Below are 269516 nucleotides of genomic sequence, written 5' to 3'. Positions count from 1 at the left end.
CCTTTAGGAGGAAGACGACCTCAGCCCAGGGCCTCGGAGACCTAGGAATGAAATCTGCGTCCCTAGCCCACGTGACGTGTGAAAGAACAAGAAGAGTCCTTGGCTACAGCTGCAGCCAGTGAGCGTGATGCACTGTGTACCAGTCGTGTGGGGAGAGCACCTTTTCCTTCATGCGACCTTCCAGGTAAAGCCTCTGTAATGGCCTATGGTCAGGCCTGAAAAAGCACACGTAGCTTTATAACCAGGAGTTGGACTCTTCAACTCTCCCAGGTAAACCTTGAACTGCTACCTGCAGTTGCAGAGTATCAGTTTGGCTCAAAATCTATGCCTGAACAAATAAAATGACTATAGCATAGAAAACCCAAATTCCAACCGGCTTAAAACTTGAAGCAGATTTGACACATTTTAGAACATAAGGCAGAGACTGCCATCCTGTGAATGCTTATATCTTGTTTATGTTTAACTCACAAATCTTTGTTTCACGAGGCACACCTCTTTGATGTCTCTCCCTAAGATGTATCAGATAAAGGTCAATGACGTGGCTGGGAGAGGACTGTTAACCAATGACTAGTTTTAAAGTCATGAAAATTTCAAAAGATCATTTGTCACAAGTATAGATGAGCCCCCATTAAAGCTCTCCTGTCTGTGAAAAGCCAGCCTGGGCCCATTGCCCCACAGCATGAAAGGTCCAAGCCTTGGAGCCCTGCTGACATTTAAGGAACTGCCCTGATTTCTTCACCGAAATTCCTGCTGAGCCCAGAATGTTACAGGTACTTTGCCCAGTGAGAACAGACGATTTGAGGAATGAATACACTATGGTATATAAAAAATACGTATCCACAGTTACATTAGCACCATGGCCACATCAGTCTTTCCTTTTTCTCCCAACTTAGAAGGACTTGGACATCCATAACCAAACAGAGCACCTCAGAAGAGGCGACAGAGCGAAGGGAAGTGCAGAAGCAGCACTAACGGCGACCTCTAGCAGAGGAGGAGGAAAGAGGGTGAGTGACAGTGTGCCAGGCCGTGGGGGCCGCAGCTGGAGGGTCCTGGTTGCCTTTCAGCAACACCCTGGATAGCTGGAGAGAGACCTCCTTGACTGTGGGGAGGGCAAGGGGCTAAGGCAAAGGGAACCGAAGGAATGTATCTGCGGCTGTCTGCCCTGAGATGCCAGCACGAGTGCTGCCCGTGGACCTCCGGGCCCACCCACATCTGAGATCTCCCTACGAGGCCATTGGCCCATCCCAAGTCCCCTCACTGTACTGTCATGTTAATTTTTTTTTTTTAATTCTGGCTGCTCAGTCTTAGTAGGGAGTAAGTGCTCATAAGAGAAAACAAGTTTTACTATAGCACCATCTTCTTGAAAACAGAAGGAAGCGTCCTAACTGGTAGCAGATGTAGTATGGAGGTACAATGGGGGTGGTGTGGAGACTTACTAGAGGCGGTGATTAAAGTTTACATTGTGTGTGTGTGATTCAAGAGCAGCCACCACCACCAACCACCACCACGTTTGTGACCACATCTCATAAAAATAACCTGTGCATTATTATTTCTTATTTTCATAAAACTGTACCCAGAAAACTTTGGTTTATGTACACTCACGGCTTATTTAAGAAAAATTATAATCCACTTATTCCCTTTTTAGTAGCTTGCCTACCCAAGGTACAGTTCTGGCTCCCTGTCCCCAGCTTTCTATATCCATTCAATTTGTCCTTTCTTCTCCTGTCCATTAGGAAACAACCAGTTCTACTTTAGGAGGAAATTACTTTCATTTCCCTTAAACATGCATCTCCATACTTTTTCTTAGTCAAGACACATCCAACTTTCCTTACATAGGGATTTCTCTTATTGTTTCCCGTAGTTTCAATTACAGATACTACAATTCTTAACCCTTAGTTTTTTACTAAAAGTTAAGGCTTCTAAGAAGCAATTTGTGAATACATTTCATAATTTCTAGAACCATAAGCATAGTGCATTTTTTTAACATGGCACATGTCTGCTGACAGATATAGACATCTCTAGTTTTGCTGTAGTAAGAAGCCAGATGTCAGTAAGCCTATGTTCAGTAATTAATCTTACTTGGAAATGATATAGATATGCATTGAATTCCCATCAAATACCAAAAATATTTGAGTAACTTTTTAGACATGTAAAATGTAATTATTATTGAAAAGTTCACTTATAAATTTTTATCCCACTGAAGTTAAAAAAGCTAGCCATAGTTACAAATTTTGTAAGAGAGATAATGTGAGCTTATTTGACTAGAGGAGGAGGAGGGAGTCCAAGTGGAACCCACAATAAAGCAGGCTTACCCATACTTGTATCAGACGAAACAGACTTCAAGCAAAATTACAGTTATGAGAGACAAGGTCACTATATAATACTGAGGTCAGTACATCAAGAAAATAAAACAATTGTAAATATATACTCTCACCATCTAAGTATCAAAATATATTAAGCAAATACTACTGTAAACTTAGAGGAAAATAACAAAGTAATAGTAAAGGGCTTCACTATCCTCCTATAGGTAAAAAGGAGATCTTCCAGACAGAAAAATCAATAAGGAAATGCTGGGAATGAACCATACTTTAGAAAATATTGTTGGATGGAATATTATATATATTCTCTTAAGTACACATGGATTACTCTCCAGGATAGATCCCATGATAGACCACAAATCTTAGCAAATAGAAGATTCAATTCATACCAAATATCTTTTCTGACCATAATGGTATGAAAGTAGAAATCAACAAGAGGAAAGTGAAGAGAGCTACAGATATGTGGAAACTAAACAAACCAATGGGTCAAAAAAATCAGAAGTAAATAAACATTATCAAAAAAACACAAAGAAAAATGGAATTATAACATCTCAAGTCCTGTGGGATGCAACAGAAACATTGCTGAGAGGAAATTTTATAGCAACAAATGCATAATCCAGTCATCCCTTGGTATCTACAAGGGATTAGTTCCAGGACCCCACTTGGATACCAAAGTCCATGGATGCTCAAGTCCCTTATATAAAGTGCCATAATATTTGCATATAACCTATGCATATCCTCCCATATACTTTAAATCATATCTAGATTACTTATAATACCTAATACAATGTAAATAGTATGTAAATAGTTGTAAATACGATATAAGAAAGGATATACCAAATCTAACTATTTACATTATTTGCTCTTACTATGATCTTACATATAGAAAATCCCAGGGAGTCAATCAAGAAACTGTTGAAACTAATCAACATACAGAAATCAATTATGATGAAGTATCTGAAAAAGAAATAAAACTATCCCATTTACAATAGCACCAAAAACAATAAAATATCAACATACACAAACCAATCAATGTAATACATCACATCAACAAGAGAAAGGATGAAAACCACATGATCATCTCAATAGATGCAGAAAAAGCATTTGATTAAACACCCATTTATGATAAAAACTCTCACCAAAGTGGGCATAGAGGGAACATATCTCAACATCATAAAAGCTATATATGACAAAGATACAGCCAGCATAGTACACAATGGTGAAAAACTCAAAAGCTTCCCACTAAAATCCGAGACAAGACAAAGATGCCCACTATCACCACTCCTCGCCACAGCAATCAGGCTAGAGAGAGAAATCAAAGGGATCCAAATTGGAAAAGAGGTGAAAGTGTCACTATATGCCGACGACATGTTACTATATATAGAAAACCCTAAAAAGGTCCACACAAAAACTACTAGAGCTGATCGAAGAATTCAGCAAGGTAGCAGGTTACAAGATTAACATTCAAAAATCAGTTGCATTTCTTTACACTGACAATAAATCAACAGGAAAAGAAAGTAAAGAAACAATCCCCTTTAAAATAGCACCCAAAGTAATACCTAGGAATAAATCTAACCAAGGAGGTGAAAGAATTATACACAGAAAACTATAAACCATTGATGAAGGAAATTAAAGAAGACTTTAAAAAGTGGAAAGCTAGCCCCATGCTCCTAGATTGGAAGAATCAAGATTGTTAAAATGGTCACACTGCCCAAGACATTCTACAGATTTAATGCAATCCCTATCAAATTACCCAGGACATATTTCACAGAACTAGAACAAATCATAATAAAATTTATATGGAATCATCAAAGCTGAAGAGAAAGAAAGAGGCTGGAGAAATAACTCTCCCAGACTTCAGACAATACTATAGAGCTACAGTCATCAAGACAGCATGGTATTGGTACCAAAACAGACATATAGACCAATGGAACAGAATAGAGAGCCCAGAAATGAACCCACAAACTTTTGGTGAACTAATCTTCGACAAAGGAGGCAAGAATATACAATGGAATAAAGACAGTCTCTTCAGCAAATGGTGTTGGGAAAACTGGACAGCAGCATGTAAAGCAGTGAAGCTAGAACACTCCCTCACCCCATACACAAAAATAAACTCAAAATGGATCAAAGACTTAAACATCAGACAAGATACAATAAACCTCCTAGAAGAAAACATAGGCAAAACATTATCTGACATACATCTCAAAACTGTTCCCCTAGAACAGTCTACTCAAGCAATAGAAATAAAAGCAAATGGGGCCTAATGAAACTTATAAGCTTCTACACAGCAAAGGAAACCATAAGTAAAACAAAAAGACAACCTACGGAATGGGAAAAAATTTTTGGAAATGAAACTGACAAAGGCTTGATCTCTAGAATATATAAGCAGCTCATACAACTTAATAAGAAAAAAACAACCCAATAAAAAAATGGGCAGAAGACCTAAACAAGCAATTCTCCAAGGAAGACATACAGATGATCAATAGGCAGATGAAAAAATGCTCAATATCACTAATTATCAGAGAAATGGAAATCAAAACTACAATGAGGTATCACCTCACACCAGTCAGAATGGCCGTCATTCAAAAGCCCACAAATGACAAATGCTGGAGAGGCTGTGGAGAAAAGGGAACCCTCCTTCACTGCTGGTGGGAATGCAGTTTGGTACAGCCACTGTGGAAAACAGTATGGAGATTCCTCAAAAGACTAGGAATAGACTTACCATATGACCCAGTCATCCCACTCCTGGGCATATATCCAGAAGGAATACTAATTCAAAAAGACACCTGCACCCCAATGTTCATAGCAGCACTATTTACAATAGCCAAGACATGGAAACAGCCTAAATGTCCATCAACATGACTGGATACAGAAGCTGTGGTATATTTATACAATGGAATACTACTCAGCCATAAAACCTGACAACATAACGCCATTTGCAGTAACTTGGATGCTCCTGGAGAATGTCATTCTAAGTGAAGTAAGCCAGAAAGAGAAAGAAAAATACCATATGAGATCGCTCATATGTGGAATCTAAACAAACAAACAAACAAAGCATAAATACAAAACAGAAACAGACTCATAGACATAGAATACAAACTTGTGGTTGCCAAGGGGGTGGAGGGTGGGAAGGGATAGACTGGGATTTCAAAATTGTAGAATAGATAAACAAGATTACACTGTATAGCACAGGGAAATATACACAAAATGTTATGATAACTCACAGAGAAAAAAATGTGACAATGAGTGTGTATATGTCCATGAATGACTGAAAAATTGTGCTGAACACTGGAATTTGACACAACACTGTAAAATGATTATAAATCAATAAAAAATGTTAAAAAAAACCAACAAAATATTTAAGAATAAATTTAACCAAGGAAGTGAAAGTTCTGTATAATGAAAACTACGAGACTTTGCTGAAAGACACTGAAGAAGACACCAACAAATGGAAAGACTTCCTGTGTTCATGGATTGGAAGAATTAACACTGTTAAAATCTCCATGCTACCCAAAGTTGTCTACAGATTCAGTAAAATCCTCACCAAAATACCAAAGAGATTCTTCACAGAAATGAATCCTAAAATTGGTGTGGAAGCACAAAGGCCCCAAATAGCCAAAGCAATCCCGGAAAAAAGAGCCAAGCTGGAGGTATCATATTTCCTGATTTCAAACAACACTACAAAGCCATATTAATAAAAACAATATGGCACTGGCACAAAAGTATACGCATAGACCAATGGAACAGAATAGAGCGCCCGGAAATAAATTGGAGCATATACAGTCAACTAGTATTCAATAAGGAAGCCAAGAAAACCCAATAGGGAAAGTACTGACTCAAAAAAAAAAGGTGCTGAGATAAGTAAAGAAATACATGCAGAAAAATGAAATTAGACTCTTATTACCACTTACAGAATTTAACTTGAAAAGGATCAAGGACTTAAACATAAGCCCTGATACCATGAAACTAGAAGAAAATGTAGGGAAGACGCTTCCTGACATTGATCTTGGCAATGATTTTTTTGGACATGATGCCAAAAGCACAAACAACAGAAACAAAAATCAAAATCAAAAACTCTCACAGCAAAGGAAATAACCAACAAAATAAAAAGGAAAGCTACCGCATGGGAGAAATCATATAGCTGATACGGGGTTACTATCCAAAATATATAAAGAACGAATTCAACTCAATACCAAAAACACACACATGCAAAACTGCTGTACCAAAGGGTATGACCAAGCAGAAGTGAGGATTGTTTGTTTTTATGAGGTCCAAAAGGCACATAGAAAAGTCGTGTAAGATCTGCAGTGAGAAAGCAATCCTCTAGAAAACAATATTATTTAATCTTTAGAAATGGCCCCAAATTTCGGTGTAGGCTGTGTGTGTGTGTATGTATGTATGTATGTATTTTTAGTGAATAAATATGATATATAACATTGTGTGGATTTGGTACAGCAGGAGTTTTACGTGTATGTGTCTGTAATGAAGGGGTAAGGCAGTTAAATTGGCTGAATTCAAACTCTGCTTTAGGAGACAGCAGCTGGAATCTCAGTTTGGTTCCTTTAAACTTTGCTGGGCTACTTGGAACCTGCCCCCCACTCCTGGACTGCACATGAGTGGCACAGTGACCACTGAGAAATTTGGGTAGTTTATATGCAGAACCTGGAGCTCCCCTTTCTCTGTCCCCCACCCCACCTCTGGCTATCTTCTTTCTGAGATGACAGCCAGGGAACGGAAGAAAATATTACTGGAATTGTGATGTTAGAGAGCTGGATGGGTTGTCCACATGGATAAGACCTCTTGGCAAGAGTTAGGGCAGAGAAGATAAATAAGATTCAAGTTCCAAAGGCTTATATAAGTGTGGAGAAGAGAACTGAATGTAAATAGGTGTCTGTAAGGGGAGGGTGATGGAAAGTCATTAAGGTAGGGGGCAGGAATCTCAGGGAAAGTATTTTGTTTACATTAGGAAAGAATAATCAGTTGGAAAGGGCAGTGGAGAACCGGGAAGATACCACTTTTCAAGCAAGAAATATTGGCGTATGGAAGAAAGAATAATACTCTCTATGAAAAATGATGCAGGAGAAAGTCAGGACTGACTTAGGATTGTCTGGAAAAGATACCAAAGATAGAGGAAGGTTAATTTGCTATGAAATATGGCAGTAGTCCAGAGGCATCGCAGAAAGGTCTGCAAGGGAGTTCAGCTGGGGCACACTCAGAGCAGTATGAGAACGACAGGACAACAGACGACTAGTGAAGGGATGGGCAAGACATCTCATGCTTATAACAGGAGGATTATAGAAATAAGCATGGGTGAACTTGACAGGCTTAGAGGTTCCCATTTTAGGGTACAATGTTTTGGTGCCAGAACTGACCCTCATGTTGATTTCTGAGTAACCCATCCAAGACTCCAAGGCAGGAAGAGCCAAGTCCAGGCCCCCACCACAGCCAGAACTGGCCCTATGGTCGACGCTGGGCCTGCCTCTTTTATGGGATTGAGAGAGGTTACGCAGGAATCAGCATGAATTCCATGAGAAGGTGACAGGATTCCAGAGAGAGTATAGTTGACCCTTGAAAAACATAGGGGTTAGGAGTGCAGACCCCCCACATAGTTGAAAATCCACTTATAACTTTAAAGCGGGCTCTCTATCTGTGGTCCTGAATCTACAGATTCAACCAACGTCAGTTCATATAATACTGTAGTAGTTAACATCAAAAATAGTCCACGTATAAGTGGTCCACACAGTTCAAATCCATGTTGTTCAAGGGTCAACTCATGTTGGTTCCATGTGTGAGGCAGGAAGACTCAAAAGGGAGCCTGAGGCATCTTGTCATCAGAAGGTAACAATGCTCTCAGAGGCAGCTGAGGCACTATTTTTTTTAAAGCAAAGATAAGGAGCCCCTGCAAATCAATAAACTGTAAGTAACAAAAAAATTAGCAAAAGATTTGATTAGACATTTCAAAAAGAAGACATATGAATGGCCAATAAGCACTTGAAAAGATGTTCAACATCTTTAAGTCATCAGGAAAATGAAAAAAAAAATGAAATTCACAGTAAAGTACCTTTGAATGGTTAAGTACCATGGTGCCTTTGAATCAGTATTAAGATTGATAATACTAAGTGCTGACAGGAGGTAGAACAACTAACTCTCATACAATGCTGGTAGGAGCGTCAAGTGGTAAAAGTACTTTGGAAAACTGGTAGTTTCTTATAAAGTTAAACATACAACTTTCCTAGGACCCCCCAAATTCCACTCTTAGGTATTTATTTAAGAGAACAGAAAACACATATACACAAAAAGGTTTGACGCTTTAGTCATAATAACCCCCAGTAAAAACGGCCCAGAAGAATGTATCCACTGGCATGAGAGAATTCTACTCAGCAATAAAAATATACTGATAGTACAACACAGAGATGAAATTCAAAATCATCCTGAGTGAAAGAAGTTTTACTCAAATGAGTACATATTGTCTAACTCCCTTTATATGAAACTTGCAAACAGCTAAGACTAGTCCATAGTGATAGGAATCAGCACAACAGTGGTTTCATCCATCAGGGGAGAAACTGGTTGCAATGAAGCATAAGGGAAACATCATGAGACACTAGAAATGTTCTATCTTGATAGGGATGTGGGTTATGTGGTTGTATACATTTTTCAAAACACATCCAACTGTACACGTTTAAATAGGTGCATTTACTTTAAATAGGTAGGTAAATTATACTTCAATAAAAAACAGTCAAAAATGAAAAAATAACTAAGCCTGAAGAAAGAGCAGATGAAGGCCAACTGCTTATGAACACCAAAAATAAGACAGTGGTTAATGTCACCTGGAACCATAAGTCCATAATGATGTCAAATGCTCAAAAGCCAGAAGGTATGTTTTAAAAAGACACATATCACATATTGTGCAAATCAAACACAAAAGGCAAGTGTGAGCCAAGGATGTTGGACAGGTGACCATCTATCAAAGATGAAGGGGTAGACTGTGAGAAAATGACGTTGGCCCAACATCAGAAGCACACAGATAAGATGATATTAAATTAGAATGACCATGTGGATTGTGGGAAAATAGAGTTTATAGAACACTGCACAGCTAGAGGAAGACACATTTTTCAAGGACCTGGTATTGACTTTGCTGGCTTCCCACAGATGAGGACATGGCCTTGCTGATCTTGGTTCAAAGATGAGAAAAGACACTAATTAATATTTCATTTAAAAGTAGTGTATGTAGCTCATCCCATACTAACTCTCCTGCTGATATTTATAACTCTGGAAAAATATAGAAAAGAAATATTGCTTGACTTCGCTGGAATTCAACCCAAAGCAGGCAAAGACTGGAGAAGATACGACCCTAAAACAATGGAAGCACACTGCATGAAATCCACATGTACTTGGCTTTTCCTCTGAAGCCGCCTGCATTTGCTTGCTTCATTGGACAGGAGCTTGAGCAGAAGGCTGCAATTTTACTGGGCTGAGGATTCAGAAGACAAATGTAGGGCGGCCATAGAGGCTGCAAATTGAGGAGGAGACATGTGAGAGGAGAAAGCCACAGGCAGGGAGGCTCCAAATCTGTATATAAATTCATCTTAAGTACTTAACTGACCCCTGAGCTGTGCATGTGCAGAGCAAAGCTCCAGAGTCCAGGGGCAAAACAGTTGAAGGAAAAAGAGCTGAACAGAGATCTCAGTAGCTGATCAGTGCTGGAGACTGAAACAAGGTAAAGGGGTACAGTGAACACGCTGGGCTTCCTCTGAAAACCCAGAAGTCAAGACTAAGCCTCTGGACTCAGGGAAATGGAAAGAGATCTGTTCAACAAAGCCTAAAACTAAACTTCCACAAGATCAAGCTAATGAACTAGTAATTTAACTGTCTGCAAGAACAAAAATGAGGCTAGTCTATGTATGTAAATATCCCCTTAAACCAGCAGTCCACAAACCTTTCGAGGACTCCAAGACACTTTTGTTTATGTGGGTTACATCTACCAATATTTGCTGTGTTAGAAATGAAAACTGAGAAGAAAACTATCCCATCTACAACTGTGTCAGAAAGAATAAAGACCTAGGAATAAATTTATCCAAGGAGGTGAAAGACCTGTACACTGAAAACTACAAGAAGACATTGATGAAAAAAGTGGAAGGCACAAATAAATGCAAAGGAATTCCATGCTCATGGGTTGGAAGAATTAATATTGTTAAAATGTCCATGCTACTCAATAAAAATATATAGATTTAATGCAATCCTTATCAAAATTTCAATGGCATTTTTCACAAAAATAAAACAGACAATTGTACAATTCATATGGAACCACAAAAGACCCCGAACAGCTAAAGTAATCTTGAGAAAAAGGAACAAAGCTGGAGGCATCATGCTCCATTTCCTGATTTCGAACTACATTAACACTGTAGTAATCAAAACAGTATGCTATTGGCATAAAAACAGATACATACACCAACAGGAAAGAAAAGAGAGTCAAGAAATAAATCAACACATAGATGGTCAATTAACTTATAACAAAGGAGGCAAGAATATACAATGGGGGAAGAACAGTCTCTTCAATAAGTCATGCTGGGAAAACTGGACAGTCACATGCAAAAGAATGAAACTGGACTAGTACCTTACATCATACATGAAAATCAACTCAAAATGGATTAAAGAATTGAATGTAAGACCTGAAACCATGAAACTCCTAAAGGAAGACATAAGCAGTAAGTTCCTTGACATGGATCTTAGCCTTGATTTTTTGGATCTAACTTCAAGCCAACAAAAGCAAAAAACGGACTACATCAAACTAAAAAGCTTCTGCACAGCAAAGGATATCATCAACAAAATGAAATGGCAACCTATCAAATGGGAGAATATATATGCAAATCATAGATCTGATAAGGGGTTAACATCAAAATATATTAGGAAATCATACAACACAGTAGCAATATAAAAAACAAATCCAATTTAAAAATAGGCTGAAGATCTGAATAGACATTTTTCCAAGGAAGACACAGAGATGGCCAATGGGCACATGAAAAAAATGTTCAACATCACTAATCATCAGGGAAGTGCAAATCAAAACCACACAGATATCACCGCACACCTGTTAGAATGGTTATTATCAAAAAGACAAGAGATAACAAGTGTTGGTGAGGACGTGGAGAAAAGGGAACCCTGTACACTGCTGGTGAGAATTATAAATCAGTGCAGCCGCTATGGAAAACAGTATGGGGGTGCCTCAAAAACATAAAAATAGAACCTCCATATGATCCAGCAGTTCTACTCCAGGTATATATCTGAAGAAAATAAAAATACTACCTTGAAAAAAATATATGCACCCCCACATTCACTGCAGCATTATCTACAATAGCCAAGCTATGGAAACAACCTAAGTGTCCATCGATGGAGGAATGGATAAAGAAGAGGTGGTATGTATATATATATATATATACACATATGTATATATGCGCAATGGAATGCTATTCAGCCATAAAAAAGGAAATCTTGCACTTGCAACAACACAGATGAACCTTGAGGGTATTATGTTAAGAGAACTAAGTCAGAGAAAGACAAATACCATATGAACTCACTTATATGTGAAATCTAAAAAACAAGCAAACCCCAAGCTCAAGAACAGATTGGTGGTCACCAGAGAGGTGGAGGGCTATCAGTAAAATGGGTGAAGGGGGTCAAAAGGCAGAAACTTCCAGCTATAAAATGAATAAGTCATGGGAATACAATGTAAAAGCATGGTGACTATTGTTAATAACACTGAATTTCATATTTGAAAGTTGCTAAGAGACTGGATCTTAAAAGTCCTCATCACAAGAAAGTTTTTGTACTGTGTATGGTGACAGATGTTACACTTATCATGGTGACTATCTCACAATATATACAAATATTAAATCATGATGCTGTACACCTGAAACAGATATAATGTTACCTGTCAGACCTCATTAAGATTGAGAAAGTTTTAGAAAAATTTATATTTCAATTCATTTAGGAAAAAATAACCTCATGTTCATGTAGACAACATTTTTTGTTAAAGAAAAACTACATAAGCTTCTCAGAATTTAAAAAAAGCGAAATGAGTGGTATTATTTTGCATTATTGCAAGTCTCTTCAAAGTTTGCTATAAAAGCTGACTTCTAGATTTTCATATATGCTTTTCCATGCAATTTATTGCAATATCAGTGTTTTGGAGAAAATCCGACTTCACAGGGTTCTATATTGGGGAAAGAAAAGAACAGTTTAATAGCCTTATTTAGATAATTGTGGATTTTTTTTGACACTTCACCAAAACTCAGCAAGTGACAATTCCTTAAAGATTAATGTTGACATGGAAAACTTTTTATACTGTGTTGCATAAAAATCCATTGGTCTATCCTGCACTTTGAATAGATCTTTTACCCAGGCATGATTTTGTTACTCACACAACGATTTTCTAAGTCATGCGCTGGTCATTTAGGAAATACTGCTTCACTGAGTCAGGCAGATCTTTCAAGGGTCGATAAAATTTGTTACACAGTATCAAAAAATCACCTTGGTTACTGTCACCACTGATCCGATCAGAAACGTCTCTAGATACTGGGTAGCTGGCACATACAACAGTGTATACATGTTTTCCCAAATTCTACTTTTCACTTCAAAGCTCAATATTTATCATTGGCAGTAAATACTGTCAGTTCTTTTCCTTGAAGTGACAGGCTCGTGTTGTTCATTTCTGAGAAAACATGTGCCTGATCCTCGAGCCTGAATAACTAGTTTATCTGTCATTCATTCTATAAAATAAAAATAGGAAAATGCAGCCAGTTCAACATGCAACTCAAATCCACAAGTGTTTTTCCTTGAGACAACCCTCATACTTTGGCATGCATAAAAAATCTTAAAATCATGTGTACTTTTAAGGTCAAGATTTAAAGACATGAATAATTTTTACTCCATCAGGACTTTTTAAAGTAAAAGTGGTATTTTATCATTATTATTATTTTTACTGCGTGTGTGTGTGTAGGCAACAAAAATGCTGAAGTGCCTGCGGTTTTACTCACCATTGCTTCCAGACAATCAGTGCAAATGTCAACACAGCGAAAAAAGTAAATAAAGAAAACAGCTTTGGCCTTGCTGACCCCCCTGAAAAGGTTTGAAGACGCCCAAGGGTCTGCAGATCACACACCGTGAACTGCCGCCTTTATCTGAAGCGCACTGATTGTTAATCGAATTCTGGAAATACATTAACATTGACAGAAGCTTGAGTAGGAAGGCATGTAAGTATGATTAAAATCTGACTTTTTTCTCACCTCTGGCAGGACTCATGGACAGTGTGCCTTGTGAAGATCCAAAGTGCAATGGAAAATCCCTTCCAATTTGCTGCATCTGCTCCTGTTGTCTGAAGCTGTCTATCAATAAATTCTCTAATCCTTAGCTAAGTTAATCAGAAATGAGTCACATGAATGAATGGATTCTTTTGGCCCATCGAGACTCGAAACACTTGCACGCACATTATCTCACTGAATCTTCACAGGAAGTCACAAATATTTCCTCTCCCCCCCAGCTTCACTTGCTTTTTAACAATAAATTTGGAACCTGGAGTAACAGAAGAGAAACCGGAAGGTTCGCTTTAGCTCAGGGCCCTAAGGGGTGTGTCTTTTTCAGCAGGACCTTCAACCATCTTACTTCTGGCCTACCAGTTCTCTCAATACCCTTTGTGTCGGTCTTTCTTAATCTTGGATGCACATTGGAATTACTTGGGGAGCTTTAAAAAAGTCTGATGCCTTCATGCCACCCCCAGAGATGACATAATTTGCCTGGGTGCAGACAGGGCATGGAGAGAATTTAAAAGCTTCCAAGGGGATTCTCACATGCAGCCCAAAGTGCAAATCACTCTTTTGGAGGAGGTGAGAAGGATGCCGATACAACCACTGATAGAAACATTCATCAAAGTCATGGCTTCTCTGGCTATGGCCAATATTCAGAGTCTGCATCACGAAGTTAGAATTACGCTTAACTCATTTAAAATACAGCACTTGCTTCTTCTTCGGAGAATGACATAGGAACGATGCAAAGCATCTAGATTTGTCGATCAGAATCCACTTTGCTGGTGAATGTGCGGCGTGAAGATGTATTTCTATTATGGTGTCACTTCTGAAAATGCTCAGCTTAAGGATTTGTTTTCCTGTTCTATGGCTGTGTCAGAGTCTGGGGGAAATTTAATTTCTGTGCAGAGTTTGGAATTTTGTTTTGTCTGTGTGTCTGTCTGTCTCTCCATCAGAAGTGACAAGTTCCCCCACAGGATGATGCTGTGCTTAGGCAGCAGTGCTCTGACACTAACAAACTGATTTCAAATGGGATGGAAATGCTGTCACCTGTCTGACCAGGATCAAATCTGAATCCTTCTGAGTATCTTTCAATGTGTCTCTTAGTTTCATGGAATTCCATTTGACTCCTGGGCAGGCTATTACGTGGGTTTCTGATGCCCTCTGAGACTAAGCATGGATCCAAAGGCTTGCAGAGAATAGTCACTTCTTTCTTGGAGAACTTGAATGGGAAGAAATACTCTTGTTCCTCAACAAGTGGCAGCAATTTTAGATGCTGGTCCTGTGAAGGGACTGAGTCCAAGGTCCTGTAGAGTGATGCTGCTTGGAGTGCAGTCCTCCAACTGGCTGCTGGTCCCTGGACCATTTATTAGTGGTTCACAAAGAGACAGGGAGCTGGCCCCAGAATGTAAATCAGCAATGTCAATAAATGCATTATTTAATTCGGCTGATACTTTTTGATAGCAAAATTTTCTCAGCGAAGGAAGCAGCATGCTGATTTACATTCTGCTGTAAGCTCCTCATTTCATCATGGACCAGTGCTCTGCCTAGCCTTGCTCCAGAGGAGGACCAGAGGAGAGACACTTGTTCCTCTGTCTCTGTGGGAACAATTAGGAACTTAAGAATTAGAAAAAGGAAACACAGTAGACTTTTCCAAAGGCACAGTAGCTCTTGTACCAGCCTGAGTAGCCTCAGTCATTGCTAGATTTCTATAATAAGACAGCCTATGCAGTTTGGGTCAGTAATTTTGTTTAAGAGTTCTAGACAGGCAGTGTAGACTAAGTAATGTCTTAGGCTGTAAAGGCCCATGTCTGTTAAAACAGGCTTGGCCAGAATATACACCAGTTGTCATATAGGGCAGGGAATGTGAGTTAACTGCAAATCCTGAGGAATCTGATGTGTTCCCAGACTGGTGGACCATTCCCTTCTTTTTCTTTTAACTTTTTTTTTTTCAGAGGAAGGGGTAATTTGGTTGGTTGGTTGATTGATTTAACAGAGGTACTGGCGGTTGAATCCAGTACCTTGTGCATGCTAAGCATGTGCTCTACCCTCCCCGCCATTTTCTTCTTAGAGAAAACTCTGAACTCAGTTTGTGAAGAGTCACCAACTAAAGTAACCTGGGCTGCTTCACAAAAAAACAAAACTGCAGCCACATTGGCAGCTTTTACTTGGAGTTATCTCGTTTGAAAAACAAAAAACAAAAACGGAATGACTAAAGAGCATTCTGATGTTTTAGTCCTGGTGCAACAGTTAGGAGGCCTGGGCACAGACATGACCTTCTCATTGATTACCAGTCTCAAGACTGAGCAAGAGCATTTAAGTACTTAAGAAGAATCAATGTTGATTCTGCTTTTTGAAGTTCATTCTGAATCACACACAATCTGTCACACCACTACACTGAATCTGTCTTTGAGGTGAGCTGCACTGTGGATGCAAATCATTCATTGATTCATTCATTCACCAGGAATATGTTGCAATTAGCATAGTTCATTGATCCTGAGATGCACTGTTTTTTCCCACATTTTAACATCTCTGAAGTGGGGAGTGTTACCACCAATATTTTTTTTTAGTCTAAGAGCTGGTGGGAAACAGATGGGAGAGTCTACTGGGAATTGAAGAGGATATAATGAAAGGCTGATTTATAATGGGTAAGCAAGGTAAAAGGAACTTAATAAAGGATACTGAGATGCTTCAAAGCCAGCAGCATCAGAGGACATCTACCACCCTTGATCTGAAGGGCAAGCAGAGGGAATGATTACTGGAACCCAGAGAGAACTGGACATGTAGTTTTAGGACAGACCACCTATGAGGAGCTGTGGTAGAGGAACACAGCCTTTTACAAGCCTCAGCCCAGCAGGGAGGGAGCAAGGGGAATAAACACCCTGAACTTTCTCTCCCGCAGTCCTCTCATCTCCTGGTATTGGCTCCCATTGGCCAAACCCAACTGAAAACCAGAGGGTGAAGGAGCAAAGGCCAAAGCAGTTTGGAACATTGCAGAGAGGGCCTCTGGTGGGGCAGACGGAGAATATCCAGCACAGTTCAGCCCTTTAACCCTCAGCATTTACTCTTTTGTCTGAATAAAAATCTCATGTCCCCATCACCTCCTACAGAAGTCAGCAAACTACAGCCAGCAGAGGCAGGCTGGCTGGCTGTTTTGGTAATTTACTGGGACACACACACACACACACACACTTTTTAATGTACTGTCTATGGCTGCTTTTACTCCAAAACCACAGAGACGAGGAGTCGCAACAAAGACAGTATGGTTCATAAAGGCCGAATGACTTATTATCTGTCAGATACCATCAGAAGATTTTCTGACCCCGACTAGTGTATCTTGGCAGGGTAGTAGCAGTTTCCTCACATGCCCACCTGAAACCTAAAACCTTAGCTACCACCAGACCTCTTTAGTTGGAGGAGAAAGGAGCTGGGGAAGAAACAGTTAATCAACATAAAACAAAGGTGCTTCAATCCCACTTGTGTAGCAGGTCATGAGATCTGAGTTGTTAATCATTTCAAATTCTCCTTACTCTCAGCCAGCACTTCAGCTGAATTTCTTGACCTGGGGGATTGACCCAAACCTTCATTCCTGAAGGATCTGGTCCTTAGTGGCTAGTTTTATTGGGTTGCTACAATTTTCCCTTCACCAGGATTACTGAGCAATGGCATACCGAGAGATGCTTCAGTAAATCCTCTGAGCTCTAGACATAGTTCTTCTCGTAACCACTGTGTATGAACAAATCAATTTCCTCCTCATAATCACCCGACCTAGTACAGGTAGCCTCTTTTCTCCCTGTAGGTTCAGCGGTGTGAGGAGCCCCACATGTTTAAGAAGCATCCTAAGCTTCCAACGCAGTAAAAGCATGACTGTTTCCTATGTAAGCATCCTAGTGCCTCCCTTGGGCTATTAGGTATAATAATGAGAAGGACCATCTCCAGCTGCACCTCTCGAGCTCTAAACCCATGTGTTTTGGCTACAAGAGCTATAGCATCATATTTTGGCCATTGGTTTAAAGCATATACTGTATCATGTAAGATATCGCTCCAGCCTAAGTATTGTGTATCAGCTAATTCTATAACTGAGCTTTGAGTAGACCATTCCATTCTTCTATCAAGTCAACTATTTTTGGGTGATGAGACACGTGGTAAGACCAATGAATTCCACAGCATGAACTGACAGCTGCGCCTTCTTCACTATAAAGCGAGCTTCTAGGTGAGAGGAGATACCCTGTAAGGTATTCTTTGAGTCTAAGTATAATGGTGCATTCGCACGACACAGAGAAGTTTATCTTTACTTTCTCATCTAAGGCCTCCATCTCTCTTGCTCTTTGTTATAATGTGCTCCAGAGGAACCGTGATTGGCTTTACAAACGGACTAGCAGGCTGATCCCTCAGATCGATGACAAGTTGACTATTCCAGATGTGCTGTCTTTACTAGAACAAAGCAATAGTCTCTAGCACCTGGTACCCAAATACTGCCTGGGAAAATGCTTTGTCTTTAATTCCTGTCAGGAAGGATCACCAGAAGCAGGGGTGCCTGCTGTGGAGAGAGAAGAGCATCCTTTTGAGGGAACATATATCTTTCTACCTTTCAATGACCAGCTTTGCACGTTCTGGGAAACCTAAAAGAGAAATCTCTCTTCATTTCTGGCTCTCTGATTTTTTTCTGGCTATGAGAGGCACAAAGATCAGAAGGTCATTTTTTTCCATTCCTTACAACAAACTAACTAAGCACCTATTACTTTGCCAAGTGCCTGTGATGCTCCTCAAATATGTGAGCAACATAAAACTAAAATTCTACTCTGAGAGCCTACCTCTTAAGAACACTCACGATACCATTACTATATCAGTTAGGGTCCCTGCAGGAAACAAACGGAACACTGAAGCTATGACATCGAGGAAAACTTGATACAAGAACTATTTATAAAGGTGCGGTCAGGGTTAAGGGAAAGTAACAAGGGATGGAGAAGGCAGCCACAGTCAGGAGACTTTACCACTCATAGACCTCAAGGCATGAAGGGAGGGAGAGGTTACTGCAGCTCTAGCCAGAGGAGAAGGCCACCTGCCAGGAGCTACGGTCCTGAGCAGAGGAAGGCAGCCACTGATACTTTGTGACCCAGCAGGAAAGAGCCGGGGGAATAACTGTCTCAATCTCACTTTCTTCCCACCATTCAACCTCCTACTGGTACCTTCCTTTGGCCAACCCCAACCAAAATCCACAGGGCAAGAGAGCCCCACTGAAGCAGTTCATTAAAGTCTGCCTCTTAGGGCACAAAGCAGTGTCAAGGGCAAGGAGGAAATCTGCAGGGACAGAAGTAGAACATCCAGAACAACCTCTAACAGTTATAATCGGCCACATTGTTTTCTTCTTCAGTGATACGTAAAGCAATGCTGTACCTTACACGCAATGGCTTCTTAGACCCAATGAATTCCAGCACGCCTAAGGTATCAGTAGAACTTTAGAACTTGAGGGATTGTTGGGTATCACTTAGTCCAAGGCCCTCATGTCACAGATGAGAAAACTGAGGCTCAGAGAGTGGAAAGGGCTTACACAAACTCCACAGCAAGGAGCAGAGCTAGACGTGGAAGCTAGGTCTCCTAACCATCAAACCCAGTGTTCTTTATAATGTATTACCCTCTTCCCAGGCTGGATTAGCAAAAATGGATTCCTAACTCTGGCCTCACATTTTCCCCTGGCCTAAGCCAAGCTGGTATCCAAATGCTTTTCTCTATACCTGATTATTAGCAGCAACACAAGTGCTCAATACTGACTGGCATAGAAGAGACACCATCTAGAAGATGTCCGATCAGTATCATGGAAGAAAGCTCTTAGGAGCTCTACTTCCTCAGGCTTAGAGGAGACTGTATCTAGATTCAGTTGGTGCTCATTGGATTCAGCAGGTTGGAAGACTCATCTGTAATAAAAAAATACCAAAGTCTTCATTGCACATACTCTGAAACGGGTCAGCTACACACTGGGGAATGTCTTCAGGATAGTTACAGGAGAACACAAGAAAAAAAGAATGCTAGTAATCATGCATGTGTTCATGGGGAGAAATCAAAACTAAGGAGAAAGGGCTCAAAGAAAGGACTGATAAATGGGGTGTGTCTTCGGCCAATGTTCACATCAACTGCAACTTTTAAGTATCAAGTGCCTTCAGTACGAAGTTGCAGTCTGCCCTGTTCCCTACAGCAAGGCTTCCAAAGTTTACTGTGCTTGCAGATCAACTAAAGACTTCGTTACAATGAATATTCTGATTCATTCTGACTTGGGGCTCACCATTCCTCATTTCCAATAAGCTCCCAGGTAAAGCTAATGCTACAGGATCATGAATCACACTTTGAGAAGCAAGTCTCCGGTTCATAACAAGCATGGACTTTCTATCTGGGGTACAATTCAGTGAAGAAGACAGAGTATGCGCTTTCGGATCTGAAGTGGGGAGCTCCGTGTGGGGTGAGGCTCTATGATACACTAGTTAGGTAACTTGGGCAAGTTAGTCAACCTCTCTGAGACTCACATCTTTTTTTCATCCTTTGTCCTTTTTAAACATAGCTAATAAGGTAACAATTTGTAAACCCCTGATGTACAGTAGGTGCTTAATAAATGTTAGTTCTGATCCATCCCCTTGTCATTACCCCTGATTTACTGACAGGAGGGCTAAAGAGCAATGGTATCAGATTTACAGGAAGATAAGTGAGCAAAAACCAAAATGAGGGTCAGATGCAGTAGCCAAGCACCAAGAAGAGTTGTTCAGCATCATCCCGACCTTAGAAACAGACACCAGACGTTCATCCAATCTGTGTGCCTCAATTCAGCAAATGTGCTTTGCTCCAAAGACAGGAAAGAATAAAAACAGGAGGAACAGGTGACATGCAATACATCTTCAAGGATATGCATCTTCAAGTACCCAGGAATAACTTGTAATAGAACACATTAGAGATATTAGGAAAGGGAATTTAATGAAAAAGACATTACACTTTGCAGCAAGTACAGAGGGGCACAAAGCTTTGGTCTGGGGTACATGTCCCATACAGAAGCTGAGAAGTAGGCATGTTAAGCATTTTAGTATTGCTACAAATTTTGCACCAAACATGGAAAAGCAAGGAAATAGGAACAGTCTTTTGCAGCCAACAAGAAAACCAAGAAAGCTAGCAAAACGAATGCAGACCTCCCATCATCTCCAGGGAATCTCTTTTTGATGTTATTGTTTCTTAGCTCTACCCTTCTCTCTCCTTCCGTCTCTCTCCCTCTCTCCTTAAAAACAAAGATACTGTATCACACACTTAAAACTTTGTTAAGAGGGAAGATCTCACATTAAGTGCTCTTACCACAATGAAAATAAATAAATGAGCTATCCAGCCACAGAAAGACATGGAGGAACCTTAAATGCATTATTGATAAGCAAAAGAAGCAAGTCAGAAAGGGCTATATACTGTATAATTCCAACTATGACATTCTGAGGAAAGGCAAAACTATTGAGACAGTACAAAGACCAGTGGTTGCCAGAGGTTGGCGCACAGGGGATTTTTAGGGCAGTGAAATGATTCTGTATGATAATGTAATTGTGGATACATGATATTATGCATTTGTTAAAACCCATGCAACTGTAAAACACCAAGAATGCACTCTAATATAAACTATGGACTTTGATTACTAATATAGCAATATTGGTTACTCAATTGTAATAATGTACCACACCAACAAAAGATGTTAATAATAGGAGAAACTGGCAGGGGAGAGGAGTGGTAGTATATAGGAACTCTGTACTTTCTGCTTAATTTTTCTGTAAACCTAATACTGCTCTAATTTCTTAGTCTAAAGTAAATTAATTTAAAAACAAACAAAGAGATCAACTTCCTATGAGAGCATAAGGTTAGGAGAGTAAATTGGCAGCCAAAGCACGTGGGTGCCAGGAACAAAGCAGAAATGAACACATTCACACATAGGTGACCCAGCCTTTGGCAGAGTTTGGAAAAATTACCACTCTTATTTCTTCCCAAGGAGAGCTGCCATTCCAACATCCCAGTGTCCCAGTGACCCTTAGCTGTTCTTAGGATATTGAAAGTGTGTCTTCCCTCTCCCGCCCGCTAAATCCTCGGACTCATGTTCAGGCCCAGAGAAAAACAGCCAGCCTGTGACAACTACACTCAACCCAGGAATGGGGAACTAGTGCCTTCAGAGTTGGGCCAATTCTTGCCCTGATGATGTGGTTCTCCTCTTGAAGGGTCTTTAAATATTTATGCAACATGTATTTTGAGGAATCCTGCCTGGTGGAAGGGATACAGGAAATCTCCAATGGACGGATATCTCCAATGGAGGCAAATCCACTTTTCCCTAATGTCCTTAGCAATTCATACCTGTCTCAGGTTATATATCCCATTCAGCAAAACAGAAGCCCTGTCTCTAACCAGACCTATCTTTCATCAACCATGAATTGCTCTTTGGGCATGAGGTCCACAACACACTTATGTACTCAAGCAGACATCACTTCTTCCTGCTAATACCATACTCTTTCTGAGAGGAGTTCTCTACCTCATTACCTTTCCAGGGATGTTTGGTACCCGTTATAATTTGATACCCTGGGAAGCAGCAAGGGCAGTACTCCCTCCTTCCACCTGACTCTGCATTCAGATGCTTTGTAAACAAATGACTCTAAAGGAGCTGGGTTCAGAGGTGACAGGAAAGAGTTAAAATTAATAATAACATTTCCATTAATCCATGTGAAAAAAGCATTAAAGGGCATCTCCTAAGGTTCTGGGCTGCACCCATCAGTTAGAAAGACAAGGTAAGATGATACTTAGGAATTATGGAGGACAAATCAATTGTGGGTAGTGAGCAAGGTCAAAAGCAAAAAGACTCCAGAAAGTCTAGACATTTATTTCTTCACATCAACTGAAAGCCAATGATCTCTCCTCAAAAATGTCCATTTATGAATAATGAATATTGAAAAGGATGAAAATGAAAATATAGTACCAATGCTTGATGACTCCAACTACAGTTCAAACAGAAATGATTGACATAAACTGTTTTGTAACAGAATGGCTCCCTTCCTTCCTTCTTACCAAATGTGAAAGATTTTAAAAGTTTCACTGTTGGGACTCATCAGTTCCCATGGATCTGCACAAACAAGTTTCAACTTTCTGAACACAAAATGAAACTTCGGCTAAGTAGAAGAAAATGCTTGGAGGAAACAATCAGATTCCTTCTCCAAAGTAAACAGATCTAACAATAAAGGGGTAAAAATAAAATATTTAGATTCAAATACATACCTAGTTCTCTGTCTTTCTATAAAGAGACCTTTTTTCCTCAGCAGATGCCAATGATTTAAACATCTGCTTTAACTATTATAATGAAATATCTTACTTGCTTGTGGTATTAATTTCTGCCTCAGTCAGAGAAAAAGGAAAACAAATTAGAGACAAGTATCCTCTTGTGCTGAAATACTGGAGAGAAAAATATGATCTACTATCTTATAGGTGATACTAACTATATATTTTCCTTCCCTTGACCAAGTATGAAAGGAACCCTCTACCAGGATAGTTTGATAAATTCTAATGAGGTAATAAATAAGGCACGATCACTACTCTTTGAAATACTGCATTCCTTATAATGACAACAGCAATCTATATTTTGATGGAATTTGTGTTGACAAAATGGTAAGCTTCCTTCTGTAGATAAAAAGCATGATTCTGAACAACATGCCTGTGAGGAAGGCAGGATTGATCTCTCTGACATGGCAGATAGGCGATGGGCTATAGAAAGAGATGGGTCATTACACTGAAAGGTGTTACGGAGAAAGGTGGAAATGGTTTCCTTATGGGTTCAATAACCTTTTAACAAAAAACTGACCAGGTTTTCTCTCCATCAGATCAAACACTTTTGCAATACTTATTACCTAATCAGATAAAGTAGGAAATTCCAGCCTAAATATAGATAAATTACTATCACCTACAACGGGTGACACAGCAAAGTAAGGGCTTTTTTTTTTGTATTGTTGCTGTACACTGGAGACCACTTCATTGTACATAGAATGATTAAGACCTAACAAAGCTCTCAGGAAAAGAGGGGCTTAAGAGATTATGAACCACAGATTGCTATTTCTAGCTCACTAATAATGACCTTTTTTTCCACAGTGGGTTAAAATTTACAAAGCATAGTTGCACATATTATGTCATTTGATAGCTTCAATTACTCCAAGATAGCCTAATTATCCCTAGTTTAGAGGCAAGTAGATCAAGGCCTAGAACGGATAATTAACTCGAATGAGAGGTCACTTGGTTGGTAAGTAGTCTAGTCAAGACTTGAACTGATGTCAATCTGAGTTCAAGTTTAGGCTGCTTCCACCTCACCATGGTTGCCTTCCAATTAATAATGCCCAGGTTAGCCAAATCCAATTTGTCATTATGATGTAGAGTTGGTCCAAATAATATAGTCAAGATAATATGTCCTCTAATGCAGCATTTCTCAAACTGTGATCATTCATATTAGAATCACCCAAGATAAGAATGAGTTTTCTGGAGATTTTGTTCAGGAGGTTTGCGGCAATGCTTTGGAATCAATGTATTAAATTCACACCCTAGATGATTCAGACAAGCCTTTAGAATCCTTGATATGGCCCAATTTCCATGGCTCTTGTTCAAACCTTGCCAAATCCAATCTTTGTTATAGTTTTGCCTGTATGAATGTCCTCATTTGATTTATGTTTTCATTTTAGAGGCCATAAATGATACCATGTTGGGAGGAAAGCCCTTCTGCCAACTTCGAAAGGCAACGCTCAGTGTAATGTGAAATATCTACATGGAAGAAAAAACAAACACTGATCACAGCCCCAAATGCCATAGTATTTCACTCTGAGGTGCTTCTGGGATGTGATATCTGGATCCACTTTGCTTCTAAAAGTGGGCTTTGCTCTTATTTGTCCCACAGCCTTCTGCTCCCCTGCCACATAGAAACCTTGAGGTAGCAGGTGATGAGGAGGCTAGTATTACTGTGAATCAGGTAGGCTCAATTCACCCATCAGCTTAGCTAAGTCCTTAATCATGATTGATCATATATTTGTGTAAGTTTCTTAAGGAAAAGGAGGCCACGAATAAGAAGTTTCACCGAAGTATCTTTGTTGGTGGTGCTTTTGTGGCCTGAAAATCTATATCCAGATAATTTCACTGACAATAACAACATAAGCGAAATGAGTGCTGATACACTGATTGTGCTGTGTGTCCTGCAGTGCTATTTACAAACTGAATGGATCAAGTCAGGCTTGTAAGCTGGCCCATGTCCCTTTACAACTCATCAGATTCAACCGAGGGAAAATTGAGGGCTGCTCCAAATAGGGAGCAGGATCCTCCAGACAAGGCCACGGTCTCTCCTTCTGAGAAGCTGAGATGCTGGGCTGGAGAGCACACTCTATGCTTTTATCTATGCCAAGAGCGGCTGGGCTGAACTGTCTGGGGTTTTAACTACAGTACTATGTGGGTCCCAGTTTCCTTGTCTATTAATTGGAAGTTAGGAACAGTCATCTCTCAAGACGCTTACTGGTCTAACATTCTCTGATGTTGCATTTTTTTTCATTTTCACTTAATCCACAAATAATTTTTTAATTATCCACTCTCAACTAAGCACAGGGGATATAGCTGTGAAAAAATATAAATAACATCTCTGCCCTTACGAATCTTACATTCTAGGGATGTGGGGGGGAGGGAATTGACACAGGCATTAAAAGACTCATTGCATGGATAATTTCTTATAATTGTGATGTAGGTAGCAAAGGGGAAATAGAGGCAAGCTGTTGTGACCTAGCCAGGCAGAGAGGGGGTCAGGGGAGGTTTCCCTGAGGAGGTAACGTTTAAGGTCTGGATGATTAATGGAAAGCAGGCCAATGTGGAGAAGGGGCAAGAAGATTCCTTTGCAAAAGACACGAGATGGGATAGAGGCTCGTACAACTGAGAAGCAGAAAAAGGCATTATGTGGCGGAAGAGAATGGGAGGGGAGTCATGGCCTGGGATGAGCGGAAAGGAGGCAGCAACCATCTTATACAGGGCCTGGCACGCCAGGAAGAAGAATCTGGATATTATTCTCAGGGCAAGGGAAAGCCACAGAGGGTTTTAAAGCAGGATGAGATCTGCATTTTTAAAAAGATCACTCTGTAGATGGACAGATAATGAGTAAGTACAGCTAACGAAGCTGAATTTAGGTAGTGGGTACCACAGTGTTCACCCTAAAAGCATTTCAACTTTTCTGCATGTTCAAACATTTGAAAATAACATGTTGGGAATATCTGGCCACCATATGGAGAGTGGATTGAGGGAGGGCAAGAGTGGCTGCATAGAGAGCAGCTGGGAGACTGTCGTAATTGTAGAAAGGGGTAATGGTGGCTTGTACTTGGGTGGTAGCACGGAGATGGTGACAAATGGGCAGGTTTTTGAGATATTTAGGAGGCAGAATTGATATGATTTCCTGATTGATTTTGCCCGAGGGTAAGGAAAAGGCATACATCAAAGATCACTAATTTAAAAAGATATATGCACCCAATGTTCATAGCAGCGTTATTTACAATCACCAAGTTATAGAAACAACCTCAGTGTCCATCAACAGATGAATGAGTAAAGATGTGGTATATACATACAATGGAACATTAGCCAGCCATAAAAAAATGGAATGTTGCCATTTGCAGCAATATGAATGGACCTGGAGGGTACCATGCTTAGTGAAATAAGTCAGATCAGAGAAAGACAAATACTCTATGTTTTCACTTATATGTGGAATTTAAAAAATAAAACACGAACAAATATAACAAAACAGAAATAGATTCACAGACACACAGAACAAACTAGTGGTTACAAGAGGGTAAAGTAATCAGGGGAGGGGTAAAATAGGTGAAAGGGATTAAGAGGTACACACTACAAGGTATAAAATAAGTAAGTTACAAGGATGTAGTGTACACCACATGGAATATAGTCAATATATTGTAACAACTTTGTATGGAGTATAATCTGTAAAAATATCACATTATGTTGTACAGCTGAAACTAATATAATATTGTAAGTCAGCTATATGTCAATAATTAAAAAAAAAGACCACTACCCAGTGTCTAGTTAGTATAAGCTGGTGGATGATGGTACCAGGTACTGGACAGGGTGTACCAGAACAGAAAGACATGAGTGTAAGGGAGAGGGTAGAAGAAAGAGTTCATTTTGTAACATGTTGAAAACACAAGCTATCTTGGTAGAGATGTCATACAGGCAGCTGGATCTGGGCCTGGGGCTGAGGGAAAGAGTCTGGGTTGGTATATGAATCTGAAGTTATAAGTATGTAAATGGTCATAAAACCAAGAGGATCCAATACATGATAATGCCTGAGAGGGTCGATAAAGTGACAAGAAAACAAAGGACAAGCATCAAAGAATCGAATGTTTAACACTCAACAATCTTTAACAAAGGATGACTGGATAAAGCAGTTGTGGTATATTCATACAATGGAATACTATTCAGCCATAAAAAGAATAAAATAATGCCATTTGCAGCAACATGGATGGACCTAGAGATCATCATTCTAAGTAAGCCAGAAAGAGAAAGAAAAATACCGTATGATATCACTTAAATGTGGAATCTAAGAAAAAAAAAAAAGGCCACTATGAACTCATCTGCAAAACAGAAACAGACTTGCAGACATAGTAAACAATCTTATGGTTATTGGGGAAAGCAGGTGGGAAGGGATAAATTTGGGAGTTTGAGATTTACAAATGTTAGCCACTGTATGTAATAATAGATTTAAAAAAAACATGTTTCTTCTGTATAGCACAGGGAACCATATTCAATATCTTATAATAACCTTTAATGAAAAAGAATATTAAACTGAATTGAATATATATGTAAGTATATGTACGACTGGGACATTGTGCTTTACACCAGAAACTGACACATTGTAACTGACCACATTTCAATTTAAAACCAACAACAACAAAAAAACAACCTTTAACAGAGAAGGAAAGGGAGCAATCGATGAAACAGAAAAATCAGGCATGTAAGTTATTACAGAAAGCATCTGTTGATGGGCTTTTGGGTTGTTTCCAATCCTTTGCAATAAATACCCTTATATGCACTCACTTCTCACATACGTATCTATTTCTGTAGGATAAATACCCCAAAGTAGAATTGCTGCTGTGTATTGTATACATCTTATTTCGAATTTCAAAGTGTTTATTTTTTAAAAAAAAGATTGCTTAAAAAAGCCACCAAACATATATAGCTTAGTTAACCATATTTAATGTGGCATTTGATAGGATTGGTTAAGTAAATTTAATATATCCCTATAATGTAATACCCTGTAGCCATAAAAAATGAACGAGACTGTCAATATACTCTGATATGGAAGAGGAAGGGTAAGACTTAATTTTTCACAATTCGGAACTATTTTGAATTTTGTGCCATTTACATTTATCACCTGTATTTAAAAATATTCTTTGTACTTCTACACTATACTTAGTAAAAAAGAGTAACCTAAAGGTCAATTTCTCTTTCATCTCTGAGAACCACACCAACAGGTTTCTGCTGGACTTCTGCATACCTGGGTCTTGCATTATGGAAAGACCCAGTTAGATGTTGGAGTATATGAAAGCACGATACAGAAAATTGCTCTAAATGTGGCAAAGGACTGAATACATCAAGGTCATGCTCGTCTTGAGTTCAAGTTATTAATTTTGGAATTGATTATTTTGCCACTTTTATTATTAGTGAATAAATCTATTTCATTTTGTCTACTTTAGAGATGTCTCTAGGCTTCACCATCGCCACCTTCTCACCTCCCCTAAAAATGTCATTGAAGACGTGCTGAGTCACATCAAGCCCAAAGACAATTTATTTTTCCAATATAGGAAGTAGTGAGGATCTTACACTTTTTGATTTGTTTTTAAGGGCAACATAAAGATATAGATATGAGTTTAAAAATAAAATTGTACAGTATGTACTAAGCTACACTAGACTAATAACGCCAATTTCCTAGAATTAGACAGCCTATTTTTGAATAATAGTGAACATAGATCACTTATCCCCCTTACGAAGAATAATACTAAATATATGCTTAAATTCGTCCTCAAAATTCAAGAAGAAATTTAGAACATGAAACAATTAGCTAGAACAAGCCTGACGATGATTCTAGCTTTCCTACTACTAAAATTCATTATCCATCGTTTTAAGGATTTGACATGAATCCAAGTGAAAAAATGAGCTGAGGGGCTAGAATATGACTCCACAAGAAGACTTGGTCAGGTATGTTCATACACAAATAATCAAACTTCGCTCCACCTTCCTTGATCTAAGTCTTCTTGTCCATCCCAATAAGCATAGGATGATGCCAAAGACTGCAGTGGAAACAACATGGGCCTAGGAGTCACACCTGGATTTAAGTCCAGATACAGTCACAGCTTCTATATGATCTTGGGCAAGTCATGTCTCTTCTCTGGGCGTCACATGTGGAATTGTCAAAATGAGGAACCAGGTCTGAGGTCCCTTTCACCTTTAACTACCTTTCATCTAAGTTTGGTGGCTAAAGCATCTGGAATTCCAGGGGACAAGCGGTATGGCAGACTGAACTACTGGCCACAACCTTTCATCCCTTCCTTCTGATTTTGGGCTTGGCCATGTGACTTCCTTTGATCAATGGGATATAGTAGACGTAACCCAAGTAGGGGCTCAAATGTGTATTATTTCTCATTCCCTTTTAGTTAGTGGCTTAGAACATTTTATAAAAGAAATGTTTACAACAGAGCTCTCTAATAGCTAGATCATAAGTAGGGTGGCCTTATATCCCAGTTCTCTCAGGTTAATCCTGGTTGACATCTGCTGTTCTAGGATAATGATTTAGCTCTCTTCACTCCCCAACGTGGGATGATTTAGATTATAAATTATATAGTCACCAGAGAAAAACCTGTCAGCTCATCTTGAAAACTTACCTGGTTAATCCACAAGTTTGCTATAAGAAGAGGGCCACCCCCTCACCCCAGCAACCACCTCCACAATGCCTTCTTTCCATCATGGGGACTCGCAGGGTGAGGAAAAGGTAAACAATATCCCTTCTTCTTACTCTTCAAGTGGTCTACATTCCAGTGGCCTCCTTTTCCCTCAGACCTGGAGAAAACCTAAAGCAACTTATAATAAGAATAAATCTGGGGACTCTCCATCTCAATCGGAGTTTCAAACAAGCACATGCTATTTCCCTTCTGGTGGAAAACCTACGAATCATTGCACAATCTGCTTGTTGATAGGACAGGGTGGTACACCTTGTATCATCCAAATACAGAAAGCCCCGGCCCCTGGACACATAGAGGTGCAAGCTTTTGTAGACACTTGGCAAGACCATAAATGTTCGCAACACTCACATCTCTCCCCTCGCATCCCAATACCCTCAGGTGAGAAATGGCAGGGAAGCAGAATCCAGGTCCCAAGCCTGCTGCTGGTCGGAAGTAACAACCAGACAGTCCCTGGAGGCCTCATTTAGGAGAACTGGTACCTTCAGAGTTTACTCTTCCCCATGCTGGAACGGAGCATGAGTACGCCCTCTACAGGAGTCCCAGGATTGTCCACCATCTTCTGCCAAAGGCGTTGCTCTTCCCCCTTAGAGTCCATCCAATCCACGTTCTTCCCATGGCTCACACCTAAAGATGAGAAGAGGGAGCATTATATTTAACAAATGAAATGTTTTGATCTTCTGGAAGACACCTGTCAATCTCTGAGGGGGCCTGTTGACCAGAGAGCCCTGTCCTCACCACAGCTAGTGAGTGGCCTGAGCATGGAATACATCCTTTGCAGCCTGCATGACTCTCTTCTGCCCAGATGATGAGGAACAAATCAGAATGGTCCTTGGGACTCACTGCTTCCTCACTTTGGTAGTTTAAGCAGAAAGCTGGCTCATCTGGACTGAGTTAACATGACAGAAGAACAGGCTCCAAGGCTCTCCCTTGCAAACAAGGCCACTTCTGTGACCGGGCAGTTTTCATTTAATAGCAGATATAGTCTTGGCTCTCCTTAATCTATAAATAAGTAGACCATCAGAGTGGCGGGATCGTTCTCCACAGGAACGCTGACCACGGTGCACACAGACCACCTATGCCTGGCCCTAGCTTTGAGATGAGATTTTGCAGGGCTGCACGTGCTCTACCGCTGTAATTTTCCCCCAATTCACCCTGCTATAGTTGTGGCATCAGTGGAGTGTTTCCATGACCTGTTTGAACCACCTGAGATGTAGTTTTTTTTAGGGAATAAACTGATTTCCTTTTAATTCAACCAGTATGAGTAAGGGCTGCAAGCGCCGGAGAGAACTGAGAAGAGGATGAAGTAAAGTTAGTCTTGGAAGTCCTTCTCCGCCTCCCCGACCCCACCCCATCAGAAGCCTGCACTGTCCTGGTGATCCTCTTCTGAGCAAAACCGGAAGGCCCAAGCAAGTAGTTGAAATTCACTTAGACTAAAGTGTAAATGATATTTTCTGAAAGGACTGAAAGTAAGCATTATACACCCCAAACTTCCAGATGAAGGATACAAAGTTATGTAGTAGTATTTTTAACAATGAACCCATCCTTGCTTAAATGAATGGCGCATCTGTGTTAATTTCGAGAGTCAGCTAAGCTGAAACGACATATACAGATATGACACATCACAGCTGCAGGACTCGCTCCCCTGCCCCATGTCCCATCCCAGGCTATCTCAGAGTCCCCAAGTCCCTCACCGCTTCCGGAATTCAAACGAACTCCTCCAAGAAAGATATTGCTGGAAAAGGCCTCCTTGTCCCAGACGGTCAGTTCTAGGCAAACATTCTTTATATCCTGGGGATTCAGGCCACTGAACATGAAAGTATGATTCCACTGAGGGTTAACACTCTTTTTTATTACCAGAGTTTTGTGCTTGGTGGCTTTGTTATCATCAGGGAGCAGGTAGCTGCCAGAGAAAACACAATCAAGCCATCAGTGAGACAGCAGGCAGAAAAGGGCATCCCTGAGCAGTCATTTCAGTTTCCCACAATTCCTGGGGGGTGCATGTGTGTGCGTGTGTGTATTTAATTTTCTCTTTGAGGTTCTTCTGTACCTAAATCTGGGTTTATTTAGTAGAATGGTTTATTATTTAAGTGGGGCAATAGTAAAATGCCCGCACTCTTCTTTCTAATCCCGCTTTGGTCCTTCCCTCATCTTAAAATGAAAATTCCTCCTGCGGAAGACACTATGTATTAACGTCCTGCCTTCCATCATCTGTGGCCCGCCACTGAGTCCACCTGACGCCAAGATGAGTACTTCCTGGCACACTGACAGCTCCCCACCTCAAGCACTTGTGTCTCTTGGCTTCTCCAGTTAAGGACTTTGGTGCTGTCTGAGCTGACTCAGCTTATGTGCAGGAAAGCCTGGGATTACTGGGAATTTAATATCCTTAGAAGCAACCTTCAACCAATGAGTTTTGGAAACTGGTGGATGAGTCTCCCAGCTTCCCTGTTCCTTGAAGGGATGATCCTAAGGTACATTCCACGGAGCTCCTTGATGCTTCCCCAGTGGAACTCAGCCCCAGTTGCCCACAGTGGTAACCTGCCCATTAACATATTTTTATCAGCTTCCCTCCCTTCCCTGTCTCATTTTCTCTACCCTGTTTTTGACCATATTACCTGGTGAACTGGGGAGCATACTTTCGGGAAGGAGACTTATGGGGATGGAATTAGTTCACCAAACAGACATGAAAAGTACCACAAATGACTTTATAATAAAGATAATATTATGACACTTAAGATTTCATTTCACGTACCAAAAAGAGATTGCTTATTTCCCAATATTCATTCTCTCCCTATTCTTCTCCCAAAAACCCCCCAAACAAAAAAATCTCATTCTTTAGTTAAGCACAAGATTGTCCAGAATAAAGACTAGATTCCCCAGCCTCCCTTGTAGCTTGTCTAGCCATGTGACTAAGTTCTGGACAATGGGATACCTTACCTTTAGTCTTTGTTTACATACAAAAGAAAAAACCTTCTGTCTTATTTAAGCCCGTGTTATGCTGGCTCACAGACAGACCCAATGTTAACTGATATAGTCTCTAATATTAAATCTTACAGAAGAGTCTACTCTTGCTCTCTCATGCGCTTTAAAAAAAATCTGAGGTCCCTTTAAAATCAGCTCAATGTTTAAGTGTAACTAGGGAGAGAATTTACTAGAAAGTTGCTGGCCTTTAAAAATATATATAGAGAGAACAAAGATACTGACGTTTATTATCTCTGCTTCATACATGTTCACCATGCTAAGGTAAAAAGTATTTCAGAAGATGTTAGGTCAGCTGTGTAATGTGGGACAATGAGGTCACAGGCAAGGAGCCACCCTCCTCAACCCACCAGTGAGCAGGAAGAGGCTTGAACTGGGTGAAAGGTCTGCTAAGGCCAATTTCAACAGCAAGACCCACAGAAAACGTTTCTTCTGTGCTTCAGCCTCCTACGGGAAAGAGTCAAGGACAGATGGACCAGGATTCGGGCACACACTTACCAGTGGCGAAGCCCCAGACATCTGCTTCTCCTTATCATTGCCTTTACCCAAGTTAGAATGCTTGAGTGTAAAGATTTGACTCATTTCCCTGTGGGGGAAATTATACTTTTCCAAGAAGGACTGAGAGAGGGAATAATACTGTCATCTGACTCATAGAATTAACCCCATGCTTGGCATCATGGGAATCTGTTTCACCTTGTATGTTTCACGGTGCTCTGTGAGAGCAGTGATCATGTCTTGTTTTTGGAACTGCGGCACTGAGTGCTTGGAAGGTGCACATTTATGCGTTTGTTTGAGTGAATGAAAAATCTTCCGATTCTAGTTCTAATTACAGGAGAAAAATCTCAAACAGAAATCAGGAGGGATTTGTTTGGGTTGCCGAGAATGGGGAAGAATGTCCATTGAAAGGGCACCATTCCCTCAAGAAACTTGCTCATGCTCCACAAAGTGGACACAAATGCCCAGGAGGCAGTCTTGGATCCTCCCCAAAGCCATCACCAGCCTCTATGAAGCCTCTAGGGAGGATGCTCTGACATCTCCACTTTTTACAATTTCCCCCAAGAGAGCAAAATACCAAGGAACCAGGATGTTTGTTGTTGCTTATTGCCAGCACCGACTGATAACAAAGCCCAATAAAAGTCTATTACATGTAGAAAAATCATACTTTCTCCTCCTTCGAGAAATGAATCTCACAGGAAAATTTGCCAGTCTTGAAGGTGAGAGGCATGGGAAATCCTGAAATACAGGGAAAGCAGGCTGAATGCTAGAATCAGCAGTTCCGTCTCGTATGGTTTTAGATGGAAGTGCCAGCATTCAAGGGAGCTCTTTCTTCGTGCACATTTAGAATAAGAACAACATAGAAGCCACACATCCACCACCGTCTCACGAATCACAGATCATTTCATCTCCCATCACGTATCATCTAAAATGAGCTCAAACAAAATTACCCCTTCACAAAGCTATCAGAAGTGCCTCCTGACTTCACCGCTGTCAAATTCTTTGCCTCTTTGATGAGCACTTCTAGTATTCCTCCAGAGATGACAGGTGATTCCTTCTTCTTTCCTTTTTTAAAGGTCTTCTTTCCTGCATCAGCTATGAGAGAGAGAGACAGAGAGAGACAGAGAGAGAGAGAGAGAGAGAGAGAGAGAGAGAGAGAGAGAGAGAGAGAGAGAGACAGAGAATGATGGAAGGAAGGAGAGAGAAAATGAAGAGAGAATTGAGGGGAGGGCAGAAAAACAGAAGGGAAGGGAATGATTTCCATATCAAAATTTACAAATAAAATCTACAAAAATTTATTTCATTTGCTGAGTGAATAAGGTCTTTACATTGTTGTATACTTTTCCATGTATTCACTCAAATGTTTTTACCCCAGTGGATTCCTTCTGAAGAAATCTTTCATTTGTATTTGTTAAAAAACAATGAACAAACAACTTTTAAAAATTAAATACTCCCCTACAAGGTATAAAGGAATAAAATGGAAAAGACCCTGAGAGCTGCCTGGGCCACAGCCCTGCTCTCCATGAGGAACATCTACAGCGAAAGCTACAGACAGGGGCCAAGACCCCCCAAGAGAAAGTTCCTAACTCCCGTCTTGGATAGTTTAGTCTTGTACATTGTCAGCTCCAGGCAGGGCCAGCTCTACAGCCTACAGCCCAGGCACAGTCACATTTTGAGGTGAGAGAAAACTTCCCGTGTCACGTTTCTATTCTGATGAAATACACTCAACATGAATAATGACCGGCCCACTGCCGTCTTAATTTAATGCTGTTCTAAGTACTTTACATGACTGAACCTATTTAATCCTTCCAATAGCCCTATGAAGTGAGGAAACCAAGGCTGAGAGATGGCAAGTTATTTGCATAGGGTCACACTGAAGAGGGTGATGGGAAGAGAAAGAGAAAGGAGGCTGCCTGTTGGAACTGATTGGAGGAGAAGGGCAAGAGGGACTTAAAAGTTGACTCCATCTGGATTTCTCCTTTATACTCTGTGTTCCAGGTTAATTTCATCCTCAAGCTTTCCTGAGTGGCTGTGAATGTCATAAATCCATACAGCAGACTGTCCCCATCTCCCTCCCAGTTCACCCTGGGAAAGATCCTAGATCTCTGGGACGTCCAAAAAACAAATCTCAGCAATAGGGTTGGTTTCTAATATGAACTTTGTTCTTTCCTTGTAAGAATCCCACACCCTTCCCCATATGTAGTATGTATATCTCAACTCTCCTTAAAAGACAGTGACACCTGACCCTTTCCATTCCCTCTGTGTAATGCAGAAGTAACACAGTCCATCCAAGCCCTGACCCCTAGTTCTACACTTCTAGGAACAAAATTTCTCTGATCAAAGTCACTGATTTTTTTCCCTCTACCTTGAAGCTGTCCAAGTGGAAGTGTCAGGTTCTCCTCTGGGGGTATGTAACGTAAAACAACTGTCAGCTCTCCTTTGTACTGAAGGCCAATCTCAGCAGCAAATTCCACCTGGCCATGGGGAGACAGATGAAAAGAAAAAGGGAGAATGCTTGGTTTGTAATTTTGGAGCCCATGTTTCAATGTACAGCATTTACTTGGTGGCTTAAATGTGACCATTTATTCCCATTCAACTAAGTTAGTACTTATTGGTTTAAGAGATGTCTTAGGTATGAGAAAAGAGAGGCTGGAAGATTCTATGAAGGTATTTATCTATAATTCTTAACCATTAAGATAAAAGGAATTTGCGAGGAGACATACAACACATATTGGGGTGTATCAATGGACACTGAGTGCCTGTGATGCACTGAGGGCTGGACCCATCACTGAACATACACAAATAACATGGGGTATGAGGCAGGAATACATATAGTGATATCACTGAAAATAGCCCCAGAGGATACTTCTGTCTGTCCTTGATGTCTCCAGGCTTTCCTAAGTGACAAAGAAGGGGATGGTAGGCAGTAATGTCTGATTCATACTGGGCTGCCAGCCAGCAACTATGAACAGCTGTACTGGTAATTCACATCATTAAAATTCAATGTAAAAAACTGGTTCAAACATTGCTGGTGGGACTATAAAATGGTGTAGCCACTCTGGAAAACAATTTGGCATTTTCTTATAAGACTAAACTAACAACTACTGTACAACTTAGCAATTTATACTCGTGAGCATTTATCCCAGAGAAATGAAAGATGGTTTACACTGGAAAATCTGGACCTATATATTTGTATCATCTTTGTTTGTAATAGTACAAAACTGGAAACAACTTAGATGTCCTTCAATAGTTAACTGGTTAAATAAACTGTTAAATAGACATACCATGGAGTACTACTCAGCAATAAAAAGGGATGACTATTGATACATGCAACAACTTGGATGAATCTTTAGAGATTTATGCTGAGTGAGAAAAAAAAAGCCAGCTCAACAGGATACCTACTATACAATTCCATTTGTAAGACATTCTTGAAATGACAAAATAATAGATATGGAGAACAGATTCATGGCTACTAGGGGTTAGGGTGGTGACAGGAGGGAGGTGGGCGTGGTTATAAAAGAACACGAGGGATCCTCGTGGCGATGGAACTGTTCTGTATCTTGGCTGTAGCAGTGAATACAAAAAGCTATGCATGTGATACAACTGAATAAAAATAAACACAAAAACACACAAATGAAAACCTGAGGGAAACTGAATAAGGTGAGTGGATTGTATCAATGTTACCACCCTGGTTGTGGCTTTGCACTACAGCTTTGCAAGATGTTATCATTGGGGAAAACGAGGTAAAGGGTATATAGGATCTCTCTGTATTATTTCTTACAACTGCAGTGGGAGCTACAATCTTCTCAAAATCAAATTTTAAAGTGAAAAATGCAGGGCAGGTTGAACACATACATACCCAGAGCCCCTGTTCTGTAGGTCTCCCATTTGCCACTGAGCCAACAGATTTTTCATAAACAGGGTAAGAAAAGTAGTGTACTTTGTCAGATTTTTCCTGCAGGAGTTTGCTGAGCAATGGCTGAGAACTGCTCTCCCCTGAGAGAGGGCAGACTGCAGGAATTCAGAAACCCCAAGACTCCCAGCAAAGCCAGAAACTGTTCAAGCCTCAGCGAAAAAGACTGAGACCATTACAAAGAAAATGAATCATTGCCTGAACTTCTCTCCTCTCGGTGGTGGTAAAACTTATTATTAAGGGTGGGAAAATCATATGAAGTATTTTATTCAGCTCTCTTGCCAGGGGCACAAATGAGATTAGATGGTGAAACAGACTATCCAGCTAATATTTAATCTTATTATTTTTAAGGCCAGAGCCTTATAAAAGGACTCTTCTTATTGTTTTGATAGTTTCAGTAAACTTTAGTTTATGTGAAAGTCACAAATGGAAAATTATAATAGGCGTTATGGCAGATAAAAGAGGTCACTGCTTTTTTTTTTTTCAATGCATCCAGTTATATTGCCTCAAAATAAAAGACATAGAATTTAACAATCTGACTACCCACAGTCATAGTGGGGCATTTTAACATACCTCTCTCAATAAAGGGCAGATCAGGAGATACAGTTTGTTAATGATACAGATTTTAAAAACACAGTAAGATTTATCCATCAGATATACTGAAAATCTACTATACTCAACAATTATAGAACACACGTTGTTTTCAACCATACTTGAAGGATTCTTAAAACTTGACCATATATGAGATGTATCAGTTGAAACTGAAATCCATTATAATGGAGTGATTTTATTTTTCTCATGTTGCGTGAAGTCCAGAAATAAGCAACATAATATGTTGCTTACATGCAGCCAAACAGTACTGTTATGTCCCTATTATATAATCAGCAGTCTAGGACTATCACCCTGTTGGCCTATTCTCTAGGGAACAAAAAGAATAAGACAAAGGGCAAATGAAAGAGAAAAACCCCACATGCTATACTCCCATTTCCATGGAGTTGTTTAGAACCCACAAGCAGTGACTTCTGCCTCTTTGTCACTGGCCAGGACAGTGGGCTTATGGGCACTCACAGCTGCAAGGAAAGCTGGGAGATGAGTCCTTAAAACCTGTCCACACTGCCAACTTGAACACAATAGTAGTTTTGTTACTTTAAAGAAGGAAGGGAGGAATGGATATTGGGATAGCGGAGGTCACTGCTTGCTTGACACTAGAGCCAATGAGAGGTGAGGTGTTTGTCCTCTCTCTTTGGACCTGAGTGGGCCCTGTGATCTCTTTGACTAGTAGAATATGGCAGAAGTGACAATGCGCCAGTTTGGGGGCCCAGGTCTTACGATTAACAGCTTCTACGTCTTCCCTTGGAATGAATACTCTTAGGGTTCTCCCTCTGGGAACAAGTGATGCAAGGTCCAAGCCACATGGAGAAGCCACCCATAGGTGCTCTAGTTGGCAGGCCTAGCTGAGTTCCCAGCTGGCAGTGTGAGACAGTCAACTGGAAAAACCAGCCCAGTCAAGCCTTCAGATGACTTTAGCCTCAGTCTCCCATCTAGCTGCAACCATATAAGAGATCCTAAATGAGAAGCACCTAGGTGAGCCCACTCACCTCACCGAATCATGAGTGAAAATAACAAATTGTTGTTTTATGCCACTAAGATTTAGGGTAGTTTTCTATACAATAATAGTCAAGCAGTGCAGGCTCTATTTGCTTTTGGCTGAGATCTTCAGGTAGGAAAATGTATGGGTAGGAAAAAGTGACACGTGCAGGTGTCACATACTAATATATGGTATATTGGTAGAGATCAAAGCATACATTACTGGGATTTATTAATGTTCCACTAGTTCCTAGCTTAAATCCAAATTTACTGGTGACTTTGTATAAATATAGTCCTAAATCTTGTTAGAGTAGAAGGTAACAAAGATGCAGTCTTGTAGCATTATTATCACATACAAAACAAATTCAAAAGAAGGAGTAATCCTGCAAGGAAATTTCAAAGCAACATTCTCTGGCATACCACCATTTCACACTATTCAACCAACTCCTGCTCAGAAAAAGGTAGCAGAATTCAATTCAATTCAAATCATTCAATTCTACCAACACATACAGAATGGCTTCCTGTAGTAATGCTTTTACGGCATTTGGCTAAGTGCCATGGGGACGGAAGACAAAAACCCTGCTTTCAGTGAGTTTTCACTCCATCCAGGAGATATATACTCTGCCCTTATTTAACTGCTTCATCAGATGAATGCTCTCCATTCCCAATGAAGAGCAGGACCCCCTATACAAAGACCATGCGTGCCTGCTCCCATCAGTTGAACGGCATGCTCACCAAGTCAGCTGCATCAGTCCCCGAAGCTCTTCATGGCAAGCCTATCTGCGGCTCTAATCACAACAATCTAATATCACATAAACTGAAGAGTATCAAAGGACAGCTGCTACTACAAAAATTAAGTTGAATACCTTAGAAGAACTAAAGACTTGAAATAAATTTGCTATTGGATTACATTGGGGCTTGAAGCTACAAAGGATTGGGGAAAATATCATGAATATTTAGAAAGAGTTTGCATTTGGTTGACTTGGAAAGTACTCTTCAGTTTTTGTTGCACCTTACACAAACTCAAACTAGAAACTGTTGGTTATCATGCACTAGAGTCAGAATTTATGCTAGGAAGGTATGACAGAATTTTAATCACTGAAACCATGCTCAAACAAAATGAACTGTCCCTAAATTAGAAGACTTGAAAAATGAATGCATATTTGTTTTAAATTAAAATAAATGATTAAGAAATGCATGGGGACGGGGGTGGTGTTTGCACGTGTTTGACTTCTGTGACTTTCTCCATGGACTGACCTACTACCGGTCCTGCCTGCCAGGAGAAGAGGGCTTCTACCACACAGCAAGCTCAGTGTCAGACAGATGACGACAGTTGCTCCAAATACAAGTATAAAAAAACTACTGTGAGAAGAGAGAGTAACCCAGATTAGGGTCCTTGTCTGATCCTTAAAGGATAGGAGAGGTGATGACAGATGAAGATGAGAAGGGAAGGTTAGTCTGGGTTAAGAAAGCAGTAAGAGCAAAACACCATGGGGATTGTGTCGAATGTGTTTAAGGGCTGGAAAGGAGTCAGGTGTGATCAGAGGTGTGTGGGTGCAGGGAAGGAGCAGCAAGGAGGGTGGAGACAAGGTGTGCACTCTGGGGTCCTCAGGAGACCTTAAGACACGAATTTATGTTACAGTGTTTTATTAGGCTGGGTAGTGGGGAAGTGAGACCAGGAAGTGAAGAGAGGCTTACCAAGGTCGTGGTATCAGGCAAAGTTCCCTGGAGAGTAACTTTTGCTCAGTCTCACAGGGGAGCCCTCAAGACTCAGATCACACCTCAGAGCTGTCCCAATCAGGGGCAAGAGACTGAGTGTTTACACACCTTCACCCATCAGTGATTCATCAAGGGCTCTGCCCTCAACCCCCAGAAGACTTAAACACCCAGGCTATTCTGGCTTTCCATGCCCACAGACCAAGCCCACACAGCCTGAGGACGCCTCTCCTACAAAGATGGGCAGGTGTGGGCTGGCAGGAGTGACGGCCATGGGGAGCCATGTGCGCATGAAAAATGGGGATACGGGTAAAGTACTGACACCCTCCTCTGCTATAGAAGGCTGGGCCATATAATGGGAGCACTGGGTGCCAGGATGAGCGTTGCGATTTCTTCAAACCATACTCAAAATCAGTAGGGAACCAGTGAAAGTATCTGACTCAGCAGGAGGGATAATCAGCTTACAGCCATCATCAGTTGCTTTTTGAAAAGACAGATCCACTTTCCATCAGAGTAGGAAGCAGAGTTCCCAGTGTATTTACAGGTCTAAGGTGGGGTTATAAATTCTAGACAAAATCTGCCCCAACTGCCACATAAAGAGAGAGCCCTGTAGCTAGGCAATAATTCCACACGAACTTACATTACATTTACTCTGCCTGAAGGCAGAATGGAGGTTTCCTTGGAAAACCACTTAAGCTTGCTGTTGACTTTCAAAGGTCCTTTTTATAACAGCACCTTCTGGGAACACATGAAAGGCAATTTATACTGACAATCTCTTCTTGTTTCCCGACCTAACATGCCTTTCAGTAAGGTAATGAGCTATAGCTGGTAAACAATTCCACGTCATGCAGTAAAATGGGAGCTAGACCATGAAACTGCTTTACGGTCAGAATGCATGGCATCTTGACTTCTCTGTCTGTTGGCACTAGCCTCCTTATGGGCTGAGCACGGTGAAATGTAGCAAAAACAAAGGGAGGTGTCGAGGGACTTCCACCAACACAGAGTCGATAAGCAAAAAGACACTACGTCTTTCCAGTATTCCCACTGCCAAAGGATGTCAGGATCTCCGAATGCTTAAGGACTATTAATTCTGATCCTCTGTTACTAAGGAAATTAGTCCCTGTAGCTCACACCTCACCTCCTCAGCCGGATAATCCAGGAGAAACATCAGATCTCTGGGGCTACTCATCCTATGGCTGCAGCTGATGAAGTGACTATTGCATTGAGAGAGCCGAGGCGGGAGACTGAGTACGAAGTGACAGTCCTCAGAGCCGGCTGGTAGTCAACCACACAGGGCCCAGCTCAGTGTGAGAACGAGCCATGCATGAAGCAGGAAGCAGCGTACAGAGTATGCTTTAGTACCTGTCCTCCCCAGCTTCGGAAGGCATGGTATCTAAGCAAATTCGAGTAATCTGTAGCCTTTCCTCTGTATGTGTCTGAGGAAGCTCGGCGGAGAAAGATGACATGGATTAGAGACACTAATTTATGTTGCGTTTCCCAGAAGCCAACTTTGAGGTGAGGATCCTTATGCAAGTGACTTATTAAGGAAGTGCTCCCAGGATGGGACCAGTGAAAGGGTTGGGGAAACAGGTCAGGGAAGAGGAGGAAGCCAGGCAGGGGCACAGTCTGATACAGTAGGAGAGCTCTGGGGTCTAAGTAACGCCCCAGAGTCTTTCCTGCTCTCAGTAAGGGAACTGAGCTCTCAAACTCCCCTGCCTGTCAGTTAGTGGTAAAGGGTTGCCATGTGGCACAGGGTACACTAGCTCCTATGAACTTCTGGCTCTCTGCCCATCTGGAAAAATCTACAGTAGCCTGGGGACAGCCTTCTACAGAGAATCTTGGGTAGAGGCTGTTGGAGGCAAAACTCCTAATAGACAAGGTTAAAGGAATCCAAGGGGATCCGGCAGAGGACCAAAGGAGTTCCACTGATTAACCACGATCAGCTTTTCTACCCTGAGCAGGCTCAGAGACATTTCTCCCTTTTGATGGAAAGTCAAACCACTCAACATCAATGTGAAGGTGATTACCATGGAAAGTTGTGGCCCCTAAGCACAGAGGAGGCCTGGAAGAACTTTGATATCATCTCGGTGCAAATCATTCAACCATGTCCAGGAAACTGACTGGAAACCCTCTAAGCTGGTTTCCAGAGAGGCCCGACGTGCTTTCATGTTAAATTTATGACAGACAAGTTAATTTCACGTACTAAGATGCATGTTACTTGTCCTTCATCAGTGTCCTGCATCATATAATATGTTGGACATTTTCTAACTATGATTCTTAGATGCTCACCCATTACACAAAACGAAGCAAGTAATAGGAGACTGGTAAGTCATATTAATTGCTATCCATATACAGTGAGGTTTTTCTTTTAGTTCCAAGAGACTTAGTGCTGTAATGACCAAATATTTCCCATATTGAATATCAGAGGAATGTTATGTTACCATGAACTTATCTGTTGCTAACAGTCTACTTCCTATCTCTACCACATTTATGTTAGTCATGGACTTGTGGTTATTTTCTGGTTAAGGATTTTTATGACATTTCATTGTCAATTTTACCCATAGCCCAATTACACTTCCTAAAGATTTTCCATGACTTATTTACATCAAGTTTGAGGTCAACAGTTATAAAACCCATCAGAGTGTTGTATTTAACTTCTGAGTCTCAGTCTCCTCATAAAAAACGGGGATAACGATGTTTACCTCACAACGGTGCTTGTGACCATGAGATGTGAACGATGCTGCTACTGGTAAGCAACAATCATTGCTGTTGATGATCAACGTTTGTTTTTGCTGTCTTGTGTCCCCTCACCTTTTTTTTCAGTACTACTCTACCAGGATTTCCTTTGGGGCAATACCATCTTTAAGATCAGAGTTATGTTCTGATTGCCTTAAGCCAGCGAATGTATCTCACCTCCCTGGCCACAATTATTGGCTCAGGACGGGCAAATAATGTAATGAGAATTAGGAATCAGGCCCAAGGAATTGGTTAGACTGTTGGAGGAGGAGGGACTCTCTCCTCTTCTGGACAGTGTGATGCAGGGATGAGAGACTTGCAGCTGTTGTAGTGTCCAGGAGAAGCAGACCTGGAGCCAGTGAGACAGGCCAACACTGCATGAAGTCTGCAAATGAAGCCAACACAGAGAAGCGAGACCAAGAGCCTCCAGGGCCTTGATAAGATCTGAGAAATTTCCTTTTGTTTTTTGAGCCATATGAGCTGGGGTTTCTGTCGCTTGTAATACAAGGACTCCAACGTAACAGAAATACTACCCAGCATTTACTGAGAAGTTTACAATGTGCCTGACCCAATACCACAAGCATCACATAGCAGGCTTCTTCAAGCCTCTCAGCATCCCTGTAAGCTCTGTCCAATTATTATACCACCGATGAGAACACCAAGGCCTGGGAAGTTAAGTGATTTGCCCAAGGTCACACAGAGAGTCCTGAGGCCAGTACTGAACCTAGGAAGTCTAATTTGAGTCCACTAGCTTTACCATGTTCTTTTTGCCTCTCTCTCTATAAAGAACAATCTTTGCTTACATAAATGTGGCCTTTTTTCCACCTCACTTTAAACTTCAAAAATTACCCTGCATGTAGAGAGATTCTGGTTGCACAGAGTGAATCCCAGGTACCAGCGGTTTAGTTTAGAACATACTGTATTAGCATTTAATTTCTAGAACCAGCTTTGAGATTGTTCTCCTGAATATAATGCAAAACTTGGGTTCTGAGTCTCAAAAGTACAAATGTAGAAAACCAGATACTTTAGCTACCGACCACTTCGTCATGTGAGCCGAGGCAAGGCCACTCCTGCTCATGACTGAATTGTGGAGGATGAGGAAGAGAGAGAATGTTTTGAGACTGACTGTGCACTATGGAGCTATTTTTGCCTATGTGAAAGTCAACACTTTCTCTTCCTAATAGGAATATATACTGTATTCTTCTGTTTATCCATGGCGACCTTCAAATGATGAATACATTTTTAGTAGGTCAAATTCGTAACATATGATTATATGGCTTGCATTTTACAGACAGTCTGTATCTAAGAAGGATTTCCAAAAGAACGGATTTGCATTTATTATAGTATTCCAAAATTAGCTGCACTGATCTTCTCAGATTATCACTTGACAAGTACAAGTCTTCAGATTCTCTTGGTCTGTGACATCAGTTTCACTGATTACTCGTATAACTGTCTGACTCATCTGAAAGCATTTCCTACCTTGGGCTGAAGCACAAACCACTCATCGCTTGGATTTTCAAAGTTCCATGAGTCAAAAGGAATCTCCACCTCCCCCAGGAAGCTGTTCCGTCCAAATCGATCGTAATGCCAGACAGAGAGCTGCAGAGTTCTCGTTTCCAGCTGAGTATGGCTGATGGTGTACTGCAAATGAGAGTTACAATGTCACACTCCGTGAGGAGGGCTCTGCCAATTTTAGGACGGGTTGACATGTACTTCCACCATCTTTCAGATCATATGCATTAGTAATATGAACAAAACAAACACAAAGAAAAAACCTACTTCATTTTTCTTTGTTTCTGCTACTACTGAGTTTCGGGTCCATAAACTCATTTTGAGTGAGACTTAGCACTGAAAGATACATCAACAGACTATTTGGTGATGGCCAGGGGTGGTGAGTAGTCGATAAACTTCAGCTATTGGATAAAAAGTGTTAGGTGATAAAGTTTGTCCCCCTTTCAGTTTTACCTGCTTTTCATTTACCTAGTTATTTTTTCAACAACTACTCTGTAAGTGCAAAGGTTTAATAGAACAATTCTCTACCTTCTCTATCTTATTTTTAACAAGACCTCCCTGATCCAGAAAAGTATGGACAGGGAGAAACTTGCAAATGCCAAACTTCATAAACTTCTGCTTAAGTGGAAGAGTGAATAGATACATACATAGATTGAGCAGAAAGAAAATATTGCTGGGGTGGTTTTTCCTTTTTCCAGCCAAACGTTACCCAGGGCCACATGCCCACACATCCTCAAACCTCCTCCTTGTCCTAAGCAAATACCACCTAGGACATGCTACAGACTCACTGATTCCTGCTCTCGTATTTGCATCTACACCTGTGCTTGCTGGTCCTGGCACGATTAACCTTGGGGCTCCTTGCTTCCTGATTTTGCCATAGTGACTCTGTTTATCTGCTGCTCTTGGGTTCATCTTTGCTGTCCTGTCATGGTCACTGGATTCACCCTCTGCCTATATTCATTTATTTTCATTTTGATCTGTCTCCATATTGGCTTCTGCTTCCACACAGGACCTAGCTGGCACATGACCTCACTCACCAACTTCTTCCTATGATGCACTCCATCATTTTATGCACAAGATCCATAAATTTCCCCACGACTGGCAGTAACATCTACATTCCCATTTCCCTGGATCTTTCTTACCAGGCTAGACTGGTCCAGGGTGAGAGAAGAGGTCATTACATGGAAGCCTATGGGGAAATGGAATTTCTCTAGAACTGGGGCCTGGGTCATATTTTATCCAGGCCACTTTCTCTGAGGTTTCACAAATCCAACCCTGCATCTCCACTGTTCATTAACCACATGCCTCAATTTATCCAAATTCTGAAACCTTAATAAGAAACAGCACACTTTCATGCTGTATTAGCAGAACAATGAGTGTGTGCAAAGTGACCTGCTAAGTTAGTGTCAAAATGTGACAAACTTCTTTTAGAGGGAATTAGGAGAAAACAGTTTTCCCATGGGTGAAACATACTTTTGGACAAGATGTACCAGGTCAGATATAATATTACTGGCTCATCTCTACTTAAGGTGTCATTTCAGCAGCAGCAGAGAAATAGAGTTAAGAGTGGCTCACATTTTTTTTCTTTTCCAAACACAGAAAGCCAAGAGTGTTACACTGATTTATTCAAATTCTACTTTTCTAAAATATATATAACCTTGACATGCAAATCCTCTATATTTACTTTTAAACCAATGAGGCTGTCAATTGTATCACTGAAGTTACTGTGAGAGTATTTATTTACCTTTAGTGTTTCATTGAATTCTGGATTGGTGCCTGTTCTGATTTTGGTCTTGCGCTTATTATTTCTGGACTTGTCAGGAAGAAGGTACGACTTGACATAACTGTAGGTGGTACAAAATGAAAGTCATTACTGGGAAATATCTACTTTGCAAGAAATGCTCAGGGACTTGAGTGAATAAAAGAGGTAAAGGGAATAGGGCTAGTGAGCATAAGAGATAGAACCAAACAAGGTAGTCTACATAAGAGGACATCTTGAAATAGAAGTCTGGAGCTTCAATAGGAGAGAAGCAGTAACATGTAGTGGTAAAGAGTGTGGACTCTGGAGTCCAGCCAGCTGCATTTGAATCACCGCATGCCTCAGTGAGCCACTCAGAACTCAAGAGCTTACTTACTAACCTCTCCGTATCTCCATTTCCTCATCTGTAAAACTGGAATAACACCTTATGGCACTGTGAGGATTAAATTTGCTGAAACATACAAGATGCTAACATAATGTACTACTTGATGAATGTAATCTATTATCATGATCAACGGTCCCACAAAATATGGGGTTATTTTCTTCTCCACTCAGATATCAGGACTTCTGACGAGTGGAGTCAATAGCAACAGGTGAATGAATAAACATGGTGACAAAGCAGAAATTAAAAATAACAACTTGAAGTCACAACAGCAATTCTACCCAATACCTTGCCTTGAGTTGCCCCCGGAGCCTCTTGGAGCAGGGCATCGTGACAGAGTCAGAAATGTACAAGATGTAAAAGACTGAAATGTCAAAGATGTTACCAGAGTCCTGGAGCCCGCCTACTGGGGCTTTAGATGATGCCCTTCCATGCTAGTCTAAATGATGATATTGGTCCTGAAACTCTCTGATATTTAGCTGAGGAGGTAGGTGGACCAATCTGTATTCAGAGTCCACTCATTTGTCCGTTTTGGAAATAGCTTTGCTGAGTTGTTTACTGAACCTAGGTCTGTTATGTAGAAACAGAGTTAAAAACATAACACGTCTGAGACTGCTCTCCTTAGAAATGCCTGCTTATAAGATTGGCTCTTGGCTGGCATGTGGGAACTTGGATTTCAGGAGGATTCTCGTCACTCCTGGAACAGATATAAGTGGCTCACAGTGACTAACATATTTGTAAAAACAATACGGCTTCTGCTGAACACCTGCTTTCCTTCTGGGAGACTGGGATTTTAGTATGTGACTGGTTAAGTCTCTAAATGAGCTTCCCTGGTGGACAACACTTCCCATGTGTTGTCATAACTCATCACTGGAGGACTTAAGCACATCCTGTGTGACTCCGCTGGGAAAGGACACTTGGAAGTTTAAGCCTGGATTCTTTAGAACTTTACTACATATGCCTTTTCCCTTTGCGGATTATGACAATGAGTGGAGACCTGTAAGTCCTCCTAGTGAATCATCCAACCTGGCAGTGGTCCTGGGAAGTCCTGACATAGCCCTACATCCAGCTTCCTTCCAACGTGCTGTGGGTCATACCTACCCTCCAGGGCTGATCCCTGGAATCCCCAGAGTCTCATAATTGCCCTTTCAAGTTGTTTCACTGAGCTAACAGCTTCGTAATTTTTTTCTGGAGGGTTTCCCAGAACAAAAATTAACAGGATACTCTTATATACCCTGGGGTGTGCCAACACGCCAGCCTTCTATCTCAAAGAGCTCCCTCTGTAAATTACAAATCTGTCAGTTCTGAATTATGTTGAATTATACCTTTTTAAAAATCAAGTAACCATGAACGTGACCATTTTACATACACTTCAGAGAATATTTAGAAGTTTGGCAGAGGAGGAAAGGGACAATCAACCTTCTGAGAAAGCCTGGTATCAAGAGGAATGCTAAGACCTCAGAAAACATACGCACTGAATGGAATAGTCAGAGGAATACGCTATGTGCTTACGCATCTGTCCTCTGCTTCTTTTCATCACCTATGGCCAGATTTCGGCAATTCTTGACAAAAATGTAGAGCCCTCCAGTTTTGTAGCAGTAGCTGATGTGGAGAAGGATTTCCCCGCTGACCTTCACGTTGCCATAGTCTCCTGTTTCACTGTAAACACTCATCGTGCTGTTAAGGCTGGTCTGAAATAAACAAGATGAAAAGAGGCAGCCACTGTTAAGCTAATGATCTCTTCACAGAAGGTACCCCCTTCATTCAGTTAGGAGCCCTGCAGTATAATGAGCAGGGAAATTTAGGGTGAAGGAAGAAATCAAAAATCACTTGTTTTGCTTGTTTTTTCTGGTCTTGTATAAAATCTGAGCCTGAGAAAGGACAAGATCTAGGACCATTAGTAAGGAAGGCAGGACATTTGCTGAGAAGGGAAGCATTGTCATTTTGGGTTGGTGAATACCCTTTGTTTATTCACTTCTTCTAAGGAATCCTGGGTCATTGAGGCATTTCCAATCCTATCTCCTCTCCCCATCCCTGTAGATTTCTCCTTTTTCACTGGTAGACTCATGGTCAATCTGCTTCAAGGTCTAGAAGGCATTGATCAGGACAAAGAAAAACTCATCTCATATTCCTGCACTTGTGGCATAAGCCACAAGCTTCTCTTGGACATCTACACAGAGTAGCCCATCAGTCTCTGGGAAGCCACAGCTACATCTTTAACAAGGGCACGCCAGGAGAAGGGCATACACCCACAGCCGCGCTGGTCCCTGAGCAGCTATGTAGCCACATGGGTCACATAAGAGCATGGCTTTGTACACCTCTGTAAAATAGCAACCCACAAAACAGAATACAGAACAATAAAATAACACACCAACTGATAAATAAAATAAAAATATATTTTAAAAAACCTGTCCAAATGTACCAGAATGAAGTTTCTGATGAGACACTAATAACAAGAGACATATTTTAAATTAAATGTAATAAAACTATCCTTCAGTGCCAGCAGCACAAATTCTGTGTCTTAGCCACACGACTGTCACAAAAGACCACCTGGAAGGCTTTTCATGAGTGACCCAGGAGTTGCAAAAGTGCTGTTTGTGAACCACTGGGAAGTAGGAACTATGGTGAGTGCAAAGAGAAGTTAGACTTCCTATTTTTTCATTTATATATATATATATATATATATATATATGCATATATGCAAAAGTCATTACCTTCCTCCAATTGCTCAGAGTAGAGACTGATCAAAAACAGGTGGGTGATGTGGCTAGTATCTCTTCTAAGCTTAAGTCAAGAGCAAGAGCAAAACAAGGATTCTGTAATTATTTGGAAATTATAACTTAAAATGAGCCACTGAGTGACCTACTTTGTTTTTTTTCCTATTCCTAAAAACCAAACATCAGAATTTTCATGATAGCAGGTGTCTTTGAGCAGTGCTTTTTCAACTTCAGTTGCATATAGATCATCTGGGGATCTCGTTAAAATGACGATCCTGATCCACTCAGTCCCATGTGGGGTCTGAGATTCTGCTTTTCTAGCACACTCCTAGGCCCAGTTCCCAAACTGCGTGTTGAGGCATCCCAGAGCAAACACACAGCGGGCACCACAGGGTATTTTAAAATTTCAAGGGAAACACAGCGACAACTATCGGACACCATGCAAACGATGAATGGCAGTTCACAATGTCAACGTTAAATCAATCACACTTCATTGTTTTCAGTGAAGTCCTATCTGTGTGAAGCTGAGTTTTGGCAGTTGCTATGACAAAAAGCAAGAACTGCACAAAAATCAACATGGAATGAGAAATGAAAGTGGTGCTGTCCAATCAGATTCCAAGATCTGACAAGTCATGTAGTACCCAACAGGCACACAGAGCCCATCAGGGGCTAAGAATGGAATAAAAATATTACTTTTCTATCTACTGCTGTGTGTATTGATTTTTCTTCAAATGGCTAACAAGTTGTAAGGATACTATTGCTTATCAAGTTTTTTTTTTCCTGACCTAACTATTTAATAAATGGACTAGTCAGGTATGACCTTTGGCTTAGGGAGTGCTATGAAAGAATCACTGAGACACCAGGGGCTCTGTGAACTGACAATGTTTTATGGTCTCTGTCCCAGGTGATGCAATATTGCTGGTCCATGAACCAGGCTTTGAGTTTCAAGAGCTTCAAGGATAAGCCCCAAACTCCTCATGTTACAAATGAGAAAAATCTGGCTCATGGAATTTGTTGACACTGCCAAGATATTGTGAAGTAAAATTTGTATTTTATGGCAAGATAAGAAAAATCTAAACGTACAATTTTCTTCTTCCCTTTGGCCTCCCCTCTGCTGTCTACCGTGCCTTGTGTATCTGCGTTATGCATCGACCAAATCTCTCCCATCAGCAGAAAATACTGGCTCAAGCATAAACAGCAACATCTTCCTGGCACCAGTAAGACAGCTCCTTAAAAGACTTCTAACTGGCAGGATAGTTCTCAGAGTTTTCTGAGATGCTTTTTCTGGGTTGCAATCCTCACTTCGGCTTGAATAAAATTTCCCATTTCTTTCTTAGATTGACTGATCAATTTTTTTGTTGATAGCATAAAGCAAGATTTCCAGATTTTTAGTCTGAGGACTTCCCTACCATACCTCACTGCTTCCTTGCATCACTGACTTGTATCTACACCACATCCCTCTGTGTCAAAGAGGGTCCTGTGTAAGCAGAGGACCCACACATATAGAAGAAAATTTAAGAACCCACAAGTGCTGAAGCTTGGAGAAACTGAGTAAGTTATGAGAATTTTCCTACTAACCAAACTTTATGCTCTTAATCAAGCCAATGTTGTGATTTAAACAGAGATGTTTATTCTCAAGGTGCCTTGCTCATGGTAAATCATTTTGGACCATGTGTCTTTTCGCTGGTCCTCAGATTCTAGTGTTTACCAAATGTTCTTTCTTTGGCATACTTGGATTCTGATACTGTTGTGTACCTTTTAACAGAGAACCTCTGGTTAATTGTACACACATTGGAAAAAGATAAATGCTGGAGAAACTGCCCACCAAATTAGATTTCCAGTACCACGCATTTTGTGAAGTATGGCTGGAAAACAAGAAAAGGAAAGGCTGAACACTCACAGTGTCGGAGTCAGCGTCAGGCAGAGTTAGGTAGGTCCACTTCCTGTCAGAGCCTGTTCGAGAATTCTTTAAGGAAGTCGCCCAAAGGTCAAAAGAAAAAAGGGCATTAGAGCAACAGACAGAAATCAGAGAAGCCAAGAAAAGACTTGGAGGCATCCAGATGGGGACAAGGACACAGGGTCTCCTAAAGCCCTCTCAAAGAAGGGCTCAAAAACCAAAGTCAGAAGGGGCTTTATTCCAGAGTAGGACAAGCTATGGACTCGATGTGTGAGGAGAGAAAGCTACTTGGGTCTGTGTTTTAGGAAAGTGACCGGCAAGTATGAAGGATGGTTGGGGACTTGAGAGAATGGTGGCAGGGAAATTTATCAGCAGAGATGTGAGCTAATTCATAGGCTTGAGCTGATAAGAGCCTGTGTTAGGGAAAGAAGAGGTTTTAAAACCTGGGTGAAGAGAGGTTTGAAAGTAGGAGAGGGAAGCAATCAGGAGCTTTAGGAAAAGCCCACACAAAATTGAACTGAAAAGTACTCTGAGGGCAAAAGGCACGCAGGAAACTATAATGACTTTTTCCTCACTATCACCCATTGTCCAAGAACATCATTATCTCCTCTGGAAATGTACAGAAAATCAACAAGACAAAGAAGAATCTTCCAGTACGTGTTAGAGAATTGCTTACGGTTGACAGGCCACTTGCTAGACTGTGGGTGTTTGCAGAAAACTGGGAGGACACTAAGTCATCAATGCCTTCTTCGTTCCCTCCCAAGGAGTCCTAAGGAAGGAGGGGGGAAAAAAAATCAGTGATTTGGTTTCTTTCTTTCCTCGAAAGCTTTTTCACTTAAAAACCACTTTCTTTTAAAAATATCTGAAAAATCAGATACAAATGTCTAGAAATCACCCCATTGCTACATTTTCCTCTTTTGTCCTCCACTCGACCTGCATGATACCATCAGAGGATTGCGGTCACCTTCCTAGAGGTGCCTGCTTTCTGGAAAGAACATGAAATTTGCAATCACACAGACCTGGGTGTTCCAATTCCTACCTCCCCGTTCTCTAAAGTGATTCACTTCGAGCAATGTACTTAAGTCATTTTGTAATTTAAAAAATTGGGGTGCATTTGTGTTCGTGTGTGTGTACGCGCATGTACCCCTGTGTGTGTGTATACTGTCAAGATGGGGAGATGTATCTTGAAAATATCTCCAGTAGAAAAAAATATTATAGATACTAGATTCTTGTCCAAAATACCAGACTCTACTTTTCTTCCCCTCATTTTTTTCCCTGTTATTTAAGCAATACATTTTTTTTAGTAAAACCTTTCAAGCAATATAGATAAATATAAATTAAAGATATGTATCTCTATTAACATATTAATGATCAAATTTCAATAACTTTTTGATGATATGAATAGGATATATATACACACACACACACACACGCACATGCATACTGGTTTCTTTTTATTATGGACACCTTTCATTCTTATTTCTGTTCTCTTCCCTGGCCTTCCTCTCACCCCGGATGAAACTAGTATTTTGCATCTTGTTGGAAGTATATTCCTTTTTTTAAAAAAAATAGTTTTCAGTATCTATTGACATAGTTTTGTATTTTCTCCTTTAATATACTGAAATATTAATTATGTAATAGATATTCTTATATAGATTAATTCTTCCATTCATTACCTAGAATAAAACTTACTTATCCTTACGGTAATATTTTTGATTCATTGCTATGTTTTATTTAGTATCATATTTCAAGTTTTGTATATATAGTCATAAATTAATTTAACTTGTAGTTTTCTTTTTTAAACTATTTTTAAAATCAAGTTTGAGTATTAAGGTTATATATAATGGCTTCATACTATGAATTTGAAGATTGTCAGAGTTTTTGAAGATCAGTAATAGTTTAATAGCATTGGAATTAGCTGGTTTTAAAGGCTGAACACCAGGTAAGCTTTGAAACCATTTATTCTCATTGCCCGCCCCCCCTTTTGTGGTGGATTTAAAACTTTTCAGTTTTTTTTTAATACTATAGAAGATAACACTGAGTTTTAGAACTAAGTTTCCTAGTTTATGTTGGAAAAATTATATTAATTCCATTTAACATTTGTGCTCTTTTTTCTAAGGAGTTCAAATTGCATTATAGCAACTATAGAAATATCAAAATATTAGAACTGGAAGGAACCTTAACAATAATTTAATTCAACCTTCTCATTTTATAAATGAGTTCACTTAAACATTAATTTTCACAGAAGTTAGTCTCAAATAAGAAGGCAGTTTATTGGAGGTAACTTGAGATGTAGAAATGTTCATATGAAACACATAGATAAGTCTACTAATAATTGATTTAGGAAATGGTGGGACTCCCTTGTTTTTCCAGGTTTAGCTTAAGTGATGTGCTTTTAACCCGGAATTGAAATCCCCAAGAGGTATTTTCCTAGAGATCATCTTCACTCATTAACCTGATTACCTGTTACCTTTTCTAAGTCATTCTTTAGTTGTTTTTATATGTTTTTTGTGAAAACTAACTGGAAGAAACTATTGTATATTCTCGCTCGACTCTCAACTCATCCTCACCTCAAAGTGGGAAGGTTTGGAGTAGGACTGTGCCCTTCCTTGATAGTCATTAGACTTTCTTCCACATCCAACTTACCAAGTCTTTGTCCAAAGCCCCAGGGACAGACTTGCTTTTGATGCCTACAGTATCTTCGAAGTCTTCTATAAATGACCCACTCAAATCTAACTCAGATCGACTCTGGTCTGGAGGAAGGAAGAGAAAAGAAAAGAAGTGAATCACCTTGTTTTGTTAGAAGGTTTCATTTTTCATTGCAAATGTATCATCATTATTCCAACTCTTTCTAGGCCTAGGGCCTAGAGAGTGTCATGAAAGCCAAAGTCAGAGTCAGTAATTTCATGCAGCTTATGCTAACATACTTCTGTTTTTTCAATAGCATTTTGAAATATGCTTGGACTGAATTACCAACACTGAAATGTTCATATCTCCTTTGAACACAGGAGGTCAAATGCTCTACCATAAAATGCTAATATTTTAAGCTGTTTAAGGCTCCTGCTCTGCTTATAGACTTTGGAAAACTCTCATAGAACGGGCCCTTAAGTTTAGAAAAAATTAAAATTTAACCATTCTCTATTTAAATATTTAGAGAATTTGCTGTATTTTCGTATATGACATAAAATGCAATGAAATGACGTCAGTTCCTTTCACACAAAAAGGGAGTGGCTAGAGGGAAACTGAGAGGAAATTCTATTTCGCTAGGCACCAGCACATTCTTTCATCAGCAGAATATCTTGCTTTTAAAAATACAAAGAACAATGCACAACTCAGTGGTGCTGTGGACAGCTGACCAAGACACAGTTTATTACCATAAAAGAGTTCTATGCCAAAGCCCTGCTGAGATGGTATAGTTGCTTTATAAATAAGAAAGACTGAAGAGAACAATCAGCTAAGTTTGAAATGAGAAATGAAATAAGGCAGAAGGTGCTTAGCATAGTGCCTGACACAGAGTATGTACTCAACAAACAGGAGTTTTTGAGTTGAGGTAGTAGAAATATATACTCTATGAGGTTGGCTTCTAGGCTAGTTTAAGATTTTTCATTTAATGGGAAAACTGATTTTCAAGTCCTGACCCAAAATGCAGTAACAACCACACACATTTAGACAATCCTTTGGAAGCTACCTGGCCAGGAGAGACTCCCCAACTCAGTACAGAGCATCCAGCCTTAGGCTTTAGGCTTTTCATCATTAGGGAACAGGCAACGTTTTCCTGTGGAGGATTTTGTCATGATTTCAAATCTACACATGGGACATAAACTTCCTAAGTATGACATACTTCTCTAAAGAGTTTCCTTTTCCATAGATCATAAAATTGCCATATAAATAATACCTGGGTTGCTATGATGATGAAATGACATATTTTTGAAAGTATGCAAATGAAAGGGGTTATTAATAATACCTTCATGCTGCTTGCAAAGAATTCCTTATTTGAACCATGGAATAATGGTTAATCTGTCTAGATAGAGGACATTTCTGACCCCCATATCCATGGAACCACCATTTCCTTGAACTCTGGGTAAGTACCCTTATCTTTTCTATCAAATGAGCCAATTATATTTCCTGCACTCCTATGCTGACATCTGGTATAGCCCTGATTCTTGGCAGTGATGACTCTATACTCTTGCCAAATCCAAGACTCAAGGATTTTGCATAGAACGCGAGAGGCTCAAGGCACCACCTGGGTCCAGTTGTAAGCAGTTCTTACAGAGTGGGCCTACCACCATGGGTTAGAGAATGGATGATTATCTTCTAAGACATGAAACATCCATGTAATGCCACCCAAGGCAGTCACTTCCACCCGATTTAGTCACATTTACAACAGAGTGGACATGTTGCAAATATCCACCTGAGGAGAGGGAGGCCCTGGACACAGCTATGGAAGGTGTGCCCGAAGTTTTTCGGCGATGACTCTTGGTGAGGTCCTCAGAGGTGATTTCAGTGGCAGCCAACTCCATGGAAGTTTCAAAACCATGTTCCTTCTCACAAAGTAAAAATGAAAAAAATTATATTGACTGTAACTTACTTTAAAATCCTTCCATATAAATATATGTCATTATAATCACATTTATGCACCTCACTCTTTACAAGGAGCTAGTTGACATCTAGAGGACCCTCATGAGGAGTCCAAATAACTCAGACTTACCATCAATAATTACTCTCTAAAATACACACAAAGAAATTAATCAGCACAAAAGGTGTCTGAAATAACTATTCATTCACAAAATTAGTGACTTTCCCAACATATGGTTAGCAGAAAAGACAGTGCAGGTAACTCCAATCTTACATGAACTATGAATAAGAATCCAGCAAGCTTCAGATCCTCAGACTAGTATTCAGGGTTACAACTCTATTTGGCCCCATGTTTGTCCCCACTCTCAACACCCTCTCTCCCCAATTACTCCTTACTTCCTCCACCCCACCTTTTGTCTAGCTAGATGATCAGAACATGGTAGCTTACATCATTCATTATTGGAATGAAACTTGCATGCAACGCACTTATCAAAGTTCATAAAAGGATAAAGAATGGGGATTTCCCCAGCTTATAGGAACAGGTGATTTGGGAGGGGGGTAGCTACTTGCTAATACCTGCTTGCACATGTGGCAAAATTCAGTCTGACACTTACTTTCATTATAAAGGAAAATTGTCCCACAAGGGCTTGACAACTGCATCATTCCAGGTTTGCCTGAGTATTAAAAAACTAATTTTGGACCTCTGAGAGCTGGGCTGAGGTTAAGTGTTCATGCAAATGACACCATGGTGTGATAATGATCAAACCTAAAAAAGACTCTTCAATTCCCCCTTCCATGAACAATCAAAAAGTGCCTTTCAAAGTCCTACAGGAAGGAATTCCCTTCTTGCTGCCCTAGATTTAGCCCATACCTTACATTCCAGAGAGATGGAACTCTCACTTGCTTAGCATGGAAATCAATGCAGCTTCAATATAGGCTGTTCTTAGTCTTTGATTATTCTCCAACACATACTACCTGTAGCAGGAGGCATATGGCTCCTAACTTTTCTAAATTCCATAGACTACTAAGGTTTATCAAAAGACTGTGACAGAAATCAAATGAATAGGTCCTTTTTCAACACCTCCTTAAAAAGACGGTCACACATGGATTCCCCCAATGAAGCAAGACCAACTTCCTTAGCAGCAATTACAATGACAGCAGATTTTCCAGCTGGCACCCTGGGAGAATCATTAATATTGAGCACTAATGGGCCAATTAATATTGAACAGTCATTAACAGGCAATATATACTCTGGAGATTCAGGATGTGAAGCCTGAAATTAACAAGTTATATCATAGCAGAAGACAGAGCCTTTCGTGTTCCAAGAGTTTTCCATTTAAAAAACGTACTTCTCACATGCTAAAGCAGACAAGACCACTGAAACAAAGAGATGCTGAGAAATGGGAGAAAATGAGAAGCTGTTACCTTGATCACCATCTAACTCAATACAGGTCTTCGTGTCATCATGAGAGAGCAAATGTGTTTCATAAAAGACTGTGCTGTCTTAAGTTTATTCAACAGAAAGTATTTCTCTTTGTCTCTCTTTTTCTCTAAGACTAGCTAGATCAGCTTGAAGGCAAGAGCGAGATCAACAGAGGCACTGACTATATATGTATGTATGTATGTATGTATGCGTGCATGCTCAACACTATTGCAGGGAATTTCTGTTGGGGAAAAATCTAGGTGTTTAATAGAGAAATATTCATGTAGAGGCTGTTAGCTGTGAGGGGATTAGCACTTGACAAGGGTGATTTTTTTCTCCCTAATGATGGTACTTAGGAAGATAAGCCTTGTTTTGAGAACCAAGTTGACCGGTTATTAGACTGATTGTCTGCTGCTACCCACTGGTACAGCTGTATCAGCTGTTAAAATTTTTAAACATTTCTGTATCAATTGGTAAACAGCACCGCTCCCAGTCCGTTCCCCCTTCTCTGTGCTCCCCCTCCTCCACACCCCTGGTTAATGCATGATGGGTGGAAGGGCCCCCAGGACACTGCCCAACCTTGTGCCAGTGTCTTTTTTTTTTCTTAATTGAAGTATACTCAGTTACAATATGTCAATTTCTGGTGTATAACAATGTTTCAGTCATACACACACATACATATATATATTCCTTTTCATATTCTTCTTCACTACAGGTTACTACAAGATATTGAGTATAGTTCCCTGCACAGGAAAAATTTGTTTTTTATCTATTTTATACATAGTAGTTAATATTTGCAAATCTCAAACTTCCAATTTATCCTTTCCCACTCCCCTTTCCCCTTGGCAACCATAAGATTGTTTACTATGTCTGTTAGTCTGTTTCTGTTTTGTAGATGAGTTCATTAGCCCACTGTCTGTTCTGATCGCTCAGTGCCCCTGCCATACTGCTTGCTAAATATCACGAATATCATTCCTTCTTAGGTTGCCAAGGAAGTGAGTGCAATCATCAACTACATATGCATTTTTCTGGCTACTGAACAGTACTGCTTACTGAGCTTCATAGAAATATTTATGTAATTTTAAATATGCCTTTTATCTTATCAGCAAGAACAATTTAGACTTATGTTTAAATAAATCTATTATTATTATTATTATTCAACCGGCCTGAAAAATATCTTTTGGTGCTTCCTTAAAAATATCTCTAGAACCTGGTTGCTCACAACCTCCGCTTCTATCTCCCTGTTCTAAAGCCCCATCTTGTTAGCAGTAATGTGATGGCCTCCCTCCTAACTGGCCTTCTGGATTCCACTCTTGTTCCCCTACAGCTGTTTCTCAGCCCAGCTCTCAGTTCCTGCATAAACAGAAGCCAGATCATGTCACTAGTCTGCTCAAAACCCTCCAACTGCCCCCATCTCATCCAGTGTAAATAAATTCCTAAGATCTATAGGTCCCTATCTGGCCCTATTACCCCTTTGAACTCAGTTCCTAGTACTCCTCCCTTTCACTCACAGCAGCCACACTGGCCTCCTTGTTCTTCCTTGAACACACGAGGTATGCTCCCACCTCAGGCCTTTACAGTGGCTGCTCCTCCAGGGGCATTAAAGATCTTTTAGTCACTGACTATACAAGACGGAGGCCAGCCTTAAGTAACTAGAACAGCCTTCCTGCAGTGCACTTGCCGAATATCAGCGCTGTCCCTACATAGAAGGAAACCTTGCCCCAGACTCCCCCATGGCTAATTCTTTCACTTCCTTAAAGTCTTTGCTTGACCAGGGCTTTGCATAGGGTAGGTCCTCATTAAATATTTGCTAATTCAAAGAACTGTAGTTTGTATACAAAGATTTTTTAAACATAGATGTCAGCTGTACATATGGAGTTTCCTGCTTAATCAAAAAATCTAATTGATGTTTATTCATTCAAAAGAACAGCTTATACACACACATATATGTATTATGCAATTTAAGTCTCCATTATGTGTTGACCCTCTTGTTTTAACAGCTGTATAGAAAAGAAAACTATAAAAACATTTCAAGAATCTACTTTTCCTACTTTAAATTGGTTTGGAAAAATTTCAGAGCAGTTCAATCTTGAGAGGTAACATGGAAGATAAAAATCAGTGAATTCTAAACATGATCTATATTTTATTCAAACCACAAAGCCATTTAAACCCCCATCGAACAAATTCCACCTTTGAACCTGCTCGTTCCCTTTCCTTCTCACTTTAGGCTTCCTGCCAGGAGCTAAGGATGAAGGGGGTTCAGTCCTGATAAAGAAGCATCTACCATTAAACAAGATAAACAACGTGCTCTGAGATACAGAGAGCTGATGCCCAGCCATGCCATGGCGGTGAGGCTGAGTCTCAGAGCGAGGGTGGTGTTCCTTCACATTCGTGTACTTACTCTACTGCTGAGTGAGGTCACGCTGCGTGTGCTTGGGGCCGGTGACCTCTGAGTGACTGGTGTCACACCATTGCTCCGGATGTTCTTTGGAGTCCCAGGACCAGCTTCCTGGTCATTGAGATCTGACGAACCGGTGCTCCCTCTAAACGAGAAAGAATATTCTGACTTTAACGCAGAAGCACAACAGTAACCAAAGACACAGTCAAGATAAAGCTTACCAGATGACAATGGTGACATTTATGACCACAGCAATTATCATGTTACCTTCATTCTCCAAGACCTTCAGGGGCTCCCTGGGTTCAACCCCATTTGTCTGACTCCAGGGTCTTTGTAATTGAACTTCACCCTCCCTCCCCAACTTTTTTCTCCACTGTTCACCAGCACTCTCCCAACCAGCCCAGGTTCCTCACGATTTTTTCAACTCGCCACGCTCATGCTCCTACTTCTAATGCTTCTGCTCACGTTCTCCCCACCTGATATGCCCTATTTGCCACTCTCTGTTTACCCAAATTTTCCCCATCCTTCAAGGGCCAGATGAAGTCCAGCTTCTCTCATCACAACTTTCCTGTCTATCACAGGCCTGGTCGACCTCTGCTCTACTCAGTACCTATTCACTTAAAGTCTTTGCCAAACTGTGCAGCAGTTGACCACACAATGTCTTGCTGGGCTCCTTACCAGACAGATCCTCTTATGTGGGCCTCGGTACCTCTTTCAACTGTGAGTTCCTTGGGGACAGAGTTCATGACATATTTACCGTGATATCTCCAGCACCTTTATGATATCTTGGTGCAAAGGAGGCACTCAGTACATATTTAATCAGAGATGGGAAATTATATTTTATTTCTCTGTGTTGTTTCAGAGACTGATTCATGGTGCACATTTAATAAATATAGGATAAAAATAATGACATTTTGTAAATGGGTTTGATTTACTTTCATGTCTGCTAAAATGGATTCAATTCCATTCAACAGTGATCAATGAAAAGATAGTTCCTGCCTTGAGGTGATCACAATTTTCTTATTAAGTAGAGCTTCATAAGTAAGTAAGTTTTGGCAAATGAGAGTTTAAGAGAAGTGTTTGTTCTTATTTGATTCTTTGCTCTCAGTGAGCACAAAATATGCTAAATGGTAAAACATAAGCCTTCATGAATTTTACTCTTTAAGTTATTATTTTAATAAATTTTAAGTGCACCTATAATAATAAACATCTTATTGTTAAAGCACAGTTGTGATCATTAATAGGAATTAGAGCTCACAGCTGAGGCAATCAGAGGAGAGACATAGGAATAAAGGAAGGGCATTAAAAAAAATGTCTGATGGTGCAGGGGTCACTGCTAGAAGATAAATCTGGCAGAAGAATCAGCAAGGACCACTAGAGTTGTCAAACACAGCTCATAAGTTTTTTCAAGGCTCCAGAGAAGCCACCAAAATCAAACCTGTCCTGATGGATATGAACAGCCGCTACCACCCTCGATATATTATGCAAATGGAAGCTGCATTTACTGAGTATTTTCTAGGTGTCACTTTCCATTCCACAACATCCTTGTTTAAAAAAAAGGTATTAACATTCTTATTTTGAAGATGAAGAAACTGAGTCTTGGAAAGGTTGAACAATTATTCCATACGTACGTGCGTGCGCACGCATGTACACGACACAGTTAGTATGTGATAAAGTCAGAATAAAAACAGAATTGTCGGCCTACCCAAAGCCTGTGCTCATTTTAGTTCTTCTAACTGCTTATTCATCATTTCACCAAGATCAAATTGTCACAACCAGGCAGGTTCTACCTGGACAGAACATAGAAGAAGAATGTTCTCAAGAAGAAAAGAATCAAAGGATCAAAGAGCTGGGAGTTAGTTTCTTGGAATCTGATTAAGAGAACTATGAAAGTTTTCTGGGGAGCATTCCTTTGATACAATACAGAAACAGTCCCTGGCTGCTTCTTTCTAGAAGTGGCACTCTGAATAAATTATAGTACTATGGACTGCTCAAAAGGGGTCTCTGTGTCTTTTGATTCTGACAAGAAAATAAAATTTTGTGATTAAATAGATGGATATAATTTGAGGTTCTAAGTTCCTTGATTTTCCTGAGCCTTCCTATCTCAGATGTTCCATTTCTACACTTGACAACAGTTATCTACATTCATACCTTTCCAAGTAATGGTGCTCATCTTGGAAGTCCAACTGAGAAGGGGCTCAGAGACCCACCCAGTGATGCTGCCCTGTGCCTGCAGGTTCCCTACTCTCATAACACGACCAGAAAAATCTCTCTCCTTACTGTTTTAGGTAAAACCTCCCTGAAAAAAGAAAGGCTAGGACTGAATCTTGCAGAAATGAGCCAAAAAGTTATGATCCAAGGGGATTTATGTGGGTGTCACTGCTTGTGTCTGTGCTGAAGGTCCTCCCAGACCCGGTGCTTTTGGAAAAGTCCCTATCATGAATTAGCCTTGCTAAAACCTGAAGTCCTACTTATGTAAGAGCTCTGGCAGAAGCTGATTAATTGTGGTAATGACATTCAAGAGGCAATCCTGTAATAAGGAAAAGTCTTGTGATCATAAGTCAGTGACTGGAAACTATTGTTGCCAGAGGCATTATCTCAAAAATGGCATATACTTTCCCATTTGTTCCTGACATTTACTGTGAGCTTCTTAAAAATATTTTCCTCTCAGTCAAATGTTTTGGTTGATTAGACTAAAAAAGATTTAGTCTAATGAAGCAGAATACCATAAATATTTGGGTGCCAACTCTTTAAATGTTATGTAAAATATGACATAAAATGCATGAATCTTTGCCACTTAAATAGGAAGAGGATAAAAGCTTCCTCAAGTGTAAATGAGAGAAGTTTAAAGTTCAATTAAGAACGAGCTATTTTTGATCCCGATATCACGCTATTGATATTTAAATTAGAAGTATTCAAAATCAGTGCCAACAAATCTTAAAGCTAAATTTTGCTTAGGGGGAAACTGACAAGAAAGAGACATATGTACCTCGTTCTAACAGGGCCCAAAGTGTGGGGAATATGACACTGTCTGGGGAGCTTGGAAATTCTGAGTTACTTGAAAGACACATTTCCTAGGGTAGGAAAATGTTTCATTTACTTCCCCTTATGAGACTTATTTTTTAAAAGTCTTCCATTTTGTTATCCCTAATTTCATGCTGGTCCCAAATCTTGATAATGGCTTCCTAGATAGATCCATGTTTGGATAAAGGAGCCAAGGCAAGGGGACAGAGACTCTAAATTAACAAGTTGCCTTCCTGGTTTACAGAGCACTCTCCCAGGAGTTGTAGCCCGGAAAGAATTTCCCAGGGTCCAACCTTCCCAGACCGGGCTGACAAGGTTGGTCCTGTGCCCGTCTGGGTAAATGAATGCTCCCGAGAAGATCAGCCAAAGCAGCATTAATCTGAGAGACACTACACTCACTGGGACAGTGAGGCTAGTGCTTAACATGACACAGAGACAGCGTGATCTCCTTTCTGCAGTTTCTGAGCTTTTCTCCCTCTGTTAGTGATTTCAGATCTGAAATAAACATGTAAGAGACAGGCAAGGGAGGATGTAGATAGAAAGTGACTGAGCCTGTTAAATAGGGAAGAGATGTTAAAAACAAGAAAGAAAAGGAGAAAAACCTTTTGGCTCAACCTTCCAGTTTTTGGTGATCCCCAAATGCTATGTCTTTGTCAACACAGTTTTACACAAGATCGGTGGCCTTCACCCTTGCTTGCACATCAGAAACTCCAAGGGGCAACTTTTAAATATCCCCATGCCCAGTCCACACCGAGGACTAATCACATCAGACTCTCTGAGCATGGGCTCTAGGCATCAACATGTTTTACCATCACCATCCTCCCCTACCAGTGATTCCAATATGCAGCCAAGGCTGAGAAACGCTGGACTAAACTGTGGATTTGTTTAAATTCATTGATCTCCGGCATCCCTCCAACCAACTGCCTTGTCCCCTCCTCTCATACCACAAGAGAGCTGAGTTGTCCTCACAGCTCAGACTGTGATGGATGGAAGGACACCTTCTGTGTTAGTGAGTCAAAGTGTAGCACCAGGGGTCAGGAAACTATGGCCCCTGAATAGAATTGGGCCACCACCCGTTTCTCTACAGCCTGTGATTTAAGAGTAGTTCTGACATTTTTGAGTCATTGAAGAAAAAGCAAAAGAAGACTATTTTGTGACATGTGAAAATTACATGAAATTCCAATTTGAGTGCCCATAAAGTATAATGGTTATGTAGACATGCCCATTCACTTATGTATTGTATATAGTTGCTTCCATGCTCCAACAGCAGGGTGAGTAGAGACAGAGACCATATGACCCACAAGGCCAAAAACAGTAATTATCTGTACCGTTATAGAAAAGTTGCTTGACCCCTATGTATGTGCCCAAGGTCACAGGCACAGGAACACACAGATGTGCATGCCTCCATTTAAAAATCAAACTGTTTAGAGAGGTCAGCACATCCCAAAGGAATGAATTCCTGCTATTGGGTGCATGTGTATAGAGTGAGTGAGTGAGAGAGAGAGTGTGTGTGTGTGTGTTATACTCAGGCACAAATGAACCCTCCTAGGCTCTTGGACGCTGAGTTAGGGAAGCAGAGAAATCAGGAAGAAGTGGAAATTAGGCAGTTTCTCTAGCTGCAGTTTCTTCTGAAGCCACTGGCTTTCTGGCTTTCTGTGCCTTAATTACACATATTTTCCTTCCTTTTCCTTTTCGGAGCAAGGACAAATATAAGACAATGTCTTAGGCACTCAGTGAAATTTTTGTTCAATGAATCTCAGTGCTAAATATACAAAGAACATTTATAATTCGATTTACTAAGACAAAAGCTGATTTCTTCAATGGTTTTAAAATGTTTAGGGTTTCCTTAAAGAATGTTTCCTTTAAAAAGACTCTCTAAAATAGAGGAGACAGTCACCAAGAGTAGGGGATTCTGCCTGGGTATGAGGAAAAAGAACTTAAAAACAGGTGGACAATATTTCCGTCTTTTATCATAATAAAATCCCCATCCCATGCCTTGCTTCTAAATAATGACTTGAAGTCAGTTGGAGGAAAGGCCAGTAGCCATGAAAAATCTTGGGTGGACAAGAAATCACAAGCAAAAAGAAAGTCAATTGCTCTCCACCACGGACACCAAGAAAAGCAAGTGTTTAGCAGAACTTCGCTCTAACTAAATGGAACAAGCACTTCCTCTGTTCTTAGCAGTTCAGATTTGCTAAATTCTTGTTCCACCTGGAATGCTATCTTGCTCACAAGAAAAAAGTCACCAAGGCAGCCAAAGCCATCCATATTGTGGTCCAATTTAGCTCTCCATCTCATCTCTTGTAAACCACATTTCAATTTTACACTCTAGAAACCCTGAACTATTTGTTTTCTAGCACATGGAAAACTGTTTTATGCCTCTTTTCCTTTGCACTTTCTATTCCCTTTGTCTCAAATGTTCTTACCTTTCTTCACCTGGCCAAGTCTTCCTTACCCCTCAAAATTGCTTAGGGATCATCCCCACGAAGCCTCCCTGAATCCTCTGAAAGGTTAAATACCTGTCTTCGGTTTTCCTATAGCACACAGATGTCTTTTTATCACAGTACCATATTCTTGAAATTATTTGTTTAGCCATCCCAATCTTCCCTGACATACGGGAAGTTCATGAAGGGGTGGAAAAGTAGTGCCTAAGAAATTCCACATTTACTGCTTGGCACATAGTACTAGGTCAAAAACGTTGGCAGAACTGTGTGTGAAGTTTATTTGTAGAAATAGCATGCATAGGTGAGCAAGTCATCTCTCTACTCCTCAAGAAGAAGGAAGGCTATTATTGTATCTTAGCTACCCCGAGAATGTAGCATGTCACCTGATGCATCTTAGGTAACAGTGAGTAAAAGAGAAATGTATCGTATTGGAGGAGGGAAATGTGTTAAATTTAGTTCATAGAAATAGAACATTATAAGGCAGTGAATCTTCGGGAAATGATTGGAGAAATGCTAACACGAAGGAGGCTTCGGGCTTACAATCCCTTGGCCACAAGAATGAGGCAAGTCAAGAACCCATTTGTAGTACAACCTAAGTGCAGTGTCAAGGGTCTGGATGAACTACTGAGTCTCCACACCACCTCACATTATTGACATTATAATCAGAAAAGTCACATGTATGTAAAGAACATGTAAGTCAGGGGCTGAGCAACTGGTGGCCTGACAAGCTGTACCTTCAGAGGAGGTCTGAGAGCAGCCAGGGAGGGATGTCGTAGCAAAAATCAGTGCCCCCACTCATCTCCCCTCGGCACTCACCTCTAGCCATAGAATCCTGTCTACTGGGAATACCCACAACTCTATGCCTGAGGATTTTTTTCGGATCACAAGAGCATGGAGCTCCTGTGCACAGAACAAGTCAGAAGGGCCAGAGAGTTAGTGTCCCAGAATTAGCCTTCAACCAGTGAGGAACAGCAAGCTGGTTTATAAATAGCCCAAGTTCCCAATCTCTTGACACCTTCGAGGTGTGTTCTTATTGTCTCCTACAGTTGTCCACTGAGACCGAACTCCAGTTACCCACAGTGGTAACTGGCTTAACAACACACTCTTTTGGGGCCCCCCTCCCTTCCCTGGTTCACTTCTCCACTCCCCTATCCGTGTTTTCCAAGACCACATTCTAAATAAATGACTTGCTTTTGAATCCTTATATCAGGGTTTGCTTCTGGAGGAATCCAAATCAAGATAGGTGTGTATATGGTGGGCAAAGTTTGTGCTAAAAAGGATGGTTTTGACTTATAAACGTAAGTGCCTTGCTGAAGAATTACTGGGCAGCTCTAGACTTCACGTAACTCCCACTGACACAGTCACCATTCAGGTAAATTACACCCTCTTGTGAATCCACATTTCCTCACCCAATCTATCACATGTCCATCACTTCATGGAAGTAAGACTCATACTTCTCAGGCCACTATGGTTTTGTAAATTGCTGAGGCAGTTAGTATTTGTGACAGCTTGTGGCTTTGAATGTCCACACCTTGCCGCCACTGAGATGGGCTGAGCTCACTGAAAGTAGGTTAAAATAGGAAGAAAAAGGAATTAGCATTGGACAAATTAAGCCAAGGCACAGGAAAGAGGTGTAAGTAATTTTCCTTTGGAGGACAATCCTTACAGCCTTTATTCTTTTGAGTCACAAAACTATCACAGCTAGTGTTAACAGAGTAAAATTTACATACTTTTAGAGATGTGCTATAAATTTGAACAATTTTGAAAGCCTGGCCAGGAAAGGAGTTTGCAAAGCACATTAGAAACTAACTACATAGCGTTTTACCTAATACACAAACCAAACCAGTATTGACTTCATGGAAGTGGTCCTGACTCAGAGCTCGAACACTCCCGTCTTGCTATGTCCCAATTACTAGTAAGAGGATGCTGCTTAACTTCCATCGCAAAGATGTAAATTAAAATTACTTTCAGGACAGGAAGATAATTTTACTTCTGATGAAAAAAGGATGTATCATATAATGACAGAATGGGTTTCATAAGCTCATTTTGCCCAAAATAATAGATACGAAGAAAGAATGATATATTTTTAGTCATGAATGTACCAAACATGCCTTATTTACTGGGAAGAAAGTGGGTGGGGTGATAGAGAGAGAAGGTGAGGTGGGGGAAGAAGAGGGGAGGGAGGTGGCACTTGGAAGGAGGGTGAGGACTAGCTAAGGAGCTGAGGGCTGGTGTGAACGATGTGGTTTCTGCTGTTGGATCAGAGCCAACTGAAGCAGCTTGTGAAGCCTCACAGAGACTGACAGTCAGTCCCAGGCCTTTTAGAGCACAATTAAGCACAACTGGATAGAACCGGTGTGTGCTTGGGCAGGGGGTGGGGTGGGAAACCAGTTGGTTATCTGAACATTCAGGTTCCCGTGGTGAAACGCCTGCCACGTCCTCCAATGTCATGATAGAAATACGGCGGAGAAACCCAGCAGCATCCTTTATTCATTTTCCCCTGAACAGAATGGATTTGCAGTTCAAAGTTTCACTTTTCCTTTCTGCTTTTTAGGGGACAGTATTGATGTCCTACCCAGATCCCCTGACATCCCTTGTACCAGGCTCTACACACCCATCCCTGGCTTCTGGGCGCTTTTCTGCTGATGGCTTGTACCTATGATCTTCAGAGATTTGCCTTTAGCATTGGAGCTAGAGGCATAGACATGCCTTAAAGTGTGTCTCTTTTGACCCCCAGTCCCAGTTAAATCTGAATTTCAGATAAATAATGAATTTCTAAAATAATTTTTAAGTATAAAAATATACTAATATTTATATAATATATAAATGAAAATATTTCATGGGGCATACTTTAAGAAGAGTTGTTTATCTGAAACTAAAATTCACCTGGGCATCCTGTATTCTTATTTGCTAAATCTGGAAACCCCATCTAAGGGAACCTATAGTCAATGACTGATTGGTATAGAAGTGCAATGGTTCTGCTCCACAAAACGGAAAAACCCAGAGATATCCTTTATGTTCCAGAATCCTGTGAGGATCAAGCTGAGTTTTTAAACTCAGACCTCCTCTGAGATAGCACATTGCTTATTTTCTTCCCCTTCTTTGCCCTGATTTTCTCACTCCCCTACTGGTTGCTCCTGGAATCATTTCAATTCATAAATTACTCACTTATGAATCCTTGTCTAAGGGTTTGTTTCTGGGAGAGTATGACTTAAGATAGGTATCTCACAAGTCATACCACATTGACAATTCATCAGTAGTCCCTAGCAACCAGTGAAGAGCAATTTGCCATGTTCCTCTGAGAGGTTGCTAAGCCTTGCCTTACCCATTTATCCATTTATACTGTTCCCTGCTTTGAAATTCCTGAAAAGAAATAAAGTCTAAACAGGCATCTGCTAAAACATCATTTCCACCCTGATATGAGTTTTAAATAAGAATGCCCAAGCCCAGCTGCTCCAGGAAAAGAGCAATGAACTATGAAGAAATATGCACTGTGGAGGAGGAAGGGGAATTAATTGCTAAGCAAGGTCAGGTAATAGACCAAAAAGACCGGAATCTTGCAATCACTTTCAAGGAATTTGCTGTTCCTTATTCCAAATGAGTTACAGGGGAGGCTGCAGCTCTGTTTGCAGAACCTAAGCAGAAAAGAAAACCTGCTACTTTTACTACTTGGCTTTGCAGAATGACTGCAGCTCCAAGCCAACAAACAGGAGTTAGCATCTTTAGGTAATGGGAGCGAAGAAAAGATGGGCCACCTCCTGCCCCAACTTTCTAAGGAATAATTTTGGGCTAATAATGTAACTCATCTCACTGTGGCCATCCATTAATGAGTCATCACTGTGATAAATACATGTTCTAGGAAAAGGACATTCTGCTCTACTGATCTCCCAACATCTTTACTCTCTTTCTTAATGGGAAAACATTGTTCTTGGCATGCTTGAGCCAAAGCACTCCTGACTACTGTATTCCATCTGTAAACCATTTCAGGTATTTATAATTTATAATTTAAAAGATAAAGGCTACTTAGGGACCACCTTCCAGTTTACAACAAGAAACCCCTGGGTCAATACACCAGTATTTGGTGAAAGATGTCCATATGGCTCTGTAGCCATCTACATAACTGTGTGTGTCCACTCAAAAATGGATTTTTTTCAATATTAAAGACTACAATAATACATGATCTGCAGTTGGTTGAATCCGTGGATTCAGAACCGCAGATACAGAGGAGCCATGGATACAGAGGAACCTGGGATAGGGAAGGCTGATTGTAAAGTTATACACAGATTTTTCAGCTGGGTAACGTCATGAAGAGGGTGGCACCTCTAACCCTTGCATTCTTCGAGAGTCAGCTCTATAGCCAGCAGCAGATAAGATAAAAGGAATAAAGCCAGGAAGACAGATTCTGGAAAAATAGGACCAGTACTGTGATACTGGAGACTGTGCCCCCTATTCCTGTTGAGTAACTGTTAAGACAGATTAATTTAAAATGGAGTAATTTAATTTTGTTTGTTGGGTCAGGAGACTTCCTCTGTTTTTAACAGGGAATTTCATCTTTATATATATATGTAATATATACATATATATTATATATGTACACAATATATATGTGTATACATACATTATATATATACACACACATACATTATATATGTGTACATACATACATATATACACGTAGTGTCCCTTTTAAAAGCTAGCCTGAAATATGAGCCAAGATAGCTCAGCTAGAGTCTCCATGAGGCTGAGCAAAAATAACAATGCTAAGCTAGTTGCCTGTAATCTCTAAATAATTTTGATCACTGTCTGAGAATCAGGAGTTCAGCAATCAAAAATAAAAATGATATTTTTTTAATATAAAGTTTTTGTGGGACACCATAGGGATCTACCCCAAGGGAAGTCAAAGGAAACTATTTCAAGGACAAATGCAACCAGGTTTTAAAGGCTTTTTAAATCATAAAGGGAATATATGTACATTCTGGAAAATTTGGAAAATAGTGAATACAGTGGTAATCTTTTGATGGTGCATAATAAATGATTTCTTTTATGCTTATCTTTTTCTGTGCAGTTTTACATCAAGTGACACTAGTTTGCAGGAATGCTATCGGAAGAAAGGTACAGGTGTGGAGAGTACCTGCATCTCAGTGAAACACGAGGGTAGGTCTTTCTTCTCATCGCTGCCTTTGATAACGTACTAATCATGAACATGAGCCTTGACTTATGCACCACCAGGATAAAGAAAATCAAGCCTGATATGAAATGACTACAGTCTTGGCTATCCTTTTGATTTCTCTTTACTTTTGTTGACAAGGTGATAGCTCTACGCACAGGAGATGTGAGAGGCCTCCCACTGACAACGTGTTAGAGATGGTGGAACTAGAAAGAAGTGGAATGTACGGAAATTCTCCGAGGCAATTCAAATGAAAGGATTATTCATTTTTAAAAAGCAGCAAGGAACGTCTATGATACTTAGACTTTTCTTTTTCAGAAGCTTAAACAGCAAAACATCAAGAAATCAATGAAAATAATTTCTTTTCCCTGGTCTCTCCATTTGCACTGCAGCCCTGAGTCCCAAAACATCATCTTGTCTGTGGAAATAACACAGAGGATTTCAACAGCTGTAATTCAGAAGAAGTGTAAGAACTTTCTATTTCAACTAAAAAATATCCCCCTGGCTTTTCACGTTATATGTTAGGAGATCTCCAAGAGATACTACTTTACAGGTACCTAGAAGCACTATCTGGATGGAAATAAATCAACTTTATCCACAGGCTACCCCACTGCCCAGTCTGTATGTGTCTTACCTGTCTGAACCCGGGGCTGACTTTAAACTCCGAAAATTTTGGCCATCTAAGTCCAAGCTGTAGCTCCGCCCACTTTCAGTTTTTGGAGTTATGATTTCTCCTCTGGTTGCTGATCTGAACTTGCTAAGAAGAAATCTGAAATTATATATATATATATTTTTTTTTAATTTAAAAGTAAGATAAGAAAGAAAGCTTTTAAAATATCATTTTAACAATATTATTTCTCAAACTTTTAGCTGTAAATAGTTCTTGTGTTTTGTTGTTGTTGTTAGTGGAGGTACTGGGGATTGAACCCAGGACCTCATGCACGCTAGGCATGCACTCTACCACTGAGCTATACCCACCCCCTCAACAGTAAATAATTTCCAATAAAGCAGATGTGGGGCTGATAAGTTCTGGGGAGTTCCCAGTGTGTCTGCAGTATAGCGTCAAAGGCAGTGGTAGAGGAGGTTAGGACATTCTCCCAAGGTCATACCTCCTGCTCGTTTTTCAGGCCTCTGTCCCTTCTAAGAAAAAGACCATTGACTTGGGAACTCAGCACTGTCACCTGAGAATGGCAAAGCATCACCGGGGCTGAGCCTGTTGACAGGATGCTGAGAAAAGGGAGCTTGAACATACCTCGCTCAGAGAGGGGAGCTGGGATGACCCTCTGGGACAAGCCAAGGTAGTCACTTATTAGACTGCAGCTCCACGGAGAGCAGCAATTCTGTTCCTCTTGTTCCTGCCGGGTCCCCTGAGCTAACAATGATGCCTGGCACACACTAGAACCCAGCCAATTCTAGTGGAACGAGTGACTGCACCCATGTCTCCGGGGTAATAAGTTTGAACCATGGGAATAGCTCATACCAGATGAAATTCAACTGAATGCCTGTTTCACTAAATTATTTGGAACTTAAGCAAAAATAGCTTTTCAGAAACCAAGATTCAAGTCACGATCCAGGCTACTGAACGCCCAAAACATGAGTCTTTACAAATGCACTTTAATAAAAATCCAAAGCTATCTTCTTTTTGTGATGCTATTGGGAGAGACCGGTTTATTTACTTTACATTCTTGTGTAAGAGAGGCTTGGGGTCAGAGTGCAACGGAATAAGGGATGCCGGGGCAAAAGGCATTGTGGGAGTCCCGAGGAGTGACAAATGGGTTTAGGCTTACGGTAGGAAGGCTCAATACATGGGACGTATGGTCACTCTAAGCTATCTTTCCCATTCATCTCCGCTAATTAACAAAGACATGGTTAGTCATGAATGTTTGAGGTAAATGACATTTAGGTTTTATTTCTACTCACAGTTCAAGATTCTTAAAACAAAACAAAACAGACCTTCTGTAGAGACAGATGAAGGCTCAAGCATCAGCAGCCTCCCACACTGGCTTCTGCTGAGAGAACGAAGCAACACTACCCCAAAAGGGCCATAAAGTGACTTGGTCCAGATTAGGACTCGCTACCTCAACCACAACCACCAGCTGCCTGAGAAACGCGGAGTGCAAAACGCAGAGCTGTGTCCCAGAGCCTCCCTGAATCTTGCTTCCCTGGGTGCCTCCCATGCCGAGTCTCAGCACTTGACACATATATTTGCTTCCTGAATTCAGTTAGTGAGGGGGCCAAATGATTTCCTCCTTAAGGAGGCCTGCATTTTAAACAGGGGACACAATGCTTTCAGCCCAATGAAGAAAGCTTTAATCTGGATACTTCACACACCAGCACTCAGGTTGGGCAGGGAAGGGGCTGACATGCTACCACAAAGGCAGTTGTCACCTCTTTATAGACAAGACAGTTCCTAACACGAAACTTACCCAGAAGTAAAAGGAACCATCTGGTCCAAGATCAGATACATCAAATGAGAAGGAAAAAAAAAAACCTCTTACATGTTCAGGTCAGAGGGGACCTTTATCTCAAACCAAAGTAATTAAAACTGCATTTCCTGAGGAGAATGATGGAAGAATGCTACCTCAGTCAAGTCTCCGACCTTCTCTGCGTCACTTAAGTGACGTGAGACTTGAAAAACTAAGGAGTCGATTTCAGAAGTGACTGGACTAAAGACCAAAAATTACCCTGAAAAGGCTGCGTCTTACCCCTTTCTCCTGGGTGCATCATGGCTGGCCTTCTGCCCAGCAGGTGAAATGTCTGACTTTTCTGCATTCTGACGAGTTAGCTCTTGGCTTTGTATTTCTTCAGCTCCTCATTAAAAACAATCAGAAGACAAATTTAAATACAAAGTGGCTAGAAATGAGAGCAACTTTCTCTTCATTCACTTGCTTACATTATCACCAGACAGAGAAGTCTAAATAATTGGCAATGATGTCCCCATCCCAAGTTTTGCAGTCACATGGTTACTTCACATCTGTTGAGTGGTCCAGATTTAAATGAGGACTAAGATCGGGACTCATCCATGGGGGATTTGCTGAGATAAGCTTTCTAGGGATGACTGCTGTGGAGGAACTAGACATCTTCCCTCTACAGATATTTTTAGGGCAGGGGAGCCTGGGTTCATGAGAACTCCAAGTCCCTAGAGACTGAACTCTAGCATGGGATTCTAGAAACGATATCCTGGTTTTGGAGCACATTAGCCAGACTTCCCAGGAGGGCGAGCACCTGTGTACACACCTCATGACTTGAGAGACAGTGTACACTCCAGAAGGTGCTGTGGTTTCAGTGGAGAAAGTGGCCACAGTGAACTGCTTAATTCTAACTCCACCCCACTGTCCCTCTGTGGCATCAGATCTGATGCTACCCATCTGGGAAAGTCCTTCCTTGCTGGTGCGACATCCAGAAGTGCAGGCCCTGGAGTCAGTTCCAAGCCTCCCAGCTCTATCCGCCAGATTTAAAAATAAGGGCATTTGTCCTCAGTATGTGAAAGATGAGATGCCCTAGGAACAGACCAAAAGATGCCTGCTCCACCTTTACAACGGCATATATGAGAAATACGATCCTAAACACAAGTTTCATTCAATATTTAACCAATTAAATTGTAGTCTGGCTGCAAAATATAGCATTCTCAAGGTGGGGTATTATTTGCATTTGGTGACAGTATAATTCTTCATTGAGTGAAACTGTCCTGTGCATTTAAGACCATTGGCCATCATTAAATGCCATTAATTCCACCCCCCCACGCCCAGTTATTGGGACAACCAGAAATGCCCCCTAAATTTCTAAATGCTCCCCTAGCTTGAGAGGAGTGGGGTGCAGTACACAATATCACCCCTTGGTTGAGAATCACTGGATTAGACAAAGTAACATTTAAATGAAATCTGAAATACATCCTGTTGAAAAATCAAGGATTGCTTTCACAGTGTGAATCATGTAATTCATCTGTCTTATACCACTTTCTTAAATGTTTAGTAAAATACTGGAAGTACATTCAGGAAAGGAACTGTCTGTGATGAAGATAAACGCCTCCTCTGAAACTCATGCTACCGAGTTTTGAAATGACCTAAGGGAATCGGGAAATTTAACTGTGCTCATTTGCTACATAACAGAGGGAAGTTATCTAGCCCACCAAAGTGAAGATTAGAACAGTTTTGCTTTAGTTACCTGGACTTCTTCTTAAGATGGACTGTCGTACAACATCGGTGCCCAGAACATTGACTTGCTTGAAACGCTTTGCCTTTTCTTCAAAAAACCATTCACCAGTTACAATCCTTAGCTGCCTACTCAAGGGAAAAGAGGAGAGCATTGAAATTCAATTATTTAGCCAAATAATAAGCTCTCAAAAATCCCTAATTAAGTAAAAAATTGCCAATTATTTATAGAATCCATCTCAATCTTTGGAATATTTTATAGTGATTATCATGGCCACTATTAGTTGAATACGTACTATGTACTAGGTACTTGCTAATTGCTCTTCATACCTAATATATTTTTACCCACATAACAACCCTGTGTAAACATTATTATCTCCATTTTATAGATCAGGAAACTGAGACTTAGAGCAATAAAATGACATGTCTCACACATAGAGCCAGGATTCCATCCCAAGCAGTCTGGCCTACAGCTCAAGTTCTTAACCATTGCATCAGTGGGTCAATAATCCTCACTGGAAACAATGGAGAACAAATGAAGGTTGTGCATTATCAAGGGTCCATGACTCTGTTTTAGAATGACACCTTGATGTACCATGATGACTGGGTTAGAGTAAAGAGAGACTGGGACAAGGAGACAGACTGGCCATGGCAACAGTCCAGGAGAGAGATGACAAGACCCAGGCTAGGGCAATGGCAAGCTAAGAGAAAGGAGGAGATAAATTAAAAATGTAGGTGGTGGAAAGGCCTGTCTGCGTTTCACAATCAATTGAACGTTGAAGGTGGGCAAGAAGGACCTTTCAACAATCATAGCCATCTGCAATGGTTACACAAACCTTCACCCTTGTCACATAGGCCTATTTTCCATTCTCAGAATATGGCCCATGTTCGCCTACTACTGTCCCAACACCTCAATGCAGGATTATAATGGAAAATGAGGTTGAAATGTAGGATTAGGTCACATAATAGAAATCTTTGAATGTCAGGCTGAGGAGATGGAATGCTATTTAGGAGGCAATGAGGAACTCTGGCAGTTTTTCTAAACTTCAGGATGGATCATATAATCTCTGGAGCATTATGAAGAGGAGAAAACCAGAAGCAGGCAGACCGATTAGGAAGTTATTGCAGCAGGCAGGATAGGAAATGATGAAGATGAGTATTTGGGTATCGTGGGGGTAAGGAGTAAAAAGAAAGATAAAAGTATTTGGACCACTGAGGATGTGAACCAGCAAGATGGGTGACGAGTCTGACATGGTGGCTGAAGACAAGCAGCTGAGAGCCCATTAGCGATTTCTAGCCCTAGAGTATTATATCCATGTGATTCAGTAACTGATTGGACTTAGAAATTAACAATTGTATCTTAAACATACAAAAATCACTCCAGAAAAATATGTCAACTTGTTCTGTGCAGCAACCACCCTGAAACACAGTACTTCTGAACTACTTCTGCTGCTTCCTAACAAAGGTAAGTTATGTATGAAACACAGTTCCACTCCAGATTTACTCTCAAGTGGCTAGATCACCTACTGAGAAGCAAAGAATATTAGATTCGCTCCATTACTATATAAAATATACCAAGAACTAAATACTGGGATGCGTTATTTCTGGATACATCTCAAGTGATCTATAGACTTATAAATTCTTAAGATGTTGCCTTCCTGTCCCTTAATTTATTCAATCAAATGCTAATCTAGGTACTGCTGTGATTGAACTTTGCAGAGGGAAATGAAATGACTTATCAGCTGACCTTAAAATAGGGAGATTGTCCTGGATTATCTGGGTGGCCCCATAGTAATCAGTGAATCCTTAAAAACAGAGGAAGAAAAAGAGGAAGTCGAATACTGCGATGCTGCAGAATGGGAAGTGAGAGAGATTCCAAACGTGAGAAGAGGGCTCTGAGATGCAGAGGTCCACGTGCAAGGACCAGAGAGAGAGAAGCAAAGGCTGGCTCTCAGCTAAGAGGCAACAGGGAAACAGAAACCTCTTTCCTGCAAAGACTCAGAATCTGCCCACCAAAACGAGCTGGGAAGTGGAATCTTCCCAGAGCCTCCTGATATGAGCTCAGCTGACCAACACCTTGATTTCAGCCTAGTGAACCTTGAGTAGAGACACCAGCCAAGCCAACCTAGACTTCTGAGCTCCGGAACTGTCAGATCATATATTGATGTTGTTTTAAGCTGCTAAATTGTGGCAATTTGTTATGGTGGCAATAGAAACAATAATCCAACACAAAAACCGATTTCTTTGAATATTCAGCTCAAGAAATGGCTGGTGCAAGTTGTAAGAAGATAAATACAGAAAATTCAGAGGAACAAGAGGGCAGAGGTAGGCAAACTATGGCTTGGGGGCCAAATTCGCCCCACTACCTGTTTTGCCTGGCCTACAAGCTAGGGATGGGTTTTACACTTTTAAATGGTTGGGAAAAGTCTAAAGCAGGATATTTCATGACACGTGAAAATTATATGAATTATATTCCAAATTCAGTGTCTGTTAATAAAGTTTTATTGGAACACAGCCACGCGCGTTTGTTTATGTATTGTCTCTGGCTGCTTTTCTATGACTGCAAATTTGAGTATTTGTGGCAGAGACCACAGGGCACACAAAGTCTGACACATTTACTGTCTGGCATTTTATTTTTTAAAAGTTCGCCAACCTCCATAATAAGGCAAAGAATTTACACAAAACGAAACAAGAACAAGGGGAATACTATAGATCAGTGATTGAAAGCCACCCAATAGTGGCATGTCAAAGTCTTAGCTCCTTTTTTTTTTTTCTTTCTGGTATGTTCTTGGGATATAAGGTGAGGTGGACAGCACAGTGACAGCAGTTTCAGGTGTGACAGGGGGAAGTGGGACACACCAGGTCCACATGCCCCAGGAAATGGGCCTCTGTATCATCTTCACCATACATGCCTAAAGTTGCCAACACCTAACACAAATAAGATCTTCCCAGAACTGCTAGTCATTACCTCTTACTGCTCTTGTATGAACAATAACTATAATCCTCATATTTGCTTGACTCGGATAATGTACATTTGTCATTTTACAACAGTCTCTTGGGATTATGCCTTTGCCATCATCTCAGGTCTTGGAGGTAGACGGAAGGCTTAGCAGAAGACCAGGGAACTAATACCTAGTGAGTGTGTATCATGCACCAAGTCACGTGCTAGGCACTTACACATGACATCTGTAAGCCTCACTGTAAGCCATAAAGTAGCCACACTAGTCTCAATTTGTAGATGGGGAAATCAAAGCTCACATGGGTTAAATTACTTGCCCAAAGTTATAAAAGTATTATGGCAAAAACAGGATTTGTACCGAAAGCTTGTACACTTTACATGTGGCAAAATTGTCTGAAGAGAACTTGTAGCTGCCAGCTATGACAAGGCTTTCAATAAGGGTGAAAACCTACAGAAGCCGAGGAATAACAGGTAATATGATGGGCTGTGATTGTGTGTGTGTGCGCACACGCGCGCATCTCTGTGTTTGGGGTAGAGTGATAGGAATAAAAGAGGGGTGAAAGAGGAAAGAAAAGAAACATGACACGCACTATGAAGTTTATATCCCTCTCTGCCACATCAATCTAATAGTTCAGAAAGACAAGGTCATACAGTGAAGAATGAGTTTGACTGAAATTAAGTACCCAGTATTCAGAATTTGCTAGGCCCTAATTTCCTTTAACATTAAACTCCTGGGACTTCAAACTTTTACTTGAAGCTTATTTAAATGTAGTCAAGTTCTCCTCAAATTTATAGGGGGAAAACAGGCAATCTTACTCTAAAAAAGAAGACTAGTGACCAAAAGATTGATTTTCCTCCTTTATCTTCTATTAACTACTGGAGATATGAGATAAGATATGCTTATTAGATATGCTGAAATAAGATGAGTTTCCCTATTATTCATAAAGAAACCAATTAGAATTATTTATAAATTTATTCATTACACATCATATATTTATTGCCTTCCTATAAGTGTTAAGCCCTGTGCTAAGGTTAAGAGTACAGACGTGAATAAGACAAACAGTGACCCTGGCTTTGTGAAGATGATGGTATATATTTAATCCTTTCTTCCTTTCCAACAGGAAAAGTAAAAAGAAATCCTAAGACACCTTAAGGTGAAACTGCAGAACACTACAGATAAAAAGAACATCTTAAATGTAGCTACAGAGGGGGAAAAAAACCAGATTACAATACAAAGGAATGATGCTTAGAATGACAGCTGACTTTCAATAGAAATAATGAAATCCAGAAGCCAGTGAAATGCTATATTCAAAGTCCTGAGAGAAAATAACTATCAATCTAGAACTGTATATGCAGAGAAACCACTGTTTAGGAAAAAGGGTGAAATAAAAAAATTTTCAGTAAAATAAAAAATGAGTTAATTTACTATTAATAGAGCTTCACTAAAGGAGCTTCTAAAGCCTGTACTTCAAGAGGAGGTAAAGTAGACCTGAGACATAAAAAGGAAGGGTGAAAAATGAAATTGGTAAAACATGTGGATAAATCCAAACAAATGTTGATGTATAAACAAAAATTATAATATCTAAATTGTTGAACTGAAAAGAAGATATGTCTAAAAAATAGGACAAAAAGTATATACAAGCAAGGATGAAGATATCTGGAGTTTAAGAATTCAAGTTCCTTTTACCGATTAGAAGAAGGGTAAAACTAATGATTTATCAAATTAAATATGAATGTTGTAATTTCTAGAGTAACCACTCAAAATAAAAACTCATAATATTTGCACTAGTAGAAAGGAAAAAATGGAGACAAATATAGTACTTTGATCAATCTATAGATAATAAAAGCAAATATTATAGTAATCACAATACAAAAGTAAATATTACAGTAATTACAATGAATATAAGCAGACTGAACTCTACAGTTTAAGAAAAAACATTGTCAGATTAAACTTTAAAAATTATACATAGCACATACACATAGTATGTTTATGTATATGGAACACATATTATGTAGAGAGCATATATGTATAGCAAATATTTAAGTACATATAACCTATTTAAAATAGCATATATGCTATATAGAAAAATTTCATTTTAAGCATATAGACATGGAAAGGTTGAAAGGCAAATAGTAAAAAAACATATATACCATGTAAATATTAACCAACAGAAACTTGATATTGTACAAATAGCTGACAAAATAGACTTTGAGATGAAAGGGGTCATAAAAAATACCTTCAAATCAGTAAAGAAGAGACTAAAAGCCTAACAGAAAATTGGGCAATACATAAATAGTCAAATCACAGAAAAGGAACCCCAAACGGCCAATAAACCTATGAAAAGTTACTCAACCTCGTTAGTAATCCAAAAAATTCAAATTAAAATCATAGTAAGATACCCATTTATACCTACCAGTTGGACAACAATGAAAACTTTTCCTGATGCCAAGTGTTGGTAAGATTGTTTAGCAAAGGCAAATTTTATACAATGTTGGTGGAATTTAAATTGGTACGATTATTTAAAAAAAAAACAATGTAATATTACCTTATAAAGCTGAAAATGCTCACACCATTTGCCTTACAGTTTCATTCCCAGGTACACTTCCTACAGGAGTCTTCTCAAACATTTTTGGCAGAGGTTACAGTAAGAAATACAGCTGGTTGCCAGAGGGGCGGAGGGTAAGGGAATGAGTGAAATAAGTGAGAGAGATTAAGAGGTACAAACTCCCAGGCACAAAATAAATGAGTCAAGGGGATGAAATGTACAGCATGGGGAATACAGTCAATAATAATGTAATACCTCTGTATGGGGACAGATGGTAACTAGACTTATGTTGTGCACCAGGAAACCAACACAGTATTGCAGGGCAATTATACTTCAAAACAACAAACTCAGAAAAAGAGATCAGGTTTGTGATTATCAGAAGTGGGGGAAGAGGGAATTGGAAAGAAAAAATTTTATATCATAATCCAGAAAATAGAGGCACATACATATAAATAATAACATACACACACATATAAGTATATATATATATATACTGACATTTTCTATTCTGTTTCCTTCTTTTTTAAAAAAAAAATGCTGGTCAAGACCTACCAATGGGTCATAACCCTCACTTTTACAAACTCTTGTACATGTTTGTTTGGCCACATAAAAAGATATTATCACTGTATTTTTTGTAACATTATAAACTAAAACAATATAAATCTCCATCAACAAGAAAATAGATGTAGGACAACAGTGAAGATGAATGGAATGGTATTCACATAAACGTAGACAGATTACACAAAAAATACATTGAGTTTAAAAATGTCACAAAGAATACATACGGTATGATTTCCATTTCTACAGAATTCCAAAATGAAAAATTAGAAAATATATTACTTAGGGACACATCCAAGTGCAGTAAAATCATAAAGCAAAGCAAGGGAATGACAAGGCAAAACAAGAATGTTCTCATTCTTAAACTGGGTGATGAATACACAGATACTCCTTATTATGGTTTAAGTTGTACATGTAGAGTGTCTTTTTTTGTTTGTTTGCGGGGAGGTAATTATGTTTATTTGTTATTTAATGGAGGTACTGGGGAATGAACCCAGGACCTCATGCATGCTAGGCATGCTCTCTACCACTGAGCCATACCCTCCCTCCTCGAATATTTTGATACATACGCTATTTTCACATTAAAACAATCCCTCTAGTCTATGTGGGCATTAAGATATTATACCCCAGTAAACAAAGCATTCTAAAAAGGGGGGTGTTCCTGGATATGATTAATAAGTGATAAAAATAGCATGTCAAGGCACTCAAAACAACATCTTATCCCTCCAAAAGTCTGTGGGTCAGTGTGGGAATACTCTGATGTGAATCTTTCCCTTGTAGTTAGATTATTGAAATTTGCTAAACTGAGAGTAATTTTGAAATGACTATGTGGCAACTGCCAATACCCACCAGACCAAAAGATTGCCAAGATCACACTTCTGGTTGAACAAGTTCAGATTTTTGTTTGTTGCACTGAAGAAAAACATGTGCCATGAAGAACCATGGAAAGTCTCAGTAAGAAAGTGTTCAAAAGGACTTCATATAGGACTTGGGGTCATGTTAGGTAATTTTGGGGAGAGTTCAAGGGAGCAGAGATCTGCTCTAGGTGAGTTGATATCAGGAAGTGGAGACAATGCTATGATTGGTATCTTAAGTGTTATCTAGAAGAAGCACAGACTAGAATAAGGCTAAAGCTGTAATTGGTAAGCAAGTATCAGGTCATTCATGTTAGCCAAGAAAGGGGGATGTTTGGTAAATTTGTGACTTGAACATTCACCTTGTTTTGGTCTATCCTTAGGCAAGATTATGAGGTTTTTTTATTTTGTCTTACTTCATCATGGTTTCAGAGTGATCTTACGGAATGCTGGTGCTCTGAGGTTGTTTACATCCAACGGAAGAAGATCAATGCCTACCTGTGAGTGCCAGGTCCGCTGCTAACAACATCAAGGCCCCCATGTAAATGTCAGACCAGTTTCCAGATGTCAGGGGCTGTGTTTCTCTTTCTTGTAACAAAGGACTATACCTTCTCTCCTGCAGTCTCTCTGTGTATGTTCCAACCATTGGTACTAGCTTCTTTCAAGTTACTGACAGAGGCTCATATTTCACCTATTTCAGTTATTTTAATCTATTTCAATAATCACTACCAATTCATCAAAAACAAAAACATCAGGCTCCTCCTTTAAAAAGAGGAAGACTTTCACAAGGACATACAGCAGCATGAAAAGTCACCCCATGGCATGAATATAAATAAGATCAGCTCATCAACACCGTATTAGAAGTATTTCATTTTTCAGTTTCCTGTCATGTTGCTTTTACCTTTTAGGTCTCTGTGAGTCCAACTGGGTTGTTTATTAGGAAAAATGATCATTATGACTGTCTTGGTGTTGGATGGCAACTGCGTCAGCTAACATAATCATGTGGAATTCGGTAGGTCTCATTAAGATAACAAAATGAATTAAATGGCTGCGTCAGGGTCCCTTTTATTCTGTTTCTATAGAGTGAGTTTTATGACTAGACCAACAGCAACCAACTTGTTAGAATCAGAAGGGGCTGGAGAAAATCTCAAGGACTGCTCAGCCCACTGTGACAGGTAGCTTCCTTCTATCTGTCCTTGCTGTAATCGTTTTCAGTAACAGCAATAAAATCTCTTTACTTTTACCCAATCCAAGGTAAATGACAATAAAGGTTGTGCTTCCAACTGATTAGAGAATGAGTCACTTTCTGACTCATCTCATCTCTCAGAGGTCAGGGTGGGAATTTCAATTTTATGGTCTATTGAACATGGAGACAGCCCACTGGCGCTGCAGCATTCTCCTATGACAAACAAAGGGCGTTCACTGCCAATGAAACATCATTCATGCTTCCTTTTCGAAAATCACTCCATGAATAGCAAACAGGATACTTCCAACACTGACAGATACTCTCTGAGATCACACAGACTAGCAGCTGGAACATTGGAAAATAATGGCCTCTGTTTCCAGCTTTAAAAATGAGGAGGAATTCTGTTTATATCAAATTAAACACTCATCATGTAAATTTCCAGCTGTCACAGAAGATGTAAGTTGCTTTTGCCAAGGAGGTGGAAGAATCACACTGAGAGTTCTGTTTCTTCCTCAGAACATTTTAATGCATGAATCAGAATTTACTCTACTGATGAGACAATAATATAACAAACTCATCTTCTTCCTTAGACTATGAAACCATTGAGGGCAGTCCATATTTTATTCATCTTTGTATCTTTATCTCCTAGCATACCAACAGGCTATCAAGAAATGTTGTAGGAAGGATGGATGGATAGGTCAAAGGACAGATCAGTTGGATAAGTGGATGGTTGGGTTTATTAAGTCATTGTTTCACCAATAAAAGAAGTACAAGTGATTCAGAAGTTCTGTACTGAGCATTAGCATCTAAGGAAGACATAGAACTTTCAACTTTCTTATACCCTTCTGACAATGACTTGTCTTATTGTTCTTTCTGTGACAGCTGGAAATTTATTCTGTTCAGAGGACAAATGTATTTGGCATGGCGAGTGTGTGTGAGTGTGTGTGTGTGAGTGTGTGTGTGTGTGTGTGTGTGTGTATTAATCCCATGCTCCTGACAGAAGAAAATCACAATTGTTCCCTAACTTGCTTAAGCCTGAAATGCTTTAAAAGCAGGACTCTGCCATCTATTCATTCATCAATTTATCCATTCATTTCTTTATTAATCCATTCATCTAATCAGTTAACAAATGTTCACTGCATACCTACTATAGGCATTCTTTAGGCACTAGACCTACTTTATTGAACATTATAGATTAAAAAAAAACCCTGCCCACATGGCTCTGAAGCTCATATCCTAGTGGAGGAAGAAAGATAATAAATGAGATAAATAAGTAAATATACAGCATACAAATATTAAGGGGAAAAAAACAAAAGGAAGGGGTTATGCTAGTTTGGGTAGGCTAACTTCCATAACAAACAACTTTCAGATTCCAGTGAGCTAACACATTAAAAGTCTCTCTCTATATATATGACCTAATGTTGATCTGACCAGGGCTGCTAATTCTGCATGAATTAGACCTGCTGTTACCATCCATACTGACTAGCAGACGAGCTGATGGCAAAACTTTCAATTAGCAATGCATGAATACACAAGCCCCTGGGGTTGTGTACTGAAAAGTATGCTTCATTAATTACAACTGGCATTTAGAAATTAAGGACTAAACTCCTCTTCCCATACAGAAGCTCGAGGCAATTCCTGACTGACAGGCCCATGAGTCACAGTCCCTAGTTACTGCTGTCTGAGCAAATAAGGGTCCAGACTGTAGAGAAGAGGGTAAATAAACATCAAAGGAATAAAAAATGGAAATGATTAAATACTAGGGATCAAATAAAATGATACTGTATAGGAAGTGGAGAAATAGTTATTAAGAAATTCCTTATGAGTCTTCAGACTCTGTAAGTGGAAGGTCAGTCATTTGTTAAAATTCCACTTCCTTCTTCATTGCCCTGAAATGGCAAACCTCACCTTAGCAGGATCTGGAGGGAAAAGAGCTGGGTGGAGAAACACACAGACAAACTTTGATACTTACTGAATCCAACTCGACTAACACACATGCTAACCTCTAAGTGTTCTTAGTTTCACTTTATAATATATAAAATCAATCACCTCTCTTATTTAATAGGTATATTTTGAGACTGTGTGGGACTATCCCCTAGGAGTAAATGTGATCCAAAAACAGATCAGCTCTCTCAAGGATTAAGGCTCCAATTCTCAAATTAGCTCCAACTCTGACTTTTTAAATTTTTTTTAATTGAAGTATAGTTGATTTACAATGTTGTGCTAGTTTCCGGTGTACAGCATAGTGATTCAGTCACGTGTGTGTGTGTGTGTGTGTGTGTGTGTGTGTGTGTGTGTGTGTGTGTGTGTGTGTGTGTGTATACACATTCTTTTTCATTACAGGTCATTATATGCTATTGAATAGAGTTCCCTGTGCTATATAGTTGGTCCTTGCTATTTATCTATTTTATATATAGTGGTGTGTATCTTTTAATCTCATTCTTCTAATTTACCCCTCCCCCTTCTCTTTCCCTTTTGGGAACCATAAGTTTATTTTCTGTCTGTGAGTCTGTTTCTGTTTTATAAATAAGTTCATTTGTGTCATTTTTTTTTCAGATTCCACATATAAGTGATATATGGTATTTCTCTTTCTTTGCCTGACTTGCTTCACTTAGTATGATAATCTCTAGATACATCCATATTGCTGCAAATGATGTTATTTCATTCTTTTTTATGGCTAAGTAATATTGCATTGTGTATATATATATATATATATATATATACACACACCATAGCTTCTTTATCCGCTCATCTGTCGATGGACATTTTGTTGTTTCCAAGTCTTGGCTACTGTAACTAGTGCTGCTATGAACATTGGGGTGCATGTATCTTTCCGAATTAGAGTTCCTTTCAGATATATGCCTAGGAACGGGATTGCTGGATCCTATGGTAAGTCTGTTTTTAGTTTTTTGAGGAATCTCCACACTGTTTCCATAAAGGCTGCACCAAACTACATTCCCATCAACAGTGTAGGAGGGTTCCCTTTTCTCCACACCCTCTCCAGCATTTATCATTTGTGGACTTTTGAATGATGGCCATTCTGACTTGTGTGAGGTGGTACCTCATTGTAGTTTTTATTTGCATTTCTCTGGTAATTAGTGATATGCTCAAATCCTGATTTGATTAAGGTAATCTTGAATATTCAAAGGCCCTATCCTATTTCTCTGCTAGAAAAAAGTATATCCTCAATTGATACATATTATTATACAGAGTCTCACTACATTTATAATTTTTCAAATACAGTTGACCCTTGAACAACATGGGTTTAAACTGTACAGGTTTGCTTATACATGGATTTTTTTTTTCAGTAAATACATACCGCAGTACTACACAATCTATGGCTGATTAAATCCATGGATATTAATCTGCAGATACAGAGGGCCAAGTGTAAAGTTATACTTAGATTTTTGACTGCATGGGAGGGAGGTTGGTACCTTAAACCCCATATTGTTCAAGGGTCGACCATATTTTGTCCATCAATCAAATATTATCAGGTTGATAAGAAAACAAGATATGAGCAAAACAAAACAACAAATAGAATCAGTCTCATGTGGGAGGCAGATAATGAAGCTATAATTTATAGGCTTTAAAATACTTGCAAATAACTTATTCAAGAAATTACAAGAGTGAGAATGTCAGCAGAGAGAAATGCAACACAAAAAAATAAAAATTCTAAAATTAGAAAATACAACTGATTCTATGAATTAGATTCAGATTAAATTTGTTATTCAACAACAAATTAGACATAGCCAAAGACAAGATTAGTGAATTGAAAGACAGGTCAGACAAAATTACACAAAATTTAATTTAAATGTAACAAAATTTAGAGACACAAAACGATAGAAAATATAGAAAGGTTTATAAGAGATATACGAAAGATGTTGACTAGAACTAAGATACATATTTGGAGTATCTGAAGTAGAGGAGAGAGAGAGAGAGTGGGGAAAACCAGTACATAAAGAGATCTTATCCAAGAAATTTTCAAATATGACAAAAGACACTCTAGAAACCCCAAGATGGATAAACACAAAGAAAATCAGACCTAGGTATGTTATAGTAAGTGTTGAAAATCCAACAGAAAAGGGGAAAATATTAAAAGCAGTCAAAGAAAAATATAATTACCTTCAGAGAAACAATATATTGACATCTGATTTCTTTAACTGAAACACTGAAAACCAGAAGCCAACGGAATAATATCTTCAAATTACTGAACGTTAATAACTTCTAACTTAGAATTCAATAAATCAGCAAAAACATGTTTAGAATTAGGAGTGAAATTAAGCCATGCTAAGAAAAACAAAAATTAAGAGTATTTATTACTAGAAGAACCACACTAAACACAAAAGGGTACCCTTTTGGCAAAAGGAATAGAAACATAGGAATAATAAAGAATACAAAGCAACAGAGTGTATATGTATTTATATGCAATATATTGTATATGTGCAGTCAAATTATAACAATTCTACCTAATAAAATGGAAAAATGAAAAAAAAAATAACAAATATAAAGCAACAGAAAGCTTAACTATGTGGTAAATCTAAGTAAATACTGACTATAAAATAACAATAATAATATCTTGGGATTAAGTATGTTATAGACTGAATGTCTGCATCTCTCCCATAATTCATGTGGAAACATAATCCCTGATGTGACGGTATTTGGAGGTGGAGCCTTTGGGAAGTGATTACTCCCCTATAGAAGAGACCCCTAGAGAGTTTACTTGTTTCTTCCATTCCTTCCACCATTTGAGGACACAGCAAGAAGATAGCTGTCTAAGAAACAGGAAGCAGGCCCCAACCAGACAGCAAATCTGTCAGAACCCTGATCTTGGACTTCCCAGTTTCCAGAACCGTGAGATAGAATTTCTGTTGTTTCTAAGGCACCCAGTCCATAGGAGTCTACTACAGCTGCCTGAATGGACAGACATTATATATGTCCAAAGAGATAGGTGTGTATATGTGTGTACAGATATAAATATACAGATATTTTAAAATATTCAAAAATAGCACTAGGAGTGGAGTGAAGGGTTTTAAGATGCTGGTATTGTGTTGGAAGTACCAAAAGGACTGATTTAAATTAGATTTTAATAAGTCAAGAATGTATGTTGTAATCTCTAGAGTAATTATTAGATAAATAATAAAAATGTATACATAGAGGAGAGAAATAGAGTAACTTAGACAATCTAAATGAAGATAAGTAAGTAGAGGAAAAAAGAACAGAATAGATGGGACAGAGAGAGAGTGACTAAAAAGGTGGAAGATTTTAAGTAAAATACGTGAGTAACTTCACTACTGCAAATGGAGTAAATATCCTAATTAGATGACAACAACTGTCAGGCAAGATTTAAAACACACGCACACACACAATTATATGCTGCTTATAAAAGAGACATCTTAAACATAAGGAGACAGAAAGGCTGAACTTAAAAGGGTAAAAAGAGGATTCACTAAGCATACACTAACCAAAGGAAAGCAGTTGCAGCCATATTAGTTACAAAGTGAACTTTAAGGAAAAAACATAACAAGCAATGGAAACAGGGAATTTCTTAAATGTTTATGCTAGAAAAGAACAAAGGCTAGAAATCAATTATTTAAAAATCTGAATTAAAAAATTGTTAATGAAAAATAAACTAAATTTGGGAGGAGGGTATAGCTCATTGGTAGAGCCCATGATTAGCATGCATGAGGTCTTGGGTTCAATCCCCAGTACTTCCATTAAATGAATAAAAAAATAAACAAACCTAATTACCCTCCCCAAATAAACTGAAATCAAAGAAACAAACAAATAAAAAGATAGAAATCAAAACTGCAACAAAGATGCAATATGGCAAAAAGATATAAGTATTAGAAAAGATGACATGATTGTGCATAAATAAAATCTGAAAGGCTCTACAGAAACTGTTGCAATTAATAAGTGAATTTAACAAGACCATGGAACACAAGGTTAGGCTACCTCAATCAACTGCATATCTACATATCAACAACAAACAATTAGAAAATAAAAAATTTTTAAAAATACTATTTATAATAAGATAAAAATCAAATATTTGAAATAAATATAATAATGTGTAAGACCATACCAGGAAAACTGTAAAATATTATTGAGAGAAATTAAAGGCAAATAAGTGAAGGGCACATGGCGTTTGTGGATTGAGAGACTAAATATTGAAAGATGTCAGTTCTCTCCAAATATATCTATAGATATAATGCAATCCCTATAAAAATGCCAGTAGGGGTTGTTTCATGGAAATTGTTCAGCTGCTTCTAAAATTTATATGAAAATATCAAATGCCATAATAGCTAGGGGATTCTGAACAAAAAGAACAAAGTGGCATGTTTACTGGATACAGTTTTACTATAAAGCTACAATAATTAAAATAGTGTGGCAATGGCACAATGTTAGATACATAGCAGAGTGGTCAGAAATGATACTTGATAGATAAACAACAAATTCATACTGTAGAGGACAGGGAACTATATTCGATATCTTGTAGTAACCTATAATGAAAAAGAATATGAAAAGGAATATATGTATGTTCATGTATGGCTGAAGTATTGTGCTGCAAACCAGAAATTGACACAACATTGTAAACTGACTATACGTTAATAAATATATATATATATATATATATACACACACACACACATACATAAATTCAAAAAAAGAAAAGAAATGATACTTGATTTGTGAAGGTGACACAGTAGCACAGCGAAAAAAAATGATGGTTGTTTCAATGCTGGGTCATGTGGATATCCATATTCAAAAATAAAAATGAATCCCTAACTCACAGCATACACAAAAAATCAGTTACAAGTAGACTGTAAGTCTCAAGGTAAAAGTTGAAACAATAATAGTTACAGAAGATCACTTAGGGGAATATTTTCATCACTTGGGACTTAGGAAAAGTTTTTTTTTAAACTAGATACAGAAAAAATCCCACTAATCACACAAGAAAAGATGAACAAATAAGAGCTACTAAAAATTAAAGATTTTTGTTCATCAGTGGCACCATCAAGAGAATGAAATGGCAAAGCAGAAGGTGGGAGAAAAAATCTGCAACACAAGGAAACAGCATGGTTTGTATGCTGCATATATAAAGAACTTCTTCACACTAGACAGTAAAAGACCAACAATCTAATGGAAAAATAGGCAAGAACTACACGTCAATTAAAAAAAAAAAAAGAAAAAAAGGCAAGAGACCTGAACTAGCACATCATAAAAAAGGTTAATAAACATATGAAAATATTCTCATTCTCATTAGTAATAAAGAAAAATGCAAATTAATCCACTATATACCCAAGAAGATAGTAAAAATGGACAAACAAAACAAAAACAATTGTGTTGCTAAAAATAAAAAGTAACCAACTCTCAAGCATTGCTAGTGAGAGGATAACGATTTGACATCATCTCCTGAAACTGAATAGAGGCATAGTCTATGACCCAGCAATTTTACTCCTATGTCTATATCCAAAGGAAATACATATGCATGTGCACCAAGAGACATGCACAAGAATACTGACAAAAACATTATTCTTAAGAGGTGAAAACTGGAAACATTCCAAATATCCATCAACGATAGAATGGTATATCAATCCTTATATAGTTATAATATTATAAAACAGTAAAAATTAGCAGACAACTGCTATATGCGACAAAAATAATGCTGACCCATAGTATCAACAAATACAGTGTATGATTCAAATATATATACATATATATATATATATATATATATATATATATAAAGTATACAAAAGTCAAAGTTAAACTATGGTGTTAGCAGGATAGTGTTTATATTTGGGGAATTAAAAAGGACTAGAGATTGGGAGAAGGAAGAAGGAAGGCCTCTGGGGTGTTAGTAATGTCCTATTTTTTCACCTGAGTGATAGCTATACAGAAATTGTAATAATCTGCCAAGCTGTACACCACTGATACCCAGCCACAAGCGACTTTTATTCAGGGCGCGTTTGGCCACGTCTGGAGGAATTTTTCATTGTCACAACTGATATGGGGAGGAGAGCTACTGGCATCTGGTGGGTAGAGGCCAAGAATGCTGCTAAACACTTTAGAATTCACAGGACAGACCCTCCCTCCCACACACACAGAGTCATATTGCCAAAATATCAGTGACGTTGAAATTAAGAAACTGTGTTGTACGCTTATCATTTGTGCCCTTTTAACTCTAGTTTAAAAAAAGCCATGTGCATAGGTTTTCATAAAATAAAAAAAAATTTAAAAAAGGAGGCTAGTCTGTTTCCAAGTTCTCCTGTTTCTATTTCTTTGCTTCTTGTTAATTTGATTTGTCTTCTAGTGGTCCCAAGAGCAGAGAGGGATAAATGCTCCTGCAAAATTGTATAGAAGTAAAAGTATAATTGAGGAGATTCTGTTCATTAATTATTTCCTCTGTAACTCATTAATTGACTATACTGGAAGAACCTTTATATCCAACTCTGAAATGTGAAATTAAGGGAAGCAGAATTAGAGAAACTCATTACTCCACAGTGAGGCAACCTTTCTAAGAGTCCAGGGTCTAAAACAGCGACTTTTGTGTTACTTGAGTCACAGATGTCTCGTGTTTCTTTTAAGCAGAAAGCAAAGTGCATTCTTGACACTTTTTCTGTACATATATAAGGAGAAATACCCAAATATTTTGATTTCATGGGAAAAATAGAAAGACGTCCAGGAATACCAATATCAACAAAGGCTATGCTGCAACCCATGTATCAGTGATTCCATCAGTACTCATTCCCCCAGATCTGGCGAAGGATGTTTGCCAATCACAAAAAGCAAGTATTAAAAGGAATTTATTTACGTGGGACTAAGAATCAAAGATGGGCGCTTAATTAAATCAAAGTAATGTATCCAGAGAAGGTAATAAAATAACTTAAATAATTCATTTCTTTAGATCTGCTTATCTCAATCGAGTGTGGAAACATAGTATGAACTGCTCGATTTAGGATCAATTTTATGAGAAAGTACAGGAAAAATAACATTGGTTAAATAATGCAATCACTGAATATAGGAGTCCTCAATAGAACACAGTCGTCCTCATTCAGAGAAGTCAGAGATGGAAGATCACTCACTCTTACTACTAAATTATTCACTTTTCCTCCAAAGATAGCCTCTTAGCTCCTATGTAAGAAGATGAGTTAGTGAGGAGAAAAGATAAACCAAACCAAACCAAGCAAACCTGATATGATGCCAACATCCCCCACCTCAACCACAGGAAAGAGATGAGGATGGAGTTGCCTTGAGGTGAGATTATTAGGTACCTCCCAGAGTACAAGAGATGAATGATCTTGGGAGGGAGAAAACATACCAGTTGGTCCAGGGGGAGATTTCTCTAAAGGATGGAGTTTGGTAGGCCCCAGGAGTAGTAGGGACCATATTATGTTCGGACTCTAGTTTAACTGAACTTAGAAAACAATGATTCTTGATTTGCACCCTAGAGGGCAGGATGAAACCCATGGCCAAGACAGGCTGAACATGGAGGAGAATGAGAAGGCTCTCTTTTCACCTTTTCTCAAGGACTAGGTTTAGAGGAAATTCAGGAACTACTCTAGCTTTGTCCCTCAGGTGACATGCGGAGCTATTTCATACTCATCTTTCCAGTCACCCCAGTGTCTAAGAATGTCACAGGGCAATTGTCTGTGCCTTCTGAGAAGCCACGTGGAGCCAAGTGGGGCTCTAAGAAAGCTTGTGGGTGGTTTTCAAATGCAGAAAGAGGCCTCGTTCTGTGAGGCTTCCAATTTTATTGTATTTATAGTGTTTTAAAATAAAAAACACGGTTCTGTCTCTGTCTCTCTCTCTCTCTCACACACACACACACACACACACACACACCCCAGAGGCATGCCAAGGCATTGCTGAGCCTGTGGTTGGGCCATATTTTTAATTCTACTCTCTAGCCCTATAGTTTAAATACTCTTCTGTCTTGCTTTCCCCTACTCCAAACCCTCAGTCATCAAAGCCGACTTTCCACGCAAAGGCAAGAAACTCACGCGACTTTGGCACAGATGGTGCACCTCCAGCTGCCGTCCAGGCCTGAGACCCGACACTGGCTGCACACCCTCAGAGAGCAGGCCTGACACGGGTCTCCCCGGTCGAATATTAAGCCCAGGTTTCTCTGACAGTGAGCACAGACTCTGCTGGTCTCTTGTTGAGTCTTCCCACTTCTACGTTTTGCTTCTAAGAGTTCATTCTTCAGCTTCCTGAAAGGAGAGGGAAAAAAATCACTTTTCCTGACTATACTTCAATCTATCAATCAACCAACCGATAAAGCGATTGTAAAAACTGGGGGGGAAAAAACCCAGACAAATAGAGCTTTCTTTCTTTAAGGGATGTTTTCATTTGGAAGAATATTTGAAGGAATCAAGGAGTTAAGAGTCACATACTTTCAAAAAACACACTTTCTCCCTCCAGAACCAACAATCCTTTGATATCAGTCATTGAAAAACCTAATGTTTCTGTTTTACTTTTGAGTTTTGACATCTTCCACTAGCACTACTATTTTGCTGTTAGTATTTCTTTACATTCTACCCCAGCTTCTCCAGGGTATCTTTGATACCATAAAATTGGAGCACAACTCCAGTCTACAGGCATGCGCAATGCCATGTTCCTGACTTGCTTAGATATATTACATGAGGCAAGAGTGTGAAATCAAACTTGGCAACCTGGGTACTTTCCCTAAGTCATCCAATGAAGAGTTTGCTACAAGACACTGCCCACCATTTCAGATCTCAACGCTTCTGCTTACCATTTAAACGTTTCCAACAATTTCCATTGACCTCTGGAAAGGTCAGAGGTCATGCTGCTGTCAGATACGCCTTTGTTTGAATAGAGATTCCAGCATGAATTAGCTGTCCAGCCTTAAACAATGTTTTACCCACTCAACTTCAGTCTCTTCATTTTGAAAACGGGAGTAATAAAATTCTAACATGACTGTTTTTGAGATGAAATGAGATAATATATGTAAAGATACTAGCATGATTCCTGGCACACAGGTACTAAATAAATGCTGTTTCCATGTCCCTTCTTTTCCTACCTGACATGTGATGTATTTGTAAACACTTTAGAAACTAGCTCTTCAAAGTGTGGTCCTTGTTCTAGGAGCATAAGCATCAGCTGGGAGGTGGAGGAATGCAGAATCCCAGGTCCCAACTCACACCTGCTGGATCACATCCTGCATGTTCACAAAGTCTCCGGGTGATCAGAGTTTGAGAAGCACAGCTTTGTAACATTTATCCTCAAATCTGACTGAACACTGGAATCACCTGGGAAGATTTTTTTTTTAATACTGATTCCCAAGGCTCATCCTCACAGATTCTGACATAATTGGTTTGAGATGTGGCCTATGCAATGATATTTTTAGAAGATTCCCCATTTCCTCTAATATATTGCCAAATTTGGAAAACACTGCTCCAGGAGACAGGTTCGTTCCCACTTAAATGCTTCACAGACATGCCATTCCTTGATGTTACCCGGCTCTAATCCCTTCTTTAATACATTTCTATGTTCCAGAAAAAAACAAACATCCCAGAATCATCCCACACATCTCATCCCACCTCCCTATACATTTGTGATGTGCTTTGCTATACCCAACTCGACTAGCATCTGTCAAAAGGCAGGAATGATGACTTTAGTTTCTTATGTGTACTGCTCAGGACTTAATTCTGTGCTATATTATATGATACTTAAACATTTAAAATTATTTATGAACTCTTTGGGGCCTTCAAAGTAATTTGTGAGGTATTATGGGTCTCATGTTAAAGACAGTAAGCAGTTTACATAAAACCAGAAACCAGGTCTTTTAATTCCTAGCCTAATGAGAGGTTCATAAATGGGGAATTTAAAAAGTGAAGAGTAAGGTTTCCAAAACCTATGATTCACTGCCTCATCCATTCATCCAGTGAACATTTACTGATGCCTATTGTGTGCTAGGCTTTCTGGTATTCAGATACAAAAATGAGTCAAAACAGGACACCTACTAAGGACTCTCATTATCCTTGATGTCAGTTAAGAAGAGGACAAATGATGCAAGATGATTCATCCAGGGCAACAGGAAGCCATACAGAGCGCTCTTCAGTCCTCTCTTCTCCATCTAAACACAAATGACAAGAAGCCACAACATATGTTTTTCTAATCCCTGATTTAGAGTTTACAAAGCATCCTTATGCCCTTTCTTTTCATCAGCAACTGGCTCATGAAATTGAGTGTCAGAAAAGCTCCACACAATTTACTTTTGAAAACGTGTACCAGTTCCAAGTTATAAAACACCAGGATGAGTTCTCATTCGAAGACTGCAATTGTATTATTTGGAGACTCATAACAGACCTTTAAACACCTCAGGGAAGAGAAATAAAACATTGGCCCAGACAAAACCTGTAACAATTCGTGCAACAGTGATAAAGAAACAAAGGGCTCAAAATGAGAAGAACAAAGAGCAATCCTTGACCGCAGTCCTATCCCAGTAGGCTAGTGGGCCAAAGAATAATGAACTGGGAAAATGGGGTATTCCAGGATATTCTAGAGGCAAATTCTTTTCTGGAAATAAATTCTATGATTAGGTGCCTAAAGTTTAGCAGCTCCTTAAACTAGAGTGGGTGAGACCACTTGGAGAAATTATGGCCAGAAAGTCAAACATTTATATTGCATCTTTCTTTGTACTCTATTCACAGGACTTAATTTAGCAATCAAGTTTCACTTAATTCACAGTTCTAGAGTCTGAAAAGACTTGGGGCTCCATATAAGTCAGGCCACAGAGGAAGCAAGAATTTAAAGGTTTAAACACACCAACTGGGGAATTCCTAAAGCAATTGGTGCTAATTGTCCCACGTATTCTGAGATCTATCTCTGAGATGTGGGAAGAGCTGGGAAGGATTCCACCAAATATTAAGCAGCTTTTTCAAATCTCTGAGAAATTGACCTAATTCAATCATATCGAGGTTAATGTCACATTAAGTGGACACGACCAGTTTCAGACACTCAAGAAGAAGAGAAAGGGTAATGGGAGGGTAACTGCAACCAGGAAAAGAAAGCGTGCAATTGGAGAATTAGTACCAAGGAGAAAGGGAAGTACAGGAAGCTAGAAGAGGAAGAAGATGGAAGATGTCTCTTCCCTGTGCTTTACTAGCCAGCACTCATAAAGCGAAGTGCACCTCCTTTGGCTCCGGCGTTGCCCGCCCAGTCACAGGGAGGTATCTGAGGAAGGCGAGTTTCTGGACTGTAAGCACAGTATCTGTTCATCTCTCTCAACCCCATAAGCTAGAAATGCTTCTGGTTCCAAGCAACAGGCTTAAAAAATTGGTTTCATTTTTCTCCTACCTCCAAGAAATCCAGAATCAGGCAGTTGCTTGTATTAGTTCAGTTGCAAAATCAGGTCATGAAGGATTCACTTCATCCTTATGGTCCCCTATCCTCAAGGTATGGCTTACTTTTCTTATGCAAAATGGCCAGACAGCTTCAGCATAGCATCCACGTTTAAGCCAGGAAGAATAGGGAGGGGGTGTCGCCTGCACCTGTCTCTTAACAGAAGAGCAAAAATGGATTCCAAAGTCCTCCATAGGCTCCCTTGAGCAGGACACATCACCACCACTACCTGCAAGGGAGGCTGGGAAAGTGGAAGAAGCTGGGTCTGCATATCCCTGCCCTCTTGACATTAGATGTGGTCACGTGACTCACACTGGTCCATGAAATGTGGTATGGGATTCCAGGTAAAAGCTTCAAGAGCAAGTGCATCGTTGACCACACGTCCTCTTCTTTACATGGAGGATATGAATGTCCCAAATAGCAACTGCCCTGGAAGTTCAGGTCCTGGTGTGAGGCTGTCATGAAACAGAGTCCCTAGAGCTAGCCATCCTGCTATGAACATGCAGCATGAGACAGAAATAAACTTTCACTGTTTTAAGTCACTAAAAATTTAGGGCTATTATTACAGCATCACTTAGCCTATCCTGACAAACATACAGCCTGGTTCTTCATCTGTCTGATTTCCATCTATACTTTTTATTTCTGCTTTCCTGTCACTCCCCAAGAGAGGCTTTCTCTGACGACCAAATCGACAGCCGATTCCTATCTTATTCTCACTCATAGAAATGGGTTCTTTTTTCTTCGCGGCACTTCCCATAATCTTCAATTGTCCATTTATTTGGCTGTTTTTACTGGTTTACTATTTGTCTCGCCAACTCCCCAGTAATCTCCATGAGGGGAAGACTATATCTGTTTTGTTCCGTTTTGCATTTTCTAGCACAGAAACAGTGCCTGGAACATAATATCTATCATTCAACTGAATGAATAAAAGAAAGCATAAGCAAAAGCTAGTATGTGACAGAAAGAGAAACAAGGAGGGAAGAAAGGAGGAAGAGAGAAACGGAGGGAGGGATGGAGGGAGGAAAATCCAGCCATGCTGCTTACTAGGTATGACTGGGCATTTCAGTTAATCTCTCTGGGTCTCAGTTACTCTACCTTCAAAATGAAGATGATAATTTCTTTCCTCTCATCTCCAAGGGTGTTTGAGCCAGAGGCAATTAAGTATGGTAGTGCACTTTGTGAATTATAGAGGCCTTCACAATATGAAGACATTATTATTAAAGAGCAAACGGGAAGAGAAAAATGTACAATGTTGAATCTGCTAAGAATAAAGTCAAACTAAAATTGGCTAAGAGCGAGATCAAACACACTTCGAAAAAGACAAGCCTGGGCAAGCTGCAGGATGTTCTCAATTACGTGGTAAGAATTTCTAGAATGTTCTCTATCTTCCTTAACCTCATTCCTACACTTTCATTAAGAAACTAGAACTATTTTGATTCTTTAAAATATCAGTTTGTTCTTTACTCTTTAGGTTTCCTGTTGCTACCCAGATGCATGCACATTAACATGTGAAGCGATGACCTATATGCACTTGAAAGTTTAAAGACTGAAGAGTTCAACTACCTCAACTGTAGCTGAATGATGGCGTATTTTCATTTCTATATTCCAGTGAGATGCTGAATTCATGTTTTCTATCCTATCATCAGAAATGTCCAATGCATTTCAAAGATGGCTTGCTTTATCATTGCATAGACACGTTCCTTTCAAATCAGGAACTGCTTTCATTAAAATTCGTTTCACACGTGTGGGGCGTTATTTTTCTTTTGTTACCCCGTCTAGACCCAATTGTACTGAACACTATTTTGCATCAAAGAAGCGAGGGATTTTAGAATGGAAGCAATTAACTGCCTGGAAGAGGAAGCCATAGAAGGTTCGCACAGCTTCTCTGATTCCTCATGCCTTTAAATAATCCCCAAGCTCATCTAGCAGGCCACATCAAGGCTCAAGAGAAATAACAAGCAAGCGAGGACTATCTAGTAGTCCGGAGCATAAGGCTCTGAAGTAAGACTCCCTGGGTTCAGATCCCAGCCTTGTCACATAGCAAGTGGCAAGACTATATCTGTTTTGCTCCATTTTGCATTTTATAGCACAGAACTAGTGCCTGGAACATAATAGCTATCATTCAATTGAATGAATAAAAGAAAGCATAAGCAAAAGCTAGTACGTGACAGAGAAAGAGAAATGGCCAGTTGTCATTTCCTTTGAGATTTTATGAAAATTATTTGACCTCTCTGTGTCACATAAGACTTAACTTCCCCATGTCTCAAAGTACTCCCTCTGTTAAAAAAAAATCATAATAGTTACAATCTCATCCGGTTCTTGTGAACATGAAGAAAGATGATGCTGTCCTGAGCATTAAGGAAAGTGTGAAGCACAGCTTGGCACATAGTAATTGTGGGATAGACAATTCTGGTATATGTCTCCCAACATGTGTTCTCCATTTCTCTACTAGTGGAATGTCTAGCTAATCTCATGGCCACTCAGACTAAAGACTACATTTCCCAGCGTCCCTTGCAGCTAGTGTTGTCATGAGACTAAATGCTAGCCAAAGTGATGTGATCAGAAATGATATAGGCAACTTCTAGGCCATGCCCCTAATGGGAAAGGGGTATCCCTGCCCTTTGAATCCCTCTTCCTTCCCAGAGGCTGGGATGAGAAGATAAGGGTGAGCCATCTTGGACCAAGAGCCAAACTCTCAACATGGTAGAACTACAAAAGACAAGGCACCCAGACCCATGCTATAATGGAGCCAACATAACAACTGCACAAACAACTGTCAACCAACCTGGACTTTGCCATTAGAGAGCAATGCATTTCCATCTTGTTTAAGTAATAATTATAATGTCCCAAACCTATTTCCCAATGAACACGATAAGAACTCAGTAAATATTAGCTCTTTTTATTATTGTCCACCTGCAGAGATGTTGCTATCAGGTTCTGCTTCAGTCTCTGCTGTAGTGCCTGCAACTTAACTCTTTGTCTACAGCTAGTTTCACATTCCTTTAAGAGAATAAAGCCACAGCGACTGACCAAAAAACAAAAAACAAAAACCAAAAAACACTGACGAACCAGAAACAGTAAGACGAAAAGCACTTGAAATAATACAGGCAGGGAGAACAATGTCGCAGCAGCCCGATGCCAATGACTGCGTGCCTCCTAGCACTCCCGTCTTTTGTTTGTTTTGTTGGGAGATAATTAGATTTGTTTATTTACTTATTTATTTTAATGGAGGTACTGGAGATTGAACCCAGGACCTCATGTATGCTAAGTGTGCACTCTAACACTGAGCTGTACCCTCCCCCCGCCAGCACTCCCGTCTTTTGTTCACATCCAGAGGCAATGCCATCAACACTGGGGCTATTTCACATTTGCCTAAGGAAAATCCAGGCGTGACCAGACCTCCTTTCCATACTCTGAATATAAAAGTATTACTTTTTCATTTTGATCGCAGCTTCCATGTAGAGAACCTATTATTGAAATCTAACCATCACAACACTTAGCCACAATAATCACAGTCCCTCTGTTTTATGTGTCATGCTATCACACTTCGACAATAACCCAGAGGAAGACTTTATGATTCCAATTTTACAGATAATAAAGGGGAATCTCAGAGAGGAAACATCCCAGGACTAGTATGCGGTACAGTCAGGATTCAGATCCAGAGTTTTAGATTTCCAAATCTGCATTCTTTCCCACTCTAGGCTCCGTTGGCTCTCAATCTACTAAAATGTTACTCAGAAAGGACACTGTATTCATGACTGCTACTGCTTTCTTAGTTGTGCCAAGCCAGGCTGAACACACTCATAGTTTAGCTTCAGTAAACATGAAGGGTTTCTTCTGTCTGCCCTGCTTCTCCCACCAAGTGGCACCTGCCCAGGTAACCTCTTATCACAGTCTCTTATGATAGACATTCCCCAGCAGAGCTGTTCTTCAATGAATATCACTAAAAACTTCACAAAGCTTGCGATTAGTTTCCAAGTCAAAGGCTATTACAAATAATCAAGACCACTCAAGAACTGGGGGAAAGTTTTGCTCAGAAAGCCACTTCAAAGGCGGTAATAAGGAACAGGAATGAAAAAACCGTTGTCTAGATAGAGAAATCTTGCAATTTGTGCCAACTTACGTGTTTAGAAATTGTCTCCAGGAAAGAGGGCATTACAAAATCTTCACCTCTGCAGATGACACCAAGCACTTCCCAGTAGTAAAACACTTGGCTTACAGGAACATACCAAGAGACCTCACAGAGCCATGGGAACAGACAGGTAATTGTTTAATAATCTATAGTCTTAAAATCATAGCAGAAATGGATCTCATATGTAATTATCAAAGCAAGTCTTCTACCTAGAACACCCTGTAACAAATATCTCAATTTCCTGGCCTGACAAGGAACAAGGATATGTTTTACTAATGTGAACCCCAAAGGATACCTTTCTTGAGTACCAAAATCAGTGGAAAGTCCTGTTATCCATATGGTAAATTACTCAGAAAAAGACGGGGTGGAGAAAGAATCAGTACAGCAAGAAGTAGGAAACCTGTATTTAAAAAAAAAATAAAATACTGGGCCTTTACAGATTATTGCCATGACAATGAAAGGACAAAATGGACTTGATGGGAGGAAAATGGACATTCATACACAAAAAAGATAATTTGAGGAGAACACATTGCCCTTAAAAAATTCTTTAAAACTACTGCTGCTGCTTAATACAGGTACATACTAGTTTTAATTTTGATAAACATATTGCTGAGGTTTATTTCTAAAATGTCTCTAAATTGAATGTGTGTAAACAAAATTATTTTAAATGCAGCAAGGAAGGAGTTATATGCACAGTAAAGATAGTTATCAGTACTTGATTTTTCCCATTTATCTCTTTAGGTGATGTTTATGGGGATGCATATTTTCATAGATAAAGATTATTACATAACACCCTTCCAGCAGTTTTCCTAGTTATTAATATCAGTATATGGTACAAGAAACGTCAAATCACCATTTCCTTGAATTCATTGAGGATGAATATAAAAGTTGTTTTATATGCTATGGTTTTTTTCTTATATATACTTCATTGAACATCATCATTGACAATTAAGTGCTTTCAGGTCCCATAAAAAGATGAGATTTGTGCTAAGCAATCAACAAATCTGATCCACAAGACGCATGATCTTAATTGCACCCATTTTCTCGGACTGCTGGTTGTTTCCCAATATTCCTTTTACTCTTTTACACCAATAAAACTCCCAAATGGCCACCCAGAATAAAAACTACATTTACCAGTTAAATATGCAAACTCCCTCACAGCTAAGTATGGCCATGTACCTACATTCTGGCCAACATGACATAAACAAGGTCATCAGACATGTCCTAAAGGGAAGGGAACCTGTCTTTTTTTTTTTCTGCCCTTTGCCCTTTCCCCTTTCCCCTGCTGGCTGGAATGAGGATAGTATGCCATCCTGGACCATGAGGTATGACTAAGACTCTCTTCTTGACCAAACTTTACACAAGCTCTTCGAGGTCTCTTTTCGACTAGATGTTGTACCTGGGCCCTATCTTCAACCTGCAGAGAGCAGATTTAGTAAGAGTCCTGCTCAATCCGCTTAGCGAGAATCCCCCCACCGTTGATATCTGTAATTACCCTGGCCTGCCTTCAGCAAGAATTCTGGTAAGTCGATTTACTAAGAATCCCCTTATCATCAATGTCTCCTCTTAGTAATTTCCCGTTAACTGACCCCTTCCTTTTTGCTGTATTTGGAGTTAAGTCTGATCTCTCTCCTCTACTGTTGTAGTCTTTTTTATTTTTGTGTCTGTGATAGTCTTGAAATCTATTGCAATACTCCTGAATAGAGTCTTCCTTACCATTTTAGTAAGTGTCAAAATAATTTTTTATTTAACAGGTGTTAGCCCACGTTGAAGATGGCAGACCAACCAATTAAAAAGGACCTCGGGCCTCTGATAAGTGTGGAGCCACCATTACCAGTCCTGGGTTGCTCTCACAACTTCATCTCAGTAAAAAAAAGAAATACCCTTCTCTCTTACTTAAGCTACTATTATTTTGCTTTTCTGACACTCAGAGCTGAACTTACCCTAATTTCCATACCCATTAATAGCACAGATACTATTACAAAAGTAGAGAGGAATGCAAATCCTGGCTTTAAAATACTAATCGTATACAGTCTATGAAAGATGTCAGTTATTTGTATTTTACACAAAGAACTTATCATTTTAAGTCATTGTGAAAGTGGAGACTTTGCACAATCCAATAAAATATAACTTTGCTTCTGCTAAATTGGAAATTAGTTTCCTTCTCTTATGCCTTATGTATTAAATTAACTGCTCAATGAATTTTTGCTGTATCTTGGAAATGTATTTCCCAAATAAATGACAAAAAAATTCATATAAATCAATACTGAAACCACACTAACATCCAATAGTAAATAGACAGTGTGAATAAAAAATCCACAAAAGAGGAAATACAAATGGCTAACAATCATGTAAAAACAGTAATAATCCCATAAATGGAAATTAACATAGGATACTACTTTATCAGATTAGTAAAGATTTATACCAATAACTTCAATGTTGGCAATGAAATAACATAATACTTTAGTGAAGAGGAAATTGGTAACATTTCCGAAAAACAATTTTTAATGTAAAGGAAATATAAATCAAAATATGAGTCATAATATAATAAAAAATTAAGAGAGAAGATTTAAGAATAAGGATGTTCATGGAAATTAGAACAGTTAAAATACTGCACATCCATGTTATGAAATCTTATCCAGCTGATAAAAATGATGCTTCCAAGGAATTTTTAATGGCATCAAAAATGTTCATTAAATTCTGTTGAGCAAAAAGAGGATAGAAAATTACATATATAATGTGGTTCCAATTATGTGAAAATTACATGTACACACAGAAAAGTAATAGAAAGTAAATTCAACAAAAGTGGAAACTCAATGGTAGAGTGCACAAGGTCCTAGGTTCAATCCCCAGTAACTCCATTTAAAAAATAAATAAGTTAATAAAATCTAACTACCTCTCCCTCCCCCCCACAAAAAAGTATACAGTGCTGTGTGTCAATTACAGCTCAATAAAACTGAAAAGAAAAAATTTTTTTTTTAAAAAGTAGAAACTATCTCTGGCAAGAGGGATCTTAAGTGAGTTTTTAGAGTTCAAATTATACCTATTTTCTAATTTTCTATAATAAACTATTACTTCCATAATGAAAAATATATCAGAAGATATTAAATATTTCTTTAAAGATTAAGAATTTATGACATAAAAATATTGTATATTGATGCCCTTTAGAGATCCTAGTGCATTAGTGAGTTTAAAAACCTTAAAAAAATCCTTTGCTGTGCAAAGTTTTATCACTTTTAGATATTTGCATAAAATGTTTACCAGTTATGTTTACTCTTCAATGAAATAATAATTAGAAATTAGAATCAGAATTAACATGTCAGCCTAATCTTATGACAGATTTAAATCAACTAAACCTTAACTTTTATTAAGATAGGAATATTCATATAAATTGTTGATATAAAATGGTCACATGCCTGAAATCTAAAACGTTAGAGGCAGCATTTTTGTTAAGTGAAGTTTTCATTTATATTTCCTCCGAAATAAAATGCCCCCTTCCCCAGGAATACAGCTGGGTTTCGCTTAATGAGAATCTTCCCTTATGAAATGACCTGCCTTTGGGGGATGAGTCTTCACTCCCCCTTCCAGCCCTGACATCCCACCCCGTGGACATTCGGCCATGTTGTAGATTACCTGGGCTTCACAGTCAGTGTTTCTTCAATTTACAGCAAAAGGGAATGGTAGTTTCCTGGATGTGAGTGCAAATTAATCCCTGCTGCCTAGGGCCATGTCCTCTTACACCAATTCTGGCTAGAGATAGCTCACAAGGAAACAGTACTAAAAGGAATATGGGGAAGAATTAGAGATATATACAGCTGCCCCTCAAACAACACAAGTTTGAACTGCACAGGTCCACTCATTCGTGGATTTTTTTCAGTAGTAAATATTATAGTACTATGTGATCTGCGGTTGGTTGAATCCTTGGATGGAGAACTGTGACTATGGAGTGCCAACTGTGAATTATACTCCAATTTTTGACTGCATGGAGGGTCAGCACCCCTAACTCCCACACTGTTCAAGGGTCAACTGCATATATACACACATATATACAACATGTATACCCACACACACACTCCACATAGGTAACCATTTTACTTATGACTATGGTGATCATACTATTTCAAAAAAAACAAAAAAATGGTCTAGCAACTCTAAGTTTAATTATTTTGGTAATCCAGTGTTTGAAACATCACCAAATATCAGGTATTTGTGACCCTGTGCCTATGATGAGACTTCTAATAAGAACAACTTGAAGGAAAATGCTGCAGAATCAAAATTTAAGTTAGTTTCCCTATATGTGGGTATATATTGAAATCACTAAGCTCTTTGGTGGGAAAACCCCTAAGGTTTTAAACTCATTTAAGGCAGAGCCAGATTTTTTTTTTCATGTCTCTGTGGCTCATTAAGAGTTTGGGTTCTATTAGGGAGCCAATGTGTTCATGCTGGGAGTTTCTGTTAATCCACTAAAAAGCTTTGCGGCAATTCTATTAGGATTAAGGCAAGATGTTTACCAAAGCAGACGTCCACTCCAATAGTTTTCCTGGTGTTTTTATGGGGACAGTGAGTCTTTAGGCTCTTAAGAAGGTCAAACCAATTTTGTTCTTAGTGACAGTGATAAGATTTGAAGAAACAAACAGCCCTACTGATCAAACATTTGTAGAATATAAAGAGAATATTATTGTTTGGCACCTGCTGGTCTCCCTAACTTCCTGGCTGAATGGATAATTCTTGAAATTGTTTCAAATCCATTTGAACCAAATATTCAGCATCTCTGTGGGATTCCAAAGAGCCAATTTAAATATGCTTTCCCTTTTTGTTTCTCCCTAGACCTGCAGTAAAATGATGGAATCAACCACATAAAGACAAAGCCATAAGGTGAATGGCAGTGTCCAGGCTGGGCTCTCCGGTCCCTTGATGATACTAACCTCTGATTTGCTTAGTGGCCCATCTCAGCTGAGCCAGCTGTGTGGAACAAATTGTAATATACTTGCACTTTGGTTTTCAGTCAGCAGAAAGAAGAGAACAGCAGGAGGAACGCTGGTCAGTTTTTACTGTGTAAGAGTAGTGCTTCAAAAAAGGTCGTACAAACTTTGGATAATGTGATACAGCTTATAGGTCAGAGCTGTCGGTAAATACCAGGCTAAAGAAATGTTTTCTGCTGTGTTCCATTTCTCTGACAGATACTAGGAAAGCTGTGGGTGGGCTTTCAACAGAGTCTGAATAGATGCCGTTACTGCAAAAGCATCACAGCCTAGACGAAAAGAAAGCAAGATGGAGCAAGAGAATCTTGGCTCTGATGTTTATCAGTTGGACAAGTGATTTAATCTCAGGTTCAGCTGCCACAGCTGTAGTACATTATACTAGCACGTACGTCTCAGGGATGACATGGGAATTAAATCAGGATACCTTTATGAACTGAGTATGAACATTCTCTGGTGTGAGCGAGGCATTAGAGAGTTTACCATCTTTTTCTGGTCCCCCTGAAAGGCCAGATAGATGACTCAGAAATTAAAAGTGACCGAAGAGTGGAGTGTGAGCTCCGGAACCAGACTGTGGGGAATACAAATCATCGTTCTGCTACCTACTAGCTGTGTGATCTTGGACGAGTTCTTCAATTTTGCATTTCAGTTCCCCTGTTTATAAATGGAGGTATTCACACTTTTTACCCCATTGGGAAAATGGATTTGTAATCTGTCCTTTGCCATTTTGCAGAACCTTCTGCTCTTTCTTGCTATTTGAGACCTCCAGATTCATTTTGTTGTTCTTCTACAGAGGCAATGAAACATATTTAAGCTGTTCCAGCAAGTGAGCCACGACACATTGGCTGAGGCATTGAAATCTCCTAGAGATGTAAGGACTGTGAAATCATCTAACGTCCCAGACAGAAGCCCATGTTCCACTTCTGATAGTTGATGGTTTCAAGGGTAACTCCATCTTATCTCTTAGACTATGAATGTCCTATTTCTCCCTAAGATAGCTTTCAGTTTTCAGGCGTACGCAGCTATTACCAAGGCTAGAACTTACCAAGGTGTTGTTTTCAAAGCCAAAGGTCAGTAAACTACAGCCCTTGAGCCAAATCCAGCCCACTGCCTGTTTTTATAAATAAAGTTTTATTGGAATACAGTCATATCCACTTATTTACACATTGTCTATTCCTTCTTTCATCTTACAATGGCAGAGTGAAGTAGTCAGAGAGCCTGTACTGTACAGCCTAAAACATTTATTATCTGGCTTTTTACAGAAACTGTACGCTGACTCTGGGTCTACACCATGAATAAAGCCTGATCTAGGACTGCAAACTTCTTTATGTCTACAGACCCGACAGGTGGTGAGCAGGACTGTGTCTCTGCTCACCTCCATTACGCTAACAATGAATATATAGCACTTGGCTCACAAAATGTGCTCAACAAATGTTGACTACGGGCTGAGTCTTGGGGACTGTAGAATGCTTTTGGCTGCATGTAACAGAAAATCAGATTGCAACCACCACTAAAGCACACCAAAAGACACTATACTGCTTAAAGAAGAAGTCCAGAAGTGTGGAAGGTTCTAGTAAATCAGGATGCTGACCTCAGTTCTCTGCCATTCTTTTGGCTCAGCTTCACTGCTGAGCTGGCCTTCATACTCAACAACTGGGATAACATGGTTTTACTGAACCTGCCCAGTGGGAAAGACAACCTTCCATAAATTTGGGCTCTATGTCTGAGTGGGTCATCTTTGGTCCCATGTCCACCTCCAGACCAGTAATAGTTACCAGAGGAATCCCAGACAAGGGATGATTGCTCTAAAAAAATCTAATGCTGGAGCTGAGCAAAACTGAGCCTTGCATAGGGAGGAAGAAAAGAGAAATGTCTGCAGTAAGAAAACTGACAGATTTCACCACTGAGGCAAGTCCAAGAACAGGTGCCAAAGACAAAGTAAGGCCAGATATGTTTTCACGCATCGTGGTTAAATGAAAATGACAGCTTCTTAGTGAGAAGAAAGCCCGCAAATGAACTGCTGAAATAAATAGGCACTCAGAAGTTGGAGATTTGTTATAGAGGCCAATACCACAAGGTAGACATTTAACAGGATTTGTTTTTAGGTGTGGAAGATCAAGTAGAGTAAGAACTGGTTAATGAAATGTTTTTGGAGTGGATACTGTGAGCCATGTATTCGTGTATGTTAGGCTGAGTTCTTCCAAAGTTAGAAAAATCTAAGGAACAAGACAAATCAACAAAGATTTTTATCGTGTGCTTCCAAATGGTCAGTATCTTTTTTCCACTTGCAATTACTGTTGACAGCTCAATTTTCTTTGCATCAGTTCTTCCCTCTTTCTTCACTGCGTTAAAGCCATCAACAAATCTAAGTGATTTGTTCTGCACAGAGAATATTTAAAGTACTTACTCTCTAACAGTCAAAATCTGTGTCTAGATATCTCCTACCACTCCTTCCTACTTGGTCTGAAGGAGAAGAATAAATATATTTGAGCCTCTTGGATCAACCTAGCACTCTGGTTGTAGGCAGATGTCTCTCTCTAGCCTACAATTCATGGCTAGAAGTAATTATCAGGCTTCTCATGTGCCTTTGGGTGAAGAGCATCCTTAGAAGCACCCAGAGGTCACTCCCACCTTAATTAATGCCACCCTTCAGGGGCTATGTGGACTATGGAGCACAGTTGGGGGACAGGTCTAAAATGTTGATTCAGTACCATTTTTACACTTTTTAGTGTTCTATTTTCTTTCTTTCTCTCTAAGGACAATGTACTCAAGCGAATAAACCCACAAACAAACAATAAATCCACTCCTTTCCAAACTTCAATGTGCTAACTTTCCAGATCAGTATGTTCTCTGTAATTATCATAACTCTTAAACATTTTCTTTAGCTTCCATTTCCTTCTAAAACCTATTAGCAGAATCTGAAGGCAAGAGTGCTTCACGGTAAACAGCTGAAACCCAGTTGATACATATTGGCCAACATCAAAATCCTTTTCACATTTCAAGGCTAAGCTCTAATGCTACCTCTTCTGAGAAACCATTCCTTCAACTTCTATCTTATTCATAACAAATTACTTATTCCTCCAGATGCCCACAAAATATCCAACCTACACCTCTGGAGCACGGTGAAAACAATTACTGTAATAGCACAAAAGTTCACAGTTGCAATACCATAAATTGTAATAGCTTGCAAAAAAGGTTTACTGTTGCTACACTATAAATTCTTTGCTTTGATGATTTTGGAGGATATCAAGGAAAAAGGACTACGTTTCCAGTCTGATCTGGCTAATCTCCTGGTTGCATTTTTGAGGAACTAACTGGAAGATGCTGGTTCATGTGCAAGTGATTTATGGCATGCTCTCAGGAGGAACCTGAAAGGAGTAGGGGAGGCAGAAGGTGGGAAGGAAAGGGGGGGTAAAGCAAGGGTGTGAATTTCCACTGACGTCCAGCCTCAGCACGATCCCACGGCTGCTCTGAAACAGGAGTTGCACTGCAGTCTGTCTTGCCTTGAGGCAAGGGGTTTCTGTACCTGTAAGCCACTGGCTTAGAGCTGCCCAGTAGGGACAGAAACTCAACTTTCACCTGGTGCTTGTGGCTCTCTAGTCCTACAGGCAACTCCAGCCACCCAAAGGCAAGTCCTCTAAAGAAGGTAGTAGGTGAAAATCCTTAGAAGTAAAGTACGTGGAAACTGGGAAATGAGAGCACAGATCCAACAAAGGGCCCCCAAGCGATCTCAGTGAAGCACTGATGGTGTTGACCACAAATCATAAATCAAGGGCAACACAAACCAACAATAAGCCCAATGCTTTTAGCTAGCAATGATTGAGTGCTTACTGCATGCCAGCACTGTTTGAAGCTCTTGAAAATATTAGCTTATTTAATCCTTACTACAACCTTATGAGGTAGCTCATGTTATTATTTCTGTTTTGTCAAATGAGGAGACTAGATTTATCTATTGAAGCAACTTATCTAAAGTGATACAAAGATGTCATGGGGGGACTAAGATTTGAATTAGCAAATATAGATGTGTGACTCAACAGCGTGCACTCTAGACACCATGCCGCCCACGTCGGCGTGGCTTCTCAATACACGAAGCTGTTAAGTGTCAGAGCCTGAGTCATTTGGCCCGGGCTCAGATTCTGGTAGCTCAGAACAAAACGAGAAGACACATCTAAAAGAAAAAAACTGCACTAACTAAATATGAGCCGGTGTTGTTATTCAAGAAGGGAACAGACATTGCCACTTAAAAAAAAATCTGTTTTCTATAAAAGTATCTCTTAGATCTGTAAAAGTCTTTCTTCTGCTACTCTCAAAATGATTAAAGAGCCAGGAAATCCACAACCTTATTCTTGATAGCTGTTGTATATTATGCGATTTGGCAAATTTCATTACAGAGAATAAGGAAAGAAGATAAGGGAAGAAAAATAAAGAAAAAGGAAGAGGGGGTATAATGGATTATTACTAAAAGTTATTGAGAAGGACAGAAAGAAATATTCTGAACAAAGTCCTATTCACTGTACCTCAGTCATTCCTGGGATCTAGTTATTAAATTCTTTTTTTCCTGAACAGAGTGATTTTTAATTCCCCCAAGAATATTGTCAAGAACTGTTTAGTACCTTGCCCCCCATAAACAGTATAACTTTTTGCAGTGCATTAGAAAATTTAGTCACTTTCCACGACTGAACTACCAATGCCAAAAATATCATTTCTGATTTCTTGAAAATCATTAACTGCATTTAACTGCCACCTGAATTCTAGGCATAGATAAAGTGCAATAATTTTAATCAAAGCTTTTGTTTAAGATTGGTTGAATATGTTGGAATGATGGAAGTAAGAATTCTGAGCTCTTAACTATGAAATAAGCATCAATCAAGAATATTTCAATGTATTTTCAATTCTAAGGATCCTAGTTCCTTTAGGCACATTGATTATTTTTGCAACATGTGAAAATAATCTTACAACAAGATTTCTCCTCAAGTAAAATAAACATAAGCTTCTGAGTGCAATTTTGGGAGACACGCAACACACAAAAGCTACATGTTGCATAGTAAGCAGTGACTGAGGCGGGAACTCTGTTTATCTCTGCTCCTGTATCCAGGGGTAGACATAATAACCAAATATATTTATCAAGCAGGACAGGACAGGCAGCAACCAATCACAATGAATACAGCAACCAATCACAATGATGCTGTGATCATTTGGAACAGAGGATATAACCAATCAGAATGGATGCTGGCTGAAACATAGGTGAGGTCATACCTGGGGATCCAGCTAAATACCAGCCCTGCCTATAACTGATGTGAAACTCAACTATGCCCGTATTATTCAACTTTCCTCCCACAGAAACTTATTTCAAGAAATTCAGGTGATCTCTGGGAACTTTTCACTCTGTAGACCCACTTCCTCTCCCATCTCTGGTCGAAGCAAATTCCCAGTAAGACTGACCTGAGAAAGGCATTATCAGCAAACAACAATTAACATTTGTTGTGCACTTAGGTACCAGGCACTGCACATGTATTATTGTCCTTAATCTTTGCAACAACCCTATAACGTAAGTACTATTATCATCCTTGTTTTATTGATGAGGAAACCAAGGCACAGAAAAGCTGAGTCACACAACTAGCACATCCGAGAGCTGGTACTCAAGCCTGGGCAGTCTTTCCACTTAACTACTGGTTATGATGTCATTAGCAAATGGACAGTCTCATCAACACCATATTTACAGCTCTATTCCATCCTTCAATCTGGTTAACTGATAAAAGTACCAAAGATGTTTTCTAGTATTTGAGCTATTGCTGGGAGCCCATGAAGTCACTGACCAACACTGGTCTCCAGTGTGGTTGCAGTTGCCCCATTCCTGATTTAAATTGCTTCAAACTAACAGAAAGCAGTCAAAGAGGGCAGGGAAGATAAAAGAATCTTACCTTATTCTCTTGTCCTCTACTTTTTTCAAATATTCGTCTCTCTTCAGGACTCCCAGGATCATTTCCTTCTCATGATCTAATAGAAATGACAGGTTGATGAACTCTGAGTTCTTAGACATGGTATTTCAGCAGCAGCTCGGAGTAGCAGTGGTTGAATCTTCTAGTTGAATAGATTTCTACAATTCTTAAGGTCCCCTTGAACCACCCAGTGTCACTCAGTTGCTTGACGTACAGAGACTTTTTACAAGGTCTCTGAATAGCTGATGGTAGGTAGGTATTCTTCCAGGCCACACAGAAAACAGGCTCCACTGGAATTACATTTCCAGAAAGTCATTATTGTTTTAACTGAAAAAGGTCCAGTGGCAGCTGAACTTCCCTAATGATGCTTAACGTCAATCCAGAAAGCTACGAGCAGGAATCAGATCCACTGGGACAGAATCCAGAAAACACTGAAAAGGTGGAGAAAACAAAGGAGAGAAAAATTAATTAGGCCATTTTCCCCATAGCACTGAAGACAGACACTTGTAAGAGGGTCTAATTTTTAAAAAATACTCTTTAAAAAAAATTTTGGGGGGGAGCCAATTAGGTTTTTATTTATTTTTTTATTTAATGGAGGTACAGGGGATTGAACCCAGGACCTCAGGCATGCTAAGCGAGTGCTCTACTACTGAGCTATATCCTCCTCCCTAGAGGGTCTAATTTTTTAAACACTCATATACCTAACTCGAAAAACACTTTTTATTCAGAAAATATGCATTTATTAAATAATTATTGTGCTTATTACCATAAAATAGTACTTATACTTAGTGGATTCCAGGTTCTCTGTGTCAATTCCATTTCCTCCGTTATAAGGAGCTTCTTCTACCAGCCAGACCCCATCACCATCCTTACAGCTGACCCACGGGTGAACTGGGTCACCACTTTGGGACGATAAGTGCATAAGCTGGACTGTCCACAACAGGACAGGTCCCTTACGTGGCTCTATTCTGCCCTCCCTCCTCAAAACTAGGAGTACCACCAAAAAAAGTACCACTGACAAAACGAATATGAACCAGTGCTACATGTAGCAACCTAAATCTCTCTCACAAACACGAATCTTCAATGAGAAAAATTAAGTTGCAGAACAAATCATGCAGAATAACAGCACACGCATGAAGGAAATAACTTTCAAAAACATTATATCTAATTTAGGACCACATACATTTGTAGTACAAATATGAGGAAATTCATGGGAGATCCACACAGCTGCAATCAGAGAGAACACAGGAACTTCAACTGTATTGGGTGATGTTTTATTCTCAATATAGGTTTATATCTGATGATATACATGTATGTGAACTATTCCAGGCCTGTTTTACATACTGCAGAATAGATGTTTTAAAACTACCCCTCTGTCAGCATAAGCTCACCAGGCCCTCTTCCTCATACTAATTCTTTTTTTTTCTTTTTCTTTTTTTTTTTAGGAGAGGGAGGTATTTACATAGATAGGTAGATATATAAACATACACATATATATAAAAACATATATCTGGAGGTACTGGGGATTGAACCCAGGACCTTGTGCATGCTAAGCACACGCTCTATCACTGAGCTTCCTCTCCACTCCTCATATTAACTGTTGAGCACATTCTTTTACTGGCTTGGTACCTGGATTCTCTCTGTACAGCCCCTTAAGGATGATGGCTCTTACCGTGTCCCACTGAGTTTTGTGATTTGGCGTCATCCCTTGACACTGACCCTTGGCTTCCCCCAAGGTCTATGAACTACAAACTACATACTTGGTTTGCTTGGTTCTAGCCAGGGTTCTAAGCATAACTAGATACTTATTCAAAGACTGCTTTGGGACCTCCCATTAACCATACGTCAGGTTGACCTCAGAATCTGGAAGGATAGGGTCTTGTCCAGGGCCTCTTTAACTTTCCAAAGCCCCCATCTGTTTGTTCTCTACATCGTATACCGAACCAGAACTTTGCTGAAATGACTCAGAACTGAACTGCTTCCTACAGACCATGTGCTATCCCGCTCAGAGGAAACTGCCCAGGTCTGAGAGAGTGCAGACTCTGGAAATAAACTCCAGGTCTTTCCTCTATCTCCAAAGTACTAGAGGCTGCAGGGATCAGAGGAGCCCAAGGTTGACATGAACAGGAAGCAACAAGGTTCAGAGCAAAAGGGGCTCTTCAGAAAGGTCTGGTTTTTACATCACTGTCAAATGCAATCCTCTCAGATAAAGAACACAATTATTTTTTTCTGCCCCTTATGTGTCTCATCTGGTTTCATGCAGAAACAAAAAAACCACGTGGTAACTCAGATAATGAATATGTTATCATTACAGCCAAGTTCACTTATAAAGTATTTTATATTTGAAACCACAGTTAGAATGTCCTATGTGAATATTCTATAGAAGTGTGTTCAGAAATTATCCAAGGGGTTGGAAGCTGTAAAAATGTGTTACCTAGAGCTTATGGTTATCCTTGCCTTGAGTTGTATATGCAAGTCTGCCTTCTAAAAATCTAAGGGTTTATTCATGAGGCAAATAAAGGGAAGGTAGCAGTAACACCATGGTGGTAACACAGGAAGGTGAGAGAGAAGATTGGAAATCAAGCATGGATAGAAGGAAAACAGAATTAGTCAGAGAGAGTTGAATTCACCCTAAAGTAGCCCTAAGTGGATGTTTACTCATCTAGATCTGGACTGGGAGAGTTGATGTCTAAATGAGTGACCAAGGAGATCAGAAGTAACCCAAATGTTATCAAGAAAATCAGGCTGTTTCCTCCGGAAGGCAGGACAGGACTGTGACTATAATTCAGGAATATGGAATCTAACTGATGGTAATCCAGTCCTTCTGGAGAAATACAGCGTGGACACGAGGAGACAAGAGCTTAGACGTAGATAAGGGAGATCCAGGGAGCTAGATGCTGTGGTGCCCTCCAGACTCTGACCACAGCAGAAGCATTTGAGCCTCAAAAGGAAAATAACCTATTTGTTCCCAGTAGTACGTGTTCCATGTTGGGTGATGAGGCTTCAGTCTGGCCAATTTTCATGCCATTAGTCACTCACACCATAAAATTCTTTCCTCTTGCTTTTATTTCACTTCTTTCTAAGACACTTCTGGTTGTAAGTTGGCTTCCTATTCAGCTGTCCCTTCAGGAAGTAGATGTCCTGGTCCTGCTAATGGAACCCTCTATGTCTGGTTTAGTTTGAACCTATGTCTGATCCATTCACTGTATGCTGACCGAATCACATCTCTGAGCCTTTGGAGGACCAGCATCTGGGGTTGGGATGAGTTCGCTTAAGTATGCACCTTTTACATTTAAAAAAATTTTTTTAAACTTAAGTATAGTTGCTGTACAATATTACATAAGTTTCAGGTGTAAAATACAGTGAGTCACAATTTTTAAAGGTTATAAGTATGCACCATTTTTGATGCCTATTTTCAGCTAGTTCATAGCCTCTCTCGTTGAAGCCCTTACCCCACTATGTACACACTTTAATCAAGTGAAAAAATGAGTAAAAATAATCATGAGTACATTTTATCCAGAGTTGATTCTCCCTCGTTTAGTTAAATGTGCCCAGTAAACACTAGACAGATTAGGAGAGACAACTTCATTTTTATTTTATTCCTCAGCATCTTCACTTAAACACATCTCTCTCCTTAAACACTTCACATGTGGATTTTTCCCTCTCTGGCCAGTAGCCTTGCTGAACTGAGCTAAAATATTTTAAAAGCTGACAAGATGGTTTGCGTGTCATGCTGCTGCCTTTCAGCAGAGATAGCTCAGCGCAGGTCATTAACTCTGCAGAGTATCAGACAAGATGTGATAATCAAAAATCCTCAAAGCGTCAAAGACCTAGGTTTTTAAAAAAACTATCTGTTTTGCATAATATACATTTAAAATTAATAGGGGCTGATATTTCAGTCACAGGAGAGGGTCTGTTTGAATGTATCCCATTATTGGGTATTTGAAATGCAGCTTTAAAAACAGAATGTTTCTGGAAGTGCTCTTAGGATGAAATTAATACAAATAAAATTCACTTCCAGTCTGTCTGTAATTATGTGACAACAGTTAGATGGATTTTCAGCACGTTCAGAGGGACGTTTACGACGCTTAGAATAATCAACATATGCAAAATTCACTTGGGAGTGCCTTTCAAATAGAAGAGCAGGCAAGAATACACATGACTGTCAAAAGGTGAGACCCACCATAGAGATAAAAATGCTGTGAGGAAAGAAACAGCCCTTTTACTATGAAATCCAAGCTGAAAGGCTCAAGGGCAGATGTTACAGAATTGCAGGCATTTATTTTGAATAAAGCAGTTTCTTCTCTCATAGGCAACTCCGTGTGGCACATTCCACGGGAGCGCAGTAGTTGAATTTATTTTTCACAATGCTACTGATTCTCCAAACAATAATCAGAAGGCAAAGTAACAATATCACCAGCTTTACAGTGATACTCCAAGAACCACATCCTCAGAATGTCCTATAATAAGAGCTAACACTTAGATAATTCAACTCATTCTTATGACTCCCTCACAGATTAAATTCTAATACCCCCATTTTACAGATTAGAAAACTGACACATACAGAAATTAATCAGTATGTCCAAAGTCATACAGTTAATAGGACAGTATGGATTCAAGGACCCTGTTTCCAACCATTACAGAGACTGTCTCTCAGTGCCTCCAGGGAACAACAGTATCACAACTTTCCAGAATCTTTAATGCTCTGATGTTCACTGTAGACTGTCATAGAACCCTCAGTTTTGAAAGAGATAGTTAACAGTTTTTAATTTCAGCATCATGTATTTCGATATTTTAAAGAGAAGATGATACTTATTTTTTAAAAAAAATTAGTTAGGGAAAAAATCTAAATAATTTCAAGAGGGAAATATTTCAAAGAAAAATTGGCAGACAGACATAATTATCTGGCCATTCCCCTGCATGCTTTTTACCTACCAAGACCTATAAAATTCTGTATTGCCAAAAAACATTTCACTGAATATACCATATATAGATTTTAAATATCTGTACAAAGGAAGTCAGTATAAATAAAATGAAAAGAAACAAGCGACAAGCTGGGAGAAGACTGTTCCACATAAAGCAGAAAGAGAATCAATATCTAGAAAATATAAAGAGCTCCTACAAATTATAAGAAAATGAACCAATAAAACAAGGGGCATAAGTAAGAACAGGTAATTCACAGTATTAGCACCTCACACGCAATTCGTAACAACATGAAAAGATGCTTATTTAGCTCACCAAGAATTCAAATGCAAATTACAACAAAGAGAAAGAACACTTTTTAGTTTTTTCATTAAATTACAAAAATGTAAAAAACAAAAATTCAGTATTGAATTTGATCACGTGTGGAAATGGGCACACTCACATCCCATTGATGGAAGTGGAAACAGGTTCAATCCTTAGTTGAGAGAGAATTCTCCATGGACCTCTTCCGTATTTACACGTCTCGTGAGCAAAGGCACTAACTGGCCTTCTGTCCTGGACAATCTTTCCAGAAATGTTTGCATAGTGACAAATGGAAGACATACTCTGTCTCTGTCTTTGTCTCTCTCTCTCCAAGGGAAGATTTGCTTACAATTTGTTTACTAAAGCACAATTCTACCTCAAGGGCAGAGGGCAGATTTGCTTGCAGTCCACTGTAAAACATTTGGATTCCCTATATTCAGGGTTCCTCAGCTGGTACGCAAATCCACCACGAGCACAATTTCCACCTGGGCATTGTGCTTGTGGGCATGGGGAACCAACGCCAACGTGAAGTTCATGAGACCTGCTGTGCTGTAACAAAATCCACTGTATCTGACCCAGGATTGCATGTGTTCAACCACTATACATAAAACTGTGACAGGCCTACTTCTTAGCTTGAAAGCAGGGTAAAATCTCAGAGCCTTTATGGTTCCTGTGAACCTTTTCAGACAATGAACTGAATCTTTCAAAACTGGTTAAAGGCGAGGGGAGGGTATAGCTCAAGTGGTAGAGTGCATGGTTTAATCCCCAGAACCTCCTCCAAAAATAAATAAAGCCTAAATACCTCCTCCTGCCAAAATAATAATAATAATAAATAAATAAATTTTTAAAAATTAAAAAAAAACAGGTCAAAGGGTACAGTTTCAGGTATGTTAGATGATTAAGTATGTACAGCTTTTTAATGTCAATCCTACCTCAATAGTTTTTTAGGTTTTGAATATTTTGACCACTTTTAAGAATCTATTTTATAGAAAAATACCTGTGTGTATATGTGAGAATAATGTATAGATAGTCATCGTAGCATAATCATCAAGAGTGACTATATACAATAGCCAAGACATGGAAACAACAGAAATGTTCATCGACAGATGACTGGATAAAGAAGCTGTGGTATATTTATACAATGGAATACTATTCGGCCATAAAGAATAAAATAATGTCATTTGAAGCAACGTGGGTGGACCCGGAGATTATAACTCTAAGTGAAGTATGCCAGAAAGAGAAAGAAAAATACCATATGATATTACTTATATATGAAATCTTAAAAAAGAAAAAAGAAAACACTAATGAACTCATCTACAAAACAGAAACAGACTCACAGACATAGTAAACAATCTTACAGTTACCAGGGAGAAAGGGGGTGGCAAGGGATAAAGTGGGAGTTTGAGATTTACAAATATTAACTACTATACATAAAAATAGATAAAAAAACAAATTTCTTCTCTACAGCACAGGGAACTATATTCAATATCTTGTAGTAATCTTTGATGAAAAACAATATGAAAATGAATATATCTATATATGTGTATGACTGAAACATTGTGCTGTACACTAGAAATTGATACATTGTAACCAGCTATACTTCAATGTTTAAAAAATTTTAAATAAAAATATGTATCAGCATGGAAATATCTAAGCTACATTATTAGTTGAAAGTAGAAATATATTTATGCTTTTAAATGCACATGCATTTAATGCAATGCAATCAATACAAACATATATAAAAATACACAGGAATAAGGCACAGAATGATACATACTGATCTGTTAATCATGTTACCTTTTGTAAAGATGAGAGCTGGATTGTCAGGGGTTAGAGAAGAGATGAAAAGGGGCTTATTTCCATATTGTTCATTATTTTATACACATTCATATAATCAAATATTATTTATGTCTTTTAAAATTTTTAAGAAGCGATAAGGTGTCGTAACTGACAGGAGTTAGAAGCAAAAGAGAGAAAGAAGGCAAAAATAATTTTAAGAATTTGATTTTAGAAGAGTACAGGTGACACTGTCAGCAATAGGGAAGTTGGGAAAATGTGCCGGTTTTGGTGTGCGATAATCGATTTTGGTTTCAGACATGTTGTGAACTAGGTAATACCACCCTGGCTCTTCGGCAACACAGTTTCTCACCTCCGTTCTTGCTCTCCTACATCAGATTCCTCCTAAAACAGAAACTGGATCATTGTTACTCCTATGTTTCAATCCTTTATTGTCTTTCCTTTGTCCTTAAAAGTTCAAATTAGCTAATATGGTTTAAAAAAAAACACTTCATTATCTGACTCTTGCCTATCCCTCTCTGTCATATTTATCCTTTAATCACACTCAATAATTCATTCCTCTAAAGAAGCATGATCTTCTTCACCTCCAGGTCTTCCTACTCGCCAGACTCTCTGCCTGGAACACTTTCTCCTCCCCTCTTCATCTTCAAATGGCTAAGTATCCACAGATGCCTCTTAGTCTAGCTTAGGTGATCTGTGGGAGGCTCAATAATGACCCCAAAGACAATCATGTCTTAGTCACCAGAATGTTTGCAGATGTGACTAAGTCAAGGATCTTGAGATGGGGAAATTACTCTGGATCATCCAGATGGTCCCAATGTAATCTTAAGGGCCCTTTCAAGAGGGAGGTAGTAGAGTTAAAGTCAGAAAAGGAAGTGTGATGAAAGAAGCAGAGGTTGGAGTGATAGAGGACAGGGCCATGAGCCAAAGAGTTCACGCAGCTCCTAGAAGCTGGAAAAGGCAAGGAAATGGATTCTCCCCGGAGCCTCCTGAAGAAATACATGCCAACACCATGATTTTAGGTTCATAAGACTCATTTCAGATTTCCAATGAATGAGATGAAAAATAAGACATTTGAAGACAAATGCCTAAAATAAAAATTTAAACATTCAGCACCTCATCCCAGAAGGGAATGTTGGATAAGCCTGAGGTGATGCTCTATGCCAAAACAGAGCAGAAAAAAGAAACTAAACTCTGGGCAGATGCTTGAGATGAAGTTGGACAATATTCCAGCTCTGTGGGAGCCACTGCGGTGGGAGTGGATTGAGAGTGGAATGTATCACTGAAACCACTGGACATGATATTATGGTGGCCTCCTTAACATGGATGCCTTCTTAACCGTTCTATTAAATAGAACCCACCACAGGTTAACACTCTTCCAATAATTCTGTGTTACAGAATTTCATAAAATATTGCCATTTTTAGAGCAAATGTACACAAAATAAACAGAAAAAATCTGTTTCATTTAATTTTAAAAAATGTACCAGGGAGAATATGAGGACAAGAGAAAGACGCATCACACAAAACATAGTAGGAAGAAGAGCAGTGACTGGCATTTCCTTGGAAACCTGCCTTGAAAGTGAAGCTTATTAGCTCCAAATACAACATGTACAATCATTCTTTCATGTTTCAGTTATCTGTCACTCAGTAACAAACCATCCCAAAATTCAGTGCCTTAAAACAAAAACTTATCATTATCTTTTACAGCCTGGGGGTTGACTGGGCTTAACTGGGAGGCACTTATTTGGTGTCTCTTATGAGGCTGCAGTCAGAGAGCAGATGGAGCTCAAAGTTATCTGAAGGCCGGAAAGGCGTGGCCAGGGCTGCTGACCAGAGCACCTTCAGTTTCTCCCCGATGGCGGTCACAGGGTGGTCAAGGGTTTTTACATGGCAGCTGTCTTCCCTCAGAGCAAGTGTTCCAAGAGGTCAAAGCAGAAACTGCAAGACATCTTAGGACTGACCTTTGGAAGTCACAGAACATTACTTCTGCCATGTTTTATTTGTCAAGTAAATCACTGAAGCCATCTCAGATTGAAGGGGGTGAACTGGATTCCAAAGGAATGAGAGTAATCAAGAATGTGTGGTCATTTGAATTTACCATACCTCACTTCCTAATATACAGGATGTGTAAGTTTGTGGTCACCAGGAATTTGAAGATCAAGGGTCATGCATTCTTCCAGTTCTTGGTGGGAATGGAAAAACTGCACGTGTCCCATGACTCCCTATTTTTTGTCACTGGGTCAGTACAAGTGCAGACACTTTAGCTATACAAAGAGAAGTACGAAGGGCTTGAAATGCCTGGCTGATAAAGGAATACAGGAGTTACTATTATTTACATACACAGATGCATAAATGATACATATTTTTATTTAATTATGATACATATTTTTATTTAAAAATACCATAAAATGGTAGCACAGTCAGCAGAAGGAGAAATTATTTGAAACTCTTCTATAAACAAACATTATCAACAGTGCTGGTGGGCACTGGGAGAAAACTGGTTCCCTGGATTCCAGGGACTCATAAAACGGTAAGAGAGCAAGAGAAGGTACTGTTCTCAATGCGGGACCTAATGAATAAAACTAAAGATTTCTGGAAGGGTGTCTGCAAGACTTGTAGATGCCACATTATTTGCAGTAGGGATTCATAAACCTTTCTGAGGGACAGTTGATACCTTAGGCAATCAACAAGACTGCAGAAAAAATACACGTATGTTCTACCTTAAAAAATAAAATGTATATTCTAGTAGACAAACGGGGGTAATTTTAGGGATTCATAACTGCGGTCACCAAAAGAATTATATTCTCCAGGGTAAACACTGCTAATACAAAGCCCTCAGAATCAAAGGGTGGCTCTGCGTACCCTCTCAGAGTTGGCATTGTAGAAACCATGGGGCTTTGGAAACTAACTGGATTAATTCTACTCCCTGAGAGAATAACATGGACAAGCTCCACTAAGTTTTTGTGTCTTGGTTTATTCATCTGTAAAATGGGAATATTAATATCCACTTCCTTGGATTGCTGTGAGTTTTAAAATAAGTTAATGTATACAAAGTGCCTAGCACAATATCTGGCACGTAACAGATGCTCAAAACATTTTAGAGCCCTCCATCCTTTCTGGTATTACACTGAAGTTGGCAATATGTCATTAAAACAGATCAGTAAAAACATACCTCCATTCCCTTCTATTCACAAAATACCGAAAGGTCTCTCGCTAGCTTCCTAGACTTTCTATTAAGAATTTACAAACTTCTCAGCAATTGCTCAGAAATTCCACAATTTTTTAAAAATTTATTGTTTTGTTTTGTTTTTTTTAGGAGGAGGTAATTTATTTGATTGATTGATTAATTTTTGCAGGAGGTACTAGGGACTTAACCCAGGACCTTGTGCATGCTAAACATGCGCTCTACCACTTGAGCTATTCACCACCCCCCCAATTTTTATTAATAGTAGTAGGGGATTTTTATATAATGCTAAGATTCCTTTAAATATGATAATATGCTGGAAGGTTCACAATAGGAAAGTAAGTGGAAAAAAATCAGGATATAAACTACTTATACAGTATGATTCCGACTGTGCTAAAGGAAATAAATACATATACCCCTAAATATTATAGAAAAAAGAATGGGAGGAAATCAGTCAAAATATTATCTCCCAGTAGTTATATTACAGCTGTATCTTAATTTCTTTATAATTGTCTTCATTTCTATGTTTCCACAATGAATGCACATTACTTATAAAATCAGTTTTTAAAAAAAGCAAATTTTATTGCTGTCAAAAATATAGTCAAAATGTAGAATAGATAAACAAGATTGTACTGTGTAGCACAGGGAAATATATACAGGATCTTGTGGTGGTTTCACAGTGAAAGAGGATGTGACAATGAATGTATGTATGTTCATGTATAACTGTAAAATTGTGCTCTACACTGGAATTTGATACAACGTTGTAAAATGACTGTAACTCAAAAAAAAAGTTTTAAAAAATATATAGTCTAGCCATATGAGCTCAACTTCAAATACCATGATACACAAAACACATATCCACTGGTTGTCACACTTGACTATTGAACGGGGGGGGGGGGAATCAGTAGTAGAGTCATATAGCTTTGTGGTTAATAAATGTATTTTTAAAGTAATGCTAATTTATTAAGGCATGTTAAGTCTGGGAAAAAATAAAACCAAAGATCAGATAGAATGGGTTACAGACCATACCAAGGTTCATGCAATAAACATGTATAAAAGCATGTGTCAGAAACTGTGCTGGATCTAGGAGATACAGAGATGAAGAAAGCATGGTCTCTGTCCCCAAAGAGCTTGTCTGTTTCGTAGTGGAGATAGACATAAACATAAAAAAACCACAGTCAAAAATGCCAGCTTGGTTTTGAGAACACAAAGAAAATTACAAAGAGGAAAGTGGTCATTCTAGGATGTGAAGAGAGTAAACACAAAAAGTCACAAATACACGTGACTAGTCCAGGGAATAGCGAATAATCTCAGGGCTAGGGTCTGAGTTAATGGTGAAGAGGTGCGAAGAAGGAGGATGCTAGCCAGGAAGGAATTCGGTACCCAAATAAAGCACCTGGAATCTACCCAGTGTTTTCCAAACTGTGCCTTTGGGAATGGTTTCTTAGGAAACTCAGCAAGGCAGGTTGCATGGCCAAGTTTGTGGCACCAACCCCTGCTTCAAACGGAGCACCTCTTGCTTTTATCTGTTCTGTAAGTTGGATTTCCTGGCAGGATTTTATTTGAAGAAAGAGTTCTGTGACCTTAAAAAGTCTGAAAACTACTCCCATGCCACCAAACTGTTGAATGCTTTTAGGCCAAGGAATAGCACAGTCAGATTTCTATGTTACATTTGTGTTTTGAAAGACATCAGCACTCAGCGATTGTATGAGAGGGTAGAGTTTATGTAGATGATGAGGAGGCTCGTGCAGGAATGCCCAGGAGAAACTAAAGCTGTGGTAGTGGGAAAGGAACTAAGGAAAATTTTTCAGATAGTGGGGATGATCTCAATATGGTCCAGTTCCTAACTAGATGTGGGTGGTAAGGAAGAGGGAAGAGAGTGACTCTGAGGTTTCCAGCATGGTGGACTGAAAGATTCTTGAATTTTAGTGTCCATAAGAATAACCTATTGGGCATGTGCAAAAATAGATTCCTGAGGTTCCATCTCCATATACCCTGATTCAATAGGATGGGGGTAAAGTCTAGGAATGTTGATGGTAATACTATTAACAGAGATAGAGGAAACAAGACAAAAAAGATTGAGAGAAAAAAATACTTAAAATTTGGACATGTTGAGGTCCGAGGTGCTTATGAAGCAAATAGCAACCAAGACCTGTCCCAAAGGGCATTTGGAATATGGAACTGAGTTTATCAGAGAAGCCTACACTAGAGGCATTTAACTGAGAATCACTGGTACCCATATGGTGGCTGAAATTATGCAAGTGAGAGTACACAGGAAGAGAAGAGGGCCAGGGATGGGAACATGAGGAACAATTATTTTTAAAGAAGAGACAAAGGAACAAATGAGCTGATGAAAGAGACTGGGGAGAGGGGAAAATCAACAGAGTGAAAGATGCAGTTGAGTCTAATGGATTGGGAGTCAAGTACATCACTCAGAGTCAATGTAGGCCACCATTAAGTTCACATTTCAATTAACCAATCAAACTGTTATAAACACCTCCAGCTGCATGATTTCCAGAGTTTCTGGGTACCACACTAAATCCTTTCCAGAAACCCTGGAAAATGCACCATATGATAAGTTTGCCCAGTCCAGTGTACTATCACGTCTTCTTTGGCCTTATCCTAGTTTCTAATAATATAAAGTAGTAAAGCTTACCATTATTTCAGTGTATAATCTAATTCTTTCAAGGTCATACTTTGTACTTGTTCCCCCCAGAGCGTACTAAAATCTGACCACGGTTATGGGCCTTGTGATAACAGGGATTATTTGGGGTGGATGCTGAGAATGGACAACCTCTTGCATCAAAAAAAAAAAAAAGGTAGACAGAAAGCCTGAAAATCAGCCATCAGTTAGGAGATCTAAAACTGTCACTGACCAAGACCAAAGGAAAGAATAGTTCAAAAACGACATCTGAGAGGAAGCTCTACAGTGGAGGTTACAGTATAGGAGAGCATTTGAAGCCTGGAGAATTTCGAACAGTCATCTATGTTCTAGTATGAGTGCAGTGCATATCCTTTTCATTGGAGGCAAAGTGAGCTACCGTTGGAAAATAAGCAGGAATGTCTTCATACTTATAAAATGCTATACCCATTAAAAAAAAAAGTGAAGTAAGCCAGAAAGAGAAAGAAAAATACCATATGAGATCGCTCATATGTGGAATCTAAACAAACAAAACATAAATACAAAATAGAAACAGACTCATAGACATAGAATACAAACTTGTGGTTGCCAAGGGGGTGGGAGGTGGGAAGGGATAGACTGGGAGTTCAAAATGTAGAATAGATAAAGAAGATTATACTGTATAGCACAGGGAAATATATACAAGATCTTATGGTAGCTCACAGAGAAAAAAATGTGACAACGAATATACATATGTTCATGTATAACTGAAAAGTTGTGCTCTTAGCTGGAATTTGACACAACATTGTAAAATGATTATAAATCAATCAAAAATGTTAAAGAAAAAAAAAGAAGCAGGAATGTCATCATACCTTTAAAATGCATGGTCAAATAAGCTCTTACAAATTCAGAGCTCTGAACACACCCCTTAAGTGTTAAGCAGCTTTTAAAGTTGGTGTTAAGAAGATGTCCTATTTTACCCATAAGTTCAGCTAACTGTCATCCAATTCCAATTACCCAAGTTCTCTAGATGCATTGCAAGTTACTCCTAAGGAAACCTGCTTCCAGAATCTTATTGACAGGACCTAGCTGAGAAGACACTAGATCCTTTGTGAAACCCACCCATGCTACTCAGGCAAATAGCTTGCAACCCAGGAAGATGTGTTTTTAAAGAAAACCTGAAGTTGCCTCTCACCTGCCCAGACCTCTCTTCTGAGCCAGGAGGGAGGGGGGAGGAGGGCAGCCAACTTATGGCCCCTCGGACTTAGGATTCCTATCAGTCTGATTGCTAACCCCACCTCTGACAAATGCAGCAAGGGCTGTAGAGAGTAAGATGAACAACATTTATGCTCCTCAGGGAGGGCCTTACACCATGGTCTACACTTGGCGTTGGCAACCTTTTTCTACTGAGGGCCTGCCAGTAAATGTCAGGCTTTTTGTTACAAGAGGCAAAATCATGGCTATTTTGTAGCTACTTATTTAAAAAGAGAAAACAAATGTCCACAAATATTTTCTTGACAAAATTCAGAATATAATAATGATTGAGTAGGTACAGTTTGGGGGTGGTGGTGGCTGGCAACACATATCTGCTAATGAGAATAGGACTGGGGGACAGATAACATCTCACTTAATTGGGGTCCACTGCTAGTATTCCTGTCATCAAAATTCATCAAAGTCAGTCGGACCCCACCCCAGACCTACTAAATCCGAATTTAACAAGAGCCCCCAGTGATTTGTGCACACCCTCAAGTTTGAGAACACACTGGTTGAGAGTTTCTTCATACTACCTGAGCTGTTTTTTATCCCTTTAAAGAAGATAATGAAAGCTGTGGACCCTAGAAAAGGTTCACAAACCATCTGAAGTCCATTCGAGAACCCTTACAGGGAAAAAAAAAAATTCTTACAGGGTCTCCTGCCCTGCAGTGAAGACTTCAGGGACTCTATTGCCAGGCCCACCCCCAGGATGAAAACCTAAAATTAGATTGTGGTGATGGTGTTTAACTTGTGAATATACTACTGAACTATATGCTCCAAATCGGTGGATTATATGGTACGTGAATTATATCTCGATAAAGCTGCTTTTTTTTTAATCAAACTAAACAATTTCTAGTTATGGGCAAGACTTTGCATTTTTTCTTAAAACTTCTCATGGTTTTCCAATGAACATCTCAAGTAAAAAACTGCAAGGACTCCAGGTTTTGGAGTCAGGAAGCTGAGTTCAAATCCCACCTTTGCTACTTACTGTGTTAGAGAAGCAAAGCTACCTCAACCTCTCTGAACCTCAGTTTCTTCTTCTGTAGAGATAAAAATAATACCCTTCTCATGGGGTTTCTGTGGGGATCAAAAGGAACAGATAATGCAAAATGTCTACCACAGTTCCTGTCACACACTCTTGTTCCACGTGAAGTGATGGAATTCCTCAGACAGCAAACACAAAGCCAAAAAGAAATCATTACATATTTCACATTATCCACATCCTAACTAACCATGCCTGTTCCATTATCCATGCTGTATTATATCAGATTGACTATTCCCTGCTCCATGATTATTATCTGCCTTAACTCCTTTTCCTTCTGGCTCATGGTAATAATGACAGTGAACACTCACACAGCACTTACATACAAGCCCCAGACACTGTTCGAAGGTGTTGGTTTATACACAGTAACTCATTCAATCCTCACACCAACCCTGTGAATTACTGTTACTCTTCCCATATTACAGATAGGGAAAATAAGGCAGAGAGAGAATACATAACTTGCTCAATGCCACGCAGCTCGTAAGTGGTGGAGTTAAGATTCAAACCAAGGCAGCCTTCCTCTAGTGCCTGTGTTTGTGAACTTTATACTGCACTGGAGAATAAAATATATACATTTACACACACATATATACATATACAACAACATAATATATAACATAACACACAGATGTAACTGTATACGTACACACATACATATATATATACAATTTGTTTTGGTCAACCTTACACCAATGTCCAACAGTCTTGCTCTTTCAGGGCACACATTTGTACACTAAAGAACGGTACAAAGATGGACACACAGGCACACCTGCAAAATGGAAGATGGACTGCAGTAAACACAGATCCTTTGTTCCTTTTGTTCCCAAGAAAGGTTGTCTCTGTGGCAAAGCTATGCTAAATGTGGTTCACAGACTGGCGCTCATCAGTAAACTGTTGGTTATTGGTCTGATGCCAGATATCTGCAAAATGGAGAGCATTTCAAAACGTTTATAGGAATTCGACATTGACATGACAAAGGAGTGTGTCATCAGTGGACTCATGTCACTGCACAGTGAATTTTACAAAAGTATCACTTTGAGGTGGCTTGGGAAATTAAAAACAAACTGGTTCTTTACCACAGATAGTTCGGGAAACAAGACTGTGAGGTGATTCTCGATACGTTTTCTTTTTCTTCTGATGTTCCTCAGAAACTAAGTGTTCACTCTACCAAGAACAAAACTTGGAGATCTGAACATGGGGTTTCATGATCAGACGGTGAAGAGAGAATGCAGGGTACGATACTGGGGCAGCCTCCCCTGACTGAGAAAGGAAATGGAAGCTCCAGCAGCAGTCAGGGTGTGGAGAGGGTAGAGAGAGGTGAGGTTAGGAAAGGCCTGATGCTACCAGGGCTCCTGTAGGGATGGACTGAGGAGCTCAGCTGGGAGAGGGAGTGGTTGGCAATGGTTGTGGGAATGGCAAGTGTGAGGGGCCAGTGGATCTAAGAGCCTTGAGTAACGATCAGTGCAGACTCCCACCTCCAACCACCTGGACAGAAGGTCACAGAGAGGATGCCAATCAATGAGACACTGGGGACAGGACCACATCAGTGACAGCTTTATAGATAATGGCATGGATTAGGTGAGCCTGTGAACCAGGGAGAAAGGTAAAAATTGGGGCAACAGGATAAAATATCCCAAGGAAATTCCTTTAGAACTTAACTCAACCAAGGTAACTCTGGTTCAAATCTAGGCTCTGAAATTTGTTAGACATGGGATCCTAAAGACAGGATTGAACCAAGAAATGATCTTGGTTACATGGAAAGCATGTGAACAGTCCTTAGGTTGTAGGAAATCCTCAGAAAGGACGAACAGTTACTACTATTATTGGTAGCAGTAATTGGACACACGTTTGATGTTTGCTGACCCAGGTTCAATAGTTTTCCCGCTATAATCAATCAAATATTACCACCGAATTTTATCTTCATTGTTCAGGAACATGCTCTGTAGATCTGAGTGATGCTGAATATTTAGTAATATCCTATTGTGTTGAAGTATAAAGCCAAACATGTAACACTTACTCACAAGAACAATGAGAGAGTCAAACAGGAATTCACTTGAAAGAAAATCAATAGCTATTTGGTTTGTTGTGTATAACCGATTCAGAAATAACCTTCCTGTGTTTAGAGCTCAAACTCAGTAATTGCCAACAAAATTAGACGACAGCTTTGAGTGGTTTGAAGTGGGTTCAATTCTTCCTCCCTGAGCAAGGCTACTGCAAACAGAACATCCCAGCCTTCCCCCCACCCCACATCACTGACTGGACTTCCTTGTAGTTATTTCTTTCCCCTGAGCTGGTCTCTCAATCAGAGGGTACTGATTCTTTGTCACAAAATGTGTTCTAACACATATCTAGTTCAGGCCAAAATACAAACGCAAAAATTATCCATTTGTTTCTATCCACAGATAGCTATGAAAACACCATTATTTGTTGAAAGTTGAGGGAAAAAATGCCTACTTTGTATTAGGCCCTTACTACTTTGAAAATTCATCCTTGATATCATATCACTTGATTAAAACAAAATTAATTTCATACTTTTAAATCGTATGCTAATTTTAATTTCACACTAGGAGACTGAAAACTGTTGTCCTCCATACGTAGATCTTGGACAGGTGTATTAATGGATTTGTCTATACTCTGATACTTGAATAAATATGTTTCATATGATCTCTCTTGGGCTGTGTTTACCAAGTGGGCTGTTGCTGAACTTTAGTTTTTATAATCCAGATAAAAGTATGTTTAAAGTCTATTTCTGAACCTTGGAACATCATCATTTGATGGCTAGATTCCAAATATGATTTATCCACGTACACACTCTTACCTCCCACCCATCTCAACTATATTTTCTGGTAAAATCTACCACTTCCATTCTTAGAATACACTGTTAATGTTAAATGGATTTTTTTTAACATTATACTGTTTGGATTTAAGGCTTTTGCTTGCTTTAAAATGAAATATATATTTTTCATTATCTTAATTTCCCTCCAAGTCCTGACTCCTGGAAATATTTTCTGACTGCACGACACCAAAATGAAAATGCCACTGAAGTCTATTTACATGAACCACAAATCCTTAAATGAATTGGATGTGTTCATAATGTAGGCATAGAGTATTTCCTGGCATTTGGTTAGAAAGATTAAATCAAATTAGCCTGGATAAGTCAACTGTTACAAGGACTGGAAATTGCTAAATTAAACTTTAACAGGAGTTACAAATGGTACTGTGCCTACTTGGAAATGAATAAGGTTATTAACGGGTTCAGTGACGGTAAGTCTGATTTTAATGTTTTTATTCAGTGAAGAAGAAAATGAAGTAAAAGCCTATTAAATTATTTTTTGTAGCTGATAATGCTTCGAGAAAGTTTTTTTTTAACTAAGGTGAGAGAATGTTTAAATGAACAAGAAGTAGTTGGAATTATTTTTTTAAAAAGGAAACAGAAATAAAGTGGCAACTCTAAAAATTGAGCCCTGAACTTTCGAAATAGTAGCAAAACAAAGATGGAAACTAACACACAATCAAGAGAATATCTCTGTGGCAAAAGCAACCATGAAGGACAACGAAAAGTAGCTGCCAATTTACAGTATAATATACTGTCTAGGAAAGAGAGCATCACTCTTTGAAAACGTTGATGCTCACATACAGAATCATGGGTGAGAAAAGTCAGACTCCTCTTGAACAGATATTGGAATACTTTGTGTAAATCTTATTTTTATATATTATGAAAAGCTATCAAATATTTAATACTACTTGTCAAGGAACTGCAACATTTAACAGCTGCCCAGGACCCCATAAGGCTGCCCTCTTACACCAGATGCCAGAGCACAGAGGTCCTGAGATGGCTGAGAATATGGGTTCTGGTCCTGGGTTGCCTGGGTTTGAAGCCTGGTTCAATTACTCGTTAATTATGCATAACCTCTATGCTCCTAAGTTTATTCTTAAGTAAATAGGGTGATGATGATGATGACGATGGTATCTCATGGAGTTCTTTTGAAGATTAAATGAGTTAAACAATTTAAGGCATGTAAAACCACCCTTGGAATATTCTAAGTATTATGTGTCTTTTTTTAACATGGAAAAAAAAATCCTCATCCAAAGTGAATATTGTGTGTTAGCAAAATTACATACTCTGGCCAGTGATCCTATAAATTGCGAGGAATAGAGTTCCTAAGGTCCCCTGCATCCTGAGATGTTATAAGCATATGCTAGTTAAAGAAAGAGATTTCTAGAATACAGAGAATAGCTAAGTCTGCTTTTGTAACCTTCAGAAATTTGGATACTGATATTTTGATTCTGTGACATATCAACATATTTCTCAAGTTTAAAGGGCAAACTATTTATCATTCTTCCATCACTTATGGAAGAGAAAAGAAGAGGGAACATGGTAGAAAAGTAGTTGAATAGATAGAAATCAATAACAAAGATGGAGAAAATTCAAGAAGTAGGAAGTGATCATGAATGTCAATAAAGCAAAGGAGTCGAATGAAAGGAGGATTTGAAAAAGTATCCTTCACAGCACTTATCACAATTGTAATAAATTATTTGGGTAAATTAACATCTTTCCTAACTAGACTGGAGATACATAAAGGCAGACCTAAATGTTCCCTACTGTAACTTCAGTGCCTAGTAGTGTCCATGCATAGCTGTCACTCCATAAATATTTATTGAATGGCTGAATGAATGGATAAATGAATGAATGTAATTAGATTTCCTAAAAGCACCACAAGTGACCCTTGGAAGTACAGTGCCAGTCAAGTGATGGAGGTGGATGTTATGTCATAGGGCAATTTAAAGAAAGTGGGATTTTAAGAGAGAAAGTGGGTAGTAAGGCGGGGGGGGGTGGATTTTATGAACCATCTCTTAGAGATGTGTTTTTGATGAAAAGAGAGAGTAACCAGATCAAGTGAGCTTACTATCCTAATACACAATGTATTTACCAGATTTTGTACCTCTTAGAGCTCTGTATGACTTCCAGATGATCTTCAAGAACTTAAGGTAGCCACAACAGTTACCAACTCGACAAGTGATGGAAGCAAAGGGGCCCACCTGCTTTATTACTGCTGTCTTCGGTAGAATCAGAATTCCATGGGCTAGGCATGATGGAAGATGTGGGGGAAAGCATGGGAAGGAAACAGAAGTCAAGGGAAATGACGATACTACCCACAGAAAAGACATGGCCAGGAATGGAACGAAGTTCAAGAGAAGCTGAAAAGTCCTGTGAAATCATCCGAAAGACGTGCGTGTGTGTGGAGGCGACTGTGTGACTGCGAAAGCACATACACAAGCAACATATGTGGGATGTACAAAAACACAGTTGCAAGTAAATTCAAAATAGAAAGTACTACAGCTGACTGTTTACATATGATGGCAAGATAGCCACTGTATAATAAAGCTTAGGTAAAACAAACTGCTCATTTCACATATTAAAGCTGTATTTCCTTTTCCTTTTTGTAACATACTAAATGATTATAACAAAATAGTTTCAACAAAAGTATCACGTGTACCTCCAGGACACAAAGAAGGAGAGATAATTATTTTATTATTTTATTTCCTGAACCTATTAGAAGATTTTATTTAACCTGAATAAATTGAATGACAACACAGCTAATTCCCAAACTTGGGCTGGCCAGAGCATTTCAGAAGATCTTAAGTATATAGAATAAACATGATTTGACAACAAAAATACATGTTCTCACCTTTTCCCTCATCTGTTTCCCTGATATTAGTTGCTCCTGTGTAAATATATATGTATATGTGTGTATGTGTATATATCCACTCAGGGATGGTAGGATCTGTTTAAGAATTTCACCAGAGTCCAATTTAATGTCTTCATGCACTTAAGCCAAGGGGTTTAAATGATAAAAGTCTTGTGTTTAAGCTGTTGTCTAAACCACATATAAACAATTTATCATAAAGTGAAAAAATTAAACACTCAATTCCTATACTTAAAAGATACTTTAAGGAGGCCAAGATTTAAGTAGTATTTTAAATACATTATCATATATAAGTAATACTTTCTACTCACAACTCTGAAGGTATACATCAAAGGAGGTACACTTTAAATAGATACCTCCTTTGTTCTTAAATATACAGTTTGATATGCTAGGTTGCAAAATGGCGTTTTTCACTTCTAATTTAAAAATCTATATTAAAAAGGTAATTTAAAAAACCTGATCCCTATCTCTAGTGTACTATATTCATACTCACAGTCAGTATCTCATCTTCTGTGGTGTTAAAAACATCATATTTGTACTGAAATTATTTCAGGGCTTCCAAACTTTAGCAATCCTTCTACTAAACACATGTCCACATTAGATATTTAACCCTATCAAGAATAGGACTGACTGCAACAAACAATTCAACAATGCTAAATAAAATCTGAGTTTTCTAACAGATGAAGAAAATCCAGAGCAAAAGGCCTGCTATTTCATGCATAGAGGTATGACAGGTTTTTGGCAAAGTGACACAGTATTTCTGGCAGAAATACTATGTATGTTCTTTATGTCACTAGGATACATATTTGTTCCTGGAGACATTCATTGTTCAATAAGATCTAGGGCAATGTTTCAATTTGCAGATTAAGTTAAGTGCTAGTAACAAGAAGATATCTCTATTTCTCTCCTCAATCCATCAAACTTATACAGCAGCCGGAGGTTCAAATATCCCTTCTGTATATATTTCCCTTCTTTTTCCTTTTATTGTAAAATCCCTTGTCAAATGGTGAAAGGAGTCTTCTATTTCCCGACAAGCAAAGCGCACCCCACAAACACACAAAAATACAAAAAATCAAGAAAGCAGATGTCACAGCAAAGACCCCTACACACATCATTCTTACCTCAATCTGATGGCTAGACCATTTTTGTAGGCTCACTTTTCGTTCAGACATACGAACTGTAGAATGCTGGATGACTTGACCCTCATGGAATACTAGGAGCAGAAACTTGAAAAACCAGCCTCTTGTGTTTCCACAATCTATTTACATATCGAACACACCCAGTAGCAGAGTACTGTTTATCTGTGGTGGACAGCTATTCCAAAGAAGCAGGCAGTATCTCCACTTTCAAAAAGTAATGCCTTTGCTGATCAGCAGAGGAAAGGCAACAGCTGTTATAATCTCTAAAGCACATTTAGGAAGATTTTTGATATGATACTTTAAAAATCCATCTTTTAAAGGTGGTTCATTCTTTTAATATTTTCTTTCTGAAAAACTATTATTAAAGGATCTGGGGAAATACATCTAATGATAACAACCAACACATATGTACCAGGTATTATTCCCAGTGCTCTACATGTATCTTCTTCCATAATTTCCAAAACTTCTTAGGTATCAACTATTATTATCTCCGTAATACAGATGAGCAAAGTAAGAATTTTGCCCACAGTTACCCAATTTGTAAATGGTATCACCAAAAGCTAAATCCAAGCACCCCAGCACCACAGTTCACGTGTCTAACCATGACACTTCACTGTGTATGTATAACTTATAGAAGATAATTGTGTAACAGAATGTGGCTGCCCAATTGAACATTAGATAATGAGTAGTCTTCTTAGTGCTTTTCCTACACCATGTCTTAAGTTGGGGTAAGTGAAAAATTTGGGTGATTATTTCCCCAAGATGATTATTCATTTATATTATTATAGCAGGCCTCTTTTTTAGCTGTAGGGGCCCTATGGGGTCCCGGAGAATTTTTAAAAAGATGAGCCTAGCTTAAAGTACCAAGAGAGTTATTACTTCCTTATATTCAAAGAGTTATAAAGCAGAAGCCAATACAACACTTTTAAAAAGTCTCAAGGATATATGTTTTGTTCGGTTTTTCAAATTTGCTAATTCCTAGTAATGTCTTCAAGTTCACTGACTCTTTCTCCAGCCATCTCCAACCTGATGCTGAGCCCATCTAGAGTGTGTTTTTATTCTGGTTATTGTTAAGTTCCAAAATTTTCTTTTGGTTATTTATACTTTCCATTTATCTGCTGAAACTCTCTATCTGTTCATTCATTAAGATCATATTTCCCTTTCATTCACTGAACATATTCTCCTTTAGTTCCTCAACCTTAGAATAACTGCTTTAAAGTTTTTGTCTAAACTGTCCAACAATTGGGCATCTTGGGGCTTGTTTCTATTTATGTCTTTTTTTCCATAAACCTATCTCAACTACTCAAATGTCCAGGCACCTTTACTGTTGCCTTCCACCAACAGAATCCTAAATGAAAAATGAAATAAAATAATACTTCAATATGTATTTTGCACTGAAAACTCTTGAGATTTCCCAGAAGGCCCTGGAGGATTCTGTCACGTTATAAAAAGAGAAGTGGCAGAATGACTAGATATACTTGATATATCACTATGATTTGCACAGGAAAAAATTATCAGATGAGGTAACCGGTTTTCCCTAGGTTAAATGTGAACAGGGAAAATATTATTAATGTAAATATTTTAGTAATGTTGTCACGTGTAGGAAGTTCCTGGAGATTTGTCAGTCCCCTCACTGCTCACTATATGCTTCTATTTACCAGAGTCCTGGTGGACCTTTCTCTGATATTAGGTAATAACATTATAGTGTTATCAGGTATAACTTCAGTTCTTATTTTTGAATGTCTAATTGCAATCTTAATATTTCAATTTGCATCTAACATCTTCTAGGCCTGTGCTTTCAAACTGAGGATAAATATCAAACTTACCACTGGAGTTTTATTAAAATACAGATGTTCAGGACCTAATCCAGACTTTCTCTAAAGTAGTCTTAATCACTATGTTAATAGATGGTTTTTGTCCAAAACCCATTTGTTAAATTGGCTTCGTTATCTTCTTTAGCAAACCACAGAAAAAAAAATTTCACCTTCATTTGCATCATTTTTGTTATACCCTCCCACAAGATTTTTTACTATTATCAGTAATAAATTAACCACAGTTATTGTAAGTGTCCACCTTCTCTAGACTGTTTATTTAACTCTGATGGTTCCCACAAGGCCTTACCACCAGCTACAGGACTGAGATCTTGTTTTCAAGAAGGACTGTCAGAATTCCCAGGAAAAGGACAGGTACTTCAAACAATAGGCTCTTGAAAAGAATACAAAAAGGAATAATATGTATGTACATGTATGACTGTAACATTATGCTGTAACCAGAAATTGACACAACATTGTAAACTGACTATACTTCAATTAAAACAAAAGAATAGGCTCTTTGGACACAGGTTTCTGATGTCATCACATAATCATCTTTAAGACCATGTCAGTGGACAGAGTCCAAATTTCAAGAAGCAGAATGTTCATGACACACTTGAAAACAATATACAGTGGAGCAAGACCTAGGTTTGCAAGGTACCAAGACCTATACTATGAAACCAATCCTTATACTTTAATCCATTAGAATTTCCCAAATAAAATGCAAGTGAAAGTTCTTGAGAATGCTTTCCTGGAAATCAAAGAGCCCCTAAGATCTGTACAGAAGAATTTAGCTTTTTTTCCCACAGGAGAACACCAAACACTCTCTATCTCAAGGCCCATTTCTCATTATACAGTCAAAGAAAGAGCCTTAACAACAGATAAGAAGGCTGGGCTCTTCTCCCTGCTGTGACCTGGGAGAGCTGATTACCATCTCTGGACCTCAGTTATAAAATGGAGACCCTAAAAAACACTCCCCGTCCTCTGTGCCCCACTCACCTATTTTCAGTAGAGAACTTTCCTTAGGAAAAGATCGTAGACTGATAATTAAGACTCCTCAAGCAGACCTCTGAAATAACTGAATCCAACCTACTCATTTTATAGTCACAGAAAGTGATGCGCCTCAAGTAAACCACACTTATAGAAAACCGGATCCCTGTGACTCTCCACCTGCGGTTGCCGGGGAGGGACCTCCCTGCTACTCAGAAGCACAGAAGAGGAAGAGCGGAACATGGCTGAGGCCCGGAGGGCTTTGCGGCTCTTAGAACCAACACAAACGTGTGGGGCGGACATCCTGACAACGAGGTTTCTACAAGACATTTGGTGGAATGGGCACTAGGTGTCAAGCAAGGTTTCTTGGATTTATACAAGCACCTACTCCAACGAGCTCCAAGCACAACCCTGACACTGTTACTCTCAAGACACTCCTGTGAAGCCACCAAAGGCTAAGCCAGCTCCCAGCTTCCATCAGTGGTGGGAGGAGGCAGAGAGCGGCTGTCACCAGGCAGAGGGGAGCAGAGAGGAGACCAGAGTGAGGACTGAACGGTTTGCAGAAGTAGCCCTGGCTTCTTCCTCTGCATGGCACCCTCTGTCTCCCTAACGAGGTTCAGCAGGCCATGGTTTTCACAGCCAGGAACCCAGGCATCCAGCAGTCACGTGAGAAGCAGGTCCGGTGGCACTTTGGGGAAGCGCGCCTAAGCATGTGGTACCCGGGCAGGGAGACGTGTGCAATGTCTGTGAAAGGGGCCCTGTGCCAGGCTCTGTGTTCACAGGCACACGCTGATGGAGTCTCAGGGCAAACCCCAAAGGGGAGGAACTTTTATTATCCTTGTTTTACACGTGAGGAAACCACTCTCACGGAAATAGATGAACATTCAACTTCTGACCAGTACATGGTCAGAAAGTGGTGAACTGGGATGGCGAACCCAGGACCAGTGATCTCACTGCTGCAGCCGGCTGGGCAGCCTCTGGTCAGTCCTTTGTGACAGGCCAGGGGGGCAGCAGAGAGGGCCCTTGAGCATATGATGAACAGGAGAAAATGTGACATGGCGACACTAACAGGAGGGGACTTAGTTCTTTACAACACTTGATGTGACAACTTTTTTTTTAACCTTAACACAGCATATCAGAGTGTTTATAAGAGTTGTGTGTGCTTCTGAGTCTATCACTTGGGACAGAATTTATACAGAATATACTCATATATCTTTTTTTTTTTTACATCTTAAAACATGTATTCAGCCACTGAAAACCTGTTACTCTATGACATAAATGATCATAGACAGGTTAGGTGTTTCTTCTGAGAATGAGATTTATAATTGCGTTTATAATGGGATACATTCATAAATAAGTTCAGGAACAGTAATCATTGAGAACTACTTGAATTGCATGCCTTAGACCAGACAGTAGCTCAAGATACTGCTATTTAATTTACCAGTGTGCACAGGAGAGGACAGAAGGATGTATTCCACAGAGAGTATCACAGCAGTAGCCAATAATCCCTGCCTCAAGTCCTTTTTTGGGATGAGGCAGGGAATAAATACGAAAACAACAGGGCCATCATCCCCTCTATGTGTACTTCTTTATGGTTTCCCCGTCACTCCTCCATCTTCATGGACAAGCCCTGTCCCACCAGGTCCATGCCAACTGCTCCATCACCCTCTGCACCCACCCCCCGCTGTCATCACCTCCCACTTCTAGACGGTCCCCATCATGAATAAAGCCTTCAGCACCTCGGCGGGTCACGGTTTTCAGCCCCTCCCCCGTTACCACCATCACTCTGGGAAATTCAACGTGCCTGGGAGCCCCCGCCCACCTCCCGGCCCCATAAGCCTGGACTCCCTCAGAGCCAGTGAGGACGTCCTCTCCCCCCACAACCTCGGCCAGCTCCTCCCACCAGGACCACTCCCCGCACCGTCACCACTGGAAACCGCTCCCTGAAATCATGGATTCCAGCATCCCACCCCGACCACACCTTCCACCCCCAACCCCCACGACGCAGCCCCTCCTGGATGTCCTACAGACAGGCGCCTCAACTGAGAACGACAAGCGGAGAGGAGACAGAAACAGAGCCAACGGTTTGAACGCTTTAATAGCTGTGCTGACAGCAGTCCAGGCCTCCCTCATCTGTGGGTAGTTTGGAGGTGAGTTGAGGCTGCTACTGAGGCCTGGCTGGGCCCTGGGACGTGGGCATCACAACCTGTCCTCGGGCACGGGCATCGCGGAGACCCGAGGGAAGGCACCCGGCTGGAAGAGGCGGCTGAGGTACTCGTGGTTGTCCAGCGCCCTCTGCACGTGCTCGGGGGTGATGCGCACATCGTGGCTGCTGCGGGCCTCCACGCCCGCCAGGTCCAGGATGTGAGCCGTCAGGTACTCGAGGATGCCGGCCAGGAAGATGGGGGTGGAAGAGCTCAGGCGCTGGGCATTGGGACCCAGTCTCAGGAGGCGGTCCAGGCGGCTCACGGGGAACTGCAGCTCGGCTCTGGTGGAGCGGGAGAGGGAGTGCTGCCTACGACGGTGGAAGGACCAGGACCAGCGGTTTCTTCTCCGAGACATGATTGTGCTGGGTTCTGACCCGACCCTCCCAGCCCGACTGTCCCTCTGGCCTGGCCTCTGGAGATGGCAGCGTACTTCTGCCCGCCACCTCCCTGTGCGCCAGCCTCTTATTAGCCAGGGACCTGCCTTTGTGATGTCATGGGTGCCCACTGGGCCCTGATCAGGACTGGCCTACAAATGTCTGTGATAGGAACCTCTTTTTAAGGGGACTTTAAGAGTCTAGCTTTAAAAAAAAAATGTTTCAATGGAAACATTGCCCTGTGTATAGGACAGTACTTCAGGTTATCTGATCCCAGCTTTGCAATGTCTTTGCACTGTCACATCCCTTTGTAAATTGGTGGTCACCTACAGATACACTGAATGCCTTGCCCAGTAGAAGTCCGTCTGTCTCCCCTCTCATATTGAAACAAAACCAACTGTGCTACCATTTACACATTTACATATCCTTTTTCAATATTTCTATGTTTCTCCTTTGGGTTATCTTTTGAATACACTATCTGCCAATTCCCTCGATGTCAATAGATTCTTTTAACACATTTACATTTCATATCTGGATGAATATCATGATTTTCTCCGTTTACAAATAACTTTTTAACTGTTTTGGTGGTCACGGTGATATGTTCAGTAGACTCCTGTCAGAGCTAGATAAACTCCAAAGACATAAAAGTGTGCCTCATTCTCAGTTAAAACCCAGGAATGTCTTGTCTTGTTTCTTCTAGATGATTCCAGAGTATCAATAGGATCTCCATGATTTTGTTTTTCTAATTTTAATTTTTTAACTTTTATTTTCCTCCATACTAATTTTGTGGTTCTATTCTGTTGTTGTTCATTTATAACTGATAAATTATTACCACTGCTGGCAGAAATGGATGAGAATTTGGTTTTAGGATCTGACCACCTGGAGATCTCTATAAATGGGTCCACAGAGATCTGGTCTCCTCTAAGTAAGAGAAAACAGAGAATCTGGTTTTCTAGTCTTTGTCAACTTGTTTATTCAAATCATACCTTCTGGAAGAGAATAGTTCTTTGATATCTGGACCAGTGAGCTTTTCTCTTTCAGTGTTTATACTTGACTCACAACTAAAACTGTAGAATTGAAGCTATAATCTCTCTTTTTCTGTGCCCATATGCCCATGTGTCTGTAACTGAGATATGCCTTCACCTCTGACTGCGTGAGTGTGTAATGTTTTCCTACCTCTGAATGATACTAATATATTAAAATATAAAATCTCTTAAATTAATGGAGCTCTACCTGATTGGCATATCTAGATAAATTGCTCATATAAATTGAATATTCCTCAATTTCCCTGAAAATAACGAAGCTGAATTATGAGACTTTAAGCTACATTTAAACAATATATATTCTCCCAGAAACCAATTCACAACTATTTTAAGAAATCAACACCTCTATATTAAAGAGTTTGGCTTCTTTTTCCCAGAGATCATTAAACCCTTCCTACCTCGAGACCACCCATTTCTCAGGATATAGTAGACGAGGAGCCTCAACAACAGGCAGCAGGGCTGGGCTCCCTTCCCGACTGTGCCACCCACGTGCCATGTGACCTTGGGAGAGCTGATTAGCATCCCTGGGCCACAGTGGCCTCAGCTGTAAAATAGAGACCCCAACTAATTCTTTGTGCCTCCTTCAACCACTGTCAGTAGAGAAATTTTCTTAGGAAAAGATCACAGACTGGTAATTGTACACCTTAAGCAGACCTCTGAAATAATTCAGTCCAATGGCCTCATTTTATAGCCAGAGAAGCTGACGTGCCCCAAGTAAACTACACTTAGGGGAGACCAGAACCCTAGAACCCATTTCCCTCCCTCCTCTTTCACTGTTTTGTCCCTTCGTGTCATAAAAACTCTCTCTTCCACAGTGGAGTAGGTATATTCTTTTCATCCTACATTTCAGAACCCAAATATCTTAGAGCCACAGTATCTGTCTGTCTCCGAGCTGCAAACTGGTTTCCTCTAGTCAGACTTCGCTTTCACAGAAGTTGAGGTATTTTCCCCACAGCGATTCCAGAACCCTAATTAAAAGAGACCAATCTCTTGAGCTCATGAAGGATTCTAAAGGAGAAACACTAAAGGAAACATCAAATGCCAGGCCTGTTCATTACCTTTCCTTAGGTTTGAAACCATACTCCTAAAAGAATAAATTAAATAAATTCACTCTTCAATGCCATTCTACCATGATGTGTGGACTGACGGTCACTAAATTATTTGTTACTGGTCGGCTACAAGAAGTACGGAAATTAAGAGTTAGCATTTAGTGACCTTGATAGCAATCTGGCTTTGCCTAAACACTTAAGTGAGTCAAGTCATCTTGTTGAACAGGGTATCTATTAATCCAAATGTTGTTGAACTTGAGTGAAGTGTCATATGGAAGCTTCATACTAGTCATGTAAAATAAGACCACATGTCAGTTTACAATGAATTTGTACAATAACAGAAAATACTGGCCCTGTGCCCAAGATGATTTAGGAGCACCATGCTGTACCAATTCACTGAATGAGATTCCATGTTTCAGACAACTGTGGTTTTAGAAGTAAATTCCAATGGGAATAATGAACTCAAATATTATCACACAGCAGTTATCTACCCTAAATGAGTGAAGGAGGTCACACATGAGATTCAACAGGGAAGGGTGAGGACCACGGCAAACCAGAGAGGCCCGGTGTTAATGGTACAAGCAGCTAGTCATCTTCGTCTGACTATAACCATGTATGCCCAGACATCATGATTTCACAAAAGAAACCAGTAATTGAGGTTTTCAGGTAAAAAGTTCTTGATTCTTAAATGTTGGCAGTTAATTCATTATCCTTTAGAAACATCATTGTAGACTTAATTATCCCATTAGCTCCCTAGATTAGGTCCGTAAGTGGCCACTTTGTCATTTGCTCTCTAGGGAAATTACATATTGATGTTCATGGGTAGATTCCTCTTCCTTGAATTCTATTTTGAGGCTCCAAAAGCCCTTTCTAAAGAGTCAGGTGGTATCTGTCTGATGCCTTCTGACAGGATCTGTCAGATTTAGGAACCAAGGGTGCCTGGGCCCTCAAAATACCTCTGTTCTCAAAAGTTGTTCTCAGTAAGAGGCCAGCCTAGTTTCCAGGCCTTGTATCTACACCATCCCCCAAGCCAATATCACTCTGCAAGTTCCCCTCAAGCTCAAACCCTGAGCTTGCCTCTTTTCATATGTGATGTTTTCTGCCATGATGACCCGTATCTGACCCTGGGCTGCCCTGACACTGCTTCTGATCACAGACCTGGTTTGGCAGACACAGCCTCCCCAGCCCCCGTCTGTGCTCACTCCCAACAGGGCACGGTCATCAGTGGTGTCCTCTGCTTAGGGCCGAGGTTAGAACAAATCCTCCTCAGCTGCCCCCTCCCACCTTTCTGAAATGCACAAAATGCCTAAACTGGTGTGGCTCGTGCTTTCCCAAGGGCAGGGATTCTCCCCCTCTGCCGCCTTCCTCTCCTGAGTGGAGGTTCCTGGGCACATGGAGGAGGGGGGTTGGCAGGGTGTCACATTTACAGTGATGACATGCTGGCCGTGGCCCCGTGTCTCCTGTGAAATCCACAGGCACGGCTGAAGTCTGATCCGTAAAGGGATGGCGGTATAGCTCTGCCTGGTTCTCCCACGTCCCTGTGACTCCACCATCACAAGGTCAGGAAGCTCAACTTCCAAACCTGGACGTCAGACAAAGTCTGGAAGAGCCCAGGGAGCCTGGCTCCCTGCAGGCGTCACAGGGACCAGGAGTGCTGACTACGGCATGGACGGTAAGGTGACCACCCGAGCACACAGACCTGCTCACCCGACACGGTCCATCCACCTACTATGACTTCCCTGGCCTTTAATGAATTCCTCTGGTGTGACTTCTGGTGAGGTATCCAGGAGGCGATGTTTTGTGCTAAAACAAGCCACAGCCATCAGCCAAAACAAACAGCTTTCAGTAATCAGACAGCTGTTGAACCCACAGGTCAGGGTCTGAGCGTAATGACTGGCTCCCTGGCACCGCCCACCCTGGGGGCACGTCCTGGGGCTGAAGGACACTGGAAGACGGGAAACCACGGCCTGGACACACAGATGCTCCACTTCGGGGATGGGGCGGCACTGCTGGTGCCACCGTGTGACCAGGTCCAGGCGACTCTCCACCTGCAGTTGCCGGGGACAGGCCTGCCTGCTACTCAGACGCACAGAAGAGGACGAGCGGAACGTGGCTGAGGCCCGGAGGGCTTCGCGGGTCTTAGAACCAACACAAACATGTGGGGTGGACATCCTGACAACGAGGTTTCTACAGACATTTGGTGGAATGGGCACTAGGTGTCAAGCAAGGTTTCTTGGATTTATACAAGCACCTACTCCAACGAGCTCCAAGCACAACCCTGACACTGTTGCTCTCAGGACACTCCTGTGAAGCCACCAAAGGCTAAGCCAGCTCCCAGCTTCCATCAATGGTGGGAGGAGGCAGAGAGAGGCTGTCATCAGGCAGAGGAGAGCAGAGAGGAGACCAGAGTGAGGACTGAATGGCTTGCAGATGTAGCCCTGGCTCTGTAATAGAGAATAACCCTTGTTTTGTTGGAAGTTTACAGGGACACCATGACCTGGCCCACGTGGAAGGCTGCAAGAACAAAGAATGCCTGCAGCAAGAAGTTTGCAACAACCAACCACACCCCCTCCCTTGTTTTTTTGTATAAAAGGAGGCTGTATTCTGACTAGAGAAGGATGGTTCTCCAAGGCATTATTAGTCTGCCATCCTCTCAGTCTGCTGGCTTTCAGAATTAAGTCGCTATTCCTTGCCCCAACACCTGGTCTCCCAAGTTATTGGCCTGTCGTGCTGTGAGCAGAACGAGTTTGGACTCGGCAACAATTTTGGCGAAGCCAGCCAGGAGCCTTGCTGCTTGTGGCCAGCCGGCCCGGTTTGGGGAATTTTCAGGTGAGGCCCTAGCAGCTGCCAGGACCACTTATCCTGAGGACCTTCCCCTCAAAATTCCCTGACGCGGCACCTGCTGCCCCAGCGCTTGGCAGCTGGAGCAAGGAATCGACATTTGGGGGCCGACGGGCTCCATATAGTAGGGTGAGTCGCTCTGGTGTGTACAGCCAGGAACTATTCCTCTCCATTTGGAGCTTTTTCTCTTGAAGAAGCCAATTTGTTTTGTATTTTAAGTGGGGTACCCTGTTGGAGAGGGGAAACAGTGGTTGGACTTCACCTGATCTGTGAATCAGTTCATTTGCTTCAGTGTTGTGTTCAGTCATGTCATACTTTGTTTGTGTTCTTGGTATTGGGGTTTGTTTGCACTTTTGTGTCTGGTTGTTCTTAAACTTATAGATGTGGGAAGTACTCCATCTGTCCCTAAGGAAAGCCCTTTGGGGCGTGTCTTAAACAAACAGGGAAAATATGGCTGTGAGCCTATGACTAAGGAAAAGATGGCATTTTACTGTAACACTGCTTGAGTAATGTACACTTTAGGCTCTAGGGAACACTGGCCTGAAAATGGGTTGTTAAATTACTAAACCATTCTCCAGTTAGATCTGTTTTGCCAGAGAAAAGGTAAGTTGGAAGAAATACCATATATACAAGACTTTATGAAATCCCATAATGAGGAAGGTCATGACTGACAGGGCCCAGGGTTCTTAGCCATTTTAAAGACCCATATAACAACTGCCACCCAAGAGCCTTAGGTACAACTGACAGTGCGGTCTCAACTAGTGGACTTTCTAACTTCTAACTTCTAAATTTCTGTCCCAGTAGCAATGACTCAACTGCTGTTATGACCTCTGGAATGCAAATTTTGAGAAAGGGAGTAATTTGGAAATAAATAGACATCTTAAATGTCTTCCACAGAAGTTAGTAAAAATGTTTAGCTATCTATACAGGCAACTTTGATTTGTTCTATCTGCCAGAAACCCAATTTTGAATCCAACCTCTTATAACTGATGAGTCTTACATTGTTGTACATGACTCATGGCTAAAATTTTGAAATGGGAACTATGAGGTCTCTGTGTTTGTACGTACCTATATGTGTGCTGTAGATAACGTGGCATTGCCAAAGTTAATTTGTAAAAGAGCTCTATTTAATTGGCTTTAAAAAAGATTAAATGCTTATATAAATACTCAGAAAAAAAAACTGGCCAGAATGAAAATCAGGTTCCCGTGATCTAAAAAAATATTCAGTACTGAATCGATACCTGGTATTTGAAGCTAGTTTAAGCCTATTGGTTTGATTAATATAGACATGTCTTTAGATTCATTAATGGTAAGCATAATACTTCTATTGTATTTAGGTTTAATAGAAGTCCAATAAGACCTTGTCATATCTGTTACAAATTTGTCAGCAAGAAAAATAACTTGATATAATATTCTTGCAAGTGAGAAAGAGCCTTTGGGTAAACTCTTTCGGAATGATTATTTCAGGAATGTCTGTTCAAATGATCGCCCCATATGTTTGGAAACTTAAAAGTTTTAGAATTGTGCTAAATTAAGTTAAATGATGAACGTTTATTAAATAGCTAGGTCATTTTCAGATAAAGTAAGATAAACATTAATTGCTGAATACTGACTTCCTCTTACAGAGAAACTAAAGACATTTAGAAATATTAATGTATGTTTGGTGCCACCCTGAAATATTCCCTACTACTAAGGGAAACATTTCAGTATGCTAGGAAAGTAAGATGAATGTTTTCAGTAAAAGAATGTATAAGAAATGGAATTATATTTTGTTAAGAGTGAAAAACAGTGACTTTTTTCCTAAAGCTGGTTGCTTCTGAATGGAAAAGAAAATAAGGGACAAAATAAGATGGATACAGAAAGTTGTGGAAGGTTTGTGAAAGAGGAACCCTAAGAAAAGAGTTTTGTACATGGTCTGGATTGGCTAAGTTTAAAATAAATGTAGTTGATTAAATAAATCTTAAAAGTAAGCTGGTACAAGACTAGATTTGGTTCTCTTTGTCTCTGTTGAGAGAATGAAGTTTTCTTAAAATGTTAATCTGCTTTTAGTAACAGATTGTAAAATTTCTTTTATCCCTTAAGTGATCTGTTCTGTATTTACCCTTGAAATATTTTTATTGTTTATGAATAAGTACTGTTTCACAGTAACCTATACTTTTATCTGACCAAGTGTTTGGAAATTTTTAACAAGCTTCCCAAATACCAAATTTTAATCAGAATTCTTTTGACCTCCAGCTAAATCTGGGATGCTTCAGAGGGTCCCTGAAACATACCAAAGAGAGATTTTAAACTAGTAAGTTTCATTTGGTACGTTATATGACATGGGAAGTACTGTCAAATGAATAATAAATCTTCCTAGGTTATACTGTATGAAAAAATACTATTAATATGGATATTCTAGAAATTACATGGAATCCCTAAAAATATGGTATGTCTGAAATGTTGTCAGTCATAATTATGGTTATTGTAACCAGGTTTCCTTATCGACTACAGTGTAACTAAGTGTTTAACCATGCTTTTAAGTCTTTTGTCATTTATAGACAGTTATTGTTTTATTCTGATGCTTTTGCAAAATGCTTTCTCTTCAAGGAGATTTGCTGGTTTCTGATAAATTTCAAACTGTAGCACTGAACTAAATTGGGTAAGAAATTTTAAAAGTCTGATGAAAACTCTGATTTCATAAAACTGTTAACAAAAAACAAAGATTTGTTACATGGGACTGAGTAATCTGATGAATATGGTTACAACTTTCATTTTTTACTGGCTTTGAATCTGTGTTCTCCAGATATAAAGAAGTCCTTCTTCTCAAGCTAATTATGACTTACAGCAGTTTGGTAAACTATCCCTTTCTCAGTAATCTATCCTTGGATGAAGATCAGATGCCCCATCACCTGCAACCAGGGGATTATACATACTGTAACAGACATGATTTAAAAACTATCTTCAGCCTGAATGGAAGGACCCTTTATCAGGTACTCTTAACTAGACCATGCACAGCAAAAGCTAAAGAAAATTGACTTTTGGATTAATTTCCAGTCAGAAAGAGCCCCTGCACTGGACTGGCCTATAGAGGACTGCTCACCTTAAAACAGTGCTCAAATAGAGAAGAAGCTACCAGGCCAGGATGAGAAGACGACGACATCTGAGGTAGACAGCTGACCCAAGACATCGGGCCAGGCCTGTATACCAATGACTTTGATAATTGCTCATACCGTTGCTTATGAACAATGCCTGTATAACATTTTCCTTAAAGATAAGGATTGGTACAGAACAGATTAAGTCAGATGACCTGGGGATACTTTGAGCCACACCTAATGAAAGTTCTTGGCTTAAATTCTTCTTTATTTATTTATTTATTCTTTCTTACTATATTATTTGTATTTTGCCTGTTTTACAAAATGTTGCTTCTTACATTACCAAATATGTGACTGAGCCTCTGATAAAATAATGACTAGGCAACTTGAAACAGTAGGCCAGATATATACTTCTGTATGAGACCAATGACTGTAATAGTGCAAGTCTAGATATGGAAAAAGCAACAAGAGGGAACATTTTCCTGGATCATAACAGGCTAGTAAGACAGGCGGTCCAGAGACATTTTTGCTCCTGTTAATAAGGCCTAGTCCCATAAGAGCACTTTGAGTGGTCTGTCAATAAAATCCTCGCCTGACCTAGGAATAAGCATTCCTAGCACCGTGGGACAAAATGGTCATGCCAAACCATGGTCAAATTTCTGATCATAAGGGCACTCGCCATCTGCCTCTACAAGGACTGGATCACGCTGGCACTTGCCATCTACCTCTGCTTGGATTAAATCATGAGTCACTGCAGCCACTGACCTCCAACACACCCTGAAAGGAGACAGGGTGGAGACCAGGAATGAGGCACTCTGTGCTCTGGGAAAACTGGCTGAACAGGTCTTCAGATAGTTAGACATTTTCAGGAAAAGATTTTATGAGCCCAAATTCTTGCATCTCCTCAGATCTAAGAAAGCACTAAAATAATTAATGGTAATTACATCTGCTTTGGCCATTAAGGAGAGAAATGCATTTGAAAATCAAGCTGGAATAACTGTAGTTCAGACACCCAAGGTAAAACTAGGTAACCAATGTAGATGTGATTTCAGACAAGCTTCTGTATTGCTGAGAACTTGAGTTTTCTGAGCGCTGTCAAAATTAGAATGCTACCATCCATTCTCAAAGCAGTGTCTGCTGGCAACTTGCAGCTACAACCTTACGGGTTTAAGTTCTCCTCTTGTAGTTGTTGAGTTTCTGGATTCATACTGCCTGTTGTACTTTCCTACCAGATAAATCCAGAAACATCATAACTGCCCTGGAGGACATAAAACAACAAATACATAATGCAGGGGATTCAGATGCATATGTGCAAAAAGTTATATTAACCTAAGTTAACACCTGTTTTTCTGGCCTCTTTTCATGGATACCCCAAGGTCTCAAAACCATTCTTATGGGAATTCTACAATTTCTGTTATCATTTCTGTTAACAGGAGTTGATATGTATCTAATATTTAGACTGTTCTCCATTGTGTAATGTGCGGGAAACGAGCACCTAAGGCTCTTTCTGAACCCCAGCCACACAGCAAGATCAAGTTCACTCATTCCATTTCAAGGGCCCCCAAACGACACCCTCATTCAGCAAGAACACGACGCCCATCTTCCCTATTTCCATAGAAGTGGAATGACAGAAACTGACAGTGGGGATTTTGAAGGAGGATTAATAAAATGGCTGCACTTAGGCTAACAGATTGCTTATTCCTTCCAACTGACCTGACTGACCAGTTGCTACTCACAGTTCCAGGCCCACTGTTAAAACTAAAGCTATTGATCTTACTGTTTCTACTTTATTCCAGTAATTGAAAGCTAGAATCATGCTTGGTCTCTGAGTCAATCTCCAGGGAGAAGGCCCCAGGACTTTAACCTTAGAAAATAGCCTGAATTACCAAGAAGACCACACCTTCGGTGCTTATAAGATAAAGAGATGGAAAGAGTGACAAACGCTAGTGTCTATAGGACTAGTCACCTGGAGGCATCATGACACCATTCTAAGTCTTCTGATGAACTAAATAGCACAAGAATCTAGTGTAATTCTGGTACAGTGGAAAAAATTAACATTAAAGATATGTATTGAGAACTGGAACCAAAACTCCAAGTTCAACAAAATACCAAGGAGTTTTATCAGGATCAAACAGTTGTAAATAAAGAGAGAGAAAAAAAAAGGAAAGAGAGAGATTATACTACTGACTAAAGATGTCCAGGAATGTTCCCTGACCAAGGCTGATCAATTCCATTCCATAATCACCCCCTCATCGCCCCTTTTCAGCAGGAAGTAGCCAGAGCAGTCATCACCTCTTTTCCCACAAGACCGTGGAATGGATATTGACAGTGGGGAATTGTAGTAGAGAATAACCTTTGTTTTGTTGGAGGTTTACAGGGACACCATGACCTGGCCCACGTGGATGGCTGAAAAAGCAAAGAATGCCTGCAGTAAGAAGATTACAACAACCAACCACACCCTTTCCCTTGTTTTTTGTATAAAAGGAGCCTGTATTCTGACTAGAGGAGGATGGTTCTCCAAGACATTAGTCTGCCATCCTCTTGGTCTGCTGGCTTTCCGAATAAAGTCGCTATTCCTTGCCCCAACACCTCATCTCCTGATTTATTGGCCTGTCGTGCAGCGAGCAGAATGAGTTTGGACTCGGCAACAGCTTCTCCCCCTGCATGGCACCCTCTGTCTCCCCACAAGGTTCAGCAGGCCGTGGTTCGCACAGCCAGAGGACTAGGCATCCAGCAATCATGTGAGAACCTGGCCCAACCTAATTTACTAGTGTCCCCAAGCGGACAGAAGGATATGTTCCAGAGAAAATACAGCACTAATATTACCTGTCTCAATTCTTTCTTTGGAGTGAGGCATAATATAAGTAAATGAAATGAACCAGACTGTAATTTCTTTTCTGTGTATTTCATCATGGTTTCCCCATCACTCCTCCATCTTCATGTACAAGCCCTGTCCCACCAGGTTCACGACAACTGCTCCATCATCCCCTGCACCCACCCCCCAGTTGTCATCACCTCCCACTTCTAGAGGGTCCCCATCATGAATAAAGCCTTCAGCACCTCGGCGGGTCACGGTTTTCAGCCCCTCCCCCGTTACCACCATCACTCTGGGAAATTCAATGTGCCTAGGAATCCCCGCCCACCTCCCAGCCTCACAAGCCTGGACCCCCTCAGAGCCAGTGTGGAAGTCCTCTTCCTCAACAACCTCGGCCAGCTCCTCCCACCAGGACCACTCCCCGCACCGTCACCATTGGAAACCGCTCCCTGAAATCATGGATTCCAGCATCCCACCCTGACCACACCTTCCACCCCCAACCCCCACAGCCCCTCCTGGATGTCCTACAGGCGCCTCAACTGAGAATGAGAAGCAGAGAGGAGTCAGAATCAGAGCCAAGGATTTAAATCCTTTAATACTATTTGCTGATGACAGAAGTCAAGGATCCTCAGCTGAGAAGTGTTGGCTGGGGCTGCGGCTAAGGCTGAGGCTGTGAAGACTCCTGTCAGGCTCTGGGACCCAGGCTTCAGCCGTTCCTTCTGGATCCAGGCATCTCATCAAACAGAGCATAGGCTGTATCCTTCACTTGGCGATGGGGCTCTGCGTTGTTGTCAACTGCTCCCTCCACATCTTGTGAGGTGGTCTGCATGCCGCCAGTGTTGGCCTCGGTGCGTACCAGATCAAGGATGTAGTCGGTCAGGTAGTCAAGCGTGGAGAAGAGAAAATCTGTTGTGGATGAACTCAGAGTATGGACATACTGATCCTCCTGCAGAAGGCAGTCCACGTAGCTCACAGGGAACTGGAGCTCGGTTGTTCCAAGATTGGCAGGGGTCTGACAGGAGTGGCTTTGTTGCTCAGACATGATGTTTGTTGGCTTTGGCTTCAATCAGCTCTGCTTGACTTCCCTGCAGCACTGGGTTCTCAAGACACCTGCACTGGGCCCTGCTCATTATATCCCCAAGCTCAGCCCCTCATTGGTCAGCAAGCTGCCTCTGTGACATCCTAGACTTTGGGATGTCACGGGTTTCAACTGTGCCTTAATCAGGCCTCAGCCAACACACGTCCATGACCGGTACCTGGTCACTCTGACTGGACCCTGATATTGAGGGAGCTGTAATTTTCTGCTTGACTTTAACACTGTAGAAATAAATGCATGTTTCCATGGAAACTTTTCCCTGTCTTTAGGACATCACACCACATTATCTGATTCTAGTCTTACATTGTCTTTGAGGTCTTTTACAACCTTTTGTTAGTTGCAGGTTACTGACAAACCTATGCAACAGCCTGTCTAGTAGAGATTGAATTGTTCCCCTCTCAGGATGTAACAAAACCAGTTTTGCTTCCACGTACACATTCATTGAAATATTCTTGATCAATATTCCTGTATTGAATGTTTGGATTCTCTTTTGAACCAGTTATATTATTTTCCCATTCCCTCACTGAGTAAGTAGAATCTTTTAACTCATGTTCCTATTATGTCTCTTAGGAGTGTCTTGATTTTACACAGTTTGAAAAGTATCTTCTGATTATTTCAGAAGTTACAATGAGTTGCTCCATAATTAATCTCTCAGAATGAGGGAAATAAGGTAGAGAGAGGGAAAAGTGTACGCGGTACCCAGTTTAAGCCCAGACGTGTCTTTTCTTGGCTGTCCTAGGCCAAAGCACCAAGAGATGTTTCTTTCTATTGTTTTCTCATTTTAATTTTCCTCCCCACTAATTTTGTGCTTCCACTTTGTTTTGGGTTCATCAACAGCTGATAAGAGTTACAGCTATTTCCCTTCCAAAAGAGAAAGGAGGAAGGAAGGACCCTGATCCAAGCAATTTCAATGTAATTTCAATATCCAAGCAGGCCCATCTCCATAGGTTTCCAGGTCTGGGAATAATCCTTTGTGGTTTGAGGCTCCTCCCTCTGATCTCATGATAGGTCCTCAGCAGCTCTGCCCTCTAGTCGCTAGGCTCCGCCTTCGGAATCATCTTGCCTTTATTCTGAATGGAGCACATGTTAGCAACTGAATAGTTTTATCAGCCTGTTTTCTGCCTGCCAAATTTTGGGAGTCCCACAGCCTTCTTTCATTTCATTTTCTAGGGATGGCATTGTTAATGCTAATTCAACATACTCGAAAATCTTGTAGTCTCTCATGTATGTCTTGGGGATTCAGGCCCTTAGACAAAGAGGCTGGTTCAGAGATCCCTTCTGGGAAATCCCATCTCTGTTCTTGCTTCTGCTGAGATGGCTGGTGTCATCCATGATTCACAGCTGATTTTGCTCCAAGGAGCCCTCTGAATACTCTCATGTTGGATCCCTCAGAGGTACTAGCAAAAGAATGTCTACCTACATCCTTGATTTTATCTCTACAGGACACTTTCCTGACAGTCGATCCTCTAATTTTAATGTCTCTCGCAATCTGGATAGACAGCTAATTTCTCATATGTTCAAGTCCTGGTTCCTTTTTGCTTAATGGTTCTTCCCTCAATTTATGTCTTTCCTCTGGCATTTTTACCAGTAGTAGCAAGAAGAAACAAGGGCGTGCCTTCAACACGTCCCTTGGAAATCTGCTCAGCTCAATTTTCAATTCATTGCTTACAAGTTCTGTTTTCCACATAACTATAGGACACAATTCAGCTGAGATTTCTGTGACTGTGTGACAAGAATCCCCTGTCCTCCAATTTCCAATATCATGTTCCAAACTTCCTTGTAAACCTTCACCAGCAACACCTTTGATGCTCATATTTCTATCGATAGTCTGCCTGGGATAACTTAAGTATTCTTTAAGACAATACAGGCTTTCTTTACTATGCTCCTCACTACACTTTGAGCCCTCACCAAGAGCACTTTTAACAGGCATTTTTCTACTAACTGTTCAAGGTAATCCAGGATTTTTATCAGCCTCAGCACTACTGACATTTTGGACTGGCTAACTGTTTGGGGGCATCAGGGCTGTTCCTGGCATGGTAGGATATTTAGCAATGTCGCTGGCCTCTGTCCACTAGGTAATAACAGCACCCTCCACTTGTGATGCCAAAATGTATCTAAAGACACTGTCAAATGCCCCCTAGAAGGCAAAATCATCCTCCTCAATTGAGAACACTACATTAAAAATGTACATTACAAATACATTACTTTAAGGTACAATGAGGAGATGTAGCTTAGATGAAATAATCAAGAACAGTCCTCCAAGGAAGGTTAAAACTGAGAACTGGCACAAGAATAGGGAATGAAATAGAAAAGTGGTAAGAGAAAGAACCTCCAGAAAGATGGCATGGGCAAATCTCTAAAGTGGTAAAGCACTTGGTGTGTTTTGAATCAAAGCTAGTAAGTGTAACTGAACTTGAGTGCAAGAAAGAAGGGAGATCGAGATGACCTTGTATCCACCCACAAGCAATGAAGAATCTGGACTTTAATAGACTTCCTCACATTTGGTTCCATCTCTCAGACCTGGATACACACAGACATAATTCACATATACATGTTTTTTAAAAATTAATCCACGTTAAAAGAGAAAAAGGTTCTAAGAGAGCGAGGAAGTGTAGGATGAATGGCGGTAACACTGTGCAGTACGTTGTTTGCAGAAGTGGCCACAATTATCCCATTCTCTCTATATCCACATTAAAAAAATGTGACTTTGCAGCTCCTCTAATCAAGACATGGTGCCTATACCCCCACCTCTTAAATCTGGGCTGGCTTTACTACTTACTGGGGGAATACAATGGGGAAGTGATGGAGGACTAGTAATGGGCCTGGTCCTCAAGAGACTTTGCGTTCTTTTACTCTTACTTGACATACCTACTTCTGTCATGTCAACAGGCATAAGCTAGGCTGCTGGAGGATGAGACATCACGTGGAGTTGAGCCAAGTCAGCCAGATGTTCCTTCTAAGGCCTTAGATAGGTGAGCTCAGCCATGATCAACAAAGTCAACTCACCCCCTTTTTGTGGTCTTAGGTTATATATATTAAATCTATAAATTCTACAAAATCAATAATACATTGCCATAATAATTACTTTATATAATTGTATATCTTTATGACTTTAAAGGAGAGGAACAAACATGTATTTATAGATTTTGTTATATTACCTAGCCTTATTTGTCATCTATGGTTCTCTCCACTTGTTCCCATGGATTCTATTTACCATCCAGAGTCATTTTCTTAATACAGCTTTGCTTCCACCCATTCCCTTTGTGCTGCTATTGGAATATATGTATATATATTACATTTTCATATCTTATATGCACAACAGTACATTACACAATCAATTTTTAAGTCACTTAAGAAAGGAAAATACAGGACAGAAACAGACTCACAGACAGAGAATACAGATTTGTGGTTTCCAGGGAAAAAGAAAAAAAAAAAAAGAAAGGAAAATAAATATACATCTATACTGTCTCTTAAAATTACAATTACCTTTACCAGTACTTTTTTGGGGGGAGAGGTACAGATATGAATTACTGCCTGGAGTTTCTTGCTTTCAGCCTAAATAACTTCCTTTCATTTTTCTTCATCCTTTTCCTTTCTGCTCCCCAAACTAGGAAACTTCAATTGTCCTATCATCAAGTTCACTGATTCTTTCTTCTGCCAGTTCAAATCTAGTGGTCAACCCTTTAGTGAATTTTTCATTTCAGTTATTGTAATTTTCAACTCCAGAATTTCCACTTGGCTCCTTTTTATGACTTTGATTTCTTTATTCATATTCTCCAGTTGACATAGTATTGTCACCATATCTCCCTTTACTTCTTTAATCATGGTTTCCTTTAGTCCTTTGAACATATTTATAAGGTAACTTTGAAGTCTTTTGTCTATTAAATGCCACATCTGGTCGCTCTCAAGTTTCTGCTGCCTGTTTTTGTTCTGGTGTATAGGTCATACTTTTCTGTTTCTTTGCATATATCAATTTTTTTGTCAGAAATTGGAAATCTTAGATATATTATAGCAACTCTGGATATTGGTCCCACCATGTGCTTATATTATTTCTCTGTTTAATTGTTTAGTGATTGGCTGGATAATTGTAGTGAAGTCTATAGCCTCCCCTCACATTGTGAAGCCTCTGATGTTCTTCATGGGGTGTAGACTTGGGGATGACACTAGTCACCCTGGGATGGCATTGGTTTTGGCAGAACATTCTGTCTCTTTCTCTGATCAAACCCAACTGGTAAGCTCCATCAATTCCCTGAGGGCATAAATTGTACCATAAACTGATACAATTGAATCCAGGCTCTCTTGAAAGGTAAGTTGTTTAGGTCAATATTTAAGTTCTTTCTCTCTCCAGGAAGGTTCCCACTAGGTGTTGCTTTCTCAGCTTCTCTCCAGAAAACTAGCCAGCCTGTAGTTTAGTCTAGATCTCCAATTAATATACCAATCTTTTCCCAACTGCCTTTCATCACAACGTCCATTGTTTTTGAGAGTGCCCTTAGGTTTGAACTTCTCTACATTCTGTTGCAAATGAAATCAGTTTCTTTCGTGAGAGACTCGGTGTTTTCTCTTATGGCCTGTTTCACCTCCAGGGCAATTCTATGAGCCACAGCTCTGGAGCTGAGAGTGGGGACAATGGGACACTTTTCTCAGAGTGATACCCCATTTTAGGAGCTGAACACTTGAGGGTGAAGTAGCTCAAGACTTCTCAGTTTGCCTCTCTTAGTGTGGATCACACGCGGATAACAATCCATGGAAGGGTGATCAGGTCCCAGTAATACTCAGTGACACTGCAACCAAGGTAGAACCTCCATCCCCTGAGGTGGGGTTGGGAGGAAGAAGCAAGCCCCCATCTCTCAGCCACACTTGCCCAGAACACAGCCTCGTAACAAAGAGCTAGGGGTAGAATGAGAAACGCTGACGTCCTGCCCCTCCCTTAAAGACAGCCCTTGGACTAGGAGCTGGAGGGAAGAGCCCTGCGTCCTTTGCTGCACCAGTCCTGAGTGGAGTTTCCATTTTACCGAGGGGGAGGAAAGAAAGATGGAGTGGGTATCAGTTCAAATACCTTAGACACTTGCTGCTATATCCATGTTTAAATAGATTTCCTTCAATAAATTTTCTTCATTTGTTATATGCCCTTAGGACCATTTTCAGAGATGTTAAATGGTTGTTTTAAAAATAATTTTCATCAGTTTTCTGCAGAGCTGGTCTACATAGCATGTCTCACTTCCCTACTTGAAGTGGAACTCTGGTTGTGATTTGTAAGTTACTAAGGTTTGGTAGTTTATTACATAGCATTATTATATAGATAACTGATACATACCACTTACTCATGGAACTAGAACCCCAGGCTCTCAATACTTCTTGTGGAATCCAGAGCATTCCCTCTTTTGTAACTGAAACCACCCTAGCAATTTAGTGCATTAAATCACTTCATGGTAAATAATCCTGGAGACAGAAAACACTTCAAGCAGTTTCCAAAAGTGATTCTCATAAAATGAGTTGCACTAGAAGAATCTGACTTATGGAGAGGCTTACATAAAGTTTACTTCTTTAGGCAATAGGAAATGGCTGATCATTTAGAAAAACAAAGACTCTCACAATTCACAGTAGCAAGCAAAACAAGATTGAAGATCTGCTTTTAATTGAGAGGAATCATTACTGCATTTGAAAACTCAACTTGCAGAGTGAGCTCCTTCTCCAAACATCTGATCAAGTCTGACATAGAAAGTGAGACAAAGAGGAGTGGGTAGTGTCACATCAAAGAAATTCCTTGCTTTCACTCCAGAGTCAGAAATATAGACTATCTGGTATACTTCACCCATAATACAAACAAAATGTCAAAATCACTGAACGGGAAATTCATCACATCTAACTATCAATCGAATCTTCTAATAAAGATAACTGAAGAATCCAACAGCATTATCAGCAAAAGTTTTTTTCCATCACAGAAACCCTTTTCTTGACCCACAAGAGCACACATACCTGGGGCCTAGCAGTTGACTTCTCTGCCACAAATATATCCAAATTGTTTCCAAAGCAAACTTGCATGATGGATGCTAGCTGAACCTATTGTGGTAATCATTTCAGAATGTATGTAAATCAAACCATCATGCTGTATGCCTTAAACTTATATCCTGGTGTGTATGCCAATGATTACCCAACGAAACTGAAAAAACAAAACAAAACAAAAAAAAACACCTTACAGTTAACTTTCTGAGTTCTTGGAAATTCTAAGTCTAATTTTTGATCTATAGAGATCTTTAATTGCAACAACTGAAAAATTGAAATATTTATCAACATATCAGAAGTTTCAAATACAGGGGAAAATACCTATTCAGGCAATCTCATTTGCTGATCTCTGGGGCCTGGATCAAAGGGGAAGCCAGCAAGCCCAATGCTCAGTGAGTTGGTGGTAACAGACTGTTGTAGCAGGCTAGCTCACATTCCCCAAACAGCAGTTTGAGAGGAGCTTCAAAAATCTCCAATTTGGTGTCTCCTAAAGGTAAGAGACATGATACGATGTATTTCCTATGTATCTATTTCACTGCAAAAATTTCACTTAAAAGCTATACTCATGATATATTAAGTTCAATAATATATTAAGTTAAAATATTGGGTTATATAACGTAATGAACCATATGCTCACAACTCTAAAATGTGTATCCTTCTTTATTCTCTTATACCTCCACTCTCAGCCCCTCTTCTCCCCCCTCTATGGTCAGCAAATGTCCTCAAAATCCTCAAAGATCCAGATGAAACATTACTTCCTCTTTGAAGCTTCTTCTCACTTTTTTTAAGTTTTTCTCATATTTGGTCTCCAATGGTACCCTCTAGAAAATAATATACTAATATATTAGTTATCATTTCCACACAGAAGGACTTTGGGGCATTTTTATTTTCCTGTCTATATTTGTCTATATTCCATAATTGTTTACGTGAAATAGGTATTACTTTTGTAATAAGAGACAATATAAGTTCCTTAGAAATCGAAAAGAAAATCATGCTCAGTTGGGCTTCCCAGAGGGCCTTTAATTTTAGCATTACCGTATGTGACCACCTATACTCAAGGTGACCTAGAAAAAGGCAGATTCTGGAACTACTGTTGTGCATTTCTCCAAGGATGAGGTGGTTCTAGGCCACTACATTTCCGAACACATGAAACTGAAACAACTCAGCGTCTCCTCCTCCCCACCTGGCCCTCCTCCCATATATCCCACTCTACTTTTCACTGTCCTCCAGCTGTACAAACAGCTCCCCAAGTCATCCTGGAGCAGCCTCTCTCACTCACTACCATGTTCACTGGGTACCAAATCTCAAATCTTCCTCAGAAACATTCCTCAAACCATCCTTTTTTTCACTGGCACAGTTCGGGTCCTCACGTCCTTTGGCCTGGGGACTCGCCACAGTCTCTTGCAGGTTCCTCTGGTCTAGACTCGTCCTTTTCCAGGTTATCTCCTCACTGCTCCTTTTTTCCCCTGAAATCTGATCATGCTGGTGCAATGTCCTCAGTTTTCGATATTTGACTGCTAACAGCTTTTCAGCCTCACCCCACCCTCTTCTCCTTCTGGTCCACAAGTGGACAAGCTTGTAAGAAAGTCTGGATGCTCCTTCCTTCAGTGCTACTGAGATATTTAAACCATACAAGCCCCTTCCCATGGCTGGGAACTCTTACTCTGACCCCACCATGAAAACCTAACCACCGTAAGACCCCAAGCCGGTCTTCTCTCCCTGTTCTCTCTCTCAACCCATTTTTGGACCTACTTGGGGACTACCCTGATCTGCCCAGAAAGCCTCATGATGTGATTGATGTATCTGTTCATACCCTCGTGTGTGTGTCTGAGAGAGAGAGAGAGACCCACTGTTCATCTCTGCATCTTAACCAAGTTTGGGGTGGGAGTCTATCCTGTATAGTAAAGGTGGCCACAACAGTGTTCCCCTATCGTTCAGTCTCTGCTGTCCTGTAAATCTGAGTACAAGCTCTCAGCACATCCCACAGGGCTCTTCATCCCACCTCCTCCTCCCCACACAAACCAATGCTTCTGCCCCTGCTTATCTATCCAGAATATTCCGTGGCCTGCCACGATCTCTGATTGCGTACCTGCTTTCCCCTTTGCCTGGAATATCCTTCCTACTTCCACTCTCCCTCCCTTTCCCAACTTCCAAGCTCCCTTCTTTCTCCCTGAGATCTACAAAATGTTTCCCCATCCCCTAAGACCAAGTAAAATGTGATATTCTCTTAAAGTCTCCATTGACTTCTCAAGGCAGAGATTTTCTCTTTTCCTGATCTGTGATGGCACTGAAGTCACTGCTCTAGCCTGCTCACTGGTCTCTCTTCCCCTGCAAGGCTGTGAACTTTCTTCATCTAACATGCTCTGTCTTGAGCACAATCATAACTAAACCAGCACTGAATAATGTGTGAAAAAAATTAAAATGAGAAAAATTTTTAAATCCCACAATACTGAGTGAGTAAGCAGTTATTTTTTCAAAGTAAAGTAGAAATCTTTTTAAGAATGAATGTCAGTAAACAAAATATTCTAAACTCTTCAAAATAAAGCAAGAAATAGAATTTTTCTGTGTCTAGTGCTACATGCAAATGACCATTAAGACATTGTTGCATGGCTAATGACAAAATTGTGAAATAGTTCAAATCCAGCCACTAAGGACTTTAATCTGGGGGGAGTAGCAAGGTGAGACGAGTTATTTATCATTCCCAAATCATCAACATTTCATCACTACTGAGTTAGATTCCTTGAGGCCTAAATGATGCTTCTCTGTTAAATTTAAGAGCCAGAGAAGAAGCAATGTGACTGTCATGGCTCAATCATCAAGAGACAGTTAAAATGAAAATGACTCTTGGGTCTCATTCTCCACTCCCATAAAAAGAAATCTGGAAACTAATGGGTTCAGTGTTTTCTTCTGTTTCGGCCAGTTTGCTCATGGAAGAGTTAAGGAAACCTTCTCATTATAAGATGACAAATATCTCCATCTTTCCTTGAAACCACTTTAAGCCTGTAGTTGCTAACTTCATCGAAGAATATGATAAGCTTATCATGACAAGAGGAAGAGTTAGTACATTGGCTCACATTTCATTCAGTCATTCAGCAAATATTAACTGAGCACCTACTATGTACGCCCTATCACAGCACTCAATCCACTGTGTCTGCTTACCTCTTTACAGGCTTCTCTCCACTTGCAAATCTCTGAGCTTCGCCAGGCAGGGATCATACTATTTTCACATGACCCCCACTACTATGTACTGGGTTGGCACATGGATCCAGTGCTGAAGGAGATCTGACCTCATTACCTTGTGAAACTTACTGATACCCAAAGAATGCAAATCCTGAAAGCAATGGAATGATAGAGATATACATTTCTACAGTGAGATTTGCAAAGTCAACAGCCTAAATGCATAAGGAAGGGGGAGGGTATAGCTCAGTGGCAGAGTACGTGCTTAGCATGCACGATGTCCCAGGTTCGTTCAATCCCCAGTACCTCCATTAAAATACTTAAGTAAATAAATAAATCTAATTATGCCCTCCCCAAAATTTAAAAACAGATAAAGAAAAGACCCAGCTTGAGAGCACTTCATCTGAAAAGTACTCTTAATGCTCCTGGAGTCCAAAAGCTTAGTGAGATGTGCTCATAGGTTCATGCAGCTGCCTGGGAAAAGAATAGAAGTCAAATACCTGACTGCTTTCACAGCCTCTATATGTGCCTCACTCTTACGGCCCTGGGAGGACTGACAGGGTGATAAATCCATGGATTCTAACCTTCACCAGTTCTCAAGCCTGTAGGGCAATCAGAGCCATCAATCACACGTTCCCTAGTTGGTTCCTTGGCCCATTCCTACTGATGTCATTTTTTAACTTTCATCCGCCTCTTCAAACCATGTTTCACTCACTTCCTGTCTCATCATAGCAGATGCTGTCCATGCCTGCAAATAACCCCGTCAGCTTCATCCTACTGCACGCACCTGCAACGCTCAACTGGCAGCCTTTCCCGCAGGTGGCCTGGGGAAGGCTGGGAGTCCAGGGAACTTACTGTCCCTGGAGCAGCTCTCAGGAAATGACATATGGCAGTTGGAGGATAAATGTGGCAGTTCTCTTGTCCCTAAATGGGCTAATTCTGATGTATGTTCTACACTGTTTCTTAGCATTTCACACACTGTATCAGCTTCCTTCTCCCTCCCTCCCTTGATTCCTTAACTAAACTAACGGTGATTCTTCGAATTAACTTCCAAATAAACTACTTGCACGCAAACCTTGTCTCAGGGTCACAAAGTACAAAGCTAAGGCACGTTCTTTCAGCAAAAGTTCCCTCCCACATTTCAACTTAGCGGAAGTTATCTACTCTTTTAGTTAAGATTAATCCCAATTTGTTATCTACATTAGTCTTACAGCATTTTTTAAAAAAAAAACATTTTATCTTGGAGTAACTCCAGATTTATAGAAACTACTTGTAAAAGTACAAATAAGTCCCATACACCTTTCAACCAGGTCTCCTAAATGTTAATATCTCACCATGCTCGTTTCATCATTTAAAAAAAATAGTGGTTCTCAAACTGTGATGGAGGACCATTTAAAAAAAAAATCCCATCCGTTGAGGACCAATCTTTTTGTTTGTCTTCTGTTTTTGCAAAACACAATAAAAGTGAATCATTACAAAAGCAGCAATGACCAAACAAGGATATACCAAGTACAGCTCCTAGTTTTTAAATATTTATATTCAATAGGTATCAAATGACTGAGTCAAACAGCTATTAAAATTCCTCAATGTTTATCTTCCATTATTGTCTTTATCATATCTCAGACCAGTAACTCACAGTTCACGGACGGGTGTGGGTCTGCCGACAAACAGCAACAGCACCGTAGATGACAAAATCCACTGTCAAGTTTCTCACTCCCCAACCCTGACACTTCAACCTCCCCTTCCACCACAATAGCCTTTTCTTTCATAAGCACGCTCCAATACTTTCCTCCTTAAAACAACAACATGGACAACCCACACTCCCATCTCTGGATACCACCTTATCTTTTTATCCTTGCAAACAAAGATTTTCACTTTCTATCACTGCATCTTGTATTTACTCTGTGGTGCCTCATAATCTGACTCTGTCTCCACCAGTTCAGAAAACTGCTTCGGCTGTGGACCCATTGACCTTTCAGTTGCTCAGTCCATGAACGACAAGGACATCTCCAGCCTGTGAGATGTGGGCCACGCCCCTACCCTCCTCAACTCTTCTCCTTCCTCAGTTTTTGGGACATGACTTTCTCTGGGTTTCCTCTTATACACATACATCTATCTTTCTCAGTACTTCTCAGTTGCCTTTCAAGGATTCTCTCCCCATAGACCTCTATTTTCATTCTATAATCTCTCTTCCTGAGCAAACACTTCCATTCACACGTTTCAGTAAATGTCTTTTACTGATGATTCCAAAACCTGTATCTGGAATCCAGACTTCTCTGTTGGAGCAAAAGATGTTTGTCCCACAACTTGGCCCAAACTAACCTCATTCTAACTCTGCCACCTAGTAGTCATTTTATTCCTGTTCCTTCACTTTTTCTAATTTTCAGTTTTTGTACCTGTAAAATGGGTCATTATAGGTGAAGTAAGCCAGAAGGAGAAAGAAAAATACCATATGATATCACTTATATGTGGAATCTAAAAAAAAAAAAAAAGGACACTATGAAGTTATCCACAAAACAGAAAGACTCGCAGACATAACATAGTAAACAGTCTTATGGTTATCAAGGAAAGGGGGTGGGAAGGAATAAATTTGGGAGTTTGAAATTTGCAAATGTTGTCCACTATATATAAAAATAAGATTTTTTAAAAAAGTTTCTTCTGTATAGCACAAGGAACTATATTCAGTATTTTGTGATAACTTTTAATGAAAAAGAATATGAAAATGAATATATGTATGTGCATGCATGACTGGGACGTTGTGATGTACACCAGAAATTGACATATTGTAACTGATGGTACTTCAATAAAAAAAAAGCTACTATTGGTTCTTAAAAAATAAATAAAACTTCAAAAAATAAAATAAAATAAAATGGGAATAATATCTGACTCAGAGGATTGCTGTGCAGATTAAATGATACAATGTAGAGGAATATATAGCAGTGTTCGACCATGGTAAGTCCTCAATACACGTCAGATATTATCTACTTCCTCCTGGATTTTCTTCTCATATTAATCCCTTACCATACTGAACGTGGCTAATGCCTTATCAGATTGTTTTCCCTTCTTCCCTTCCTTTCATCCTTTGACAAATCATCACTGAGCATTTGCTGTATGCTGGGTACTATGTAAGGTGCTGGGTATATAACACTGACTGAGAAAGACAGTCCCCACCCCCACTAAGTTTATACTCTAGTGGTAATACAGATGTTAACTAATTCACTACAGTACAGAAACTTGAGGGTCACCTTTTTCTTTCTCTTCCTTAATCTTTTCCATTTTTTCCTCCTTATTATCCCTGCAGTTTATTCCTTCCTCAAGCTCTGCACTGTCCAATACAGTAGCCACTGGCCACATGCAGACATTTAAATTTAGATAAAAGTTACTTAAAGTTAAATAAAAATTCATGAAGAATTTACTGTATATCAGAAACTGACACACTGTAAGCTGACTATACCTCAGTAAAAAAAAAAATTCAATTCCTTAGTCTCACCAGTCATATTTCAAGAACTCAGGAGTAACATATAGCCAGTGGCTACTGTATCTGACAGATCAGCTCAAGAACCTTACCATCACAGCAGACAGCTCTGCTGGGCCCATTCTAGCTTCAGTGTCCTAAAGCAGAGCCTTATCATCTCTGTCTGAGACTACTAAAACAGCCTAGGTATTAGTCTTTCAGCCTTGGTCTCAGCCCCTCAATCTATGCCCCACTTATTTCCCAGAATGCTTTCCAGAGTACAAATATAACCATGTTACTACCCTGTTATCAATTTTTTAATACTCCTCCATTGTCTGGGGGACACAAGCTTTGTAGCCTGACTAACAATACCCTGCATTATCTGGCCATAGCCTAACTCCCAGCCCTAATCTTCTGCAGTTACCTCTACAGCTTAAGTCACAGTGACCTAGAAGAGCCAAAACAGCATTAAAGAAAAGAACAAGTTAAGAACATATATTACCTGACTTGAAGTCTTATTATAAAGTTACAGTGATAAAGACAGTGTAGTATTGGTGAAATAAAAGACACAAAGAATTAACAGAATCAAAGGTCCAGAAGTAGATCCAAAATATATGGTCAGTTAATATATGCATGTTCATGTATAACTGAAAAATTGTGCTGTACACTGGAATTTGACACAACATTGTAAAATGACTATAACTCAATAAAAAATGTTTAAAAAAACAAAAAAACCCAAAATATATGGTCAGTTGATTTTCAATAAAGTCACCGAGATAATTCAGTGGAGAAAGGATAAACTTTTCAACAAGTGATATTTACACAATTGGATACCCAGAAAAAATGAACTTCAGCCTTTACCTACAATTAATAAATAAACATCTTATCAGGTTACAGTGTATATGTGTATCATATATAATATGACCTGAACTAAAAATATACACTAATATAATACATATAATTGAAATATTAATTATAATATTTTATTATTTAAATTATATTAATTTGAATATATAATATACATTCATTTAGATCATATTATATATGATATATACACTGATATACTAGTTTAGGTCATATTACATGATGTATATAATAATGTACTGTTATATATGTCCAATATATGTATATATATGATATATAATATATATGTATATAATATATGTATGACACACATATATGATGTGCAAGAAATTAGAAATAAATCACAGACTGACATGTGAAAACTAAAACTACAAAACTTCCAGAAGAAAACATAGGAGAAAATTTTTATGACATCAGGTTAGGGAAATATTTATTAGATTAGATACCAAAAGCATGAATCATTAAAAAAATGGATAAATCAGACTTCATCAAAATGAAGACACCATTAGGAAAATAAAGAAGTAAGCCAAAGAACAGGAGAAAATACAATGTAAATATATCCGACAAGGAACTTGTATCTAGAATATACAAAAATGTTTTGCCTCACAGATCAACCCAATTAAAATGGAACTTCATAAAAGAAGATAGGTATTTGACCAGTAAGCACATGAAAAGATATCCAACATCTTTCAAACATATCCAGAACTTGGGGAAATGCAAATTAAAATACAATGAGGTACCAGTACAAGACCACTAAGATGACTACAATAAAAGTCAACTGCTTGGGGGAGGGTATAGCTCAAGTGACAGAATGCATGCTTAGCATGCATGAGGTCCTGGGCTCAATCCCCAGTACCTCCTCTAAAAATAAATAGATAAATAAACCTAATTATCTCCCCTCACAAAAAAAAAGTTTAAAAAAATATATATATATAAAAAGTCAATGGCAACAACAATATCATGTGTTAGAGAGGATGTAGAAACACTGGAACTCATATATTACTGGTGGGAAAGTAAAATGGTTAAACCACTTTGGAAAACTTTTCTGAGCTTCTTAATAAGTTAGACATTTACCATACTACCACACCATTCCACTCATAGGTATTTTCCCAAGAAAAACGAAAGTTTATGACCCCAAAAAGACTTGTACAAGAATGTTCATACAAGGTTTTATTCATAATTGCCCTAAACTAAAAAAAAAAGTGAATGTCCATCAACAGGTGAAGAAATAAATAAAATGTAGAAAATCCATACAATGAAATACTACTCAGCAATAAAAAGGAACAAATTACTGATACATACAACTGTCTGAATAAATCTCAAAGTCATTTTGCTGAGTGAAAGAAGGCAGACACAAAATAGTACCTGCTGCATGACTCCATTTACATAAAACTCTAGAAAAGGCAAACTAATCCACAGAGACAGAAAGCAAATCATTGTCCTGGGATCAGGGTAGAGGGAGGGATAGACTGCAAAGGGCTCTAGGAAACTGGATATATTCTGTAAATTCACTGTGACAGTGGTTTCATGGACGTATACATGGATTAAACTTTATCAAACCACCCTAAGTTGAAGCCCTAGCCCCCAGTATGATAGTATTTGGAGCTGGGGCCTTTGGGAGGTAATTAGTCAGATGAGGTCATGAGGATGGGGCCTTCGTGATGGGATTAGTGCCCTCATAAAAAGACACAGCAGAGAGTTTGCTGGGTCTCTCACTCTCCACCATGTGAAGACTTAACAGAAAGGTGGCCATCAGCAAGCCCTCACCAGAATCAACCATTATGGCACCCTGATCTCAGACCTCCAGCCTCCAGAACTATGAGAAATAAACTTCCGTTGTTTAAGCCACCCAGTCTATGGTAACCTGCTTTGGAAGTTCAAGCTGATGAATGTATCATTCACAATCAGTGGAATGCAAATAAAACTGCTCTTCAAGTACAATTTCATACCCATCAGATTAGTGAACATTTAAAGGTTTATAAAGACAGTAATGACACAAACTCCTAAAAAGCAATTTGGCAATATCTTTAAATGTTGAAGATCTTCACCTCCAAGACCCTAGAATTTTACACTGTAATAAACTACCTGGAGAACTCCTGCACACAGCCACTAGAGGTATGTATAAGATGTTTGCTACCACAGTGTTTGATGTGGCAAAATATCTGAAACAACACAGTAGTTAATTCTTCAAAAATAATGATTAAAACAGTGCTATGTTTATACCATGAAATTTTATATAGCAATGAAAATGAATGAAGTCTTCAAACCCTTCCCCATCAGTGGAGAACAATCTCCAGAGGCCAATGACAGCCACTTTCATTTGTTACTCATTTCTTCATATTTATCCTCAGTGCTTTATATTTTTAGGAAAGTATGTGGAAAGATTTTCACACTCAGAATCAAAGAAATTTCATTTTAATTATGGCCTGCCCTATATACTAATTTCTTGGCCATAAACAATTTATTAAATTATTCCAAGTCCACAGCCCTATAGAGACCACAAGGTTTTCTGTTATCTATAAGTGATGAAAAGATGAAAAAGTTGTGAAGCCTGTTCAAGTTTCATCCTGGACCAGAGAAAGAAGTACTTCCATCAAGTTTAGGGGGATAGTGATAGCAAAAAACAAACTTGCTTTAATGATTACAATCTGAATCCCATTAGATCAATGTCTTCAGTACCAATACACTTTCAATTCAAGTGCTATGAAAATACAAAGTGTAATGCTACATTATCTTTCTTGTTAAAGTCCTATGAAGGAGGCTGAGCATGGTTTACTCTTATTCAAAAGAGACTAAAAAAAAAGAAAAAAGAAAGAGACTACACCACAATGTGAATATACTTAACATTACCAAGCTGCACAATTAAAAATGGTTAAGATGGTAAATTTTATGTTATGTGTTTCATACCACAATTTTTTAAAAACCCTGAGAACTATACACTAGAATATGTGTATTATATTATGCATAAATTATATCACAATGAAGTCCATTTTTAAAGAAACCTTATCAAATTGTACATTTTTGGTGGATTGAAGCTGTCAGTTTTCTTTTTCTTTTCACTTCTGTCTATAAATTTTTTATTGAAGTATAGTTGGTTTACAATATTGTATTAATTTCTGATATACAGCATAGTGATTCAGCTAAACATATATATATATATGTGTGTGTATATATATATATATATATATATTCCTTTTCATATTCTTTTTCATTATAGGCCATTACAAGGTATTGAATACAGTTCCCTATGCTATACAGTAGGACCTTGTTGTTTATCTAATTTATATATAGTAGTTAGTATCTGCAAATCTCAAACTCCCAATTTATCCCTTCCCACCCTGTTTCCCCTCTGGTAACCACAAGTTTATTTTCTATGTCTGTGAGTCTGTTTCTCTTTTGTGAGTAAGTTCACTTGTGTCATTTTCTCTTAGATTCCACATATGAGTGATATATATTTGCCTTTCTCTTTCTGACTTACTTCACTTAGTATGATAATCCTTAAGTCCATCCATGTTGCTACAAATGGCATTACTTTATTTTTATGACTGAGTAATATTCCAGTGTGTGTGTGTGTGTGTGTGTGTGTGTGTATACACATATATACCACAACTTCTTTATCCAGTCATCTGTCAATGGACATTTAAGTTGTTTCCATGTCCTGACTTCAAACTGTATACTTTAAATGGATGCACTTTATTACACATAATTATACCTCAATAAAATTTAAGAAATTTTAACTAAGTCATACTGAATCCTTTCTTGCTGCTCAAACATGTCATGTTCTCTCTCACCTCATGCCATCATAGTGTTCCTTTCTTTAGGGCACACACTGTTCCCCACCACCATTATCCAACTTTGGCTAACTGTTCCTCTGTCTTTTAAAATTAGTTTTAATATCTGCTGACTCCAGAAAACCTTTTCACACCCAATCTGGGCTAGCTGCCCCCCTAATTGTTCCCATGGCATTCTATGCTTAACTGAAGCAGCACATGGAGAAAGACTGTCATAAAGATGTTCACATTCCATGTAGCAAGGTCCGACTGGTGAGTCCCAATAGCTTGGCTCCTGAGAGATGTCCTAGAGTATCAGTCATGAGTCTGATAAAAAACATCTCAAGGATTCCACCCTCAGCCCAGGCTCAGTAACTTGATCCCTGTCAGCACACTAAAAGTAGATCAGGAGTCTGCAGACATTAAACAAGTTCACAAGACACAGTAAGAAAAAACGATCCCAGGAACATGAATACTGCACATCCATACAACCAAGAGATTTTCTTCCCCTGTAGGCCAAGAATTCCCCTCAATTCACACTTAAGACATAGCCAAAAAGCATCTACACAATTAGTAAAGTCTATGTTGCTTCAGGGACAAAAGTAGGATCCACAGGGAGAAATCATAGGTATTAGACGTTTGCCAAGAAATGGCACATGATGTAAATCAGCCTGATGTAAATGGGTCTCATGGTTATTCAAGTTCCAACTTCCACAGCCTATGAGTTTACCTATCTCACAGAAATGTTCATAAGATGTTATAGGCCAATCCACAGTACAAGAGAGAATGTGTTCCTTCAAGTCTAAATTTCCACACTTTTTAAGCCCTAGCTGTTGCTCCAACTTACTTTGTTGCTTTTTGGTTTGCTTCTTCACTCACACTTTTTTAATTAGGATTTTCTGTTTTGGTGTTCCACCTCAGCACCGCCAACTCTGTAACTTTAAACAAATTACTTAACGTTTCTGATTTTCAGTTTCCTCAACTGGAAAATTTGCAGATTTATACCTTTCTTGACAAGTTGGGGAGGAATTAAATGAGATAATATATACAAAGCATGTAATTATCGTAAATATTTAATAACTATTAATTCTCTTACTTCTCAGTTTACACAGGAAAAGACAGCTGATAAGTAGAACATCCAGGTGTCAATTTCAAGTACAAGTGACAAGTACTTGAAAATTTCATATACTTCAAAAGACCAAGAGCCCTCTGAGGTTGGGTCAATGTTATTCATCTTTGAATACCTAATAACAATCCCAATGCTGAGAACTTACTGGATTCTCAATAGTGTTTGCAAAATAATTAAATGACCCAGAAGATCTTGGTTGGGTGTCTTTCCCCAAAATATCTAAATGGTTCTTCAACTCAAAAAGTTCATGTTTTCCATTTGGGTAGTTCAACAATAACCCTAGGAAAAACAAAAGCCAGCCAGGAGGCTATTTTAGGAATCCGCATAGTGAAAACAGTTATATAGTCAAGATGGATTGTATCAAGGTCAAGGGAAGTAGGGAGAGGGAAGGAATGGATTAAATCCAGGAAGTGAGGACAAAGTCATTCTCTGTCATTGTAATCACAAAACAATCACACATCTGTGAAGCCTTAGTTACCTATAAAAATAAAATCCGTACTGTGAGTCATGCAACCGTTTATGATCATATTTAAAGGGCTGCATTTTACTGAGTTGAAACTCCACCTGACATATTTACACTACAACCCCACACCATGTCCTCTCCGGGTTTTGTGGCAATGCCTAGAGTTTCAGTCTGAGATAGGAAAAACATCGATGAAGTGATAGCAGTATAGAAAGTCAGAAAAGAGGAAAACAAATTATCTGCAAATGTTCCTCAAACTAGGAATATTTTTTTAAAACTAAAGTGATACTCTTATTACTTCAGCCCATCGGGACACAGAATTGTATGGTGCACATCTACACTTGTTTCAAGTATTTGTTCAAGAAACAGTAATGACCAAGAGCTAATCTGACAGATCATATTGTAAGTGATTTTCCTTAATTATAAGCCATTACAGCTCCATTTACAAAAGCTAACTATAATTGTTTTAAAAGATAATGTCTATTTTCTAGCATACATACTTGACACAAGAAGAATTTTTATAGAGGTCGTATTCTAATTCATATTTAGATATATCCAATAATGCAAAATAGAGGGTTTTATTGTTATTGTTCATGTAGTAGGACCTAAAATTAGGCAAGCCTTCAGTAAATCAGTTCCAATATGAAAATCAAAGGCATATCAATTCAAGAAGCAAACGAAGGAGCACCTATCATAGCCCTTTATAGGCTATAGACTTAACCTTCGAGTAGTTTACATGAAAACTTTAGAAATACTGTATCACTTTCACTTCCTCAACATTGTCTTTCCAATCTCAAACTGAAAATAACTAGTGCATATCAGGAAAGATGAGAAGAATTGAAAGCATTTAGTCTAAAAAGGTGAAACAACCATTCTCATCACTTAACAAATTATACTTGTTTGGGACTAAGCTGAACTGTTCAGTCTAACAGCCTCACTTTCTTTCAGGGTAAGAGAGAGTAAGTCTAGAGGTTAAAATCATGGCATTTAAGCCAGATTGCCTAGGTTTGGTTCCCAATTATTATCTTATTAGTTGTGTGACCTTAGCCTTCTTGTTTAAATTCTTGGTGCCTCAATCACTTCATCTCTAAAATGGAAATGACAGCATGTGCCTCTTTGGGTTGTAATGACTTAGTATTTGTGAAACATTTACAATAGTTCTGCTATTATAACAAGTACCACATATGTGTTTGCTAAGTAATAAGAAAGGAAAAAGAACCTATGACTTTTGGACTCTGATTACCTAAAGAAGTTCAATTATTCCAACTAAGTAACAAAAATTATAAAACACATATAGTCAAGGGGGCAAATCACATAGCTGCAGAGAATTTACTTCACCAACGGAATACAATTGTTGAATGTGTTACAACTTTTTTGGGTCTCCCTAACCAATTATGTTAGATAATGAATAAAAGACCCCCCTTGGACCCCAGGGTCCTCATCCATACCATGAGAGAATAATGATTAAATGATATTTACTCTCTGGCATTCAAAAATTCTTTCCATCAAGCACTCATCTCTGCAGCGCCCCATTTTGTGAGTTTACCCCAGGAAGCAATGGAGTGCTACAGCTAGTTTATGTGGGCCCACGAGAGTCATCTCTGTACATCTCTTTTCAACCTCACACTCAGTGACATACTGGTAATGTGAAATCAGCCACAGTGGGAGTATGCATACCACAGTAATCAACAAAAGCTATAAATGAGGAAAGTTGGGGGTGTAGGACGGGGGCAACTGATTGTTAAATATTTACCAGGACACCACTGACTATAAACTCTGGCTGCTACCATGAGACAGTGACCAGCCCTGGATTAAAAATTAGCCTTGGTGCTACTGGAGCAAGAAGTATGGATGTGAATAGTCTGTAAGTAGACATGGAACATAATAAAGACAAAACCACAAGTTTTAGCTGGTCAATCTAATTTCAGGATGCCTTCAAAAGTAAGCTCTGAGGCACAGATTTGAGTGTAAATGGGAGATGTTCCCAGGGAATACCAGTAGTGAGTCAGAGAAAGGAAGAAAATCAATGCAAGGTACATAGAAGAGAAGAAAATTCTAAGGTGGACCAAAGATACATTTCTCTTACACGTTGTTGGTTTCACTCATTTTGAATACAGTCTGATTGGAAGTTAACACTAGAACCATACTCCACATTATTTTTAATGTTTCATCTAAGTTCTTCTTAAACTAATTATGACAGTATTTATCTCACAATGTGTATTCATCTTTTCTTCAAATGAGTCCTTCAGTTATCATTACAAAACCTCAAAGGAACTCCTTTGAGCATTAACAGAAAGGTATTTCAACTGCCTGGAACCAACCAACAACTGGGGTCTGGATTCTGGTGGCCAGAAGAGGAGAACACAGGAACAGCATCATTATAAAACAGTTCTTGAACAAGGCTGGTCCTGTTAACACATTAACCCACAATGGAGGAAGGAACCAGGGCTGAGTGTAGGACAAATAACAGTGAACTGGACGATCTAAATGTTAATTTGCTTTCATTTACAAAGAAGTTAAATGCACAAGTTCTATGCTATCAGTTCTCAAAAGGTAGTCTAAGAACTCCGAGGGATCCCCAAGGCCCTTTTAGAGAGTCAGTAAGGTCAAAATTATTTTCATACTAATACCAAGGCTTTATTTGCTGGGGGTGAGGATATAGCTCAGTGGTAGAGTGTGTGCTTAGCATGTGCAAGGTCCTGGGTTCAATCCCCAGTACCTCCATTAAGAAAAATAAAGTAATATCATAGATGTATACATCTTTCAAAATTCATCAAATTGTACATCTGAAATATGCATAGTTTACTGTACAGGAATCATACCACAATAAAGGTGTTTTTTTAAAAAAGACTACAAAAATAAATAAATAAAGTGAGATCAGTTAGCATGATGAAGCATTGGGAAAAAGAAAAAAACTTCATTTACCTTTTTGCCCCCATTTTCTCAGGAGTGAACTCTGGAACTTTCCAGAGGCTATATGACCTGCAAAGAGGCCATCATTCTGATAGCTAATGGAACATGTGCTTTTGTATTCTTATGTTAAAAAGTTTCTCAGTTTTAATTTCTAATCTGGTAAAAGCTGATGGAGAAAGCCTAGATAAACAAAAGCTGCTATGGTCCTCAATAATTTTTAAAGGTCCAAGGGCAAAATGTTTGAGAATCACAGTTCTATGGTATTCTTCAGTAGCAGTATTAATGTGAAGTATCTACTATAAATAAAGATAAGATAAACTTAGAAAACAGTAAAAATAGAGTCAAACTCTTAGATATAGAAGGGCCTTTAACTGTTATTTGATCATCTTTTTAATAGATAAAGAAAGTGAGTATCAGAGATATTCCTGCTCCAAGTTATATAAATAGGTAGTGAAGGGGCTGGGTTAGAACACAGGACTTCTGAATTCTCAGCAGTTTTTTTGTTTTTGTTTTGTTTTGAATCTCAGAAAGACTCGAAGAGACCACCCACTTCATCTTTTAACCCTCAGGTGGAACCACACAAATGTTCAGGGGATGTAAGAGTCTGTCCTAGGCAAAACTTTCTAAATGAACTGATACATTCTGAATCAGACAGGTTAGAAATAAACTTACTTAAATTATTCCCTCTCAATTCCCTCTCCTATCATTTAGTCTAGAAGCTGAGTAGCCTCATTTCAAAACAATGTAGGGAGGTGACCCATTAAAGTAATTGCAAAGACATTGATCTTGTCACTCATCCCAAGGTCATCTTATCAGACTCCTCTTCTTATTTCTGAAGAAGACACTTTCTAAATTCCCAGTGTCTTCCTAATATTACTCCTCAGCTGCAAATGTGCCTTCACAGGAGGAAATAGTGGCAGCACACAAACCACATGCAGGTAATGGATATGACGCTACTTTATGAGCAGAGATGTATGATGTAAAAGTTATGATTATTACTATACTATCTTCTGTTTGGCTCAAAAACTGGTACCAGATCCATTTCTGAGGCAGTTTGGGGTTTCTGTGAGGCATTCTGATGTAGTGATTAAGAGTACTTGTTCCTCCATCAAACAAAGCTGGGTTCATGCCCTGTCTCTACCACTTAGGAACCATGTGACCTCACATTTCTCATGTATAAAATGAAGGTGATAAAAGAACTGACTTCGTACAGCTGTTGTGAGAATTAATGAATATCAATGTAATATGAGGCAAATGGTAGACAGTAAATGCTATTTAAAGGCAGCTTATGGTAGAGATGCCTCCTATTATTGTCACAATTATTGGGGTGAATGCATCACCACAAAGCCAGATTTCAGAGACCATTGAGGAAAAGAAGTAAAGTGTTGAGAAATTCTCAAAGACAATCGGTGGCGTACTGAGAAGGGAAGCTATACACAAGACCTCTTCCGTCTTGGGGTACGGTAAGCAGAAGCATTCCTGGGGTTAGAGGAAACTGGTTTGAAACTCATACCTGTCAGAAAAATTGGAGTTGGGAAGGCGTAGGTTTGGGGCCTGCGTTAGAGTCGGGAAAAATTGAGATGTAAACTATGAAAGCTTTTAGGTCTTCCTTGCTTGTGAGATCCATCCTTCCCAAGGTGCTCCACTATCTACCCAGATGCACACCCTGCTTGCAGTTTCTGTTAATGAAGTCTAGTGTAAGTAAATACGTGAGGGATTAGCTGATTAGGAGTGTGGCCCCGTGGCATTTGTATTTCAAAGAAGGCTCAGAAGGACAAATAGTTTTCATGCCCAAAGGAATGCCTTTGTAAAGGGGAAATGTCAAGCTAAATATCACATCATAACACTTTCTATATCTTGAGCAAGATTTAAAAGACATTTAATATTACTTATTGAGAAATAGGATATGAGACAATCAGTTTCACCTGAGAACACATAAAAAATGCTCAATATTGCTAATTATCAGAGAGCTGCAAATTAAAACCCTAATGAGGTATCACCTCACACCAGTCAGAAAGGCCACCATTAAGAAGTCCACAAATATACATATTTTAAAACATATATATTATGCTGGAGATGGTGTGGAGAAAAGGGAACCCTCCTACACTGTTGGTGGGAATGCAGTTTGGTGCAGCCATTATGGAAAACAGTATGGAGAATCCTCAAAAAACTAAAAATAGACTTATCACAGGATCCAGCAATCCCACTCCTGGGCATATATCCAGAGAAAACTTCAATTCAAAAGATACATGCACCCCAGTGTTCATAGCAGCACTATTTACAATAGCCAAGACATGGAAACAACCTTAATGTCTACTGACAGATGACTGGATAAAGAAGCTGTGAGATATATATACATATATGCCATTTGCTGCAACATGGATTGGTTCTAGAGATCGTCACAATAAGTGAAGTAAGTCAGACAAAGATATATATCATATGATATAACTTATATGTGGAATCTAAAAAAAAAAGGCACAAATGAACTTATTTACAAAACAGAAACATACAGCCATAGAAAACAAATTTATGGTTACCAGGGGGAAGTGGGGGAAGGGAGTGGGAAGAGATAAATTGGGAGTTCAAGATTTGCAGATATTAACTACTATATATAAAACAAACAAGTTTCTACCATATAGCACAGGGAACTATATTCAATATCTTGTAGTAACCTATAATGAAAAAGAATATGAAAAGGAATATGTGTATGTATAGATATGACTGAAACATTACGCTGTACACCAGAAACTGATACATTGTAAACTGACTATACTTCAATTTAAAAAAAAAAAAGCTTTGCCTAAGAAAATAACTGCACATATACCTACTGACAATAAATCCAGCACCTCTCTTTTTCTCATGGATATCACAGATATAACTGACAACAGTTAATTCAGGTTAAAGTTAATTAACAACTTATAACCTTCCTGGATGAAGCCAGGCAATGACTATAGTGCAGTGTTTAAATTAAGGGCTACCCGCATTCTCTCTGTCATTGATCATCTGTCTGATTTTGGACAACAAGTTATTTACCTTCCTAGTTCCATTCCCTCAGCTATAAAATAAGGATAATGATTGTATCTGCCTCACAGTGTTGTCTAAACGAGATAATACATGTTAGCATTTAGTACAGTGACTGGCATATACTAATAGTTATGACCTGTTTTATTATCAGGTCAAAGAACAGATTCCAAGAAAACCTTAAGCAACTACTCAAAATTAAACTATCCATGCTGTCAGGAAAAAAAGTTGACATTGGTGCTATGTGTCAGTACTAGACAACTAACAAGGTAAGGAAATTTGCTTAGATTTTATAAAAATAATACTAATTACAATCACATAGGCAAAATAATGAACATTTTAACCTAGTTTCTATGTCCAATCTATTTAAATTCAGTAATTATGTATTGGATGCCTATTATGTACCTAGTATTAGCACATGAGAACATTCCTTGCCCTCAAGAAACTCATAGGTTACTAGGAAAGATGGTTATGTAAACAAGTAATTACAGTACATTATGTATATTCAATGACAGAAATATGTATGATATAGACTTAGACCAGAGAACAGAGTAAGCAATATGGTGGCGGCAGTGCAGATGAGTTACTAATCAAATTTCACAGCTCAGAAACTACTTTACATGTGTACCAAGGTACTAGAGAATCCAGAAATAGATCCCCACCACCCACCCAAACATACACACATAGTCACTGATTTTCAGCAAATGTGCCAAGGTAATTCAATGGGGAAAGGATAGTCTTAAAAAAAATGGTGCTAGACCAGTCAGAATGGCCATCATTCAAAAGTCCACAAATGACAAATGTTGGAGAGGCTGTGGAGAAAAAGGAACCCTCCTACACTCCTGGTGGGAATGCAGTCTGTTGCAGCCACTGTGGAAAACAGTATGGAGATTCCTCAAAAGACTAGGAATACTTACCATATGCCCCAGTAATCCTGCTCCTGGGCATATATCCAGAAGGAATGCTAATTCAAAAACACACCTGCACCCCAATGTTCATAGCAGCACTATTTACAATAGCCAAGACATGGAAGCAGCCTAAATGTCCATCAACAAATGACTGGATAAAGAAGATGTGGTATATTTATACAATGGAATACTATTCAGCCATAAAAAATGACAACATATGCCATTTGCAGCAACATGGTTGTTCCTGGAGAATGTCATTCTAAGTGAAGTAAGCCAGAAAGAGAAAGAAAAATACCATAAGAGATCACTCATATGTGGAATCTGAAAAAAAAATACAAAACAGAAACAGACTCACAGACATAGAATACAAACTTGTGGTTGCCAAGGGGGCAAGGGGTCGGAAGAGACAGACTGGGATTTCAAAATGTAGAATAGATACAAGATTATACTGTATACTGTATAGCACAGGGAAATATATACAAGATCTTGTGGTAGCTCACAGCAAAAAAAAAAAAGTGACAATGAATATATGTATGTTCATGTATAACTGAAAAATTGTGCTCTACACTTGAATTTGACACAACATTGTAAAATGACTATTACTCAATTAAAAAATGTTTAAAAAAATGGTGCTAGAAAAATTAGATATCCATATGGAAAAAATTAATCTCAAACTTTACATTATACTATATACAAAAATTAATCTGAAATGAGTAATGGGCCTAAATATAAATGCGAAAATTGTAATACTTGTAGAAGAACACATAGAAGAAAGTCTTTGTGACCGTGGGTTCAGCAAAGAGTTCTTAGGGCACAAAAGGCATGAACCACAAAAGAAAAAATATTGATAAAATGTACTTCAACAAAATTAAAAATTTCTGCTCTAAGAAAGATACTCTCAAGAAAATGAAAAGGCAGGCCACAGTAAAAGAAAATATTTACAAAACACGTATCTGATAAAGGATTTGCATCCAGAACATGAAAAAAAAAATCCTAACAACATAATAGTCAAAAAAAAAAACAACCAACTAACTTCTGAAAATGGGTGAAAGGTTTGAACAAATGTTTCACCAAAGCTATATGTATGGCCAAGAAACACATGACAACATACTTAACATCCTTATTCATTATAGAAAAGCAAACTAAAACCACAATGCGATGCCACTATATACCTATAGCAGTGGCTAAAATTAAAAAGACTGACCATACCGTATGCTAGCAACTGAATTCTCATACATTGCTGTTGGGAATGAAAAATGGTACAGCTACTCTGGGAAACAATTCAGCTGTTTCTCTTAATGTTAAACTGTACAGTTACTATAAGACACAAAATCCCACTAGTAGATATTTTCCAGGAGAAATGAAAATATATGCACACAGAAATACCTTTAAACAAATGATCATAATAGCTTTATTCACAATAGCCCCAAACCGGAAACAATCCAGGTGTCCATCAACTGGTGAAGGGATAAAAAGCTGTAATATATCTATACAAGAGAATACAACTCAGCAATAAAGGGGAACAAACTACTTATACAGGTAACAATGTGGATAAATCTCAAAACCATTATACAAAGTGAAAGAAGCCTGACACAAAAGATTACGTACAATATGATTCCATGTGTATGAAATTCTAGAAAAGGCAAAATAGGATAAAAAAAAGCAAATTAGTAGTAACCAGGGAACCAGGGAGGGGACTGACTGCAAACTGGCAAGAAGGACCTTTTTGAAGCAATGGAAATATTCTATATCTTGTTTGTGGTGATCAAATAACTGCACACATCTATCAAAACTCTCAAATTATACAATTTAAATCTGTGGATTTTATTGTATGTAAATTAAACCTCAATAAAGGTGATTTTTTAAAAAAAATTATCACTTAGGAGTTTCATCTGAATGATTAAATTGTCTGATTTTCTTGAAAAAGGGAAATTTTAGGGCACTGAACCTTTAAGATGTCGCAATTCTTTAAAAGCAGACATTCAACATTACCATAAAGCTGGTTGTGAATAAATTTAGTGTAAACTGCCTTCAACATTGTCCGAAAATGAGAATCTACTGTTAAATACAAGGAATTTATGAGCACTGTTTCATTGTAACTTACAAAATGGACCATCATTTAGATAAAATAAATCCCTCTTAATTCAAATATAATAAAAATGTTCATAGATGTACCTTAAAATTACTTAACTGAATGAAAAAAATCTTAATTTAAGAAAACCTGATATATGAAAATTTAGGCATGCAAATTAAGTGATTATATACTTTATAAAAAGCTCCACACTCAATTTACTTTGACAATAAACTTCTCTATTTCATTTTAAATGACTTGATTTAAGCATAGATATTCAGGAAAGTGCCCCAAATTATACTTACCATAAACAAGAACCAGCAACTCTAAGCTCTCTAGCTACAATCATATAACTGAGTCAAAATGTGACTATATGTTAAATTACATGCCTGACTTGGAATTGCAAGATTATTCCACAGAGTCCCGTTTGTCTATCTCTCCCACACAGTTCAACCAGTAGAGCTGGTTTAGGAGAACCAGTAAAACGTGTATGTGTTCACTTTTAACATGGTTTGCCATGGGAAACAGGCCACAAATAAATAACTGAATTCTGCGCTTGTCTCCTATTCCTCTCACAATCACACTATGGTGACACCCAAGAAGCTCCAAAACATACAAATGTTCAGGATTCAGTGTAGCAGAGTGAAGGAGTCCTCACTAAACCTTGACCTTGAACTCGAGTCTCTAGGTATTGAATCAATTCATACGCTCCTTTGGGGGAAGGTAATCGTAAATTCACTTACTTAAAAATGTAAGATTCCCCTTTTATACCTATTGGTCAGGAAATCACTGGCTAAATTGTGGACCTCAACTAAGATGAGAGCAACTCCCCTGTACTTAAAACTTCAAGGCTGTCATCTCTCAATCCTACCAATAAGGACAGAAACAAGTCAAAGATATCAGTACAGTTACATGTTTCCAGGATAAAGTGATACAGATTAGTACTCACAGATAATTCCAGTCATTCACCCCACTAATTTTGTAAATATAGTAAATGGTTTTAAATCCTTGTCTTTGGAGTCTTCAAATCTGTTACATAAATTAAAATAAGTATGGAGAATGCAGATATTTTTAAACAAATTTTCATATAGTGTGCAACCAATTGATACAATTTCTCCAAGTTCCCCTAGAGAGAGACCAATGTGCAATCAACGGTTTCTAAATAATCCATGATATGGTGCCAAACGAACATAAATGTTTTCTCAATAAAAACATTACTCATTATAAATCTCATCTATTATTTGTTAGAAGTCTTTATTACATTCCCTCTTTGATTTTTTTTTAATAACCACACCGTGAGGTATACAAGAAGGACCTGTAACCCCAATTTCACAGATGGGGGAAACTCATTTGCCCTGGACCTCATTCTGCATTTGGAATAAAGGGATTCTATGTTCTTTACACTGTGCCACAAAATACTTCCAGCTATTGATAAGACTTTGTTGCAATGATTTCTAAGATTTTTACTATCACCAAAGAAAGGCTTATTTGTCACATTTTTGATTAATCTTTTTCTCATATGGCATAATGGACTTGAAACTTGGAAACCTGTAGTTATGTTCTGACACTCATCTGGTTACGTGTACTTGATTAACTCCACGTAGCTTCAGAGTGACACTGACCAGGAGGGCTTTGCACATAATGCTGCTATACGGTCCATCTGCGTGTGCGGTGGGGGTAAGGGAGGAAAATAACTATCAGAAACAGAACACAACACATCAAGAAACACAGTACATAAAGTCAGCTTTGCAGACTGTGAAACATCTGCGAAGGTTCAATGTATCCCACCATGGTCTGAGAATTATAAACTCTTCATCACAACAGAAACTGAAAGCAAGGAAAAACTATACTGTAATCTCTGGAGAGGTCTACCACTGTCATGACAAGACACCAGAGAAAAATGAAGTAACTTTCTTGTTCCTGTTTATCTCTAAGACTTTGTATTTGCCTCTAAAGCTATTTTCCTTGAGGAGAACATCTCCATTTATGTGAACTCATTAAAATGCCAACCCTGGATCAAGCTGCCTTTGTCACTGGAGAAAATCACACAGCCCTAAAGACTGGGAATAAGACAAACTCATGATCCACAAGTCAGCTAGGCCTCAGAATCACCTGTGAACGCTTTCCCTCATCTTGGGTCAGTTCCTGCAGCCAGTGCCTTCAATGACTTTTCCAGGGCTCTCCTCACGCTTGCTACTCAGATCCTGAGATCCTTCCCTCTCAGCAGGCAGCCTTGCCCCTCTCAGCACACCCTCCTTCCTATAACTTCTCCATGTCCACTCCATCTGCCCCTCCTCACCAGGGTCACAGGACCAAATGTCCTTCCTCCTTTCTTTTCTTCTTTTTACTGAAATGTATTTGATTTACAATGTCATGCTAGTTTCAGGTGTACAGCATAGTTATCCAGTTATACATACATACATATATCCTTTTTCATATTCTTTTTCAGTATAGGTTATTTCAAGATACTGAATATTATTCCTTCTGCTACACAGTAAATCCTTATTATTTACTGATTTTATATATAGTAGTCTGTATCTGTTAATTCCCATACTCCTAGTTTATCCCTCCCCTCCTTTCCTCTTTAGTAACCATAATTTTGTTTTCTATGTTTGAGTCTGTTTCTAGTTTGTAAATAAGTTCATTTGTCTCATTTTTTTAGATTCCACATATAAGTGATATCATATGATTTTTGTCTTTGTCTTACCTCACTTAGTATGTTAATCTCTAGGTCCATCCATGCTGCTGCCAATGGCATTATTTCATTCTTTTTTATGGCTGAGTAATATTCCATTTTGTGTGTGTGTGTGTGTGTGTGTGTGTGTGTGTGTGTTTATGTATTTATGTATGTATGTATATGTATATAAAGATATATATAGATAGATAGAGATATAGATATATCTCACATCTTTATCCAGTCATCTGTTGATGGACACTTAGGTTGCTTCCAACCTGCCTCCTTTTCAAATCCAGTCCCTTCACCTCTTCTTCCTCAACTTTATCCCCTCATCCCTCCTCCATGACCTTGTTCCAGCAAACATGCTCTTCTTTATCCTGAATCTCCAATTTCACTTATTCCTAAACCTTAGCCTGTAAACAAGTCTGAAATGCATATACATTGTTGTCAATCTACTATACAGTTTGTATCTTCTTCAGATTTAATGTTTTGAAATGCCTGTCTACACTTTCTGTGTCCAACCCACCTCCTAGTCACTTCTCAAATTGCTGTAATCTGACTTCTCTCCCATTGCTCTCCTGCAACTGCTCTAATGAATCCCAATTGTCAAATACAATAGGATGAGGTCAGTCTTTAGATTATTGCTCCTGTTGACTGCATTTGATGTTGTATTTAATTCTTCTTTCTTAGACTTCCTGGCCCCTTGGCCTTTGCAACCCTATTTTCCAACCTCTCCTGAGGAAGACATCAGTTGTTTCTTTCTGCCTAGGGCATCTTCCTTCATTCTTCTGATAACAAGACTCCCCTTTCTTGTGGTTCTGGTAGGGTTGCCAATCACAGCACCTGGCTACAGTAATTGGTCTAGAGATGGGCATATGACCTATACCCGGCCAATTAGAGTCTTCCTCCAGGATTATTTTGCATTTGGAGCTATCAAGAAAAGCTCTTTTCTTTCTGGTTTTGGAGCTAAAAGAATACAAGCCTAGAGCTGCCTGAGACCACAACTCCAGTCTCAAAGGCTCACCCAGCTTGACAGAAAAAAGCCAACATATGTATAGAGTCTGAGAAAAAAAAGACTTGATATTCAAGTGTTCCTGTTCTTGGTTTCAGTCACACCCAAAGCCAGCTCTGATGCTGACTGTCCTGATATGATTATTTGATGCATTAAGTTATATAATTCAAACACAAGTTTGACATATACTTGTGTGGTTGAACTTGGGCTCTTGCACTTCTGCGCTTGCCATTAATAGAACATTCCTTGGCTAGCCCATAGGCCCTAGAAGGAGGAGAGTTGGGTCAACAAAAACTGGACCCAATCTACAACTTGAAATCAAGTCCAGGTAAGCCCAGGCTAGAAGAGTTAATCCTAATCAAGAAGCAGAAGGGTGAGGGAGAATAAATAATTGATTTAAGCCACTGGGTTGTGGAGTGGTTTGTTATTAAATATTAGCTGCCCCATTCAGAAGCTTGGAATCCCACTTAAGAGTTCATATTTTCCTTTACCAATCAATTACTAAGTCCCATGTGATGGTTAATTTTAACTGTCAACTTGACTGGGCCACAGGGTGTCTGAATATATGGTTAAACACTTTTCTCAGAGTGTCTCTGAGGGTGTTTCTGGATAAGATGGAATCTGAATCAGTAGGCTAAGTAGAGTAGATTGTCCTCCCCAATGTGAATGGACCACATCCGATCCACTGAAGGCCTGATTAGAATAAAAGACAGTAAGAAAAAATTCTCTCTCTCTCCCTGATGGTCTTCAAGACAGGACATAAGCATTGGACTTGGACTAAAATTTATACCATCTGAGGTCGTATTTCTCAGGCCTTTGGACTCAGAATGGAACTTCAGGTTATCACTGGTTCTTCAGACTTCTCAGCCTCTTATAATCATGTAAGTCAATTCCTTATAATAATTCATATACATTGGTTCTGTTTCTCTGGAGAATGCTGACATCCTCTAAATCCTGTCTCCTAAATAGTTTAAAAATCTCTCCCTTTCTCTGTATTTCCAATAGTTCTAAAGTTGGGAGTTTGCATTTACTTTCACATCTAAACAGGTATTTAGTAAGAAGTTAAGAGAACTGAGCCTCTGAGTCAGATGCCATTTTTCTGTGGTGTACATTGATGTTCTAAACTTTTACATTTTAATTAGTCACAACAATTTTTCTTCTAATTTATGAGTCCATAACTTGTTTTTGTCCTTTGAAATTCTTTCTACCCTCTAAAATCAGATCAATTTCTACCTGCTTCAGTTTTGTCCATTGGTATTGTTCTACTCAGGCTCTGGACCTCAGAGTCAATTTTGGTAATTGCTATAAAAGTAAAATTAGTAGTGCATGTTGGATAGATAATGTCTATCACATGTACCACTGATTAAACAATTTAAAAACTTCACTACACCTGAAAATTAACACATAAACCTGAAGTATGTTTCCAAACATCTACACTTTCATAACCTAAAAAGCTCTCCAGAAAAGTACATATTTAGTTTGGTCAAAAGTCAATGTTTAGTAGGGAATTCTGGTCAAGACAGCAGAGTGGTAGGACCACGAGCTCGCCTCTCCTCAAGACTACAACAAAACCACAACTGAATGCTAAAGAACCATCGAAAAAAGACTGGAACCTAGCAAAAAAGATCTTCTGCAACTGGAAACAAAAAGAGGGAACCACAGCAGGACAGCAGGAGGGGCGTGCTCGTGATATAATTGGGCCCCATACCCACCAGGGTGGGCGACCCACAAGCTGAAGATCTGTTAAGTCGCAGAGGCCCTCCCACAGGAGTGAGAGCTCTAAGCCCCACGTCGGGCTCCCAGCTCAGGTCCTGGAATTGGGAAAAGAAGGAGACCTCAGGACATCCGGTTTTGAAGGCTGGGAGGGCTTGGATCTGGGAGCCTCACAGGACTAGGGGAGACTCCATTCGCTTGAGAAGCATACACGGAAACCCACGTGCATCAGGTCCAAGGCAGTGATTTCATAGGAACCTGGGCCAGACCTGCCTGCTGGATTTGGAGGGTCTCCTGGGGATGTGGGGGACCGCCGTGGCTCACTCAGGGGACATAAAAGCTGGTGGCGAACATTCCGGGAATGTTAATCTACATGAGCTTTCCTGGAGGCTGACATCTTGATTGGATCATTAGCACCAAGACCTAGCCCCACCCAATAGCCTGTAGGGAAGCCTCAGGCCAAACAACATACTGGGTGGGAACACAGCCCCACCCATCAGCAGACTTTCTAAGCCACAAAGGCCTCTAGACACAGCCCTACCCACCAGAGGTCCAGGACCAAGCTTCACCCAGCAGTGGGCAGGCACCGGCTCCTCCTGCCAGGATACCTGGATAAGCCTCTAGTCCAGCCTCATCCACCAGGGGCAGATATCAGAAATAAGAAAACAACAATCCCAAAGCCTGTGGAAGGAATCCACAAACACAGAAAGATAGGTGATATGAGGCACCAAAGGAATAGCTCCCAGGCCAAGGCACAAGATAAAATCCCAGAAGAAGAAATAGGTAATTTATCTGAGAAAGAGTTTAAAGTAATGATGGCCAAGATGTTCAGAGAACTCAAGGGGAGTATAGACGCACAGAGTGAAGTTTTTCCCAAAGAGTTGGAAAATATAAAGAATGCCCAAACAGAGCTGAAGAATAAAATCACTGAAATCAACAATACACCAGAATGAACCAAGAATAGATTAAATGAGACAAAAGAGTGGATCAGTGAGCTAGAAGACAGATTAATGGAAATCACTACTTCAGAACAGAAAAAAGAAAAAAGAATGAAAAGAAATGAGGATAGTTTAAGAGAACTCTTGGACAACATGAAATGCTCTAATATTTGCATTATAGGGGTCCCAGAAAGAGAAGAGATAGAGAAATGACCTGAGAAAATTTTGGGAGAGATAATACCTGAAAACTTCCCCAACTTGGGAAAGGAAACAGTCACCCAAGTCCTGGAAGCACACTTGTGGTTCCTTACAAATTTTGGAATTGTTTGTTTTAGTTCTGGGGGTTGCATTGGATCTGTGGATTGCTTCAGGTAGTATGGCCATTTTGATGGTGTTGATTCTTCTAATCCAAGAGCACAGGAAATCTTCCCATTTCTTTGTGTCATTCTGGTTTTCAGAGTATAGGTAACCTCCTTCGTTAAGTTTATGTCTAGGTATTTTGTTGTTTTTGATGTAATGGAAATGTCTCTGCCAGTTATAAAGTTCTGGTTTTTGAAGTGAAATAAAAAAGTGAATGAAGGGCTGCAAATGGCAAAACATCCTTTTTTATGGGTGAGTTGTATTCCATTACATATATATATGCTGCATCTCCATTATCTATTCAACTATTGATGTGCACTTAGGATGCTTCCCTATCTTGGCAATTGTAAATAATGTTGCTGTTAGTAGCAAGGTGTATGTATCTTTTTGAGTTAATTCTTATATCGCAGTTGGCTTCATTCCTTTGATAACAATGTAAGTTTAAAAAGCTAAAAGCTCTGATTGTTCTTAGAAACAATGAACAGTACATATATGTAATTTTAAAAATACATGTGCAGTAAAAAAAAAATCTATCAAGCCATGAAAGACATAGAGGAAACTTAAAAGACATACTACTAAATGAAAGAAGCCAGTCTGAAAAGGCTACAAACTGTATGATTCCAACCAAATGACATTCTGGAAAAGGCACAGCTACAGAAACAATGAAAAAAGATCATGATTTCCAAGGGCTTGGGGAGAGGGAGGGAGGGAGGGAGGAATGAATAGATGGAACACAAGGGATTTTTAGGGCAATGAAATTATTCTGTATACTATAGTGGTGGCTACATGTCACCATGCATTTGTCAAAGCCCATAGAATGTACAACATCAAGAGTAAACCCTAATGTAAACTAAAAAAAAGTCAATATTTAGTACATTTAAGTTACTAACCTTTGTAATAAGACTATTATTGAGTAAGCTATTCTATATGACAACCAACTGAATACACATCACACATTAAAGGTAATTTCAATCATCATTAGAGCTACCAAAAGAGCAACACGCTGATCTTAATTTCTTAAATAGGAAAGCATTACATACCTCCTGACTATAAACAGAATTCCAAGTATAGCTTCTGATGACTGAAAGCATATACCAAAGCTTCAGAAAGGCAAAACTAAATGAAGATCTACTCTGCTTTACATGGTAAGTGTTCCTGCAATGTAGCACAGTTGACCCTTAAACAATGTGATGGTTAATGCAAGTTTAATTTATAGTTGGCTCTCCACATCCACGGATTCAACCAACCACGGACTACACCATACTGTAGGATTTACTATTAAAAAATGCTGCATATTGTGGGGAGCTGGGCTCTTGGAACCCATGTTGTTCAAGGGTCAAGTGTAATTCAAATATATATTATCAAATGATATTCAAAAGTTTTCCCACCTAAACCAGCTCTTCTGAAAATACTTAAAGCAAGTAAGTATTCCTTAATAATATGCATGCATAGTACAGTGATATCTTTTAAATTTACATTTGTTATATTTGCTCTAAGTGATAAACGGAGTAGAACAAGTGCTAAGAGAAAGGGTCACACCAGCATATCACTTATCTAAGAGCAAGAGGATGTTCAAAGGCACAACTGTCATTTCTTTACGTAGAGAGAAGGATGAAAAGCAAAGGAAAGATACATATAAGTCAATTTATTGAGAGAAACGCTTCAAATTTTTTAAGTTCCAAACTGATCATAATGGCATTTCTTGAAGATTTAAAACAAGTATTGAGTAAATGATGTTGGGGAAACTGGACAGCCACATGTAAATCAATGAAGTTAGAACAATCCCTCACACCATACACAAAAATAAATTCAAAATGGATTAAAGACTTAAACATATGACAAGACACTATAAACCTCCTAGAAGAATACATAGGCAAAACATTTTCTGACCTAAATCTTAGCAATATTCTTCCAGGGCAGCCTGCCCAGGCAATATAAATAGAAGCAAAAATAAACAAATGGGTCCTAATTAAACTTATAAGCTTTTGCACAGTGAAGGAAACCATAAGCAAAACGAAATGACAACCTAGGGAATGTGAGAAAATATTTGCAAGTTTTGAGACTGACAAGGGCTTAATTTTCAGAATATACAAACAGCTCATACAACTTAATAACAAAAAAAAAAATCAAACAACTCAATCCAAAAATGGGCAGAAGACCTAAACAAGCAATTCTCCAATGAAGACATACAAATGGCCAATAGGCAAACAAAAAAATGCTCAATATCACTACTTATCAGAGAAATGCAAATCAAACCAGAGAAATGCAACATGGAGATTATCCTATGCAACCTAGAGATTATTATACTAAATGAAGTAAGTCAGACAGAGGAAAGACAAATATCACATGTTATCACTTATACATGGAATCTAAAAAATGATACAAATGAACTTATTTACAAAACAGAAACAGAATCACAGACATAGAAAACAAACTTATGGTTACTGTGGGTAAGAGGGTGGGAAGGGATAAATTGGGAATTCGAGATTTGCAGATACTAACTAGTATATATAAAACAAATAAACAAGTCTCTACTGTACAGCACCGGAAACTATATTCAATATCTTCTTGTAACCTATAATGAAAAAGAATATGGAAAGGAATATATGTATGTATATGTATGACTGAAACATGATGCTGTACACCAGAAATTGACACAACATTGTAAACTGACTATACTTCCATTAAAAAAAAGCACTGAGTGAAGGCATCTTAAAAACTCAAAAACATTGGGATTATGAATAATCAATAGCCCAAAACAGCAAGGGATACAAACCATCACTCATATTAAACTATTTATTTTTATAACAGATAACCTTTTTTAATGATGTGTACTTTAGACCAGTCATGAAACTGATTTCCATGCTCTGAACATTCAAACTACCATCTGTACATCAGGATGGATCCAGGGTGGAATTAAAAATCAGTTATAGTTCACATATAATTATGTTAAACAGCACAGAATAAATTACAAACACACTACTTCTTTTTAAATGCTGTACCGAGGATCACCCCAGGTGCAACTATAGAGTCAAAGTTTATACTCTGCATTCCCTTTTATTTTTCTTCTCTTTGTTGTTAAGGTATTATTTCCTCCTTGTTGCCCAACAACCTTCACTCATGTGGGCCCACTTTTTATTTTGTCTCTTTCATGTTCCACCCCATAACTATGTTCAAAATGTACCTGTTCTGCTCAGGCCTTACACGGTCTGAAAAATTAAGCTGACTAAGGCTGAAATGCTAATGACATGATACATTACTCTTTCCAGATCTATTAATAAGAAGTGCTTTGGGCAGCAAGGAACAGTGACACCAGGAACAACAATAATTAACAAACTACAGTGACATAAACTACTGGAGGCAGAGCAATGGCAAGTTGGTTTGGTGGCTCACCCATGTGACCAAAGATCTAGGCTCTATTGTGAAGTTCTACCATACTTAGCATACGGGATTTGGTCCATTGACTGTTCATGATTGCAAGAAGACTTTCCCAGCTCCAAGCATCACAATAATAAGAAAGCATTCAAAGGCAGCATGTGATAGAAATCAAACCCAAATCGGTCTTTCTCCTCATGTACTTTGTTCCTTTTCTCAGAAGGTACAAACTTTCCATGAAGCTCCAGATGAATTTCCCTTCTATCCCATATCTCATTCACAAGGAAGAATAGTGAAGCGAGTCTCAGGTTTTTTCAGCCTCCACAGTGGAGGCCTGGCAGGCCAGTGAGGAAAAAGATTGAAAACAGCTACCGAGGAACAAATGAAATGTGCCTGCCATAGCAGACAACATGCTTGAGGTTGAACAGAGACCTTTAGGGTTTACGTGTTTAAAAAGAACAGCAACAAATAAATTGAGCTCTGGCTGTTTGTAAATCTCCCTTTCCTATCCAACTGTGAATTGTGGGTGAATAGAGGCTGCCCTGATCCTATTTTTATTTCCACTTCAGAAATTTAATAAATGTTCATGGAACAAATGAAGGCAGAACATGAGACTCTCTTTGAATGAATTCCACAACTCTAACCTGCCTAGCCCTCACAGGATATTTTTAGATTGAAAAGAAAAGTATCAAGATTCCTGTGTGACCTGGAGAAGTGGACAGAATTTTTATAAAGGATTGCCAAGGTGAGAAGCAATAACCCTGGGGGTTCAGCATTTAGTCAAAATGATACATTAAACTCATGTAGTAAATTAATTCCAGGGATGCTTTCGGACTCAAAAATTCCAGAAGAATAACTCATATTTCCACTAAACAAAAGCAGCTCATGTTATATCTCATTTTGTTGTTAACCTTTACTATCCTGTTATGAGCTTCCCTGTCATTATTGTCCCTTACACTACTTGATAACAGAATTAAGTGGGGAGAAATTATTCAGGATTTAAATTAAATAAATGTGAGAAAATAGGGGGGAAAAATCTCTACAATTCTGAAACTTCCAGAGTAGGACTCACCCACTTAAGAAATGTTCCCTCAGATGAAAAGGAATCAAACAGTAGAGAAGGAAATTTCAAACTTTGCACATTTGGACTTGAATGGACTGGATCATTTGGTATCTTGACCTAGTTTGAAAATCTGTAAAGAACATCAGGAACAGACATGAGAAATGAAGTGGGGGAAAAAGGAAGAAAATTAAAGTTTTCAAATTACAGTGTTAACAGTTACAGTTATGAATTACAGAGCTCATTTTATCTCACAACAATCTTTGGAGGTGGCTTTTATTTTCCTCACTTACAGTAAAAAAAAAACTGAATGAAGAACAAATAAGTAACTTGCCTAAGGTTACAAAGTGGGAAGATCAGAATCTACAACAAAGTCTTTCTGCGAAATCTATGAACTTTCTATTTCTTCCACCAAACAGGGAAAGCGTAACCATCACACATGCCCAAAACAGGTGTATTCTTCAGAAGTGTTCTATTAAATGAAAGAGATGCAAAGCCCAGTTAAAATGGTATCAATTCTCTGTAGGAAATAAGAAGTGTCCTTTGATGCAAAGAGCAATCACAAAACAAAGTTCACAAAGCAATCGTGAGTGAAGCTCACTGACTAGAGAGTACCAAGTGAAGGGTCAACCCTGTAACAGGAAGACAGCCAAATTAGCACCAAGGAGTGAGGGAGGAGGAAGGGACAGGAAAATAAAGAGGGGAGTGAAAGAGAGGCGGGAGAGAGAGAAATAGGAGAGAAGAGGGACTAGAGCAATGGCATGATGAAGAAGGGACTGGTTGCGCAGGAAAGTAGCCATCATCTAGAAAATTCTATCACACCAAAAAAACTCTTGGCAGAATAGCTTGTGTCACAATGATTGAGATGGAATCATTCGAAGTAAGAGAATTTCCTATGAACAAAAGTGATTTTTCCCTCTTATATGTCTTGAGACAAATCCTAATGGCCCAAATATCCCAGAGGACCCACAGCTCTAAGGACTCTCCAGTTGAATCTGTTTTATTCCTTACACCCAGTTACTAGGTACTGCTGCTACGTAACATAACGTTTCTGGGCATAATTCCTTCACCTCTGCCCATTATCCCTGAAGTAAATCCATGGTCCAAGCATTTTACCATTTAATTTTTAAATCCCTAACATCCCCGAATTTAATTGTTTCCTGTCTGTAGTTCTCAGCATTAATTCCAACAGTAGTCTTATTCTAGCCATGATTTTTGATGCTTCTGATTTTGTCCTTATTTTCGGCTTACTCTGACTCATGAGTAAATCATACCTAATCAATCTCTAAAACTCAAATTGACATATCCTATTAAGAAGCTTGTTGATGTGAACTCAGGAGGTCCACATTAATTTACTGTTAGACTAAGTAAACATGCCCCAACAGGAGGTCGATGAGATTTTAAGGCCCAAGGTTAATGACACACTCCAAGTTCAGTGATCCACAAGGGAGCTTTCATCAGTGGAGGCCAGTCTCTTCCCTTCAGGCCTCCTGCAGGGCGCCAGGACAGTACCACCCTGCCCATCACCCAACACCTCCCTGCTCTGCCAGTTAATTTTAGGAGAATATATGCAGAAGGGAGAATGGTTGCCAGTCTTTTAGGAGGTGGTCATGAAGACAGACTAATTCCTCCCCTTCCTCCCGATAGGAAAGAAATAATCCTCCGAAATGAATGATTCTTTCCAGGAAGGCACAGTAAGAGGAGAGTTATGGAATCTGGCTGAGATATCAGAAAGGTAGTATCTGATCTATGGGAAAGGAATGTTGACACAGTTGGGGGACAGTTAACTGGTGAAAAATAAAGCTGTACCACATTTTTATTCCCACTGAATTAAAAATCAACAAACTGGCTCTAGGACCTAAAACGGTAAAATTTTAAATCACAGAATTCCAGCCACATCAATTCACAATTCTTCTAAAAATAAAATTTCCCACATTCAGCTTCTCTTGAGATTGTGCCATCAAGCATACAATATGATTTGCTGAAACCAGGGCACATATATAGAAGTAGCAGTGGTCACAGAATTCAAAATAGACAAGGCACTATGCATTTCATAGTTCATATGCAATTATAACAGCACTTAAAGCATTACTTTGAGTTACCTCAAAAGTAGGCCCTGAGGGCGGAGCGCCGACCGGGGCGGAGCGCGACCGGGGCGGAGCGTCGGCCAGGGCGGAGCGCCGGCGCAGAGCGCGCAGCCGCACAGAGCGGCGGAGCTACCGGCGGCGCAGGCAGGGGGAGAGCGTCCCCCCCGCCTGTCGGGCAGGAACACAACCCCTGACCGAGGTGCTGGGAGGGGGCACGACCCGCCCTCCTGCCTGGCCAGTCTGCAACATCTGACTGCGGCATCCGGAGGGGCAGTGACCCGCCCGCCCACAGCAGAGGAGAGCTGCACCTGACCCGGTGTTAGGAGGAGGCGCGATCCGCTTGCCGGCAGGTGCTGGGAGCAGCACAGAAGAGGGCGCCAACGGAGGGCCTCTGAAAACAAGCTGAGCTTCCAAAACAGGACGAAGACAGAAAGACTTCACATTAAAAGCACACACACTCCAGGAGAACACCGACAACCCCCCTTTTTTTTTTTTTTGGTTTTTGTTTTGCTTTGTTTTGTTTTTTTGTTTTCTGTTTCTGTTTCTGTTTTGTTTTGTTTTAATCTGTTTTTACCTGTTCTATTTTCAATTACTCTTTTAATTTTTACTTCTTAATTCATTTCTATTTCTCTTGGGTTTTGATGTCCTGTTATTGATTAGACACAGGCTTCAAACACATATATTCATCTCCCCACCCCCCCCTTTTTTTTTAAAGGTTTTAAAAGGACGTCTCCACCCGATTAATACTCTGCTTCAACCCGCTCTTCTATTATTCATTATACACTGTTTTCAAACCCTCTTTCTCCCTTCTTTTACAAATCCTTCTCTCTCTCTCTTATTTATTTCTTTTTTTTCTTTTTTCTTTTTTCTTCCTAAGTTCTATTCCTAAATAGGCATTAGATAGATAAAATCCTTAAGATCCAAAATAGACAACTGATACTCCATAAACCACAGTGCCAGAGAGGTATGAGCAAGATGAAGAAGCAGAGACACCTTTCCCAATTAAAAGAACAAGAGGAATCCCCTGAAAGAAAGCTCAATGAAATAGACATCGATAGCCTACTAGATCAAGATTTCAAAAAAGGAGTGATCAAATTGCTGAAGGAATTAAAAGAGATAGTGCTTAGAGAGATAAAATATGTCAAAAATGAAATTGAAGCTATAAAGAAGAGCCAAGCAGAATGGGTAAACTCATTGACAGAGATGAGGAATGATCTAACAGCTGTGCAAAGCCGACTAGTTAATGCAGAGGAACGAATTAGTGATCTACAAGACAGGGCAATAGAAAGCACCCATTCAGAAGAACTACAAGATAAGCAAATAAAAAATAATGATAATAGCATAAGGGACCTATGGGATAATATAAAGCATCCCAATCTTCGCATAATAGGGGTCCCAGAAGGGAAAGAAGGATCAAAGGGGATTGAAAAGGTTTTTGAAGAAATCATGACTGAAAACTTCCCAAACTTAAAGAAGGAATCAGATATACAAGTACAGGAAGCTCAGAGGGTCCCAAACAGGAAGAACCCAAATAGACCCACACCAAGACATATAATCAAGATGGCCAGAGTAAAGGATAAAGAAATGATTCTAAAGGCAGCAAGAGAAAAGCAAAGACTGAATTACAAGGGAGCCCCCATAAGGCTATCAGCTGATTTCTCTACACAAACACTACAGACCAGAAGGGAGTGGCAAGATATATTCAAAGCCCCGAATGAAAAAAAGATGCAGCCTAGGATACTTTATCCAGCAAGGCTATCCTTTAGGATAGAAGGAGAAATAAAGAGTTTCACAGACAAAAAAAAAAGCTGCAGGAGTTTAGCAACACTAAACCCATGCTAAAAGAAATATTGAAAGGTCTATTCTAAATAGAAAAGCAGCAGGATGCTACAGAAATGAGAAACGTACAACTGGAAAGGTGATAACTCATGAATTACAAATAAAGAAAACACGAAATTATAAAAGAAGACATACAAATCACTGAGAGTGGGAGAGGGAGGCAGGGAAATATAGAATTTTTTTTCTTTCTTTTTTTAAATTTTTTTAACAGTAGGATGGGTTTGAGATCATGTTATTATCAGTTTATTAAAAACGGGTATAGGTTAATAGATTTACAAAAAAGGGTAACCACAAGTCAAAAATTTACAAGGGAGTCACAAAAATTAAATAAAATCCATGATAATACAAAGGAAAATTACCAAACCACAAAAGGAAGAAGAAAGGAACAAAGGGATATACCAATTCAACTGCAAAGATAAGTTCAAAATGGCAATAAACACACATCTATCATTAATTATTGTAAATGTTAATGGACTAAATGCTCCAGTCAAAAGACATAGAGTGGCAGAGTGGATAATAAAGCAAGAACCTTCAATATGCTGCATACAAGAGACCCACTTTAGGGAGAAGGACACATATAGATTGAGAGTGAAAGGATGGAAAAGGATATTCCATGCAAATGGAAAAGCCAAAAAAGCAGGTGCTGCAGTACTGATTTCAGACAAAACAGACTTTAAAACAAAGGCCATAAAGAAAGATAAAGAAGGACATTTTATAATGATTAAAGGAGTGATACAAGATGAAGATATTACACTCGTTAATATATATGCACCCAATATAAGAGCACCTAAGTACATACAAGAATTACTAACAGAGATAAAGGGGGATATTGATGGGAATACAATCATAGTTGGAGATTTTAACACTGCATTAACATCACTAGACAGATCTTCCAGACAGAAAATAAACAAGGCAACAGAGAAATTAAATACTACAATAGAAAAACTAGATTTGGTGGATATTTTCAGAGCTTTACACCCCCAAAAAATAGAATATACATTCTTTTCAAGTGCACATGGAACATTTTCCAGGATTGATCATGTACTTGGGCACAAAAGAAACCTCAACAAATTTAAGAAGATAGAAATTATCTCAAGCATCTTTACTGACCACAATGCCATGAAACTGGAAATCCACAACAGAGAAACAAAGGAGAAAAAAAGAAAAGCATGGAGATTAAACAATATGTTATTGAAAAAACAATGGATCAATGAGGAAATCAAAGCTGAAATTAAAAAATACCTTGAGACAAATGATCATGAAAGCACAACCACTCAAAACCTATGGGACACAGCAAAGGCAGTGCTAAGAGGGAAGTTTATAGCGATACAGGCCTTCCTCAAAAAAGAAGAACAATCTCAAATAAACAAGTTAACCCACCACCTGAATGAATAAGGAAAAGAAGAACAAATAGCCCCAAAAAGCAGCAGAAGGAAGGAAATAATAAAGATCAGAGAGGAATTAAATACAATAGAGATTAACAAGACCATAGAAAAAAATCAACCAAACCAAAAGCTGGTTTTTTGAAAAAGTAAATAAAATCGACAAACCTCTGGCCAAACTCACAAAGAAGAAAAATGAGAGAGCACAAATTAGCAAAATAAGAAAGGAAAATGGAGAAATTACAACAAACAAAATAGAAATACAGAATATCATACGAGAATATTATGAAAAACTATATGGAACCAAACTGGATAACCTAGAGGAGAGGGACAAGTTTCTGGAAACATACTGTCCACCAAGACTGAATCAAGAAGAAACTGAACACTTGAACAATCCGATCACTAGAAAGGAAATAGAAATAGCAATTAAAAACCTCCCTACAAATAAAAGTCCAGGACCGGATGGCTTCACCGGGGAATTCTACCAAACATACAAAGAAGAACTCATACCAGTCCTTCTCAAACTCTTCCAGACGATTGAAAAGGAGGGAATACTCCCAAACTCATTCTATGAAGCCACCATCACCCTGATACCAAAACCAGGCAAAGACACTACAAAAAAAGAGAATTATAGGCCAATATCACTGATGAACATAGACGCCAAAATCCTCACCAAAATTTTAGCAAATAGAATCCAACAACACATAAAAAAGATTATACATCATGACCAAGTGGGGTTCATCCCAGGGACACAAGGCTGGTTCAACATACGCAAATCAATCAATGTAATACATCACATCAACAAGAGAAAGGACAAAAACCACATGATCATCTCAATCGATGCAGAAAAAGCATTTGATAAAATTCAACACCCATTTATAATAAAAACTCTCGCCAAAGTGGGTATAGAGGGAACATATCTCAACATAATAAAAGCTATATATGACAAACCTACAGCCAGCATAGTTCTCAACGGTGAAAAACTCAAAAGCTTCCCACTAAAATCTGGGACAAGACAAGGATGCCCACTATCACCACTCCTATTCAATATAGTCCTGGAAGTCCTAGCCACAGCAATCAGGCAAGAGAAAGAAATAAAAGGGATCCAAATTGGAAAAGAAGAGGTAAAAGTGTCATTATATGCTGACGACATGTTACTATATATAGAAAACCCTAAAAGGTCCACACAAAAGCTACTAGAGCTGATTGAAGAATTCAGCAAGGTAGCAGGTTACAAAATTAATGTTCAAAAATCAGTTGCCTTTCTTTACACTAACGATAAATCAACAGAAAAAGAAAGTAAAGAAACAATCCCCTTTAAAATAGCACCCAAAGTAATAAAATATCTGGGAATAAATCTAATCAAGGAGGTGAAAGAATTATACACAGAAAACTATAAACCATTGATGAAGGAAATTAAAGAAGACTTTAAAAAATGGAAAGATATTCCATGCTCTTGGATTGGAAGAATCAATATTGTTAAAATGGTCACACTGCCCAAGGCAATCTACAGATTTAATGCAATCCCTATCCAATTACCCAGGACATATTTCACAGAACTAGAACAAATCATAATAAAATTTATATGGAACCATCAAAGACCTAGAATTGCTAAAGCATTACTGAAGAGAAAGAAAGAGGCTGGAGGAATAACTCTCCCACACTTCAGACAATACTATAGAGCTACAGTCATCAAGACAGCATGGTATTCGTACCAAAACAGACATATAGACCAATGGAACAGAATAGAGAGCCCAGAAATGAACCCACAAACTTTTGGTCAACTCATCTTCGACAAAGGAGGCAAGAAGATACAATGGAATAAAGACAGTCTCTTCAGCAAATGGTGTTGGGAAAACTGGACAGCAGCATGTAAAACAATGAAGCTAGAACACACCCTTACACCATACACAAAAATCAACTCAAAATGGATTAAAGACTTAAACATAAGACAAGATACAATAAACCTCCTAGAGGAAAACATAGGCAAAACATTATCTGACATACATTTCAAAAATTTTCTCCTAGAAGAAATAAAAGCAAGAATAAACAAATGGGACCTAATGAAACTTACAAGCTTCTGCAGAGCAAAGGAAACCAGAAATAAAACAAGAAGAAAACCTTCGGAATGGGAAAAAATTTTTGCAAGTGAAACCGACAAAGGCTTGATCTCCAAAATATATAAGCAGCTCATACAACTCAATAAGAAAAAAATAAACAACCCAATCCAAAAATGGGCAGAAGACCTAAACAAGCAACTCTCCAAGGAAGACATACAAATGATCAAAAAGCACATGAAAAAATGTTCAATATCAGTAATTATCAGAGAAATGCAAATCAAAACTACAATGAGGTATCACCTCACACCAGTCAGAATGGCCATCATTCAAAAATCCAAAAATGACAAATGCTGGAGAGGCTGTGGAGAAAGGGGAACCCTCCTACACTGCTGGTGGGAATGCAGTTTGGTGCAGCCACTATGGAAAACAGTGTGGAGATTCCTCAAAAGACTAGGAATAGACTTACCATATGACCCAGGAATCCCACTCCTGGGCTTGTATCCAGAAGGAAATCTACTTCAGGATGACACCTGCACCCCAATGTTCATAGCAGCACTATTTACAATAGCCAAAACATGGAAAGAGCCTAAATGTCCATCAACAGGTGACTGGATAAAGAAGATGTGGTATATTTATACAATGGAATACTACTCAGCCATAAAAACCAACAACATAACGCCATTTGCAGCAACATGGATGCTCCTAGAGAATGTCATTCTAAGTGAAGTAAGCCAGAAAGAGAAAGAAAAATACCATATGAGGTCGCTCATATGTGGAATCTAAAAAACAAAAACAAACAAACAAACAAAAACAAAGCATAAATACAGGACAGAAATAGACTCATGGACAGAGAATACAGACTTGTGGTTACCGGTGGGGGGTAGAGGGTGGGAAGGGATAGACTGGGATTTCAAAATTGTAGAATAGATAAACAAGATTACACTGTATAGCACAGGGAAATATACACAAAATGTTATGATAAATCAGAGAAAAAAATGTGACAATGAGTGTGTATATGCCCATGAATGACTGAAAAATTGTGCTGAACACTGGAATTTGACACAACACTGTAAAATGATTATGAATCAATAAAAAATGTAAAAAAAAAAGTAGGCCCTGAGATAATAAGGACTTGGGGGAGATAACTATTTGCAAGATTATCCCAGGATTATTCCAAGAGTCAGAGAGTAGGGAAAATGAGACACAGAAAGAAGGAAAGTGAATCAAACTTATATTATGGCCGTGAGCCAACAGGACCCAATCCCTGTGGAAAGACTATGAGAAACTGCCAGGAACATGCCTCAAAATGGTACCACCAGGCTAGCTCGCTGTCATTCATGCCGGCATCCACAGACTGACTCCATTCCGGGCCTCATGTGCCCACTTGACATGGCTCTCCGGCAAGTGCAGGAGACTCTCCTTTGCAGGTGAATGGAATTCAAGGGCCTGAGGGAGCAGGCGGTTCTGTGGTACATCACCAAACCCTGTCACAGAGGTCCGAGTGACTACTGCTGTCTTCGTGGAGTCACTTGCTAGTGAAATGGGTTTTGGGAAGTCTATTATTGATCACACAGGGATCCTAAAACAGTACACATGTTAATCGATTATCATCAAATGCCAAAGGTCAAATTTCCATCAAAATGGCCCCCCAGTCTCTTTTTCTAGAAGTGTTTTTCAATAGAGCCATCTCTTCTAAAGTAAACCAGACCTGCAACAGACTTTTAAATACTGGAAACACATAAGGTGGGGATTGAGATTGGGTTACCCCTTAGCCCAGGGCCACGAGCACCTCCTGACTGAACATTAGACAATTCCAAAATTCGTCAGCTCTGCCAGGTTGTGGAGGTTTCTCTCTCAGGATTCCTTCTATCTACCTTCATTCTAATTACAGAGAGCATATATAATAAACTGTGAAACCACTCAGAAACTTCCAAAAAGCAGGGAACAATGGTGGATGGAAACCATCTAGATCAGTGTTTTCAGAACTGCACTGAGAGGAAGCTACAGTGGCCATGGAGGAGGAAGAGTTAAGAGGATGGGTCTGGACCCCTTGCTGCTTCAACAGGAGCCACTGTGAAATGTTTTTGTCTCCTTTTGGTTTTTGCTTAAACTTGAAGAACACTAACCCAAATCCTTCAATTTCTATTTGAAGAAACAGCCTGGGAGCTGTGAAGTGGCTTGCTGAAGACCACACTGCCAAATAAAAGCAGAGCTCGGACCAGGAATCTGGGTTCTAAGCCAGAAACACACTTCCTAACCTAGACCTTAGTCGCCTTTCGTACTCCAGTCTCACGCCAGTCCTCTCAGGGCCAAGCCGCCCTGTCGTCTTTCCTTTAACAAATGGAGCAGGAAGAAAAACATGGTACTTAAAATAATACTGACTGCGGCCACTTATTGCTCTCTAAGGAAACGATCCAAATCACCTCAGAGGTAGACGTTTTGTTTAGAAAAATACTTTGAGGATGGGCCTTAACTAGCTTTCTAATGGAGAAATGTGAGGACCCTTCCTTTGCTCAAAGTTTAAATGGACGAGAACCAGAGAAGAGAGGTGAACTACTCTGTGAAATAGGGGAAGAGAGGTTAAGGAGGGCAAGAGGGAGGCCAGCAAGAAGGGAAGTAGGGATGAGAGTGAGGCAGAGGAAGAGGGAAAGGAAGGGGCCTGGATGTTAGCAATCTGTGGAGGCCTAAGGAGAATTCATGGTGACAGGGTACAGCTCACAAATTCACTGAGAACATGGTGGTGTGATATTGAGTTGTAAGTTATTTGTAGGCCTGGCCCGGGCTGTCGCCACCTTCTCTTTTCCTTGTCATTACCAAGATTTAGAAATTTGCCACACATCAAAGCCTTATGTTAATTTTACTCGAGAAAAGAGATAAAGTGAGGCCCAGCACTGGGGAAGTAGACAGTGGAGGGCGGGGGGTGGGGGGGAATGAGCTGGGTGCCGTGGACTCTGAACATCCTCTTCCTAACTCTTCTCGTCAGTCAATGTTACTTCCTGCCTCTAATGCATTCGAGAACTATGAGGGAAGAGTGACACAGAATGTGTGAAAATTACTTCAACTTTCAGGTTCTTGTCAGAAGTGACATATAATAGTTGGTGTGACTCATTTAGGTAGGAGGCGACAGCAGGTAAAATTAACAGGAACTTGAAGTGATGTGTATTTCCTTTAAAGAGATACGTGATGACAAAGGGAGAGAAATGCCATAAAATTTGCATATGTGCTTTATTTAAAATGTTGACCTATTATGAACGGCAAGAATATACTAATGAAAGAATTCATGCTTACATTTATGAGGCCTATGATTATAACAATTACTTTTAGAAAAAGCCCCACTCAACTCATTATGAATAATGCAGTGGGATTTCTCTGAAATATTAGGAAATTTCTACCACTAATGGAGTTTAATGGTAGCTTAGGCCTCCCCAAACAGTTAACCTTAATAGCAAGAAAATCAAAACCACAGTAAGGGAATGGCTAAGATAAAATATAAATGAAAAGGTGGGGTTTTCTTCCTACAAATTATTTCAAATAATTGACTTCCATGAGTAGGAGGCACAACTAAATATAGATGTTAGAAAATTATTCTACCAAAGGAAAACATGATCAAATTCTAAAATATTTCAGTACATGATATGGTGTGATGTCATGAGTACAGTTGTTCTCACAGTGTGGTCTCTGAACCAGCAGCATGAATGTCACCTCACAATTCCTTAGAAATGCCGATCCTAGGGGCGACTCCAGACTTAATGAAATCCACAACTCTCAGGATGAGGTTCAGCAACCTACCAAGCTCTCCAGGTGTTTGTAAAGGTAAGCTAAAGCCTGAGAATCACTGCTTTAGTAGCTTTAGATAAAATGGCTTTAAAAACCATGAGCCTTTCATGTCACTCCAGGGGTATTTATTATGTCAGAGGGAAAAAGCCCTTTGGTTCAGTTGATATGTGATGCCTGTATTATTGTACACATAGTCAGCTTAATATCATAGACAGAAATGTGAATGGGAGAAGACCCAGAAGTGGCAATGTATGTAAGATAATTATAGAATGTTACAGGATTAAACACTCATCCATTATTTTTCTGTAGATTATATTTTCCTCCAAGACATTCCATCCAGGCTGATCTTCCTATTATCTCACATATAAATCATGTTGCCTCCAAGCTTTGTCTTGGCTGTTTCTAGGACACCCTTTACTCTTGCCTGACCCTTTACAATTCCACCCTTCCTTTTGGGATTCAGCTCACTTTGTCCACTGGTTGCTGAATTTCTTTCAACAAATATTTATTGTGTATCTATCAAATAAAATAAATGAATAAATTAATGAATGCATTTTTCAATGCCATCTCAAATATTTCCTACGTACAAAATTTAAGACTCTCTTCCCTCTGAATATCTAAGAATAATGATAAAGTTAACACTTATTGAGTGCTTGCCAGGTACTGGGTTAAGTACTTTACATGTGTTACCTCTTTTAATACTTATAAGAATTCTATGAGATAGGTATTGTTAATATTTCATCTTAAGGATGAGGAAATTGAGGCTTAGCAGACATTAAATAAAGGAGCTGGGATTTGGACACAGGCAAGCTGAATCTGGCCCCATTACTCTTAATTGTTATGTTTTATTATAATTTCATAGAGTGTGACCCTGCTACATTGTAATTCTACTCATCCATTCTTGACATGTGCACATTTTTCCCAGGGAAAGAAAAACTGATTATTTTAGAGCTGTTGTCCAAACTATGGGTCTCAGACAAGAATTGAGGCTCTTGCTCAGGACTGAAAACCAGCAGAAACAATAGCCAACAGAAGCAGAGCCACAGGGCTTCAGATATTGCAATTAACAGACACAGATTATTTTTTTTTTGAAGTGGGTATGGGGGAGGTAGAGAGTGTTTTCATCTTAAGACATTATTGTTGAAGAAGTAGGGAAGGAAATTTAAATGGTGATATTTTACGGTTCTCTCCTAATTTGTGCTCACAGCCTGACTTACCGAATCTTCTCTTTCATTTTAAAAGAGCAGTACTCTAGTAGTCTCACAACTATGTTGACTTTGATAAATCCACATAATTTTTGACTTATTTGAATTAGTTTTGTTACCAACCCCTAATAGAAAAAAACGCTGTGTGTTATTCTTCCTACAGTGTAACCAGCAAATGAGTAAGAGTTTAGATGGCATCTTTTATCATCATCCTGACTATCTACCTAGATCCACACAATGAGCACTTAGATCTTACCTAGGTATAATTTCAGGGTAAAAAAAAAATCCTCAAACGTCATACTTAAAAGACTTTCCTCAGTCTTCAAAAAGAAGTAAACTGCCTTGAAATGCTTTCATTATTTTAACACAGAAAGAACACACACCGCTAACCACTTCACCAAAATGTTTCTCATTAAGGTTATTGCTTATTTCACATTTGGAACCTGCACAGGAACTGTGAAGTAACACAGCATCCCTGAAGTTATTTACTGTCGTGAAAGTTTAATGCTATGACTCTTTGGCCCCATTTTTCCATGTCACAATCATACCTCGGGACAAGGCAGAATTTCTCTTTCTGATATATTGACATGTTTAAGTAACCTATCAACTTTAGCCTTATTAAATATGCACAGAGCTTTTATTACACACTCAGTATCACTTAAAACTCCTTCAGCCATTGTTCCTTTTCTTCTCCCAATAATGACTGAACTTGACCTCCTACATAAATGCTATTGTATAGCCCTGGTCCAACTGCTAACCATAAGGAAAAATGATGTATACTGAAAAGCTCTGGAATTTTTTTTTTAATTAAAGTTAGAACTAGAGTATAGGAAGACTCATTTTCCAAGTCAGTGAAGTAAAATGCCTTCTGCACAGGAGAACTGAATTCAAATTCAGAACTTAGACTAAAGCTCTAAGTTCTAGCTTTTTATATCAGATGTAGGTTTGGGAACCAGAGACTTGTATTGTTTTATCTTTTTATTGAGGTATAATTGACATATAACATTATTTTACTTCAGGTGTATAATGTAATGATTCAATATTTGTATATGCTACAAAACGATCACCACAATAAATCCAGTTAACAACAGACACAGATCTTAAAATGACTATGGTCATTTATGTTAAAGGACATAAAAGACAAGACTGAAATTTTTAGGACAGAATTAGAAACTATGAGTGATATATTTGAAAAAGAAAAAGAATTTTTAGAATAGAAAAAATTACAATAGCCAAAATCAAGAATCCAACAGATGACTGTTACCAGACATGAGAGAAAATGGAAGCAAGTTAGTTTTCTGGAAGACAGATCAGAAAAACTGTTCTGAAAAATAAATGGATAGTCTTAGTTGACTGTACTATGTAATATTGGAACATATAAAACCAAACTGATTGCAAGAATTAGCTAGCTAACCACAAGAATAGCCAAACACCTATTAAACCAAACAGCGTTCCACAAATTCATGTGATATGTGACACTATAAAACCTGAAATTGTTTGCCTAACTATATTAAAATTTTTATTCCACACACTGAAGGCTGAGAGACAAATCTCAGATCTATCTTCCTGATTGACTCTTTCCTATATAGTATCGTAGAAGTAAGTCTTACTTATACACTAAAGATTGTGCTATATTTCACAATGAGGAAATGTGTTACTATTGTAAGTGGTATGAATTTCTTTTAGGAGTAATAAACTAGAAATAAATAAATTTAGAACTAAATTATATACCACCTTAAATTAGTCTCTAATTGCTTTACCTATCTTACTATTACTATATTAAGGGAGATTTTATTTCTTTAGTAAAAGAAGGTATGTCATATTATCTTTGCATACCTTTTGACACCTAAGAGTACTGCAGTACACTAAGGGCACAGCAAGCATTTAGTGACACATAAAATATATATATTGATGAAATATTTTATAACTGATGTATCTAGAGTGCTCAAAAATGGATGGGGCCATGTTAAAAGGGCACAGAGGTCAATTTTGAGGCGCTGGCACTGGTCAAATCAGAGACAATTTGAGGATCAAAACTGAATCATGAAAACAAAAGATAATAACCCACTGAATTAAAGAGACCACTAGTTCATACAGATGCCACAAAACAGAAACAAGTAGACAAGGGTGGGGGAAAGCTCTTCTTTACTATAAAATGAAAGCTAGTAACTGCAGAGGGAATGATAGGGTTAGAAGATCAATATATAACAACTAATGTAGTGATAATTCAGGCAAGAATCATAAATAAACTGAATAATAGTTTGTTGGAGAACAGGGTCAAAGTATCTCCCCACAGGTTATGTATTAATTTCTAAGTAAAAATAGGTACCTTTACAGAGGAGAAATCAGGTAGACACTACCTTAACCTAGTGATCAAACTTAAATCACCAACATAGGGGACAAACTGATCAACATTGTTTCTGTAATATTTCTACAAAAACGCATTATCTGCAATGGAATAAAGACAGTCTCTTCAGCAAATGGTGCTGGGAAAACTGGACAGCAGCATGTAAATCAATGATGCAAGAACACTCCCTTACACCATACACAAAAATAAACTCAAAATGGATCAAAGACTTAAACGTAGGACAAGATACAATAAACCTCCTAGAACAAAACATAGGCAAAACATTATCTCACATACATCTCAGAAATGTTGTCCTAGGGCAGTCTACCCAAGCAATAGAAATAAAAGCAAAAATAAACAATGGGACCTAGTTAAACTTACAAACTTTTGCACAGCAAAGGAAACCATAAGCAAAACAAAACGACAACCTAAGGAATGGGAGAAAATTTTTGCAAAATATTAAACTGACAAAGGCTAATCTCCAGAACAGATAAGCAGCTCATACGACTTAATAAGAAAAAAACAAACAACTCAGCAGCTCATACGACTTAATAAGAAAAAAACAAACAACTCAATCCAAAAATGGGCAGAAGACCTAAATAAGCAATTCTTCAATGAAGACATATGAATGACCGATAGGCACATGAAAAAATGCTCAATATCACTAATTATCAGAGAAATGCAAATCAAAGCTACAATGAGGTATCACCTCATAGCAGTCAGAATGGCCATCATTCAAAAGTCCACAAATGATAAATGCTGGAGAGGCTGTGGAGAAAAGGGAACCCTCCTACGCTGTTGGCAGGAATGCAGTTTGGTGCAGCCATTGTGGAAAACAGTATGGAGATTCCTCAAAAGACTAGGAATACTTACCACATGCCCCAGTAATCCCGCTCCTGGGCATATAGCCAGAAGGAATGCTAATTCAAAAAGACACCTGCACCCCAATGTTCATAGCAGCACTATTTACAATAGCCAAGACATGGAAACAACCTAAATGTCCATTGACAGATGACTGGATAAAGAAGTTGTGGTATATTTATACAATGGAATACTATCCAGCCTTAAAAATTGACAACATAATGCCATTTGTAGCAACATGGATGCTCCTGGAGAATGTCATTCTAACTGAAGTAAGCCAGAAAGAGAAAGAAAAATACCATAGGAGATTGCTCATATGTGGAATCTAAAAAAAAAAAAAGAAAAAGAAAAAGAAAAAAAAAGAAAGAAAAGAAAAAGACAAATGAACATAAATACAAAACAGAAACAGACTCACAGACATTGAATACAAACTTGTGGCTGCCGGGGGGAGGGGGGTGGAAAGGCACAGACTGGGAGTTCAAAATTTGTAGATACTGACAGATATATATAGAACAGATAAACAAGATTATACCATATAGCACAGGGAAATATATACAAGATCTTGCAGTAGCTCACAGTGAAAAAGAATGTGCAATGAATATATGAATGTTCATGTATAACTGAAAAATTGTGCTCTACACTGGAAATTGACACAACATTGTAAACTGACTATAACTCAATAAAATAAAATTTTTTAAAAAAACACATTATCTAAATCTGACCATGAGAAAACATCAGGTAAACCACAAGTAAAAGATATTTTACAGAGGGAAAAAAATCTAGCATGTTCTCTTTCAAAATGTTACTATTATGAGGGGATGGGAAGGGATAAATTTGAGAGTTTGAGGTTTACAAATGTTAGCCACCATATAAAAAAATGGATTTAAAAAAAGTTTCTGTTGTATAGCACAGGGAACTATGTTCAGTATCTTGTAATAACCTTTAATAAAAAAGAATATGAAAATGAATATATGTATGTATATGCATGACTGGGACATTGTGCTATAAACCAGAAATTGACACATTGTAACTGACTCTACTTCAAAAATAAATAAATAAATAAATAAATAAATTTCTTTTGTTTAATTTTACTATCATGAAAAAACAAAGAAAGGCAAAGCTGAGGAACTGTTCCAGCTTAAAGACTAAAGAAACATGATACTAAATGCAATATGGGGGCCTGAATAGTTGCCTGGACTTAAGAGGGTGGGGTTGGTAGGGGGTATGCTGGGGGATGCTATAAAGCTGGCAGAATTTTGACTCAATCTCTTGAGATCTTGTAATAATTGAAAATAAACAACAAATCTGTACTGTATAGCACAGGGAACTATAGTCAATATCTTGTGGTAACCTATGGTGAAAGGGAGTATGAAAACGAATATATGTGTGTTCCTATAGGACTGAAATATTGTGCTGCACACCAGAAACTGACTTAACAGTGTAAACTGACTATACAGTAAAAAAAAAAAAAGTTTAAGTCCCTGAAAATACTTGGGCCCCACCCCAAATCTTCTATACCGGGATCTCTAGGGGTGGAGCCCAGGAATTTATGTTTTCACCTGCCTACTAGGTAATCCTGATGCCTGTTTACATTTGGGAAGCACTGCTGTAAAGGACAAAATTGGGACAACTGGTGAAACTTGAAAACGGACTGTATATAAGAAAATAATACTGTGTCAATGATAAATTTCTTGAATTTGATAAATGTATTATGTTTCTATAAAGAATGTCTTTATTCTTGAAAGAAACATAAGAAATTCAGTAAAAGGTAAAGTATTGGTGAATCTAGGTCAAAGGTATGAGTGTTTATTGAACCATTCTTACAATGATTCTATAGGTTTGAGGTTTTCAAAACAGTTATTAAATAGATACTGGCAAAGACATACATTCACACTCCCAGATATTTATTGTACCATATCACCATCTTGCATCTTTACAAGTAAGATCGTGTCCATACCTATTAACGTTGTAGAAATTAACATTCACTCTTTCAATTGGCCAACAAGTCACACCCAATGCTGCATTTCCACACTGCCACTACACATCACTTAGGTTTTAAAGCCATTACAGTGGCACCCAGAGCAGCATTATTAAGTTCTCCATTGGTATGAGTTACGAAGAACAAACCATGTCCAATTAGATGCCTTACTGGCTAATTTAAAAAACCAAACTAAATTAAAACATTATACAAGCATTGTATCAGGGGTTAGAAATTTACTTGCAAAAAGAATGAGACAGTAAATATTCTGGGCTTTGTGAGCTATATGACCTCTGTCACAACTACGCAACTTTGCTGCTTTTGCACAAAAGCAGCCATTGTTGGACAGTCTGTAAACAAAGACGTGCAGTTGAGTTGCAACAGAACTTTACTTACAAAATCAGACAACAGGCTAGATTTGGTTGATAGCCTGTATTTCCCCAGACCTTGTTCTGTGCCAAGGATGTGTTCAGCATTATTGTATTCATGTGTCCATCCTTAGTGATGCAGACCTTAAATGACAGCTCTCCTGCCATCAACTAGATATTCTGTATCCTAGAGGCCTCACTGAACGCGCGTTCAACAGTGATCTATATCCTAAACCCATGTGCCACATTTTACTAACATCAATCCAAGTATAAGAGAGGTAGGAAGTCTTTCATAGACTTCATTTTATTTTAAAGCTACAAAGGGATCCTAAAATGCAAACTCATGTTCTTCAGTACTATGCCAGATTTAGTCAAAATGAATTTTGAAGCACTAGATCAGTGTTCCTGTCCTGGTTTGGGTTTCCCCAAAAGCAGATCGCGAGACAAGGATTTGAGTCCAAGTAGTTGCTTTAGGACATAATCACGCAGTAAACCCTAGTATGGAAGTAGGGAAATGAGATACGGAAGGGAAGAAAACCAATAAAGAGTATGTTATCAAGTCAGTTACCTACCACTGTGGGCAACTGGGGCTCAATTCTTCCGCAGAACACTAGGAGACACAGCGAGAGCATCCCTGAGAGATATCGCAGTGGAGCAACAAAGAACTTGGGGTGTTTTTAATCCACCAACTCCCCATCTGTTGAAGACTACCTCTAGGGACCTTGCCTTCATAAGGTGAGCTTTGGCCTCAAAACAAAGCCCTCAGACAGAGAGTAGTGTTTGCAACAAGCAGGCTTTCGCATCTGAAATGAGCACTGAAGGGATATGGGCCCGGCACTGATCACTTCTGCTATGGTCCCCGAACTTTTTATGAGAAAGGTCTAGGTTTTATTACCTCAATCACCATCATTACGTTAACGTGAACGATGAACTCCATGACTGAAAGGAGTAAGGAGTTTTAGGTGGTAGCTCATTACACTACAAAACAATAATTAGCCACTCTCCATTTCTCTCTGGAACCGTCCCAGCACAAGCTGGGTGGAGTGGGGAGCTAGTTCCAGTCACTGCTGTGCAATGGATCCAGTAAGCATGACTTTCTAGCAAGGAATCCTTGAAGTTGATGAGCTTAACTGGTCCTTTTGACACTGAAATTTAATAACCTAGTGATGCTAAAACTCTATTTAAATACTGTTTCAGAGCATGATATATTGTATACCCGATTTAAAACAGAAACTCCAATTTATTCAGGCAACAAATTCATTTAATTCTACCACTGATTCACAGGAACTACATAAATTGCCAGCAGGAACAGTAAAAATCCTTCTACAGTAAGCCCTTGTTAGGCAGCATCCTTCCCCCTAAAGCTTTATTTCCAGAAACAGCCTTGAAGAATGGATACAACTGCCTCAAGGAATAACTTCTTCCCCCAGACTCTTGTCACTTACCCTCTAGTGGGGTTTAATCAAGTTTTCCAAGCAAGTCTCCTATCAGTGTCCAATTACAGCTTATCAGAACTCTTTCCCCAGAGTCACCATACGACATAATCAAAAGATAGGAAAATACACACAGTAGTCATATGCATTGATTATGGACTTCCCATAAATTTCCCAGCCCCAGTTCAGGCATCCAGGTAAATATTGATGTAAAAGATTACATCCTTGTACAAATCTTATCATCCATTATGTACCTAGTCTTTGTTCAAAATACTTGTTTGTATACTCAACATGTACACCTTCTGAGAGAGAGAGAGAGAGAACTAACAGAGAAAACAAGATCACAAGGAATCCCTGCTTTCAAAGTTCACCAACTGATCCAGTGACTACGTATAGCCTACAGGGCTGTTTTGTTTGTCCTACTGTTTCTAATTTTTACAAAATAATAGCAAAATTTATAAATGGAGACATTTCACATAAAATGATAAACTACATGGTAAACAGAATTTTGAACACAAACCTTTGGAACTGTAGCACATCTTACATTTTACACTAACAGATGCCTCAGACATAGGGAAATTTTCACGTGAATATAGCTGTCTCCGACTTGATTGCATCAATGTGTGTAACTGATGGCGCTGAGCCAGTGTACCTATGATGACAATGTACAGCACATCAAATAATCTAAGACAGTCTGTCCACTTCCTGTTGTACTCTTAGCAAGACTCTCCTGGTCACATCCTGAATTGGGTCCTGCCTCTGTCCTATAAAAACCTCCCCCTAGATAATTTCAACATCAGAACCAGCACAGCAGTGGAAGGCTGGAAAAATAAAGATTATGGAGCTAAAACATGGAAAAAAGTTAAGCCTGAGGAATAAACCATATCTAAGAGAGTAGCCTGTTAGTAAGGAAACTGAGAATGAGTTAATTATCTCTCAAAGCAACCTCAAAAACCTCATGCCTCCCCCCAGAAAAAGTTTCTGTAATGTAGACTCAATAGGTACATAGCCTAGTAAATAAACTGTTCAAAAGTTAAAACTTCTTTTGGATGAAAGGTTATGACCCCAAAGTCTGCCTCACTATTTCACAGTAACTTATCATATTTAATCTTTGAAAATTCCTGAACTTAGTTGATGAAAGAGAGAAGGCCCATATGAGAGCTATGCTAAGCTTACAGCCTTTTGGCATGAAGGTGAGGTAGGAATACATATCAAAAACAGGAGGTAAAGGTAGAGAGAGGGATGGGGAGAGGAAGAGACTGAGAATGAACGATACAGATGGAAAATTCTTATTTTATGTGTTAAAGACTCAACTCAACACCATGTACCTTTAAATTCCTTTTCTATTCAAACCAAAGACTTTAAGGCATTTTGACCCTATGAACAACAGGGTGAAAGATAAAAGAATGAAAAATTCTAGGCAAATAAGGGTTGGCTTAATCATTTTAAAGCCAGCCATGGGTTGATTCATGTCAAGATGCAAGGTGAGGCTGCTACTACTGGCGAGAGGCAGCACTTTGAGAGCAGAAAGATTTTCTACCCTGGTGAGGCTGCAGAATAACCAACAATTTGATATTCATCACCTGTGCTTGGTACAGGGACATTTTCAATGAGAGAAATTTTCAGAATAAAGGATATCCCTAAATAAGTTTCACTGCTCAGTTTCCAAAGAAGTCTCCAAAAATATGCACTCAAAAGTGTCCCTAAACAAGTCCTTTAAATTCTACAAGCTCAGTAAAATACAGCTTACCATCACTTGCTGCTATAAAAATAAAGTGGAATGGAAAGGAATCTGTAAAGAAAAAATATACATGTATGTATGTGTATAACTGAATCACTTTGCTGTACACCTGAAACTAACATTGTAAATCAATGATACTTCAATAAAAATTTTAAAAAATAAAGTAGAAATTGTACACACAGATCAGGTAGGCCCTTCTCACATATCCTCCTGATCATTTGTTAGAAATATCATGTTGAAAATCTCAGGCAGGATTATAACTCAATCCCCTTCCATAATGGAAGACAAGGTTTTGAAACAATAATAAAGAAAACCTGTGTCACATATGTGACAATCATTAAATCCACAGATTTTTCCATTTGTGTTGGGGAAATCCCTGAATTTGTGACGCCCATCACTTGTCATAGACATCCTTTTAGTGCTTTATATCTAGCATCCAGTGTGTACTTCATGCACATGATCATGGGGAGAAGAAAGACGAGAAATAGCAGGGGATTCTACACTGGTACTCGATCCACTGTATTCATTTTCTATGGTTGTTTAACAAATTACCATAAACTAAACAGCTTATAACAACCACATTTATTACCTCACAGTTCTTTAAGTGAGAGGTCTGGGTGGACTCATCTGGGTTCTCTGCTCTGGGTCTCATAAGACTGAAATCAGGGTGTGGGCTAGGCTGGGCTCTTATCTCAAGGCTCTGGGGAAGAATTTACTTCAAACTGAAGTTCATTTAAGTTGTTGGCAAAATTCATTCCCCTGAAGTTATAGAATTCAGGTCCCCATTTCCTTTCTGGCTGCCAACTGAGGGTCCCCCTCAGCTCTTCGAGGCCACCTGCATTTCTTATCAAGTGATCCCCTCCATCTTCAAGGCTAGGGATGGTGTGTTGAATCCTTCTCATGTTTTTATTTTCCCGATTCTTTTTTTTTTCTAATGGAAGTATAGTCAGTTTACAATGTTGTGTCAATTTCTGGTGTACAGCATGATGTTTCAGACACACATGTATTTGTTTTCATATTTTTTCATTACAGGTTACTATAAGATACTGAATATAGTTCCCTGTGCTGTACAGAAGAAACTCGTTTATCTATTTTATATATAGTAGTTAGTATCTGCAAATCTTGAACTCCCATTTTATCCCTTCCCACCCCCTTACCCCCTTTTCTCATGTTCTGAATCGCTCTGATATTCCCTCCTGCCCGCCTGTTCTACCACTAGCTAGAGAACGTTCTCTGCTTTTAAGAGCTCATGCAATTCGATTAGGCCCACTCTGATAACCTATCTTTTTAAGATGAACCGTGTCATATAACACAATCACAGGAGTGATATCCAACTACACTTACAGGTCCTGGAAAATGGGACCTAGAATCTTGGCAACCACTTCTAGAAAGTCTACCTACCTGCCTACCACATCTATCAATGTACATGTTAACATATACTGTCCCCTTGTGGGGACAATTCACTAGTACAACATGGACTACGTCCACCGTTGGATGAAGGACAGCATTCCAAATGTCCAAGGAAGGAAACCCCAGCTTCCTGAGAGACTATAAAAAATATGTCCCCCATAACTTGGAAGATCAGCCACAGCCCTCAATACCTAGCTATCAATACACCGAATCCAGACTTCTGGGGAAGGCAGACTGATCAACAAGAGATAACCAACCTAATACATAAAGGTGCTTTCTTTTTAATGTCACATGAACTGTATATACTCTGCATTGCCTCAGGCTTTAGATGCTAATTTGGGTGCTCAATACATGATCTTGAGACTTGAGGGGTAATCAGCCCATTTATTTTCACAACATGTATCTAAATGAGAGTTACTGGAACGAGATAATGTGAATTCTAAAAACTGTGTGACTTTTCTCAGTTTTTAACACATATGGATACAGCAGATTACATTTTCTAAAGATAGCCACAATGATACCTCCCATCACATGCTTTTCAGTCAGTTTTGCTTCACGTATCTTGGGGCTCTGTTGTTAGATGTGTCTGTGTTTATAATTGTTATATCTTCTTGATGGATTGTGAGTTATCACAATAAAAGGTGCCTCTCTGTCTCTAGCAACAATTTTGTCTTAAAGTCCATTTTGTCTGATATTAGAATAGTTGATCCAGCTCTCTTTTCAGTTAGTTTGCATGGTTTCTCTATCCTTTAATTTTCAACCTATTTGTGACTTTGAATCTAAACTATGTCTCTTAGAGCTATTGTATAGTTTGATCATGTTTTTTTTTAATCGTTCTGCTAATTTCTGTGTTGTAATTGGAATGTTTAATCCGTTTATATTTAATGTGATTATTGGTAAGATTTATGCCTGCCATTTTGCTTTTTATTTTCCATATGTTTATGTCTTTTTTTGTTCTTCCATTTCTCCATCGCTGCCTTCTTTTCTGCTAAAAGATATTTTTTAGGGTACCATTTCATTCTCTTGTCATTTATTTCACTATTTTTTGAGTTATTTTCTTAGTGATTGCCCTTGCAATGACAATCACCATCTTAAAACAATCTAGTTCAAATTAATACCAACTTAATTACAATAGTATACAGAAACTGCTCTAATTTATCACCATTCTATTCCTCATCCTTTGTCTTGTTATAGTCATACAAATTATAGATTTATACATTTCTTATCAACACAGAACTATGATTATTGTCGCTTTATGCAATTGTCTTTTAAATCAGATAGGGTGAAAAAGAGTTACAAACAAAAAATACATTTTTTTTCATATATACCTATATAGTAATATTTACTGGTGCTCCTTATTTCTTCATGTGGATCTGGGTAACTGACTAGCATCTTTTCATTTTAGTCCGAAGGACTCCCTTTAATATATCTTGTTGGGTAGCTCTGCTACTAACGAATTCTCTCAGTTTTCCCATTATGACTATGTTGGTATGCTTGGTGTTATCCCTAAGGTCTCTTGGGCTCTGTTCACTTTCTATTGCTTTTTTTCTTGCTGCTCCTCAGACTGAATAATCTCATTTGACCTATTTTCAAATCCGCTGATTCTTTCTTCTGCCTGTTCAAATCTACTGTTGAGCACCTCTACTGAATTTCCCATTTCTCTTATTGTCCTTTTCAACTTGATAATTTCTATTTGACTCTTTTAAAATCATTTTTCTAATTGATGCTTTTTCTTTAACTGGTGAGACACTGCTCTCATATTTTCCTTTAGATTTTTTAGATATGGTTTCCTCTAGTTCTTTGAATATATTTATAATAGCTTATTGCAAGTGTTTTGTCTAATAACTCCAACATCTGGGCTTCCTCACAGGTCATTTCTATTGACTACTTTTTTTTTTCCTATGGATAGGCCATACTTCATTCTTCCTCTGCATGCCTCATACCTTTCTTTTCTGAAAACCAGACATATTAAATAAAATAATGTGGCAACTTTAGAAATCAATTCCTCCTCCTTCCCTAAAATTTGTTGTTTGTTTAGTGACTTTTGTGAACTAATTCTATGAAGTCTGCATTCTTTGTCATGTGTTGCCATTCAAGTCTCTGCTCTGTTAGCTTAGTGTTCAGTTAATGATTGGACAGAAATTTCCTTAGATGCTTAAAACCAATGTCTCCTAATCTTTGTTGAGAGGATCTGTGTACAGGTCGGGCATGCCTTCAATACTATGTCAGGCAGTTTACAACTCTACCTTAGCCTGTATTTCCTGTTTGCAGTGACGTCAGGTTAGTCCGACATAAGAGCTTAGAGTCTTCTCAGGTTTTTCCTGAGTATGTACACAGCCTTATATATGTGCAGGGCCTTCTAGATTTCCAGGAATATGTCGAGTTTTTCAAAGTCCCATAAGGACATCTCATTCCCCAGTTTTTCCATTTAAGCTTTTTGGTTAGCCTACTGTTTGCTCCAAATGTTATCTACCACCTCAGGTAGCCACAATGTTCAACAATTGCCTCTGACTGCTTTTTTGTTTTTCAAAAATGCTCTGAAGAAAAAGCCTTCCACGCTGAGCAAGTTCCATGTCAAGTCAAATAGACAGCCTTGAGAGTGGAGTCTTCTAGGGAACTACCACACAGATCAAATAATAATTCTCTGGGAATGTGACCTGGTGAGTGCTCCAACTCTGTTCTACCCCTTCTGGTGGCTTCCAGGCACCTGCTTTTCACTATGATTACCATATACTGGTTTTCAAGGCTACTATAGAGCCAAAGAGAATGGAGTAGGAATACGGAAAATTAAAATGCCACACAGCTCACTGTTCTTATTTAGATTCAGCCATCATTTCTGAATAAATTCTCCCTAGGTTGTTGCAAGCCTTTAGTTGATTTCCAGAGTTCTGAAAAAGTTGATTCTGACAATTTTTGCCAGTGTTCTTATTGCTATAAATTTTCAGAGGTTTTTTTCTCTGCCATTTTTACTGGCATCTTCTACACCTACTATTCTGCAATGTGATACTGACAATGCCCCATTAAAAGATGGAGTCTGTATCTCCACCTCTTTGAATCTGGGCAGCCCTTGTGACGACTTTGACCAACAGAATCAGTGGAAGGAATGCTATTCCAGTTCCACTTGTAGGCTTTAACTGGCCTGAAAGCTCTGATTCCTGCCTCTGGGAAGCCAGTCACCATGTAAGAAGAGCAACTACCCTGAGACCATCATTTTGTGAGAATCTCAAGTTACGTGAAGGGGCCTTGAAAAATTATACAACTTACAGAGAGTGAGAGGCCATAAACCACTAAGATAATAGATATGTCAGTAAAACATTCCTACTTGGAAGCCTGTCTTCCAATCCAAGCTATTCTAGCTCATACCACCTGAACCAGAGACAATTGCCTTGCTGAGCTCTTCCCAGATTCCTGTCCCAGAAAATGATAAGCAAAATAGAATGGCTGTGTTAAGCCAATACCTTTTGAGGAAGTTTGCTACTGGCAGTGTAACCAAAATGGTGGAAACCAACTCCAGAGACAGGACATTCTGTTGTGATGGAAACCAGAGTCCCTGTGACTGCCACTGCTGCTATTCCAAAGCGCCAGTGGGTGCTTTCATTATGAAACCTTTGACGACTATTTATTCGTTCCCCTTTTCAATGGATCTATAGCAGGAATGCCACCATGATTTGTCCTAGATGCTCCCTTCTTTTCCCTACATAACTCTAATGTCTTCCTCATCATAAGGTTTTTGGAGAGACAGACAATTTAGGTTTTGACGACATGGAAAAGTTTATCCATCTCTTTAAAACAGAGCTCCCTACCTTCTCCATTTTTCCTCAACCTCTACATTTCCTGTATTACACAATCATCATTCCCCTCTAGTGACAATAATATCAGTAAAAAAATTATCCCCTGGCTCCTCCTCTGGGAATCATGTTTACTGTTTCATGCTTCCCCATATGTGCATTACAAAGACTTTGTGGGGACAATGTGAGACTCTTTATGTCCAAGGGAAGATTTTGTGTTCAGAAAAGACCAGTTACTGTTACCTATAAATTTTTTATTTTTTTAATTTATATTCAAATTACTAAAGTAACATTTAACAATCTAGCCTTCCTTTTCTTGATTCCTCAAGATCAATTTGAAAATCCTATTATCCTATTCATATATGTAAATTTTAAGTTCCTAACTTGTAAATCTTTGACTAAGATTTAGTCAATTCAAGTGGAACAGACTGAACTCCTTAACCAGTCCTGTTTACAATCAGTTAATTATCTTACAAGAAATTTGAATTACATTTATTAACATAGTATGTTCAAATTTCTTTTCAAGCATTTCAAATGCATGACCTAAAAGTTTCATTCATTCAGTCAGCCAGCAAATGTTTGTAACACCTAGATGCCAAGCACTTTTTAAAATGTTCTGGATAGAGCAGCAAGCAAAACAAAATTATTACCTTTCTGGAGAGTATATTTTAAGGCTAAAACTAGTAATTTTAAAATATATAATATAATGCCAAAAAATAAGTGCACTAGAGATGACATGATAAGGAGATACAGTCATTTATTAATAGCCTGGTCAGGAAAAGACTTTCAGAAGAGCTAACACTTAAGAACAGCACTAAATGAAGTATTTCCACAAGTACTAAATCCTAGAAGATCTAAAAATTCAATTTAATGAACCCACAAATTTTTGGTCAATTAATCGTTGACAAAGGAGGCAAGAACATACAATGGAATAAAGACACTCTCTTCAGCAAATGATATTGGGAAAACTGGACAGCAGCACGTAAATCAATGAAGCTAGAATACTCCCTTACACCATATACAAAAATGAACTCAAAATAGATTAGACTTAAACATAAGACAAAATACAATAAACCTCCTAGAAGAAAACATAGGCAAAATATTATCTCACATACATCTCAGCAATATTCTCCTAGGGCAGTCTACCCAGGCAATAGAAATAAAAGCAAAAATAAACAAATGGGACCTAATTAAACTTACAAACTTTTGCACAGCAAAGGAAACCATAACCAAAACAAAATGACAACCTATGGAATGGGAGGAAACATTTGCAAAAGATGAAACTGACAAGGGCTTGATCTCCAGAATATATAAACACTTCATATGACTTAATAAGAAAAAAACAAACAACCCAATCCAAAAATGGGTAGAAGGCCTAAACAAGCAATTCTCCAATGAAGACATATGAATGACCAATAGGCACACGAAAAAATGCTTAATATCACTAATTATCAGAGAAATGCAAATCAAAACTACAATGAGGTATCACCTCACACCAGTCAGAAAGGCCATCATTCAAAAATCCACAAATGATCAATGCTGGAGAGGGTGTGGAGAAAAGGGAACCCTCCAACAATGTTGGAAATGCAGTTTGGTGCAGCCATTGTGAAAAACAGTATGGAGATTCCTCAAAAGACTAAAAATAGACTTACCATATGACCCAACAATCCCACTCCTGGGCATATATCCAGAAGGAACCCTACTTCAGGATGACATCTGCACCCCAATGTTCATAGCAGCACTATTTACAATAGCCAAGACATGGAGACAGCCTAAATGTCCATCGACAGATGACTGGGTAAAGAAGTTGTGGTATATTTATACAGTGGAATATTACTCAGCCATAAAAATGACAACATAATGCCATTTGCAGCAACGTGGGTGTCCCTTCAGAATGTCATTCTAAGTAAAGTAAGCCAGAAAGAGAAAGAAAAATACCATATGATATCACTCATATGTGGAATCTTTAAAGAGAAATAAAAATTCAATTTAGGAATGTAATGAATCTCAAGTTCTCTTAGACCTTCAATATTGTTTACTTAGTAAAGTTATCTTACACCTTTCAACTACAAATCAAAAGAGTAAAATTAATGACAAAATTGTACTTTTGAAATTGAAATCATCTCAATCTGTCACATTTTCTAACATGCCAAATTCTTTTCAATATTGCAAATACATTAAATACCAAATACAGACAGAGTGTTATGATGACTATGAAAACCTATCCCCAAATTTATTCTAAGCATATTTTAAAAGCATTAGTACTAAGGTTAGACTGATTGCCTTACTGGCCCAAATTCTGTACTCATTTCTGTATTCATGCCTTTCGCCAAGTGACTTTGCAGCTTCCCACATCAAGAGACAGAATATATTTTCCCTCCCCTTGATTCTGAGTCCAGGCACACGCCTTGCTTTGGACAATGGAATATTAACAACCATGAGACATGGAGAGGTTTGGAAAAGAACTTGTTCTCTTGTATGTCTTCCAGCACCATGAGACTATGCCTGGGCCAGCTAGTTGGAGGATGAGGAACACATGGAGGAAAGTTGTGTTATGTTACTGATTTGTCATGGCTGCTACACAGCATACAATACCTTTTTTTTCCTATATATTCCCTGGTTTGGAAATATACTTACCAACTAAGACAAAATTGAATTGAGAGTACTTTACTATATTCATAAAGATTAGGCTCACTTGCAGAAGCAGCTAAAAAAATAAAAATGTATTTATCCCTAATGTAAAGTCTAAAGAAAAGCAGGTAGGTTGGTACAGCAGTTCCATGGTGTCAGGGACCCAGGCTCCTTCTATCTTGTTGCTCTGCTATTGGTCACCTCATTGAAAAAGATGGGTATTCCACATTCAGCCACCATGTCTATATTCCAGTCAGCAAGAAGGAAAAAAAAATAATATAGGTCCCTTCTCCCTTCAAAGATGTTGCATACAACTTCTTGTATATATTCATGGGATCAAACTTAACTATGACAAAAGCCAAGAAATGTAATCTCTATTCTGAGCATCTATGTGCCTATCTAAAAAGCAGGGATGCTATTAACTTATAAAAGGAAAAAAATGAATATTTAATGATAACTAAGTACCTCAATATTATAAATACAATGCTTAAACATACTGAGATTACCAATTAGTCAGACTAGGCTACCATCTCAGAGGACAGGCAAGGAAGCCAGGACACAGGATCCAAGCTTAAAACCTGTCCTGAGACTTTTTTTTCCTAGAGCCCACAGGCCACACCCCTTCCCAGGGGTCTCAGACTGACCCCCTTTCTCTTAATCAGCTCAGCATGCCCTCCACTGCAGAGGAGAAAACCCCCTTGTCCTGAGATTAGAGACTTCTGTCTTGTGCTCCTCTCTCCCACAAATTCCTAGGCCCACAACTCAGTGCCTTTAAAGGAAGCAAAAAAAAAAAAGAGAGAAAGGCCCATTAACAACATAATAAGCCTTCAGAGACACAGCTGTGCTCCAAAGAAGATAGCAAGAAAATGGTGGTTATTAAGAAATGGAATAAATAAAACTGAAATAAATGGGATTAAAACAAAAGTTTGATACAACACTACCTAAGACTGGATGGGCCAAAGGGACCCCTACTGGTCTCCAACATTAAAGAGCCTCAAACAAGTCTACTCTATCCCAATTTAAAATATGTATTTAAAAGGCTAAAAAAAAATGTACTGAGATACCTGACCAGCAATTATTTGGGGCAAGTTAGGCCAATTAATCAAGTTAAAAAAAAATAACAAAAGGGCCTGAGTCCCTTGGCTCAACCCTTCACTGGGGAGTCCAAGGCCCTTTATATAAAAATAGTTAAAATGGTCAGAAAGCAAGGAAAATTTCTGGACTCGTAAGACCAAGGCTTCTTGATGGGGTCCTAATAGAAACTAAAGTTAAAGGTATAAAAGTCGATGGAATTGAGATGAAAGTTTATAAAAGTTAGCATATTTAAATGGGCTTTATATAAGATGGTTACATCTCTTTTGCCTAATTATATTGTGGGATAGACAGGTCTCACTGGGGAACCATTCCACTGCCTGGTATTATAAGACAGGGCATATGAATCTGCCCCTCAGGAAATATTAAACAAACTAAGGTAACCAACAGGGTCACCTGAGCCCACAGAATATAAAACAAAAACTAGGAGTTAATATTCAAGGGCAAATAAAAAAAACAATAATCTTTTTTTTTGGGATTTGGGTTTATAACCTGTGCACTCAGAAAGAGGGCCTCTGTTGAATGCCTTGTGCAAACTTTTGAAGGCATGAATACATTGTCCCTAAAGTTCCAGAACATGGAACTCCTGGGTTTCAGTTTAGTTGGAGATCATCTCACTGTTATAAAAGAAAATAAAAGAAAATACAGTTGGGCAAGTCAATCTTTTAATATCACTTAGGAGGCAGACCAGTCCTTTGGGGAATTAAAAGCAACTATCTTTGTCTTGCAAATCTGTACAAATCAGAAATGTAAATACAGCCCATAGTGACCTGAGCCTAATTAGTTCAATGAAGTAGACCCTGAAACCAAAGGAAGAAAAAAAGGCTTTTTAAACCCAAACCCCTGGACAAGTTCCCTCACCCAAAACCTAATTCATAGCCTCATTAAGGGTTTATCAAGGACAAATACAAATCATTAAGTCTTTCCCACAAACAATAAAGCCTTAGTCATCTGAGCAAACAAATTTAACTTATTCCAACTGTTATTTGTAAACTAATAAGTTATTATACTATCTGATTCATCACTAAGTTTTAAAGTGAAGCTGTGAGATTTCTAGTTATGTCTCTTTATGTCTGTGTACCTACTATACATACGAGATATCTATCCCTAGAAAATACTACCAAAATTAAACTTATAAACTGTATTTAATTGACTAAACAGTAGACACTTACAAATTAAATACTTCTAAACATGAAAGAAACTGGCCAGAATGAATTTCAGGTTCACGTGATCTAGGAAATATTCAATATTACGTTAATACCTGGTATTAAAGCTAGCTTCAGCTTGTTGGTTTAATCAACACAGACTTTTATTGTACCTAGGTTTTCTAGCAATCAGTAAGTTCATGTTATTTCCGGTTCAGAGTTGTCAGCAAGAAAAAAATTAACTTGGTATGAAGGTATTTTCATAAGTTGTAAAATAGAGGTAAATAAGAGTTTTCAGGTGAACTCTTTAGGAAAAGTATGTTTTAGGGATGTCTGTCTAAAATACTTTCTCCAGATTTCTGGTGACTTAAAACTTTAGAGTTTTGCTAAATTAAGTTAAATGATGGGAATTCCTTGAATATCCAGGTCCTTCCAAATAGAATAAAATAGTAGAACATTAATTGCTAAGCAGATCTAAGTTGACCCACTTTTGTCTTGCTACCAGAGGAAAACTAAAGAAGTCTGGGCTTTATTCAACATGTCTTGAAGCACATGGAGAGAAGGAATTATGCTATGAGAAGGGGTATGTTTCTAGGGGTTATGGAATATTCCAAAGTTTGCCGACCAGGAAACGCTGGTATGACAAACAGTTCACAATTACTTGCTGCTTGTCGGTTTTCACTAGAGATTAAGGTTTTACGGGTTAAAACTGGAATAGGTAATTAAAACTACTAGAAATAACAAGGGAACCATTTCACTACGCAAGGAAAGTAGGGTGTGTGTTTTCAGCAGAAGGAGGTATGAGGAATTGAAATACATTTTGTTAAGGGGCAAGAGTGATTCTGTCCTAGAGCTGGTTGTTTCTGGATGGAAAAATAAGGGGCAAACTAATATGGATGCAGAGAGTTGCGGGAGTTTTGTAGAAAGGGAGCCCTGAAAAAGGAGTTTTGTGCATGGTCAGCCTGAGATGAGATTAAATTTAATTAAGTAAGTGGATTTTGTTATTAAAAGTAGGCTGGTGCAGGACTGGATTTGGTTCCTCTCTCAAGAGAAGAAAGTTTTCTTGGACAACTGCTTTTGATAACAGGTTGTATGCGTTTCTTTGCTGTTAAGTTATCTGTATTTGCTTTTGAAATCTTTTGCCACTTTGGTTAAGTGAATGAGTACTGTGTCACAGTGACCTATGATCCTATTTGACCAAGTGTTTAAGTGTTTTGAAAATTTTATCTGTTTTTAAAAATTGGAAACCTTTTTGATATTTTGACAATGTCCTAAATATCAAATTCTAACTGAAGTTCTTTTGACCTTTCAAAGAAACCCTGAGGCATCTCAGAGAGGAATGTTAAATTAATTAGGCATACTTGGTGTGTTGAATTACTTGAGAAGCATTGTCATCTAATTAGAGATAAATCTTCGGTTATTCTGTATGGGTAAATATCATTAATATAGATAATCCAAAATTTATATGGGATTCCTAAAATTCTGACATGTCTTGGCACAAAGTCATCAGTCATAATTCTAGTTACTATCTTAAAATATGTGTCACAGAAATATCCAAGTTTCTTGTCAATGGCATTGTAAGCAGATCTTTAACCATGCCATTGTAAGTCTTTTGTCATTTATAGACAATCATTGTTAGCTCTGATGCTTTTATGAAATGAAGATCTTCAAGAAGATTCATAAAAAGAACATTTTGACAAATAAGTTCCTGAAACTTTTAGATCATACCATTGAACTGGGTAAGAAGTTACAAAACTAGAGGAAAACCTGATCACTTCGTCCACATCAGCAAGAATTAGTTGACATGGGACTGAATGAACTGATAAACATGATTCATAATATTATGATTTTTTTCTGAAATATATTGGCTTTTAATCTTTGTTTTCCATAAAACCTTTCCTCTTATGCTAACTATGACCTACAACAGGTTGTTAAGGTATACCTTTTTTAACGAAGATGAAACATTTATCTTTTTCTCTCTACCTGATCCTTCCGGAATTTGGCTTCTCCAGCTGGCTCCCCTGTGGACTTGATAGCTTATTGCGAACAGATTACAACGTTACACTAATCATTGTTTTAATTTGTTCTCTCTTGTCATTTTCACATTATTTATGCCATGTGCCTGTCTCTGCTGTACTATGACTTAATTAACATTACTAGCTTTATTACTTATATCCTGTCTATTTTATAAGATTGTTGTCTCTTGCATTACCCAGTGTGTAACCAGGCCTCTGACAAAATTAATGATGCCTACACCTCTTGAGGCATTATTTATATATATATAAATATATATATATATATAAACTCTGCGTTGAGTAATTATAATAGTGCAACTCCTGATATGGGAAGAAATGACAAGGGAAAACACTTTCTAGATCGTAACAGACTAGTAAGACAGGTGATTCAGAGAATTTTAGATTATCGACAGGACCTGATCCAAAAGTTAGCACATTGAGTGGCCCATCAACAGAATCTTCGCCTCATCTGGGAAGGAGCCTTCCTAGCACCATGGGACAAAATTGGTCATGAAATGCCTCCCAAACTTTGTTCGAATTAATGACCAAGAGATGGTGCTGTTGACAAAGCATGTCACCTACCATTTCAGTAAACAAAGGATGTTGCAACCAGCAAGCCATCAGCTGCTGCAGCCACACTGTACACCCTGAGGGGATTCAGGATAAAGAAAAACAGGATACTGGTCCTAGATAGCTAAGGTGCATATCAAAGGAATGGTGTCAATGAGCCGACTCTTGCATCTTCCCATACATAGTAAAGTGCTAAATTCACTAATTTGAGATATCTAGTTTTTCTTTTTTAGCAGCAATCTTTTGATGTTTGACTACCTGGGGTTTTGTTTATTTTTTTTGCAAAACTCCTGTATATCCTGGCTCCTCTCTTACCTCTTCTGGAATAGTCCCTCAGAGCTATCTGAGAGGCTGCCTCCCAGGCTTAAGTCTTTAGAAATGCCCCCAATAAAACATAATTCTCAACTTTTAGGTTGTGCTTTTTTTTTTTTTCAGTCGACACTGGGAACTGTATTTGTGAATTTTTTGGTAAGGAGGCTAAATGTATGGAAGTGTTTCTTGAATATTTGAGAAATGAAGTAACTGCTTTTTATGTTGACTTAAATACACCACTTAAAGCTTTACAGTATGTAGACATATCCTTCAGAAAGACTCCAGAAAAAATTTGCATTTATGTGGGGAAAAATGGTGTCAGAGCCTTTTGTTCAGAAATATAACACTTCTAACCGTGTCACCTTTTTATAGGCCAATAACATTCAACACAGCCTTCCCACAAGCAGAGAAAAGGTTTTGCTCTTTCTGAATTCTCCTCAAAAGAGAACATTTTCTAGAAAAAGAATCCTCCCTAAGTGGTAAATCTGTCTGTGTAAGTCATATCAGATACTGGCACCTACTGGTGGAAATGTGACAGAGTCGCTATCATACAGAAACCGCTGAGTCATAGAAAAAGAAACAAAGATCTGGAAATTACAAACAGGAAGTCAGGGATACTCCTGGCAGGAAATCAATCACCAGAGATGAGAAAGACTGATAAGGTTCAAGGGTAGAGGGGGATTCTGGAGACAGGCAACAGCACACAGAAGAAAACTGTTAAAAGCTAAGTGATGACCATTACTGACAGACATGATGCAGTTGCAAAACCTCAGTACCCAACGTACCAGTGACACCATCTCACTTGCCAAAAATTTTCAACGTTATCACAAAAGCCAATAGAAAGAAAAAGAGCCAAATTGACTTTAAAATTGGTTTTAATCCCTACACTCACTCATCTAATACATATTTATTAAGTGCTACCTATATGCTAATCACTGTTCTAGGCCCCAGAGATACAGCAGTGAACTAATGAACAGCAAGGGCCCTGCTCTTGTGGAATATACATTATCTAAGGGGAGGGGGATGGGCAGCCAGTCACGAAGCAAGTATTTCATATGGTATGTGCTAGGGAGAAAATAAAGTAGAAAAGAAGTTAGGGGCCCTGTGTTATTTTATATAGGGCAGTCAGGAAAGGCCTCATGATAAAATAAGGTTCAAATACGGCATCAAGTTTTTAACACCCTCGGACTGGAAGCTGTGACTTCCTACTTCTTTCTTTAGGCCCTCCAATACATATTCACACATTAGGGTACTTATATCTATTTGATGTGTTTATGGAGCAGTGAGAGAAAGAACACGTGCTAGGCACCTACATCCACCAAGTACTGTAGATACTGGGTTATTGCGTTTAATCCTCACATCAACTTCCGAAGAACTACTGCCCTCTCTGGATAAACAGGGACACTGACATCCACAGAATATAAAGGAACAATCCAAGGTCATATAGTTGTTATGTGTCAGAGGCAGGAATTGAACCTGAGACTGTTGAGATTCAAAGATGTGTGAATAAACTGGGATGCCCTAGGAAACTACAAGAAAGTGCCCATCAGAGGAATCATAGCGATCTTGAATATTAAGTGATGTAAATAGACTTTTGATCTATATCTCTCTAAGGGCACTCACAACTTTTTACCTTGTATGTATTTTGTACTGTATGTCAATTCTCCCCAGAGGTAAGGTAAGCTTTTTGGGAATGAGATCTGGGTCTGAAACATCTTTGGTGTCTGGTAGTGTCTGATCCTTAGCAGGAATCTATTAAACACACATCTAAAAACTGGACTGAATGAAATCAACCTAAAAACTTTGAATTACATCACTAAATATTAAGTCTCTCTTCAGATAATGATGATGTTTTTCAAACTACATATTAGAAAAAAATCCACACAGTAACTAAGAACATCACTTGCTTCCACCAAGGAAATTAATAAAGAGCTAGGCCAGAAGCACTTAAAAAAGATCAGAACTGGGATGTGTACGTGAAATTCACAGTACTGACTAAGTGGGCTTCAGTGTTCTTTGAAGCAAAGTCTTGATTGATGCTGGTGATGGGTTTCGTTTTGTTTCTTGGAACACAGAGAACCCCACCTACTGCTAGGCATATGAGTTCTACGAAATCTGGGGAGATTAGAACTTTGGAGTTATGCCTCAGGTGTTCTTGAGAAGGTACACAGTGAGTTTTTTTTTATATTTTAAGTTTACCTTTTTTCCAGATTCTATAGTCATATTCACCTTTTGTAAACTACTGGACAAAGGGGCAAAGAAAATGCCATGTTTGAACCTGTAGTCATACTCTTCTGAGTAGAACCCCAAAAGTGTTTCTTTCCTTCTTGAAGACACTACTTTGGGGAGAGTTTGTAGCCAAGCAGTGGAAGAGTGTGAAGACTGGTGGGAGAAAACCAGGAACTGATGCTTCTGAAGTGAGAAGCAATGGATTCTGTAGAATGATGTTCAACAGTGTTTTTACGACCCCCAGGATCCATCCAGTAAAGCTGATCATGATTGTAAAGGACTTTAGTTCTTCTGGCATGAGGGAGAAGAAAGGGTTGAGGACATGAAAATGATGACTCTTCCAGAGGGAGCAGAGGGGGGCCTCTGCAACACAGGTGCAGGCCAGGAGGTAAGAATGAAGGGGTGAGGTCAATGGACCAAAAGCCCAATAGAGCTGATATCCAGTTTAAAATTTCCTTTCTGCACTAGACTCCCCTGATATTACCTCCAAGCCTTAAATGAGACAGTTTCCTGTGAGCAGGGTTTTGAGAAATAGGCCCCTGTTCACAGTGTGGGGATGGGATGGTTCAGAGAGAGGCAGTAGCATGGAGCCCTGGTTACTAGGCAGGAGAGATGACTGGGAGAAAAGCTGATATGTGTGATGAGCTAAGTGAGGGGACAAGAGACAACCAGGACAAACGTGTGATACTTGTAATAACACTCAGGGCTCCTTGAGCATACCGGGGAGGAAGCTGACTCCCAGCATCCCAAATTACCACGTTCCTGGCTTCTTAAAGGGAGAGACAATGCCATGCCTCCACCCATCTCTGAGGACTGAAGAATTTAGACACATTTGAATTACATCACAGAAGAGGTGCCTTTGTTTCCAAGGATGAAAAAATGTGTTGCAAGAAGACACATGATGTAAGAACAAATGTGTACAGATGGAAAATGCATTCAGTAGTCCCAGGTAAGGCACAGCACAAAGTGGAAAAAAATAATTTGTATTCAAACACTCCATAAAGTATATCCACACTTTCTCTAGGCTAATATTTACTATGTTATCACTTCAAACTCTCCCCTGTAAAATGGGTCATCAGCTGCTAAGTCCTTTATCTCAGAGGCTGTCCACCCAACATCACTTTAAGAGAAGGGAAGTGACAATGCCACAAACATCCCTAACATTCACCCTCCCTGTAATAACCCCATGTTGAACCTTCCCAGGAACTAATCCCCAAAGAGAAAGCCCATGCCAACATTTTTGCACATCCAATACTTCTGAACAATTTTGGAAATTTCATTTTTGGTGTCTGAGATGACTGATGAGGTGGTGGGGAAGAGGAAAGATTTGGCTAATGTGTTTTGAAGTGGATGTCTCAGCTATGAAACTCACAAAGCCACAAAAGGATTGTTGTCCCCCCAATGGATAAGAAATGAATAGCAACAGGAAACAAGCAACAGTCATAAAATAATAAATTAAAACAAATCCTAAACTGGTAGCACTTCATTGTCAGCATGACTCACTCCTCTTCCTTCCAACTTGTCATTATGTTAACAAAAGAAACAAAGTCACCCTGACCATGTAGGCTTCTTGGGTATCCATTTTTCCATCATCACTGTTCCTTCTCTTATTTACAAACATGTTTATTGAATTCAATGAGGTGGAGGCAGGCAGCTTTCCAACCGACATAAAAGCTAGTTACACTGTGCTTTGTCATAAGGGAGGAGAAAGAGCTAAGGAAACACTGTGGTATAGAAATAATAGCTAACATTTACTCAGTATTTACTAAATGCCAGGTAAGAGGTAAAGTAACACGCTCACGTTCTAAGCAATAAATGACAACAGCAGAATTCCAACCTCTACTTGCTGTGGATTCACATCCTGGCTCTGCCTTTACTTACAGACCAGATTTCATCCCAAAGACAGGGATGTTTCTGAAGTTCTGTATCTTGTGGCCTTAGAGGAGTATCATGCTTAAATTCCTCCCATTTAATTCTTCCACCAAGAGGATGCTCTGGGACTCTTAGTCTCACAGTGAGAAAAACAGAAGGTGTTTCTGGATTAGCAATCCTTTTCATCTGCTTAAACTTTCTAACTCAGGAAACTCTGGGGTTTACAGGTCATGTAATGGACACCAAGCGGGCATCAGGAAAGGCAGTGAGGTGGAGACGTTAACAGTGCAGACCTGGGAGCCAGAAAGTCCTGGTGTGAATCCTGCCTCCTCCACTTATATCACTTGTGAATTTAGGTTACTTGAACTTCTCCGTGCCTCAGTTTCCTCACCTCCAAACAGGGATATTAATGGCTGTTGTGAAGATTAAATGAGATAATCAGCCAAGCCCACAGGCGGAAGGCCTCACTCCTTTGGTACCCCATACACATAAAACATAAAGAGGTATTTGGGACAGAAGACCAGGGAGACAAAGACCTTTCCCCTCCATTACTGGAGAGAAGCAATACAGGAATCATGTGAGCCTTTTTTAAAAGAGAGTTCAGTCAGAAGTCGGAAATGCCAGTGCAGAAAGTTCTAGGGAAATGCAAGGAATTTTGTTACCCAAACTCTGCAGCTGTGTGCTGTGGGTTCCAGGCATCACATCCCCTCAACTGAGGACTGACTGCATCTGTATGGCACTAAGGTAGGGGCAGAGGATACACAGAATTACAAGCCAGTCCATTTGTACCCTCTAGAGGCTAACATTTTAGCTGTGAGTAGACATCTTGGAGGCAAGAAGGCTTAGACTAGAGGCCAAAAGTATAGATGTGTTAGAAGTTCAGAGGCAGGAGTGGTGGGCAAGGACTGAGCAAACCAGGAGAATTCTGGATTCACAGCTGAGCTTCACCTTGCTCTAACCGAGGCCAGGCCTTATACAGTAGATCACAGATGCACAGAGAGGGCCAGGGAGGTCCTCTAGGCAGGTCAAAAGATAGAGGCAAAGACAGGACTGTATCATCAGTGAGCGATTATACCAGTTGGCTGGGGGAGAAGATTCCATAGGGAGGGGAGCAGCGGGAGACCCAGTGAGTGCTGTACGTAGGGCCAGACTGTAGGGGTAGCTTTTTTCTGGCCTAAGCCTTGATTCAAGTCTGGTACCTTTGTGAACAGAAGTTTCAGACCTTGTCACAAATAGTTTTGGTAACACACAAGGAAATTTACTTCAAAAAATAACAATCAGTGCCCACCACAAACTCCTAGTTAGCTGAGTAGATCATTATTCCATACTTAGGTTCTCCAACAATACCCAAGGGATATTAAACTAAATGACTGAATGTACAAAGTTATGTGGGCCAAGTAGCATCTTGGCAAGACCACAATATATTTTGATCCCCAAAGGAAATGTCCTGGTTATGTCGCCATAGTTGGGAATTTTTATAGACTATATGCTCTTCTGAAGCATATATATATTCCAATGGCTTTACTCCTACTTTTATTGGTAATCAGTCAAGGATCCAGGTACTGGCTCTGCAGCTAACTTCTTCACTTTTCACCCAGATGTACTAAAATGTCCCCCTTAAAATACTGCACAAATGCACTATTTTTCAGTATTTGTACTGTTAGCAACAGCATGGTTTTGCCTATTAAATTAAAACACAAAAAGGTCACCAAAATGTTTCAGCAAATATTTAGTTGGAACAAGGTCTTCAGAGGAAAAAAAAGAGAACAAACAAAGGTTTCGTGTGGCCAATCTCACAAGTGGCACTCTACAAATAAATACACCTACACCAAAAGCCTTTCCATTTAGTGGAAATGTCTTCTATCAGTCAGTTAGTGCCTGGTGACCCAGACCACACACTTCAAAGGGCCATTCTAGCTTGTGGTAGGAGTGAGGCTGGAGGGCCAGGGTGAGCTTAAACGCCATCAGCCCAGCACTGTCACCCTCGAGGTATTTGTGATACTTAGGTCAAAGGAATTGGCATATGCATACAGGGTATGCAGAGAGACAGGGATGAATTTCTTCCTTTACATCTTCTCCACATGAGAGCACGAATACGCTTTTCTTTTCGGGGGGAGGGGGTGGTTAATGAGGTTTATTTATTTTTATAATTTTTTTAATGGAGGTACTGGGGATTGAACCCAGCACCTCATGCATGCTAAGCTCGTGCTCTACCACTGAGCTATGCCCTCCCCACTATGCTTTCCTATATGCCTTTGCTTGTGACTTTTCACTTACTACAGGGAAAGTGACTGAGGTCAAACTCCTTGTGTACAGTGTCCAATGTAATTAAAGTGTTATTTCACCTGCAATTATTCACATGCTGCTCCCTCTGCCAGATGCCAAAGTATGAAAAGGCAGAGAATGCGTTCAGTCAAAACGATCAGAACCAAACGGCTTTCTTGGAGCTAAGACTACCATAGCAAGTCCGGTGTAGAGCAATTAGAGGGTCCAGGGCTCTTCCTCTCAGGATTTCAAGTCCTGGGAGTGTCAAACCTTGACTGTCCCCATGCAGAGACCGCAGACAATCAGGGGATCAGGATGTGGAGTTCTTTTCTCTATACCTCTGTGGCAGATGCTGGAATGACTCATTCACGTTTATTCCAAATCCCTTCTAGCATGTATTCTTGCACTGCAGAAGCTAGAAAACTAAAAAAACACATTTTCCAGACTCCATTGCAGCTAAGGTTCCACGTGTGATTTAGATTCTACCAGTCAGATATGAGTCCACAGGAGGACTGGAATGAGGAAGTAAAACTGATGAGGGATAGCAGTGATTCTTGAAAGCAACAGGTTGGAGGCCTTTGGTTCCTCCGAAGAACACTGGTGAAGGCTCTTTCTATTCTCCAGCATCACAGGTGCTGAATGCTACAAGGCAGTAGAAGTTCCTGCTAGAAACGTTCTGGGTGTAGTTGGCTGTCCTTCTGGCCAACAGTAACATCTCAACCAGGTTCTCTGGCCCTCCTAGGGATTCTATCAACTACTGTATCAGTTATTTATTGCCACAATAATGCTGTATAACAATGCAAAAATTTTTAGTGACATACAAAAATAAGCATTTATTTAGCTCATGAATCTGCAGGGTTTAGATGGGCTGGACTGGGCTTGCTTATGTATCCTGTGGTCAGTTGCACTTCAGCTCACCCATATGTCTGGGGTCAACTGGTTAGATCCAATCTAGGATAGCTCTGAAACAACTGGAGTGACCCGGCTGTGCATCACATGTCTCTTGTCCTCCATGAGGCAAAACTTGACATGCCAAGGCCGAGGAGCAAAACCCAAAGTATAAATGTGCAAATGTTTCTTTCAAGCCTCTACATGCATCATACCTACTAACATTTCATTGGTCAGAATCAAGGGATACAGAAGCATCTCCTTTAGTGAGAAGAGCTACAAAGTCACACGTCCAAAAGGCATGGGTAGAGGTGGGGAGAACTGGGGCCAGAAACACCATACCACCTAATACCTTCAAATAAATTCTTCTGCTTAAACTCAGCAGAGAGGACTTGATGGTTTTCAACTAAGAAACAACCGATAGAGCCATAATGCTTTGATAATCAGGGGTTAAAACGCACAAATGGAGCAAAACTACATCAGAAAAAAAAATTCTTAGAAAAATGAATTGTTTTCCAAGCAAATACAATGATTAAGACTTCTACAACTGACCTAACTGCCTTTGGTCTGCTCCTGCCCTCCCCTTTCTTATTTCCTCTTTCATTATCCTGCTATCCCCCTCTCCTGACCCACTGCCTTAGAGTCTAAAGAAGCTAAATCATAGATATATGCTAAAATATGCATTGAAAATCTCTGGGAAAATACTAGTAACCGTTAACAGGAGATGCCTCTGAGAAAAATACAAGGATATGGGATGGAAAGTAGTCCCGGTTTTCACTGTGTGCTCTTTGATGGTTTAATTTTTTTTTACCATGTTCTTGAATTATTCTTTTGGTTAGAAATTAAACCAAAAATTTTTCACACCAGCCAGAATGGCCATCATTGAAAAGTCTACAAATGACAGATGCTGGAGAGGGTGTGGAGAAAAGGGGACCCTCCTACACTGCTGGTGGGAATGTAGACTGGTACAGCCACTATGGAAGACAGTATGGAGGTTCCTTAAAAAACTGAAAATAGATTTACCACATGATCCAGCAATCCCACTCCTGGGCATATATTCAGAGAAAAATAAAATACAAAAAGACATATGCACCCCAATGTTCATAGCAGCACTATTTACGATAGCCAAGACATGGAAACAACCCAAATGTCTATCAACAGATGACTGGATAAAGATGTGGTACATATGTACAATGGAATACTACTCAGCCATAAAAAATAAAATAATGCTATTTGCAGCAATATGGATGGACCTGAAGATTGTCATTCTAAGTGAAGTGAGCCAGAAAGAGAAAGAAAAATGCCATATGACATCATTTATATGAGGAATCTAAAAAATAACAATAATGACACAAATGAACTAATTATTATTTTGATTTCTTGAATATGTGTAAGCACATCTGACTGTCCTTTATGATTGGATTACCACATTCTGTTGTTTATTTTGTAGTTAGCTTTATTCCTTTGATAACTATGTAAGTGTAAAAAACTAAAGATCTAATCTGTTCTTAGAAACAATAAATATGTACATATATGAAAACTAAAAAAAGTGCAGTATACTGTTTATATGTATTTACATGCAATATGTGTATGTGCAGTCAAACTATAGTAATTCTACATAATAAAACTGGAAAAAAATTATAAAAAAAGAAAGAAATTAAACCAAAAATTTGACCAAAAAATGGAAAGACGGACAAATAGTGAGACAAAATCCATGTGTAACCATTGGTTTTATCCTTTTGGGGGCTTAGAAACCATTGGGCTAGCCCTAGTTAGGTACAAACATTCATGCTACTGGCCACAAATAAGATTGGGATTATTTGAGTAAAAATTCATTACCCTGAGTCCACACTGATCTAAATAAATGACTGAATAAGTAAATAAATGGGAGAGAAGAGAGAATTTTCCCATGCAGAAGAATTCTGAATAACTTATATAGATGCCTCACCCTCAAGGAGATGGAGCAGAACCCCCCGTTATCTTAAGCATGGGCTGCACATAGTGACTTCTTTTCTAGGAAGACAGTACAGTAAAAGGGGAAAAAAGTAACTTTACAGTGGAGAAACCTGACAAACGCTATCTCAGGCTGGCGATCAAGGTCAATATCAACAGTGGTACACCATGTTGACAGTATACACTCTTGATATGATGTGGTGAGAAAGTGCCCAACCTTTACAGCCTTCATCTCCAAAACACATAACCCCAGTCTATTCATGAGAAAGACATCAGACAAATCCCAGTTGAGGAACATCCAATTAAACACCTGATCAGTACTCCTCAAAACTGTTAAGACCATCATAATCAAGAGGTCGCAGAAACTGTCACAGTCCAGAGGAGACTAAGGAGACATAATGACTAAATGGAACATGGGATCCTGGATGGGATCCTGGATGGAATCCTCGAACAAGAAAAGGACACTATGCAAAAATTAAGGAAATCCAAATAAAGTACATCCTTTAGTTAATGACAACATATCAATACTGGTTCATTAACTGTAACAAATAGACCATACTGATATAAGACAGTAGTAATAGGAGAAACTGGGTCTAAGTGTATGGGAACTCTGTACTAGCTTTACAATTTTCCTGTAAAGCAAAACTGTCCCCCAAAATAATGTCTATTAAAAATCATTACAGATTCTGACAAAATTGTTAAAATATCAAATCAGTCAACGAATCAGTCAATTAGTAGGCATGGTGGGGGATACCAAAGACACTATCAAAGTATCCAATCAGGCTCAAACAGAAATTTTCAACCAGAGCCAGGTGTTTGTGAAGTTCAGCAAACAGACATTAAAAGGTCTATGGCTCAGTAATGAGCCTGTTTGAGAGGAGCGGAGGGATGAGTAAGGAACTCTCCTCGATCTGCATAATAATTGTACAGTACAGGCTCCACTATACACTTGCGCAGCCTTTTAATTAATGGGCAGTCAGAGAAATGTCTCTTTTTCCTTCTGTTTTAAGACTGAGTTGTCACTGAGAATAAGTGTGTTTCCTGGCGAGTCAGGATGGGTGTGGGTGTCCTGCTCACTACAACTCACCAGAGTGGAAAGGCCTGGAAGGAGAAGAGACTCAGGGAGCCAAAGCCCACCCTTCACTGTTGTGGGGGAGTCACTACAGAGGGATGCGAAGGTGGGCAATCCTTAGTGGGGAAAACAGAGTGGAGAAGGGAGACGGATGAATCCCAAGCTAAGACCAACTCCTCTGAGGAAGAGGCAGGACTTTCTAAAGGAAGTATGGAGACCCGTCTGCAGGGCATTGAAGAGTAAGGTCCTCTCAAAAAGAAGGTCTGTAAGATTCCAACGGGACTTGGGATGCACTTGTGGGCTGGAGCATGAAGGGCTGGAGTTAAGTGCTTTTCTTGCGGACAGTGGTTTAGATAATATTGGGTATTCAATTTAAATTATTCCTTCATCGGTGGTAATTTCCTTTATTTTGCTTACAGCAAATCTCTCATCCTGCGGTCTATGGTCCCCCAAGGGTATATGGATAGAATTTAGAGGGTTCGTGAACTTGGATGGGAAAAAAATTACATCCTTATGTTCACTAATCTCTATGTAAAATTTAGTATTTCCTTCAAATATGGGTGTCAGCAACAAACCACAATAGGAATGAACACCTGTGACTTTGTCACCAATAGAAATCACAGATCTTTTGCATGTCACCTTACAGTTAAGTTACTGCAGATACTGTGAAATATCCTTTATGCTCATTACTCCTTTAAAATTTGGGCAGTCGTTAGACCCACCACTAGATCTTGTTGTCTGGTAAGTTAATAAATAAGTACATATGTTATTATATCACAATCTTTTTTAATATTCTGATAAGTATATTTTAATAGTTTGTTTCCTTTGTAATCCAATGTGTTTGATTTTATGAATTTAAATCAATATTCTGATAAGGAGGCCACTGGCTTCATCAAAAGCTCCATGGCACAAAAATATTCTAAAAGTTATAAACCCTGGCCTCAAGTTTAAAATCTGGTACAACCTTACAGCTTTGTATGGTACCACTGCCAAAGAAAGCAAGGAGTAGGTCTGAAACTATAGAGAGAAATGTCACATTAAGAGCGTCACCACTCCTCACCATTATACTACCTCCCAACACACACACACACCCCTCACAGAAACAAAGGAGATTGTAGCCCATGAGTGCACTGCTGAGAGCAGCAGTAAAATGAAAGCTGGGTGCCGTACAGCAGAGAACAGTGAAGAGCCTCAGGACACGTAGGAACCAGAGGCAAGTGGACTCAGGAGCAAAGGACACAACAAACTGTTCTCTTCTAAATATAATAGAGGACGTAACCCCCAAGGGCCATAAGGAAGAGGAATCTTGTGCCCTGTCGTTCTAATTATACAATATACTTGGGAACACAAAGGGAAAAAATACATCACATGATGAAGAATATTGAGTCTGAGAGCCATTAGCTCAGAGTGAGGACTGGAGTAGACTTTCACCAAGGCCATGCTTTGTGAGCACAGCATCTTTGTTGGCGGTAGTTTCGTTTTCCAAAAATTATTAAACGATATCTGTATATATACAAAATAATCAACATCACTTTTACATAAAGTATAAGGCATGATAACAGAGCCTCAGTGAACTGTCAACACCCAGAACATCACTAATGCCAGTGCCTCCACTGCATGTTCCTACCTTAGCCCATCCCTGTCTCCCCATCAGAGGAAAGCACTAGCTTAGAATATGGGATTTACCTTCCTTTATAGTCTATCATGTTTGTATGATTCCTTCCAAGGTACAGTTTAATACTGTTTTTGCACTTTATAAAAATTATGCCCAACTGTATGAAGTCTTTGGTAACTTAGTTTTTCATTCAACGTTTTGTTTCTAATATGCATCTATGTTCTCGCATGTAACAGTGGTCCATTCACTTTTATTCTATGGTGAAATTATATCAAAATTCTAAACTCGTCTCTTTTCCCATCAGTGAACAATTAGGTTATTCTAGTACTTCCATATTATAAACCACGTTGCTAAGGACATTCCAAAGGAGAGGCCCTGGTTGACATACAGAAGAATTTCTCTGGGGGTTATACCTAAAAATAAAACTGCTGGGTCATAGAGTATATGTGTGTTCAACCTCACAAGATAGTGCCAACTTTTATTTTCCAAAATGATTCTCCCAAATTTGCACTCCCATCAACAAGGTATGTCAATTCCTACTGATTCGTGTACACACCAATACTTGATGCTATCAGATTTCATAATGTATTCTCATCTTTGTACACTAAAGATAGTACACTGCTTCGTCATATAAGGGGCATAAAAGTGTCAGCAAGTGCCAAAGTTTTTTCAGTACAGCTTAATTCAAGGTTATATAATGCCTTAACCTGAGCTCTCTCTGAAACAGAGAGCCTGAGGCCAGGGTTTGCGTTCAAATAATTTATTTGGAGAATTGATTTCAGAAAATAGAATTTGGGAATTTGGGAAAGGGAACCAGAAAAGAGACAAAATCAATACAGAAGTATATTTTTGAGTTGGCCACAACTGTAGGCAATTGATCTTGCTTAGATCCCCTGAGAACCTCTTAGAGGCAAATACTAAAATGCAGTTCCGAATTATCTGTTCAAGGATGGGAGAAGGGAGCATTTATCTTTGGCTCCCAACCCACATTAGTCAAGGATTGACTCTTGGGCCTTTAACATCCTCACATTCCATAATACACAAGTGGGTGCTAGGCAGTTCCAACAGGCCTCTGTGTTGAAATATCAAAGAAGTCCTGGGGTGGAAGGTGAAATAGTCACTGTGAGGCTAAGGCAAGGTCCTATCTGGTTACACCTCATGAAACTGGTTACTGGATCAATGACTTGACTAAAAGATGGGCAGAACGGATGTACAGCAGGACACAAGATGTGCCCAATACATACAGTAAGTGGCTGAGGTAGAACGTGAAGACTTGTGTCTATCACAGCTCAAATATTAGGGATTTGGCACATAGCTTGTAAACACTCTCCACTGCCTCCCCAATAGCCATCACTGCCTTTCTTCTCTGCTAAGAGAACATTAAAACATTAATATGTCCGGAAAGCAGTGGCTGCATGGGACCATCACAAGCCCAGATTCCTTCTTCCACTTTTCTGTTCTAACAACCTCAGTGCTAACGTACATCCAAGAGATCACTCCATGGCCCAAGATGGCTCTCACTATCATGCCCGCATCCAGGCTAGCAGCTAGAGGAACGGGAAGAAGAAAAGGGCCCTCCTTCCAGACAAGCCAACTCTCTTTAGGCAGGCTTCCTAGAAATCCCACACAACACAATTCCAGCTCACTGGCACAATTCAGTCACAGGATCAAACCGTGGTACAAGAGATGCTGGGTAACAGAGGCTGTTCGGTGGAGGCATCGCCACCAGGAATAAAACTGGATTCTGTCACTAAGGGAGAAGGTGAGAAAGGATACTGGGTGGCAACCAGGGGGCTCTGCCAAAGCAGCCATTTGATTTGGGGCAAGTTTTTCCATCTGTACTTCAGTCTTCCTATTTGTAAAATGGAAATAAAAGTACTACCTCACAAAGTTGTTGAGGACTAAATGAGATCATGGAAACAGAACTGCACAGTTCCTGGTGTGCAGAAAATGATTAATAAACGCTCGCTGGTATTAATTCACTTTGGTGAATCATCAGCATCAGGCCTGGCAGTGAACAGCACGAGCTCGGATAACTGATCTTATCAGTGTCTCTGCATTTATCAGGCTTCAAGGTGCTGGATGCTGACTCACTTCCCAACACTCATAAGTGTTTAAAGCCAGAGTGGCGGCTTAGTAATTTACAATGAGAAATAGAACTTTCAGGCAGACCAGACAGCCTGGCCAGGTTATTCTCTCCCTGAAGGCAATGAACATGGAGAATCATAAGGCTGATTGCTGACCATGAGATCAGGAGAAACAGAATTCGTTCTGCAATTCAAACGTTTAATGGCATTAGGCTTTGACAGTCAACTGCATCCATCCCCACAACTGAGCTGATCTAACCTAGCGGGTCAGATGATCAGGCTGGAAACATCACAGGTAACCTCTTCCCCGGGACAGTGCTGGGAGTTTTTACCAATTGCTGGCAAAACTCGCCAGGGATGTGGAAAATGTGTGAAAACGTGGAGGGTAAACTCAAAACACTTATGGCATCAGCAAATTCATTCTGAATAGAGGCCCGGTTCACCTGGTGTAACTTTGGAAATGTCATAAGTAAGGGAAATGCTTTAGCAAGCCCCATTCTTTAGAGAACAGCCCCAGAGTAAATGGGGCAGCAAGCAATCTGCTTTTATCTTCGTTTAAAAGATTCCTTGGATTACAAATTGAATGCATTTTTAAGTTTAAAATAGAAATATTTTACTTGCTTCATATAGAGAGATAAGAGAACACTAATAATAATTAAAAACATAAAATGCTTTAAGTTGAGCAAATAGAAAAATATGTATATAGACCTATGTGTATTAAAATTTCACTTGTAAACAATAAAGTAAAATAAAATCTCACTTGTAACTTAATGTACAAAGATAATTCTTTATCTTACAGGCTGAACATACACCTTCTCTTGATACAGTTTTTCTCTAAACAGGGTACAATAAAAAGTAGAAGAGCGATGTCATATAAAGGAAAGAGTGTTAAGCTTTGGCATCAAAGTTATTTTTGAGTCTTGGCTTCACCTCTTATAAGTAATGTGATCTGAACAAGTAATTTAATGTCTCTGAATTTTTCCTCCCTGTAACTGATTGCAAACCCAGCCCCTATTCTTGACCCCTCCCTACACCATGCCTTTTGTCATATCACTTCGTAGGGCCCTCCCACTCTGATTCTGAGCATGACCCTGTGGACTGCTTTGGCCAACAGAATAAGGTGGAAGTGACGATTTGCCAATTATGAGTCTAGGCCTCAAGAGGCCTGTGGATTTCCACGTGTTCTTTCTTGTACCTCCGCTGCTGCCTTGAGGACATGAGTGGGTAGCCTGCCGGAGGATGGGAAACGTGAAACAGAGCCCAGGCACATCAGTTACTCTGAACAAGGTTAGCCTAGATCAGCCAGTATCCAGGTAAGCCCAAGACATGGGAATAATTCCAGCCAAGATCAGCAAAACAGTCTAGCTAGCACCCAGGTGACCTAGACACATGAGCAATATATGCTTACTGTCATGTTCTACTGAGATTTTTGTGATTGCTTGTTATGCAACATTATTATGGCAGTAGATAACTGACACACATATATCTGATATATTACAGGGTATAAAGGTTAAGTGAGATACTATAGGTACAGTGACCAGCACACCAAAAAATATATATATGTGTTTATATATACATATATATAGCCATTTTTTTGAGAGGTTTCTACTTTATAAAATACAATCATACTCTTGAAATTACACCCAGGTCACTAGTGTAAATTCTGGATTTTTTTAAACCATTTAGTCTCACATATACATACAGTCCCTTGTATTACAAACGCAGGTGAATAACATTCACAGAACTTGAATTTTACTAATTTAACTCTCAAAGAGCAGGCAAATTGTTCTTCCAACCTCCAATTATTTCGGAGAGGGGGATATTGTTTGATGTAGCTCACTATTGGTCTCACTAATAAAACTATGATTAAATTAGAATTTAAAATTAATGTGCTGGAGAAATTCGCAGTGCCCTGCGAGACTGTACAATCTCTAGAATAGTTAATCCTTCCCCAAAAATCCCACGTGAGAAGCAAGCCGTCTCAGAAAATCATCTTTGAGCTGCTGTAAGGGCGAGCTGCAATTCAGCTCTGTGATTAGAGAAGAAACAGAGATAAATGGGCTGATGTAGAGCCTCCATACTCATTCACCTACATTTGCATAAGAGATTAAAAGAGACCTCAATGTAGCATTTTCTCCCATTTCTTCATCCTTTATTTTATGAGCAGAAAATGTAATTAGGCTTGGCAAAACAAAAGGTGCAACGCTAGCAGTGATGAGGTTAGCAAATATCACAGATAAACTTCACCAACAATGATGTCTGTAATGAACTAGACTCACGCAATACCATGGAATCTCAAAAAGCCAGAGACAGGTGGTTTGCAAAGTATCAGCCCTAGACCAGCAGCTCATCACTTGGGAACTTGTTAGAAATGCAAATTCTTGGGCTCCACCCCAAACCTACAGAATCAGAAATTCTGAGGCCAGGACCTAGCAATCTGTTTTTAACACGCTCTCCAGGCGATTCTAATGCCTGCTAGACCTTCATAACTAGCGCTCTAGACAGAACCACACTACCTCAAGTGTTATCTACCGACCGGCCGCACTGGCATCTCCTGGAGTTTGCTAGACATCTGCGGCATCTCGGGCCCCACACAGATTTACACAATTGGATTCTGAATTACAATAAGATCTTCAGGTGACTTGAATATACAATAAAGCTTGAGAAGCGCTACAATTGTACTTCTCCAACGGCTCCAGTTATGGGCTGAATTGTGCCCCGCTCCCCAATTCACATGTTGAAGTCCTAACCCCTATACCTCTGAATTTGACTGTATGTGGAGATAGAGCCTTAAAAGTAATTATGGCAAAATTAGGTCATAGGTGTGGGCCATAATCTAAAATGACCTGTGTCCTTATAAGTGATTAGAACGGAGAGAGACATGCAGAGAAAAGATGTGGAAACAGTGCGAAGGCAGCCATGTACAAGCCAAGGAAAGAGACCTCAAAAGACACCAACTCTGCCAACATCTTGGTCTTGAACATCTATTCCCCAGAACTGTGAGAAAATAAATTCATTTTTTAACTCACCAAGTCTGTGGTACTCTGTTATGTTAGCCCAGGCAAACTAAAACAGTTCCCGAAGTCAGGTGCATACTGGAATCATCTGGGGGATTTTAAAAATCCTGATGCCTGGGTCCCCTTCCCAGAGGTTCCAATTAAGTCTGAGGATCTGCCCACAAATCTGGATTTTATTAGTTTTTTTAACTGAAGTATAGAAATCTGGATTTTAAAAAGCTCTGGGTGATTTTTAAAGTGCAACACAGTTTGAAAACCACGGAGAGTCTACTTCATTCTTTTGACTGGTGAGAAATCTAAGGCACAGGGGCTCGCAATTGTTCAACCTCAATCCCTTGGTACTTGCTTAGCTGAGCACTCATCATCAGGTCCTCAAACCTGGTCCTTCTGTAAATATACCAGGATTCCTACACGGAAAGAGTCAAGAATCCAAGCTGGCAGTAATGTATGTTCTCTTCTTTTCATGCATCAACTTAAATTTTTTGTGTGTGTGCTAGGGATCGTCTTAAGTTTGGTTTTTTTTTTTTTCGGGTAGTACATCTTCCACAGCAGAGGAACAGAGAAGGCTCCCAAAGAAAATCTATCCACCTAAACTGTCAGTATCCACTCCCTCTTTATGGTCTTCTTGTTCTTCGTGTTCCTCCAGGAGCTCTCCAGGCTCCTAGGATCCAAATTAAAGACTCTTAAGTTTGTGTAAACTAGCCTTTTGGGGCACAGGTGCCAAGTCACTAATTAGCTTTTTATTGGTAAATCCTTTCCATTTGTCCTTGTGAAGTTGTGAAGCTCCCAAACTCAATAGTTTACTCACAGCACAACTATTTACTGTTTACTCTGTTTCAGGAACTGGAGGCTCTGACCCATACTTCATATAATGGAAACCATACAAGCTGTATATACATTTTTTTCTTTATATAGAAATAGTTTTTAGAGACCGCAGATAGCAAAAATATCACACACTCTACAAAAGTGATTATTTAGCACCCTTAAAATACCATACCCTAGGGAGAAAATAATCCCCGTTCTTAATGTGCTTTTGCTACATTGATTAATATTTAATGTTTTAGTGAGACTAATCATTAATATAATCACTGGTTAAAACAGGGCCATTTCCATGATAGCTTAAGACTTGCTGGTTAGCTCCCGAAAGCCACCTCCAATGCCCCTCTCCCTGGCCCCCTTTCCACTATAGAAGCTAAAAAGCCCAATACTCACTTTCCTGGCCTCTCATACCACTAAGGACTGTTATGTGGCCCAGCTCTGGCCAATGAGATACAAGGGAGATTCTGTTGGGGAACTTTGGGGAAAGCTATTTCTTCTCTAATAAGAGAAAGTTTCATGAGGGAAATTATTCTATTCCTTCCTACTCTCTGTTTCCTGCCTTTGAACATGGGATAAGGACATAACATCTGGAGCTGTTAGAGCCATCTTGAAGCCATGAGGGTAAAAGCATCGACCCAGAATCCTAACATTGCCGGGCCACTGAACTGACTCCAGTGATCATCTGCTGTCAGCCATCTTTAATTTGTTAAAGCCACTTTTAGTTGGCTTTTCTGTCACTTGCAGCAAAGAAGTGTGACAGTTAATATATAGATGTTTTCCATATATGTCAAACTCGCATTCCTTTCGAATACAGTGTTGTCTGAGGATCCACACTTTGAGAATCACTGAATTAGAAAGATTATCTTCTAGGAGTGAAAAAGAAAAAAAACATGCCCAAGTGTGGTGTTCAAGGAACGGTAAGCCTGATCTGAACCACCAAATTCATTTATTTACTCATTCAACCGACCCCTACCTAACTGAATAGGCTCCAAGAATACAAATTGCCCCACCTTCCAAGAAATTTTTCTGTCTTGAGAGAGACTGGCATGCAAACCAAGAGTCACAAGATGCCCAGGAGAAGAGTTATGTTATCAAAAAGGTGGGAAACCTAACTCAGTTTAGAGGGGGCTCCCTGGGAAGAGCTTTTTAACTGTAAAAAGTTATCTCTGTGATCTGACTAAACACCTAAGGTTTTAATAATTTTCTTCCAAGGCAGCTGGGGGTTCTCTTCTACAATCACAGATTATAAACCAAATGACAATTCAGGAAAGAGCAATTTATGATCATTGGCCCAATCAACTGCTAAAAAAAAAACTGCTCCCACCATCCTTCTCTTTCCTACAAAGCAGGATTAAAGACATGGTTGGGGTGGGGGGAGGGGAGTACTACTTTCCTCCCAATCAGCAGGGATGTTCGTCTAAAACAGAAAAATCCTGTGCTGTGAATTAAGACCACCTGTTAACATTGCATCAATCCAAACCGTATTGATAAAGCAATTAGTCGTCACCATGAGCCACACATGTACGCATTCCAGGAGGTTCTTTCCTATGCTACTTTTAAGCAAAAAAAGGACAACAATAATTAGTACCTATTCAATATTCACAGAAACACTTGCACTTAATGGGAGAGAAAGGGGGGAGCCCCCTCCCCGCGTTGATTTTTCTAAAAGCAGTTAGTGGAAGCACCCCTGCCCACACACACACCCTGGTAAAGGAAAAGGAAAACTAACATGTAGCTTTGCATTGTTAAACCCTTATAAGAAACAGTCCTCATTGATTTTCTTTCAAGGGAAATAACAGGTTTTGAAGCATCTTTGAAAATTGAGAAAATAAGACCAGCAGTAGCCTCCTAAAATTTTCCTGGAATACAATATATCAAAAAATATATATTCCATAGAGTCCTTCGGTGAATTATTTCAACATTATCGTGGCAGTCACATTAATTGTGCCTCCGGAACATTTTGATTCAGTCAATGGTGACGAGACTGATATGCAGCAACTGCAGTTACCTTACAGCTCTGCCACGTCCTGGGCTGGGGAGGGCTGTTCCAAGATCCCAACTCGGGCTACAGTAAAACATCTGCCACCTCGCCGAGAATGGGAAACCGCCCGGGCAAAGGGATTCCATCCAGCTCAGCCTTCTAGCTTTGCTGCCCCACTTCAACCCCCCTCCCCCCCCCAACCCTCCTCGCTTCGCGACCTCTGAGAATCACCCAGGAAGAAAGTGGGGGAGGAGGAAAACACACGAAACAAATCTAACATTGCTAGCCCCGTACAACGCCGCATCCGGACAGTTGCAGACACAGGGGAAATTAAGAATATGGCCCCAGAGTTTGGCTTTTTGGGGTCTGAACATGGATTTGAAATTCTCTGTTGCGTTTTATAAATCTAACTTTCTCTCTCCAATGGAGATAACCAAAAGGTGGAAGCAAAGGCAGACCGAGACACAGACTGGGAGACCCCCTCCCCTTCCCCCGAGTCACCCAAGCATCAAAAGACGAGAAACTTACCTGGCCCTCGCCTAGACGGAAAGGCGGCTGGTCGAGCCCCAGGAAGGCGCCGGTGTTCTGGCGCGGGTCGTTGAAGCCGGAGATGAAAGCAGACCCCAGGCGGGAGGCGAAGTCCCGCTCCGAACCCGGGGGAGCCAGCCGAGTGACTCACGCGCTCCGCGCCCGCCTCTCGCGCCGCGCGCCCCTTGCGCCGCCCGCCCCCGGCAGGTACCGGGCCGGAGCGCTGGAGGGCGTCTCCAGCCGCCCCTAAGCACAGCGCCCTCTGCCCCACACCCCCAGACGGCGGCGCCAGAGCCCACCCAGCCCGCGCCGCGCCAGGCACGGCCCGCCCCTCGAGACAACCGTCCGCAGCCGCAGGACGAGTGCCTCCGTCGCGGGTCTCCCCTCTCCTCGCCGCCCCGGACCCGCTGCCCCCGGGGCGCCCCTCTGAGCTCAGTGCACCTTCCACGTGCCATCCGGACGCGGCACTGCTAAGGCCCTCCCTCAGGCTGTCCCAGCCGGCGCCGCGCACCACCGGCCCTGCACAGCCCCCCTGCCCTGCCGCCCTCGGTCTCCCCCTTGCGGTGGCGCCGGAACCCACTCAGCCCAGAGACGGGCGCAGCTGGGGCCTGAAGATCCCAGGTGTATCCTTTTCCATAGGTCTTTCCCCTCTCCTTGGGCCCTTATCTTGCAGGGACTCGTTGCCCCTAGGGCTACCCCTTTGACACACTTTCCGCCTGCCAGCTGGGTTTGGCAAGACCCAGACTCTCCCAGAGTTGGTGTCTATGCCCAGGGTCCCCCTGCCCACCACAGCCAATGCACAAATTACTCCCATATGCCTGGAATCCCCTTCCTCACAGAGGTGGCTATGACCCTCTTCCCTCTCGGATGCTCCAGGGTCTTGAAACACTGCAGTGGGGATGATGGGATGCTGGTGCCAGGCGGCACCCTCCTATCCTGACTCGGGGTGCGAAGAGCAGCCGAGGCCCTACCCAAGCTTTGCTGGGACAATCAAGGTGCCACAGAGTGCCAGGACTTGTAGAAGTAGTATCTCCAGCAAATACAGATTGGGAATGCTGCCTTGGGGCCTGACATTGTTCTGGTAGAGGTAATCTTGTTCTGCTGCGGAGAGAAGGGTGATGAGACCACAGTCCTGACTCCATCATATCAAAACTGGGAGGAAGAGCCTGTAGAATAAGAATCCCATTAGCCTTGGCAAGCATGAGGGATTCTAGAATTCAGAAAGCGACAAGAATGGGGAGAGAATGTCACATTTTCCCAACTTGAGGACAGCATTTCAGCTGCCATACTTTACCTACAATCCCGGTAAAGAATGGAAAGTTGCTGTCCGTTCAGAAAAGTCCACATTATCCCCCTCAACACACACCCCTTCTCATCATCCCATTGCTTTTCTGCCATCTGGATCTCCCCCATGATGGGCAGAGACAATGACATTCATTTCAATATCCCAATAACCCAGCAAACAGCCTGACACTCAGTGGAAAACAAATTTCTATTGAAAGCTCAAAGGTCTAACATCCAGGACCTTCCTACTCTCGCCTTCCACCAACACCTCTATACTTTCTATCTTTGCCTATTTCCTTTTACTTTTCTACCTTATCTATACCTACTTTCCTGAATAATATCATCCCTGAGCTTCTCTATCTCTACCAAGTTTATAAGGTGCTGTTTCTTTTCTAACTATTTTTTCTCTTCTTTCAAAGTCTCCCCTACTCTGCATTCTCCCTTGCTATCTTATTTTCAAGTTTCATCTCAATGAATTGCTTTCTTTGTTTAAGCTATTAGTACTTGGATCAAAATTCTTACCTATCATAAATTCTATATTCCTCTAGAATATGTGTGTGTGTATCTAAGACAATGTGTCTTTTCATGCAAGGTGATCAGCCACAAGTATTACTAGAATCTTATCTTCATCCATTCATTCAACTCACATTTGCTACATTTAGTAATATGCATTTACCATGTACTAGGCATTGTGTCAGGGTCTGCGCTTATAGAGACGAATAAAGCAAAGCCACTACCATCAAGAATGCCATACACCAAAGGGTGGGGGAAGGGGAGGAGTAGACAATAAACAGTCATGCAGCAATTCTGTAAGAGGGGTGTGTACAAGATTCAGGGGGTGGGGTAGTCATGAACCATTTCACCAAAAGATAACAATTGAATTGAGCCTTAAAGAAAGACTAGGAGATTTCCAGGAAAATAATAATGGGAGATATACACAGGAAATGAATCATTTACTTTGGATTCTTAATTTGCACCTCCTTTCTCTTGTGACAATATCATTCTTTAGACAGATAGTGTCCAAGACAGTTCCAGAGTTGAGAGAGTTCTTCCTTACAGCACCAGCAGGGCTCCAGGGATTGGCTCTGCTTGAGTCATGTGTCTCTTCCTGAACCAATCACCATGGGCCAGGTAGGCAGTGTATTCTGATAGGCTATCCTGGGTCATGTGCCCATCCCTGCTTGTCTGTCTATTTTGGAGGAGAATGTGATTGATAGGTTGATAGCCTTATCTGATGAAGAAGGTACAGTTCCTAAAGAAAAAGATGCTAGGAAAGGTGTGGACAAAAGTAACATGTCCACTACATGTACACATTCATTTCCCTGAAAAATCTCTCATTTTGCAAAATAACACGCTAAAGGCTTCTAGAAAAAAAATAGAGTTAGAGGCAGATCACCCAAAACTTATGCAACTTTATTAGCAGAGCTTTAACAAAATGAAAAATGAATATCTCAGGCAATAACTTGGACAGCTCAGACACAGCTTGGTATGGCCAGAGGCTTCCTCAGGATGTTAAAAATGCAAGAAACCAAAAGAAAGGAAATTCGGACTTGATGGAGCTGAGACAAGGCACACAGAGGTGGAGGTCTAAGACAGTGAGGCTGTCATTAAGGTAAACACAGGAGGGAGTGCAATCTACCTGGAGCAAGAGCCATGCAAGGCTTCCTTGGGGAGGAAGCCCTTGGTACATTTCATTTTCTTAAAATAAAGCTAAAAAGGTTTCTGACTGTGCTGCAGCCAAGTGGAGTCCTTTTTCCTTTCATGCTGAAGGTTATAATTATACTCCAACAGAACTTCCACATTATACCAACATTGTTACCCTATTTTCAATTGCATATAAACTAATTATTATAGAAAATGTGTTCTACCAGAAGAGAGAGTTTATATTTATTTATTACCTGTCAAATATTTATCAGGCATCTGTGATCTAATCCAGGCTTGAGTTTTTAGTTATTTTTAATGACTCCCAGATTTATAGCTGTGGTCCAAACATTTCCTCTGAATTCCAGATACTTATCCAGCCACCTGCTTAACATCCTCACTTGGATGGCTAATAAGAATCTGGAACTTAACGTTGTACAAAATCCAACTCTTGAGATTTCCATCAGATCTTCTCATTCTGAGGTCTTCCTCATCTTGTTGAATGGCATCTCCATCCATATTGATGCACAAGCTACAGTCATTAGATCATTTTTGACTTCTCTCTTTCTAATGTTCCACATCCAATCCATTAGCAAACCCTGCCTATTTTATCTTCAAGATACATCTCGAATCTGACCACTTCTTACAACCTGCACTGCTACTATCCTTCTCCAGCCACCATCGTCTCTGCTGTGTTATTACAAACAGCCCGACTGACCTTCTTGCTTCTGCCCTTTGCCCCCTATAGTCTTTTCTCCCATGGTAGCTGGAATGATCCTTCAACAGTACAATTCCATATTGGTAGTATATACCCTTGCTATCTATATTGATTTAAAAAAATGATTCCATATTCTGAGTATTCTTCTACTAAGAATAGCAAATAATTATATAGGGACAAATAATAGTTATTCTGTAATTAGAAAGTATCTAAAAAGAAAATATTATGCATAATATCCATCTACTTTTAAAATAATAAATCCCCTGTATATACTGTCAGTATGACTTAGTGTTGATGTTGACCTTGGTCACCTGGCTGAGGAAGTGTTTGGCAGGTTTCTCCCCTTTAAAGTTACTGGGGGTTTTTGTTGTTGTTGTTTTTCCTTTTCCTACTGTACTCTTTGGAAGAAAGTCACAACCCACACTTTTAAGGGGTGGGAAGTTATGTTCCATCTCCTTGAGTGTGAGGCATCTGCATAAATTAGTTGCAGTTTTTCTGAACATGAAATGTGTCTATTCTGCACAATTTATTAATAATTCAGTCATTTATTTATTTTAAAAAATGCAATTCCAAACATGCCATTTAGCTGTTCAAAAGCCTCCCATTGCCTCTCTGTCTCCCTCAGAGTAAAAGCCTGATTCTTACAATAGTCACTTAGTCCCTGCATGACCTCACCCCTGCCCTCTCTCTAAACCTGTCCTCTTGCTCCGTCTCCCTAGCGTACTCCACTCTAGTCATGCTGGCCTCCTTGCTGTTCCCTCCACATCCAAGGCTGGCACACTGACTGTTCCCTCTGCCTAGAACTCTCTTCCCTGAGATACCCTCAGGGCTGCTCACTCTCTCAACAACCTTAGGTTTCTCTTCAAAACTCATCCACCCCTGAGGTCTTCCTTGACTACCCAACTTAAAATAGTGACTCTCCCACCAAACCCCAGCACTCCCTATCCCCCTTTCCTGCTTTATTCTCCCCCCAGAGTTCTCATCCCATCTGCCATACTAAATAGTGTATTCATTTATTTCTTTAGTTTCAGTCTCCCACTTGTACCATATAAACTCCATGAAAACATGCATTTCTGTTTTACTTAATGGAGTATCCATAAGTATCCATCTAGTGTGCCTAGAACATGATCTGGCTGGTAGTAGGCAGTCAAGAAATATCTGCGTTCATATTTGCCTGCTATATGCCAGGGACTGTTCTTGGCATTAGGAATATGGCAATAAATAAAAGAGTTAAAGGAGTTAAAGCCTCTCCACTGTGTGTGTGTGTGTGTGTTCAACTCCCTAAATATTATCTTCTAGAAAGCAGGACCTGTTTCAGTACCATTCAGCCTCATCTCCATGGACAAAGTTGTTATGCTTAAGAGAACAAATAATGACTATTATGCAGTAAGTATTCCCCCACATACTTACTAATACTTGTAAATTATACAAAGTCTATTTGATGTATTGCTTGATTTTTTCTTTAAATCTGAAAAGCCCAATTAATCATTAATCTGATTCCACTGGACTCTCTCTTCACTGGCAGGTAGTCCTATAACACCTTGGCATTAAACTGTCACAAGCCAACTATCAATCTGTAAATCTGTTTTGTTGTGGAAATAGTCCCTTCTCATCCATACCCAACATAAAAGAAAAGGTCTGACAGGTAAAATTATGAGGAAGCCACATGGCACTGAGATACCATGATCATAGTCACGGAGTAGCACACCCGCAACGTGAGGCAGCAAACAAGTAAATGGCAAATGAGCTGGGGACAGAGAATGGGTTGTAAGCTCAGAAGAGGGTAAGAACTTGCAGCTGGATTATGTGGGTCGAAGGGCTGGGTGTTTTTGTATCTCCAGCCCATTGAATACAGCGCCCTGGGAGTTGGGAAGTATCACATTAGGATAGCTGGTGGGATTTTCTCTTCCTCGCCTCCTTTTGTCTTTTGGTCCATCTCTAGACTTTGACACCAAAGGTGGTCAGGAGACCAAGGACAGTTGGGCTGCTTAAGATGGTTCCAGATCTTCCCTCTGAGTATCTTGGAATGATTTCTTACTAAGCCAAACACTCGAGCACAGTCATCAAGTGGGGAGGTGTTGATTTTGCCCACCTGAGTTACATTATTCCTCCTGACGGTCTTCCAATCTTCTAGATGTTCCCACTAGCACTGTGACCCCCAGAGGCTCACTGTCCCCTTGTTAAAACTTTGTCATGGGGTAAAACAGTTGTGACAATGTGACATTTTAAATGAGAACACTAACACACCAAGGAAGAAAAAAATAAGAAGTATTGTAGAGAGAATCAATTATCTCCAGTAATAAAGAAAAAAAGCATTACTCTATAATTCTATAACATGAAGATCTTCACATGTATCTTTGATATTCCCCTTAGCAGCCCTAACAGATAAGATAGGTATCATCATACCTATTTTACTGATGAGAAAACTGAGGCTCGGAATGTTTAAATGATCTCTCCATGGGCACATAGCCAATCAGTGAAAGAGCCAGAATTCAAAGTAAGGTCTATCCTTCTGTAAGTTTGGTGCTTGTATCAATCAGCCATAGCCATAAACTGATGCCCCCAAAATCAGTGGCTTAAGACCAAAATCATTTACTCTCATGTATCTGCGGGTTAGATGAGAGTCAGTTGATTTAGAGTGAGCTTGGTTGGAGGTGATTCTGCTGCACTGAGTCTGTGGGACTAGAAGGCTAGTGCAGGCATATTTTTCTTATAGCCATAGTAAAAGGGCAAGACACAAGAGGAAATGTGCAAAGTCCCTTCCTAGGCTCAGAACTGGAGCAGCATCATTGCCATCTCATTCTGTTGGCAAAATAAAATCCTTTGGTTGAACTCAAAGTCAAGGGACAGAGAAGTGCACCCAACCCAGGAAGGCACTGCAAAGTTACATGACAATGGACTTCTATATAGGAAGGGATGAGGAATTGGAGCCATCAGTGTATTCCACCACAGTGTTCTTTCCTGTTGTACCAGGCAACTTCTCCATGCAGATTTCTCATCTACCTTCTAGCTCCCTATGGTTGATGCAGTGAATATCTATTCTGCCCTCAAATTAGAGTCAGAGGACATGTTCCTGCTTTGCCACTCATCACGGCTCTCCCATTGTATTCCTCTCGGACAGTCTTGTCTGGGTTATTAACTCAAACTATCATCTCACCCTTCCTGGGAGACTTACCTCCAAAACACAGGTGAATGGTCTCATCCAAGTTTACCCACTGCACATTTACAACATAGACACCCCTACAAATCAGAAGAATGATAAAACTCATTTAGTAAGCTTCATATACATCCATCAAGAGTGAGTAATTCTCTGTATTTAAACTATCCTAGCTGGACCCTTATTCGCTGATGCCTAACTCTTCATTCATCCAACTCATTTGGCAATTTTTTTTATTGAGTACATACTGTGAGTCAGTGTATGTGTGAGGTACCTGAGATGCAAAGATGAATACAGTAGCCACAGGCCTTGCCCTCACAGAAGTTTGTGGGTTTTTTCCTGGTAAATTAGCATATACTGATGTATGTTGATGAATTCATGTCATGTTATACATACTTACATTTGCATAACTTATTTACATTTTAACAAGAATGTTAACCCCAAATGTGACCCATTTTGTCATGTCTGGCCCTGATGGGATAAGGAACACTTTCTGAGCAGGAATGGTTTTCTGCTGCCTACATCACAGCCCCTAACTCATCACTGATAATAAGTTCCTAGAAGGAAGCTCTCCACCCACAGTAGAGGGAGACTGATGAAGCCCTGTCTGGCTGGTGAAGGCCAGTTGATCATCCCAGAAGGTGATTTGGGGATACTTTGGGACATTCTTCAATGAAAAAATACACAAGTGTCTTTAAGTACCTACTCAGTGCTGGGTCCTGAAAGAATGTAGGTTTTGGGGTGGGATTGCCTGAGTTTGAGTCCACACTCCACCATTTATTAGCCATGTCGCCTCTCTAGCCTCTGTTTCCTCATTGGTAAAAATGGAGCTAATCAAAGCAATTATTCATAGAATTATTGTGAACTTTAAATAAGATAATCTACATAAGCACTTAGCACAGTGTTTGATACATTATAGACACTGAATGAATGCTTAGCTGTCATTATCTTGTCCTATAAGCACAGCTGGGTAGAGGAAAGATGCAAAATAAATGGAAGAAATTATTCTCGTTTCTAAGAATCTAATAATCCATTTCAGAAGAGAAGGCATATATTAAACGACAAGAGAGAAATCACAAGATGATTATATTAGTTAAGGCTCTTTTATTCACAAGCAACAAAAATTAACTTTGCCTTATTTAAGGAAAACGAATGAGAGTTAGAGCAAATTCATTGTAATGATTCAGGGGTGTTCCACAGCCCAAAAAACAAGTTCCGCTCCTAAGCCTTGACACGGACCAGAAGCAAGCCAGCCCTAGAAATTCAACGACAGCTGGGTGTGGATCTTGGATCTGTTGAGTGCAGCCAGTAAGGTGACTTCAGCTCTAACACCTCCCAATCTCTGCATTTCTGTGTCCCAAATTTCAAATTTCCAGGAGGAAGAAACTGGTTGGCCCAACTTGTGTCAGTTTCCTACCTCTGGACTGATTCCTTAGTGTGGTCTCCTATCAGACATGGAAAGCCACAGGGGGGTCACCTCCTATAATTTGGAAGTCTCTTCCCAGAGGTTAATAGGGAACTCCTGAAATAGTTGGCCTCCTATTACCTCTTCGCCCTCCAGACACCCTGACCTTGCTTTTCTTCAAAGAAGCCAGACACATTGAGCCTCAGGAACTTTCAACTTGCTGTCCCCTTTGCAAGGCATGTTCTCTTAAATAACCCCATGAATCACTTCCTTATCTCCTTCACATGTTTAGTCAAACATTATCTGCTCAGCAAAGCCTTCCCTGACAAAGTTATTTAAAATAACTTGGCGGGGGGGGGGCAACATATCCCCCCAAGAAAAACATACACATACTTCTACTCCCTCCTTCTCTGCTCTATTTCTCTCTCAAGTATTTATAACCTTCAGTACCCATTAGCCACTTTTGCATCACAAAATACTGCAAACTTAGAAGCTTAAAACAGCCACCATTTTACTGAGCTCATAGACTATAGGTTAGCTGTGCAGTTCTTCTGGCCTGGACTGACTCAGCTGATCTCTCCTGGGTTTGCTCATGCATCTGTGGTCAGCTGGCAGGCAAGCTAATGGCTGAATGATCCAGAATGGCCTCATTCACATGTGTAGTGGTTGGCAGGCTGAGGGACCTCTGTTCTCTCCCACATAGCTTTCTCATCTTCCAGCAGTCTTCCTTGGAGTCAGTCACATAGTGGTTTGAGGGTTCCAAGAGCAGTAAGGGAGTAAGCCCCAGCAAGCTAGCACTTTTCATATCTTGCTTCTGTTTTTGCTTTATTTGCTAATGTCCTATTGGCCGAAGTAAAGTCAAATGGCCAGCCTAGATTTAGCGTATTTGAGAAATAGATTCCAATTCTTGGTAAGAAGACCTACAAATTCATACTACAAAAATTACATGGTAGAAGGGTGTCCAAACAGGAGTGGGAAGAATCTGGGGCCATACTTACAATCTGCTACCTCTTCTAACATATTATGTAATTTACTTATTATTTTGCTTACTATAAAAATGACTCTCCGTTCATTCATGAATCCCTGCTCCAAGAATAACACTGGGTGGAGAGAGATTTGTGTGGAGTGACTAGTTTCAATTTCTTTGCCCACACTGAAGGAAGGGTGTCTATTTATGTAAGAAGCTTTCCTTCTAGTTGGGCCCATGCATTCTCACTTTCGTGTATTACAACTTCTGTGCAGTCTTTTAACTGTTTTAATAGCACAATGTATTAACTACCCTCGTAATTGCACAGACAAAATCAATGTCCCACATGAACATTTAAATGAATGCAAATCAACCTAATGGCCTCTCCTAGAGGGCGGATTATCTTGCAATGAACATTTTCTCTAACTGATAATATATATGCAAATGAGCTTTTAATTTTGATATACTTTCACATGGACATATTTTCAGTTCAATGCAAATCTACTTATATCATTAAGGCTGAATCAGTCTATTTTCTAGTATGTGTATGTGAGTGCTTAATGTTGATATAGACAATGAGGCTTAATTTTCAGAATATCAGGTATTCTATTCTGCTGACCACTTCCTCACCCCCAGTGCCAGCATTATTATGGAGAACTTTATTTTTAAAATGGGGGTATGATGTCTCGGCCTCCTACATTTTTTATTCTTTTCTCTTCTCCAGCCATCTTTCACTCTCCCACTTTCCCCAATATCACCTTATACTTTTTTGTTTAAGATTATCATAAGGGCACAAGGTGGTCATTACTCTTTATCAGCTCACTTGACCTCTCAAAGAAGAAGAAAGGAAGAAAAAAGAAATGAAGGAAGGAAGGAAGGAAGGAAGGAAGGAAGGAAGGAAGGAAGGAAGGAAGGAAACTAGAATTAATTGAACATTTTCTCTGTGCCAGGCATTAAAACCCTAGGGTAGTCCTGTGAGATAGATATTATTGTCCCCATCTTACAGCTAAGAAAACAAAGACACAAAGAGTTTAAGTAATTTACCAAAGGTCATAAAACTACTAAATGCCATAACTGGCACTGAACCTAGTTCTATGGGAACAAAATTTTCTTAAGCCTTACCAAAGGTGGACTGGAGCAGAACTTTTTGAAGATGTTATTAACAACCTCTCCTGGAAAGTATTCACATTTCTGATAAAAATGTTTGAGCACTTTTCTATTAAATGTTGATTAGATTTAGAGACCTGTCTGGGAAGTTAAAATTATGCTTATAATATATTAACCACAGAACCAACTATCTTTCTTGTGTGTATCCTAGAACCAGACCTTCTCTCCATTATCTAGTTTAACTTAAATATGAGACAAGACACGATAAATCTCCTAGAAGAAAACATAGGCAAAACATTCTCCGACATAAATCTTAGCAATATTCTCCTAGGGCAGTTTACCCAGGCAACAGAAATAAGAGCAAAAATAAACAAATGGGACCTAATTAAACTTATAAGCTTTTGGACAGGAAACCATAAACAAAACAAAATGACAACCTACGGAATGGGAGAAAATATTTGCAAATGATGTGACTGACAAAGGCTTAATTTCCAGAATATATAAGCAGCTCATACGACTCAATAAGAAAAAAATAAATAACCCAATCCAAAAATGGGCAGAAGACCTAAACAAGCAATTCTCCAAGGAAGAAATACAAATGATCAATAGACACATGAAAAAATGCTCAATATCACTAATTATCAGAGAAATGCAAAGCAAAACTACAATGAGGTATCACCTCACACCAGTCAGAATGGCCATCATTCAAAAGTTCATGAACTATAAATGCTGGAGAGGCAGTGGAGAAAAGGGAACCTTCCTAAACTGCTGGTGGGAATCTAGTTTGGTGTAGCCATTATGGAAAACAGGTTGGAGATTCCTCAAAAAACTGAAAATAGACTTACCATAGGATCCAGCAATCCCACTTCTGGGTATATATATATATATATATATATATATATATATATATATCCAGAGGGGAGTCTAATTTGAAAAGATGCATGCACCCCAATGTTCATAGCAGCACTATATACAATAGCCAAGATTACTGGGTGGTATATTTATACAATGGAATACTACTCGGCCGTCGAAAATAATAAAATAATGCCACTTGCAGCAACATGGATAGACCTAGAGATCGTAATTCTAAGTAAAGCCAGAAAGAGAAAGAAAAATACCACATGATATTCATATGTGGAATCTAAAAAGAAAGAAAAAAGGACACTATGAACTCATATACAAGACAGAAACAGACTCACAGACATAGTAAGCAATCATATGGTTACCAGGAAAAGGAGGTGGGAAGGGATAAATTTGGGAGTTTGAGATTTGCAAATGTTGGTCACTATATATAAAAATAGATTTTTTAAAAAATTTCTGTTGTATAGCACAGGGAACTATGTTCAATATCTTGTAATAACCTTTAATGAAAAAGAATATGAAAATGAATATATGTATGTATATGCATGACTGGGACATCGTGCTGTACACCAGAAATTGACACATTGTAACTGATTGTACTTCAATCAAAAAAATTGTAAATCTATATTTGCCTTAAAACATATACCCTCATAGCAAGCCCTTTGGATTTAAATATACATATGTCAGATATACTATGTATATATCAGATATAATTTACATACCATGAAATTTACCCATTTAAAGTGTACATTTCAATGGTATTTGGTATAGTCATAGAATTATGCAATCATCACCACAGTCAATTTTAGAATATTTTCATCATTCCAAAAAGAAACCCCATATCCATTAGCAGTCACTCCCCACCTTCTCCCAATCCTTCAGCCCTAGGCAACCAATAATCTTTGTGTCTCTATAGAATTGTCTATTATGGGTGTTTCATAAATGGAAATGCACAGTGTGTTAGTTTGCAATGGGCTTCTTTTACTTAGCATAATGTCTTCAAGGTTGATACATGTAGCATGTGTCAGTACTTCATTCCTTTATTTTATTTAATAATATCCTATTGTAAGGACATACCACATTCTATTTATTGGTTGATAGACATTTTTGGTTGTTTCTATTTTTTGGCTGTAATAATTCTTCTATGAGCATCTATTGACAGATTTTTGTATGGACATATGTTTTCATTTTTCTTGGGTGTCTACCTAGAAGTGGAATTGCTGCTTCATATATTTAACTCTCTGTTAACCTTTGAAGGTTCCAATTTCTCCACATCCTCATCAATATTTGTGATAGTCTTTTTTTAAATTATAGCCATTCTAGTGGATGTGAAGTGGTATCTCATTGTGGTTTTGATTTACATTTCCCTAATTATTATAATGCTCAGCGTCTTTTCATGTGCTTATTTGTCATTTGTCTATCTTCTTTGAAGATATGTTTATTTAGGTCCTTTGACCATTTTTAATTAGAGTGTGTTTGGATGATTCTCACACAGAGCAAAATAAAAATGTGAAACTTAAGAAGACATATTGTCAAGTGAGAAACAAATGCACAGCCTTAAAGTTGAGAACTCTGTTTTATTTGGCAGACTTTCTGAGAACTTCAAGCCCAAGAGGCAGCCTCTCAGATAGCTCTGAGGGACTGCTCTGAAGAGGTAAGAGAGGAACCAGGATACATAGGAGTTTTGCAACAATAGGTAATCAGAACAGCAAAAGATTACTCTTAAAGAAAGTCAGACATCTCAAGTTAATGAATTTAGCACTTTTCTGTGTATGGGAAGATGGAAAAATATGGGCTCACTGAAATTTTTCTTTTGGTATGCACCTTAGCTGTCTAGAGCCAGTATCCTGTTCTGTCCCATCCTGAGTCCCCTCCGGGTGCACTGCTGGGGGTGGCTGCAGTGGCTGATGACTTGGCAGTAGGCAGCCCAGTTTGTCTCCATCCTGAGTTCACTCAGGGCTCACCGTGGGGGTGGGAAGGCGATAGTGGCTGATGGCTTGATGGCCATAGCATCCTTTGTTTGCTGATATGGCAGGCAACATTTTTCATTCACACATGATTCCCATTTAATTCTCTCTCACAGTGGCAAAGCCAATATACACATAGGTTTGGGGATATCAGGCATCAGTATAACACAATAAAGAAAAAATAATGCAGAAAAATCTAAATGACATATAATTGTGACATATTTGTATTGCATATATTTTATGTGATATATATTTGGAAAACAAGTTAAATCCAGTCCTGGAAGACTGCACATTTACCTCAAGCATTAGCAGCATCCCATTTATTTGAATTTCTTTCAGCTAAAACCCAAGGAACTGTTAAATTGCCAACAGGCGTTCATTTTGTCAGAGTTGATATTAAAGCACTCAAGAGAAGTTAAAGCAATTCTTTTCTACCAGGAGGGCTATTATTAGGCAAATTGCACTTTGCTTTTAAATGTTTCTCATAAAGACTCTTTGTATGATCGTCCCCAAACACAAGCCTACCCCACACCCAGGAGTTATTGGGCTTCATCTGACCTTATTATGAAAACATTGAAACCTATGTATCACCTAAAGCTATCTCTAGGATTAAGATCTATAGTAGAAGATGTGAACAAAAAATACTGCAAACCATATCAGTAAACAATGCTGAAGCCGTCAAGTCATCAGCGGCTGCCGCCACCCCCCAGGGAAGACAAGCCTGCAGCCCGGCCTCTGCAGCCACTCACCGTGGTGCACTCTGAGGGAACTCAGAATAAGGACGGACAGGATACTGGCCCTAGTTAGCTAGGTGCTTGTCAGAGGAATGAATTCAATGAGCCCGAATGTTTGCTCCCTCCCATACATAGAAAAGCTCTAAATTCTTTAACTTGAGATGCCTGTTTTTCTTCAGTTAACAAGTAATCTTTTAATGTTCCAACTACCTGCTCTTTGCTGTAAACCTTCTATATATCCTAGCCCCTCCCCTACCTCTTCGGAGCAGTCCCTCAGAGCCACCTGAGAGGCTGTCATGCTGGGTTCAAGGGGCTCGAGTCCTCAGAAATGTCTGCCAAATAAAACATAACTCTCAACTTTTAGGCTGTGCATTGATTTCAGTCGACCAAGAAATAACTTTTCTTTTTTAGTATGAACCTCCAATTTAAAAAAAACTTAAGAGAGTCATCACCACTGGAATGCTCAGTAGACTAACTCCTAAAGCAGAAAGAGCCCTGGCCACAAAACACAAAGGATTTCTATGGTAAAGAAGTATAATTCCACTAAATAATCTGCAGCTAGCCAAAAGCTGCAGCCGGAAGTCCCATAGGGCCTCATGGTATCCCCACACTTCACAGTGAGTAAAACGCAGAAGGACCCTGTGTGGACCTCCCAGGGACAAATCCTTTCCGTGTCCTCTGTTTCTTGTTTGTAGGCTTCACTCGGCCTCCTAAGACCTTTCCTGAGGGTAGACTCAAACAATTACTAATCAGGGAAGAGAGGGCAGGCAGAAACAAAGGAGGAGCAGTCAAGAAACAATAGTACAGCTATTAAGCAGGGTCCTGGTTCTTCAAGGAATATACATAACAATGTCTTTGAGTTCTTCTGTAGGAACTAAGGACCCCATCCAGGTGGAGAATGGTAACTTCAGGCTGAACACAGGATTCTTGCAGCACCACCCTGTTAGCTCCACATCCTGCTGCCCTCACCCAAAATTTTGCCTATAAAAACTTCTCCCCGAAAACCATCAGGGTGTGTTTTTGAGCACAAGTCACTTGTTCTCCTTTCTTGGCCTGCAATAAAAGTCTCTCTGCTCCAAACTCCGACATTTCAGTTTGTTTGGCCTCACTGTTCATCGGGCACACTGCGTTCAGTAACACGAGTATCTCTCGGTCACTTGCAATTCCTGCTACTAACTCTTCAAAAATATATCGACTCCCATCAAGGTCTGTTTACTAACTCTTTGCTTCTGTGGTTAATTCAGTATCCTTTGCAGCCTAACGTCTTTCCTTTAACATCTAGGGCATCTAAGGTTCCCTTGACGCCGCAGTGACAAAGGAATCAGCAAATATCCTCTTCCATCCTGCTCATAACTTTAGCTCTTTTACTGAAACCCACAATTCCTTGCAATAAACTGATTAGAGATTTTCATTTCCCAAAGCCTCTCTACTTATGGTATAATTGCTTCTGAAAACTAAAGAAATTTACTCTGGAATAAGGTCAGGGTAAACTTCTCTCTTTTGTTTCTAAGACCTTAGAATTGAAGAGGTTAGAGGGTCAACTTAGTGGGTCAGACCTGACTTCAAGCCCTAGGTCTGCCCATTACTGGCTGTGATGCTGTAGGCAGGTTTATTTGACAAGTTTTAGGATTCAGACTTCAGAATCTAATTAAGCAGAAAGGGAATTGTAAATAAATATAAAAAGCTCACAGAATGAGCTTGAAGGGTTGGAGGAACACTCTCTATGTTGAACTTTTGGTAACACTCCCAGGGCACACAGCAGAGCTGCCCTCTTTCACCACCTAGGCTAGCAATACAGCTGCCTCACACTGTGATTTTCTAGCTTCTATCTTGACAGTTACAGTAGAGAAGTGTTTAATCATTGTGATAATTTGAATTACAAAATACAGCTACAGTTGACAACATAAAAAACACTAACGGAGAGCCTACCACGTCTCCTGTCTTTAATAGCCTCTGAAGATGGCCATGTAGAATTGATTGAGGGCACAGTGGAATAAATATTGTATGAGACAACAGGAAACCCAAGTTCCATATCCAGATGTGCCAACTTGAGACAAGTGAAGGGGGCAGGGCACAACCATTAAAAGAATGACACAGCCATTGAGGATACAACATAACCTGGTTAGAACCTACTAGGCCCAAGATGGCAGAAGATTCAACTACCAATACACCTTGAGCCTCATTATAGGCTCATTGTAATACATCAGCATGCTAAACGACATACCCACAGGTGCTGTGACAGTTCCGAGGCTAACCATCAAAAGCCAAAAAGTGGGTGGTGGCCCAATTTCTGGAAATCCCCACTCCTTCTCGAAAATAGTTGGAATAATCCTCCCACTCATTAGCATATGAAATTACACAGCTCGTGAAAACTAAACACCCCCACACCCCAGGGCCAGTCTCCCTTCTGAAATGGACCACTTTCTGTCTAACGAATGTGTATCTCTCTAAATAAACTTGCTTTCACTTTGCTATGGCTCACTCTTGAATTCTTTCCTGCACAAAGCCGAGGACCCTCACTTGGCAGCCCATCCCACGGACCTGGGATGTGACCATCCTTTCGCTTCCCATTCTCCTGCAGTAAATTTATTCACTGTGTGAGCTTGGGCAAGACACTGGACCTCTCTGACCTCAATAACCTCATCCTCAAAATGAACCAATTGGCCCAAATGGTTACTAAAGGTAGCTGTTAAATCCAGTAATCCTAGCAGGTTCAGTTCAGTCTCTGAAAATTATAAAAGTAGATCTCTTATTCACATTTACTTTTTAATGAAATTAATTTTCTCATGATTTTTAAAACTATACATTCTCACTTTTTAAAGCTAGAAAACTATAAATTTCTTTTAAAAACCTACTTATAATTCCCATTACCTTACATTCTATCTTTCTGGGCTTCTTTCTTAGTAATTTCCCATTCCCTTTCCCATCCATTACAACTTTCATTTACCTTAGAAGGTCCAAGGTGAGGAATCATTTTAAAATTCCATTTCCAGTACAAAAATCCTGGATTTTGTAATGTCCAGTATGAACTGTTAAATCTCAAAAAAAGTTAAATCATTTATGTTACTTGTTTTCATCTAGATTTGAAACCTCTGTTTCAATTACAGTAAATACTTTCATATTAGGCTGCAAAGGCATAATTTAAACAACACAGAGTTAATTTTCTATATACTTAGAGAGTAATGCTCTGAAAAGTCAAATTGGGAAAGTTTGTCAATTTATCACATAAGGCTGAAAATCAGAGAAGTGAAGGGAGGAGAGTTACTGTTCAAATAGAAAATTGGTACCATTCTTTAAAGCAAAATTAAATCTGAAATGGAAAGATTAAGCATTGGAGTAATATGTTATGTTCAGTTTTGCCCTCGAGTAAGAAAGATGCCTACCTACATGATATATTTGAAAAATAGCTTCCACTTCTAGCTCCCCACCACTATCTTTCTGTGCTGAAATCTTAACCACTCCTTTGGGCTTCAAAGCATATTTCATCTTTAGAAGTCCTCTATATAAAGATGCAACTACTTGTTAGAAGAGCAGGGCTGTACCAACTAATAAGTTAGAGAACACTATTACAGCAAGGCCCTCAGGAAATGGTGGATAAAAGAGAACATCCCTTACATTTCCATCACACTCACAACTCACCCAGTGCTGTGAGACAGGCAGAGCAAGTACTGTCATGCCCATTTTACATATAAGGAAACTGAGGTTTGGGGGGGGAAATGAAGTGACTTGCCCCATGGTCTGGTAAGTGAAACAAAGAACTCCAACTCCAAACCTCTTGATTCGTGGCACATTTCACTAGCCCACCTCCAGAACCAGGAGAGCGAAAGGAGAAGTGAGCACAGAAAAGGAAAGGGGGGAGGAACGTTCAGAAATTCACTCTTCTGCCTAGAGTAAAATGGTGTTGGATTTCCAGCTTCGCAGAATTTTTCCTCTTTATCCTCAATTAACCTGACTATTCTCACTCCTTGCTTGAGACTCATATTGTAGTTGAATGACATCTCAAACCAGCAAACAAACAAAACACACACAAAATGCCCACAAGGCTGACTCTAAAAAGCCTTGTAAAGCCACGAAAGCATTTCCTGATGTCTCTTCAAGAAGCAGTAAAGAAGAGCTAAGCCTCACCAGGGAGCAAGACTTTCCCCAAGTCCTCTTTTAGGCATTGCTCTGCTCCTTCCTTTCTGGCTGCTTCCCACATTCTCTCCGCTCAAAAATCTCCCAGGTGCCTTTCTCACTTAGGTCGCCAGCCTTTCCAGATTATTCTTACCTACCAGGAGTAGCTCTGTACACTTGCATATGTAAATTAACCTTGTGTTTTCACTTTCTCCAATTCTCCTCTCTACTTCATACTCCAGCATCAGCGCTCCAACCACCCAGGATTCTTAAAAGGAGAAAGAAGGGAAAAGGCTGGAAATGCATAGACATTTCTCAAATTGCTTCCTGTCAGAGCTAAAAGCCAGATTGCAAAGTTTTTGTGGAAAATTGTTGGTTCAGTCCTGTCTTCTCTCCCTCCTATGCTAATTCAGCCTATTTAGGGGAAAAGCAGGCTTATTATAAAGGATTTATCTCTCCTTCTAAACTAGGGCATTCAGGCTGTGCTTGTTGAATACTGAAGAAATTGTGGAATTCTAGCTCTCTTGCCTAGTGTTACAAATCTCCTAACTTAGGAGTTCTCAACTTGTTGAGAAAGACAGCATCTGTTTTATTTTTATTTTTACTTTTTGTTGATCTTTTTCTCTCTTTGTTTTATTATTTGTTATTTAAAAAATTGAAGTTTAGTCAGCTTACAATGTTGTGTTAATTTATGGTGTACAGCATAGTGATTCAGTTATATATATATATATATATATATTCCTTTTCATATTCTTTTTCATTATAGGTTATTACAATATATTAAATATAGTTCCCTGTGCTATACATAGAACCTTTTTGTTTATCTATTTTATATATAATAATATGGTAGTTAGTATCTGCAAATCTCAAACTCCCAATTTATCCCTCCCCACCCCTCTCGCCCCACTGGTAACCATAAGTTTGTTTTCTATGTTAATCTGTTTCTGTTTTAAATATGCGACAGTTCATAGTACTTGCTGTCAATATTTTATAAAAAGTTGAGCTGAAATGTCTCTTTTAAATTTCCTTATAGACTACAAGCTCCTTGAGAGCATCATTGTGTTTGTTTTAGGCTTTAGCGGCACTTTACATATAGTAGGTGCTCAATTAATATTATTACAAGTATGCATCCAATGATCAGAAAATGAGAATTAGATAAATCATTTGAATATAATTTTGTAATTTTGTAATTTTGTATTTCTTCCTTCCAGAATCCAAATGTCCAATATCTTAAAGTGTTGTTTATCTGTATAGCCTTTTCCAGCTCTGTTAAATCCACAGAAGCATTAGTCATTCTTAATATCAAACACCAAAAATTCATTCATAATCTTATAATGGCTTTTCTGATCTCCTGTGGAAAATGTTGCTAAAAACAGACACCTACCATTTTTACTTTTTGTGAGGAGGAAGTAAGCAGTTTAGCATCCATCAATCCTGGGAATATTTTTACTTGTGTTGTGTGTGTGTGTGTGTGTGCTTGGCTCTAACATGATCTAAAAGATAAAATGTTTGCAAAGAATGCTCATTTAATATAAATCATATATGCAGAAGACAAGTCTCTGACCATATTATGTTGTCCAAACATCCTCATCATACTTAATACAGAAAGAGCAAACAGCTTGCCTGAATGTTTACTCTGCAAGCAAATGCCCAAGATAAGCATTGCATTCAGTCGCTGGTCATATCTTTTCTTGCCTTAGGAATCTCTATTTGGCAGTAAATTGTAGAGCTTGGTATATCAGCTGAAAAAAATACTCACAGACTTAGCTTTAAAACAAGACTTGCCCTTTATAAGAACACATTGAGAAAGGAAAATTCAGGGGCTAGATACCTCTATATCCCAATTCCTTAGCAAATCAAAAGTAGAAACTTTCTTTTATACTGAAGTATACTCAATGCCTTAATTTGGGTTTCCCTGAAAGTATTTCTGTATGAGTGGCTTCCAATTTTCAAAGCCCCTCATCACTTAGGCATATTTAGAGTTTTAGGTACATTCTTAAATCCAACATTATCTTTCTTCTTCTCAGTGATTCCTCATAGTTTCCAGAGGTACAAAGGGTTCTTGTTTTCTAGCACATTGATATATATATGTATATTCATATTTAAAATTTTTGCACTTTCTGGGAACTGGACACAGGACAAGGGAGACTTGTCTTACATGCTCAGTCTACTATCATAAACTGAAATTGCTAATTTTCGCTAACCCTGAGATGGTGGACGACACAAGTACTAAAATCTCTATTTTGAGTTTATTAGCATCTCTACTAATGAACTACTGATAGAATGCATCTCAGTTCTGGAAACCTGATCAGAACTCCCTCTTCTACATCAAAACATGACAGTGCTTATGGTCCCCTAATATGCATTCTCCACTTCCTCCTTGTAATAGAATCCCTAAATAATAGGTGGGCATATGGCCACCCAGCTACAGACTATATGTCCTATCCTTCCTTGTAATGAGGTGTGGCCTGTGAGTAATTCTAGCCAAAGAGATATAATGGAAGCAATTATGTATCGGTAAATGTTTAACCACGAGCTCTCGTGTGTAGGGGAGGAGGAGCTCTGATTGGGAGCATTTGCTGATTTCTATGGTGTAACTACTCCTACCACGTCTGATTTCAAGCTACGATGACATGACGCAGAGTTTGGAAAAGATTGGCAGCAGCATTATATCATATTCCCACCGTGCGGATAATTAGACACAAATAACAGCAATAGCATAGACAGTAGTAAAGTGTAGTAAAATAACTGAGAAAAGACAATATTTACCCTTTTAATATGAAGGTTTACTCTTTTAATATGATTTGTTTAGTGGTAAATTTAATGGCTATGTTTAACAACCGGCTCTCAAAATTCTCAAAAATTTAACAATTGCCTCTTGTGAGCTGGTGCAAGCTGGTGCGAGCCAGCTCTGGTGCACCATTGAACGGAAGTACAGTTGACCCTTGAACAACAGTGCGGTTAGGGGTGCTGACGCTCTGCCCAGTTGAAACTTTGAGTATTACTTATAGTTGGCCCCCTGTATCCGTGGTTCCTCTGGATCTGTGGTTTTACACTCAAAGATTGAACCACGTGCGGGTTGTACAGTACTGCAATATTTACTATTGAAAAAAATCCATGTAGACGTGGACCTGCGCAGTTCAAACTGTGTCGTTCAAGGGTTCACTGCAATGTGTGAGATCTCTGTCACACTCCTAAAAGGAAGCTTCTTGTCTTCCACTTTCTCTTTTTCTGTTTCTGTAGTCTAGAACACAAACAAAGTAGTGGTAATACTCAAAGTTTCCTATCTTTATTTTCCCTTCTTTGGTGAGAAAGCAAGGCTAGAGGGGAGTGGAGTAGGAATAATGCCCTTCTTTAAAGTGGGATAAGGTTCTGGCAAAGTCGTTTCCCCCTAGAGAGTAGGCCTCTACCGTGGAGAATTATCTGGGCATAGCTCACAGTGGTTACTTTTACTTTCTCACTGTCAGAACTACGAGGTGGGTGAGTGAATACAGCTCAGCAGTAGAGTGCATGCCTAGCACGCACAAGGTCCTGGGTTCAATCCCCAGTACCTCCATTAAAACCTAAGAAAAGAAAAAAGAACTCCAGGGGATACTTTCCAGCTCTTCACCGTGAGAACCTGGTGGGGATTTTAGATATAAATCCCAAGAAAATATGCCCCATACCAACAAGACTGCACCCGCCACAAGTTTCTCCCTCTCATCCTAGTTCATACTCAGCCTCCAGCAGTTCTTCAAAACGACCTTTAAAGGGTTCCTGCCATTTTATGGCTTTAGTCACTTCTGCTCCAGATAAACAGATCTCAGCTATAACTCTGCGAATTCACCTTTCACTCTAGATTTCCAGGTGGTGGTTTGTCCTGAAACCTCAGTTCTCTGATGGGTCCAAGAAAAATCACTGCTTTTTCAGTTCAGCTTTTTCCTGTCATAAGGATGAGAGTGACAACTTCCAAATCTTTACATGTTGAAGCTGACACCGAAAGTCCAGCAGTACATTATCTTAACTTTTAATAGTATGCTTAGGTGCTTTATGGAAATTGCAAATGAGTTTATTTAAAACTTGGATTTGGCCCAAATTATTCTTTACTCCAATAGTAGGAACTTGGAATCTTCTGGCAAGCTGTTCATATAAATATCTGGATGGCAGACAGGGTCTACCATTTTAAAATCATGTTACACAGATGGGAACCTTCTAGGCCAAAGAATAGGGTTGATGCTACAAAACCACTCAATAGGTTACTAACCTATTTTTGAGGCTATCCACCGAATTTGAATTTTACCTTAAGCTAACTGAGTGAATTTCTAGTGATATCAGGAGGGACTCATGGTCCCTTGGAAATTTAAGTACACTGGGATGGGGAAAAGGGCAGGAAACCAACTGGGCACCCAGAGTTCAGGGCCATAAAAATCAGTTTAATCAAGGAAGGTGTATGCTGAGAAACACCCAGACACCAAGAAACAAACTAGCCAAGACAACGAAGGAAGAAGTAATGTTGGCCACAGGATAAGCATTTATATGTGGTTACCAGAAAAATCTCAGATCCCACAATGTGGACTAAGGTTGTAGACTCAGCAACGTGACCCTGAGTTAAGAAAAATCTCAGTCCCTAAAAGATCAAAGATGTTCCAGTTCTCTCGGAATAAGCAGCCTGTGTTATTACCCCAACCCACAGTTGAATTGTATGACTTCACTGTCCTGGACTCATTTGTTCAATATTCCCTTCACAGCCATATGCCATTAGCACTGTTGGTTTCTCTTTCTGTGTCTAGCAAATGATCCAAATCTATTTCCACCCACCTGCTCTCTTGTACTCTGAGAGTGGGGATATTTGCAATAAAGAGAACCTGTCAGTGCTAATTAGGGAGGAAAGCCTATGTGGCAATGTGTAGGTTTTCAAGACAAGAAAATCCCCCACGGAGATTCTGTAGAACACTTTGGATACACTGACAAGTTAATAAAAAGCTTGATTCAGTGACATTTTTAACGCACTGGTATGGAAAGTACCACTGGAAATAAAGTGACTTTCAAGGGACAGATTGTTTCATTGAACTGCATGAAAAGCTATGCTTGCCCTTAAATCTCATCTGTTTCACAGCTCCTGAAGTGATGCATCAAAGAACAACTGGTAAGGGAGCTGTGGCCTCAGGTCCCACCACCTGACAACAGGCCTTTTGTGGCACTGGGGAGCGTCATTGCTAGAGAAACTCACTCATCCAAAGAAAGCAGGCTGAGTGCTCTGCTTTCACTCTTTCCAAACCTGTATTCACAGAGAGCTAACTTGGAGAGGGGAAAAGAGGAGAGAATGAGCCACGGTGACACAGATGGATCTGTGTGTGCTCGGGATGGGGGAAAACACAGTCAGGAACATTTGCGGTCACAGCTTTCAGCACATCAGGCTTCGTGGTGTTTGTTTCAGATGCATGCAGGATCACTGGATTTACAAAAAGTTCTCTTCCTTCTCTCCTATGAAAATAGTAGAAAGCTATTCCTGTCTGCCTGAGCTTCACCAGTATTCTAACAAGTTGCTTAATAAATCAGGCACGTAATAGCTCAGCAATTCAATGATGACTCTACACTATTACATGGCTGGCGAGATAAGGTAAAGTTATTATTAAAGAAGGGGAAAAATATTTGTAGCAACATGGATGGTCCTAGAGATCATCATACTAAGTGAAGTGAATCAGACATAGAAAGACAAATATCATACAATACCACTTATATATGGAATCTAAAAAATGATACAAATGAACTTATTTACAAAACAGGAACAAACTCACAGACCTAGAAAACAAACTTACCAAAGGGGAAATGGGGGAGGGATAAATTAGGAGTTTAGGATTAACAGATACACATTACTATCTATAAAATAGATAAACAACAAAGTCTTACCATATAGCATAGGGAACTATATTCAATATCTTATAGTAACCTATAACAGAAAAGAATCTGAAAAAGAATATATATATATATATATATATATATATATCTGAATCACTTTGCTATACACCTGAAACTAACACAGCATTGTAAACCAACTATACTTCAATAAAAGAAAGAAAAAAATGAAGGAAGGAAAGAAGTAAAGAAGGAAGGAAGAAGGGGCAAAAGAGCTCAAAACGCATAGTAGCTCCTAGGGTTAGCAGTTCAACAAGAATAAAAAGAACTATTCAAACTTCTAAGTAGCTTATGTCCATTCATATTTATGACTACTAACTACTGACATTTCAAATCATCCCATCTAAGTAATCTAAGAGAAGCCAAGTAGTCAAATTGTAAGCAATTATGCTTATTTCCATGAAGTAGATATAATCAGACTTATATCTTGAATTTCAACAAATGACTCAAGAAAATAAACAATGTGGTAGATTGATAACAGAAATGGCTCTGATTCTTCCCCTCCCATATCTACATCCCTTACATTATGATATTTTAGCTCCTTCCACCAAGAGGTGGAGTCCTATCCCCCACCCTTTGAATGTGGGCCAACTTGTGCCTTGCTTTGGCCAACGTAATGCAGAAGAAATGATACTGTTCCAATTCCAAGCCTAGGTGGCAAGAAACCTTGCACACTTCTGCTTTCTCTCTTGGACTCTTTCCTCTGCTGTGAATAAGTCCAGGTTACACTGATGGAAGATGAGAGGCCATGATGAGCAGAGCCTAGTCATCCCAGCTGAGAGCATCCTAGACTGGCCAGCCACCAGCTGACGTGCCATCTAAACGGAGATGTCTGAATGAGCCAAGCTGAAATAAGCTGAGTCCAGCCCAAATCAGCAAAACGCAGATCATCCAGCCAATCAATAGACTTCTGAAAAACTGTAGATGGTTATTGTCTTAAAGTATTACATTTAGCAATACCTAATTGATACAGTGAAAGGATATTAACTTTCTTTTGGGCCTGTTATCTGATTTTCTCTGGACTCATCCTGATGTCTTTCATAAACATGTACAACAGGGCTTGTTTTCATTACTGACATAATATACAGAAAAGGATGTTGTTTTCTTTATTATCAACACTAATTTTTTACTTTGCTCAAACCCCAAATCTCTCCATCCTCCTGAGAAATGTCAATATCCATGTGGAGGAGTCTTTCTAGTCCGATGTTTTGTTTTGTTTTGTTTTACCTTCTCAATCCCAAGAACCTTTACCCTCGTGGCTCTTCAACAATCATCTCTTATTGCCTGAATTGCTTCACCCCAGAATTTTTAATCTCCCATATCCCTAAGCCTCCTCCCATTTCTCACATCTGATTTTCAAATTTATTGAAAGTTTCTATCTTTGGTTCCTCCATTTTCTTACATTATGTCTGCTCCCTTTTGATCTCACTGCTGTGGCAGACACTATACATTGGCTCACTTAACTCTAATATCAGACCTCTCTTCCTCAACCCCCTGTGTAATAGAGGCTGGAAAATTATGACCTTGAACTTCTGGTCTCCTTTGCAATAAGGGGTGCAATGTGACACAGTTCTGTCCAAAGAGGTTAGGAGAAGTCCCACTGGATAGCTTTCCTTCCCAAAGAGAACCTCATTAAGAGAAAGTCCTTGACTTCTTCCTCCTCCTTCCTGCCTGGAACTCAGATGTGATGATAATGTACTTGTTCAGCAACTAAACTGCAACCACAAAGATCAAAGCTATGTGACAAGGATGAAAAAGATGATATACTAATGTTACAGTGGTGATACTATGGAGTTACAACATGACCCTAGTCCCTTATTCAGGATTTTTGTTGTATGAGAAAAATTTCTTACTTATTTAAGCTAATCCATACAGTAAGGCTTTCTATTGCTCATGGCTATATAGTACAGTTGTACTGTTACAACTTCCTTCCCTATTTGATCCTTATGTATTTAATACATCTTGCCTTCAATCACACTACACTGCAACATTCCAAACTAGAATCCCTCCAACTACCCACCTACTCCTAGACCTGAATCACAAAGCTTAACTAGAGAAATCATTAAAGCACGTGTTCTTACCATCATGA

General features: G+C 39.3%; 2 protein-coding genes across 2 annotated transcripts; both read right to left on the bottom strand.

The window, feature by feature from the left end:
- Positions 1 to 28451: 28451 nt before the first annotated feature.
- Positions 28452 to 243847, bottom strand: SYTL5 (synaptotagmin like 5). The gene is made up of 18 exons (XM_072956676.1): positions 243579 to 243847; positions 111016 to 111464; positions 92617 to 92826; positions 74526 to 74641; positions 73067 to 73172; positions 70996 to 71130; positions 59730 to 59871; positions 55742 to 55871; positions 53977 to 54083; positions 52007 to 52099; positions 51334 to 51399; positions 48229 to 48407; positions 46320 to 46419; positions 44543 to 44704; positions 35477 to 35585; positions 34062 to 34206; positions 31332 to 31540; positions 28452 to 30264 (listed from the first exon to the last, which is right to left on the bottom strand). Exons 2-18 carry the CDS (start codon positions 111132 to 111134, stop codon positions 30122 to 30124), a joined length of 2271 nt encoding a protein of 756 aa, XP_072812777.1. The 5' UTR covers positions 111135 to 111464; positions 243579 to 243847; the 3' UTR covers positions 28452 to 30121.
- On the bottom strand, positions 137902 to 138459 carry LOC102543965 (histone H2A-Bbd type 1-like). The gene has a single exon (XM_006219773.4). It carries the CDS (start codon positions 138364 to 138366, stop codon positions 138004 to 138006), a length of 363 nt encoding a protein of 120 aa, XP_006219835.1. The 5' UTR covers positions 138367 to 138459; the 3' UTR covers positions 137902 to 138003.
- Positions 243848 to 269516: the final 25669 nt, after the last annotated feature.

Source organism: Vicugna pacos, chromosome X (genome assembly GCF_048564905.1).
Source record: "Vicugna pacos chromosome X, VicPac4, whole genome shotgun sequence".
Taxonomy (NCBI): Eukaryota; Metazoa; Chordata; class Mammalia; order Artiodactyla; family Camelidae; genus Vicugna; species Vicugna pacos.
The sequence above is the reverse complement of the archived record's forward strand: the minus strand, read 5'-3'. Positions and strand labels throughout refer to the sequence as shown.

Coding starts and splice junctions, on each gene's coding strand:
- SYTL5 (XM_072956676.1), bottom strand. CDS start 111,134: ATGTCTAAGAACTCAGAGTTCATCAACCTGTCATTTCTATTAGATCAT. Junction 31,541..34,061: donor TCTGATAGCTTTGTGAAGGG/GTAATTTTGTTT, acceptor TTTCTCTGGCAG/CTACCTGCTCCCTGATGATA. Junction 30,265..31,331: donor TCGTTTGAATTCCGGAAGCG/GTGAGGGACTTG, acceptor TCTCATCTTTAG/GTGTGAGCCATGGGAAGAAC.
- LOC102543965 (XM_006219773.4), bottom strand. CDS start 138,366: ATGTCTCGGAGAAGAAACCGCTGGTCCTGGTCCTTCCACCGTCGTAGG.